General features: G+C 44.9%; 7 protein-coding genes across 25 annotated transcripts; 5 read left to right on the top strand and 2 right to left on the bottom strand.

Annotated features, from left to right (window-relative positions):
- Positions 1-49,126: 49,126 nt before the first annotated feature.
- On the bottom strand, positions 49,127-64,941 carry GFRA3 (GDNF family receptor alpha 3). Of its 2 annotated transcripts, none has more exons than XM_067534892.1 (8): positions 64,829-64,941; positions 60,125-60,397; positions 59,016-59,108; positions 57,112-57,457; positions 56,924-57,033; positions 55,042-55,176; positions 53,757-53,887; positions 49,127-52,628 (listed from the first exon to the last, which is right to left on the bottom strand). In XM_067534892.1, the coding sequence occupies exons 1-8, from the start codon at positions 64,869-64,871 to the stop codon at positions 52,581-52,583; spliced, it is 1,179 nt and encodes a 392-aa protein (XP_067390993.1). In that variant the 5' UTR covers positions 64,872-64,941; the 3' UTR covers positions 49,127-52,580. The 2 variants fall into 2 exon arrangements, with proteins under 2 accessions (XP_067390993.1, XP_067390987.1); XM_067534886.1 differs by lacking the exon at positions 49,127-52,628 and adding an exon at positions 52,860-53,411.
- Positions 64,942-78,856: 13,915 nt separating this feature from the next.
- On the bottom strand, positions 78,857-90,473 carry CDC25C (cell division cycle 25C). Of its 4 annotated transcripts, XM_067534645.1 has the most exons (16): positions 90,421-90,473; positions 89,693-89,824; positions 89,003-89,100; positions 87,813-87,852; positions 84,240-84,273; positions 83,967-84,053; positions 83,530-83,631; positions 82,937-83,074; positions 82,391-82,474; positions 81,930-82,082; positions 81,490-81,591; positions 80,946-81,008; positions 80,358-80,456; positions 80,081-80,214; positions 79,846-79,957; positions 78,857-79,513 (listed from the first exon to the last, which is right to left on the bottom strand). In XM_067534645.1, exons 3-16 carry the CDS (start codon positions 89,046-89,048, stop codon positions 79,373-79,375), a joined length of 1,335 nt encoding a protein of 444 aa, XP_067390746.1. In that variant the 5' UTR covers positions 89,049-89,100; positions 89,693-89,824; positions 90,421-90,473; the 3' UTR covers positions 78,857-79,372. The 4 variants fall into 4 exon arrangements, with proteins under 4 accessions (XP_067390746.1, XP_067390731.1, XP_067390721.1 ...); XM_067534630.1 differs by lacking the exon at positions 89,693-89,824 and having other exon boundaries at positions 81,972-82,082; positions 90,111-90,449; XM_067534620.1 differs by lacking the exon at positions 89,693-89,824 and having other exon boundaries at positions 90,111-90,448.
- Positions 90,474-90,790: 317 nt separating this feature from the next.
- LOC137144494 (oocyte-specific histone RNA stem-loop-binding protein 2-like) lies at positions 90,791-97,160 on the top strand. Of its 4 annotated transcripts, none has more exons than XM_067534853.1 (7): positions 90,791-90,906; positions 91,316-91,363; positions 92,571-92,666; positions 92,746-92,850; positions 93,196-93,355; positions 95,338-95,457; positions 95,811-97,160. In XM_067534853.1, the coding sequence occupies exons 1-7, from the start codon at positions 90,857-90,859 to the stop codon at positions 95,928-95,930; spliced, it is 699 nt and encodes a 232-aa protein (XP_067390954.1). In that variant the 5' UTR covers positions 90,791-90,856; the 3' UTR covers positions 95,931-97,160. The 4 variants fall into 4 exon arrangements, with proteins under 4 accessions (XP_067390954.1, XP_067390974.1, XP_067390956.1 ...); XM_067534873.1 differs by having other exon boundaries at positions 95,338-95,487; positions 95,811-95,928; XM_067534855.1 differs by lacking the exon at positions 91,316-91,363.
- A 261-nt stretch (positions 97,161-97,421) lies between these two features.
- On the top strand, positions 97,422-113,514 carry FAM53C (family with sequence similarity 53 member C). 4 transcript variants are annotated; one of them, XM_067534837.1, is made up of 5 exons: positions 97,422-97,557; positions 99,559-99,812; positions 108,403-108,460; positions 111,121-111,842; positions 112,660-113,514. In XM_067534837.1, exons 2-5 carry the CDS (start codon positions 99,735-99,737, stop codon positions 112,894-112,896), a joined length of 1,095 nt encoding a protein of 364 aa, XP_067390938.1. In that variant the 5' UTR covers positions 97,422-97,557; positions 99,559-99,734; the 3' UTR covers positions 112,897-113,514. The 4 variants fall into 4 exon arrangements, 3 of the variants coding, with proteins under 3 accessions (XP_067390938.1, XP_067390933.1, XP_067390943.1); XM_067534832.1 differs by having other exon boundaries at positions 112,657-113,514; XR_010917415.1 differs by lacking the exons at positions 108,403-108,460; positions 111,121-111,842; positions 112,660-113,514 and adding exons at positions 101,213-101,318; positions 102,636-102,711.
- On the top strand, positions 113,371-135,392 carry LOC137144445 (C-terminal-binding protein 2). Of its 7 annotated transcripts, XM_067534811.1 has the most exons (11): positions 113,615-113,738; positions 114,208-114,335; positions 115,696-115,850; positions 115,963-116,107; positions 117,821-118,027; positions 118,721-118,935; positions 119,706-119,836; positions 119,974-120,101; positions 120,748-120,868; positions 127,248-127,317; positions 134,985-135,094. In XM_067534811.1, exons 2-10 carry the CDS (start codon positions 114,287-114,289, stop codon positions 127,288-127,290), a joined length of 1,194 nt encoding a protein of 397 aa, XP_067390912.1. In that variant the 5' UTR covers positions 113,615-113,738; positions 114,208-114,286; the 3' UTR covers positions 127,291-127,317; positions 134,985-135,094. The 7 variants fall into 7 exon arrangements, with proteins under 7 accessions (XP_067390875.1, XP_067390912.1, XP_067390867.1 ...); XM_067534774.1 differs by lacking the exons at positions 113,615-113,738; positions 127,248-127,317 and adding an exon at positions 113,371-113,442 and having other exon boundaries at positions 134,985-135,392; XM_067534766.1 differs by lacking the exon at positions 127,248-127,317 and having other exon boundaries at positions 134,985-135,392.
- Positions 135,393-136,898: 1,506 nt separating this feature from the next.
- KDM3B (lysine demethylase 3B) lies at positions 136,899-231,141 on the top strand. Of its 3 annotated transcripts, none has more exons than XM_067534754.1 (25): positions 136,899-137,232; positions 146,487-146,654; positions 168,611-168,724; positions 169,216-169,321; positions 175,493-175,617; positions 176,999-177,070; positions 178,019-178,184; positions 178,395-178,597; positions 182,816-184,064; positions 184,836-185,037; positions 186,727-186,941; positions 194,488-194,640; positions 200,948-201,055; positions 201,634-201,761; positions 206,955-207,234; positions 208,440-208,696; positions 216,429-216,695; positions 217,229-217,400; positions 218,862-218,952; positions 219,071-219,201; positions 222,310-222,429; positions 222,855-222,994; positions 223,541-223,717; positions 224,765-224,899; positions 229,862-231,141. In XM_067534754.1, the coding sequence occupies exons 1-25, from the start codon at positions 137,062-137,064 to the stop codon at positions 229,940-229,942; spliced, it is 5,031 nt and encodes a 1,676-aa protein (XP_067390855.1). In that variant the 5' UTR covers positions 136,899-137,061; the 3' UTR covers positions 229,943-231,141. The 3 variants fall into 3 exon arrangements, with proteins under 3 accessions (XP_067390855.1, XP_067390847.1, XP_067390838.1); XM_067534746.1 differs by having other exon boundaries at positions 178,392-178,597; XM_067534737.1 differs by having other exon boundaries at positions 178,019-178,597.
- Positions 231,142-240,827: 9,686 nt separating this feature from the next.
- On the top strand, positions 240,828-271,910 carry REEP2 (receptor accessory protein 2). The gene is made up of 8 exons (XM_067534610.1): positions 240,828-240,942; positions 241,945-242,017; positions 255,652-255,728; positions 257,184-257,304; positions 257,924-258,037; positions 259,702-259,849; positions 261,349-261,509; positions 270,955-271,910. The coding sequence occupies exons 1-8, from the start codon at positions 240,911-240,913 to the stop codon at positions 271,027-271,029; spliced, it is 801 nt and encodes a 266-aa protein (XP_067390711.1). The 5' UTR covers positions 240,828-240,910; the 3' UTR covers positions 271,030-271,910.
- Positions 271,911-281,131: the final 9,221 nt, after the last annotated feature.

The raw sequence follows: 281,131 nt of genomic DNA, 5'->3' as shown, positions 1-281,131 counted from the left end.
AGCTCTCAGTGCCCCTTTCACAGGGTGACCCTACATTTCTCAGTGTCTGCCCCACAGAGTGACCCCAAGCCCTCAGTGCCTCTTTCACGGGGTGACCCCATAATTCCTGTGGAACAGCCCACCCAGGGAGCTGTTCAGGGGCTTGAGGAATACTTCCCCTGGCTCCCCCAGCACAGGGCCATTCTTCAAGCATTTTTCTCCAGTCTCTGTGTCATCTGTCTGCTGTATTCACATCTGCCTCTCATTGCCATCCCCCCCTTTCCTTATCACCTCCATTTCTCCCCTATCCTCTCATGCTACCTGCCAAATCATTTAACCCTCCTTCTGCCTGGCCCACTCGGTTATTCCATGCACCCCTTTGCCACCGTCCCCTTCAATCACTGAACATCCCTGGTGCTCTGCTGTTGACGTTTGCTTGTGCTGTGGTACATCTCATGCTAGACTCACCACCTGGCCACCAAGCTTAGGATTCAGATGATCTTTTCAGGGTAAGCTTTAGTGCTTGGTTTTTGTATTTAATGTGTCTCTGTGTTGTAATGGTACAGATGTTCAAAGAGAACATTAAAATACTTAAAACTGATACATACTTTTTTACACAACACAAGTGCTGGAACTCACTCCCACAAGATATCACTGAGGCGAGGACCTTAGTAGACCTCAAAACAAGAGATGAATAATGAGAACATCTACCGTTACATTAGACTAATGAATGTAAGAGATGTAAATACTCATTTTTCAGGGTATGAACAACCATTAACTGGCTGCAGTCAGGAAGAAACTTCTCTGGGCAGGTTATTCCAAAATTGTCTGCTGTAGGGTTTCTTGCACCTTGTTTTTACCATCTTCCCTTCCCCCATCACCTCCATTTTTCTCCCTTTCTCTCACTCTACCTGCCAAATCACTTCTTCCTCCTTCTCCCAGGCCTGCTTGGTCACCCTATGCACTCCTTTGCTATCCTGTTCCCCTCAGTCAACTGATTTACCCTGGAGACAGGATATTGGACTGGATGGACCACTCTTTTGCTTTGGTATAGTAATTCCTGTGTTCCTTGTTTGTTCAGCCTTAGGGTATCCTTGGAAACTAGTGGTAGTTATGGAAGCACTCATAGCAGTCAGAACCAATGCCTGCAACTCTAGCCTTGTCTACTCAAGAAAATTGCACCCAGTTTTTAAACCAATGTAGTTAAACTGTAGAAACCACCTGCATGAACACTTTTCTTTTGGTTTGAGTGACTTAGTTCAATTTATCTTAAATCTATTCCTACTCAAATTAAGTTAAACCAAAATACGGCATGCTTAAACTGAGATAGGAGTGTCCACGTGATGATTTGCACCAGTTTAACTGTAATGATTTAAAATTGCTCCTGAAATTTAACCGATGCAACTTTCTTGTGTAGAATCTTACTCTCCCTGTATTATTCATCATATATATAAAGTCATTGGGAGAGCCGGTGGGACATTGGCTGAAGTGCAAGCAGAATATGCAAACAATGCCCAACTCTACATTTTCTATACACAAAACACAAATAACATTATATCCCAGTGTTCTGAATACCTAGTTAATATTAGCAACTGGTTAAAGATGAATCTGGGCAAGATGGAGGGGATGTTGCTAAGGAGAGAGCAAGTGCTTTGAAGTACATGCCTCTGTAGCATTCCCCATTATCAAAGGCATTTACTTTCGGATTAAGTTGGTTCACAGCCTTGGGATATTTTTGGATTCCTCAATACTTCTGGATGCCTAAATAATCATGATGGCAAAAAAAGCCATCCACCTCCATTTGTGCCTGGCCAGGTGAACCTGTTAGACACAGCCCTGTCTACAACAAACCAGCGTTTGCCATCTTCAGGCTTACTTATTGAAGTTTATTATAGCAATAATACAGCCATATTTTGAAAAAGCTCCAAATGACAAAAACTACTACAATAGCTTCTCTGTTCAGCAACAAGTATCATGCAACCCTGATTCTCAACTTTCTCAAGTTTATTGTAGGAGGACCAGGAGAAACTGCTATAGCTTAGGGTAAAATGCAACTTCCATTATACTCCTTTGGCCATTCATAGCATTCTCAAATAAGTTTATTTTGGGCTGAAATGTCCATGTTTAGTCTTAGCATAGACACACTTAGACTTAATTGGTGCTACACTAGAGGTTAATTTGGCCCAGCATGTTTTTTACATGTTTGGCTATAACGTTGCAGAAATGTAAGCTGTGTAAAGCAGATGTTTCCACACCATTCTACAAAAGTCTACCACTGCACCAACATCTTGTTACCCCTTTCTCTAAGAAAGGCAGTCAATATGTTAATGGCTGGCCTAGCTGCATAGAACATCAGTTTTGCTTGTTCTCTAAAGAGAGGTGAAGAAAGAATATTATGGAAATCCTTCTTCCTGTTTTGCTGCAGTGTTGCATGCTAATATGGTTGCTGTGATCTCTTTCCATGACCATGAATCATATATTAATAGAATATTAGGGTTGGAAGGGACCTCAGGAGGTCATCTAGTCCAACCCCCTGTTCAAAGAAGGACTAACCCCAACTAAATCATCCGAGCCAGGGCTTTGTCAAGCAGCACCTTAAAAAACCTCTCAGGATGGAGAACACCTCCCTAGGTAACCCATTCCAGTGCTTCACCACCCTCCTCGTGAAAAGGTTTTCCTAATAGCCAAACTAGACCTCTCCCACTGCAACTTGAGACCATTGCTCCTTGTTCTGTCATCTGCCACCACTGAGAACAACCTAGCTCCACCATCCCTGGAACACCCCTTCAGGTAGTTGAAGGCCGCTATCAAATCCCCCCTCACTCTTCTCTTCTGTAGACTAAATAAGCCCAGTTCCCTCAGCCTCGCCTCATAAGTCATGTGTCCCAGCACCCTAATCATTTTTGTTGCCATCCACAGGACTCTCTCCAATTTGTCCACAGACTTTCTGTAGTGGGGGGGCCAAAACTGGACACAGTACTCCAAATGTGGCCTCACTAGTGCTGAATAGAGGGGAATAATCACTTCTCTCAATCTGCTGGCAATGCTCCTACTAATGCAGCCCAAAATGCCATTAGCCTTCTTGACAACAAGGACACACTGTTGATTCATATCCAGCTTCTTGTCCACTGTAACCCCCAAGTCTTTTTCTGCAGAACTGCTGCTTAGCCAGTTGGTCCCCAGTCTGTAGCAGTGCTTGGGATTCTCCCATCCTAAATGCAGAACTCTGCACTTGTCCTTGTTGAACCTCCTAAGATTTCTTTTGGCCCAATCCTCCAATTTGTCTAGGTCACTCTGTATCCTATCTTTATCTTCCAACGTATCTACCATTCCTTCTAGCATATCTACCATTCCCCCAGCTTAGTGTCATCTGTAAACTTGCTGAAGGTGCAATCCACTCCATCCTCCAGATCATTAATGAAAATTTTGAACGAAACTGGCTCTAGGACTGATTCCTGGGGCACTCTGCCTGTTACCAGCTGCCAGCTAGACATAGAGCTGTTGATCACTACTCATTGAGCCCGATGATCTAGCTGGCTTTCTATCCATCTTATAGTCCATTCATCCAACTCATACTACTTTAATTTTCTGGCAAGAATACTGTGGGAGACTGTATGAAAAGCATTGCTAAAGTCAAGATATACCATGTCCACTGCTTTCCACATCCACAGAGCCAGTCATCTCATCATAGAAGGCAATCAGGTTGGTAAGGCATGACTTCCCATTGGTGAATCCATGCTAACTGTTCCTGATCACCTTTCTCTCTTCCAAGTGCCCCAACATGGATTCCTTGAGGACCTGCTCCATGATTTTTCTGGGAACTGAGGTGAGGCTGACCAGTCTGTAATTCCCCAGATCCTCCTCCTTCCCTTTTTTAAAGATGGGCACTATATTTGCCTTTCTCCAATCGTCCGGGACCTCACCCAATCGCCACGAGTTTTCAAAGATAATAGCCAATGGCTCTGCAATCACATCAGCCAACTCCCTCAGCACCTTCGGATGCATTGCATCCGTCCCCATCGACTTGTGCATGTCCAGCTTTTCTAAATAGTCCTGAATCTGTTCTTTCACCACTGAGGGCTCTCACCTCCTCCCCATTCTGTGCTACCCAGTACAGTAGTCTGGGAGCTGACCTTGTCTGTGAAGACAGAGGTAAAAAAAGCATTGAGTACTTCAGCTTTTTCCACACCATCTGTCAGTAGGTTGCCTTCCCCATTCTGTCAAAGGCCCACACTTTTCCCAACCTTCTTCTTGTTGCTAACATAGCTGTAGAAACCCTTCTTGTTACCTTTCATGTCCCTTGCTAGCTGCAACTCCAGTTGTGCTTCGGCCTTCCTGATTTCACCCTTGCATGCTCGAGCAATATTTTTATACTCCTCCCTAGTCATCTGTCCAAGCTTCCACTTCCTGTACGATTCCTTTTTGTGTTTAAGCTCACCAAAGATTTCTTTGTTAAGCCAAGCTGGTCACCTTGCTATTCTTTCTGTAAATCAGGATGATTTGTTTCTGCACCATCAATAAGGTTTCTTTAAATACAGCCAGCTCTCTTGGACTCCTTTCCCCCTCATATTAGCCTCCCAGGGGATCCTGCCCATGAGCTCCCTGAGGGAGACAAAGTCTGCTTTTCTGAAGTCCAAGGTCTGTATTCTACTGTTCTCCTTTCTTCCTTTTGTCAGGATCCTGAACTCTACCATCTCATAGTTACTGTTGCCAAGGTTGCCACCCACTTCTGCTTCAAAGAAGTCTCCATGTTATCTGTATCATGGGAAACTTCCGCTCCTGGACTCTGCTCATGTGTCCTTTCTTCTTTCTATCATAACAAAAGTGACCTGAGTCAGAGGCCACAGAACATGAATTGGTTCAGAAATTATTGCTGATAAAAGGAGAATAATTGATTAGCATGATGTCACCATAATTTATTTGTAATGATCATAATGAGGAAATTTTTGATCCTTTGTAAAGCTTCTATATTATTGCTGTGAATCCAAATGAACTTCTGGTCCACCACCAGTTATTCCATTGCCTGTTGATGAAAACTGTTTGGAGATAGCTCAGTTGTAATTGTACAGTGACTCAGGCCCATGTCATCTGGAGCGGTCTGCTGAAATGAGGGTTGTCTTGTTGTCTTTTACAGATTGACAGAAATGGATAGTTAATTTGTCTTTAAAATGGAAAATGATGAGGTATGTATAGTCTCTCTTGCTCTTTCAGACAGACCAAACAAATCAGTCTAGTGGATGATGGAGTTTGTTTTAATATTTTTGTTTCTACTTCATATTAGTCCCCATTTCTGATTGCTGTTAAAGATTTAACAGCACTTTTAAAATAAATATTTCTATTGCTTTCCAGACTCTTTCAAACCTATACATTGGAAATGTAAATGGAATCTTTAGTGCTTGTGTGCTGGCACATACAACTCTGGTACTGTGAGTGCCAAAGTATCTGTCTCAGTCTCCCCAAAGAGGCTTTTTAATAATATATTTATTTGGGAATGTGAGGTTTAAGAAGTTGGTGTTATGTTTTGTTCTGGAGGTAATTAATTTTGTTGTCATTCTGATCTTTCTTGGCAGTGCATCCCACTGTCACGAACCATGTGCTGAGGCAGCTCCCATGCTCACAATTTTAACTGTCAAGTTTGATAATTTCATTGTTCTACTTGGTCTACAAATGGCTGATTTGAAGGAGTGTGAATTTTGACAGGTATGGCATGTACAAATGAGTTTAATAGGTAAACTTTTTTCAATGGACAACCAGATAGATCAGAATTTATAAGAATATTATCTCAGCAATTCTCTTCAGAGTCTGTTGCCTACATCATTATGTTTGGTTCCAGTTATTGAGCAGAAGGTGGCACTTTGGGCTTTTACTTGAAGCTTCAGTAAAAGGGTGAAAGGGTACTGATTGCTAAGAGTTCAGTAATTCAATTTCTCATGACTGGCTTCATAATGAGAAATTGTAATTCATACTGTCACTCCATTGTGTAATAGATGCATCTTTTAAGTGACACCCAGGTCTGGCTTTTAAAGCAGGAGGCTAATTAAATACTCTGCATGAAGCTGATAACATCTCAGAGAGCTGCAGTTTAACTTAGCTGACACTAACTGAGGGACTGTTGGAAAAGCAGAAGTTTCGTTCATCACATCATTGAACAACTGCCTGATTTAGACTAATAATCTCTAGTCTCCCTTAGAATATTTGGTAACAAAAATCTACTGAAGATCAATGGAAAAGTGAAGGCTAATGTGACTATTAGACAAATATATTACTAAGACACAATAATTGTCATATTATAAGGGTTAATTTTTCAAGTTAAAGTCCTCAAACCCATAGCTTTAGCTAAAAGAAATTTAACTGAGTGATCTTTGTAAGTGATAAAGATCATTTTGCAGATTTGGGGAGCATCATAGTTATAGACATGATTTCTAGCCTTCTAAGAGAATTGGAAAATCTTGTCCTTTTACAGCAGCTAATAATTCACATTTATCTACTTTAGGCTTGTTTTGTTACTTAGGTGGCTTCATTGGAAAGGGTTTTTTAACGTGTACAGAAAAACTACAGTGAATACAATTTCTTGCTCCATTATATCAGATTTCTCAGTGTGAAATTACACACAACAATTTTTTGCCCAATAGTGTTTACATTCCCTGTTTGGTACAGTCATGAGATTGTTATCTTCACTTATCTGCCAGCATACCATTCAAATTAGCTCTTGGAAACCATATGACCCTAAAATGTAAGGGAAACCATTTGTATTTGATTTACACCCTGACTGAGGAGCCAAACCCTCATAGATCAGGGGATCGTAGCTACCATCTACTGTCTCTTGTGAGTCAGAGATGAGACAGGTCATTTGGAAATCTGTGTCAGCAATTTGAAAATTGCTATTTTATTGAGGGTTATTTGTTTTTAAAGGGGGAAGATTTTTTAGATTTTTGAATCCATGGGGACAGGTCTTTCCTCTCCCAATCTCTCTACTCTAATCTGCCCCTATGTGGTGGGGCTGCTTTTTCAGAGGAGGGCGTGGGATATGTATCTGTACATACATAGTACATTTGTATTAGCCCTTGCTCAAGTCCCTTCCCCTCATCACACAGTGTTTTTTGCACCACCCATTGTTCAAGGCCAGAGCATGTCATAGGTTGTCAGGCAACAGCATTCCACTATGAGTCCAGTAAGTCTATGATCCAGTCTAGTTTGTGCAACACCCTGCCCTGGCCTGTCATGGAAGGTTTATGTACAATTCCCACATTCTGAAAAATAAGTGTGCATTGCTGTTGAGTCAGAATCTTTCAGTACTGACATCAGCACATATTAAAAAAAAGCAAGTGTGAGTACCCCCTAATGAGATCAAGGGTGATGATACAACTGTGGGGCCCCAACCTCTCTAACAATTAGTCAACCTCAGCATCAGGTAGACATGAAATTTCAATACATATTGACTTCCCAGAAGTCAGTACAAAATCTGATTGACCCATCCTGATAAGGCACAAGCATAATGGGGTTCCACCATTTGCTGTGTGATTCTTCTACTACCCCATGGTCCAACATGGCATGCAGCTTTTTTCACACTGTCTCCTACATGTTCCAGCAGTGGCCAAAAATTCTCTCTCACTTTTTTTCCCGGCTCAGTCTCAACGTAGTGAAACACCAGGTTCATCTGTCCTAGCACTGCTGGAAAGAGCACAGTGAAGGACTGTGCAAGCTTTTGGATCAGGTGTTCTTGTTCTGTCTGCAGGCCCTTCCCGGCTGGCACTTGATTGGAGCTAGGTGATGTGCTGGCCTATAGCCCAAATTCCAGTTCTGGGGAAAATGGTGTTATCAGGAGCCCTTCTCAATCCTTCCGTGCCTTTAGCAAACTAACATAGAATACTAGAAATGTAGAACTGGAATGGACCTTGTTAGGTCATCTAGTCCAATGCCCTGCTTTGAGGTAGGACTAGGTATTATTTAGACCACTCCTGACACGTGTATGTCTAACCTGTTCTTAAAAACTTCTCGTGACAAAGATTCCACAACTTCACTAGGTATTTTGTTCCAGTGTTTAACTGCCCTTACAGTTAGGAAATTTTTCCTAATATCTAAATTAAATCTCCCTTGCTGTAATTAAAGCCCATTACTTCTTGTCCTGTCCTCAGTGGTTAAGGAGAACAAATTATTACGCTCCTCTTTATAACAATCATTTACATACCTGAAGACTGTTATGTCCTCCCTCAGTCTTCTTTTCTCCAGACAAAACCAAACCTGTTTTTCAATCTTTCCTCTTAGGTCATGTTTTCTAAACCTTTAATTATTTTTGTTGCTTTCCTCTGGACTTTCTCCAGTTTGTCCACATCTTTCCTGAAGTGTGGTGCCCAAAACTGGACACAATATTTCAGCTGAGGCCTTATCAGTGCTGAGTAGAGTGGGAGAATTACTTCTTGTATCTTGCTTACAACATTTCTCCTAATGCAGAATTATGTTCACATTTTTTGCAACAATATTACATTGTTGACTCATTTAGTTTATGGTCCACTATAACTCCCAGATCTTTTTCTGCTACACTCCTTCTTAGGCAGTCATTTCCCATTTTGTACTTGTTCATTTGATCATTCCTTCTTCAGTGAAGTATTTTGCATATGTCTTTATTGAATATCATCCTATTTAATTCAGACCATTTCTCCAGTTTGTCAAGATCATTTTGAATTGTAGTCCTGTTCTCCAAAATGCTTGCAACCCCTCCCAGCTTAGTATCATATGCAAACTTTATAATTGTACTCTCTGTGCCAAATAATTATCCAAATAATTTATGAAGATATTGAATAGAACCAGACCTAGGACAGATTCCTGCGGGACCCACTCAATACTTGAGGCTGATTAGGCCTCAACTTGAGTATTGTGTCCAGTTTTGGGTGCCCCATTTCAGGAAAGATGTGGACAATTTGGAGAAAGTCCAGAGGAAAGCAACAAAAATGATGTATTGGTAATGTCAGTTCTTTAAGTATTCTAAGATATATTTAATTGGGCCTTGCCAACTTGAAGTCATCTAACTTGTTTAAGTAATTCTTAACTTGTTCTTTTCCTATTTTAGCCTCAGATCCTATCCTATTTACACTGATGTTTACTATGTTGGTTGTCCAATGTCTACTAACTTTTTTGGTGAATCCACAATGAATATTCTGAAACTTCATACTTGAGTTCCTTCAGAACACTTGGGTGAACATCATCTGGTCCAAATGATTTATTACTGTTTAATTTATCAATTTGTTCTAAAACCTCCTCTATTGATACCTCAGTCTGGGACAGTTCCTTGGATCTGTAACCTACAAAGAATGGCTTAGATGTGGGAATCTCCCTCACATCCTCTGAAGTGAAAACCGATTAAAAGAATTAATTTAGCTTCTTCACAACTATCTTGTCTTCCCCGAGTGCTCCTTTAGTATCTTGATCATCCAATAGCCCCAGAGATTGTTTGGCAGGCTTCCTACTTCTGATGTACTTTAAAAAAAATGCTGTTAGATTTTGTGCCTTTTGCTAGTTGTTCTTCAAATTTTTCTTGGCCTGTCTAATTATACTTTTACACTTGACTTGCCAGAATTTATGCTCCTTTCTATTTTCCTCAGTAAGATTTGACTTCCAATTTTTAAAGGATGTCTTTTTGCCTATTAGTCTTTTTGTCCATTAGTAACCAAAGAGGAAATTAAACATCATCTACTAGAGATAAACATTTAATTGGCAGACCCAGATAACTTGCATCCAAGAGTCCTAAAAGAGTTGGCTAAAGAGCTCTCTCACTGCGATGATTAGATTTTAATAAATCTTGAAATATCAGGGAAATTTGAGAAGACTGGAAGAATACTAGTGTTGTGCCAGTATTAAAAAAGGGCAAGCAAATGATGCAGGTATTTATTGTGTGGCTAGCCTGACATCAGTTCTGGGCAAAATAATAAAATAGCTGACACAGATTCAGTTGATAAAGAATTAAAGGATAGGAATGTAATTAATGCTAATCAGCATGGTTTTATGGAAAATCTTGTCAAATAAATCTGATTTCATTCTCTGGTGAGATTACAAGTCTGGTTGATAAAGGAGGTAACTGTGTAGGTGTAATATGCTTTGAAGTTAGTAAGGCATTTGACTTAATCCCACACAACATTCTATTAAAAATTATCCCTATACAATATCAGTGAAGGCACTCACTGACAGATCTCAAAAAGTAGTTGTCAATGGGGAATCATCACTGAAGGGAGGTGTTTCTAATGGGGTCCTGAAGGGATTGGCTTTAGGCCTGACAATATTCTACTGTTTCATCAATGATCTGGAAATAAATATAAAATTGCTATGGATAAAATTTTGGATGACACAAAGATTGACAGAGTGGTGAATAATGATGAAGATAGGGCAGTAATACAGAGCGATCTAGATCACTTTGTAAGCTGGATCCAGTCAAATACAATTTGTTTTAATACAGCCAAATGCAAAGTTATACATCTAGGAACAAGTACACAATGGGGGATTGTATCCTGGAAAGCAGTGATTCTGAAAAGGTTTTAGCGGTCATAATGGACCAGCAACTGAACAGGCACTCTCAGTGCAATGTCGTGGGGAAAAGGGTTAATGTGATTCCCTGGGATGTATAAACGGGAGTAATGAGTAAGAGTAACAAAGTGATTTAACCTCTTTATATAGCTTTGGTGAGACGAATCCTGGAATATTGCATCTGGTTCTGGTGTCCATATTTTAAAAAGAATATTGAAACATTGGAGATGGTGTAAAAAAGAACCACACAATTATCTGAGGGTTGGACAAAAATGCCTTACAGGGAGACACTTAAAGAGCTCAATCTGCTTAGTTTATCAAAAAAATTAAGATGGACTTGATTACAAGGTATAAGTACCTCCATGGGGAGAAGATACTGGGTATGAAATAGTTACGTATAACCAGAAGTGGAAAGCTGATACTAGACAAATTCAGATTAGAAATAAGGCATACATTTTTAACAGTGTGGATGATTAATTACTGAAACAAACTACCAAGGAATGTGATGGATTCTCTCTCTCTTGATTTCTTCAAATAAAGACTGGATGCCATTCTGAAAAATGTGCTTTAGCCAAACATACATAATGTTTTAGTCAAGCAAGCAGAAGTTATTGGTCTCAATACAGAGGTAACTGGGTGAAATGTAATGGCCTGTCATATACAGGAGGTTAGATTAGATGACCTACTGGTCCCTTCTGTCTTTGAAGTCTATGAATAAATCCCAACAGGGCTTTGACATTAACAGGTGAATGGGAGGAGGGGATACTTCACATCTTAAGAAAATTAAAATACTAGGATTATTTACCTTAGGAGACAAATAAGAGGGTGATTAAGGTTTACAAAATAATGAGTGGCATATGGAAGGCAGATCGGGCACTGCTAGTCATCTTTTCTTATGATGCAAGAACAAGGGGATGTTCAATTAAATTGAGGGGGAGAAAATTTAAAACCGATAAACAGAAATACCTTTTCACACAAGGCATAATTAGCCGGTGGAACTCATTGCCTCAAGATATAATTGAGGCCTAGCACTAAGCAGGAGTCCAAAAGAACTGGGCATTTATATGGATAACAGGGATATGTAGAATTGTTATAGAAAGATTAAGAAAATAGTTTTGCGTGGGATCTAAATTGTCGTGTTTCAGGGCATAAACCAAGGGATTAGAAAGAAATGTTCTCTGTGGGCAGGTCACCCCATAACTGCCTACTGCAGGATTTATTTCACCTTCCTTGGGATAGCTGGGCCTGGCTCTTCTCAGAGGCAGGATACTGGACTAGATGGACCACTGACAAGTATGGCAATTCTTGTGTTCCAGAAAGTCCTTTAAATCATGATATCTAGCCCACTTTATTTTCTCACCTGTAATTTGTCTCCCTACTGGTTATAGCCCAGTCCTCACTGAGCAGTGAAAGTTGAGAATCTGAGTGTCTGGTCTTAACAGTGCTGGAGCTGCCAAATAATGAGGTAAATAATGAGAATCCTTCAGCTCAAATGTAATTAAGTCTCTGAGACAGAATTTATTTGTGATTGGAAGGAGTGGGGACATAATGGTGAAGAGAGTAAACTGCAAGTGGAGAGGAACTTAGTGTGGGCCAAAGAGATGAGTAGTAGTATGAAATTGAACAAAAGTTTAAAATTAAGGCAGATATCAGAAAAAATGTCCTACTGGTGTATTAGCTTGTATAATAATCTATGGGAAGAGTGGAAACCCTGTCATGTGGGACACTTTAAACTGGAATGGAGAAGAGACTGTAGCAAACAGTCCTGCACTCACATCAGGCTGGATGGAGCAGATGATTTAGTATGGCATTTCCAATTTCTTTGATTCGTTTTCCCTTCTCCATCTCCCCCCTGCCTGACCCCCTCTACACATGCACACTTGCTAATTGTTATCTTGTAAATCATGGGCTTTGCATAACAAAACAGAAGTTCTTTCATTTCATAAACTCATAGAAGATTAGGATTGGAAGGGACCTCAGGAGGTCATTTAGTCCAACCCTCTGCTCAAAGCAGGACCAACCCCAACTAAATCATCCCAGCCAGGGCTTTGTCAAGCTGCAACTTAAAAATCCCTAAAGATGGAGATTCCACCACCTCCCTAGGTAACCCATTCCAGTGCTTCACCACCTTCCTAGTGAAAAAGTATTTCCTAATATCCAACCTAGACTTCCCCCACTGCAATTTGAGACCATTGCTCCTACTTCTGTCATCTGCTACCACTGAGAACACCTTGGTCCATCCTCCCTGGAACCCCCTTTCAGCTAGTTAAAGGCCGCTATCAAATCCCCCCTCATTCTTCTCTTCTGCAGACTAAGCAAGCCTAGTTCCCTCAGCCTCTCCTCAGAAGTCATGTGCTCCAGCCCTCTAATCATTTTTCTTGCCCTCTGCTGGACTCTCTCCTATTTGTCCACATCCTTTTTGTAGCAGGGGGCCCAAAATTGGATACAACTTGCTATTGGCTGTTGCCCAGAAGATGTCCCATGTGACTGAAGGGCACAATCAGCAGTGGCAGTGATGATTAGCTCTACATCTAAAATATCTAATATCTAGAGAGCCTGTTAACGTGAGTAATAGAGCACAGAGTTTGATTTTTCAATCATTTGATGCAATGCTTATCTAGTCTCCAGCCCTTAGGGGACAATCAATGATAGAATACACTTAAGGGAAAGCATAGAACAGCCCTGATTGAAAACAGACCGTTCCTTATTACAGAAATGGCAGGCACAAACCATTAACTGCAACGGTTTGTTTATTCATGTCATCTTTTTTCTTATACAAGGTAAAAGGTGCTAGGCTGACAGCCCTGGAAACTAAGTCCTCCATCTGCAGAACTGCAGCATGGGCAGCAGCAAACCAAGCTTTCCCATCCCACCAGTGTGTGTCTGCCATGTTTCAAAGTGTTCAGGTCTGTATGTGAGCAGAAAGTTAGGTCTACTATACACTACGAAGTTTCGTCAACAGAAGTTACCTTTTGTTGCCACAAGTTTGCAGGCATCCATACACTAATGTAATTCCAACCTTTCTGCTGCCAAAATAACTCTACCTCTCTGAACGACACAATTCCACTAATGGTGCATTGTTGGCTGAGGTATGCCAGTGTGGAGGACACTGCATTACCTGTATCAGTGAAAATAGTCCTCCAGCAACAGCCCCACAGCATGCCTCTACCCACTCCGGCCACAGTTCGAACTCTGCTGCCCAGCCACAGTTACCAGAAGCCCAGCCCAGCCCTCTTTAAAACTCCCAGCATGTTTTAGAAATGCCTCTTTTCCTGTTAGCCTACCTTTCTGAACACAGAAGATAGTGCTCAAGCTAACCCTCATGCTACTGCCTGGACAGGAAAGAAGTCATAAGAACATAATAACAACCATACTGGGTCAGACCAATGGTCCATGTAGCCGAGTATCCTGCCTTCTGATAGTGGCCAATGCCAGGTGCTTCAGAGGGAATGAGCAGAACAGGTAATTATCGAGTGATCCATCCCGTCGGTCATTCCCAGCTTCTGGCAAACAGAGGCTAGGGACACTTCAGAGCATGGTTTGCATCCCTGCCCATCTTGGCTAATAGCTATTGATGGACCTATCCTCCATGAATTTATCTAATTCTTTTTTTAACCCTGTTATAGTTTTGGCCTTCACAACATCCTCTGGCAAAGAGTTCCACAGGTTGACTGTGCGCTGTGTGAAGAAATACTTCCTTTTGTTCATTTTAAACCTGCTGCCTAATAATTTCATTGGGTGACCCCTAGTTCTCATAGTATGAGAAGGAGTAAACAACACTTCCTTATTCACTTTCTCCTCCTCCGTTATATTTTATAGACCTCTATCGCATCCCCCCTGGGTTGTCTCTTTTCCAAATTGAAAAGTCTGTCTTATTAATCTCTCCTCATATGGAAGCAGTCCATAACCTTAATAATTTTTGTTGCCCTTTTCTGTATCTTTTCCAATTCCAATACTTCTTTTTTAAGATGGGGCAACCAGATCTGCACTCAGTATTCAAGATGTGAGCGTACCATGGATTTATAAAGAGGCAATATGATATTTTCTGTCTTACTATCTATCTATCTCTTTCCTAATGATTCCCAACATTCTGCTAGTTTTTTTTATTGCTGCTGCACATTGAGTGGATGTTTTCAGAGAACTATCCACAATGACTCCAAGATCTCTTTCTTGAGTGGTAACAGCTAATTTAGACCTCATCATTTGATACGTATAGTTGGGATTACGTTTTCCAATGTGCATTACTTTGCATTTGTCAACATTGAATTGTATCTGCTATTTTGTTGCCTAGTTACCCAGTTTTTTTCAAATCCCTTTGAAACACTTCACAGTCTGCTTTGAACTTACCTGTATTGAGTAATTTTGTATCATCTGCAAATTTTGCTACCTCACTGTTTATCCCCCTATCCAGATCATTTCTGAGTATGTTGAACAGTACTGGTGCCAGTACAGAGCCCTGGGGGACACCACTATTTACCTCTCGCCATTCTGAAAACTGACCATTTATTCCTACTCTTTGTTTCCTATCTTTTAACCAGTTACTGATCCAGGAGAGGACCTTCCCTCTCATCCCATGACAGCTTACTTTGCTTCATCTGCTCCCCACTCCATATGCCATTCCCTCCATGAGCTTGTCCTCAGTGATCACTGAAATTCTCCCCATCACAGGTGGCGGTCATGTCCCTGTCACGGGGCTTGTACAGCCCGTAAGGGCAGGGCAGGGCGTTGCAACCCCGTGGTGGGATACAACTTCCCACCCTGCGTTCCAGGGCAGTTTGGCCTAGTGGCCTGAGTCAATATGGCTGCCTTTGGAGTCTGGGTTGTGTGGCCTAGTGGCCAGAGTCAATAGGGTGGCCCTGGTTCACAGGGCAACCAGACCTAGTGGCCAGAACCAATAAAGCAGACCTTTCAGTCAGGGCAGCATGGCCTAATGTTACATTGGTGGAGGAGAGTGCCACCTAGGGGAGTGTGGTGTTCGGGATAGGGGGGCTCAGACCCTCCCTGCTCCTCTGAGCCCCAGCCCAGGGCCATGGCATCAGTGAGGGTACTTGCCACCAAGTCAGCAGGGGTCCTCCTGAAACACACTGATTGGTTTCCCACTTCTCCCCCTGTAGCAAACTTTAAGTCACCAGGGCTACTTCCTACCATTTTCCCTCACCTTCAGTCCCATCACGAACAGGGTTCCCCTGTGTGGTGTGACCCACCACTCCTGCTGGTTGGAGTGGATTTCCTGCCACTGTTGTTGAGCCACAAATTGGACTTCCTATTGCATCTGTAAGATCTCCATCAATTGCATCAGCAGGGTCTGGGTCCACTGCTGTTGCATAGCAGTCCCCTTTTGCTGTTGGCCTGCCACCAACAGGCAAATCAGTTCCTCCAGGATCATACCCCATGTGGATCAAGGGTTGGTCTGAAAGATCCCACTTCTGGTACCATATGTAACAGCATGGCACTCACCTCTTGCAAGTGCCCCTTCTGGTCAGGTGTGTCTGCAGTCTTTAAACAGCCCAACCTTTAAACAGCCCAGGGCCCTAAGAATAGCAGCCCTGCGCCACCATGTCGCTTTAACAAAACTGCTTTCAGTTCCCTAGGCCACTTTCCCATGGCCCCAGCCTACATGAATGCTTCACCCTTATCTTAGGCCCAGCAGCCAGCCAGGAGCTTTTTCTCACTCCCCTGGACCCTGCCAGCAATGAGCTGTCCATGGTGCTGCAGGTCCCATTGGCCAGCTAAGAGCACCACCTGCACTCTTCAGGTTCCGGCAAGGAACTGACTCTGGTCTGCTGCACTGCAGCCCCTTTTATAGTAACCTGCAACCCTCTGATTGACTAGCCTCCTTACAGCCTTCCCCTGATTGGCTGTTTTTCTGCAGTCTCTCTAGGCCACTTGGAGGATTTCGCTCCATTGCTCCTTTCCTGAGATGAGTGTGGCAGGACCCAGAGGCCTCTCAGCCTAATCCACCCGTCACAGTTCCCTATCCACTATGCACTGATCTTCTGTCAGCAAAACCTCTGGTGTTGAGGAAGTGCAACACTGGCAAAAGCAGCCAAGAGTGCATATGCTCCAGCAACATAGCAAAGTCAGTTTCTGTAAACCGACAAAACCTCTGTCAATCTAACTTTGTTGTGTAGACATGACCTCAGTCTCCATGACCTATTCAGCCCCTTGACTTCTCTATTTAGACTGCTGGTGAGTTAGCCAATTAATGCTAACCATGATGCTGGATTTTGCAATGAGGGTACCTGTGCACTAGGAATCGTTAGAGACATTCAAACTTATCTGACATGGGGGGCACTGAATGGCAATCAGATTGGAACAAATTGTAGCTGAATTTGAGTTAGTGACCTAGAAATGAAAAGCTCTGTTTCCCCCATTCTCAATTCCCTTAGCTATCTTGTCCTCCTGCATTTGTAAAGGTCTGTGTGCAAACATGGACAGTACATTGTGCTTGTCTCCCTCTCACACAGAGCTTTTAAATCTTTGAAGATTGGTATTTTTCAGACTGAAAACTTAAGATGTATAAATGGCTACAGCATTTCAAGTGTTAAATTCAGCTGCAGCTGTCTTCAGAAATTATTAATTTTATTTATCATTTAACTTTAATTTTGTAGCTTGATTGAAAGTAATGAGTTTTCTTTGCATGGATAGATGTGTTTAGGATCTGACCTAAGCTAAGACAGTGGATGTAATTCTGCCATCTCATCCGTTGTTCTAGAACACAGACTGCTGGTGTAAATAACCAGAAAGCATTCTAGCACACAGGGAGATAGGACAGGAGGCAGAACAGTTGTTTTAGAAAGGTTGTTCACTCACAGAGTGTATGCAGAAGAGGAGAGGGGAACATGTGAAAACTAAATCCTTTGTTAAGAAGATACTGATTAAAACATTTCTTTTACTTGCAATATAAACAATGACAATTTCACCAAGGACTCATGAGTTTATCACTGTCCTGATTCACTGCCGCTTAGGTGGCTTTTCTTCTTGTCTCTAGCTGGGATCCTGTTAGTTTCTGCTATTCCACTTACAGCACTTAACTCCAGGCCTGCCTATGGCTTCAGCATTATGACTTCCTAGGAGACTTTTTACATGTCATCAATATTATAAATCTTTTTTGTTTGATTCCAAACTGCTCCCTCGTGAGGTGAGTGATACAGTTAATGTACTGAGACAGAAGTGCCACAGGAGCTGCCTCTGGGGATCCCTGAGTCATGTAATACAGGGGCACATACCATGCCTAGACTATTCCATTTAAATATCTGAGGTGAGTGAACTAGTCAGGATGGAGTTTTAGTTACCATCACCATTTATAGTGAGTCTGCAGTCTAAGAAACAGGCAGCGAATACTAGCTTTCTGAGGACAGCCTCAGTGGGCTCCATTTGCTCAGCATTTTCCCATCAAAAACCATAGAATCATAGACATGTAGGGCTGGAAGGAACCTTAAAAGGTCACGTAGTCCAGTCCCTTGCGCTGAGACAGGACCAAGTATAACTAGACCATACCTGGCAGATGTTTGTCCAACCTGTTCTTAAAAACCTGAGACGACAGGGATTCCAGCCTGCCTTGGAAGTTCATTCCAGAGTATAATTACCCTTGTAGAAAGGTTTTTCTTATTATCTAGCCTAAATCTTCCTTACTGCAGATTAAGCCCATTATTTCTTGTTATACATTCAGTGGACATGGAGAACAACTGTTCACCAACATCTTTGTATCAGCCTCATTAGGTCGACCCTCAGTCTTTTTTTCTCAAGACTAAACATCACTGTTAAAACAATCCATTTAGTGGTCTCACATTGCTGGGTCTTAGTGATACTGTCATGCCCTCTGCTTGGCCCCCTATGCCCAGGCTGCTTGGAGTGTCAGTGCAGCTGGACAATCTCGGTCTTTGTCCAAGGGAATTAAATTAACTTTCATCGGAAGGGAAGGTTGGGCTGGGTAATAGACATTAGAGAGGCAAGAGCTCTGTTGAATCATACCTAAAGCACCTTCCTATACTTCTGGAAGCCAGTGCAGGAGAAATGAGGCTGAAGCCAACATATGGGGTGTTTACCTGACCACTGTAGGTAGCCGCATAGGGTTGGCAGCTGGTGTAATGGCACAGCACTCTCCTTACTGGTGTGCCCCACTTGCAGCAGGAGCTGCTGATGGGCAGTGACATCACAGGAACTAAACTTGGAGATCGAATAGTGCTCTTGAAGCTGCTAAAACTGTGACACTGCCTCAGAGCCTGGCTACTGGGCAAGTCCGCACAGATTTCTAAAGTAGCAGAATATTCTTAAATTCCCTTGAAGGTCACTATTAGTGTTTGGAGTCCAGACCCTGTGCAATTATATTTCTCCCCTTTAGCCCTCTCCCCCAGTCATTTAAATGATCATCTGGGACAGCTGGAGGATATCACTGTGTGATTGGCAGGCCATTAGCGGGTTTTACAGCAGACTTGTTTATCATTACGAGTGCTAATTTTGTGGTTTGATTTTTGAAGATTCTGAGCAGTTGGAGCTCATATCAACTACAGTGGGAGCTGGGGTTACTCAGCACCTCTGAAAATCAGACCATTTTTGAGAAAATGGGAATATGTTTTGTTACAGGAACTTCTGAAGGGATCTTTTTAATGGCAAAAGAAGACAACTTAACTTGTGCAAAACAAAAAGCAGTATTTCTCTAGTATTCTTTTAATCATCAGCTATGTTGGTGTATATTCTGTGTGCAGTTCAGCAGGAATAAAATAAACATTGTAAATTAGTGCTATTCATTAGAACTGGAGGAAAAAAGAAAATAGAAACATGCTGTGAGTTCCCTTCTTAAGCAAGAGAACCAGCTGTGTTGGGCCCCTCCACAGCAGTGCTTCCCTGGAGATGATGGAGAGAGGAACACAAGGTAGGGCTGTTTATATTAGAAAACAAAACAAGATAAAGGTACTGGGCTATTAAGGGGTTCCATGGTTCCCATGATGCCAAAGTCATTAGTGTTCTGGTCTCCTTCAGTGTAGGTTGATTGAGAAGCCTGCTGATATCCGTGGCCATCAGGGTAATGAGCCATACACACTTTGATTATGTTCACCTCCTCTGAAGCTTTCTGGCCTGATACAGTGCTTCTTATTTTGAGGACAATCTAGATTACAACTGGTTATAGCCTGAGAAGGGAAGCTTGTTTGTAATATGTCTATTTCAGAGGACATGTACTGGCAACCACTATTTGACTGACCTTTAACATTTGCTATCGGTACCCTCTGGAAATCTATCATTTCACTGGGCAAAATGATTCCCCTGAAAACTACTCTGGAATAAAAATAAACTTTTTGACCTTCCAGAATCAGATAAGAGCACAAAACTTTCAATTTAGTGAGAAAAGCAAAGGACAGACACCTTTATTATTTATTTTATTTTTAGTTTACTGAGTGTTGCACCAAACCTAGAGAGTAGTCTGTCCCCTAAGGAGCATACAATATAAATTAGACAAACCAGCAGTTCAGACAAATAACATACTAGTGACCAGATGATGCCTTAAACTCAAAAGAGGACAAAGACTCTGATTTAGTACTAAATTTTACTTGCTTGTATTGATGCTGCTGGACTTTGCTAATGAGTGGACTTTTAAGGAGGAGTCTGAGAACAAAGAGTAATGCTGAACAGGTTTGTCTTTACCCATTGTTAACCATCATTTGGAATCAATGTGAGAGGGCTTTGGGCAGAAATGGAGCTCTTCCATTAAACATCATGTCCAAGAATTCTGTCATGGACTGTGAGGAATAGAAATCCAACTTGCAGTCTCACCTTCTGAAGTTAAAGAAATCTCTCCAGCAATGACTTGAACAAAGAGTTTCCTAGGAAAAACACACCTCAATAATAGAATAATTTTCAGCACTGCTAACTGCAGAGTTGTTGTGCAGTATTTTTGGTCTGTTTGAACTGGCCCAGAAACTGCAGTATACTTCATCCCCTTCCCAGAGCCTATTAAATAGGATAATTACTCCTGGAGCAATAATGGGTGAAATTTGTCTAAAGATGTCTGGTTAGGTCATTGGTGTAACCTAAATTGGCCTTCCCAGTGGTGAACAGGGGATCATAAACACTATTAAGCCCAGAGTACTGGATCAGCCCATTGGACAGCAAGGGGGAAGCTAATTGCCTTCCTTTAAAAAGCTGTCTGGGACCATATCCCTAAATACTAGAGAAGACCCCATACATATTGAAAGAGGCTTTTGAGCCTCTGGGCTTCTGACTGTGGTTTGTGCCATTTTTCAACAGCCCCTGGAAACTGCGCCATTTCTGTCTGAAAGCATGGATCCTGCACTGCTCTCCAGTCTTGTGATAAGTGTTATGAGCCCAATGCAACTGATCATGCAGTATTTCATTAGCTGTGAATCTGAAAATGAATCCATGGTGCCTGCCCTGCTGTGTGCTATGGAAAGAAACAATTCCAGATTGCTTTTGGCGTTCAGAGAACAGCTGCACATGGTGGACCATTGCTATTGGGCTTGGGAAACAAACACTGAGTGGTTGGATCACTTTGTTATGCAGGTATGGGGTGATTAGCAGTGGCTGCAGAACTTCCGGATGCATAAAGCCACCTTCCTAAAACTGCGTGCAAAGTTTGCTCCTGCCCTATGGCGCAAGGACACCAATAGGAAAGCTACTCACTCAGTGGAGAAGCATGTGGTGATCGCTGTGTGGCAACTCCAGACTGCTACTGGTCAGTTGCAAATCAGTTTGGAGTTGGGAAGTCCACTGTGGAGGTTATGGTCACATAAGTATGCAAGGCCATTAATCGCATACTGCTACAAAGGGCTGTGAGTCTGAGCAATGTGTGGGAAATAGTGGATGGCTTTGCAGCAATGGGATTCCCTAACTGCGGTGAGGGCGATAAATGGTGCACACATCCCAGTTTTGGCCCCAGACCATCTTGCAATGGAGTACATCAATAGAAAGGGCTACTTTTCTATGACATTGCAGGTGTTTGTGGGTCACTGTGGATGTTTCACTGAGATCAATGCGCAATGGTCAGGGAAGGTGCATGATGCACACATTCTTAGGAACACTGACCTGTATAGAAAGCTGTAAGCAGGGACTTTTTTTCCAGACCAGAAGATTCCAATGGGGAATGTTGAAATGCTCATAGTGATCCTGGGAGACTCCGCCTACCCCTTACTCCCATAGCTCATGAAGCCTTACACTGGAAACCTTGACAGCAGCAAGGAGCGCTTCAACAACAGGCTCAGCAGTTGCAGAATGAGACCATTGAATGTGTGTGTGTCAGACTTAAGGGTTGCTGGTGCTGCTTTTTTGACAGCTTAGACTTCAATGAGGAAAAATTCCACATAGCCTGCTGTGCTCTGCATAACATTTGTGAAGCTAAAGAGGAAAAGTTTCCACAGGGGCGGAGCATTGAGGCATATTGCCTGGGGGCTGATTTTAAGCAGTCAGATACCAGGCCTATTAGAGGGGCTCAGTGGGGAACTAATCAAATCAGGGAGGCTTTGAGCCAGAATCTTGACAATGAACCTCATTAATGTGTCTTTCTGTAATGCATTCAGACAGGCTTTGTTTATTTGCCTCTTGGAATGATCCTTGTAATGATTTCTTCCTGAGCGTGAATTATAGTCTGTGAATGTGCCAGTTGCCACTGTGTATGAATTCCAGCAGCAATCACCATGTGTCTCAATAAATTTACCATCAGTAAATTTCATAGGCTGGGTCTCCTTTCAGCCTGCAACCCTTTCCCCTTAGTTCAGTTCTTCGAGAGTTGTTGATGTCATGAGCAGAGATGAAGGAGGAGAGAGGTCCCCTGTGATGTGTGTTTGCTCTGCATTCTTATACCCTTTCCCCCCTGCTTGAGGATCACCCCCTGCTGAGGGGCAGATGACAAGTAGTCTCCTGTGGACATGAGAGTTGAACTGTCCCTGTGATTAAATGTAAATTTCTTATTCACATCTTCCTATTGCTGCAGAATGGCTGCTTAAGCAGGTGATAGCTCTTTATCACCTGGTATCAGTGTGTCTTTGTCTCTTACAAACTGGTTTGGGCCTGCTTTTCTTAACCTTGAAGCATGTTATAATAATTTGATACAGCAGAATTTTATAAATTCAAATACAATGTTGATACACATATTTTACCAGGATAATAATGTTCAGCAGATTCTGATGTTTCAAATAATATTTCACTAGGCATACTTGTAAAAAAATTAATCATAGTCTTGTAAAAGTGGTGAACATAATAGTATAAGCCATCACACACACTTTGCTCCCAAACCCTCACTACCCTCATTAAGTGATGCAAAATGACATTGGGATTCCAAAGCTGCCTCATTCTCTTTGCCACTCACAAGCAAACTGCTCCTTTATGGGATCTGCACAGCTTTCCGTACAAGGAGGATGGCATTCTGCACAGACTGACTGCTCAGCTCAGAAAGATCAACTTACTTGATTAGCTGTAGGCTAATGTTATCTGACGTGTTATCTGATGTGTTATCTGACGTGTGAACATCTCTCTCTTAGGTATATTCTACCTCAATGCATATGTATAATTCCAGTTAGTTAACAGAAATTACAGGTAGATAGTGAGTGCCCAAAATAGTCATACATTTCAGGAGTATATTTTCCATTTTTTGGCCTTGTCTATGCTGGCAATGTTTTCCCAATGAAGACAAGGTCCTTGTAGCATGTAGCAGTTTGTCACATGGACGATCCTGTGGCTGAGGCACTGGACTGAAACTGAGAAGCTCTGGGATCAGTTCCTGCCCCTGCTGCATGCTCCCTCTGTGACCTAGGATGAATTGCTTAGTTTCTCTCTGCCTTTGTTCCCCATCTGTTAAATGGGGCTAGCAGTGCTTCCCTGCATCATAGGGCTGTGCTGAGGAGGAATTCAGTAATGTTTCTGAGCAGCTCAGATGCTGTGGTGATGGAGGTCATAGATGTACTCAGATTCATAATGATGTTTTGTTGGCATATGACAGCAGAATGTGGTGATGTTTCAGATTGGAAAAGTGCTGCTGGAACTTACAAAAGTCCTGTTAAGTATGCAGGCATGATTGGGGGTAACTGTGCTATAATCATGAGATTCCCAGAAATTTCTGGATGGATAGCAACCCTAGAGACTGTGGATTTTGGTTCTTTTACTTTAATTAATTAGCTGTGTTATTAATCCAGACAAAATTAATCCCTGGCCATTTTCTTAACCGTCCTCCAATTTAGATTACAACCAGTTCAGTATTAACCTGTCCAGATGGACTATCAAACATATGGCAATTGTCAAATATGTGGGAAACATCATAGACTATTCTGGAGGATGTTTGAACACTCACACAGCTGCAGTCAATGCCACCTTCCAGCTCTTCAGCAGCCTCTGTGGAGACACTAGGACATAACTTGCAACAAAGCTGTGGTTCTACAGAACTGTGGTTATACCAACGCTTGTATGGTAGTGAAATGTGGGCACTGAGGAAGGCCAAAGAACACTGGATTGATGTTTTTGATCATGTCATCTGTGTCAACTGCTTCATATTAAGTGTTAGGGCAAGATCAGCAATGAGTATTTTTGTAGGTTGTAGTCAAACCTGCCAAACTCTTCCATCAAGCACTTGTTCACTGTCAGTGGCTTTCCTCATATAGACATATTATTAGGATGGAAGATCAGTGAATTACAAAGCACATTTACCAAGGCAAGTTTCGGTGGCGTGATAAGATCACCAATGATGGACACAGACTGAACATCTAGCTGTCCATCTTAAGGACTGATCAACAGATTGTTCTAAGTGATGCTCTAGCTGCAAGGAAGTTACATCCTTTGGGATTTGTCATGATGATGATGATAAATTGGCTGTGTTGGAATTCCCATTTTTATTGACCACAGTGACTCAGATAAGAAATAAAATGGTGTACATTTATTCTTCTGTCATGTAGCAGTTAATCAGTAAATAAGGTTTCTGCTGTCAGTACAGCTGCAACAAATGTAAAACTTATTTCCTGGATGTAACCCTATAGAATAAGTATTACAGAGACAAGGTGAGTGAGCTAATATCTTTTATTGGACCAACTTCTGTTCATGAGAGAGACAAGCTTTCAAGCTTCTCATCTGTTCCATCTTGTATTTAGCAGTGACACTCTGAGTTAGCGTCCCAGACCCAAAAAAGAGCTCTGTGTAAGCTCGAAAGCTTGTCTGTCTCACCAACAGAAGTTGGTCCAGTAAAATAAATTACCTCACCCACCTTGTCTCTCTAATATCCTGGGACCAACATGGCAATAATACCACTGCATACAACAACAAGATAAAGTTATAAATGTTACAAAATCATACACTGCACATTACTCACTTTTATTACAGTTACCATAGACATTACTCTGTGGATAAAACCTGAGGACCATCTAGTCCAGAATCCTGTTTCTGGTGATGGCTGTCATACTGCATGGAATGGGACACAGCTAAGAGCGCCAATCTCAGGTCAAACTGCCAGAATACATAGCATATACCCCAAACTGGTGGTGTACTCTATCATAAGACGTCACTAATCCAGTAACAAGTTGTTCTTCCAAAATACTATACTAGTTATGAAACCACAGACAGTTCCCTTCAGGCACACTAGCCCCTCATGCACCACCCAGACAAACTAGACTTCTGTGATATATGTGATTTCTGGTTTTAATAATCATTTATTAGGTTTTTCCAGTTACAAAGAACCAGACATCTGCCCCAGGTAAAAATATACTTCAGATCTTACGCAAAAATCATGCTGGTAGCCAATCTTTTAGTAAACTGAAAACTAAATGTTTATTAATATATAAAAAAGGAATAGTGTTAGTAAATGGTTAAAGTGAATTATATACATTACAGTTGCTTTCAGACTTTGTAGATCAGGATAATAGCAGTGATGTTAAATCTGCCAGTTTGTAATATGTCTCTCTGGATCATCCCAAATATTGGGGTCCTCAGTCCATTGTTCAAAGCTCTCCTTTTGTTAGAAATCATAGCCCAGAGATGTGGAGCAGGAAAGAGGCAAGAACGTGATGTCAGTCTCCAATTTATACCCTCAGCCCATGTGCATGGAAAGTTACTGTCTCAAACATGCAGTCAGGGATCACATGTTTTACATCCCCTGCAGAATCACTGGGCCTCCAGTGTCCATATGCTGTCTGAGGCATGCTAGGGAGGGCTAACTGGAAGAGTTGATTCTCCTTAATGGCCCATCAACTTGGTTGGCTGATCTTTACATAAAGCTGTCTTGTAAGTGTTACCCAGGAACCCAACATGTTTAAGATACAAACACATAGCAAAGATTCATAACTTCATATACAATGGTAGTACATGCATATAAACAAGATAACATTGTTCAACAGACCACAACCTTTCCAATGATACCTTGCAAGGCATACTTTGTATAACATTTGATACATCAGTGATTATACCTTAGTGTAAACATGGTCATCTTTCTTTTTATACAGTATCACAATGGCCATCACCATATACTTCAGGAGAAAGTGCAAGAAACCCTGCAGTTGCAGTTATGGGTTAACCTGCCTATCACCGGGCCATGTTTTTTCCTGGCTCCAAAGCACGTACTGCCATACCCAGTCTTTTACAGGAGGTTTATTGTCTTATAGAGGTTAGCAAACAAACAGAAAAACAAGTCTTTTAACTTCCTCCTTAGCCTCAGGCTTCAGGGCCACCCTTCCCACGGGTCTCTGGCACTTCTGCTCCTAGCAGCTTCCCAATTTCAGCCAGTTCTTCTCCCGTCTTGAAGCAGCAGCCCCAGCTGCTTCCCTGAGCTCCAGCCCCTTGCTCCAGGAACTAGCTCCACTCCAGTGTGACTTCTCTTCCCCAGGTCACTGTCTGTCTCAGTTCCTCTCCCTCTTTTGCTCCCTAGCAGCTCTTTATAGTCCCAGGGGGCTCACCTGCTTGGATCCAGGAGAGCTGGGCTTAGTTTATCCACAGGGACTAGCTACTATTACAGTGTCTGAGGGAAGTTTCCTCCTAATCCTCAATAGTTAACAGTTGAGTTAAGTCTTGAAGCATGAGGTTTATATCCCTTGAAGCCTCAGAGCAGAGCTGTGGAGTGTCAGATACACCTTCACTGAAATATATGTAGCTGAAATTATGTAAATTAATAATATACTCGTTTTTAAAATGTTTGGTCCTGAGTGATTTCCTTTCATCTTTCTAGAAGTCCCAAGAGCTTGAGGCTCCATCAAATCATACATGCAAATAAACATGCCAATGTTTTTCTTCTCCTTTTTAAAAATAGCAAGAAAAGACAATGTAAAAAGTTATATGAATGCAACATTATAGATGAGACTTTAAACTCTCCAAAATGAAAAAATGTCCTACTTTTGTGGAAATAAAAATAATTTTACTTTCTCACAATCACTATGAGCCAGAATAATTAAATAAGCACTGAGTGGGTGGAAAGGCACAACAAAAATATAGACACCCCTGGTAATAGCAGTATGGATCCTGGATTGTAATAATATCACAAAATATACAGAATAACCACCACTGGTGCAGGGCTTACTGATTATACCTCATCGTATTTTATTAGAAACTCTCATTGCCCAGAAAAACAACTTGTGACGCACTTTATGTTTTTATGCACTTCTTCTTAAATATAATAATTACTATTGCCTTTGGATATCTCATAACAGAATAGGTAACAAGATTCTGCATCCAAATATCAAGAAGAGAGTCCACTCTCATTGAGTCAGTCCTCTCTGCCTGAGAATCATGTACCAAAATTAAATTCAAAGATTTTATTTTTGCCTGTTTATATAATAATTTGAGATCCTTCCCATTCCAATTTAGGTGATTTTGGTGTTCTATCACCCATCAACGTCTTGGCTTTTCTAAGAGCCAAAAGGACTGTGCTGATACCTACTTAATCTAAATAATTCAGTTCTAGAGACATATCCAATTAATAACTGTAGCAAATATAAGGACCCAAATAGCAAGGCTCCTAGGTCTGAGCTCTTTGTGAGTGGCAGATAAATTAACTAGAGATGATTGGACTGAATCCAGTCAGTTTATAAATGGAGCAGTCAGCATTAGCAGTAGGTCACAAGAATTTTAAACACAAGATTTATTCAAGGAACATTTAATTAAACTGGAAGGTAATGCAAAATACACTGTGTAGCTCTTCCATTTCAGGAAGCACTATATGGGTTTGTATGAGTGACTGAAGAGAAAAATAATGGCTTACTGTTTCTGAAGTATACAATATTAAAGGGCTATATAATACTAGTTTAATGCAGGCTAAACTCTGGTTGTATTGGAAGAATAGGTTTCTGAGTTAATTTGATGCTAATTTAGATGGCTTATGCTCCAGTATGGTGTGACTGGCAAAAGCAGCAAGTTTTGGGTGAGCCGTATGGAATGTGCAGATTTGTTTATGTATTTTTTGTTTTTATTTATGTATGTATGTATTATTGTAATGGATACATTTGGTTTTGTGGTGTTTCCCAACAGCAGGACCACGTGGTGAGGACTGGTTCCTTCCTTCACCACATGACATGACAGCACAGGCACTGAGAAGCATGGCACTAGCTTGATGTTGCAGCTGGTGATGCCACGGTGCTGATATAATAAAGTTACCTGCCTGTCAAGTTATAACTAGGGACCCACAACTGTAGTTTGTCACATACTTTCCCTAGATGGAGAATGCTCAAAGGTGTTGCTGGATGGGTGGATAGAGACTTGTGCTTCTGTGTGCTTGGACTGTGTGCAGGATCACTCCGCACTTGGTATTCAAGAGGAATTGTATGTGGAGAAGCTGATCTTTGCCTTACATTTTCTAAGGGCATGCTTTTTAAAGATGGGAGCAGCTAGGGGTTAATTGATCAATATATTTCGTTTACATAGTAATAAAATGCTTCTATGTGCTGAGTAAATGTCAGTTTATTCCTGAACCAAGCTGTAATTTTTTTTTTCCAGTTTAATTATTTTTTCTGTGATAATGCTGTGCAGCTACTATTGGTGAATACTTGTGTTGGGAATCTTCTGCTTATTTAAAGACATTTGTTGTCTAAATTGAGTTAATTATTTTATAATTTTGAAAAGGAAAGAGAAAATTCTGATTTCTAGAGACTTTTTAAAAATATCTTTTCCCCAGATAGCTAAGATGACCCTTCATATCCTCCTTTCTACCTTCTCTGATCTTATGATGATCTGATCTTACCTTTCTTCCCACCTCCTCTGTGCTGAATTTTTACCATTAGGAAGTCTATTTCTTTTAATTTTCCATATTTTCTTTAAACCCTTCTTCCTATTTCCCCAGGCCCATCCTCACAGCAGTGAAACCATACCTAAGGTTGAATCAGAATTTTCTATTTCACAAAGTCTGTACCTCAATGTCTGACCTTTTTTGGAACCCTTTTTTATAAACATGCCTTCAGAAACTTGAATCCAAATTCCAGTCACTAATTACTATGTGTGTGTAAGAATCTTCTGTGTATATTTATATGTTGCTGGTATTTTAGGAAATTTGGGAAAACTGGAACACAGAAAAGGCCTAATTGTCTTCCTTACAGTGCTCATGTGCTGCCTGAGCAGGAACATTGTGACATCAGATATAATCAGCCACTCATCACTCATTCCATCCAGTTCATTTGACTGTCTGGGGTGAGTCACTGTTGCTGGTTGTCCTGGCAATGGCCGCTTTTGATAACTGATTTACCTCAGACTACACTAGCGTTATGACAAAGAAGGAGCTGTAATGAAAGCAGGCTGTATTAATAAGCTCCTCCTGTGCTCCTTGGGGTTTGTACTGTGATACCCTGTTACTTTTCTCTCTTACACTGTTTCTTTTCAAAGACTTTTTTTTTTTACTTTCCTGAAAAAGGATTAAATGAAAATAAAAAACTATATTACAGCTCCTTTTCATGTATATTGTTTATATGGTTATGTATTGGAGGCTATGGCTTTATGAATATTTACCTTTTATTACAAATGTGGGAAATTATAGATATGAGTCCCTGCTCAGTTTCTGTTACCCAGTTAAAATATATGTATAAGGCATTTAGAAATTCCACTAAAACTCAAGTTGCATTAAATAATGTTTTGCTTGCTACAGTTTATTTTAATTATTTTCAATATATTGGATAATGTGACACTGACTGATTAAAATATGGAGCTTCCCAAAGATAACAATGGCAATACAATATACACTGAAGATAACAAATGTGTAAGAGCTTTATTATTTAAATAACACATATATAAAAGATTTTCTTTCTTTTTAAAAAATAGGGAAATTCACAAATAATAAACTTCATGTAATGTTAGTTTAGGTTGCTCTCATAAATAAACTAAATCATAAAACATTAGGAAAACAAAGTTAAGGATTAAAAAGAATTAAAAGGTCGCAAAATCAAGCACTCTCAAGTTAGGATATACCAGAATTAATATTGCCCATGCAACTTTAATTCAGGCCCCCTGTGTGTGTGCGTGTGTTACGAGTATAATGTCAGTTATGCCTTCCTGATCAGGTGACAGACCTGCGGAAGTCTCTGTAGTGCAGCTTTAAATTGAATATATATGATGGAAATTTTTTAGATAAAGCTTCATGTTGTATGGCAGGGTCAGACTAAATGGCTACTGGAGAGTGCTAGAAGGCCAATATATCACTGTCAGGCTCAGCAAGTCCCTTTTTCCCTGGTAGCTGAGCAGGGGTTACTCCAGGTTAATTAACACACCTGGAGCCAATCAAGGCCCCCCTAGGATTTGTTAAAAGCCTCCCCTCCAGAGAAAGGGTGTGGCTGGAGTTGTGAGAGTGAAGTGAGCTACCAGAGTGTGTGAGAGCAGGCAAGACGCTGTCAGAAACCAGGAGGGTTTAGGAGAAGGAGCAGAACGCTGGTAGAAGAGAGCCCTGCAGGTACAAAGACTGGGGAAGGGAAAAACCCCATCTGAAGAGGGTAAAGGACCTTTCCCAGGCCTGGAGTCCTAAGGGACGAGACCCTGCCAGAAGGGGAAGATTGAACTGGACATTTGGTTCGGCATTACCACGCCCAGTGGGGCTGTCAGAGGTCAAGAGCAGGGTACAGTCATTAAGTCAGGGGACACGAGGAAGTAACCCAGGGCAGCAAGCAGCTTTCCTGAAGCCACAGCGCGGGGCTGCTACTTGTAGGGTCCTGGGTTGGGGCCCAGAGTCAAGGGTGGGACTGGGCCTCCCCCTTATCCCCTACCGGCCATTCGCTGAAGGGGCAAGAGCCCCAGCAAAGAGGCAAGGGCCTGTGAGAATGAGAGACAGGATCAGGAGCCAATACGGAGCGGCCATCTTAGAGAGGCTGTATTGACCCCCTTCTCCCCTACAACTAGAGGGTGGAAGAACAATAAAGGGTGAAGCAGTTCCCTAACCTACCACTAGAAGGAAGCGCTGGACCCACTGAGGTAGAGGAGGAGCTTTGTCACAGTTATCAGAACTATATGTGCTGCCTCACATAATATTGCAGTGTGAGATATCAGACCAATTATGATGTTATTGATTGGGCACTTTCCACTTATTGACGTGCTGATTTCAAGCAGGTTCTACAGTCTGATTTGTGTTCCTTTCAGAGGAGTATAAGTCTAGGTTGAAAGGTTTGCAATCTAGCCTGACTTGCAGATTCTTGGTTCAGACAAAGCCCAGGACTGGACTCGTAAATTAACTGCCAGACCTGAGGTGCAGTGGCAGAGCTGGGATTGGAGGAGAGGGGGAAGCACATCAGAGAGGGCACAGGACATCTGAACCTCAGTCACTCAAGTTTGTGGCTCTGTGAGAACCAGACAATTCATATGCATCAGAAAGGAAGTGGGATTTGTAACTGATGTTAATGTGGCTTTTTCAGACTCTGGGCTGCCAGTCCTATTTGGGAGAGATTCTGCCTAAATCTGACATCTTGTTTAGTACAGATAATGCTAGAGAGAGTCCAATTAAAGTAGTTCAAGAAGACATCCGAATTCAAGTCTACAGTGATAGCCCATTAATGTGTATTGAGTTTTAGCTAAATACAGCCCCGGGTGCTGTGCTGGAAAGCATAGGAGCTTGCTGTCCAAGGCTCTTAATCTTTTTTGTATCGATTTGGCCACTAATGATAACCTTTTCCTCTAATTAACTGACATCTGCATTAGGCTGAACAAGATCCCCCTGCTAGAAGCTCCCCACTTATTTCCCTCAGTTTCAGTGTTGTGAAATGTTTCCTACATTTTGGTTGGTATTTCTGTCCAGACCAGCTTGCTCCTTATGTGGAGGATCTTGTTAGGGATGTACTTTTCTTCTAATTTTTTGTTTAAAGTAAGTTTGTCTCCATGTCATTTACATCCTCTCTTCATGCCCAGGACAGGTACAGAATGGGGGTTCGTATGCTGGTTAGGCTGCCCTGTGCTTCATGCCTGACCTGGTTATTCTCCATGGACCATTTGGTCCTTGGACTCTCAGCTGAAACTGCCAAGAAGGGGATCAATCAGTGTTGGTAGGGACGGTGTCTCTTATGATATGAACATCTGTCCATTAGAAATCAGGTTGAGATTCCTTTCACATACTATAGGCGACCAGGCAGCCATCAGCTGGAACAATTTTCAGTTGGCACCGATCTTGGTCAGACTAGAAGGGGTAACCTAGAGGTGAAAGTCTCTGCATTCATTACTGATCCCTGAGGCCTCCAGTCCCCAGGTTATAATTATTAATTATTATTATTAAGAATTGGAAAATGGGCAAAACTATTACCTACAATTAAAAAACAAATGTTTCCAGTGCATTGCAAGACCTTTTTTCCAGCCATCAGGAATTTGCAAGTCTGGAATATTCTGTCTGCTCACTGTTGCTAATGTGTCAGTTCATACCTGCTTGTATTGGGAGAAAATATTGCCCAGTAATGAATGAGAAGGCCTGGGAGTCAGGATTCCTGGGTTCTGTTCCCAGCTCTGGGAAGTTGTTACTTAACAGTTACTTAACAGTAACTGGAGTTAAGGCCCCTGTTAGCTAAAATGCCCCCCTGTGAGTTCTTGTTTTACGTATTCTAAACTCACTTGTTTCTCAGATGTGCACAGGTAAAGCAAGAAAATGAATAAATAACAGAGTAAATGTAAGTGTCCTTCATTTTTCTCCCCAGTCTTCCTCATCTTCCTCCCTCTCCTTCCCTGATTCTCCTGCTCACATTAGTGATTTTACTTTCAAGTTCTCTTGTCTTTTGCCTTTATTTATTCTGAAATCTTTCAAGTGCTGGGGTGGAGATATGACCTCATTGCTTGGTATTAGCAACACAGATTGTTATTTCTTTACTTTAAATTATTGACAATCTGCTGCTTTTGGGAAGAGACAGACTGTCATCCAGAAAGGACTAAAACTTAGATGTTTGAACATGAGCAATTTGCTCTTGATGCCAAAGATTACTAGCATAGAAGCTAAAGATAGAAAAGACCAGTCCTTTCCCAGGCCAGTGCAGAACAGTTACAACAGTATACTCTCTAGGCTTTGTCCAGTCCCATTTAAAATGTGCCAAGTGATGGAGCTTTGTCACGTTCTTTCACAGATCCTTTAATGCACTTATAGAATTTACTGTTAGGAATATTTTCTTGTATTCAGACTATAGTATCCTTTGCTTAATTTCATCTGTTTACTTCTAGTTATCCCCTTTGTGCCACCCCATACAAGTCCTCTTCCTTTTTGGTAGAAAGGTATAGTCTAGTGGTGAGAACACAGGCCTATCTATGAGGCAGGAATGGCCTGATCTCTTATCTCACCTCTGAGACAGACTCATGCTGTGGCCTTAGGCAAGTCAATTAACCTTTCTGCTTCAGTGTTCTCTAGCTGTACAATAGGAACACCCTTTTTGGGGAATTTGTCATACTATAGGAATGTGTGAGGATTAGTTAATATTTATACAATTAAGATTAAAAATCTCCCAAAATAGATTAACACTGTTACTATCTAATGAGAGGAAGGATAGTCTTATGGTTAAGGCCCTGAAGTGGGAAACAGAAGAAGCCCTAGAGTAGGCTAGAGCAGTCTAGGGTCTGTTTCAACCTATGCTAGCTGGCAACAATTCCTGAGAGACCACATCTGCTATCTGAGAATTGGTGAATTATGCCATGACCCTTATGTACTCATATACCATTCTAGAATACCAATGTAGTCCCCCAGTTCTCAGCTGGTAGATGGTCCTTTGAGGAGCTTTACCTGCTGGCATAGATTAGAACAGTCCATATGCCGTCCTAATATATATTCTGGACATGACTAAGACCAAACAGGGCAGAGAATCAGGAAACTATAACCATCCCCTTTCTCTTGCACTGAGCAGATCTCAGTAAAGAAGGGTCTATTCTATGTGTAACCTATGTAAAATACAAGGACTTGAAGTGCAATTTGCTTTTTAGTAAAAATCATGGAGTCAGAGGACAATAACAATAGAATCATAGAAAAGTAGGGTTGGATGCAATCTTGAAAGGTCATCAAGTCCAGCCCCCTGCACTGAAGCAGGACCAAGGAAACCTAAACCATCCCTGACAGGTGTTTGTCAGTGGTGTACCAAGGAGGAGGGCGGGGGGGCCAGGCTCTTGGGCGCCAACCGGGGGTGGAGGGGGGACACCAGGTTGGCTTTTCACGTTGTGCAGGGTGGGCGCCGGCCCCTCCAGCACCTCCCACCTTCTGCGCATTGTGAAGAGCTGGCCCAGTGCCCCTCCTGTCCCCAGGCTGAGGGGTGAGGCTGTCCCGTCTGAGCCAGCAGCGGGCTGTGGGGCTGGAGCAGCGGGTAAGTGTGGGTGCCAGTCTGGGCCGGCCTTTCACAGCGGGCTGGGGGTGCAGGAGGCTGAGGAGTGGCTGCTCCCACGTCCTTCCCATGTGTCATGAAGGGCCAGGCCACCCCCACCCCCGGTCCCGCCCCCATCTGAGCCGATGCCAGGCTGTGGGGCTGGAGCGGGAGAGGCGGGTGCTGCGCAGCAGGTGAGTGTTGGGGGGAGGTGGCAGAGCCAAGTCTGCATTTGCGTCCCCCGCCTCATGTCCCTTCCTCCTCAGGTACGGACCCCCCTCCCCTCCCCGGGGCAGGTGGAGGGTGGCACTGGGAACCCTCCTGCCCTGTGCAGGGGGGGCCACGTCGGGGGGGAGGTGGGCACAAATGCAGGCTTGGCCCCTCCAACCTTTTCTTAAAAACCTCCAAAGACAGAGATTCTACAGCTCCCTTGGTAGCCTATTCCAGAGCTTAAAGTTAGAAAGTTTTTTCTAATATCTAACTTAAATCTCCTTTGCTGCAGATTAAGCCCATTACTTCTTGTCCTACCGTCACTGGAAATGGAGAACAATTGATCACCGTCCACTTTATAACAGCTTTTATCAGATCCTCCTCAGTTTTCTTTTCTCAAGACTAAACACATCCAGTTTTTCTTTAACCTTTGCTCAGACGTTAGGTTTTCTAAACCTTTATATCATATTGTTGCTCTCCTCTGGACTCTCTCCAAGAAAAGGAAAGGAGAGCAAATAACTGATGACAACAAGAAGGCTGAGGTGTTTAATGCCCATTTTGCTTCATCCTCACTAAAAAGGTTAATGGCACCCAGAACTGGCCACGGTACTCCAGCTGAGACCTGACCAGTGCCAGATACAGCAGGACAATTACCTCCCATATCTTACAGATGACACCCCTGTTAATATACCCCAGAATGGATACTCGTGTTTTCTGCAACTGCATCACACTGTTGATTCATTCAATTTGTGATCCACTATAGCCCCCGATTCTTTTCAGCAATACTGCCCTGGACACCAATCCAGTTGGTCCCCATTTTGTAGTTGGCCATTTGATTTTTCCATCCTAAGTTTAGTACTTTACACTTGTCTTTACGGAATTTAGTCTTGGTGATTTGGGACTAATTTTCTAATCTGTCAAAGTCATTTTGAATTCTAATCTTGTCTTCCAAGTGCTTGTAACGCCTCCCAGCTTGGTGTCATCTGCAAATTATATGAGCATACTCTCCACTCCATTATTCAGGTCATTAATGAAAACATTGAATGGTACTGGACCCATGGCAGACCCCTGCAGGAGCCCGCTAGATTCACCTCCCCAGTTTGATAGCAAACTGCTGATAAATACTCTCTGAGAGGGTCTTTCAACCAGTTGCACCCACCTTATAATAATTTCAACTAGACCATATTTTCCTAGTTCACTTATGAGAATGTCATGTGGGACTGTGTCACAAGTCTTACTAAAATCAAAATATATCACATCTACTGCTTCCCCCTGTTCACGAAGCCAGTAACTCTGCTAGAGAAAGGGATTAGGTTGATTTAGCATGATCTTTACAAATTCATGCTGGCTACTCTGTATAGGTGCTTACAACTTGATTGTTTAATAATTTGCTCCCATATCTTTCAAGGTACTGAAGTTAGGCTGATTGGTCCATAATTTCCCAGGTCCTCTTTGTTCCCCTTTTTGAAGACAGGTACTGTGTTTGCCCATCTCCAATCCTCTTGGACCTCACCCATCCTCCGTGCGTTCTTGAAGATCATTTCTAATAGTTCTGAGATTGCTTCAGCTAGTTCCTTAAGTATCCTAGGATGAATTTAATCAGGTCCTGCTGACTTGAATACATTTAACTTATTTAAATATTCTTTAACCTGTTCATTTTGTATTTAGCATGCATTTTTTCACCTTTGTTGTTAATATTAATTGTGGTGAATATCTGGTCACCATTAACCGTTTTAGTAAAGACTGAAGCCAAATGGACACTCAACACCTCAGGCTTCTTGTTGGCATCAGTTATTAGCACTCCTTTCCCTCTAAATAGAGTACTTACACTTTCCTTCATCTTTCGCTTGCTCTAAATGTATTGAAAGAACCTCTTCTTATTTCCTTTTATGTCCCTTGCTAGATGTAAATCATTTTGTGCTTTAGCCTTTCTGATTTTGTCCCTACATGCTTATGCTATTCTTTTATACGCCTTCTCAACAATTCATCTGTGTTTTCATCTGTTTCCACTTTTTATAGGATTCCTTTTTGATTTTCAGGTCATTAAAGAGCTCCTGAGAGAGCCAGATTGACTTCTTACTGTTCTTCCTGTATTTCCTTCACATCAGGATAGTTTAATATTGTATCCTTGAGAAACTGCCAGTTCTCCTGAACTCTTTCCTCTCTTACATTTTCTTCCCATGGGACCTTACCTACCAGTAGTCTGAGTTTGTTAATGTCTGCTTTTTTAAAGTCCATTGTCCTTATTCTGCTGCTCTCACTCCTTCCTTTCCTTAGAATCATTAAATCTTATCATTTCATGATCACTTTCATCCAAATTACCTTCCACCTTCCAATTCACAGCCCATTCCTTCCTTTTGGTCAGAATCAAGTCTAAATGGCTGTCTCCCTGGTTATTTCCTTCACTTTCTGAAAGAAAGTGTCCCTAATACATTCCAATAACTTTTGGAAATTTTGTTTTGCCATATTACTTTTCCAGCAGATGTCTGGGTTTTTAGTCCATCATTACTAACAGGTCTTGTGTTTTGGATATTTCTGTTATTTGTTCTAGAAATGCCTCATTCACCTCCTCTTCCTGATTTGGTGTTCTACAGTAGACTCCTGCTAAGGCATCACCCCTGTTTTTTTCCCCTTTTATCTTTATCCAGGGACTGGTCTGCCTCTGACCTCCTTCTGGATCTTAGAACAAGTGTATATATTCTTGACAGCTGCAGGCTGCAGATACTCTTTACAATGAAATCCCTGTTCAGGCTCAGTGTTTAGGATCTGCCAGTGCTGACGGATTGCTGTTTAGGTCACACCACTTATCAGCAGTGTGATTAATGGTTTTATGTTTAAAATATTACAACATAACTGGTAAAAGCAACATGACTAACTCATTCTGGTGAAATAATTTCTCTAGCTCCATCATAATGAGCTTTGATAGCAAAGAGAGAGGGAGGAAGGAGGGGCTTGAAATGTCTTGTCTAATCCATCCTCTTATATCAAACAATGAATATTGTTTCCAGAAGTCTTCTGGCCTTTATTATACACAAGAGGCCGTGCCAGAACTACCTCTCTGTGGGCAAATATTCTCTGCCTTAATATGAGGGGAAAAGAGAGAGACATACACACAAAGAGGTAGAGTACAGAACAAAACTGGCAGTTCTGTTGTGACTGTTCAAAAGTGGGAACAAATTCTGCTCTCAGTTATACCTGTGCAATTGACTTTAATGAAGGGCATGTCTGTAAATGAGGGAAGAGTCCAGCACTTGGAAAGGAGTGTCTGGGGCTGAAATACACACACATACCAAGGATTTTTACCTTAATTTTCCCTGGATGTGGCATTGCCTTTGGAGTTCATGCTTTCACATTCCTTTTCATCTGCCAACAGAGTTTCTATTCTGTGTTGTCTCAGAAAGCTTATGTATTTCTGATTCCCAAAATGCTGGGGATATAACGAGCAAGAATCAAGAAAAGCCTCTTCTTTCTCCTCTTTCTATTCCATACAGTATACTGAAATTGCTCACATAGAGGCTGGTTATTGCCTTTACTCCTGCAGGTTTGAGGACTTGCATAGTGTCCTTGCCCCTCTCTTAAAGGTTTAGAGGGTTTTTTGGTTGTGTGCGCCTCTTCCAGGGGAAGAATAGGGGGTGTTGCGCTCTCTCGCTCTCTCTCTCTCTCTCACACGCACACACGGGAAGTTTGGGGAATGAGGACTGGTGTAATTGTCTCTCCTATGGAAAGTTTGAGTCAGGGTCAGGTTTGTTTGAACTAATTTTGAACAAAACTTATTTCCAGTGTGTCCCTATCACCTACACCTTTTCAAATAGTGACCAAGATTTATTCTTATTAATCACAATATTGCAGAAGTCTCAAACTAGAGTGGGGTCCTATTGTGCTGGGACTGCAGACACAGTAGCAGAGGGTCCATGCCTGGAGAGTTTAAAAGCCTAAATAGACAGGACAGACACAGGAAAGGGGAAAGAGTAGAATACACAAGCAGAAGGAGCTTCTTTCAGCTTCTGCTGTTCTTCCCTCTCTTGATTCTGAGTATCTCCTCAGGAGACACATGAGCTGCGAGTGGCACACGTCGATAGGGAGAATAGAATTCACTGCCACTTGTTTTTACTGTATGGAGCTGCCCATCCCTAAATGCTCCATTGGGAGACAGTGTTTTGTTTGAAATTGGGGGGCTGACTCTTCTGGGGCTAACAATGTCCTTGAAAAAGAGCAGCTCAGGTGGTGATGTTACTCTGGGAACCCTGCAGCATCCATTACAGCAGAGATTAACATGGTTCCAGTGTAACTGTTTCATTTTAGACAAAGCAGTTAGCGATCTGTTCAGGCTGCAGCTCAGGAGACAGATAATATTTAGCACTCTGAATTTGCCTGAGGCCGACATGCTCCCATTCAGTACAGCTCTGTTGGATGGGCACTAGGTTTCTATCCAGCTTATCAGCAAGAGGGTTGGTTTGAATAATACTACTTGGCAGTGTCCATCTTTAGAGGTGACCTACAAAGGATTGTTTAAAAAACAAAATTTACTTCTTTTTGGTCCCTTTGTGGATAAAGGGGGTCTGAAATATGTGGTAGGTTTACGTATGTTTGCTTTCCTGTTTTTTTTTATCCTAGAAATATTAGAATGTCAAATCTGGTGCCCCTTGTTTTGCTGAACCACCGTACTGTGAACTCCTTCACCTGACCTGACAGTACCAGGGCATTAAATCCTTAACAAAAATATTCTCTCTCCAAATTGCTAACAGACACTGGAGTTAAATAGGTCTTAACAAGAAACTGTTTTAAACTCCTCTCCTTTCAATTACTGCACCTTATTGTCTATTGGCCTGTGCGATGCCCTTATTTCACTAGCTTCAGTCATCATAGAGCTTTCCAGTCTAGACAGGCCCTGGATTTCTGCTGTAAAACAAAAACAAGCCTTCCTGTCCTCCTTCCATCCTGAAGAAGCAAAACAGTTCACAGGTCCCACTATCTTTCCCCTTTGCAGGTGACTTTTTTTGTATTAATGAAAGTAACAGTAATAAAATAAAAGGTTGCCTATACAAAGCTATAAGCACCCCTGGCAAGTTTAAAGGGGTCATAGAAGAGCAGATAATTGCTACAGGATGGCAGCGCCTGAATTAGAATTGAGTTCCTGAACACCAAGGCCCTGCTCTACTGGCTGGTAAACACTTTTTCCTTCACAGTGAAGCCTACATTGAGACTGTGCTTCCGTGTCAGTCAGTCTCCCTTGTGGCAGGGGACCTGCTGGTGGCTGTATAGTTTCCCAGAGGTTTTCTGCATCTGTTCACATTTGTAATGAAGGGAGGCAGCTCCCACACCAGGATCCAAGTCCTCCATGTACAATGTTCCACTGACCGGTGCTGGGGTGAGAGGGCTCTCCTCAGTAATAATAGGTTCCTGGGTTAGTGTTCTTGTTATATGGTGTACGGTTGCGGGTGAGTATTTGCTTCAGGTTGGGGGGCAGTCTGTAAGCAAGGATAGGTCTGCGTCCCATGGCTTGAACCTAACCTTGCAACAAACCCCGTTGCCAGCTCTGCCCACACATCGACTCTAGTGATGCCATCACAGGTCCGAACCACATCAGCCACACCATAAGGAGCTCATTCACCTGCACATCTGTTAATGTAATATGTGCCAGCAATGCCCCTCTACCATGCACATTGGCCAAACCGGACTGTCCCTACGCAAAAGAATAAATGGACACAAATCAGACATAAAAATGGTAACATCCATAAATCAGTCGGAGAGCACTTCAATCTCCCAGGACACTCTGTAGCTGAGTTGAAAGTTGCCATGCTTCTACAAAAAAACTTCAAAAACAGACTTCAGCGAGAAACTGCAGAGGTGGAACTCGTATGCAAACCTGACACAATCAAACTGGGTCTGAATAAGGTCTTGGAATGGTTCTCATTACAAGAAGTAATTGTCACTGTTCATACATTCTCACCTTCTAATCAATGGTTGTGAATAGGTCTTATCTATTCTAACTGAATGGACTTTGCTAACACCTACCCTCCCCATTGTTGTTCCTTATCCTTGGATGTATATATATACACCCCCTATCTGATTTCTGTTTCTTGCATCTGATGAAGTGGGTTGCAGCCCACAAAAGCTTATGCCTGCAGAAATTAAATGTGTTAGTCTTTAAAGTGCTATAGGACTCTCGTTAATTTTGCCGTATACAAACTAACACGGCTACCCCTCTGGAACTATAGCTGAACTGTTCGGTAACAGTGATTATAATGTAATCAAATTTAACATCCTTGTAGGGGGGAATAATACCAAAAAACTCAACAGTAATATTTAACCTTAAAAGAGGGAACTACCCAAGAATGAGGATGCTTGTTAGACAGAAATTAAAAGTTGTTCCAAGGGTTAAATGCCTGCAAGCAGCATGGGGACTGTTTAAAAATACTATTAGAGAGGCTCAGACTAAGTGTATATCCCAAATCAGAAAAGATAAGAGGATCCAAAAAAATGTCCCATGGCTATACAGCAGAGTTATGGAAGCCATTAGAGGCAAAAAGGCAACCTTTAAAATGTGGAAATTAGATCCTAGTAAGGAAGGTGTACAAACTGTGGCAGGTTAAGTATAATAAGGGAGGCTAAGAAAGAATTTGTGAAGCAGCTTGCTAAATACACAGAAACTAAACAGTAAGAATTTTTTTTAAGTACATCAGAAGCAGGAAGCCAACCAAACAGGCAGTGAGGTCACAAGATGACTAAAGTGGTAAAGGAGCACTCAGGGAAGACAAGGCCATTGCAGAGAAGCTAAATACATTCTTTGTCGGTCTTCACCGCAGAGGACGTGGGGGAGATACCTACATCAGAGCTATCCTTTTTGGGCAACAATTCTGAAATAGTGTCCCATACTGATGTTTCTGTAGAAGAGGTTTTAGAACAAACTGATAAATTACACAGTAAAAGTCACCAGGACTAGATGGTATTCACTCAAGTGTGCGGAAAGAATTCAAATATGAAATTGCAGAACTACTAACTGTGGTATGTAACCTATCACTGAAACAAATTTCTTTACCAGATGACTGGAAGATAGCTAATGTAAAACCAATTTTTTAAAAAGGCTCCAGAGGTGATCCTGGCAATTATAGGCTCCTGTGAGCCTAACTTCAGTACCAGGCAAATTTGTAGAAACTATAATAAAGAACAAAATTATCAGAATATATAAACATGGGTTTTTTTTGAGACAGCCAGTTGTGATACAGACATCTTCCTGCTATAACCTGAGCAGCTCATCTCAGACAGCTTCTAGTTATTACTGACCTGTGTCAGTTATGAACCAGTGAACAGGAGGGGAAGGCTCCACAGCCCAGACCCTCAGAGGTATTTAGGAGCCTAACTACCAGTAATTTCAATAGGAATTAGGTGCTGTTGCAGGGTAAGCCACCCCATCACCCCCTGGCGGGGAGATTCGAGGGGATAACGAGGGGAATGGGGCACCCCCCGCAGGTTCAGTCTACCAGACTAGGTTTCCTCAGCCCCGAGCCCTGTCGGCTGCCTCTAACGACAGGGCAGCATGGCCTGGCAGCTAGAGTCAATAGTCACCCTCAGGTCAGGGCAGCATGGCCTGGCAACCTGTTGGGGTAGTGGGGCACCCCCTTTGTGGGGGGTGCCCAGGGTAGGAGTGCTCAGGCTCTCCCTGCTCCTCTGAACCCCAGCCCAGGGCCCTATCAGTGTGAGGGTAGTCTGACACCGAGTCAGCAGGGATCCTCCCAAAACACACTGATTGGTACCTCTCTCCATCCCTGGTTACACCATGCAAGCCCCTGGACTACTTCCTACCCAGTCATCACTGGGGTCATCCAGCTTCCCCTGTCTGTGCAGCCATCTGCATCTGCATCTCCCTGGGGTTGTGGGGCCCACTGGCAAGGGCAACTCCTTGGCCATCTGACAAAGGGCAGCTGGTCTCTGTTAAGCCCAACCCCAGGCTTCTACTGTCAGGGGCTGAAGTGGTTTCTGGCTCAGAGCCTCCCCCACACTTCCTCCCACCTCAGTGGTCAGCCCTGAATGAGCTGCACTGCTCCTTTTTATACTAGGGTAGCAGTTGGAGCATGCCCAGCAGAGTCTGGGGGGTTGGGACTTCCACAGCCCGTAGAGTAGGCTTAACTCTTTCAGTGCAGGGTAAAACCCACCCCATCACAGGTGTCTAAAGACCTTTGAGGATCTGGGCTTACATGTCTTGAGCCATCCTGTTGCCTTGCTGCAAGATGGCCCAAAATCTTTGTTTCTCAAATGGAGGCCGAAGTTCCAGACAGCTAATATGGCAAACGTGGAGGGAACTGTTCGCACCAAAAGTGATTTTTTTTTTTGCTTAGTGCCTCCTTTTCTACCCACAATTCTCCTTTTCACCTAAAAGAAACTTATTTGACAATTTAACTGAAGGGAACCTTCTGGTCTGATGATCCACAGCCATCATGTGATTAATCAGGGCACAATTACTAAGTGACTCAAGTACTATCCCTTACATGATCAATAAGCAGATCAGGCAAGATTCATAGATTTTTGGGGGACTTTGCCCTTTGAATAAATGAAATTGTGTAATCCAGCCAAATGCTCTTCATGTGTAAATTTCCATAGAAACATTGTGAAACTACTTGGGTGTAAATTACTTGCAAGGCCAGGAATAGTGCACGAGAAAGACTTGCTGAGTACATCAAAGTCTGTAAGAAAATGCAGCTATTTCAAGTAACCCAAGTGCTATGCATAACTGAAGCCAGTAATACTATCCAGCAATAATTTACTAAACCAATTACACATGCTGGTCATTTAGGGCCTGATCCAAAGCCCATTAAACTCAATGGAAATCGTTCCACTGACTTCAGACAAGATCATAAATTAGTCCACAAGCTGTATTTTGAAATACGTAATATATAACAAATATATAGAAAGATATAGGATATATAATAAAGATATAGAAAAAGAAAGGATTGAGAAGTGGGTGACAAAAATATTAAAGACCTTGAAAGGTTTCTGTCTGAGGAGTCATTGAAAGGATTTGGACTGTCCAGTTTAGAAGCGATGAATAAGAAGAGATATGTTAGAAGTGTACAGAATAATGAATGGGACAGAGAAGGTAAAGTGGGTGCTCCTATTCATCCTTTCTCATAATACAAAAACAAGGAGCTGCCCAATGAGCCACTGGTTTGACCTGGGATGGCTGTTCCTGTGTTGCTATAGTTAGGACACAACACAAACACCCGAGGGATGAGTTAAGGATCTTCTTTTTTGAAGATGAGTTTCCATGAGGAAGCTCAGCTCACATTCAGAATGTTGCTGGTGGGAGGGTTCTGTTTTACATGAGTCCAGTGAGTGACACAGGGCAGAATTTTCAATGTCATCCTTGTCATATACCTCAGAATGGGCCTTAGGCAATGAAAGCAGCTCAGACTCTGTTTTCAGCCCAGGGGGCTCTGACTAGAAGTGCCTACGGTGCTAAATCTGAATGTCAACACTTGTGGGTGGCCCAGGGCTGTGGTCTGGACCTGGAACATTTACGTCCCATTTCCTCAGTTCCTACAAACTGAATGGATCTCTAAAGCAGGCAGCTGAAGAAGCAGAAGGATTCCAGTCATGGCTTTTAAATCAGTCTTGGTGGAAGCCTGTTCATCACAGAGAGTTACCTCCTGAGGGATGACTGGATTTGGGCATGAGATCAGCTAGTTTAGTTAAAGTTTATCTGAAATAAGTAAATAATACTAATTTACTTGGCAGATTTCTATCCAGACTTCTCCTTCCTTTCCCCGCTCTTCTCATTTGGCAGGCTGATGGGGTGACAGGAATATCTTGCTGGCAAGAACCGATCTGTGAGCTGTTGAAAGAGAAAACCAATTCCTAGTTTCTAGTGGGAACATTTCAGTCCTCTAGATGGAGTGCAGACCTTCTGATGTGAATATGTGAATGGGATTCCTAACTCTGCTACTGATTCACTGTGTGACGTCACACAGTGCCTTAGTGTACTCAGTGTCCCCTCTGTAAAATGGGTAGTATAATACCAGTCATTGTAACATGCTTTGAGATTCTTGGCAGAAAGACCACTGTAAGTGCAAAGTGTTCAGAGACAGCTCTGTGATGTGAACTGAAAATATGCTCCTGAGTGTAATGTATGTATAGTTCAGGGTTGGAAGTAGAGAGTGAGAAGAGACAGAGGAGTCCATGCTACATACAAGGTAACCAAGACATCTTGTATGGTACTGAACTGTAGAGTTTTCTTAGAGCTGGTTTGAGAATAAAGACAGAAAAGCTTGGGACAGATGAGAGATCCGTCCAGCTGACTCCACTAAAGCCTGTGCACAGGAGACAAATAGCCTCTGACTGGGAATAAACCCTTTTCAAAATCTGCTCAGAGCTAAAGCCAAAGAGCATTAGACTGGAAAAATTAGTTGTTTATCTCACATTTCTGCAAAGAAAGCAAGCAATTCCTGCTTTATTGCCCTGAAACCATAATGGAGCCTCAGGGACCCCTGACACAATCAGCCTGAGAGCCACTAGCACTTAGCAGAATTGACTTCAGTTAATCAAACGATTTTGTTCAAAATCCCATGTTCTGTCTTGCTGGCTGCTGGTCTGGGAGGCTGCAAAACAAACTGAGGTCACAATAATTTTGAATGGATGGTTAAGGGAATTCTTACCCCCAAATTAATATCTGTGGCCTGAAAATGGGGCCTACATTGGGCAGGTGTGGGGATCTGTGATATCTACTGAGAGTAACATCAAATGAAAGAGGGAGAAACTTAGGTGCTGAATTCAGACCCTGGAGCTGGGGGGAAAAGTCAGATCATGGGCCCCATAAGACCAAGAGGGTGGCAAACAAAAAGACCCTCTCTCTATTCCCTCCTGACTAAAATATGTCTTCAGGGAATTTTAATATGAATCAGTAGGCACATGAGAAGGGCTCCCAGCACTAATGGATGCACAAAGAGCAGAGTCCTTCAGCATATGTCATGTCCTGGGTAATTATTAGCTATTGGCTCTGACCCTCATATTGTAGATTTTTGGCATCAGCAGCATTTGAGCTGGGGCATCAGTTTTGTCATTCTTCCCCAGCCACAGGTAAAAGCCCTTTCTGAGTGACTGCTGTAGCATGGCTGGATTTAGAAATTGGCTGCAGTAATGAAATGGATAGAAATGGGATAGAAGTTCTGAGATGACACAGTGAGAGTGTCTGTCGAAAGTACATGCCAATGATTAGCAGCATTGGCTCCAAGGACAAGTGAACTTTCTTTCCAGGAACTGCAGCAAGGTCAAGCAAATCTGTCCTGAATACCTTATGCCCTCAGATCAAACCTCCAACACATGGTCTGCACCCCTGTCAACACAGTTCCCTCCACACTTTAAAATTAGCTCTCCCCTTGTTTCTAGCCCTTTCTGTGGCCATTTGAAGAGCTCCCCTAAGTTATCCCTTTGGAGTGCAATGGGAGTTCCCAATAATTCAAGTATTTTGAAAACAGATACCGCAAAGAATTACTGAAGAGATCATGGATCCTAAGGATTTGAAGTTGGTGTGCCGGTTTGAAGGCAGCTCTTTTATTGGCACAGCACCAGCTTAGACATTTGAGTAGGCAACATCCACACCTTTCAGGAGAGTATGCTAACCTCTGAGATATGGATAATCTGATATGGGCCGTCTCAATCTCTCCTGTTGAAGCTGTTCCACTTTGGTTTATTACTTAAAAAGTCAATGGGCCAGAAAGATAGAGCAAGGGAGAATGACTGACTCTAACCTGGTGATTAGGGTATCAGCTGGGAAGTGGGAGATCCAGTCTTCCTGCTCCAATGACTCTTTATTTATATACAGTAGAACAGCTTCAACAGGGGAGATTGAGACCCCCTGGATCAGAATATTCTCTAGCTCAGTCAATAGAGCACAGCCCTGAAAGATGTGGCAGGCTCTTGTTCAAATCCTTTCTCCCCATCAGGTGGGTCTCACGTGAGTGATCTTATTCCTGGGCTAAAAGTTACAACGTGGATGATGGCACCACCTCCTCCTCCACTCAGATTTGAATGGAATCCAAAAGGCAGCCTCTGAGCATACCTATCAGATCAGGACCTATGGGTGAGATAGGCAGAGGAGTACCTATTTCCCCCCCTCATGGATCACATGAGGGTTTAGGTGGGAGATTAGGTGTCGAGGCAGCAGTGTGCATGCCCAGAGACAAAAATGTATACACTTCAGCTTTTACAGTAGAAATTTGGGCATGGAGTGAGTTAAACTGCCAGCAGGGTTAGATAGCAGCTGAGCAGGGATTTTTTGGATTGCAGTGGTGCCTAGAACTGGGACTTAGGTGCTTAAATACCTTTGTGGATCTGGGCCTCTGTCCCTTTGCAAATGTTGCAATGCCTTGTACTTCCAATTGCAGTTCCACCCTAACCAGTACTAAAGGATTAGCAATAGAAAAGGACACAGTTAACACCAATAAGTTGCCTTATAGAAAATCTGCTTCCATTTGCTTTAGCTCAGGAAGGACTGGAGCATACCTGAAATCTTTCTGGTTTACTTCTGGAAGTAGATGTGATTTATCTAATTCATTTTACAGTGTAGCATCCTAGATGGATCTCAAAGCAGAGAGATTACTCAGTGTATCACTTGTACTGATATTGTTTTTACATTAAATCTTATCCTTTGCTTTGTCTCCAAAAAGGGTGATATACATAAAGACAGAACAAAAGATAAGATGGGAAGTGCATAGGTTGTACAGTGAGAGGCCGTATAGAAAACCTTTAAATAGATAGTCCCCTCTGCTCTGAGTCTGTGTCCAGTGCTTTCTAGGACTCTTTTGATTATCCTGATGAGATGTAGCTGATGTAATATTCAGTTGAAGGCTAAATTACTACTAATTAACTTTAATTCAGTCAGATAATCAATAGAACATCCCTCAGTTCTTCATCTATGCACAGAATTCACACAGCAAATCATTGCCTATACTCTGCCTTCAGATTCATTCCAAGGCAATCCCAAACCAAGAATCATGTTTTCTGTGCATTCCATCCCGTTTCTGTTTTACTCCAGATGGAGGTAACTGGAATCTCGCTGCCTCCCTCCCATGCTTAATTGTAATCCCTGTTACAGAATGCTTTCTAGAGGCTCCAGTCTACATCTCTTAGCTCTTCAAGTGTCTGGTAATATGCAGTCCTGTGATCCTGGACATGGTGAAACATCAGACAGAGCTGGAGATGTTGTCTCTCAATGGATTAACTACTCAAGCCTTGTTTATTTAATAACATTTGTGACCTGACTGGGAGGAAAGAATCAAAGAATCTCACATCCTGCAAGAAACAAGATGTTTTCCTAAATCAATTGGAAAAAAGATGAAGCCAACATCACACAAGGAATTATCTTGCACTGACTTTATTGATGACTTGTTTTTACACTCTATCTTCTTTCCATAGGTAAAGACCTAGTTATTGTCAACATTTATCAGGTATATACCATTTTAGTGTAACTGTTTAAAAGTAGGATAGAGACCCTTTTTCATCTTAATCGGACAATAACTCATTGATTGCAAATGGGCCTTTGTCCGGTAATTATTTAGTGCACAATTCAATGTCATTAAACATCTTTGAGTGGACAGAATTGCTCTAAAAGCCTTAGCTCCAGAGCTCTGATATTAGTGTCTTGGCATCCATCCCTGTGTGTGAAAAGCAGTCAGTTTGTTTACCAGGAATTCAGACTCACATTACAGGGGGAATTAGCAGCAAGCTATTAGTCTGATTCAAGCACTTAACAATTACTGATCATCTCCTCCTAGTCTGTGGGTAATGGAAGTGATCAGCTGCAAATGGAAAGGCTGTGGGGCTATTTTCATGTAGGCATGGGGAACAAAGCACTGTACAGTGTGACCTCTGCTAACCCTGGGGTTTGCAAAAAAACCCAAACAGCAAATCACTTCCTGGAGAAGAACTAATAACCTATAAGAAGAGCTTCCATTAGAGACAAAACTAAGCTCTGACTCAACAGAGTCTATCAATTGAACAAAAGTTCATCCACTGAGTCCCAGAGGCAGAAGTAATTAGCTACTGATTATATTTTTCACTCTCTGCTTCTGCATGGAAAGTAAGAACAGGATAGCAGCATTTGTTCTTCTGCAAAAATGTTGAATGATCCCTTGGGAGTCCAGCTGTGTGGTGGGCACTTTGGTCCAGATCCTCAAATGTATTTAGGCTCCTAATTTCCATTGATTTCACTGGAAGTTTGGGGCCTAAATGCCTTTGAGGAGCTGGACCTCTGTTCCTAAAGCAGTCACCTTCAAAGAGCTGTTCTCAGAATACATAGATTTGTCGGAGTTTACTTTGAAAGATCCCTTCCTTTCTAGCAGCTTTGTAGTTGCTTGTTTTTTGTTGCTAGTGCGGGGAGGCCCTTCATCTCTTCTCTGAATCTTAAAGCTTCAATGTTATCCCCCCAGTCAGCATGCTTCAAGTGTGGGGAGGAAGCATAAAAATCAGAATTTATTGTCTGAACTGAAGTTTAGCTTCAGTTCCTTTTTCCTGTTTGCATGATGCTGATCCTGGCTATTGTTTAAAGAGAAATTGTAGTCACTTATATCTTGCTTTGATAGTCCCGTGTGATCTGGATTGAGCACAGGTCTAACAGTCTAGGGCTTCCTAATTGCAGGCCCATTTCTGGCACCAACTCACTGTATGGCTTATGTCTCTGTTTGTTTCCTCACCTTTAAAATTGGAATAACAACTTACCTAACTCACAGGGTGATTATGAGGCTTATTGTATATGAAGAGGTATAGAGACACTATTTATTAATAAATATTAAATTAAACCACATTCAGGGAATTTTTAAAAAAGCTTTTAGAAATCTCTGGCACAGCTTCATCTCTGTGACTCTGATGCTGAGGTGGCTCTCATTGAGAGCTGCCATTGCTCTGAGACTTCCTGGCAGGCGTTCCTGGCTGATACTGTTCTGTTCTTTAGGTTCCTTCACCAAGATCAGCCCCTGATCAGTACCTGAGCGGAGCAGGACATAGGGAATGTGGCTCCCACTGAATGCAAAGGAAAGCAACAGACTTTCAGAGTTGGAAGGTAAAATTTATTTTTACTATACATATTTTGGGTTTATCTTACACTTTAAAAAATTAATAGAATTTATGTCACAACATCTGAGAAAGCTTCCTCCTTTCTTTGCATTTGATGGAAGTCCTGTGCTAAGACTGTCAGAATGGAGAGTATCTATTAAATTATTTGTTATTCTTGCAGTTATATTTAAGACACTTTATGGTATCTTTAGTGACCTCTATTACACTGCCCTTTTCATTTAAGCAGGAGTCAGAGAGTTGTGATAAATCCCTATGTAGTCAAGAGATGGTGCCAGATTCTGATCAGTTACATCTGTGTAAATCTGGAATGACACCACTGACATCAGAGAAGTTCTGGGAGCCAACCTCATGACTATGTCAGTGTAACTTCTACCAAAATAAGACACTTGAAATGCTTATAGGACATTCTTATCTATCTTAAATGGTTAAACAATAGCTGGATCAGGATGAGTCACTGAAAATTGGGCTAAGTAAGAAACATTTACTCTACAACTCTGAAAATAAATCAGATTTCCTCTCATCCCAAAGAGAGCTGCATTGCATGTGTTTCCTTCCCAGAAGGAAGCCCATCCTCAGATCTCTATTCAAAATTTGTGTGCATGATGGAAATTCTGCAAAAATTTCTCATGGGTGCTAACAGGGCAATTCAGCACCATTATTGTTAGTAATGTTAGGAAATCTAAGGCAGAGGGGCTGCTAGTGTTTTAAGCACTGGGGACTCTAACCATGCTCAGAAAAGTTCTGATTTACACAGTACTTAAAACACCAGTGGCAGCCAGCAGGCCAGGTCAGAATGAACTGTTCTGAATAGGAGACTCTAGGCTATTAACAGTCCATCTATACGAGGTCTCTTAAGGTTGTTAATGTTGGTGGAGCTGACTGGTGTTAGCATTAGTGAGACGTTCTGTACAGTGCCTAGCACAATAGGGTCCTCAGGTGCTACTGGAATACAAATAATAAATTAATCTCTTTTACTCTTTCTTTGGAGTATTCCTTTAAATGAACACTTTAAAAATTATTCTAGATCAGAACTTTGATGGTTTCCATCAGTATGTGTAGACAGTATGCAGTTGCCTGTGTAGCTGCACAGATGTGTGATTTGGGGGGAGGGGATGTAGGTCTAGAAGCAGGTATGGGGTTGCAGGCAGGAGCAGTTATGCAAATAGCTCTGTGTACATGTGGCTGCGAATGTACAGGTGTATGGAGAAGTAGGTTTGTGTGCACACATGCACGTGAATAGGTATAAGAGGCAGGGGTGTGTACCTACAAGGAGAGAGAAGACTGAAGCAAAAAACCCCAGTTGGGCTTTCTCTAAGTTTCCAACTAAAGCAGGATTTATTTTACTTTAAAGCAGCTGTCCCAGTCTGGCCCAAGTGTTGGCCCTGGATGTTCAGAATATGAGTTTGCAGTCTCAGTCAGTGAGCCAGCCATTGGGGATAGAAGGGTGGAGTCCCACGGGCACACTGGATATAACAAACAAAATGACAACTCTGTTTACAGTGTTTGCTCAAAACTGCCCCAAGGTCAAACCAAATACCTGCCTTGGTAAGAGCACTATGCAGGGAGCAGCAGGGAGAGGGAATGGGGAAAGCATTTAGGTCTAGATCCTCAAAGGTATTTAGGTACCTAACTCCCATTGAAATCAATAGAAGTTATATACTTAAATACCTTTGAGGATCTAGCCTTAATGCGGGGGCGTTGGCTACCATGGGCAGCACATCAGGTAGGAGCTGGACAGAGTACTCAGGGAACATCACATAGGGGCCTGCTAGCCCATCATTCCCCTGAATTCCTTGCATCTGTTTTATGCATGGTGTGGGACACTGGGAAGGCAACCTGTCCTCCTCCCACCACTAATCTTTGGCTCCCACTATGCTGTAATAAGGAATTTTCACATATGTCTCATGGGAACTGCCAGCTTCTGCATATCAGTGTCTGACCAGTGCATGGCCAAATGTAGACCATGGAGTCCTATAACGTGGCCTTCTTCGGCTTGATTATGGAGATGTAGGAAGCACATGGGAGGCCACGCTCTCTTTTGATCCAAGCAGCCAGGCCCCAGTGCATGGTGGGACATCTTGTAGTCTGTAGATCAGCCCTCTCTGTTTATGATGGCAGTGGCTGTGACTTTTTCCAGTATATGAAAATTAAGTGCAGGCTTGGGCAATGTGGGTGTCCCTACTTCATGCAGCAGCAGGAAGAAAGTTATGTCCCAGTGAGTGGGGTACAGAGAAGATTGAGATCCGAAGTGGAAATATTCTCATTCCTGAAGGACAGTTCAGAGGTGCCGTGGAGAGACCTAACTGGTGCATACAGAGATGAGGGATTCTGTGGTGACACAGCACAAGATTCACTTCCGGAGGGAAAGGAAGGAATGGAACACAGAGCTCAGTAGAAAGGCCTGAGTGCTACACATTCATTCCAGGAGCGTAACATTTGCTCAGCTTCATTGTATCTTCACCAGCCACACGCTACATGTGTGCAGGGGAGCTGCTCTGAGCTTGGCTGTCAGCTCTCCTGAAAACATAATCTTGCCTGATGAAGCAGCTCTTTCAAACGATTGTGGACTATTAACATGCACTCAGAAATCAATATTCACTTTAACACCACATTTTAACAGGCCACTGCAGCACAACAGAAGAGCAGTTACACAACACACGTGTTTACACCCAGAATAAATAGGTCATAAAATGGAACCTGACAGAAAGGAGGGAGACTGTGGAGGGGGCAAAGGAGTATGTGAAGGGACACTAGGTCATTGCAGCTGCATGAGCCCTCTGCACTGCAGATCAACACAAACAACTAGAATCCTGTAGCACCAAATTTTTGTGGGCATAAGTTTTTGTGGGCTGCAACCCACTTCGTAATACCCACAGAAATCTGTTAGTCTTTAAGGTGCTACAGGACTCTCGTTGTTTTTGCTGTATACAGACTAAAATGGCTACCCCTCTGGAACTTTTCAGATCAGCACAGCATGTCTCTAGAGGGCAGCGGTGGGTATAACTGAACAAGCTTGCATGCTTTCTTCTAGAAGTCCTAGAAAAGCATGGCCTGGCCAGGCAGTCATGGAATGCTGGACAAGGTTTAATAGGACTGAGCACAGAAATCCAGTTTAACTCAGAGGCTAAATCTCTTGCTAGCACTCGGAGCGGAAGATTGGTCTGGCTGAAAGAGACAAGAAACAAGAGCAGAGGTCAGAGCCCAGCTTCCTTACTTGGCTCTGGGGTGGTTTCCTTTTATATGCTGAAAAGAAGGGATTTGAAAAATTATCAAAATAACAGAGCAGTTTGCATGTCAGTTTGCTCTCAGGATACCACAGAGTTAGGTTTCCGCCCCCTGGGGGACCAGTATGCTGCTCTCTGCTCTAGAAGAAAGCACCAGTTGGCCAGCTAGCTGCAGGAGGGCTGCAGGTTCCTGTGAGAGCTGCTCCTTCCACTTCATTCTAAAGGCAAACACTGTTTGGACAGAATTTTAACTAGCTTTGTTTTTAAAACAAACAAAAAAAAAAGAGTGTCCTAAAGTCTGCTAACTGGCTACTCTTCCTCTTGCAGTGCTAGGAGTGGGTGGAGGAGATAGTGTTGACAACCAGCCCCTGCAGTTCTAGCTGCTGGAGAAGCTAGGTGAAATGACTCACTCATGGGAGCTGGGTGCAGGCCTGGTACAGGGGAAAGTTGCAGTACTTCCTGTTTTGGGGTGAGACTGTTCAGTTCCTCTTCTCTGGACATCTCCAGTTCCCCAAGGGTGAGTTAGTAGGACAGTGTCTGAGTGTGGAGTGAGGAGAATTATGTGGAAGGGACAAATGCCAGTTGTGTCAAGTTAAGGTGGGCTCAGCAGCAGCAGCAGCAGTGCCATGGAGGGCCAGGAAACCCCAGCTCCAGAATATACAGAGGAGGCCATGGGCATGCTCTTGTGTTCAGAGATGTCTAGCCGTGTCTTTGTCTCATTTACCTGGGAAGGAAAAGGGAGAAATGAATTCAAACTGGACTGATTTCACTCAGGCCTCTGGCTGCAGGATCTCCCATTCTGAGATTAGCACTGAGGATTGGGCAGCTCCCATGGCCAAGCAACGTGGCTCTCACCCCTTGCACGCTGACCCCTCTGCTAACCCATGGGAAAGAGCGACCAGGATGTTGATGGGGAGCGGATGCTTTTCTGAGGCTTTGAAACATGCACAGCTCCCTCCTTCAGGTGCCCAGAGCTGCTTGTTTCAAGATCCTGAGTTTCTCTGATGCTAGGTACTTTCTCTAGGCCACTTTACTGGCTGCTTTGTGAAGATAGAAAAGGGATTCATACCTGGGACATTTGTGAAACAAGAGAAGTGCTGGTGCTGTCCCTCTGGAAGCTTTGGGAAGGCAAGTAAAACAATTCTTTCTGCCTCTCCAGAGTTGGCTGGCTCAGGTGCATCTGAGACTGAATTGTGTTTTCTGCAGGTTGAAGTCAAACAAAAGCCTGAGATGCTTTCCTCACATGCTCGCCTTGGAATATACTTCCACCCCCCACCCCATCTCGATGGGCTATGTTGGGAAGTGCACATGTTGCGGCTTGAAAGGGTGCCTTTGTTTGGGGCGTGTAAATACTATACACAGTGGTGTACACTTGGGGAGTGTATGTGTGGCTGGATAAAGCACCACAGAACAGACTGCAGGGGCCAATCTCGTATAGCACTGGGGCATGCAGGGGATAGGTCCTAATGGGGTTTTCCACCTCTACTTTCTGTCATCCTAAGGGGGAGTGTCAGGGTTAGAGTGAGTGGGTGTTCTATGGCTGTGTGTATCTGAAATGAAGGGTGTGAGATTTCTCTATATAGTACTATATATGGATAAAATACATTAATATTAAACATGTATATAGTGAAGTTAATTTCTTTATTTGATGCCTTTTGGAAGCTTTTACAGTAATAAAATATTTAAATCTTAATAAAGCCCATTGCTGAGATGCCAGAGATGGATAAAGGGAATAGAGGCCCTGGACACAGCTACCACTCACAGTGGGATTTTACTCAACCTCAGCCAGCAAGATTTGAGAGCTATTGTTGTGCTGCTGGCCCAGTTACATGGTCTGTGCCAGGCTATGGTGGCACAAATTACTATTTATTTTCTGAGCACCCAGGACTGTATCAAGTCTCTTACAGAGACACCTGGAATCCCAGGTACTGCCCAGCACATGAAAGTGAGAGGTAAAAGGAGTGAGGAAAGGACAAAAAGATGGTGGTGAGACCATGTGGTTATTCAGTAAGCCACAGCTATAGTGTGATGCCTGATTCTCTCTCTTAACCTCTCCTACCTCCTCACTCATTACGGGTGAGATTGCAGAAGTGAGTCACTGGGAGGGCTTGAATGTGGCCAGAGATTTGGGGATAAGGTATAATGTGGAAGAAAGTTAAGAGATGCCTGTAAAAGCAGAGAAAGGGGGTATCTAGACTGGCACTACTGGTGGAGAAGAGCGGGTAAGGAAATGTTAAGGAGCAGGTTGGAGCTGTAGGCAGAGGCTGTATGATGTAGACTCTTGAAAGCAACAAGAGATTTGAACTTAATTATGCTGAACCTGTGTCCCAAGTTGCTCGTGGTACGGCACTTACTGAGGCATTTGTTGCCAATGAACATGCTGAGTATCTGCTCACACTCCTCCTTCTGGTTACCACTGTTCTCACAGGCACACCACAGTGAAACTGCCACGCTGGAGTTACCAATGTAGTTCGGGGTCATGGGTGTACCTGTCCCAAATCCCCAAGAAATGAGAATCAGGATTCTTTTGTGTGGAAGTGTTCAGGTGGGCTTGGAGCAATAACTCTTTGAGCCAGTGAGTGCCAGCCAAATGAGCTTGCCTCTAACCAGGGCATCACACCACGGGCTTTTAATTCATGCTCCATTTCTGCTCTAGCCCCTAGAGTTCCCTGGACATGCTGCAGGCTAGGGAGGCCCATTCTCTGAAAGTTTCTATAGATTGTAGCTAGATGATATTTTAATGTATTACATTCAATTTATCATGAATTGTCATTAAACCTACATGCGCTGAGGCACACCTGCCCAGGGAGGAGCTAGGGGGCAGGGAGCCCTCTGCACGGAGTCACATGTTGTCTGGGGTGCTTGAGGAGTCGGGTGCAGGAGGGGCAGGGAACCTTCTGCACCAGGATGCACTCTGCCCACAGTGGGAAGGGACACTGCCTGCGGGTGGAGGGAGGGACCAGGGAGCCTGCTGCACCCCACCCAAGTGGTTCTAACACTGACGCACACTGATTACTGCCTATGGAAAGAAAGCTGCAGGTGAGAAATGTGAATCCGAGTGCAGAGAGACTCCTGCCCCTCTCCAGAAATAGGAGCACTGGCATGTGGCAGTGATAGGCTCTTCCGCCATTACTTCCAGTCGCCCCTGCCAACAAACTGACGCTTAAGGCCTGCTCCCAGATAAACACTGTGCAGCAGCAGCTTGGCTGTGAGATACAGCTCAGTGACCATGTTAACACAATGAAGACTTTAAAAAAATAGGGATAATCTGGAAATGCAGTTAAGGTACTCACTTACCGCTGCCCTATACAGCTTCATTGCTAGCAGATTGTTAGCTATTACCGCTGTTACAGGAAGCCAGCGTTGGGATGCCATGCCAGTTTGGCCACAACCATGTGTGACTGGGGACATCTTAAATCACATGAATTTGGTGGTGCCCCATGGCCTCTAAGAAGGCTTTTGTTGTACACGTCACTAACAATGTCCCATCAGGGATCAGGCAACCAAATCTCGAGGGAATCCAGGTTTTATGGTGTCAGCAACCAAAGACCCTGAGAATGGATGTTAATGTGGCTAGTAAAAGGATAAAATGGCTGTACAATGTCCAGAGGCTGGTGTGCCAGGAGTTGCTATATCATACAGGTGGGCAGGGCTCTGTTGCTCAGGCACTGCAAGATGGTACCTTTGTAAGAAGCAAAATAGACTTAAGGGTAAGAGAACTGAGGTACTGCTGCTATCTTGTGGGTAGAGGGAGCTTTGGAGAATATATAGTCTCTGGCCATGTAGGTGGCATGTGTGTTGTGAAGGCTAACTGAGTTCATCTTTAGGCTCTGTCTACACTATGGGCAGGGCAAACACCAACATAGGCCAGGCTCAAGTGTCTTCAACACCATGGCCTTAAACTCTGATAAGAGCAGGGCATGGTCCTCACCAGTTCTCGGTTCCAAAGACCTTCAGGCACACCCACTTGTCACTCCCCCCATCCCAGTGCTTAATTGGTAATGAAAGAGGTGCCGGGACTCAAACAATTAGATGCCAGAGCTCAAGAAATTTTTTACATTCATAACTGATGCAGCAAGCCCAGAGGTACCAGGGCTATGAACTGCCAACCTAGAGGTGCCAGGGCTCAGACCTGGCAAGCGCTGGTACAAATTAAGCAGTGCCCCATCTCCATGTATGCTTGAGAGCATGCTCCTCATCAAGCCTCTTTACGTCCGCCCTTTGGTCACCACTTACCAATCATCCCCATATAAGCCTGCAGGCATGCAGCATGGGTGTGCTGAGAACAGCCGTTTGGGGACATGGCTGCAGGCTGACAGTTTTGTTGGAAATCAGCCAGTCGGGATCTGTAGGAAGAAGAAAAAGAGCATCAGAGTCAGGACTGCTCTTTTCACTGGGCTAATGCCCCTTGCTGCCATACCTACTTGCAGACATGGTCTTTGATACAGGAGTCCAAGAGAAGGAGGCAGTTGGGTTTGATGCTGTCCTGGAAGGAGCATTCAGGGACAATGGTTTTCCGGCGTCGCTCCCCACAGAGCTCATCTTGACATGGACAGAACAGGAGCCTCTTGGTGAAATCCTCAGGGACCTTCTCAAAGAAATGCCGGAGTCCTCGGTGGCACTTACGCTGGTCACAGGTATCTCCAGACTCTACCCGCTTGGTGCAGATGGAGGCATAATGTGTGCGCCGACGGACACATTTCCTATTCAGACTGCAGACGTGAGTTGCTTTCAGGCAGGGATTTGTGCTGTCCCCTGCTAGATGTGACCCTGCAAAGCCAACAGAAACCCAGGGACAATAAAGTAAATCCCAGAGGAGATTTCAGGTGTGAGCAGGAGGTGCTGAGAGAGGGCAGGCTACCATCCGCTGTTACACTGTGATTCAGTTATCACTCAGCAGGGATTCAAGAGAAAATAGTAGGGGGCATAAGGCAAGTCGACTCTTCTCTGTGCTAAGGTGATTCAGGCCTAGTCCCAATGAGTGGGACACATGAACTTCGCCTTGCTCTTTGGAATGTGGTGTGGGGTGAGGGTATTTGTGCTTCACAGGCTCACATCCGATGTCTGTTATGGCTCACTCACTGACTCACGGAGCAGGAGGAGTTACTCTCCTTCCTCTGTGATTCCTCTATCATACTCCACGCTTGCTAGGGAACTATGTCTGAACACTGCATTTAAACCTGGTTTGAGGCCCCAGTAAACAGCTTTCAAACATTTGTCCTGCTAGTGAAGAGGACAGTGACAAGAGGAAAGAATCTGTCTAAGATTATGTGAAGTAGCGGTAAACTCCAGCTAAACATAAAGGTCTATGAAGAGAGTTCAGGTCTTTGTTGGAAACAATGGGGACTAAACAGTTGTTATGTATATTGGTGAGATTGATTAAATTCCGCTAGTTGAACAATTAAAAAGAATTGCTCAATGAAATAACGCCAGGTATCCTGACACACACTCCTTCTGAGGACAGCAATAAAATAAACGTATGATATAAAACACAATAAACTGAAAGGCACATATGTTGGTTCCTGCCCCCGCTATTGTGTTCTGGCAGTTGACTGGAAAAAATTATGAATAACAATAAGTAACATACATTGTAAAATTATCCCTCTGGTCATAAATATTCCTAATTGTTCTTAGTTAAGATTATAAACTAGAAGGCAACTCGGAACACTAGCCATATTGGAAAACTATAGGAGGGAATAAATCAGAGGTAGGGGCTTTATTAGTAATGTATCTTTTCTATTTAGTTGGGATGTCTTATAGAGAAATTGATGTGCACGAAAGATCAAAGCATATGGAAGTTTGCTGTCTGGTAATATTTTTTGGAATAAGTGGATATTGTCCAATGGAGAGGCAATCTCACCTCCCTCTCTCTGTTAACTAAACCTTTGATTTTATTAAACAAGCTATAGGAAAATAAAAATAATGGAGAAAATGCCAATATTTATTGTATCTGAATAGTTAAAAAATGTGGATTATTACCCAAATGGAAATCGTTAGACTGGTGTCCTTGCTGGGCTTTCTCGATGCGTTCCACTCTTCTGACTCCGTCCCTTTAACTCTCTCCTACCCTGTCACCTTTTAGATAGCTTCTCTTACCGACAGTGGGAGCTACGGTTCCACCCCACTCTTTTACATGTTGACACCATAACGTTTGCTGCACCTGTCCATCTCAGATCTTCTGGACCCTACACTGACCAGTTTTAAAGGAGGCGGATGCCTCAAAGCATTTTTCTTCTTAATAATCTTCAGCTCAGCATGTGGCCCCTGAGAAAGGAAGAAGGAGGGGTGACCTGGCAGTATTTTACTGTGTATCTGTCATGATCCCTACCTGAAAGCAAAGCTGCCAGCTTGTTGTAATCAGTCTTCCAGGGTTCTTCATTCGCTGGATCCTCATAAGGAGAAGTCTCCAAATTGAAATACCCTAGGCAAGGTGAGACATATATTCAGGGATGCTGGGGTGAAAACACACCAGCTTCTCCTTTTAGAAAGACTTTCATGCACATACAGAACGTATCTGGTTGCACCCACAAGGCTGGAGTTCATCCAGAAATACCCTGCTTTACTCAAGAACCAGGCAGAGCCAGCAGGAGCAAGCCATGGCTCCAGGGCTAATGGAGATACTGGAGTGTTTCTAAACAGCTTTGACATGAGAATCATTAATTGGCTTCCCTGTGGTCAGGATTAGGTGTGTTCCTTTTCAGTCAGAGCATTCATGAGGATATGTGCCCTGTTCCTTTGAAATGATAGCAGAGACCTAGGCAGAGCAGGGGCAAGGCTTTAGGCAGAAACGTTTTACACTGAAGCAGCGAGACAGACAAAAGATGGCAGTTTTGGGGATAACACCATTTCTCCCATTTTAATTAATCCCCTGTTCATTGCTGGACAAAAGCAACTTTCTGTGGTTCTTAAGGTTGCAGCATAACCTCCCTTCTCACCCTGCCCCTCTCTCTGACCGTCAGTCCCTCTGTAGTCCTCTCCACTAGCCAGGGTCTCTGGTGTACCTGAGGGTCCAGCCCCAGAACTGTTTCGTGAACATAAACTCGCCTCATGTCACAAGTTTTAAACCAAAAATGACATCTGTCCAAGCTTTTTTATTATGAATATTAATTTCTTAAACATTTATTGTAAAGCACCAGTGACTCCTCTTCCCCAGGAGGTGAAGGCCCATGTAATATGATTCTCCAGCACCTCCAGAATTGGGGAGTGATCTGTAGAGCCCTACAGATCTATCTGCTTTATATCCGCAGATATCTGCATCTGCAGACCATGTTTGCAGATCGCGGATCAGATGCGGATACAAATTTTGTATCCGTGCAGGGCTCTAGTGATCTGTGGCAGAATTCCCCACTGAACTCCTCTCCTGCCCTTGTTGGGATGTGTATTAATAATACATAGTTTGTGTAGTTACTAGATAAAGTATAAATGATTCCATCTCACCCTGTGTTAAGATAGAGTGAACAGTCCAGTAGATGCGCAAGCAGTGCTCCTGTCTTCTCATGCGCCGGTGACACTTGCAGTGCAGTAAAGGGCTGCTTCTGAGGTCTAGCTCTGCATCCAGGCACCTTGCTCTGGTATCATGACTCAGAGGGAGGAAATGAGTCTTAGCAAGGGAGCAGTTTTCCAGGGCCTGATAGGTGGCATTGCAGGCAGGGTCCATCAGGCAAATCTTCTCAGCTGCTATGCAGTCCTTTGGCAGAGCAAGGAGGCCTCCTGTTCAAGTAGGGAAACAATGTTAGGGTGTCATTCATGGAGAGAGCCACACAACAATTGTCTCAGTACCATTACTGCAGGTTTTCTATTCTATCTCAGCAAGAACATCTCTGAGAAGGCAGAAGTGGGAAAGTTTATCTGATCTGGATCAGGTGGTACAGGATAGATGGGGAACAAGAGCTCCCTCCCAATAGAAGTGAGAACTGGAACTCATATTGGTGCAATGGAATAGCAAGAGACTATGTATAAAGGCATTTGCCAGCTTTTTTTTTTTTTTAAAACCCTCCTATTGGTGGCTTGCAATTTTCCAAACCTGATCAGGATCAGAGCTGTTCAGTACTTCACATGGGACAGGAGTTCCTCAAGGAAAATTCAGGTGCTGCAGGGAGTGGTGTACGTTACTCAGTGTGAGGAGTCTTCCCCTCTGAATCAGTGGTGAGCCAGTGCCCCAGCAAAGTGTTATGGGTGCTGTGCTGCCAGGAAGGGGTGCTGTCCCCACTGCCACAGCCTGGAAGTAGGTATGAAGAGCTGCATGTAGAAAGCCATTTGCAGTACAGAACAACAACTGCATTGAACCTACAAAGCTTATGAACAATGCTACATATTTTATGGTTATAGATGGTACCATTAATGTTAACTAGTGATATATCAATATATGCACATTTTGTATAGGACACTTGTAACATATCTCTCTTCCTATAACAGATGTCAACTGAAATTATTAAATTAACAAAGTAGGAGTCTTTGAAACTTGGCAACTTTAGGGCTCTTCCACTCAGAGTGGTATTATTTGAAGTCTCTTCCATCTGTTGGTGTTTTTCTATTGGAGCTTTTTGTGCAGGGTGATTAACTGACATTGTATTTGCCACCTTCTCAGGGTCACTGGCAAGTGAACTCATTACACAGTCATTGTCAGTTTTACTATAGCTCCTGTATGTGAATCTGTGTGGGCCTTCTCCTGAGGACAATTGTTTCTTGGTTGTTCTTAGGATATGACAGTTGTGGCGGTAGAGTTACTTCCACCATGTATAGCCTTGGTGCTAGTCTTCGGATACCTGTCCTTGCCCTCCACCTTGTCTGTGTCATTAGGGTGTTGGTTGTACTCTTCCTGTCTGTCCTGTTTGGAATTCAGGAAGATCTTTGGCACCTCTCATACTATTTACTGTCACCTCTGGTTAATTTGTTCTGTCACTTTTTCCATTGTTGCTGGCTTCAAAAGTTTATTTGCTCTAGGCAGTAGAGTCTCTGTGCAGCATGACATGTGACGCCGTGCTGGACTGCTGCCATGTCTTCTATTTTTTCCAGTAATGCTGTCCATAAGTCTCTGTTATTCTGGTATGCCTTTTTAGTAGTTTCTTGGCAATTGTGGCAGCTGATTTGCTTTGCCATTAGCCTGGCAGTGATGTACAGAAAATATGATGCTGTAAGCTCTCTGGTGCAGTGCCTGTCTCTCACTGTGTCTGTGTATCATGCCTAGCATAATGGGGCTTGGATTTTGGGTGGGACCTCTAGGTATTACCATAATACAACTGATAAAGACGTTCAAAATCTGATGTTGCTGCAAACAATGCAGATTTGCCATAGTCAAACTGTGTTCCATTGTCTGTAATAACAACTTCTGGAAGGTGCAAGAACCCGCCCAGTAGGCAGATGTGGGGATAATCTGCCTCCTCCTATCTCCTAACAGCGAGAGATTGGTTTAAACTGTGCAGCATAAGATTTTATGTTCCTTCTCACCATTTTTTAAAATATTTTTTTAAACTCTGAGTGTTCTTATTCATATAGACGTCCAATGAAGTGATGTGGGTGACTTGGTAGGGGGACCTTCACTTTTGGGGTTCCTTGATTTTTATATATAATTGATGCACAAACAATAATTAATCATATATTAGGACAAAGGGACAGGCATTTTTTTCTCCCCCTTATTCCACTTCCTGCTATATGTTGTGAAATTATAGACTATTGTTGTGATTGTGGTGCCACAAATGCGGGATTGTCTTCACCTCAAGATTATGCTGAAGAAAACAATGGTTTGGGGGCAGGGAAACTCTTTCTTTGTTAAACACAAACACATTTGAGAATTAGCCAAAGGGGGACAGAAATCCATGAACAATACATGGCAATCAAATGGTTGCATTGTAAGCACCATCAAAAAATCTTCCCCTATGACAGTCCGTCTTTAATTCAGTGTGGTTGTAGCTGTGTCGGTCCCAGGATATTAGAGAGATTGATATTGAGGTAGATTTTGGTGAGACAGACAAGCTTTCGAGCTTACACAGAGCTCTCTCATCAACAGAAGTTGGTCCAACAAAAAATATTACCTCACCCACCTTTTCTCCGTTCATCTTTAAAGCAGTCAATGTGATTTCTAGCAATTTCAGCTTTACTGGATTGAAAGCTCCAAAGTTATCCACAAATCAACCACCACATATAGGGCTCTGGGACTATTTGAGTTTTGGGTTTTGTAACTCCTATATTTTCTACTGTATCAGCAATGCAAATTCCAAAAAAAGTGAGTTGTATTGACTGTGCCCTGATTGTATGAGATATTAACAAGCCTGTCACTGGAGGAATCTTTTATAATCTAAACTCCTATGACTTTGCAACAGTAAGAGAGAGCACAGCCATAAACAGCCTCTGTACACAGTGGCCATCCCTAGATGAAGCCCTTGGATTGTCCTTTACTGACAGAATCTAGATGCTTAGTCAATCCTGGGGACCCTCACAATCCTCACACTGCAAGAAACCTGGGACCAGAACACATGCTGGCCATTAGTTTGGCTACCAGCAAAATAGGTTGTGTGAGAGCATGTGGCACTAGTGGTTCTGTTGCAGGTCCCAGTGACTCCTTAAAAGAGGCTGTCTGGCTGAGTGGCCTCCTCTGAGAGCTGGCTCTTCCTCTTGTCTTGGCAGAATGGTGGAGCTAGGAACCATCTCTTTCCCCCAGCCCTGGCTCCAGGGGACCTATTTTCAGACCCATGAGGAGTCTTTTTACTTTGGGTAACACCCACATTTGCGGTTTATGTTTTGGTGACACAAGAGGAAATCCAATGAGTTTGTCTTTGCTGCAAAGAATGAGCCTCCTCTGAGGGACCCACCTGGGCAGCCACTTTGGGGCTTTGTTTGCAGCTCTTGGGCCTCTGCTGCTTTGGGAAAATGTAATAGCTGCTTTGCCTCCAATTGAGTCTTGTGCATGGTTACATAATTAAACTGGGGCAAAACCTAGAGAACCGGCTTAGCTCCATCACTAGTTGAACCTCTGCTGTAGAAGGAAGACAAAACAACATGCGGATAGGTGCCTCTGACCAGGAAAGGGTACATTAGTGACATCTCTGTGCTAACTCAAGCAGGCCCCAAATCCAGGACAACTCCTAGATAACTCCAAGAGCAAAGCCCGGTTGTTTGCAGAGCTTTATTGCCCTAACACCCCTCCTGGACTGCCTGCGAAGGAACCCATGCCTTCTTGGGAAATGCTAGTTATTCCCTGGCCCTAAGGGAAATAAAAACCACCAGCCTTGTGATCTGCCAGACCTGCCTTTCCGTGAACCAACCCATGAACAGACTTCATCTACCGTGGCCTCGAAGGAATGGTTTGGCTGCAGAATGGTTATAACCGTGCTACACCTTCCCTACAGAAAAAAGAGCGGCTGTGGTTCTCCGCTGTAAACAGCCATGAAACACCTGTTCAGTGTCTGCTGATAGAGTCCAGCACCGAAACGTGGGTCCTAGCCATGACTGCCAGTGACCAGTACGGGGCGAATGCCCATGGAAACCTTTCGCCTTCTCTTCTGCAAATAGAAACAAAGCCTGGCGTGCTCCGCTTTTGCACTGAGCTCACGAGTTCGGCCAGCGACCACAGACTGAGTTAAACTCCCGCTCCGCGCGGCCACTTCCACGACGCCGTTTTCAGACCAGCGCAGCCGCTTACACCGGCAATGGAAGTGAGCCTGGCCGCGCCAGCGCCCGCGGGGAGCGCTGCGGGCAGAGCCAGGAGATCCCCCTTTATCCGTTCAAAACACAGCGGCTCGGCGTGGCCCCGGCTCCCCCGAAGCGCGCCCCGCTCGGCTCCCCGCAGCCCCTCGGCGCAGCCCTCCGCTGTCACCCGCCCAAGGCTGCGCCGCGCTGCCCAAGGCTGCGCTGAGCGCGGGGCAGCCCTGCCCGCCCTGGGGCACCCGTGGGCGCAGAGGGGCGAGGCGAATCGCGGCCGGAGCGCTCCCCGCCTCCCTCCCCCGGGCGGGGATCCCTCGGCCCCGGCAGACTCCGAGCCCCGGAGCTGCGAGCGACGCCCTCCCCGGGCGGCGAGCTCGGCGCTGGCTCCAGACCGCGGCGGCTTCGGGGAGCGGGCAGACGGTAAGGTCTTGGAGCGCGTCTCAGCGCCCCGGGGTCCCGGCCCCCGCACCCTCCCGAGCCCCCCGGGAGCCCCGCAGTTACCGGCTCGGCAGAGGAGCAGCCCCAGCAGCAGAGGGAGCCCCATGGTGGGGCCAGGCAGGCGAGGAAGGTGCCGCGGCTCCCAGCTGGTGCCCGTGTCCCTCCGGGCGCTCACATGCTCCTCTCGGGGCTCGGCCACCGCAGCGTCTCCCTGCCCCGCCGGGCAGCCGCCTCCGCGCTGTCCGAGTGCCGAGCGGGGACTGGGCAGCCTCCTGCTGCCGCCTGCGCTCCGCAGGGTCTGTGCGTCCCGCTCCCCCCGCTGGCTGCAGCCTCCTCCCTCCGAGCCGCGGGGGGGCTCTGCCCCCTCCCCGCGGACTGGCCAGCCTGCCTCCCAGCCTCCCGTGCTGGCGCAGAGGCTCTCGGGCTGGACCGGGCACTGCTGCCGGGCCCAGGTGCCTCGCAGCTGCGGTGTGTGACCGCATGTGTGCAGTCTTGTCCGTGGCTCTGCGACTGCCTCGCTGCGTTCGTCAGATCTCGCATGATCCCTTCCATCGTGCCAGCGGGATGGGGAGGGGACACCTTATTCCGAGGGGTATGAGACAGACCCTGCCCTAACCAAATGCTGTGGCGTCTCCCCTCCATGTGGACAAATGAGTTGTATCAGTGACCCTTTGTGACTACGTTTGTTGATGTGTGCGTTAGTGCAAATAAGGCCAGTCCTTGATCGGCAGATGCGACCACTGAGTTACTAAGATAGCCCGTCTCTTTTCTCTCTTTTCCTCCCCTTACACTTGCTTGTTTGATTTTGAAATTTTTAATAACTAAATGACAATACTGCCTCCCGCTAGCCACATCCCCCCGGTGGTGTGTATCAGTGTTACAGGCCTTAAGATTTTGTTTCAGGATGTTCTTATATCTCAGATGTGGCCTCCCCCGTGATCGTTGTCCATTTTTCAATTGGCTATAAAGCAGAGCTTTAGGGATTCTGGTGTCCTCCATACTCCTAATGCATCCAGCCCACCAAAACTGGGCTCTCAGCCCCATGCCTTCCATACTTGAAATTTGGCACCTTTCAAGGACCTCTGTACTGGTGATTCTGTCATGTTACAAATGGACTCAGGGTGCGCTGGTGGAACTGCTGGAAACAGGTAAAACACCTGCGCCCAGAGCAACATGCAGTAGGAACTGGGTTTCCTGTCTTTAAGAAGAGGGCTCACTCTGTACCAGCGCTTCCATCAGATTGGTGATAAGGAAGTGCAGGTGGGCAGTGATGGGCCCAACACCCAAAATGGGTCTGTGCTGCTGGAGAGAGCTCACCTCTCACCCAAACGTGATGGAAGAGAGAGTAAAAAGTCAGGGGGGTGAAACAGAGTCTTTTGGCCTGTGTGTGAGTGCTGAGGGGGGAGTTATGGGAAGACAAGGACTGGGACCTGGGCTGGTAGCCAAGATGGTGAAGAGCCCAAGGTACTTCTTGATTCCCACTCTGCTCCCAGCCTATTTGTGGAAATAATTTATAATAAAGGTAGATGACGGTCATTTACTAGTTGAGTGCTGCTCTCCACTCATTTTCTTTCTGACAGGAAATTGTCTGGGTCCAAAGTGCACTGTCATGTAGGAGTGCAAGCCATCCGAAAAGAAAGCTGCAGTGATTCCTTACAGCACCTACCATAGCTATCAATGTGTTTAAAAAATAATAGGTTTTTACAATATTTTTAAAAAGTTTTTAGACATCCTGATCCATGTCTCACTGTCCCCAGAACTGTGTACAGCTGCCATTTTACTGGTTCTTCTGAACAGCAGTTTGTCTGATGATGCAGAAAAAGCAGAGATGCTTTGTCTACATTTCAAAAATTACTCGTTGCTGACAATGCCTGTAGCTAAACAATACTGAATACATTTAACTGCAAGCGTAACCAAGGACACAGCAAGTTCAGCATTGTTCCAGAAAACATATCGTCAGCAACAAGTAATATTGGGTGCACAGGTAAGGCTAGAGAATGCAGCTCCCATTCTGAATGTATAAGGAAGTTGCTGTAAAAACTGTTGTTTTTTAATACTATAGCTTGTTTATTGATTACATAAAATATGTAGCATTCTTAAATACAGGTTTCAAGTCAATGGGTTAGTTAATATGTTCAGCAAACAATTGTTTCCCCAAATTTTAAAAAACATAAATACAGTACACATTAATATCCAAGGAAAAGGTGACCCTTAAACTTGCAAGGGAAAGGATCCTGACTGGCTACATATAACATCATCTTTTGTTTTCCTCTTGAAATCTGTTTGGCTTGTAAGTACTGCTCTGAATATTCTAAGGCAGGAAGCTCAATTTTCAAAGTTTTTTCTTCTTCTTCTAAGACCTGGGTTTTTTAAATTAAAACAGGGTTTTTCTTAATGTTTTGGTTAATTTAAAACAAAATTAAAATTTTAATTGTATCTGTGGCCCCAACTCTGAAAGCCTCTTGCCTCTGTTGCACATTCTGTTGGGAGCTGCACTGACTCCACTCCCTGCTCCACATGAACAGATGGTCAAGGGAGCAGCCCTTCAATTTGTAATTTTTTTTAATATTAAGACCTGTACACTTTTAGGAAGTGGCCTTCTTGCTCCATCTAAGTCCTAGAAGGGGTACCTGAGAAATACAGGGGGAGCTTATTCTGTTGTAATAATCAGTCCTACAAATTTATCCTAATTGTGAGCTCAACTGTAAAAATGAATGGAAGTTTATAAAATGTCACAGTAACCGATAACTAGTGTTGATGGGCAAAGGTGCAAAAGCGAGACAGATGGACTGAATTAGTCCAAACAAAAAGGCCTACTGATATAACTCAAGGACTGTGGTAAGATTATGCCTGGTAAACAAGAAAAGAGTGGGACTGGAAATTAACAAATAAAAATTGTGTGTGTCAGAAATAGGCCTAATTCATGGACAAAATGTTGGGCCATTCCACCCATCGTTTCCCTTTTTGCATGACTTTTTGGGGAAAGGCTGGCTACCACCAGGCTGGGCTATTCAAAGACAGGAGACGGGGAAGGAGCAAGCTTTACCATTATGGCTTACAGCCCACCATCTCCTGGGACCCCGGACCTTCTTCATCCTAATCCTGAGAGATGTCCTGACCACACTGGGCCAGAGACAGAAGGAGTCACATGACATCACCACCTCCACTGGCTTCGGCTAAATCTTGAACACCACTTAGGATGTGAGACTTTGTCTTGCATGCATGCACTGAGTGTGTCTTTTTCCTTCCCCATCTTCTCTTCCCTATCTCTCCCCTTTTGCCTTCTGTTTAATAAGAGTCTGGCTTAGTCAGCCAAGACTATATATTTTGCAACACTGGTGTAAACCTGTGACCAGAAAGAGGCAGCTAAAAGCGATGCCCCAAACAGCTGGAGGCTGGTAAGAGTTTGCCAATTTCTTGAGCAGAAACATGGTAACCAACCATGAGTGATCACTAGACTGGATATTCTGATTATTTCACCACTGCAGAGAACTCCAAAGTCTTCTGCTTGGCATGGAGGATTCAGGGAATGATCCCAGGATCTTTCTGTGTACTTTTCTCCTTCAATGGTCTCGAGGTCTCCTCTGTGCCTTCCCATCGGTCCCTCTCATCCCCAAGATAATATCCAAGAGTAGATGGGACAAGGCTACTGTTCACATGATAGCCCCATACTAGTCAAGGCAATTTTGACTGTCAGACCTATTCCAGATGTGCAGCCAACCTCCCATTTGCCTTCCCTCTTGCCTGGATATGGTGTCTCAGATTCAGGTACTGCACGTGATGGCTTGAGTGCTGGGTGGATGAACATCAGTGAATGGGAACACTCTAAATAAGAAATTCTTATGCAGAGCAGGAAAGCTTCCACTAGAATGATCTGCTCTGTGAAATGGAAAAGATTTGCCATATGGGTGACCCAAATCAATGTGAATCCAGTTGAAGCCCAGATCCCAAGGATCCTGGACTACATGCATGCTGCTTCGGAAACAGTCAGGACTGGCATTTCTCTCTCTAAAAGTCCACAGAGCAGCAATGTCAGTGCATGATGTACCAATTCAATCCATTCCATTTACTCATACAAGGCAGTGTCAAGATTTTTCAAGGGCCTTTTCATGTCTGCCTTCTATCATGCACACTGTCATGGGTCTACAGGACTGGTGCTATGCCCCAGCTATTAAACAGTCTCTTGAAGGACCCACTTCAGTATGCCAGACCCCCAAGGAGTCTCACTCTTCCTTCAGGGTAGGCCATGCAGCCTCTCCACCTGTCAGACTGAGGAGGTAGCAGTACAAAGCATAGAGGGAAACTGAGACACCCATAGAATTCATTCAAATATTACAAAAAATTCTCACCTTGGCACACCCACCTGGGACCTTAATGTGATCCTTTTGTGTCTCATGAAGGCTTCCTTCAAACCTCTATCCGAATATTCTTTATACCGCCTTACCAGCAAGATGGTCTTCTTAGTTGCCATTACATCAGCATGGAGAGTCAGCGAGAGTGCCATACATGTAATTTCACAGGGACAAAATGATGAGACCACACTCCAAGTTCATTAGCAGAGTAGACTCAGAATTCCCATGAATAAGTCCATCACCCCACCATTCTTTCTTCTAAAACCGCACTCTTTTCCAGAAGAAAAGAAACTTCACATGCGGGACATTTCCAGAGCCCTTCTTTACTATCTAGACAGGACTACAGCCCTTCTGCCTCTCTCCTTGTCCCTTTGTAGACATATCAGGTATATCAATAGGCCAGACAATCTCCTCACAGAGACTTTTCAAGTGGATTATGCAGTTAATTTCCACTTGTTATCATCTGTTTGGCAAGCCTGTCCCTCTGGGTGTCAAAGTGCACTCCACTGGAGCACAGGTGACATCATCAGCACGCTTCAGAAATGTGTCGACCTGTTGAGCTTTGTAAGGTAGCCATGTGGAGTAAGCTACTGACGTTTGTTAAACATTACACATTTGACCTAGCGGCTGAGGCAGACACCAAGTTTGGAAGAGCAGTACTTCTATCTTTATTTGAGAAATAGGGCTGATACGCCTTATACCCACCATCTGGAAGAGGAAACTGCTGGAGTCACCCACTGGGATGGGGGGCATGGATCAGCGTTCACATTGCACTCCCTGTCAGTACCCGACTGGAGCTGGGGAAGCTAATGATCCGACCAGTGGACCAAATTTGGTGATGAATCCTGGTCATTGCCACCTGAGGCGTGTCGCACATACGCTAAGAAGAAGACCAGATGGGAGCCACATTGACACATACTCAGAGAGAAGAAAACAGCTACTTACTATAGCCACTATGGTTCTTCAAGCTGTTGTCAGTGTGGATCCCACAAGTCATCTTCCATCCCTGCGTTCAGAGTCCTCAGCTGCCTGGGCTTTGAACTGTGAGGGAACTGCCTTGCTCTTTCTGCCTTTGTACAGGAGTGCAAGGAGGTTCAGGGCACATGCATGGCTCCCACAGACACTTCTTTTCACAATCCAGTCTCTCATGCATGAGCACCTACTGTGGGAACCCCAGTGACTATAGCATCTCGAAGTAACCATCTTTCTTCATTCTGTATCAGAGGGGTTGTGTGATGGCATGGGTTATCTAGGGAGGTGGTGCAATCTTCATCCTTAGAGGTTTTTAAGCTGCGGCTCGACAAAGCCCTGGCTGGGATGATTTAGCTGAGGTTAGTCCTGCTTTGCACAGGGGGTTGGACTAGATACCTCCTGAGGTCCCTTCCAACTCTAATCTTCTGTGATTCTCTGAGCAAGGGGCCAGGAGTCAGGAACCCCTGAACTCTAATCCTGGTTCTACTACTGGTTTGATGTGTGGCCTTGGTAGGTTACTTCTCCCTCGCTGCCTAAGTCTCGCCATCTATAAAGTAAGGAAAAACATACTTACTTCACAAGGGGGCTGGAGGGGTTAGCTTAATAATTATACAATGCCTTGAAAATATAAAGTTAGGCTTCTGGTGTGCTGTGCCCATTGCTTATCATCAATATTGTCTCATTATTTACTTGTATTCCCCCATCTGTCTGTATCCATCTGTTGCCTCTTGTTTTATACTTAGATTGTAAACTCTTAGGGGGAGGGACTGTTCTTTTGTTCTGTGTTTGTACAGCACCTAGCACAATGGGGCCTTAGTCCATGACTAGGCTCCCTAGGCACTACAGTAATACAAATAATAAGTAATAGTAATAGTAAAATACTAAATAAAAACTAAGTACAGTAGAATGTCACTAATTCAGGTCAAACCCTGCAGTTCAGACCAATGCTGCACTTTCCCCTTCTTCTCAACAAATGTTTAATAACAGAGAGATGCGAGGTCTCATATTACTATTTGGGGGGTATTTTTACAAACTATAACTTAGCTATATTTGTCAGATAAATTAGTTCAACACCCTCTGTGACACAGAAATCATTGGGTCATAGAATTTATGACCAGAAGGTTCAGAGCTCCTGCCTCACACAGGCCAGAGAACCTTGCCCAGTGTTTCCTGCATCCAGCCCATGTATTGTGGTTGAGTTAGACTGTGTCTTTTAGAAAGCTATCCAGTCTTGATTTAAAGACTACGTGATGAAGAATCCACCACTCCCCTAAGAGGGCATTTCTAGCTGCAAAGTGAGCTCTGTTTAGCCAGATACAACAGGAAAGCAGCCAGATCTCAACTTTCAAAGCATTTCAGTGTGCCCTTGCCTGGCCCCTGGGACACACTCGGCAGCTTATTCGGTGTTTTTCTCGTTTCCATGCTCTGCAGGTAGTACTTCAGCCTCTTCACAAAGCTCAGAGAGTCTGATAATTACCAAGCTCTCACCATCTTTTCCACTTGGAATCCTATAGGCCAGGTCTGACCTGTGGGGTCACCTACCACTCTAATGTGTAATATCTTGAGGATCAGTTTCACCAATTCCCCTGCAAGTTCTAGTCTTTTAACCTACTGAAGCAGCCACAGAAAATATAAATTATAAACCCTGATCTGATTCCCCAGCTTTTAGCCTAATTCCTCTGGGTCATCTTTTCTCTATGGCTCTTTACAGAATTTGACAGGTCCTCACTGTTTTAGGGATTAATAATGTCAGCAGCTTATGCCAGGGAAGCAGATGCCTGACCTCAGGGCCTGACAGGTGAGTGAATATCTTTCATGGATATTTTGTTTCATTCAAAGCTTAAGTAATCATCCTGCCTGTGGAATGTAGGGCTGCTCTGGGATCTCATAGACCCAAAGCTTGAAAAAACACAGATGTTGTTTCCCTGTTCTAAACTGGACCTTTCCTGGCCACATGGGAGGGTTATACGTCTGTATGGTCCTGTCAGCACCCCATGTGGCAGGGCTAAGTCTTTATCACTGTGGTATCTGAATGCCTTATCATTATTAATGTATTTAATCTCACCCCCCTCTGAGACAGGGCAGTGCTAGTGTCCCCCGTATAGAGAGAGACATCTGATTCACAGAGACACTAAGTAACTTGCCCAAACTCACACAAGAAATCTAGGGCAGGGCCAGGCATTGAACCTACAGTTCCAGGGTCTCATGCCAGACCCATAACTACAAGTCCATCCTTCCTCCTCATCCCAGTCCATAAATAACTGAGAGTTTACTCTCCAGTAACTCCCTCTTTGAGAGTATCTCTTGTGCCATAATCCCACTTATGTGGTGGGCCCCTGTCACTACAGAGCTTGGGAAAACCACTGCAAAGCAGTCTCAGGGTAATATAAATGCCTGCTCATGGCACAAGATGTGGAGCAGCTGCACAGTCACAACCACCTCATCTCCTCCTAAACCGCGAGTCCCATGTGAATAGGACTCCCCAGTAAAGCAAGCTAATTCCCCTTGCTTCCAACTCCTCCCCAGCCAGGTTCTCTCACTCTTTGAGTTCTTGGTGTGTGGGGAGTCTGTACCCAGAGCCAGGCTCACTGCACATATCTTGCCATGGCAGCAGGCTTGTACTTATTGTTGTTTGCCCCTTGGGGAAGTTGTGTGGTTTGGGTTCACTGAGACGCACCAGCCAAAGAAAACAGTGTTTATCAATCATAGGAGCTGCATCTCAGCCCCCTGCATGCAGGAGGCTGCACAACCACTACTAAGCCACCCACTGTCTGCTCACACCTACCTGCTCTCTTTGGTCAGATTTGTCTGTCATTTTTAGGTTTTTTTATTTATGATTGTGGATATTCATGTCCTTCGACAGCTCAGATTAGAAGGCAAGAGTCCCTCATGGGCAATACTAATGCTTAGCTCCTGTATAGGACCTTCCAAAGCTGCTGACTTCTACTAAAAAGGAAGCTTGTCTCTACCTAGCCATCAGTAAATAGCACAGCCACCATCTTTTTCCAAAGGAGTTTAGCCAGTTGACAGCCAGATCTCAGGAGAAAGTGGCTAGTGACTCTTCAGTCCACATTGTATAGAACTAACCCTGCACATGCCCATAAGCCCACACAGCAAGAGAGCCTCAAAATAGTTTACATATAGTTAATTTAGCCTCACAACACCACTGTGAGGTCAATATTACCTTCATTTTACAAATGGCTAAACTGGGGCACAGAAAAATGCTGGCACGTGGTCACACAGTGAGTCTCTGATGATAGAGTTGGGAATAAAAACCATGAAGCCTGACTCCCAGCCACTTCTAACATACCCAGTTGTGTTTTCATTTAAGGCCTTTAAACACTCCAGATTTTTGATATATCCAGTGTATGGGGCAGGAGTGGGCTGGGGCAGAATTCATGCCTATTTTCAGTTACACCTCCTACAATCCAACAGCTGGCCGAGTTCACCTAAATAAGGGTTTTGCTACTTCCAGGAGCCTTTCCTGAGGGGACGGCTATGGCCCCAGATGCAGAATTTGTTTGATGTCATTTAAGCTATTTCCCCTGTTTATTTAAACGAAAAAGATTTTTTTTCTAAATTAGGCTGTTGCCCAAACACCATAACTCAGGCCCTGAAGAGTGAAAGGTAGGGCTGGGCTGACAACGAAGAAGGAGCCTTATTTTCAAATAATTTGTTTGCAGCATAGTCAGAAGGTTACTTAGCTGAAGCTTGTTTTATTTAGCGTTATCAGTGTCTGAAGAGTATATTGCAGTGGGGGAGGGTTGCTGCAGTTCAGAGGCTTTGATCACATGCAGTCCTTTTTGGAGTGAAAGCCAGCGCCTGCCATTCTGTGCAATGTAGCCTCTGCTCTTTATTGAGCCTGGGCATGTTAATCATGAGCACTAATTGAGGGCAACAGCAGGCAGACTAGAGGAAGGCTGTGCAAACACTCCTCTGCTAGGGCTAATATTTACAGCATGGCAGCCCTGTCATTACAGGGACATTGATAGACACAATACACTAACAGCACATACTATATTAGCACCTGTACAGTACAGACATATTAACCTAGAGTAAACAGCCCAGCAGAAGTTAGTGTCAATATTCAAAGAACCCAAACACAAACTCCACCATTTCCCAGCATTGCTACTACTCCTCTAAAGAACCTTGTCTGCTCCCTGCCACAGAAAGGTAAGGGACTGTCCCTCCAAATCAGCAGTCCACAAGCCTTTTTTCCATTCTCTTCCATACTGATGGCAGTCCTGCCTCAGATTTTTCCTTTCTGCTTGTTCCCATGATGAACACGCTCAGAGCTGCTCCTGCATTTTGGCCCCAGTTTGATGCAATGGCAGGAAGGGCAATAACAGACATTCAGACACCTTACCCACTCGGTCCAAAGTCTCGGTCTTTCACAACCACCAGGCTAGAAACCATCCCAAGTGAAGTGGGAAACAGATGCTTCTTGGTTATTCCCACAGAAACTGGTTACTGGCGTTAGCAAATACGTGCCGCCTGGGGGACAGCGGGGATTCTGGGGCAGCCTGTTTGGATGACCAGAAGGGAGGTTCAGAAAGGGGCTTCCCGTCTCTCTCTGGGAGGTGAGAGCTATGAGTTCCTATGCTGGCCGGTTAAAGAACCTTCAGTCTTTTGTCAGTATGAAAAACAGGAACAGAAACAGAAAGAAAAGAGAGACTTCGGCGTAGATTTGGTTTTAACAACAAAATTTTCCTGGAGTTTGATTGGAAGATATTTTATTAAAAGCACCCGTCCTTTGCCTTTTGGGGCATTGTTTTGCCCTTTGTTATATTTGTGATTGGTCCTGGGGCAGTGCAGCTCTTTTCCCTTTCTTTGCCCAAGGTAAAGCTAAAATGAGTGTACAGAGCAGTGGTTATGCTCATGGTAAGAGAAAGACCCAAACAGATGCTCCAGTGCCTCACGGCCAGCAGCGGTTCAGAGGCATGGTGCGCTACATTGCACATGATAACAAGCTTTTACTGCTGCTGCAGGGTGGATGTTGGTTGAAGAGAATTCAGTGACAGAAAGTTTTACATTATTTCCCCCCTTGAGTTGGCAGTTATGCTGATCGTGAGCTTGCAGTGTGACACGTTAGCCAAGAGAGCAAATGCGATCCTGGGAGGCATAAATAGGAGACTCCGGAGCAGGAGTAGAGTCATTTTACTTCTGTATCTGGCACTGGTATGAGCACTGTTGGAATACTGTGACCAGGTGTGGTGTCCCCAGTTCAAGAAAGATGTCGATAAATTGGAGAGCGGTCAGAGAAGAGCCACAAGACTGATGAAAGGTTTACAAAACCTGCCTCGTCGTGGTAAGACAAATAGGCTGAACTCTTTGAGTCTAACGAAGAGAAGGTTGATTACAGTGTATAAGTATCTATGGGGGGAACAAATATTTAATAATGGGGTCTTCAGTCTAGCAGAGAGAGGGCTAACATGATCCAATGGCTGGAAGTTGAAGCTAGACAAATTCAGACTGGAAGTAATGCATACATTTTTAATGGCGAGAGGAATTAACCATGGGAACAGTTCACCAAGGCTCATGGTGGATTCTCTGTCACTGACAACTTTTAAATCAAGACTGGATGTTTTTCTAAAACCTACTCCAGGAATCAGTTTGGGCAGTTCTCTGGCCCGTGCCATACAGAAGATCAAAGTAGATGATTACAAGGGTCCCTTCTGGCCTTGGAATCTAGGACCCCCCTTCACTTCAAGCCAGGAGACTGAGACAAACTATGGGACCAGATGCTGCTGGGTTAATCTGTTCTTTTCCTCCCTCAGCTTCCTACTGGCTGCAGCCGGATTTTTGTCAGCCAAACTTGTACATTTGTCCTTTTTGCTTGTAATACAGATGACACATGGCAAGGCACCAGCACTGGGCTGGTGTTTGCTTTGCTCCTTATCAGCAGGATCAGCTGCTGCAATGATTCTACCAGGGGAGACCCAGGTACAGGCCTCTCCCCTACAGCAGGACTTTGAATCACAACACAGAGCTGCTGTGTCCACAGAGGCAGCATCCTCAAGTTGAGTCACTGGCAGCAGGATTTTTGGAAGTTCTCTTTTCTTTGCTTTATCTTCTTACAGACATCACCTGCTCCCATTCCTCCCAGCCTCGTCGATTTCAACCCATATTTCAAGCATTAGTTTACCTATATGTACTGAATACCACTAGCACATTTAGGCTATGGCTACACAGGAAGAAAAAAACTCATCTCTGAGCTGGCTAATTCAGGCTCATGGGGCTCAAAAATTAGTGTAGATGCTTGTGCTCAGACTGGACCCCAAGCTCTGGGAGCCTGAGAGGGGAAGCTGGTAAAGGGATTTATGTAAGCCTCATGCTACAGCTAACTCATTCCTCCTAAGAGACACCTGCAGCTCCTGGAGCCAGAGATGACAAGATGAACCTTGCACATGGGACACCTAGGAAGGTCAGCTATGGGAGTAAAGAGAACAGGTTCCGTTTGCTGCACTATACTGAAGAAGTCCAATTTCAGAGATGTTTGCCACAAGCTCCTGCAGATGCAGCAGTATGTAGGCCTGGCTGAGAAGAGAAGCACTATCATAGCATGGCCTTGTGCACTTTGCTCTCTCATCTGAGGGAGCCAGCTTGCTACAGAATGGGAGATGAAATCTGGAAAAGAAAAAAGCCAAACCAGAGCTCAGCCCAAAGTGCCCAGGCACTGGGAGGAAACATTCACAGGCAGGCAGCAGGGTGGGGAGGGTGCGAGACACCAGGGGACCCGGGCAAAGGCTCTTCTTGGTGAGGATGAAGTTCATGGTGTAAAGCTGCAGTGCTGGCCAATGGATTACATGGTGGGGGAAGAGCCCCTGGCTTCCAGCCCCAGGGGAAATGCCAGATTGCCTCAGAGAACTCTAGGGATTGCCCCCTGCCAGCTGCAGTCCCCTCTTGCACTGTTCCATGGAGCATGTGGGACACCTCTTCCCAAAGATGCCTTGAAAAATAGTTCAGCCACACAGAGCCCTCTAGACCAGAGACTCTCAACCTTTCCAGACCACCGTGCCCCTTTCAGGAGGCTGATTGGTCTTGCCTACCCCCAAGTTTCACCTCACTTAAAAACAACTTGCTTACAAAATGAGACATAACAATACACAAGGCACGGCCACGATTACTGAAAAATCGCTGACTCTCATTACTACCCTGTGATTGTAAAATAAATCAATTGGGATATAAATATTGTACTTAGATTGCAGCATATCGTATATGAACAATATAAACAAGCCATTGTCCATATGAAATTTTAGTTTGTATTGACTTCGCTGTGCTTTTTCTGTAGCCTGTTGTAAAACTAGGCACCTATCTAGCTGAGTTGGTGTATCCCTGGTTGAGAACCACTGCTCTACCTAGACAATGGGGCATCTTCATGTCTTCACCTTCACTGTGTTGCAGGAGCGCCCTCTGGTGGAATCGTTTCACCTAGCGGCAGCTTTGTGCTCCTCCCCGGCAGTGTTCCCTCTCATCTTTCTTATAGAATGCTCCCTTAGGCTTTACAGACAGCTTAAAGAGCTGGCCGTGTAGCACAGCGTGGGGTAGGCCAAACATCTCTTCCTTCCAGGCAAACGGATGGGGAGCAATGGGTAAAGGAGCTGTGCTCAGGACACTACAGAGTTTATTCCTGTCATTGATCTTAGTTACAGAGACGGTGCAGAAAGGGAGTTTGCTTTCTCACAGCAGACGGAAGATCTTTGGACTTGCTGTTGCTCCCAGATTGGCTGGGAGAGACTGAAGGGAATAAATGTGAACTCACCCAACCTTTCCTGCTATTTGTGGCCCCAGAGCTCATACTTTCTGAGAGCAGAAGCTACTGACAATGTAAATAGCAAACAGGTCACAACTCATTTTTGCACAGTAGGTAAATTCAGAATTCTAACACACAAAAATAGCATAGGCTGTGTCCAAGACAACAAACCTCCTTCCCCGGTCATCTCCAATACATCATGCCTTCTCTAATCTACACTGCAGGCTCTTTGGAGCTGGACCCATCTCTGGCTTGGCTGTAAAGCAGTACACATTCCTTTACTGTCTGGAAAATGATTGTGTTTCAGTTGGCATCAGGATTGATTTGCCTTGGTCACTGTTTACCTCAAGGAGAATACTGCCAGTTTTATTATATACATTCTCAGTGTCCATCCAAAATAACGGGGACATAGGCATTTCCTGACCAGGCTTCATTTAGCCTGGTGTCCTGTCAGAGAGTGGCCACTCCAGAAAAACCCCACAATGGATAATTTTGGAATAACCTGCCCCTAGGAGAAGTTTCTTCCTAACTTTGTCAGTTGGTATGTGCCTTGAAGCAGGTTTCACATTCCTCCTAGAGGAATGTCCATATAAATGGATAACTGGTCCTCTTATCAGTGGGAATTTCAAACTTGTCTTTTCCCCAACATTCTAAATGGAGACAATTTTAGAGGTAAAAATCCTGGTGAGCCAATCAGGAAGCAAAGATTTGCATATGTGATTTGATTAGCTGCTACTCAGTAATTCCTTAATTGACTGTGAGGTGCTAATAAGGATGCAGCAGAGATGTCATCTGATTGGCTAACAATGTTCCAGCCTTCAGTGTTGATCTTTATGGAGGCACATGGTAGACTAGAAGCTTAATGACTCTTCACAGGACTTCTCAGCCAATCATAGGCCAGGATTTGGCATCTGTTTAGTCACTCAGGGGCTTCTGTCATGAGAGGAGTTCATGGCATAAATGGGTGGGAGTCACCAGGCTGGAGGGACAGTGAGAGATGTTCAAATCAAGCACTTTGGTATTTAAAACTGTTTATTCTTTCACTAAAGAGACAATTTAATGTAAACCCTGGAGTAACCTTGAAGAGAAACAGGGAGGCTCCTGCTGGAAGCAGGAGATGGAACGAGGGGTCAGAGCTCAGGCTGCAGCATACCCTGCTCTGCAATGACAGGGCACAACAGCGAGGAGCAGCCTAGAACCTGGCCAGCTCTGTGCCTTCCATGTGAAGCAGGCCCACTGTTTCCTTACAGACAGCTGTGTCCACCCCACCACACGTGGGCTTCACGCTCAGCCACTATCTTTTGGAGATGCAGCATCAAGAATCAAGACCTTTCAGACAAGCCTCCCTGTAGCATTTCTTAGCATCTGAAATTGCTGAAGATGGCTGCAGTTTCCACAGGACAAGTAAGGTTCCCATTTTCCAGCCTCTTACTGTCACTGAGTGGCCCACTTCTAAGAAAAAAAAAGACCTTCTCTATGCAAGGCACAGCCCTTCCAAGCAGTGTCCACTCAAGGCTGCTGCCTTTGCCCTCACAGCTTCATGAGGCGAGCGATTTGGTCACGTCTCCTCCGGTCTCCAGCCCACAACTTGCTCTTTGTGCGGAATTTCAGCAACTCTGCCTTAAAGTCCTGGTGGTGCATTGGACAGTAGCCCCGGGGTTCACACAGCTCCTGAAAGATGAAAGGAAGACACGTTATCCAAGAGAACCCTAGCCAGCCCAGCCAGACAGTTCCAGTGGAGGGAGCTGGTGCTGCTGTTCTCAGTGGATGGAACTGTTTCTTTGGTTTCAGCTCCCTGGTAACCAACACCTATTACTGGGCAGGGGGAACAGGCCAGTGCCTGGGCACAGCCATGGGAGCTAGGAACTCGGTTCGAATCCACTGCTGACACTGGCCTTTCTGACTTGCTGTCGCCTTGAGGCAAGTCAGCCTCTATCTCAGGAGGCCTGAGACTCCAAGCCGATAGGCAGCCCTTCCCCCATCATTGGATGCCCTGCCATTACCTTGTACTCAGGGAAGAACTCCTTGTAGCCTCCTTTCAGGACGTAGAGCTCAGGGTAGTGAAGTGCAGGGTACTCATTCATGGCTCGATCCTCCTCCCTCAGATAGCGGCACCTTCAAACAGCAACATGTGGAGCTAAGTCAGCCAGGCGGCAGCAGGAGTTATTTCAGCAAGGACTGCCCACCCTGTTAGCAGCTACCTTTCCCATGTTTTGACCAGACAAGACCTGCACTCACATCTTGGGGCCCCGTTCTGAGGAGAATTCACAGTGGAACACAAGGACAATGCGTTTCTGCGGTGTGGATGGGAAGAGAGGTTTCTTTAGGAAGAACTCAAAGACGTCTTCCTGCCTATGAAAGTTCAGAGCCCCCTGCAGTGGAGAAAGATTGATCCTCAGCAACACACGGGATACTAACAGCCAGGTGTGGCTCATCACAAGCACCTGGTGCCCCTACCCAGATCCATCCCATCCTTCGGACCCTCCCTGGATCGTGGCTGACCCAGTTCCCTCACCTTGATGTGCCCCCCCAAATACTCATAGGGGTAGCGACAGTCGATGATGTAGAATGTCTCAATCAAGCTTTGAAATTGCTCAAAAAGCAGAGCAGCCACCTGTAAAGGATCCAATTTACACTTCAAGGATTCAACAATGAGGAGCAATTCCTAGCTACACAACCTCCCCTCTGAGAGACAGAACTGCTGTTCTTACCAGGCCAGCAAGGGACACAGGCTGTATGCAGCTGGGATCACTCAGCCAAAATACAAGAGAACATTCAAGCAACACTCATGGCTGGAAGAGGGTGTTTCTCGCTCTGTTCTAGTGCTAACAAGCTTTGAAGGCTGGAATAAGGTGTTTTTCTCCACATTAATGCAGTCTTGACTTGAACCAGGATTCAGAAGCAGTAGCTTCAGCAGTCAGGTCAAACAGCCCTCCCCAAGCTGCTCTCCAGTGGGAGTAGCTCCTTGTTACTTAGTATTATACACAAGGGTGTTGAAGAGGAGGAGGAGGAGGAGGCAGAGCGAGGGGCACAGGCACACTTGGGTCAAGGTGGGGGAGGACACAGTTACAGCTAAGGATGATGTGGGGAAGCCATTGCTCACAGTCTCCGGGGTGATGTATCTCAGATCCTGTTGTCTTCCTGTCACTGTCGGCAGCGCATATACCTAGAGACACATACCCAGTCCAGCTCAGAATCATAAGAGCTGCAAGGCCCCTGCTCTTCCAGATCCTCAAACTCAGAGTGATTTCCACACCCCATACCCTGTAGTGATTGTCCCCCTATCCTCCACCCCTCAGGGCCCTGCCATACATGGTAGTGACATTCTCCATCCTCTGATTAAATCCATAACCATTTCTTTTGAGCACAGGATTCCTGCGTTTGCTGGGAGGAGGTACTGCTCTCTGATTCTTGACTTACCTGGCACCTCCCTGGGGGCATCGGGATTTGATTTTGAGACAAAGATAGTTTAACGTGTAGAAACCAAAGCAGCTCCCTAGGACTGTCTCTGGGGGTCAAGGCCTAGGACTGAAAAATAACCAGCTCTGCACAAATCAACGTTAGGTGGTTCCTTCTCCCACATCAAGGTCTACCCCTTCTGATAGCTGGGATTGTTCAGAGCGCAGGTGGCTGGAGCAGACACATACCTTAGAAAAGTCCCCAATGAGCTGTCGGAAGCCATGGTCCTGATCGAGAACTTTGACAATCTCCATGTCTGAGAGTGAGGCCGTCTTCTTCAGAGTTGCACTCTGCAAACAACCAGGCAGCCATCAGCAATACAGTAGCAAACTAGTCCCTAACCAGCTACTCCGCTGTGTGGCTCTGTCCAAATGTGCCAGGCTGGGCTTGGCTACACCCCGGTTTTGCAGTTCCTCAAAGCAAAGGCTGGGCTGCCCGCTCCAAAGCCCTGGCACTGGGTTCTAAAGATGCTGCCTTAACTAGTTTCTCTCTGAAGTCAGACACCACATGGATTAGCCTTATTCCAGCAGCTGCTAAGTGACAAGGATTCGGCCAATAGGATTTGAGGAGGGACTGAGGCTTCAAGATGCAAACAGGTTGGGCTGGAGTCCAGGTCTGCCTCCCTTACCCCCTCCAGCTCCTCATAGACAGGGCTGCGTCTCCGTTTCACCTTGATTGGAGTTTCGTTGTCCTGGCATCTCACTATTCTCTTCAGCACTGGTCTGTCCAACTTCTCTGGCATAGACGGTGAGCGGTATAGGCGACTTCGGTTGACAGAGACCTGCTCAGAGACAGACAAGGGGGAAAGGAAAGGCAAGTCACAAGGGAGCGCCCTCTCCCCGGCTCGAGCAATGCTCCCCACCTGGAAGCCTGGATTGCAGAGGCTCATGTCTGTAGAGCCCCTTTTGAGCTGGAAGCAGAATAGCTCCTCCTAGAATGGCAGTAAGTGGATTGCGAGCAATGCCAGCCCTATCAGCAGCCCCCGAGTCTAACATGGATTTCTGCCCTGCAGGGTACAACCTTTGCCCAGACACCTAGGGCCCTGGGTGGGTCTGACTGAATGATGTATTAGTACGTAAGTTCACTCACTTCACTGATGTTGATGTCCTGGGTGAGGAGGGGTCCAGAGAGCAGGACAGCCATGCTGGAGGACAGGTTCCCAGCCACTGGTTTCTAGGGAGCAGAGAAACAGCATCAACCACTCGCACAACTCACCTGACATCGCTGTCAGGCTTCCAGTGATCAAGAGTAACTGGTAGCTGTGCGCTGCCGTGCCCAATGATGGAGGGATTGTATTCAAGTGAGGGAGGAGGACATGCAGCTATGGATCTGCTACTGTCCAGAAGGGCTGCTCACCACATACCACGTAGCTCCACTCCTCCAGCTGTGGAAGGGGAGAGGTGACCTCTTTATCTTCTCCCAGTAGGAGCTCAGGCTCCCAACACTTTGTTCAGCTAAACACTACCAAAGCTGCGCAGTCCCTAGAACACTGCCAAACACCTGCTGGCTCTTGGTCATCTGTCAGTCCAGTCCAAGACAGGCTCTCCGGTGCCTACTTCCCTAGCCTCTGAACTGCTCTGTGAAGCACATGGTGGAGTACATGCAGGGCAGATGACCATGCCTGGCTCCTCTCACCTCTGTCTCTTCTTGTTCATCGGGGAAGAGCTCTGCAAAGCCATCTAAGTTCTCTGCCATTCTGTATGGATGCAGTGCCACTGCACCAATTGGGCTGCCCAAATCTTTCACTTCACACTCCTCCAAGCCCCCTGCATCCTGCCAGGGAAAGAGATGGAGCTAGAGTCCTGCAGCAGTGCTTTGCTCCCACCCAGGCAAGTAGCGCTCAGCCATGCTCTCCAGCGCCACTCACTGACAGTAACTCCTGATGGTGGAGAGCCAGACTCTGTATGGTTAGCCTGTTTGGCTAATCCCAGAGAGTACCACGTAGAACTGTTGCAGGGTATTCTTTCCTGACTGCCCCCAGTGTCAAACCAATAATACACAAACATGTGACCTCTCTGATTCCTTGCTCCCCACAGAGGGCAGGGCTTCAGACAAAGCTCAGGCAGTGTCCACAATCAGAAAAGGGAGATCTGACCCAGCCCAGTCCCCTCCTCTAAATCTCAAAGGAGGCCTAACCCCCATCCAGCCCTGGCTATCATTGGCATTATCCTCTCCACACTCATCCTATCGTGTCACTGGATACTAAGAAGCCTGAAGCATTAACTCACCAGCTGAGCTGTGACGCAGGTCAGCAGAGGATCTGTTGCTCTCTTTCGAAATAGCAGGGACCTAGGCATTTGCCAACCTGGGCACTTAAACCAGCCAACCTCCTGAAACAAAACAGAGGGAAAGGAACCTTTAGGATTCCAGCTCCAGTGGGTAGTCAGATCTGGTCCCATCCACCATCTCCAGGGTCTAGAGCCTAAGACAGATTCAAATCTTCCCCTGGCTTTAAGCAGGTACTGAATCTTGGTTAGGAGTAGATTCACCACCACAGTTGGTTAGGAAAAGGAATTTCGGGATCCCAGAGGATTGCCTCCTTCCATATTCAGTGCTTGCTAAGGATTCTCCTGTGCTACAGAGCTGCAGTACATGGTCTTCCATCTGCCACCACTTCCAGCAAATGCCTGTGCAGCCCCCTCACCCACATCCAGCAGGTACTCACGTTTTCCTTGTTCAGGGGGCTGTCTATCTCGTTACCCTCTCGACGCGTGGAGCCTGGGGAACTCGGTGTGCTGCATAATACCTGGGGCTACAATGCACAGAAGGAATTGTTCACTGGGGTCAATGGTAAACTTGAGCCCTAAGACCTGCAGCTAGTGTTCCACTGCACCCAGCCTCCTCACAGCAGCTCACAGTGTTTCCTGGGCCTGCTCAGATGCCCCACCTCCTCCCAGTAACAAAATCACCTACCTCCCAGCAAAGAAGAGGTACCTACCAGGAAAGATTTTACATGCTGCCTCCGTGCCTCTCTGCAGGGACGAAAACAGCCAGTCAGAGTATCCTCAGGCCTGCTCTACTGTCCAGCTTGCACATCCTGAGAGGCCCCCGCCCATTTCAGTATGTCCCTGCAGAACACCAGAACTTGTGCCGAATTACAATGCTCAGCACTAACACAGCACGCTGGTGACACTCAGCAGGCAGGACAGGGTGATTATCCCATTTTATGGAAGAGAAACTGAGGCTAGAGTCTCGCCCAAGGCCACACTGAGTCAGTGGCAGAGCTAGGATTAGAACTCAGGCATCCTGCCCTTCATTTTACAGCCCATCCCCCTGTTTAAACTGAACAGGACACGGCTGAACAGCTGCAAACTTCTGGACAGCTGAGAAATTACTCATGTCTCAAATGTCCAGATTCTTGTATAACATGGGGTAAGAAATAATACCACATGTAATGCAATTGGTGCTCCCATGATGACCCTAAAAAGCAAGTTTCCACATCACAAAAAACACTGCTTTGTCAGTAGTCTCAGAAGAGAGACTCAGAATTGTCCCCTTCAAAGGCATCCAGGCCCAACCACCACTTGTGCAGGCCCAGGCAGGACTGAAACCAGAAAACATGTACTATATGTGTAGTCAGAGACAGGAGGAGCTGCTCTAGGCAGGAACCTGAAGGCTGTCTATAATCAGCTGGAGCCGCCTAGTGAGAGGAACATATTGATGCGTGTGTATGAGAGTAAACAGCTATTTCTGACAGCAGCCTAGCCACGTGTGCCACTTAGTCTGAAATTTCCCCTGCATGGGCGGGCAGCGCAATGAAGTGATAAGCTCCTATCTAGGAAACTGAACAACTTCAGAGATTATCTTTGTGTACTGCTTGGGCATCACTGTGCTGGGCATTGCCAGGGAGACACAGGCCCTGCCCCAAAGAGCTCACGGTCTAAGCTGAAACAGGACTTGCCAAGTGAGTATGGCAGACAGGAGAGGGTGTGCGTCTGCCGAGGGAGGGGGGGGACAGGGGTGTGGGGAACGGACATGATCCAATCCAACCCTAGCCATGGAAATGAGTGCTGCACAAACATCCCATTCATTTTACAAGCTGCACCCAGTCCAACCAGCCCTGCTGTCTTTGGTCAGTGATCTTGGGCAGGATCTCAGCATAAGTGGTTCTTGAGGAAGGAGTTGAAGGAGGAGAGGCCAGTGGCCTGTTGTACTAATTTAGATGGAACATACGGGCTAAAGTCGCTAACATAACCCAGTCACTGTCCAACATGAGACAAGGCCTTGGGTTTGGTACGGTACAGAGACCTCTGCCTGCTTAGCACATTGACAAACACACCATTAAAACCCTTTTACCTGTTTGTTAAAGATGCAGAAAAGAAGGAAACTAGTTAAGGCTTTTCAAATGTAAAGTATTAAGTAAGGTTTTAATTTGAACATCCCTCATTCTGTTTCACTTCAGCTGTACGGAGTTTTAGGAGGAAAAAATCCTTGTGTGACAGTCTCTTAGATGGTATCAAAGATGATAATTTACTGTTCTTTTGCGTAAGAAAGAAGAAGTTAGTTGAGATTATCTGGATCTGTTGTCGTTGCTGCTTCTGTTAAAATCCAGAACTGTCTTTTTGGGGAAAAGAAAAGAAGTTAGTTGAGATTAACAGCAGCAGCAACAGTTCCAGTTTAAGTCCAATCCTGTTTCATCTCAGGTGGTGTTTGGGATTCATCTGGAGCTGCTGTGAGTTGCAATGTCTCTGGATCTCTCACTCTGGCTTGGGCTGGTCAGGATATCTCGCAGGATTAGGATAACAGAGACCCAGGAGATGGCAGGGGTGGGCTTCCATTTGCTCTTCCCTCTGTCCTCTCCTATTTCCTTCCCAAAAATCTCTTTGAGGGCCCATAAAAGGAATGGTGGGTGAAAGAGCTTTTATAATAGCTGGGCCTCCAACTCCCCTCGCATTGTAAAACCAACTATAGAAAGTATATGAGCGTTCTAAAGTGTTACAATAACCGGTCATAACCAATGTTAATTAAAGTAGGTAAAATTGTTTTCAGGAATGAATGTTTATTATTTACTCCACCATGATGCCTAGTTTCTGACACACCAATTTTGGTTCATTAATTTCTTGTTTCACATCTTCTATTTTTTTACCAAGCATAATTTTAACATCGTCCTTGAGTTATATCAAAGTTGCCTTTTTGGTTAGGCTAATTCAGTTTTTCTGTCTCCCTTTTGTTACATTAACATTTGTTATTCTAGGCTATTGTGACGTATTATGAACATTTATATCCTTTTTACAGTTGAGCTCACAATTAGAGTAAATTTGTAGGCCTAATTATTACAATAGCCAGTCAGATTTACTCAGAGATCTTTTTGATTTTACCTTGTTGGTCTTCTCACATGTGAGCACAGCAATGCAGCAGAAATAGGTATAAAACAGAACTGGTGCCTGCCAGGCCGCATTGGAGACTGAAGCAGCTTAGCCACAGAACAGGTACTGTGTGGACAGCAGCAGCATGGAACTTCTCTCGACTCACACAGCTCAAGCCTATTTTGGAAGGATCCCATCGAAGGAAATTCAAGTCACTGTGGCCCATTTAGTCTTTGGTGTCTTTAATGAGGCTGCTGACAAAGCAGTGTTTTTTTGTGAAATGAAAACCTGCCAACTAGAAACCGGACTGAGTCATTTAAAAAAAAACAACTGCTAATTTCACATGAGAACCAGAGCCACAGAATACAAACTACTTTTAGTTATTATCAGCTGTAGCCAGATCTGAACAGCTGATTGAAGATGAAAGGAGTCCATATAACAACCACCATTCATTTAAGTAGGGGGTTTGTAGTGATTAAATAGGGTTCAAAAGGAACAAGAGGGCAAAGACTCAGCAGCTGGAAAGGAAAGGTAGGACCCCGCTCTCAAGATGCTGCAGAATTCCTCTTCCTGCTATGGACAAAGTTAAAATCAGAGAATAGGCGGAGATTTTGCCAAGGGAAGATTAAATTCAAGGATATTAATCTACCTCAGCATATTCTGTGCAAAGGGGAAACCTAGGCCAATATCAACCCGATGTTGTCACATTCAAAAGATAACTGTCTTGCAAACTACAGTACTACCATTTCCCCCATTTTACACAGTGCACTTTTAGGATCTGAAAGCTGAAACAACTTTTCCCAACAGGCTGGGTTTCCAGGCCTGCAAAATGGGTGAATCCAGCGCAAGCCTAACTGTCCCACACTGAAAGGCAGAAGCTCTGGGGAGATGAGAGGCAGCAAGAATGGTTTGCATGATGTGGCACATGACACACTCCATCTAGAACCTAAATGTTAACACTCCTTGCTTAACTACACAGTATCTTCCATCCACCAGTCACCCACATTTTACAAAGAGAAGATTATTGGGCAGGACAGGAAAGATCCCTGCTACTCTTGAGAGGGAATCTCTCTTCCTCAGCCCAAGCCTGGTGTGTATTGCCATTTCAGAGAATATCATTCTGCATCTGATCTGGCTCATGAACAGGAACCACAGATACTGTGGTGATGAGCAGTCATAGAAGAACCCTGTTATACAGAACTTACAGCCCATCTTGAAGTCCTGATGAGTCCACCCGACCTGCAACTGAAGAGAGAGAAATCAGCAAAACACACTGTGGGCATGAGCATGGAGCATAAACTGGGAATAATTTGATTAAATGAAGAAAAGACATCTAGAGTCTCCTGTGGCCTACTTGCTATGACTATCCAAGATGGGAGATTAGAATGAGAAGGATAATGGTAGACTGAATATCAAGAACACCTCCTAGTGGAGAGACCCAGGCTGTGGAATGGTCTCAGGTAAGTAACTTGAGACATTTCAAACTACAGTGGAAAAAGTTCTAGAAATTATACAGCAGGGCTCAGTCCTGCACAGTCCCAAGGGATGGATGAGACAAACTTGGTCTTTTCTTGCTCTAGCACTGAAGATTTTGAGATCCACAGAACCACTAAAACAGCATTTGCTGCTGATTTTACTTGTTCAAAGATGACTATATCTGTAACCTTTCTCTTTTAGAACAGAGTGAGACAGGGGATGTACTTCACTAATATTGCTGGTGTGTTACAATAGTATGTATAGGTTTGTGTAAGCTGAAAAGACAAATTATCCCATGTACTCATGCTTTGGAAACAGCACAGTTAGAGAACAGTTCAAGGGAGCATTCTAAGAGAATAGCCAGCCTTTTCATTATAAGGATGGCAAAGTCCTGTCCACCTGGCTAGGCTGTGAACTAGTCCTTGTGGAGGCTGGGCAGGTTTTGGACTGTCTCACTTCAAAGGGGTGTACAGCTGGAGATGAGGATTCTGAGAGTCTTGACACCATTATGTACAAGTACAAGCACTGACTGCTGGAAATGGCTAGTCAGGTGAGGTGTGACTACTGCTGCCTATACTATGCAAAATGTGCTTGTCTTACTTGTCTTCATCTCCCCACAGCCCATCTGTCTATTTCATCTACCTGTTGCATCTTTTCATAATCCCAGAGTGAGAGAGCTCTCAGGAACTCTCTTATTACTTATTTAGACAGCACATAGCAAAATGAGGCATTGATCCTTGATTGGGACCGCTAGGCATTGTTGGAATACAAAATAATAATAATAATGGGAAGGAGCTGAGCTGGCTGACAGTACTTGTGGTAACCAAAGATATTCTTTCGGGTCTTGCCGCAAGCATAATAGCAAGTAATAAAACTAGGGTTATGGCTTAGAATTGTGTCCCAGTCAGTCAGCTCTTACCAGCCTCCAGTGTGTCTGGGGAATGGGTGAAATTGAACGCGGGCATCTCCTCACCACTGCTGAGATCAGACAGATCTAGACAGCACTTTGGCGTATCCCTGTAACAACACATCAAAATCCAAAGTATCAAGGAATGAGGAAAATGGTGACATTTCTGTAAATCAGCATGTAGACATCAAGACAAGAGACTGCACTGGATTCAACAGCAGGATCTCTGTCAGAACTCTTTTCTGCATCATGCACCCACTTAGAGTTACCAGAACCATAAATGATACCTTCCCCGAGTCCTATCCAAAGAACTCGGAGCCTCAGCTTTGTGAGCCATTTTGGGAGTTTTTGAGGGCACCTTTATAAAAAGATACCGTTTTTCAGCCTGGGATGGCTTCTCAGGCTCCAGAGAGGTTTAGTGGCCATGCTAATCACACCAAGAACCTTTTCTTTCTTTTTGGAGAAGCCCTTCCAGAGCCTTTCACAGGAGCTGGGGCAGTCTTATGGTCCTTTTGGGCCCTTTTGAGCATGCCTCGCTGGCATCATGGCCTTTAGAATAAAGTTTTTTTCAGCACAATAATGCAGACACTAAACAGCAGGGAAGTCCTCGATTTATCAATCACCTCTCTTCTCCTTCCCCCCCCCCCTGAAGAGCAAGCTGCTGATCCAATCCTTGTAGTAAGAGCACTAATGGATGTGTACCTCCTGACCCACTGAGCAAGGGGACTGCCTTAGCCTCAGCTTCTTCTCAAATGCTTCTTGCACTACTTGGGTCTCTCGCTATGCCATGGAAAAACCAGATGCGCTGTTAGGTGTCTGCCTGCTGGGCAGGGGCTGAGTGGAGACATCAAAGGAATTCAGCAAAAGAAGAAGCGAAGCAAAGAAACGGCCCGTTCTCTGCCGGGGGTGTTCGCTAGAAGGGGCGGGCGGAGAGCGGGTTTCGTTACAGTCAGGGCGGATGCCCGAGCCCGTCGCCCCCTGCCCTGCCCTGCCCTGCACTCGTGCCTGGGGTTCGTCATCCTCGCTACCAGAGAAGGGACTTTCCCCGCCTAGTCCCAGCGCCCGGGACCGGGGCCGCTCCCGGGGCGCAGGGCGGCGCAGGCAGCGAGACGGGATTTACCCAGCCAAGGTGCTGAGGTTCCTGAAGCCCCGAGCGAGGTCGGTGACCGGCGTGCGGGGCGGCTCCGGCGTGAAGGGCAGGGAGAGCTCGGTGTCCCGCAGCAGGTTCAGCACCATCCTGCAGCTGGCGCGGAAGCCGAGACGCGAGCGGGGGCCGCCGGGGGAGAGATCGCCGGCCATGGCGCCGCACGGACCCGGGCCGCCGCCTGGGAGCACAGGAGCCGGGTCACCGCGGCCCCTCCCCCGGGCCTGGCAGACCCGCCGCGCTCCGCCCGCAGCCGCGACCAGTGCCGGGTCCCCGCCCGGCTTACCCCGCGCCCGCAGACTTGAATGAAAACAGAACATGGGAACCTGAAACCTGCCGCCCCGACCGCGGCCAATCACAGAGATTGTTGCCGAACGTAGCCAATCAGGGCGACCGGGGGAACGGGACCAAACACAAGACCCGCTTTCTGATTGGGTAATGTCCGCGTGACTCGAGAGAAGCGAGCACCTATTGGGGGAGAGCGCGGCGATAACGTTTGCTCTTGTTACTGGACGGATGTAAGCGGTTCCGCCCACATCCGGCGCAGTTTGGCTCTGTGAGGCCAATCACATTCACCGCCCCCGGGAGCACGTGGTTCTTGTGGGCGCGGTCTGTCGTTATTAGGCAAGTTCCGCGTCCCACCGCCAACGGGTAACAAGGCCCCGCCCCGAATCCGGGGAGGCGTGTGAGCGGCGCAGGTGCCGCCCTCGCCACGTGCTGTCATGCTGCCCGCGCAGGGCGCGCCGTGCGGGTGGGGCCCGCGGGCCCGCAGGTACCAGGCGGTGGCGGTCCCGGTCCCGGTCCCCGGCGTTGTGCTGGGCGGTGTCAAGTGCAGCGCTTAGCCCCGGAGTTAACGGCCGCGATCTCCGGGGCTCGCCGGTCCGAGCCTGGCTCCGCCCCGTGTGCGCGGGGTCCGGAGGTGCAGCCCTGGGCCTGTGTCAGCGCCGGTCAGGCTGGTCTCCAGCCGGGCTCGCTCGCCCGCCAGCCCCGTGGGCGCACGTTCGGCCGGCGCCCGTGGCTGCCTGCCGCGGTGGTCCCTGCGCTCCGTGTTCGGCGGCTCAGGGCGGGCAGGAGATTCCGGCGTGTTCCGACGTCAGTGTCTCCCGGGGGTGGGCGGGTCACTGCGCTGGCTGCCGGGCGGGCGGAGAATTGATCGCGGGTCTCTCCGTGACACTCCTCAGATGGGACGCGCCTGCCTCTGCAACAGCGTCCCCACGTGAGCCCGGCAGGTGGGTGGAAACACGTGACACGCAGAACCTTTGCCTCGGGCGTGAGCCAGCGGTGGCCAGACTGGCTCTTGAGCACATGTGGCTCTTTACAGTTTGTGTGGCTTGCGGAGCCCCGATGTCTCTTCTCCCCTCCCCCGTTCTCTGAAACCTCCCTTCTCCCAGTCTCTTTCCTTGCCCAGAATCCCCATGGTTGTTCTCAGGTAAGTGGCACCAAGTATCCCAGTCGCGCTGTTGCTGGATGGAGCCGGTCAGTTTGTTCTAGATAAGTCCTAAGGGAGTATGTAAAGCTGTGGTAAGATGTGGGGCCAGGGATTTAGTTTGGTTATGTTGCTTAGTTGTCCTATGACAATTGAGACCTCATCCTATTGACTACATTCTGACACCTCTTGACCCTGTAACACAACACACAGTTCCCCACATTAAGAAGCTCCGTCTAAAAGATAAACGGAAAATGAGATGGGACGAAGGTGTTAAATTCAAGCATTTTCCTGAGTCCCCATTTTCTGTTTTGTAGATGAGGCTGAAGGGATGGATCCCTGATAATGGAAATGGGTATTTGGGATTGGGATTCGAGCTCTTGACTTGTTTAGCTGCTCTTGGCTGATATGAAGAGTGCATAGATCAGCCAATGATATTTGCTGCAATACTGAAATTTGCCAGTTAATGAATATTTAGCTTCATTGGCAGTTGGAGATATGACTCTTTTTAAGATATATACATCTGCACTCTTGGGTTTTGTAGATCTACATTTGTATCTATTTGATGGTTTTCCTTTCCCCTCCTCTATAAGTTCTGGAGCAAGGACTATGTCCCTGTCTGTATAGCATGTAGCACGATGGGGCTCTGATTCTGAGTGGGGGTTAGTAAGGATCACTGCAATACACACATTCTGAGTATGAGTGGCCTGGAGTGTCTGTCTTTGTGGTGCATCCTGGGCTTCCACTAACCAGGCCCAGAGCTGACCTGGAGGAATCCTCTAGCTCTCAGGAGAGGGCTAACAGGTCTCAGTGCTTCAGTTCTGAGTTTCAAAGGAATAAACTGTCCCGAAAGCTGAGCTGGATCCTTATGATAACTGGGCAATGCAGATTTAGTTCTGCTTCCCAGGACCAAGCAGATGGCTGGTTAATCTGTGGGATGCAGAGAGTCACCCTCTGGCTGTGACAAAAGCAAGTTCATCGTGCAACAAATTCTCTCTTCTTTGGGACAGGTCCTTGTCATCAAAGCCCTTCTCTGGAGTTAATATGGTCAGCGTGGGAGTTGGCACAAAGTCAGGCCTAGCAAAAGGAGCCAGCTCAGGATTCAGGTGTGTTGGATGCATGCTGACTGTGGCTTATCCAGGGCTGACTTCTGTGACTCTAGTACTAACTTTTCCTCTTCACCAGACCTGACACTGAGACCGATGAAACCGTCCTGCAGAGGAGACAGAAGCAGATAGACTATGGAAAGAACACTCTTGGATACCAGCATTTCCTACTACAGGTCCCCAAGTGAGGTGGTCCCTAGCTTTCACCTACCCTTCCCATATGAGCCTGCTGATTCTGACTGTGATCACAGGCTCCCCAAACAGGGGAGAGATGCCTGAAATTGATTTAAAGTGACTTCCTTGCCTTAAATCCTGCCTAAGGGCAATTTTCTTCCAAAAGCCCCAGAAGACCTGGCATATTCAGGAGCCTTTAGAGTGTGCTTCCTACATCCTGCTTGTGACCTGCTGAGGAGGAGCCATCTGGCTATTATTGCCATGCTCTGGCCCCATCAGGGTGGTCTTGCTGCTGGGGTGAGGCATGTTTAACGGAAGCACCTGGTCACTGAGAAATGTTCTGCTTCATTCCCAGGGCCACTCGGCAGCCAGGGATTCACCCCCAAACTCCAAATAAGTACAAGAAATACAGCCGCCGCTCCTGGGATATGCAAGTCAAGCTGTGGAGACGGGCCTTGCATGCCTGGGACCCGCCCACCCAGCATCCTCTCCTGTGTGGACAAGGACTTCCAAGGGAAGTGTCTGCCAGTTGCCCTTGTCTCCTCTAGAGTCTTGCAGGGGAGAAACTCTTCTGAGGGGAGGCAGGATAGAAGCCTAGCGATGTGGAACTTGGATCCACACAAACCAATGGGTTGTGTCCCATCCCTCCTCTTCTTCTCCCCCCTCCCCTCCCTGGGCTCCCTATAATCTCTCTGGATACAGTGGTCCTAGGCAGCAAATAGCTAGAGTGTGGTATGTTAACGTATCGAATGAGGTCCCACAGGGATCGGTCGGGGTCCAGTTCTGCTCAGTCTTAATGCTTTAGATAAGGGCATAGAGAGAGTACGCTTATAAAGTTTGCAGATGGTACCAAGCTGGAAGAGGTTGCAAGTGCTTTGGTGGATAGAATTAACATTCAAAATGATCTGGATGAACTGGAGAAATGGTCTGAAGTAAATAGGATGAAATTCAATAAGGACAAATGCAAAGTACTCAACTTAGCCAGGAACAATCAGTTGCACACGTACCAAATGGGAAATGACTGCCTAGGAAGGAGTAGTGCAGAAAGGGAGCTGGGGTCATTGTGGATCACAAGCTAAATATGAGTCAACAGTATCACACTTGTGCAAATAAAGCAAACCTCACTTCTGGGGTGTATTAGCAGGAGGGTTGTAAACATATCACAAGAAGTAATTTGTCCACTCTATACTCTGTGCTGATTAGGCCGCAGCTGGAGTATTGTGTCTGATTCTTGGTGTCACGTTTCAGGAAAGATGTGGACAAATTTGGAGAAAGTCCAGAGAAGAGCAACAAAAATGATTAATGGTCTAGAAAACATGAACTATGAGGGAAGATTGAAATAATTGTTTTAGTCTGGAGAAGAGAACACTGAGGGGACGTAACTGTTTTTAAGTACATGAAAGGTTGTTACAAGGAGGAGGGAGGAAAGTCTTGCCTGCATACTCGGGGTCTAACTGATAGCTATATTTGAGGTTGGGAAGGAATTTTCCCCAGGTCAGACTGAGACCCTGGGGTTTTTTGTTTACTCTGCAGTATGGGGCATGGGTCACCTGCAGGTTTAAACTAGTGTAAACGGTGAGTTCTTTATAACTTGAAGTCTTTAAACCGTGATTTGAGGACTTCAGTAACTCAACCAGAGGTTAGGGGTCTGTTACAGCAGTGGGTGAGGTTCTGTGGCTTGTGATGTGCAGGTCAGACTAGATGATCATGATGGTCCTTTCTGACCTTAAAGTCTGAGGACAAGAAGCAATGGGCTTAACTTGCAGCAATGGTGCTTTAGGTTGCACATTAGGAAAATCTTTTGGCCTGTCATGGTAGTTAAGCACTGGAATGAATAAATTGCCTAAGGAGGTTGTGGAATCTCCATCACAGGAGATTTTTAAGAGCAGGTTAGACAAACACCTGTCAGGGATAGTCTAGATAATGCTTGGTCCTGCTTTGGGTGCAGGGGACTGGAGTAGACCTCTCGGTCCCTTCCAGACCTACATTTCAGTAATTCTACGTCTACTGGGGTCCCGTGAGGCTTGGCCCTCCTATGGCACTTAGCGCTAGGTATCAGGAGCTTATAGAAGGGAGGGAGAGATGCAAGCAGATCCCAGCAGGTGCTCAAATGTCCCAGTGGTGAGTACAATATAAATTCCCCAGTGCTCTGGAAAATGCTTCTGTGTGGTGTGTGCCTGCTTTGCCATTTCCCCCAGCTTCATGGTGGGCAGTGGGGAAAAAAGTACAGTGGACTCGGCCCCAATTGCTGAGTTGGATGAGAGAGCAAAGACTCAGTCCAGTGTATCCTGTCTCTATCAGTGCTCACTGGAGAGGAGTCCTGCCTACTGCTCCCCGCCTGGGCACAAGGGGATGAAGGGCCTGATGATCTCTCCTAGGTTTGAAACATGAAGTGGGTGACAGTGCTGGTTCATGTGATGTCCAGTGCACCTAGTTACCTGCTGTTCCTTTCCACTGACTGCGTCAGTGTGAATTAAATTGCCATTTGTTTGCAAGGCAGGGGCTGGTGACGCTCTCAGGAATGATGGAGACAAACTCTGTGTGTGGCTTCTCAGAAGACTGGCCTGATGCCTTGAAGCCTCTTGAAAGCCTGCCAGGAGAATCACTGGGCGGACGGGTATTTGGGCTTTGATTGGGCTTTCTGCTGGTGAGAGGGACTTGGGGCAGAAGTAGGGAATGCTATTAACCGTTCATTGTGAGCACAGGAGTACGTGGCGCATGGTGATCACCAGCTTAGCAGGAGGGGGTACTGTGCAGCGAGGTGCAGTTTGGAAGTCTTGTGCCTTCTTCTGGACACTCTCTCTCAAGCAGTGTTGATCATGGGGATGGGGAGAAATGGGGGGAACGATCCTTGGGGCTCAGCATCTTCTCCAAGGGACACTGTCATGCATTGGGTTGTGGGCTTGTGCGTCTCACATTTGGGTTGGTTTTCCTTCCTATTCATGTCTGTCTTCTGTCCTGTTTTCACAGTTTGCTGGCCTGCCATCTTCTGACTGCTTCTTTCCATGGCTGCCCCAGATCGACTCCAACTTGCTGCCCCTCCTAGAAGAACCACACACCTGCCCATACTGCTGCTGGATGGGGCTATGACTCTCCAGAGAGCCCAGATCATTTGCTGCCTCTGAACTGACAGTGTGTAGGGAGTGGGAAGAGCTCAGGCTTCAAGATGCATACAAGCCCTGCTAACAGGATCCCCTGAGCTTACGGAGGACTTGTGATTATCCTGAAGCTGGCCCCTCCAAAGGGGGCTTGGTGTTAGTGTTCAGGCTTGGAGCTGAGCATCAGATCACTTACACTTGCACAAACAGCTGTAGCTGCTGGGTTTGTATCTCCTCCCACAGCCCAACCTCCAACTGTGTAGAGCTAGGATCAACCAAGTCCCTGATACTAAGGGAAGAAAGCTCTGTCACCTGTGTACCTATAACCCTAGGCACAGCAGTGAGTGCCAGCACACACAAGACCAATTCTTTCTGATTCCCTTCAGGAATCCGTTCAGTCTCGTGTTCCAGGGAGATCTATATAGAAGGAGTTTGAAAAATGGAAACTTAAGTCAATAAAGACTCCATAACAGCTGCTGCCTGGGTCCTTTCTCTGTCCCTAGGCCTCTTGGACTCTGCTCACTACAGGCAGGCAGAGGGTGGCTTTGGCAATTCATGAGGACTCAAATAATGGGGATTGTGACTCACTCCACAAACCAGGGAAGGGTGTGTCTGTGTGTGTTGATCTGTAGGAGGAGCCTGAACAGTGAGGAGCAGTTTCAGTCCCAGCCCTAAGGAGTAGTGTTATGGGGCAGAGGAGATGTCAAAGGTCCCAAGGAAACCATGAGTCTTAAGGGAGGAAGTTTGCTTTGCCCAGTGCTTGAAGTCTCCGGGGAGGTTGCTTCTGCTCCTTTTGCCATGGGCAGGATGTGAAGATGATTAAATGTGTACCATGAACAGGTTGCTGGAGAGCTGCCCAGCAATACCTAGCCCCAGGAGGGGCCCCATGAAATTAATGAGCCTGTGGCTAGGCCACTCCAGTAATCACTTAGTACTTTCCTTCAGAGTTGGGAAGGGCTCAGGGTCTTGGAAATCCAGCTAAGTGGAATCTGGGCAAAGAGGGGTGGGCTAGAGGAAATAACTTCAGGCCCTTGCTTCCTGGGGGTCCTGCTGTGGGGCCACAGGCAAGGCCTGTGACTTTCCAATGCTGATGTTTCCAGCAGAGGATGCCCTGACATGCTAGTTTTAAGGAACATGAGTTTTGGGGTTGAGTGCACCCCATCCAGCTGCTGGCTACAATGTATTAAGGGGCCCCTACTGCTACTTCCTGCGTACCCCCACTCTGGAGGGGGGCAGCTGCTGGTCAGTGTTGGGGGCGGGGGAGGTGATAGTGCCACTGAAGGGATCCACTGAAAGGAGAACTTGGCTCCCCGCAGGGTGAGCTGCTAGTCAGAAGGGTTTTGTGGGGGGGGGGGGAGGAGCTGGTTGTGGGGGGTAGGGCTGGAGGAGGGGTAGGGCTGCGGGGGGGAGGCTGGCTGGGGGAGGGGGCCGCGGTGTGTGTGTGTGTGTGTGTGTGTGTGTGTGCGCGCGCGCGCGGTGGTGGGGGGGCTCGGACGCCCCTCCGGACTACACTTCCCGTCATCCCTTGCTGCACGGTACAGTCCGAGCCGAAGGGGGAGTCGCCGGAGCCGGGTGCGGGGGGAGCCCCGAGCTGGGGGCCGCGCCGGACCCGGAGCCCGGTTGGTGACTCCGGCTCGGCCCCAGCGGACCGTCCACCTCCGTGGGGGGCGCGGGGCGGGGCGGGGCGGGCGGCCGGGCCCGGCGCTGGTTCGGAGCGGAGCCGCCTGAGGCGGTGGGCGCCGGGCGGGTCCCGGCTCGGAGCGCGGTAACCGGCCCCGCGGCCTGGCCCCCTGCGGCCCGAAATAAGCGGGGCCCTGCGCTCCCCCCGCGCTGACAGCCCCTGCGGGCCCCCGCCCCCCTGTGCCCCCCCCCCGCCCATCCGGCCCACGCCGCTGCCAGCCGGGTTCCCTGAGCCGGGGGGGGCCGGCCCGCCGTGCTGCTCCCGGGCACCGCTGGGGGAAGGGGCCCGGTGCTGCTGCCGCCGGTGCGGGTGAGGAGCCGGGGGGCTGCCGACAGCGGTGACCTTGCCGTGCTCAGTCTGGGAGGTTTCTCCGGCCCGGCGGGGGGACGGACCGACCGACCTGTCTCTCCCCATGTCTCGGGTGCCCCTCACCGTAGCCTTGAGCCCTCCTCCCTCTTTCTGCCCGTGTGACCTGCGGGCCCCGGCAGCCGCTGTCGCGTTCAGACTGGCTCGGTCGAGCAGGCAGTTTCCCTGGGTTGAGGTTTGACTGGGCCCAGCAGCGGCGTGGACGCAGGGGAGAAGTGAACCTGAAATGGCCTAGGCTGAGAACAGGAGTTGCCCGGTCCCTGGACAGATGCTGCAGGAGGTGGCGGAGGGGTCAGAGCAGTTGGGCTCCTTTTACTAGGGAGCACTGAGCAGCAGGAAGGCCATAGGGGTGGGCTGGCCGATTGGTTTTGCTTCCTGCTTTGGCTATTTCTCTGCTCACAGCCGTGGTGAGTGCTTTCTGCTGTAGCTAGCCCTAGGGTAGGCAGATAAATTCCCTCTTGCTGCAGCATGTTGTGGCTGCATGGTGAGTGTGGGAAAACGTTTGGAAACCAGATGCTGTTGGCTTCCTCCTCTGAGACAAAGGCGCTCACAGAGAGAAGCCGTAAACCCACCTCGACCTGCTTGGTGGTGGTGGTCACTAACTGAAGCTGCAAGGGATGTGGCATCTGGTTTCTGGTAGTAAGTGAGGTTCTGCTGCCCTTGCCCATTGCTGGCTTTGCCCCATGTGGATCCTAGAGTTTGGACGCAATGAGATTACATTTTATGAGTAATGTTTTGCCCTCTTTAATGCCATCCCCCTGAGGAACTTAATGGGCTTTACTAATGTTAATGGGTTACATTTCTCTTAGGCATGTTTTGGGCGATCTGAGGCACAGAAAGCTGACATGATTTGCCCAAGATAATATAGGGAGCCTGTGGCAGAACTGGGACTAGAACTCAGGAGTGCTGTGCTGTAGCTACAACCACAGCACTGTGCAACCTGTTCATTAATTATTTTCATTACTGAAAGGGCTGAATGTTTATTGGGTCACAATAAGGTTGCTGATTCCATTCTCTGCCCTAAGCTCTGGGCGTAGGGAGATTTCTATTCCAAAGTTGCTTCAGGGTTGGGAAAGGAGATGATACTCTAACAGCTAACAAGGGAGAATGGTTCATTTGGGTGGTGCAGAAAACAGAAGCTTGACTGGTAACTTGCTTAGGCCTGGAATTATGGGAGGAAGATGAGGGATTGCTCTAGACTAGAGGCATGCCTAGGATGTGTGGGGCTGAAAGAAAAGCCTACATTGGATAGGGTGGTGGAAGCTGCTAGAGCTCAGAGAGGCAAGCCAAACCATTGTCTGAGCCCCCAAAAGGTGATGAAAGAGATCCTTATGGGATAGTGACGAGCTGGTGTATTCTGGGCCTGGCAAGGCTGATTCTGGTGAGGTGATTCTGTGGATCAAAAAAAGTATCAGTAGCTTGTTTCAGGCTGTCTGGGGCTTTGTTTCATTCTTGCCTGTTGCCCATACGGCATAATCCGAGTAAGGAGACTTGGCTCTGAGTAGCAAGCCTGGGGTGCGCGAGCAGGTTCTCTAACCTTGGTGCTGGGCTAATGTGCCTGTTTGTGTTCTAGGGTCTGTGGGATGGAGTGAGAGCTGTCTAGCCAGGGATGAAGATCCTAGTTCAGTAGGTACAGTAGCAGCATGATGGTCGTTGAACAAAACTGGACTTGCTGAGAGAGGAGGAAAGATAGAAGGAGGCAGGAGCTGGGGTCTCTAAAGTGTCATTGGTGCTAGGCCTCCAGGAGTCATGATAACTCTGAGTGCAGAGCGACTGCAGAAACAGAGTCTGGAAGAGCTGAAATGCACATCCTTCAACCTCAGCCTGGTAAGATGTTTCTCTGCCTCAGCCTTGCAGATTTAATCTATGTTAGAAATATCAAGATTATTTTTAATTGGGGTGTCCAAGTTCTGCATCTGCACTGAAACAAGGTCCCACTGTAGTGTCAATGGGAGCTGTGCTGCAAGATTTCCTAGCCTTTGGGATAGCAGTAAAATTGGAGCCTGTGTGAGTTGTGATAACTAAACAGCCCCAGGCATTTGAGGGCTCAGCCTGTGGCCCCAGCTCAGGTAATCACATTCTTCCCCATAAATTCTCCATGCAGTTTTGGTGGGATACAGCATTCTAATTCACTTCCAGCACTAACTCTTGGGCAGTGCTGCCTGCGCTCTTACAGAGGCTATTGTCCCTGTCATGGCGTGACTTCATCTCTTCTGTGTGAGCAGTGAGCTCTGGGGGGGTTGTTAATCTTTTTCTATTTTGTAGAGGTCTTTGGGATCCCTTAAGATGAAAGGTGAGTTTTTATGAGGAGAAAGTGTTTTCCTCCATATTAGCAGGAGTGTTGTAAGCAAGACGTGAAGTAATTCTTCCACTCTACTCAATACTGATAAAGCCTCAGTTGGAGTACTGTGTCCTGTTCTGGCTATCACACTTCAGGAAGATGTATACAAACTGGAGAAAGTCCAGAGGAGAGTAGCAAAAATTATCAAAGCTTTAGAGAACATGACCTATGAGGAAAGACTGAAAAAATCGGGTTTGTTTAGTCTGGAGAAGAGAAGACGGAGGGGGGACATGTTAACAGTCAAGTACGTAAAAGATTGTTAAAAAGAGGAATGTGATAAATTGTTCTTCTTATCCACGGAGAACAGGACAAGAAGTAATGGACTTATATTGCAGCAAGGGAGATTTAGGTTAGACATTAGGAAAATCTTCCTAACATTAAGGGTCAAAAGCACTGGAACAAATTACTTGGGGATGTTGGGGAATTTCTGTCATTGGCTGTTTTTAAAAACAGGGTAGACAAACACCTGTCAGGGATGGTCTAGATCAGTGTTTCTCAACGACCAGTCCATGGACCAGCTTAAGGCACAAACCTATCTCTGGTATCAAACAGGTTGAGAAACATTGGTCTAGATAATACTTAAGGACTGGACTAGTTGACCTGTCGAGTTCCCTTCCAGTTCCACATTTCTATGATTTTCCAGAGTACAGAGTGACTAACTTTTTGTAATAAACCTGTTTTTTGTCTCCTCTTCCAACCCCAAAAATATTAACCATACCAAATTCAATATGACAGAAGTCTCATGTGTAATCTTATGCCCAGAGCAAACTTTTTTTTTGGGGGGGTGAGGAGGAATCTCTACTACTTAAACCCCTAGTCTCTCCTTTGGGGTCATTGCCTTTTGTGCCTAACTCTGGTGCCTGCCTTTGAATATCTGGTCCTGCAGGGGGAGCAGGATGTAGGAATGAGAGAAGAGAGGAGGGAGCATCTTTTCTTGAGCACTGGAGTAGCAGCATGTTGAAACTAACAAGTTGCTATTTGAGAGAGACAAGGTAGGTGAGGTAATATTTTTTTATTGGACCAACTTCTATTGGTGGAAGGTACAAGCTATTGAGTTATGCAGAGCTCTTCTTCCAAGCTGGGGAAGGAAGCAGAAGTTGCTGTTTGGAGTTTCACTCTGCTTGAGTAGTTAACTTGAAAATGTATTTGGTACAAAGGAGGGCTTGAAGTTCTTGACCCATCTCTTGCATCAGCAAATCTCAGTTTTGCTCCCCAGCCTTATCTTGCTCAGGCTCCAGAGTAATTTTCCAAAGGGAAATTGTGTGATAGCTCCTCCCTCCCCATGCAGTTCCAAACCTAGGATTTGCATTAGCAAATCTTCTCTCTCTCCAGACCTTTGGTCAATACTATTCCTGCTCCTCCTCCTCACTCCTAGCTCCCATATTTTGCTGTGTTGAACTAGCACTGAAACAACCATTGGCAATCAGCAGGATGGATTGATTTTAAATCAGTGATTTAAATAACTGATTTTATTAATGATTTAAGTCAGCAAGCAGGAAACATTAAATAATTGATTTTAATCTTGTTTTGAATTTGTACTTTTAATTATTTTTCTAAAGAGAGGTTCATTCTCATTGGCTGGTATAACCCTTGAAATATGTAGAATTGGAACGTCAATATAAATTTTATGCTAAATTTGCTATTCCTTTCTGCCAACTAGGAGGATGGAATATATCGATACACATTTATTTAAGCAGTTACATAGACCAACATACATTAATTTGTATTCTTAATTTTTACATTTTTTATTGTTAGAACAATAAAAAATTTGATCATGCCCCCTTCTTTGTGTCTGTAGTAGTTTACGCGTCCCGCCCTCTCCCACACAAGTACATATACCGATGAAAAAATCAACATGCAACTCTCACTAAATATTAAAAACTGTCAGGTATTGATTCAAACAGATGGGATTCAAACAGGCTTCTTTGTTTTTCACTTGATTTTTTTTTTTCTGTTGCAAGAATGAGCCAACGATCCATTGTAAAAAGAGCAAAAGCAAAACTGTGATTGTGGTTGATGCTTACAATTAAATGTGCACACTGTATTGTAGTAAACAAATTAACGTACAGATGGCAACAACTTTATATAATATTATGCAAACTTAGAAATCAGTGCCATCTAGAGTCAAATGCACAGTGCCTTCTGAGGACCTGATATGTCTGGAGGAATCAGCTTTGCTAGTTAGTCATTGCTGTGGATAAAATGTGTGCAGTAAGTTTCCTCCCTTTTCCCCCCGGAATACATTCTGTGCCTCCCAGTTTGAGAAACTCTGTTAGAAAATGGTGAGTGACACATCTTTTATTTACTAGATGACAACTTTCTACTGATGAGTCAAGTTACATTCGGATGGAAATTGGAATTCAATTAAAAATTCTTGAAACAGCAGTTTACAATTGTTTTTATTAGCTAAATAAAACTACCTTAAATGTGCTGGATACATAAAAAAGTATAGACAACGAGAGTTCTGTGGGACTTTAAAAACTAACAGATTTAATATTTGGAGACATAAGCTTTCGAGAGGCTAGCTCTCTTCTTCAGATGCAGTAATACAAAAATAGGTAACACAGAGGTATCATATAGGAATCCAAGTGCATTGAGAACAATGGGGGAGGTGGAGTCCGACATCAGTATGTTTTAAATGTATTAACCAAAGGCAATATTAACTGTACTTAGTGAATTAACAGATTGTTGCTAGTCACCACAGACCAGATTCTCAAAAGTATTTGTGCATAGGGGGATTAGGTGCCTAACTCTGTTGAAATCAATGGGAATTAGATGCTGAACCTGCGTAGGCACCCAAAAGTACCTGTCCGCATCTTTAGGTGCCTTAATACCTCTGACAGTCTGGCCCCATATCCTTCAAGTTTTTAAAATTAGTAGATCTCCTCCTTTCTCACCTGATTTTTATTAATAGATTGGAAGAGGAAAACAAGCTTTCCTGATTTTTTTTCCAACTTCTATTTGGTTTCTCAACTTTGAATGAACTAGTCAAAATGACGAAAACAGTCTCTGAATCTGCTACCTAAATTGAAACCCAAAGTATTTAAGGCAAAAACTTTTCTCTACAACAGAAACTGAAAGTTTTTCCATTTGGAAAAAATGTAAATACCAGCATTCCTTCCATTGTAAAGACTGACAATAATATAGATACTTATTTAATGCAGCACATGATATTGTGACATATTTGTAACGCTTTAGTTCACCTCAAAAGTTAAAGTTTTTCCACTGATTCTATGTATAATTAAAAAATAACACCCTTTGACTCATTAAAATTCAAGGAGGGCTCCCTGCTGCAGCATTTTTTTTATTTAAGTGATTTTAACAGGATATAGGGAGCTTAGGCCTGAACAAGTTGTCATAATTTCAAATTTTTAAACAGGTTTATTTTTAAAAAGAAAAACATATTTAATGTGAATACCCTTTTAAGTGGGGGGTGAGGGGAGAAACATCAATTTTTATCCTCCCTGTGGATTAGAAACAGGAGGAAGAAGAGAAAAGGAGATGCTTGCTCAGTTGGGGACTAAGCTCATACACAGAGATCATAAGGACAGAGGATGGAACTGCAGGGATTTACAACACAGAACAGCACACTTTTATAGGTGCATTCTGTCATCAGTTTTATCTATAGCCAACCATTAGTTTGTGCCCTTGGATCCCACTGATGTGATGGTGATAACTGCCTCAGATTTGCCACTGCATCCAGCAGCAGAAAAATGTTTCTGCTAAACTGATTAGCAGTGAAATAGTTCATGGTACCAACATGTAATCTGCAGTCGTTGTGCTTCAGAGTTAACCCACCACTAATAAATTCACATCTGCCAACTGTTGGCTGCAGACTTGGCCCCAATGCAGTTGTCAGCCCATAATTCAGTCGTGTTTGGAAGGCTTTCTTCACAGCCAGCAGTTCCCAACCTTCTCGAGTGTGCGGACCCCTTTTCAACCTTCAGACATGCAGACCACCACAGGCCACTAGTTTTATTTGAAATCGTACATTTCCTTGGGGAGGATGTTGTTATTTTTCTTTTCCGTGGACCACCAGGGGTCCGTGAACCACAGGTTGGGAACCACTGGTCTAGAAACTTTAACACAAAACCAAGTGCATTCTCCCAACATCTTCTCCTGAGGCGCTTTGCCCTGACTGTGTCTCCTTTGCCCACACATGCACCTTCCCCCAGAGGCTGCTGACTTGAGTGCAGCCCTCCAAACATCCCCGGACTTACCCCTGAGGTGCCCTGACCAGAGTGCATGTCCCTTCTCCACACACACATCTGCCCCCCAAGAATCCCTGCTGATGTTTTTGTTTTTTCAGTCATTCTCTTATATTTTAAAGTGTTTTTCCCTCTCTGCTGCGCCAACTCTACTTGCAGAGGAATGTGAGAAGTGAACCAGAGGAGAAAACAATGCAACTGATTATACACAAAGTGCTGCCAGATGCCTAACAGAACTTAATTGAAAAAAAGAGAGACTTTCTTTAGTCCCTTTGAGATGCAATCATTGGGGGTCACCTGTAGCAATGGCAGGAACATTTCAGGCAGACATGCCTTTGGGTATTAACTTGGCTGGGTTGTGTCACCTTAAGTAAAAGCTTAAATTGTGCAAAAAACAATGGATTCCACCTCCCTCCTCCACATTCTCCATGGAGGTTCCTATTTGTCCTGGCAAAAAAGTGTGTTTTTCAAACTGTCTCTGACTAGCTTGGGAAAGTTAGTTGTTAAATTGTTGAGTGCTACACTATACAAGATACATACAAACCTTGTCCCTATATATTATTTTCAGTCTGTGCCGGTTCTTATCCCAACCTAAGCATCTTCAATTGGGTATTAAGCGACATAACATCTGTCATGTGTGGTTTGTTCTCTCTCATCCTCTTTCTGGGTGCAGGAATTATTGTTGGGGAGTAGTTTGTTTTGGTAAAGTTTGTGTTTTGTTAAATGTCCATGCTGCTCTGAGTGTATTAGAGAAGGCTGGTCAGAAAAGTGTGCCTGGCACTTTGAGTGGAAGGTGGGGTGCTTTGGGATGGTCCTTCATTCCTGTGGGAATTTGTTCCATGTCTCAGACCAGCCCTGAAAAATCTGTCTCCTGTATAGATGAGCTTTATGCTGATGATAAAAAGTTCCCTTGTGCCTGAGGAGTGGAGTTGTGAACCATGGCTTCATCTCAGAACTTCAGGCTGTTTTAGATATGCTGAGCCCAGGCCACTGAGTGTCTTGAAGATAAATAGTGAGACCTTGAACTTGATTCTCTATTCTGTGGGGAACAAATGTAAGAAGTAGAGGGCAGGTGTGATGTGCTCACTGCAGCCCATGTTACTAAGGACATTGATGCACTACACCAGTCGGGTTATCCTAAGTGTTGAAGGTTTCATGCCCAGAAATATCACATTACTGTAGTCCAGCCAAGAAGTTGTCATTGTCCGCCAGATAGAGTGCTTTAGTTAACTGGAGATGGTAGAGAGTATTACTCACAGATGCTGCTATGTGAGAGTTTAGTGTTAGTGAAGAATTCAGGGCCACTATGAGGGTGGCATTATCCCTGCATTGCCATTGCTCTTCTGACCGGGAGGTCCTTTTAAGGACATTTGGACACTTCAGACACGTTTCAAACTTTGGCAACTGAAATCCAATGCTTTAAAAACACTCATCTCTGCCTTCCACTTGAATAACCATGAGACCAAAATGCTGCGGAAAGTGGACTTTTGTGGTCTGCCTCTTTCACATGACCACAATCCAGGGTATCTTGGAGTTACCCTCAATCAGATGCTGAGCTATTGCCGACACTCTGACAACACCAAAAAGAAGATAAAGACAAGGGTTATCATCATCCAGAAGCTTCCTGGCACATCCTGGGGACGTCATTCATGCACACTTCAAATGTCAGCACAAGCCCTGGCCTTGCCAGAAGTGGAGTATTGTGCACCAGTTTGGTGCAACTGCCCCCGCATGAATCTTTTTGACACAGAAATCAATGTTGCACTCAGGATTGTTAGTGGCTGTCTCAAGTCAATGCCAATATGGTGGCTCCCAGTTTTGTACCAGCCAATGTCAGGTGAGATGCTGATGTGGTTTGGGAGTACAACAAGATCCTGACTGCTCCAGACCTGCCGACACACCAACATCACAGTTCACTGCCACTCTCCCAACTCAACTCTGGGATCTGTGTGTCAACAGTACAGGCCAGTGGAAAGGACACCTGTACTCGCTGCCTTGAATCATGGGCTGCTTGTGATGTTCCAAACAGACCTTACTGAAGATCCAACAAAAGTGCTGGGATTGTGCCCTCCCTGTGGGCAGTGGACTGCACTCAACCACATTTCAACAACACATGGAAGATTTGGATATCACCTCCACAAATGGAAACTCAAAGAATCATCAGATTGTGACTGTGGTGAGGTACAAACCACGTGATGCATCACAGACAATTGCCCCTCCGTGCTTACAGTGCTGGCACAAGGGGGATCCACCTAGCTGCCCCAAAAGCATTAGAATGGCTTTCTAATCTTCAGATTCAATTATGTTTCCAGCCCACTGATTTTCAAATGCCATATGAAAGAAGATTATCCTTGAATGGTTTGGTCACGTATCTGATCCTTCCTCCTACAGGAGTAAGAGATCAGATCAGTTTCAGGTGTATTTTATACACTAAATGCTTTAGTCTGACTTATACGTCTCCTCAAAGAGCTAGAAGATAGGTCTCACTCTGTGTTGTCGTTTCTCTTCCTTTCATCCTGTTCACATGATGAGCCTTCAAAATGACGATCTGCCCTTACATCTGATCTAGGAACCAGAGTTTTATCTAGCCACTACCTCACCTCCTGAGATGGTCCCCTCATGTCAAATGTTGGGAATTATATAGCCATTTTAACCCTCTACAAATGACTGTGATTGGGCTACTTGTGACAGCTTAAGCTTCAGATGCCCTCCCTATTGGGACATGTGTACTGTTACATAAACTGAATTGACAAAGTATAAGGCATGTTTGATGCCCCAGTTGCTAGGGCCTCAGAAGAAACTGCCAAGGAAATGGTGCTAAAACTAGCTGCCCTACTGGTACCTGTTATGGAGACACGTCTGCTTGGCCAAGTGGAGGCAAAAGGATGCAGGGAAAAAAATTGAGGCTGTTCAGAGCACTATAACTGTACTTCCAGATTTTCAGTGTAGGTTATTTGGATACATAACAGCACTCTTTTCAATGCAATCTTACCTCCATTTTAAAAAGACTTTCTTTACTGTTTAGAACTCGTATATTAAACTAGCTGCTTTGTTAAGTAGACATGTGGACCTCATTGTGGTTGACATGTTTTCTGATGCTTGACTCTTCGTATAGTCATTGTCATTTATTTTTATATGCCAGCAGTGTATGAAGACAAGGTCCCAGCTTCAAAGAGCTTCCAGTTGAAATAGTGAGCAGGAAGCACTGCAGCATAAAGCAGAGAGACTCCGCTCCATATGGCTTGTATTCATTCCATGGCTTTAAGATTTTAATTTTGTGAATTTCCTTTTATTTGTCTTGTCTGCACTTCTCTGAAGAAGGATCTAAGATTTCTAGGCCATTGGGTCTTGGAGAATGTTCAGAGATGGTGCACTAGGTCAGTGAGGACTGTACAGAGGCTTGGAGATATGTGGGAGGAGGACACAAAAAGAGTGGCTAGTTGTGTGGTTTGTGCAGACTGATGGTAGGGGAGAGTGAGAAGAGACCAGAGCAGAAGAGGTGGGGAGAGGTATGGTTTGATACCTCTGATAGCGTGCACGCTATTTTCCCTTCCGTCTCCAATTTTATCATTCAGGTGGCAGCAAGGAAATAGATCTACTCATTGGGCAGGGGCTGGGGGCTTGCTCAGTCACTAGAAGGCTCTTGTACAATAGGGCAGGGATGGGGACTCACAAAACACCATGTGAGGCAGGAGCTCCACTGGAATCCTGTCTCTGATTCCACAAGGTGCTGTGGTAGGATTTGCAGAAGGGCGTGTTACCTGTTCAATGCTGAAGGTGAAGCTTGTTATTGCTGCTGCCTGTGGGGATGGTGAGAGGGTCTTGGTCCTTCCTGTGATGTGGTGATTCCATGTGTTTCCCTCCATAGCCTTTGCCTGACCATACAGACATGGCTCACTGTGGCAGCCCCCTCCAGCTTGCACCTGGTAAGTGTCTGTATGGACTTAGACCTTTTGTGCCTACATTACACTTCTCTTCTCTAGTTTAATTTTGTTTTAGATTTGTCTACATGTACCTTCCAGCAAAAATCAAGCCCTTAGCAGAGATCAGGACAATAGGAATGTTTCCGTGATTTTACTTTTATAGTGCCAATGGGAACAATTATTTTCAACAACTAAACCAAACATTGCAGCATGGAGTATCAGAGTGAAACTGACTTTTCATTGTTCCCAAAGAGTCCTGTATGAACAGGATTTCTAACACTTCTTTTTAATCATGCCTGGTTACTTTAGTAACAGAAGGGAGAAATTTGTTTGAAATAAAGCTATTAAATTGAATCCCTTTAATGTTGTTACCCCTTTCTGGCCATGTCTGTTTTGGGATTTTGTACTGGTTCCTATCACTGTAGTATCGGACAAACAGAGAGTTGTTGCTGTGGCACAGAAGTACCCACAATGTGCTAGGTGCTGTGCACACACACATGAAGATGCAGTCCCTGATGAAAGAGAACACAGGCTAAGGCTACACGCCATCAGATCGATTTCTCTCAGTCGATCCAGATATCGACGTATTAAGACCAGCTACAAAAGTAGCGTAGCGCTGCGTCAATGGGAACGCTGTTCCTGTCGGCGCAGTGCAGTGCATATGGAGCACAGAAGAGCAGCTCAGCAGTCGATGGGAATTACGCAATTTTTTTGCGTACTTTGCGTAACTCCCGTCGACTGCCGCCAAATCTCACAGGTAAGTGTAGATAGGGCCTAAGGCTAATAATAAATGCAGAGGAAGGGACAAAACGCACAACCGCCACTTTAAAAGTCAATATTAGTGGCTGCTATTAGCTGGCTGATTGCTGGGCTTGGGGAGGATGTTGGAACACGATTAGATTTTATCTTGCAGTTAATCAATCTTCAACTATGATATGTATCTATCAAACCAGTAATAAGTATCCAGGCTCCTCAGCAGCTTTCAGAGCTTTTGTCCAAGGGAGTAAAAAGCTGTTTCCCTATCATGCAGGGAACCTCCTCGGAGGGAGGAGTATTTCCCAGGTACTGAGCCTTTCACTTTCTCAGCGGAACAGCCTCCAGTTCCTCATTTTGCATAGTTTCTTGGCTGGTAGAAGTTCTCTCCTCTAGGTGTTTGTGACATCACTGACCATGGGAAAGAGGAAAACAATCCATCCCAGAGGTGAGACTACTGATGTCAGTTATAGCATTGTCCTGGCCACACAAGTTGGGCCTGTGTAGCCCAATGATCCAGATGTTACTCCTGTCTACTGTCCTGGCCCTGTCAGTGCTTTACTTGTATGGAGCGGTTCTCATTGGATGTCTGTCCAACAAGTGTGTGTGTGTCTTCTGGGGTCTAGGGCTCTGAGATTCTCCTCCCTTTGCCTCTTCTCTGAAATCCCTGTTCTCTGTTTCAGAAGCTGTCTGTTCTGGTCTACTTCTCCCTGTCTCAGCATATTTTTGTTCTGGTCTTTCCATGACATCAAACTTATTCTCAATTGTTTCTGGCATTAAATGTCTCCCTACTGCATATGCAGCTAGGCAGATTGCTGTGTACAAGTCCTTCAGGAAGACTCCTGTAGTTCTCAGAGGCAGGCAGCCCCCACAGTGAATTCTGGTCTTTCTTCATTCATGTCTGTTGTTCACCTAGGTTAGCTACACTCATGTGTATGAGGGTTTGGTATAGCTTGCATTCAGTCAAGATTTTCAGCTGTTAAGCAGGCTGGTCGGGAAGGAACAATGCTCAGAAAGAAGTCTAGTTCTAGAAGCAGTGTGGCCCCATCAAGGTTTTGTGAATTGGGGGATGTTTGAAGGGTCTGGTCAATGACTGTGGAACCTACGTCACTTTGGTTTAATTTGATGTTCTGGGACTTATTCTTGCTCACAGTTTCTCAGCAAACCATTTTCATTGCTGAGTTCCTCAAACTTAGAGATGTGGATTGTGGAGGAGGTGGCCACAACTTTCTCTCCAATGCCAAAGCCCCAGGCAGGATGTCTGTCTGCATTTTCTCCAGCCCACACTTTCTGTCAGGGCAGAGTGTCTGGCACAAGCTTGTCCTTTCATGGTTTCAGCATATCAACATTAGGGAGCAGGGGAGGCTTACCAGTCCCTTTGTTCCCACCTGCTCTGCTCCTCCACTGTACATCACTCCATTCAAAGAAAATTCTTTGCTGCCCCACCTATCCCCGAGTGTTGTCATCTTGCCAGCCTGATCAGAGGGAAGCTGTGCTTTGCGGGCTCTCAGTTTATGGAAGACAAACTGGGACCCGTGTTTGGAAATAATTTTTAAAAGAGCTAGACCTTCTCATGGGCATAAACGAATGACAACAGTGGGGGCCAGATGGTGAGTCCGTTAGGAGTGCCTGTGCTCATCCTTGTGTGGAAGTGGGAACCTCCGTGGACAAAGAATAAACTGAATCAAACTATAAAGCCCAATAGTCAGAAATAGACGGTGTTGGGGCAAGCCCTTCTCTAGCAGGCGCATGTAGCACCTACTCCCTGATGAAGGGGAATGTGGAGGGCTTCAGAAGTTGTCGTGACACTGGGGAGGGCAGCATTGGTCTCTTGCCCAGGATTGTGGGACAGATGGTGAGGCAGAGGCCATGCTGTTAAATCTCTCCTTCTTTTGTGTTCTCTCTTGCAGAGAGGGCTTCCTGGCAGGACCTGATCTCCTGTCCCAGGATCCACCTTCAGGACAGCACAGGTTTCAATTGCCACCACTCCCACCTGAATCTGGCTCCTTGCAGACAAGACAACTGCTCTCAGAAGAACAGCCTCACATCCCAAACACTGGCCACGGACCCGCTCACCTTGGGGAAGGCTTCTACGCCCCCCACAAAAAGGCACTGTTGCTCACCCTCAGTGCCCAAGGATCTCTCCCACTGGCAGCCTCTCTGGAGGCCTCTTGGCTCCAAAGTGTGGACTCCCATCAAGCATCAGGACAGCAGTGGAGAGCGTGCTTTGGAAGAGCAGCCCCTGATCCCAGTCCATGGAGCCTGCAGTTTCAGGTTTGACCAAGCCCCAGGTACATCTCTTCAGTGTGTCCAAAGTGGTGGTGGCAGTAGCCCTCCTTTTTTCAGTCTGGCCCTATCCCGGGCATCCCCAGTCAGCATGTTGTGGGAGAGTGGGAAGACCTTGCAGCCCTTCCCCTTGCAACGACGCTTCTCCTTATCACCTGTCCTGTTCCTGCCCTCTCCACGGAGCTCTGCTTCCTCCACACCAGAACTGCTCAGACGCCAGCATGGCCTCCCACGCAGCCAGTCACAGCCCTGTGACTTGGACACAAAGAAGAGTGGCCTCAAGCGGCGTCATGATGAGGATGTGAGGTGGCACCGGCCCTCGCTCAACTTCTACAAGATGAACCAGGTAGGATGGAAGAAGGAGGGTAAGAAGAGGGGGGAGCCAAGTTTTTGGAGGGTAGTTGTTCATTGAGTTTTTTAGTTTTTTTATGTGTTTTTTTTAAGGCTGGAAGAAACTATTACGATAATCTAATCAGATCTCCTGTATAATACAGGCAAAAGAACTTCATCCAAAAAGTGTATCAAACCCAGAACTTCTGTTTGAGCTATAGCATCTTAGAAAGATATCTAGTCTTGCCTTAAAGACTGGGTGATGGAGAATTCACTAGGTCCTCAGAAAAAACATGCCAAAATGCCCCAAAGTGAAAAGATAGGACTCGACTCTTCAAATGTTAGAAAAAAGTCAGAAGGAAAACACTTTTAGGCTGCTGAATATACCATGAGAGGTAAAGAAGTGTCATGATCTAGTCAGGAGGGTTAGTATCCTTGTTAATGTTCAGCCAACACAAGTAACTGTAGATGAAATTCTGTGTCCTGTAGAAGTGGCTGGTCCTCTTCTGTATAGAGAAGTTGCTCCCACTAGGTGAGGATGAGAGAGGTTCTGCAGATTCTGTGAATTTGTACCTGTGCTATCACTGCAGATGGTGGAGATTGTCAGGGTCATGTAAGTGCACTCCTTGCAGACTGCTCCTGTTCCATATCTGTCTAGGAAACTGAGAAATGAGGGGGTGGAGCGGGTACTGGAGGCAGGGAGCTGGAGGCCCCTTGCCTGGCGCTACACTAGGGAAACATCTTAATACCGGCACATGCAGCCTCCTTGCTAGCACTGTTGGAAGAAGAGATCTGCTCCAGCTTCCTAATCTTCCTTGTTTGTTTGACAGAAGCGGTTCTCGGGAGGCCTCTGTTTTTTAGACAAGACTGAAGAAAGCAGTGCTTCATCATGGATCTTGGCTTGCAGCCAACAAGCCCCCTCAGCCCCATGCAGCCCCCTCAGCAGCTATGGCCCAGTGCTAAGTGAGGAAGAGGAAGCAAGGAGCCAAAGCTGGCACATGGGCAGCGAGAGGACTTTTTTCCAGCAGGACTTTAGTGACCTGGATCTGAATCTGATTGAGGAGAACTAGGGGTTGAACGTACACTGGAAACTGATGGTTCCTGCACTAGGGGAGCTCTCTGTGGGGGAGCACGGGCGCCTCGGAAGGAGCATTCCTTCCCCCCCGGAGGAGAGCTGCCGGAGGATCCGCACCCGTGGTGCTCTGCCGGGGAGAGCGGCACTGGCCCTGAGGGACTGTTTTTAAAGGAAAAAGTGAAACGTTGCTTCAGTGACGAGTGTGTAACCGAGGGGAGGGGCTCGGGTCTGGGGGCGCAACGTTTCCCGCCTCTTCCCTGTGCAGCCGGGGCAGGGGAGCAGCTCCCTGCGCTCCGCGGCTGCGGCAGGGCCCGAGCGGGGCTGAGCCGCTCCAGCAGCTGCAATAAAAGGCGCAGAGCGTGGGCAGCTGCTGACACGAGCGGCCGTGGGCCAGCCCCACGCGTCTCCCCGGGCCCCGCCCCCGCCCGGCAGCGCTGCAGCCCGGCCGGGCTGTCGCGGAAGGCGCAGGGCAGGGCAGGGCAGGGCAGGGCCGGGGCTGCTCCGCGCTGGACCCGCGCGCTTCGTTCCGGAGCCGGAGCAGGTTTGTCCGCGCGGGGGCGGGGCCGGGCGGGGCGAGAGCAGACAGCTCGCAGCAGCCGGAAGTTTTCACAGAGAGGAAGCGGAAGTGGCTGAGCGGCGCTCTGCGGCCGTCCCGCGGTGCGTCTCTATGGCTGTGTGGCCTGGGCCGTTCCGCTCCGAGCCGGACGGGGCGCTGGCCGGGGACAGGGCTGTCGTGTCGAGCGGACTCGGCCCGCCCCGCCCCGCCCCGCCGCGGCCCGGCCCTTCCGCTTCCTACTGGGAGTCGCTCGGGACCTGGGGCTGGGGCCCGCCGTGCCGGTGCGTGTGGGCTGCTACCGTGTGGGGACGAGCGAGTGGCGCCAGCTCCGCCGCCGCCCGCCCTGCTGCTCCCCGCCCGGCCGCCCTCAGGCCGCTTGGGCCGGGGAACCGGGCGGGCGAGGGGCGGCCGGGGGGCGGGCTGGGCCTCCCGCCGCTGCGTGTCTGTGTAGTGAAGCCCCGCGGACGCGGGGTCCGGCCGCAGTAGGGGCAGGGGCAGGCGCGGGGCTGGGTCCCGGTCCCGGCCGGCCGGCGGATTCCCACGTCTGGCCAGGACGCGGTTTGCACGGCCAGGGCGCGTGCGGGGAGGGCCTCGGGTTTTTCCGTCTCCGAATCCAGCTGCCGTGAAGGGAGGAGGACGTTAGAGCCGCGGGTCTGCCCTGGTGCGTGCGGAGCGGAGCTGGGCTGGGCTGAGTCCCCACCTGGTGCAGAGTTCAGGAATAACCGTATTAATCCTCGTCTGTCTCTCCAGCATTCCTCAGGGAGTCTGAGTCAAGGATCCTGTGCAGAGGCTCCCCTCAGGGCTGCTCAGGTCAGTCTTGGCCTGTCTCATGGACAGACACAAAGTGAAGCGTCAGAGGCTGGACCGGATTTGTGAAGGTAATCCTCTATTCCTAGAGCCGTGGGGTTTCCCCCTTTCAGGAGGCTGCTCTTTCTAGAAAAGGGTGTTTGTGTGAGGTGAATAAACCTGAAACTCAGTTCCTGCAGGCAGGGGTGCCTGGAATGACTCTTCAGTGGAGCTAGGTGCTCTGCTCTCATTTCTCTTCTGTGCAGGCCCCAGCCTAGAGAGCCAAAGGATTAGGTTTAAGATAAATTTGAGACACCCTCTTTAACCCCCATCACTTTTCATCTCCCAGAAGATGTTCTGTTTTTCTGTTCGTGTTGCAGTGAATGAAGATTTTTGGAAGGCTTTAGATGATGCAATAGAAATTTTCACAGTGAGATTCAGAGCTGAGAATGGATTCTGTGACTATTATGAAACAGTATCTAAATGATCTGTTGTATTGGGAGTGCAAGCTGGGGATGAGACATAGTTCTCCTTGGAGGGACAACTTGAGGTTGGGCTAGTTTTCTAGGATGATTGTACTACCCTGCCTCCTTGCTGCAGAAAACATTCCTTCGGCCTTGGCACAGCAATCCTTCTCCCTATCAGTCACTCAAACCCTAGGATTTAACTCTGAGAGAACTGGCTAACATGTTGGAACTGAATGAACTGAAATACTTTAAAAACAGTTGAAATAAAGTTGCCAGCTGCTTCTTATCCATTTTCTTTTCCTTCTATCTGGAGGGAAGAGTTCCCAGAACCCTCTGCTTGCACACTTCCGGCTCCCAATAGGTGCTTCCTTTCTTTGCTAATATCAGGCAGGAAGTTCCTATTAGAAGCACTCTAAAAAGGGGATATCTTTCAAGCCGAGGCCTAGAAAGGAAAGCCTTTTGTGAGCAGCTGGGGACGTAAGGAATTGAAAAGAACAGACCCTGCTGTTAACCTGATTTTGGTTGGCTTCATCTTTTATTTCCTTAGCCCAGAATATGATGGCCACCATATCAGTAGGAGTACCTTTCTGTTGTATAACGGGAATTGAGGAAGGCTTCTGGGAAGAGGATTCTGTAACAATATTGAGACCCTTGTTACACTTCTGTGTGTGCATGTTATTTCTCATTCAGCACTATTAAAACAGTGCTCTGAAGCCCGTTTCTGATGAGGCTGCTGATCTTGGGCCCCCAATCCAAATTTTCTGCTGTGTCCTCTCCATACTAGAGGTGTGGACATTTCTACTCTGGCTTCCCTTTCCTACATTTCTTCTCAACTTGTTTCTTTCACATGTGGGAGTGTAGCCTCTTGTGCTCTGCTGGATTTGTGCTGACTTATGTATACTCTCTTGATCATGTTTATTATGGGCTCCAGAATTCACTTGTTCCCCTCTCCTGCACTGCTGGTCACTGTTGTCTTTGTCTGTAGGTATACGGCCTCCTATTGTGAATGGCCCAATGCCAGCCAGACCACTGGTTGCACTCCTAGATGGGAGGGATTGCACTGTGGAAATGCCAATCCTGAAGGATGTTGCTACAGTAGCTTTCTGTGATGCTCAGTCAACTCAGGAAATCCATGAGAAGGTAGGGAGACTAATGAGCCTTTGTGGGGATGGAGCTGGCTAGACTTGTGCCAAGGAAATGTGGAAGTAGGGAATGGTTCTCAGGCTGATACGCTTTCTGTTTGTGTTTGTAGGTGCTGAATGAGGCTGTGGGAGCGCTGATGTACCACACCATCACCTTGTCCCGCCAGGACTTGGAGAAGTTCAAAGCCCTCCGGGTCATTGTGCGTATTGGCAGTGGCTATGACAATGTGGATATCAAGTCAGCTGCAGAATTAGGTATGATGACCACAGTATGTCTGTTCTGAGGTTAAAAGTGGGTCTGTAGTAGGATATAACATATATTTCTTTTCCCTCTTTGCTCTTGAGAGACCACATAAAGGAATTTCAGAGAGAGCTGTTTAGGGTGGAGTCTCTTTAGAAAGCAGATCGAATGTTTGAACTCAAAGGTTAAATGGCAGCTGGCCTGAGATGAGATTTTAGGTTCTTAGGTCATTCAGATATAGGGCTCACGAGGATCCCTGAGTCCTGGACATAAAGAAGGCTAAATACGATCTTTGGATGCTGCACTTACAGGTGAGGCAGTCTTGGGCTGTTTAGATTGTCAGGTCTTTACCATGAATACCAAGACCACAAGGAAATAACTTACTTCTTATTGGACAAATTCAGTTCAAGTGTTTAATAATCACTATATGCCTTTCAAATATGCCACTAAATTCCATCTTAGCACTACATAAGGAATGGATAGAGTAAAGGTGTCAGATATTTAGTATTGAGTGAGTGTAGTTCTTCCTGTTCCAACTACTTGTGGGGGGAGCCCAATGAATGTATTGGATCTCTGTTCTATATTACAGTCTCAGTCAACAGGTGTGTACAATGCTGAATTAATCCTCTGTGCTTTCACTTCACTCCTAGGTTTCATTCCTGGTCCTTAGTTAGCTGTTGGGCTACTGTTGTGTCTTTGTAGGTCCTTCTAAGTTTGTCAAGATAAAATACTGCGGCTTTGGAAAAACTTCCTTCCCTATCTAACTTACTAGATTCTAGAGTTATGTTTTGGGGAAGAAGCATTCTATTGGGCATGATTTTCTTTTCCTGACTACTTAAAGGATTTTGTTCACTGAAAAATTCTCTGGAGATGCTGGCACTTCCTTGGGATCCTAATATTCCTGTCAAGCCAGGGAGACCTAACTGAAGCCAGTGTCTAGCATTTTAGCCAACTGTCATTCCAAGAAGGCCATTGCATCCAAATCCTCCTTGTGGTGGATTACTCAGAAAGTGTCTAGGATTCTCTACAGTGCTCTGACATTGGCAGCAATGAATCTTTCAGGATCTTAACTTCCTTAGCCTTAAAACTTAATTGATCATTCTTGCCTTTTGAGGGAGTCTGTGTTGCTGTACAGAACAGTTGTTAGTGATAACTTTAGTAACCATTGTTTCAAATTTAATTGCAAGTGGATTTTGAGAAGGACTCCTGTGGGTTCCCACTGTGTGTTTAATTACTTAGTTACCTTCTGGTTGCAGCTGCTGGGAAAGCCTATGCTTGCAGCCTGGCCTTCAGCATCTGGTGCATGAGGTCTGAAAGAGTTCAGCCATCTCTCTTCACAGTCCTACAGTCTGCTAGTTAATTCCTCAGAACACCTCTGGGTTGCATCCTTGGCCATGGACTTTCCATACACTGCTTCTTGTGCTATTTGTACATCTCCGCTCTGATTTTGCCATGTTTCTGCTACGGTGGTGGTGAAGCAATCTAATGGATGGTCCTTTAGAAGCAAGGCATATTAGGAAGTTTTCCTGGAGGTTAAAAGACTGGAAGGAGTGTCTCCACCTCACTACAAAGCTGGATCCTGAAACTTGGATGCTTGGGTTAGTGCAGTGTGCTACCTTAGCAATGATCCTGGAGCATGAGACTATCTTCCAGTCATCATGAGGAGAGTATGTGGCAGAGGCACTATAGGCAGTGCTGGCCATCTCATTTGTACCCCCTTTTTCTAGGCATTGCTGTGTGCAACATCCCATCCTCTTCTGTGGAGGAGACTGCCGACTCCACCCTTTGTCACATCCTGAACCTGTATCGCCGGGTTACTTGGCTTCATCAAGCTATGCGGGAAGGAAACCGAGCCTCAAGCATGGAGCAAATTCGAGAGGTGGCTGGAGGTGCCGTGCGTATCCGTGGTGAAACCTTGGGCATCATTGGCCTTGGTAAGAAATGGTGACTGTTAGCCTGAAAAGGGAGCTTTGAAAGCTTCTGGGAATGTTGGTGTCATTCTCAACCTCAGGAATTGATAATCTCCCAGTGGCTGTTATCCAGTGAAACACTCTAGCTAACCTCTAGAAATATCAGACTTTTAAATCATGCCACCAGTGCCATGGTGTGCAATGCTGCTGCCCCCAGAAGCTGGGCAATAGTCCTGGTAGTAAGATCCCTTCTTTTCTCATATTCAAATGATTAGAAAAACTGAAATAATCAGATGGTTCCTTCCAGTGGTAGTGATGTCACTATGTATGCTAGCCATGGTGCTGGGAGCGTTCTGTGTGACTCTGATAGCAGGTCATTTCTGAAGTACTTGTAGTCGGATCACTTCTTTCCCAGTCTGCCTGTACTCCCTGTGGATCAAGGTGCTGACTTGGCGTTGGGAGCTGTTTATGCTCTTCCAATGGGCTGAGCGCTGTTGGCTGCTGTATCATGAGCTGAGGGCTAATTTTCATCATGGGAGCAACACAGTTCTATTCCTATGGTTCTATCTGCTCTGCCATTGCCCTGATGGGTGGCCCAAGGGCTCTAGAACCCTTGAGCCCTAGGAATACCCCATATCCATACTCCTGTTCCCTAGCAGCTTTGTGCTGTGCTCGTGTTGCGTTTTGCTTGACATGAGTATGTTTTCTCCTTTGAAGGCCGAGTTGGGCAGGCAGTGGCCCTGCGAGCCAAGCCCTTTGGCTTCAACGTGATTTTCTATGATCCGTATCTGCCAGATGGTGTCGAGCGATCCCTCGGGTTACAGCGAATAGGGACTCTGCAGGACCTGCTAATGCACAGTGATTGCATCACACTGCACTGCAGTCTGAATGAACATAATCATCACCTCATCAATGACTTCACTATTAAACAGGTGCAGCCAGAAGCTTGATTTCCCCACAAAGCACTCAGGAAACAAACAAACATAAACTGCTGCTTCCACAGAGGCTAATAGCATGTGAATCCTGCTGCCTCTGCTGTGTGGCTCCTGCTGCCTTCGGAGGCTGGTAGTGTGTGGATCTGAGTGCTTGGGCTTTGTGTTGTGCAAAGTGTGTTCTTAGGAGAAGAGTAGGACTGACTCTCTTTGAGTAACTTCATGTATAAAGAATGTTTTAGGTGATTAGTTTCAAATTGCATTTAAAATGAGTTAATCGATTATGCTTGGTAGAGCCAGGGGTGGTACAGGCTGAGGCTGTGTGAGCCCCTTCACGCAGCTCTGCTGATGCCTCTCACTCCCAACCCATAGCACCCAGTGCTAAGCCGGTCTCAGGCTCTCCTCCTGCCATTCCACTGATGCCTTTCAATGCTTTCCTGCGACTGGGCCCCTCCTGAATAAATCAGTCCAGTTTTAGGCATTTGGGAATCTTGTTTGCATTGATCAGTTGCTCAAATAATCTGCTAAAAAGAAGTAGAGGTCTTCAGGTGAGACACCTGTGAGCTCCTTTTCCCTCTTCACACTTCCTGTGTTGGAAGTTAGTTCCGTAGACCCAACTGGCAAGTGTTGTTCTCCAGTTGGCTCTGAGAGAGCCTGGCTCCTCCTAAGTGTTGCAGGATCCTGATCTTTTTGAGCAGTCTCCTCCAGACTGCATACTGGCTCCACAGGAGGACAGGAATTCTCAAACACTTTTTTTTTCCCTTCTCCAGATGCGCCATGGCTGCTTTCTGGTGAACACAGCCCGTGGGGGGCTGGTAGATGAGAAAGCCTTGGCGCAAGCCTTGAAGGAGGGGAGAATAAGAGGAACAGCACTGGATGTGCACGAGTCTGAACCCTTCAGGTAACACCGCAGCCCTCTGCTATCCTGTGTCTCTTCTACACTTGATGATTCTCTGGTCTCAGTTGCGTTACACCTGGGAGGACAGATGGGGAATTTCACTTTCCATCAGAAATCACATGTTTGTTTTTCCATCACAGCTTTGCTCAGGGGCCCCTAAAAGATGCACCCAATGTGATCTGCACCCCTCACACAGCCTGGTACAGTGAGCAGGCTTCCATTGAGTCCAGGGAAGATGCAGCTAAAGAGATCCGCAGAGCCATCACAGGTAACTGGGGAGGCCAGTCTGTCCTGGTGCTCTGCAGCTGCTGCTGGGATGGGAGTTGTTCGTTGGTTTCCTGAGTCAGGACTATGAAACAGTAACTGCTGACTGTTTTCTTAAAGCTAGGTGTGCTGGGATGGTGCTCACTGACTCATTTCTGGAGCTGGAATGCAAATCACTGATTGTCTTTGACTGAGTGTCTCATAGCTAATGTTGGAGAGAGGTTCTTTACTCTTTCTGTCCCAAGATGTATGTGACCAGTACCAAGGTCACATTCCCCTTCCCTCTGTGGGTCTGGCTTCTCATTCCCCCATTGAATGTTTTCGCGGATGGTTGCAAGGTGCATCCATTTTCTCTTGGGAGTGTTTGTGTCCAGTGTCTGCTGTGGAAGGTGGGTACTGGCAATGGCAACACAAGGAGCCTGCCCCTTCCCTGAGATCCCAAGGGGGCGGGGCCATTGTTTCATTGAGTATTTCCTTGAGAGAGCCGAAGGAGCGAGAGCTTGATAGGGCTCTCTCCCTACCTGTGGTGCTGAAGAGGGAAGGGTTGGTGGGTTGGGTCCCTTCCTTGCTGCTTTCATGTGCAAATATTTGGGCATCTGCATTTCCTCTTTGTCTCCTGCTATCCTCTGCCCTTCTTGGTGTCACCACAGGTCACATACCTGATACTTTGAGGAACTGTGTTAATAAGGAGTATTTGCTGTTAGCTGCTCAGTGGTCCAGTATTGATCCTGCAGCTGTCCACCCAGAACTCAATGGAGCTGCGGCTTACAGGTGAGAGAAGCAGGCCCTCTGAGCTACTGCTTAATGTGCAGGTCACTTACGCATGTGCTTATCTTGTACATAAAGACCTCAGCATCCTGGGTAGAGCCCTTTCTTTGGACCTCTGAGAATTGCCCTTGGCTGGCAGCATATCTCTTCCTGCAAGCCTGTTACCACTCAGCTTTCTTCAGAAATCTGTTAGCCTCACTTCTTTAGCTGGCCAATAAGCACTAAGCTGCCTCTTCTGAAATTAGAGTGACAGATAGTCTGTACCATGGGAATTCAGGCTTCTGCGGATTATGTACTGCACCTGTTGGGCACCAGTTCTCTTGCAGGATTTAAAAGGCTAAGTGGGAATGATGGGAAGTGAAGCACCCCAGCATGGGATTATTGTCTGCATACAGAACTTTCCTTCACCCCATGATTGGACTGTAAATGAGAGGCATCATGGTCCAGTGGATTGGACAAGAGACTATGAGCAGGCCTCTTGGGTCTATTTTTCTGCCACGGACTTGCTGTGTGACCTTGGGCAGGTTGCGTCCCTTCTATATTTGTTTCCCCATCTATAACATAGGGAATAAGATTCTACATGAGCAAGAAAAGAATTGAGATTGTTAATGTCAGTAATGTGTGCCCAGTTCCAAAAAATCGCTCTTTTCTTTTCCCAGAGAAATAGTCAGGGATTATGGGAATGAAGGAAAAATTTGATTAGATGTTGCTAATCAGTTCCTGTCACAGTCCAGTGAGGTGTATCCAGCAGCTTGTTCCCTTTGGAGAATTGCAGCCTTTTGTAGATAGTGAGAATTTCTAGTCATTCAGAGTGTGTGAATGGGGTGTCAGGCATTCTGTTTTCTCTAGCAGAGGCGAGATCTCTCTTAGAATTTTCTGTGTGTTTAGTGTGACCCTGAGGGCATCTCTGCCCTTAATCCCTGAGCTAGAGGCTGTCTGGGAATAGGTGTCATTTGACTCAACACAGTACTGGGATCATTCAATCCTGAAGGCATTTGCTGTAGTCCTAGCTCAGAGCAGTTTTACCTGGAGAGGTACCTGTGCACTGGAGACCTTTGCTCAGTGCAGCAACGTGACTTGCATTTCCTCTGAGCTGTGATAGCCAAGTCAGAACATGTGGGTGAGGGCACAGCTTTGTTGTTCTTTCCCTTTGAGGTGGTCTTCCCTAGACAGGCATGTAATATGCACATGTTCTCTGTTGGTTTCAGGTTTCCTCCAGGAGTAGTGGGAGTAGCAGCCCCTGGGCTGCCGGAGCCGGCGGTTGTGGAGGGGATTGTAGCTCACGGGATGCCCTCTGTGTCTCACTCTGCACCACGTACCCCTTCCCCAGGAGAGACGAGCAAACAGGACCCAGACAGAGAAATCCCTGCTGACCAATAGCATCTTCTCTCTCCCTTCTCCTCTGGCAGCAGAAAAAGTAGGGGGAATGCTCCCTGCTAGGACCTTTTTCTAACACCCCACTGAGACTGTTTCCTGTTCTCACAAGACAGGAGAATGCATTTCATTACTGGCAAACATTAGCTCTTGCCTTTCAACAGATATTTAATAACCCATTTAGCTTTAATCTCCTGGTGAATCTTTTTCCTTGTCTGCAGCAGGAGCAGGGACCTGGCCTCCCCTTTGAAATTTAGTTTAACATGTAGTGTCCTGTGAACATGCCTCTGTTTGTTTCACAGGAAGGCACCCTCAAGGGCTTGAATGCAGCAGAACAGGAGCTGGCTGAACAGGGAGGGCTACCAGGGCCTCCAATACCAGACAACCCCTGAAAATCCACATTGTCTGCAGTTTCTTAAATTGAAAATTAGCTAAGTCTTGAGAAGCACAGCAGGTGGGGCGTGTTCAAGCAAGACTAGTAAGCTGAAGAGAAACTAGGCATATGATCTAGCATACTGCACTGCAGGAAGAAGGAAGCCAATGCCCAGCACTGTCCACTGCCTTGCTTAACCTGATCCAGGTGCCTCTGAGCCCAGGCATAGCCAGGGCTGCTGCAGATTGACAGTGTGAAGTTTTGCTCGTGTAATGTTAGTATTGGGCACGAGCACAAGAGCAAGAATGAATTGGAGATGACCCACAAACTAAATCATAAAAGGTTTGGGGAAGGTTGAAGTAAGTCACTCAGATGTACTGTCACCTGAGATGGGAGTCCACCCTGGAATCTGTGCCCAGCTCAGGGACGGAAGGAAAGAATGCAGATGTGTAGGAAATTTGTACTGGGCAGCAGTAAAAATTGCAGTATTGTGAAGCTGTTACTGCTGGTCCTGTACATGCCTGTACCTCGCATGCTGCTAATGCAGTTTATCCACAAGAGATATGTTATACTAGAATCCTAGATATTGGAGAAGGAAGAGACCTAGGTCCCAATTAGCCCACCCTCTAAGGTTAGGGGAGGATTGTTTCCTGCAGGGCTTAGTCCAGTGCTAAATGCCCCGAGCATTGGGGCATCTGCCACTTTCCTGGGGGGAGATGATTCTTCAGCTTACTAGACTCCATGATAGGAAGATTTTCCTAATATCCATCCTAAATTTTCTTTCATTTCATCCCAGTATTCCTATTTATTTCCTCCTTGGCCCACACACAATAATTCTGCTCCCTTCTTGGGGTTTATACACTTCTAGTTGGTCTAAAAGCTGACAAATCTCTTGGACTACAACAGTCCAGGTTTTATTCCTGTTGCTCAGGTACTTCAAAGTAGGTGCCCTCTCAGAGTCTTGCTTGGCGTGTGGAAGCTGAAGAGTCTGTGTATGTAACTGATGAAGGAAGGGGGATATCTTTTTGTTGTCTGCTGAGAAACAGACTATCCCGTGTTTCTGAAGGAAAGGAGTCTGGAAATTGGGTGGGGAGCAGAGGGAACCACCAAATTGGATAATTGTTTACAGTTTGGGGAACTGAATGAAGCTGCAGAACTTGTCAAGTAAGTCCTCAGTCTTTCTCATTCTTCTCTGGTTTTAAATCAGTCTCCAATCCTGCAGGCAAGGACTGCTTTATTTTGTAGACTAGTGCTGACATCTTGGATTGACTTTTATTTGGGGGAATGGGACCATAGAGGAAGGAATATGTGCAATGAATGGAACTCTGAACTCTCCCGTTTCACTTTGGACTTTCACTTTGACTGGATGACTATCTAGTACTAATGGATGTAATTCAGTTCTTCGGAGTTGTGTGGTTTTTTTGGTTTGAAGGTGAATTTGGCTGTTTGCTAAGGTTGGTGCAGGTGCTCAGGTTCTATGTTCTGGATGATGCTAATTCAATTTAAAAGTTCACATACCTCCTTGGTTGCTCAGGATTTTAGAAGGTCAAACTGTAGGTGGGGTTGGTGCTGGGCATGTGTCATGAGAAGGAGGAGCCTTTGAGCAAAGCCTGCCAGCTCAGAAGAATTTTAGTTGGAGATGAAAGTAGCGTTTTCTCTTTCCCTTCAACAGTTGGCTAATCTACTCTTAAATCTAAAAACTCAAACAGGCTATAATTTAGAAAGCTGCTCTCCTACTTGGCATGCAGGACAAGTGGGAAGAAAGGTTCCTTTAGGGACTCAGAGAGCTGGACACAAATGTAATTACTGTATTAGACTGGTTTCTCTATCCGTAATTTATTTCCTCAACTTGCTGGTGAAATTATTGCCTTGTGTGTAAAGATCTAGGAAGGCAGATTATTTGTGGTTAAGGGGTTCCCAGGTATGGGATTTCCAAACACAGGATCTGTTCATCTTGTCTCTTCTAGACTGCAGTGCAAGACACTTAAGAGCCAGCAGATTTTTTTACTCACAAGTATCTCAGAAGATACTCCAGTAAAACCTCCCTGAGGGAGGAGAGAAGATGCTCTCACCTGGAAACATACTGAGCCTCTTAATTCTTGTATTTGGTGACTAAATACCATGGTGATTGGTGTACTAGGAATGCATATCTAGGACTGTGAGGACTGCTAGCTGCAATTCTGGATGCTGATAAACGTGACCTAAGCCTTAGCCCTGAGGATGCTGGTTCCTTTATAACCAGTGTCACATAGACCTGTATTTGGAAATGAAAGTGAGTTCCAATTCTGTCAAAGCTGCAATAATGAAGATGCAGATGCAAGATTTCTTAGCTTAAATCAAGCTGAATCCTCCCCTAGCCTCAAAGAAGGGCTCTCCAGGTGCTGGTGAACTATTCTAGTCATACTCCAGATAGTACCTGTGCTTAGTATGGTTTAGGCTGGGGCTGGCCATTATCAAGAAAAGGGGCTGGTGTGAGCAGACTCTTCATAGAAGAATGAATACCAGTACTAAAGCACAGTTATTTTCCCCTCGCCACAATGTCAAGTTCTCCTTTCACACCACCCTCTTCTGTGTGTTATACTGATCCACAGCCCCCTGTCCCTGGTTTTATGCAGCCTGGAGGGATGGAAGGAAATTTTTTTCTTAAATTGCCTTCCTTCAAAATGAGTATGGAGCTTAATCCCAAAGAACAAAACCCTTCTATTCCAGGGTAAGGCAGGAGTGCCCTGATCACACTGATCTGCTTATAGGAGGTGCTCGCTCTGTCCTAAGGTACATTTTGCTTGTTGGGTTCACTGCTGCCGACCAGCTTTTTTATAGATGACTCGAAGTTTCAGAAATATATTTTTGTAGAGAATGACTAAACTGTGAAACATTTTAAAATAAAGCATGTAAACAAATCTTTACAGCGATGTTCCCTGTACAGACGTCTTTCTCACCTCAGTTCTCTCCTGGCTCTTGTTAGAAATGTTGTTTATTTCTTGGATATATATTTTAATAAAGTTCTCCAACATATGTGGCTGCAGTTTGGTGGTGGGGGTGGCACCAGACCCAGTGTATACTAAGGCTGGGAAATCCATATGAATCAATGGCCCCATCAGTCCCACTTTTTAAACACCTTTATTTCACAAGCAGATTTCCCAAACTCTGTCATCCACCAGATTAAAGTTACTTTGGCAAGTGATTTGTTTCCTTGATATTCTGTGGAAGACAGAATTTAAAGTAAGGAGTGCGAGGGGGTGAAATTGGAAGGAGGGATCTGCTAATGGCCTCTTTTTCTATGCTGGTACCAGACACGTCACGATTAATGGATGTGAGGGGGACTGTGGCAAGGCGATAGAAGGCCTTTTAACTCTATAGATGGGTTAAAGGTAAACTGGGCACTCTTATTTTCCCTTCCTTGAACAGTAGACACTTGTGTGCAGCAACATCTTGTAAGAACAACTGCTGAAAAGCAATATTTCCCCTGGGAACACTTTCCCCTGTGAACTGTCACTCGGTAACAGCAACATAGCTGTCGCATAAAAGCAACATGTGTGATGTTGTGACATCACATTCAGGGGTGGAGATGGAGGGCATATTGGGGGGCTGCCCCCACAAACTGCATCTTTCCACTCCTCTCCTAACCCTGACCCTTCAGCACAGCTCCAGGGCATGCACACCCATCCACTTGCCCTGGCTGCCCAGAGTATGTGTAGGGGGGAGATGGGGGAGAGGGTCTGGAAGAGAGGGATTTTTCAGGGGCGGGGCTGGGGTTGGGGGAGCAGCAGAGGTGCAGCTGGAAGATTTGCTCCTCCCCCAGCACCTGGCTTACAGGTGGTGGGTGGGTTTTTTTTGTTTTTGCTATTTTGCAGTGGGGGCTTGTGTGAACCCCTCCCCAGGGCACTGACCTGTCCCCTTCCCCTCTCCCGTCTCTATCTGTGCTAGGAGCCATCCCCCTCCATTGCAGGCTGCACAGTACCTTCCCCACTATCCTTTGCCATGGTGATGCATGAAGCTGCCAGTGGAAGCATTCTCAGCCTGTCCCCGGCAGCTGGCTTGCTCAGCTGTTTTGCCAGTTGGGGGCTCTCTGGCCAAACCCAGGGTTCCCCTGCCCCATTCCCCACAAACTTGAGGTTGTCACACCCCCCTTTCCCTTCTCGCAATGTGGCTGCCCAAGCCCTTTCAGAACACACTAACTTTTCATATGACTTTTGTCAGATGCTCCCCTAACAGCAACAGTCAGTTAGGCACAACATAGCAAAAGGGCACCAATATGTTGCTACTAATGAGCATCTACTGTAGTAAAACACAAAATTATACTTGACGAATGTGAATAGTTGCTTCCACAAGGCAAAATCAACCTGTGGAACTCACTGTCACAAGCTATAATTGAAGTCCGGAGCTTTGCAGGATTCAAAAAATAATTAGACATTTATGTGGTTAAGAGAATCCACAGTTCCATTAGATTTTTTTAAAAATATGGTCTATGAACCCTTGTGTTTCAGGGCATAAAATCACCACTAATGGCAGTTAGCTGGACCACTGAGCTGCTTCAGCATAGCAATTTTTGTGCTTCTCAGTTAGAAAAAGGAACAAATCTTATCACCCTCTGAAAGATGGTGGGTAGCTGAGTTTTTACTTTGTTATTGACAGATTTACTAGTAATCTCAGTAGAGAAATGAAGAAATGGGCCTAAAGATTGACTTCCCCTCTCTGATACATGGTATGTCAAAACTGATCTTGGGGAGACACTGTGGAAAAGCTTGCATTGCCGACGGTCTCTGAATTCAAGGGATTAAGCACAAGACTTTGCTCCAAGGCTGTCAAGTTGGCATCTTTCATTAATGCTAATGCATTGAAGTGCACTGTCTATCTGGATCCCATTAAGAATGGGACCCTTCGTAAAGTGGTAGCAGAGTCCAGAAAGTCAATCCTGTGTAAAAGTGTAGCTGCTGCATTCAGAAGTGGATGTGGAGCAGCATGAGAACAAAAAGTGCCTGCCAGTAATGAATATTTATATCTGTGCAAGTACAAGAATTCCCTTGCTGTAATGGAAATGGATACTTTAGCTTATCTGTGATAAAATGTTGAGCTAGAGATGTGGCACCATGCCTGCTGGGCAAAAAAAATGGGATCCAGAATGACATCATGCATCTTGGTCAAAGCTACAGCTAAAACCTGAGCCTAGAGAAGCACTGGGTTCAGCTGTTAACTGTGGATTTGACCAAGTTCTAGCACAAGGGATCTTGTACCATTTAAAAGCTCTAACATCTTTCCTGATGTCAGACTAGTTGCATAAATTATAAAATACACTGGAATAAAGCATTTATGCAGTTCGGAGAAGAACTAGATACAGGCCCTGTCAAGATCTCATTAGTAGTGAAAGCCTCCTGCAAGAAAGTGCAAGTTGCAGGCTATTGCTGAAGAAAACTGGGATCCAATAGAAATTAGTGGTGTTCAGGCAAAAGTTCAGCATTCTGGGGCCTTTGGCATAGATAACCATCAAGTAAGCAGACTACACTAGACTCATCCACGTTCTCGCTGTTTTGTTGTCTTGCAGAGTTTAATGCTGCAGAGAGACTTAGAGATGACCTACAAAAGATCTGTTTAAATTAAAAATATTAATAAAATCCCCAGTGATGGAAAAATAGCTAATTGTTGAACTATTTATACAATTGTGTAGAGAATACACTACCTTATTTAAAAAAAAAAAAAAGAAAGCTGGGCTTTATTCAGGTCAGCTAAGATGGATTAGTTTTTAAATTTCAAACTTCCCATGGACCAGGGCGTCAAGGAAGATGCGCATTTGAGCAGACATTAAGTACAGATCTCTGGTGGACTGCCTGAACAAATATTAATATAGGCACGCATGGCCACACTGTCTGTCTATCACTGATTCTGGAGGGGCTCTTTCAAAAGAGTTCCTAACTGTTCTTCCACTAAATAGCTGATAAATTATAGGGCCTGATTTTGTATCCATGGAAACTCCCAACTGGCCATACCATCTTTGAGAGGCCATATCCAGTTATAACGGCTGGAATATCCAAATGAAATTAATACCCTGTTTCTTAGGCCATGTCTACACTAGAAAGCTTACAGCAGTACTGATGCAGCTGCACCACTGTAAGATCTCTAGTGTAGCTGCTTTAAGCTGGCGGGAGAGAGCGCTCCCCATCAACATAATTAATCCACCCCAATGAGTGACAGTAGTTGTGTTGGCAGGAGACGCTCTCCTGCTGATGTAGCGCTGTCCGCACTGGCACATATGTCAGCGTAACTTATGTTGCTCGGGGGGGTGGAATATTCACCCCCCCCAAGCAACATAAGTTTTGCCAGCGTAAGTGGTAGTGTAGCCATAACCTTCATTTTGTTGAGAGTCATAGTGCTTTTCCCAAGGACTGTGCATATGAACTTTCTGATCCTGTTGTTTGGAGGCATTTCTTCCTTATTTAACATTGTAGTAGAAAAAAGAAACAATAATTATTTCCAGCTGAAATTTTCTAGCTTCAAGTTTCAATCATAGGCTCTCATTATACCTTTTCCCACTACATTAAAGGGCCGTGTAGTATTGAATATCTTCTCTCTGGTTAGATACTTAAACTGTGACCAAGTTGCCTCTTATCCTTCTATTTGAGATAGATTGAGCTCCTTAAGTCTCTCATTTTAAAGTATGTTTCCCAGACCTTAAGTCATCCTTGTAGCTCTTTTTGTATGCTTCCCAGTTTTACACTCCTGCCTCTTCCATCAGCTGCTATTGTTTGTTTTCTAGTTTTGCTCTTTCTATGGTCAATTAGGCCTAGGTGCTTTTGAACCTACCTCACTGAGGATAAAAATTCAGAAAATACAAGGGTGAGCTACTTCTGATCCATTTTGGTGAGCTTGCTCCCAAACGCTTCACTTTGGGTTTCACCAGCTTTGCTTTGCTTTGAACACAGCTGTCTTGGCATTGAGAACCAGAGGGGTGTTTACCAATACAGCTAAACCCTGGCCCATTCAAGGCCTTAAAAGATGATCTGCAAAGCAGAAATATATCAAGGATTTTGTGATTTCTTGCTGCTTTATGTTATATAAAGATGTCCTGAAAGGTGTTTTCAAAGTGGGGAAAAAAATTCCTCCTGCTTTAGGCCTTGTCTACACTAGAAAGTTTTGTCAATGGTAGTTTTTTCGGTCATAAAAAAAGCGCTATAATTACAGCACTTGCACCCGTCCACACAGCATGCATTTTGTTGCAAAAATCCGTCCACACTTGGTGCTGTAATAGCAACAGTGAGAGCAGTGCATCATGGGCAGCTACCCCACTGTGCAACTCGGCAGCTTCTGCCACTAGGACTTCTGGGATGGGGGAGGGGAGTGCGGTGCAGCATGGGTGCTGGCTCAATGTCCCATGGTTCATTGTGTTTCCGTGGCGTCATTCATTGCGTTGCTGGCAGCAACTCGCACCATTTTTTCAACGGCTCCCCGCCATTTACTGCGTGCCCACCATCTCTATCTGAAAAGATGGATTCTGCGCTACTCTCCATTGGTGCATTCAGCGTTTTGAACACATCGCGGCTGGTCATGCAGTACATCATGAGCTCTGAATCAGAAAAGGCATCCAAGAAGCCTGACCTGCTGAGTGACCTGTAGACAAACAGCACCACATTACTGTTGTCATTCACGGAGCATCTGCACACAGTGAACCACTGGTTCTGGGCGTGTGAGACAAGCACTGCGTGGTGGGATCGCATCGTTCTGCAGGTCTGAGATGATGAGCAGTGGCTAAAGAACTTTTGAATGCGCAAAGCCACCTTCATGGAACTCTATGCAGAGCTGGCACCTGCCCTGCGGCGCAAAGACACCAGACTGAGCGCTGCCCTTGGCGGAGAAGCACGTGGTAATCACTATGTGGAAGCTGGCAATGCCAGACTGCTACCGGTCAGTCACTGATCAGGTTGGAGTTGGCAAGTCCACCGTTGGAGCTGTATGTATTAGGGTGCAGGGCCATTAATTGCATTCTGCTGTGAAGGACTGTGACGCTGGGCAGTGTGCATGAAATAGTAGATGGCTTCACAGCAATGGGATTCCCTAACTGTGGCAAGGCAGTAGAGGGCACACCTATCCCAGTTTTGGCACTGGACCATCATGTTACGGAGTACATCAATAGGAAGGGGGTACTTCTTTGTGGTACTCCAGGTGCTTGTGTAGCACCATGGGTGTTTCACTGACATCAACGTGGGTTGGTCAGGAAAGGTGCATGATGCTCCTATCTTCAGGAACACTGGCCTATACCGGAAGCTACAAGCAGAGACTTTTTTTTCCAGATAAAAAAAATTTCAATAGGGGATGTTGAGATGCCCATAGTGATCCTGGGAGACCCAGCCTACCCACTAATGCCATGGCTCATGAAGCCTTACACAGGCAACCCAGACAGCAGCAAGGAATGCTTCAATAACAGGCTGAGCAGATGCCAAATGACTGTTGAATGTGTATTTGGCAGGTTAAAGGTGTGCTGGAGCTGCCTTTATGGCAGGCTGACTTAAATGAGGACAATATTTCTGTGGTTATAGCCATCTGCTGTGTGCTCCATAATTTATGTGATGCTTAGGGCAAAAAGTTTGCCCTGGGTGAACCACAGAGGTGGATTGCCTTGCATCTGAATATGAGCAGCCAGATGCCAGGGGTATTAGAGAGGCACAGCGTGGGGGCCATACGCATAAGGGAGGCATTGAGGGCCCATTTTGACAATGAGAACCCATCAGGTGTTTTCTGAAACTGCACTGTGACATTCTATGACCGCTATACAGCTGTACATGTGTGTTGGTGGTAGGTGCACATATCATGTTCAACACATAAATAAAGAATGCTTCTTGTTTTGAGAGCTTACTTTTATTATTAAACACAAAACAGCACACAACACAAACAAATCCTGGGGGGGGGGGGGGGGGGAAGTAGTGGGGGTAGTGCTAGCTATGACAGCTGTCGTTCTTATAGCTGTCTGAGGGGGTGGAATGAAGGGGGTAGCGAGATGGTCCGTGACTTTGGTAGGAATGTGTAGGGGGACCTGGTGGAGTGCAGGGGAAGAAGTTTTGTTGCGACTGAAGGGGGGGCCGAGCGTGCATGAACTGTGTCTGCAATGACACTATTGTCTTTAGAAGCTCTGTCTGCTCCTCCATGGCCTTGATCATTCGCTCATGGCCAGCTAAAATTCTCTCCTGGTTTTTCTTCTGTTCCTGTCTGTCCATCTTTTGAGATTCTGACATTGTCTCCATGCCCTTTTCTCTCTTTTGGACGCCTCAGAGGACAGGAAGAGTTCCTGGAACATCTCCTCCTTGCTTCTCCGGGGTCGCTTCCTTATCAGTTGTAGGTAGTCCGCCAGCATAGGGGCCTTGGCTGTGAAGGTCACATCTGTATAAGAACAAGAAGCAATGAACAAAACCATTATTGTGAGTGCCCTAACAGTACACATGAATCACTGTGAAACACACCTCATTCTCACTGATCCCCCTGCTTAGAGTATAGCTTCTTGATCAGCCTAAGAATGGTGAGTTGGGGTGGGGGGAGACCATACAAGTAGGTCTAGGTTCTGGGTGGGTGCTTGCTTGGGGCATAAATGCAGGTACATAGGGAAAACAAATTTAAAATTGTGCCACCATTCTCCAAAGGCAGGGGCCATAGAAGCAGATATCGCACTCCTTAGAGTCAGCAAGGATGCTAGGATGCATCTCCTCCATGCAAGCAGCTTCAAATCGGGTACCTATGCTGCATGACTGTGCATTGCTTTGGTCCTGGCTCAAGTAATTGCCAACTAGCATAGGAAAGTGACCTACAACAGGGGCAGAAACACAGCTGCTCGGCCCCGGAATCTGAAGCAGAGAATCGGGGAGTATCTCCAAGAAAGTTACCGAGAGGTCACGCCAGAGGATACCCACGAAATCTCAGTGTGCATTAATGTGCTTCTCAGCTGTACTGCCTAGATGTGCAAGGGAACGGGAAACACATGCAAACAGCCACTCCTGTGCATTTCTATCCCTTCAAGCAGCTGTATGTTTTAGTCAACCTAAGGACCCCCCATGCCTCCAGTACACAAGCAGCATCAGCTTCCAAACACTTACCAGAGCTCTCCTCTCCTGCATCCTGAGATGAAGGGCTGGGGCTGGCTGTAGCCTTCTGGGATTGAGAACAGCGCCTGACTCCCAACCTCAGCAACCGGACTGTTCCTTGGCTCCGGGTCATCTTCCAGCTCCACTTCTTCGTCAATGACCTCGTCGTTGGAGTTCAGTCTAGTATCCTGTGGCCCCGGAGGTGTCTACTGGTGTCTTAGGGGTGGCTGTGGGGTCACTGCTGAGGATGGATTCCAGCTCTTTGTAGCAGTGGCAGCTCATTGGCTCCATACCAGAGTGACGATTTGCTTTCCTGGCCTTGTGGTAGCCCTGCCGCAGCTCCTTGATTTTAGCTCGCACTGCAGCGTATCAAGCTTATAGCCCTTCTCCACCATGGTATGAGAAATCTGGCCATAAGTATCAAAGTTCCTTCAGCTAAAGCGGAGCTGGGACTTCATGGCCGATTCCCCCAAAATGCTGATCAGGTCCAGCAGCTCTGGTGTGCTCCAAGCAGGAGAGCATTTGCTGCGTTGAGCCACTATGGTCAGCTGGAAAGAGGAGATGCAAGCGCTCCACGCTGACCAAGCAGAAAGTGGAATAAAAATTTAAAATTTCCCATGACTGCAAAGGGGGAGGGGCGGGTGGCTGCAGAGCAGCGGAGTGTAAACGTATTTCCAGAGTGGTCAGGATTGGCATTCTGGGACATTTCCAGAAGCCGATTACTGCGACAAAAATATACAGCAGTGTCTACACTGACGATTTGTTGCTAAAAGTTTGTCGCAAAAAGCTCTACACCTTTCATCGAGGTGATTTTATTTTGTCGACAAAACAGGGCAGTTTTGTCGACAAAAGGGTCATTGCAGTGTGGATTGTGACTTTTGTCGACAAAGCTCTTTAGTGTAGACCAGGTTTTAGAATATCAAGTGTGGCTTTCCCTTTTTTTGTTGGAGGATTCCTTGGACGACTCAAACATTCATTAGGTGCTTTCTCAGCCTTAGCAGTTAGCCATTGTCACGTTGAATTTTTTACAAAGAGCTTTCCCCCAAGTGTTTAAGTTAAATGTTAAAAATAAAAGTGTTTGAAACAGATGGAATAATTATTGGTTCTTGCAATTAACAATATTTAATTTCCTTGGTAGCTCTAACATAATAAACCTATCCATTTAGGAGTTGTCTGGAGTCTTCCAGGGTAGACAAAGAAAAAACAAACTGAGCTATTTTTTCCCTCTTTAAAAAAACCCCAACAACCCTTTTTGTTTCTTTGTACATCACAAAGAAGCAAAAAAATGGCACATGCCCAGTATTTTTCAATTGCACATCACATTGCAAAAGACCTTGAAGTGCTTAAGAAATCAAATATGCAGCCAGTGGAGTGAGCTGAGAATGGTATGATACACTCTCTTACAGGTGGGTTTTTCCCCTAAATGATGGCTGAAGCATGTTGTACAAGATGGAGTTTCTGTATAGCCCTCACAGAATTGCAGCAAACTAACTTGGAGAAGATAAAAGTGTAGATCACAATGATGCAGCCTAAGAGGGAAGAGTGCAACTTTCTGGCTACATTTAAAACAAACCAAAGCTTGTACTTCACATAACACAGTCAACCTGTGGAACTCGTTGCCAGGGTATGTTCTGAAGGCCAAAAGTAAAACTAGGTTAAAAAAAGAATTAGATAAGTTCATAGAGGATAGGTCCATCAATGGCTATTAGCCAAGATGGTCAGGGATGCAAGCCCATGCTCTGGATGTCCCTAAACCCCCAAATGCTAGATGCTGGGACTGGATGACATGATGGCTTTCTTGAAATTGCCGTTTTGTTCCTTCCCTCTGAAGCATCTGGCACTGGCTACTGTTAGAGACAGGATACTGGGCTAGATGGACCATTGAACTGACCCACTATAGCTGTTCTTATGACAGTGAATGAATGAAAGCATTTCTCACCACATATGCTAAGGCCTGGTCTATACCTAAAATGTAAGTTGAGCTAGCTGTGTCACTCAGCGCTCTGAAAAATTTTGCAGTTGACCTTACCCCTAGTGTAGATGGGTCAACAGAAGGATGTAAGAAACATTTACATTATAGTGACAGCTGCAGAGCCACAGCTGTGCTGCTGTAGTGTAGACACACGCTAAGTGTGTGAGTGGAAGCAGTGGTAAATCCAATATGACCCTGAGACAGTGTACTGCCATAAACAGAGAATAAGATTAATGTCCTGTCCAGCTCCTCTACATGTTTTTCTCTTGCTATCATCAGCTCCTTATTCTCATATGGGGTGAAGCGGCTGCTATTCACCATTGTGTTTATCTCTTCTAGGCACTGCATTACCCAATGTGATGACGTTAACGACATCTGCAGGAAAAAGAGATGCATGCCATCTGCCTATTGGCATAGAAGTCCAAGGCATCTCACATTCTCCTGTAGAGGTCTCCCATATATGTTGAAAACTAGAGGAGATGGGATTGTGCCTTGCAGTATTCTACATGAGGGCTGTAGGGAAAGAAAAGCTTGTCATGAGATGACATCAATGCCTTAATACCAAAGTAATTGGGTCTTTATGAATACCTAGATAAATTACTGTATGTAAGATCCCAGAATCATCCCAATTTAGTGCTACACTATCAACACTTGTAATCAATAGTGATTAGCTTGTAATTCCAACTCCAAATGTTCAAAAATCATGATTCAGACCCCAATAAATCATGTGATGGTCTTAATATTGTTTTTAATTTGCCTTCTGATTTCTGAGATTTTAGGGAGAAGCTGCCCACCCCCAATTTCTGTGTGATCATTTCAGATTTAAAATCAAACATTAATGCATACACAAAAATGTGACCTCCAAATGACTGCTGGGGAAAGGGTAACCAATTACTTCAGCCTCTCCTAATCCCAAACTATCCCCACACACACTCTTAGAGCATGATGTTGACTGTCTCCTTGCCTTACCCAGTCTCCTGTCCCACTCATTTTCTTTCCCATGTTTCACCATTCTCTTCTCCCCCCACTTGCTCTAACATTCCCCTATGCCCCTCCATCTCCCTTCTGCTTCCATATTTCCATCTCCCCAATCTCCTTCCTGCCCACATTCCCCTATGCACCCTTGATCTCCCTCCTGGCTTGTCCATTCCCTTGCATACACCCCATATTCCCATCTCCTCACTATTTCTTGACCATAGAACTCTGAGGGAAGATGGCAGCCAGTCTCCGATATTATTGCAAGCAATGAGTGTTGGTGGTTTCACTTTCCCATATAACATAAAAAGATTATAGAAAAATGGTGGCCATTTTTTACTGAGGTCAGCCTGTGGTTTCAATCCTGTTGAAGTAATGGGAAAAATGGGCACTTTGAGTAAGACCATTGTGCGGTTGGATGGTAGAAATCAGAGATCATAACAAATCCATCTAACAGGGCAAGACTTGTGATAAAATTGCAACAGTTGGCAACTCCTGGCATTAACAGCTGCTGACAAAAAGGGGTACCAAGAGTTTGTCATCTGTTCATGTCCCCAGGGACACGGCCCATCAACGCCACCCCGGGTGTCTCTGTGCCATAGCCTAGCCTGGTGTACAGGACCAAAGGTGTGCCCGTAGAACTGTACCGTACAGCCCGTGCTCCCAGCGGAGATGCACCTCGGACTAGCCAGTTCCTTTGCTGGTCGTGCCTATGGCCGCTCCTTGAGCAAACTAGAGAAGGCACCAGGAGGGCCGTGTGTGGTGGGCGGTGGCTGCACGAGGGCTCATGGGGATGAAGGGGACGGGGCTGTCCCCACACCCTGACCCAGCTGCGCCAGCCACACTTGCAAGCGCAGCCAGGCCCGAGTCCCAGGAGGAAGGCAGCGCCCCCCGGCCCTCGCCGGAAATAGCACTCGGCAAGCAGCGTCTGGCACCCGTGCCCGGCCCGGCCCGGCCGAGGCGTGGGCAGACTCCCAAGTCCGGCAGCTGGGTCGGCCCCGCCTCCCGCTGGCGCTCGGCCCAACACTACCCGGACCCGGGAGGCCTGGCGGGGCCCGCCCCCACTCGGGGCTGCGATGCGGCGCGCGGAGAAGAGCGGCGCGAACTAACGGTCCGTTGGGGGGGAGGGTGCGGTGCAGTGCAGTGCAGTGCACGCCGGGAATGTTTTGGGAGGGAAGGGAGGAAGTGGGGCTGGCGAGGTGCATGCCGGGAAGCGGTAGGGGCAGCTGCGGGTGACTTAAGTGACTCGGTGCATGCCGGGATCGGACTCATCAGAGAAGGAAGGGGGAGGTCGTGCCGGCGCGGTGTATGCCGGGATCGGATTGGGGCGGGTGGTGCTCGAGGGGCTCAGCAGGCCCAACGCGGGGCCGTCGTGCGCTCGCTCGGTGTCTCGGGGCGGCGGCGACCGTTGGGGCGGTTCCGGAGGCTCCTAGCCGGGGGGATGGCGGACGCGGCGGCGTCCCCGGTGGGGAAGCGGCTCCTGCTGCTCCTGGCGGCCAGTCCGGGCGAGGGTGAAGCGGTGGGGCTGGAGCCAGGGCCTGCCCTGCCCTCCCGGGCTTGGCGGAGCGGCACTGTGCGGGCCATGAGCGGAGCGGTGCCTCAGGACCTGGCGGTGAGACCCGGCGGGGGGCGTTGGGGAAACCCGGGCGCCTAGGCGGGAAGGTTTAGGCGAGCGGGGCGGCAGCGGCAGGAGGATCCCGGCGGGGCCTTGGCTCCTCTCCGCCTCCCTGGGCCCATGCGGCGCTTGCGGGAACAGGGCACCGGCGGCGACCGGTGAGCCGCGGAGTCGGGGTGTTTTGTCCCCTCCCCTGTGAGCTGGGCCCGGGCTTCCCGCTGCGCTGGGTGATGCCTCAGGTTGTTCAAACTGCACCGCCTCCCCCACGTCGCTTCGGGCTCCTGCCCCGCGCCTGCGGTGTTGTCAGGGGCATTTGGCACCTGCCTCGCCCTGTGTCGCGGGGCGCAGTGGCGGTGTGTGGTGGTCCAGCTTCTCCGGTTGTTTATAGGCGGTTTCACTTTCACTGTAGCTACCAGGCGCTAGGATTTGGGTCAGGCCAAAATATTTGGTAAGGTTCAACTCACACTGTTTCTATCTGGATTGGATCAGAAAGTTTCTTTTCTAAACGAGCCTTACTTTTGGATCTTATACAATGAGGCTCTGCAGAGCTGTGAGGAATTTCATTGCTGCTACTGTGCTCCAAACATCATATGTAGCCTTAAATGTCACTTAGCGTCTTGACTTTGTAACACACTCTGGACATTTGAAAATAGAGTATTGTGCACCCACACCACATTGACTTAAGAAACTTGCATTGAAGTTCCCCACTCAGACTCTGCGCATATACATCCATAGGTATGAAGAGTCTGACATCTGTGTGTGGGGGTGTGGCTGAATATAGGAGTGATTCCAATGGTGTAGTTGTCTCATTTGGGTAAAAAAGTGTCCTTTGCAGGGGAGCCTGGCTAATAAGGTACCTGTAAAATCTTCAACTGCAGTGTTTGTGAGAAATGTAATTCTGAAATGGAAGTGGGAGTTTTCTGATTGTCTGCTAGGGTGTGATCTATGGATTTAGGGATTGCAACACTGAGCATTGAGGTGCCTGGAAAATCACAGGAACAATACTGCGATCCATAAAGCTAAGTTAGGCTCTTAGGCTTTCTATACAATTTATGGGAAAAGCTAGGCATCCAAGAACATGATTCACAAAAACTAGCATGCTTGGCAGGGAACTGCTTAAGCTAGACAGTTGGAGGTGCCCTGGAGCAGGGTGTGTGCTAAGCCTTGCCTGTCTCTCAGAGCTAGGTGCCTAAGTCCAGGCTGCAGGGAGGCACCTAGCTGTGCTTTCCAATGCATGATCAGACAGGCACCTGCCATGTGGAATCAGATGTGTTAGGTGCTTAATATGTTTCTTGCAGGAATGAGTTAGGCATCTGCTTCACTCCACACATCATGTGGCAGGGAGGGAAGGAGCTAGTGGTGCCCACCATATAACTTTTACTCCAGTGGTTAGAGTACTTATCTGCAATGCAGGAGACTAGAATTCAATCTCTTCCCCTCTGGCACAGAAGGGGGAATTGAACTTGGGTCTCTCACATCCTAGGCGAGTGCTGTAACAACTGAACTGAAAGTTATATGGTGGGTAACCTCTACCACCATTACCACCTTCTCTGAATGGATTTAGAATTGGACCAAGTCTGGCAGGCGTGTTTAGCTACCTAGCGGATTGGGCCCTGCATGCAAGTTAGGCAGCTGAATGTGTCTTCCTTTGGTTCGTGATTCGCTCTGTCTCATCATGTTCTCATAATGTCAAACAATATGACAAACATTCTACATGAATAAACAGAGGACTGAGATCTGTTCCTTTGTGTAGAAGTGGTCAATCTGTATGGACCTGGTGTATCAAGAACTGCATCATCCTGTCAGTTGTGTACCTCCCAGGAACCCAGAACTCATTAGCAGACAGCTTCAGCAGTCATTTTGCCACTGACCATGGGTGAGTGCTGAACTGTGTCTTTGCTCAGTGAGGAATCTCTGCCTGGGACCTGGTCACCTATCAGACAAACAGGATGTGCAGCATAAGCTTTTCCAGGAGGAGCTCAGAGGAGAGCATTGCTGCTGGAGAACTGCCTGCTTCCTTGGACTAAACTATGCCTTTCCTTCTGTTCCACCACTATGAGTATTGCAGAAGATTCGACATGACAGAACACAGTCATTCTCATCATGCCCAGATGAACCAGGAAGTTCTGGTTTCTGGTTCTTCTGCATATGTCAGCCTGACTGCCAATAAGCATTCCTTCTTACTGAGGTCTCTTGACTCAAGAAAATGGCAAGATCAGACATCCTAACCAGGGCATTGTTCACCTCACCAGCTTGGTAGTTGAATGAGTGATGGATCTAGAACATTCTTGTTCCCAGAATGTGCAAGCTGTCCTTACTAATAGTAGAAAGAACTTAATGGGAAAATGGTTTCTTGCAAAGTAGAAGTGTTTCTCTTTCTGGGGCAGGTGGCTCTGTATGACTCCTAGGTCAATGGGTATCCCTGATATCTTACTTAGATTACCTCCCTACTCTCAAGAAGTTGGGTCTTTCCCTTAACTCAATATGGGTTCACTTAGTGGCAATCAGTGCATGTCCCTCCCTATTGGATGGCAACTCTGTTATCCAGTCATCTCCAGGTTCTTAAAGGGCTTAATTAGTACTCTCCAACCAGTAGTAAAACTAACCCCTTAATGGAACCTTAATTCAGTGCTTTCAACATTCACCAAGCGACCCTTTGAACCCCATGCTACTTGTTTGATGCTTCACCTATCTATGAAGGTGGCCTTCCTTGTTGTCATCACCTCAGCCAGATATAAGCTAGAGCCCCTAATGGTGGCGGTTACTTATACTATATTTATTAAAAAGGTCTCGCTACCACTACACCTGAAATTCACTCCTTAAAGTAGTTTCAGAATTTCACACAAACCAGACTTTACCCATGTCCTTTCTGAAGTTTCCAGTGTAGAAAGGAGACTTTATTCACTCAACATGAGGTGAGCTTTGGCCTCTTACCTATAGAGAACAAAACAAATCAGTCGCCTAGGCTGTTTCAGGCCATAGCAGAACAAGTCTGAGGGCAAGCTATTTCTTCTCAGAAGATCTCCAAGTGGATCTCTGGGTGCATCCTACTTTATCAACTGGCAACCATTCCTCTCCCGAATGGGGTATGTGCTCACTCTGAAAACAGAGGCAGCCTCAGAAGCATTGGTCCAAGAAGCACCTCTGCTTGTCATTTGCGAGTCAGTAGTATGGCATTCCATCCACGCATTCAGAGTACATTTCGCCTTGGTCCAAGCCTCCTTCTCTGCTGATTCATCATTTGAGATGGCAGTTCTGTCAGCAGCCATGCTACCTGTGTCCTTGCACCCTTCTCCTTTTTGAGTAATGCTCATCTGTCACCCACAGTGGAATACACATAAAGACCACATATATTGAAGAATTTGAGTTCTGAAGGGTAAGTAACTTTCTTTTTTCTGGAATGTTGTTCCCTTTGGCAAGTGGAAACTCCCTCTTGATCCTGTTGTATAGGGAAGAGCAGATCATGGAACAGGGATAGGCAGTGTAGATATTTTTTAAACAGAAAGACTGAAAAATCTGTGCTGATGCAGCACATTCTTGGCTAACTTGTGTTTGCCAAGCAGGACTCCACCTGGGTTGCAAGGCATGGGGACCATCATTGTTCAAGCAGCAGCAGATTAAGTGAGAGACCCTGGGGCACAATGATTTTGGATTTGCAAGGTGTTATCAGAAATTTGCTTTAGAAACAGAAACATGTACTTTTGTAGTTGTGGTTCATCTGAAATGAATAAAATGGTTGCTTTATAATTATTTCACTTGAGCAAGATTTCAGTGTGAAGCACAGTATGGGCTGGGTTGGGTTGGGGGAACTTGGAGGAGTTTGGGAAGAGGGATGGGACAGATGGTGCCATAGCTTCAGTAAGGAACTCCCTGACATGCAGATGCATGCCATATAGAACAGGGTAGCAAAGATGGTTTAAATTGGTTCAAATACCCTCCATGTTTGAATTGGGAATTTAGCAGCACAACAAGAGGATATATTGATGGGGAAGATTAGTGTACTTTGACTTACCAACTGGGGTTCTGGTTCCTGCTGCGGTGCCATTCACCCCTCAGAGTTGTTCTTTGCGGCTCCAGTAACAGGGTCTACCGGGTATCAGAGGAGAATCACCTCCTCACCCTATTTGTCTTGGGAGGGTCAGAGTTGGGGAGGGCAACTCCACGATCCCTTCTACCTCCTTGCCCTCCCTCTCCTCTGCACAATGAGGCTGGCTGGGTTTACGAGGATGCTGTGAGGCACTTCAGCCTCAATACTGGGGATGCTGGACAGCACCCAGTAAAGTTCCTAATAAATAGTGATGTCCCTGGCCTGACTGAAAGGCTGGAGTATCTGACCCTCCCGTACAGGAACTTCGGGTGCTTCATTCTTTCCCTGCACTGCTTTGCTTTCCGGTGGATGTCTGCCTGTGCCAGCATCTCTGAAATCTCACTGTAAAGATGAATATTCCAACTGATCCGATCTGAAATTGTGGAGTAAAGGATATTCTACCCTGAGATTGATGAGTGCCTAGGTATTGGTGGATCAAGAGGCTGCTTTTGGCACTTCCTTCATGGTATGTTGGTATTACTGTGAAAAAGTATAATAGGAAGTTGTTCTGAGGTAGTCTCTGAATGCTGGAAGTTTGTTGATATTGTTTATGCAGGATAGCTCCAGACATCAATTTAACTAAATTCCTTTATTGATTTCAAAGGACAAATGCTGTTTATACAGTTGCTTTAAAAGTGCATTAACTGTCTAAGTAATCATCACACCCATAACAATGTACAGTTAAGCAACAATCAGATACTTACAAAAGGACTAGGCCCAAGATGCTGAAATCCATGTTGGCTGGCTCCAACTTGGACAGGCAGACACTAGTAATGAACTCTTTAAGAACTCACCTTTTTGTACTTCTTAACAAGTGATGTCCTTGCCTTTTTCTTAGGCGTGAAGTAGACCATTTATGATTGCACCCCTTTCTATAAGATAACACTGGTATGTTAAAGTTTCATTACAGAACAACTTTTAACCAGTTTGTAACCATCTTCTATAATTTAATGACTTTTTTCGAGGACTTTTCCCCCTATCTTATCAGTTACCTTTCAGGTTCAGTTTTTCTAATTAAGCCACATTCTTTCAAGGCTTTCCGAACACTGCTAACAGAACCTGCAAAAATGTATTTTCAAAGCTAACTTGTACAGAGCAACACGCTACTCTGGCAGCATATTGGGGACAGGTACCTTTATAGAATGAGTAAGGGTCAGGAAGAAAAGATTTCAGTGCATTGTGGCAAAGGGAGTGGAGGACTGCTGAAAATCGAGGCCTACTGAAGGCCCCGTAACCCAGTCCACACTACAAACTGGCATGGTTATGGGGGTGTTCTGCAGCCTTAGGTGTTCACTTACTGACACCCCTCTGGTGCTTAGAGCTGCTCATTCTCTACTCGCCTCTGGAAACATGCTTCAGGGGTTTCAGTGTGGACAATAGGGGGTTTATGGCACCAAACTGTACATTGACACATTTACAGTTGCTAGCATAGACATACCCTAATAGACTTGATCAAGGCTGTACAGGAGCCCAGTTAGGGTGGGAAATTGAACAGGAGTGGAGGGTGGGGTATCTCTGGCTAGCCTCTAACCACTGGATTATCCTTCATTTCAATAGGTAACATTTTAGACCGTTATATAATTAAGGTGATAAAAATGACATTCCTAAAATTGAATATTTTTGCACTTTTGTGTTTTATATAAGGACTTGAAATGTAAAGGTTTTCTGCTTGTTTTACCTTTAGGTTGCCTTTACGTTAGATCTTTTTGAGAGCACCAGTAGGCCACCAGTGATCTTTACCACCATGTGTATCTGCTTGGTGTCTTGTTCACATGTGTGCTCCTCCCATTGCTGCTATGGGTGGAGCTGAGCAAGTGGTTGTAAATTCTGTGTGTGTGTGAAACGGAGGGATTGAGGAACCTATTTTAGACAAGACCATGGTCTTCCATGGTATGAGAGATCTGAATGCTAATTTAAGTTACCAGCTGAAAAAGAACTTGTCTCCTACATAGACCTTCCAAGTTGTCTTCATTCATCATAACGATGCAAAAAAGGGGCACAAGCTCAGTTTTAGTTCTTTATTGGCTCTTTAGTGTTCCTTGTTGTTTTTGCAATAAATAAAATGGTTACACAGGTTTGTCCATCAGGCTGTCTCTACACTGCAAAAGTTGTGTACCCCATATACCTTGATAGAGTCGAATGGAGACTTATTCCGTAGGGTGGTGAGTTCAGGAACTTGAGCAAGTCTCTGCTTGTCTCTCCCCAAGCAGCAGCAGTGGGATTTCTGTAGTTTGTAAAGGACTTGGTACAGTAGTCTCTTTTCCTCAAAATTTCCCACAGCAGTGATCAGGTAGTATAAACAGGACACCATTTGTGTTCTTACATCTGCTCTGAGCAGAGTTAAAGTGTAAAATGCCACTTCTCCTTGTCTAGACTAGTAATCCCATGAATGGGTTGAAAGGGTGAGAAACTTTGGGAGAATAAAGGCTAATGTAGTCAAGGCCTTAGCATATTATTTAATATTTTTCTCCTTCAGCCTCAGGATGAAAACAAGAGATCTAATTGTCTCTAAAAACCTCTGAAAACATTTTTTGAAAATAAGTATTTGAACAAGTCAAGAGTCCAGATTAAATCAATTTTCAAATTAAGGCATGTAAAAAAACAGGAACTTCTCAATTATTGCAATATCCTCACCCTGGCTTCTTGACATTCCAACATGTCTGGTATGTTGCTGCCTTCCACTTCACACATACAAAGAGCAACCATATTATGCTTGTTCTCAAACCTTCTTGGCTTTGTCTCTACTTCCCTTTTCTGCTTGCCTTGCAAGAAACTCTTCTCTCCCTTTGCACAGTCTCCATGTTATTGGCATCCGCTTCCTTCTTTGCAGCTCTTGCTATCTTGAACAGCCTCCGTATGAATCTGCATTATACATCACTATGCAAACTGTCTGAAAATACAGTTATTAGTATGTGTATCATTGTGATATCCACACACAACAACCAACCCACAAAAATATTTCAGGCAGTCTTTGCAAGTCATTCTCTGTCTCGTGTATACTCAATGCCAGCCATTTGGGACAAAATAACTTTGAAGGTGGACTCTTGAGAGCACAGCCTGTTGGCCTCAGGCTGGTTAGCTTCCTCTTCATTGTGCTCCACTGTTTGGAGCCACCTCTGCCACCCCTTCCTGGTGTTGCTTGGCCTTTGAAAAGCTGGCTAGCAGATTTTAATGAGAAAAATAATCTGTTTAATACTGGTTCAGAACCAAAAATTGTGTAGTTCTCTATAATTACATGCAAAAACTGTACAGGCTGTGCACGTGTTTAAATTAAATATCCAAAGATGGAGGACAACACTGAAGAAGTGATAAAAATAGCAATTGTGCCCTCCACCCTTTCAGTTGCTCATAACTTCTTGAAAATTCTCATCTTCTGAGCTAGAATTTTCCAGACTTGATCTCCACCAGAGAAATGATTTTTTTTTAAAGATTTACAAAAAGTTCAGCTGTCTAATTGAGGGGGAGATAAATGTATAATGGGAAAAGTTATTTTGGCAGCCTTTTTTAACAGCTCTACTTCTAAAGTGACGGAAGTAGAAATTTGTCAGGGTGCAAATCCTTGTAGAGTAGAAGTGCCATTCAGTATTCTGGTGGAAATTGGCTTTGATGGTAGGTTGAATTGAGAGAGGTAGCTTACGTGCACATAGCACTGTAACTAATAACCTGTGTTCTGAATAAAAGGGCTGCCTATATATGCATAGCTAACTTAGAACTGTAGTGGTATGGAACTTTTAGGTGCTAAGGGAGTCTAGGAATTCTTCAGGGGAGCACCACAAATATTATTTCTCCTATTGAGCTCAGGAGCTTTTGGTGTGAGGTGGGGATGCCTGTGTGGGCTCCAATTTCTGTCCTTCACTGTTGGCCCTCAGTGATCTTTTGTTAATTAGTAAGTCTTGATTGTAATATGCAACACACCACTGGTGTTTTGCACACACTGGAATTTCTTGTCTGTCTTGGTGTGATCTGTTACAAAGCTATATCATAGCTCGTATGTGAGGAACTTGAGTTATGTAGAGAAAGACCTAGTCTACATTTAAAAGTTAGATTAACACAGCTGCGTCACTCACGTGTGAAAAATACACAGTCCTGAATGATGTAGCTATGCCAAGTTAACCCTCAGCATAAATGCTATTAAGTGTTCTTCCATTGACCTCACTTGGGGTGGCAGTGTTACTACACAGATGGCAAAATCCCTTCCATTGACATAGGCTGTGTCTACACTATGGGTATGGTGGCGTAACTACGGTGCCTGAGCTATGCTGGTATAGTCCCTATAGTGTAGACATACCCAAAGGTTGGAATGCAGCAGCATTAGTGTTTGATTTTTGAGGAGGCACTGTCCTTTTAGTGGTTAGATTAGGAACTGAGACTCCTGGATTCTATTCCTGTCTTCACCACTTATCGCGTAGCTTCAGACTGGTCACATCAGTGTCTCTGTACTTCCATTTACCTGGCTAAAAAACGGATGCTACGTGAGAGGTTGAGCTTTAATTTGTTAAAGTACACTGCAATCGTATTTGAGGGGAGACATAATACATTACAGAATTTCTAATGAGTAGGTAAATCTGGATAATCCCAGACACTGACAGAAGCGTGTGCCCATGGTTTAGAGTAGTGGTCCCCAAACTTTGGGACGTGCTCCCCGAGGGGGTACAGAAGAACATTTAGGTACATGGGGCCCAGGTCAGCCTCCATGGAGGGGCTGAGGAGGGAGCACCACCCAGCCCTGCTCTGACCTCAGGTTCGCTCCTGGTTCCTGCTCTGGCTGCAGCCTGGCTCCCAACCACAGCTGCGGTCCCACTCTCAGTCGTGGCTCCTGCGTGGGTGCAGACTCAGTAAGGGGAGGGGCATGACTGAAAAAGTTTGGGCCCCAGTGATTCAGAGAATGGAATAGCAGTGCCTGAAATTGGTGCGGTTTGGGTGGGGGGAAGGAAATGAACTCTTTCCAGTTTTCTGTAGTCACCATGAACTTCTTTGATTTGTCTCTTTGGAAATGTGTGTGGTAGCTGTGTGCAGACGTGATGATCTAATATTGCTATGAAGTGTGTGTTCTCAAGTGATACTAATTTTCCTGACTAAAATTGAAATCTTTGTCCATGTAGGTTTGTGGGATTTCTATCCACTGTCTGAAACATATTAAATTTGTTTTTTTAATTTCTTGCAGATCTTTGTGGAGTTTGATGGCTGCAACTGGAAGCAACATGCCTGGGTGAAAGTTCATGCTGAAGAGGTCATAGTGTTGCTGCTGGAAGGATCACTGGTATGGGCTCCTCGAAGCGATCCAGTTCCACTTCAGGAAACTCAAGTCTCACTTGCACAGTGGCCTGCACTGGTGAGTATTTGGCCAGAACAGTGACACTATGTAAGGAAGTCACTTCATAGCTGAGGTTGTGGCTAGCTTTGCTATACATCTTTTTTGTTGTGAAGCTGCCTCTTAACATTGACAAAACTAAGCTGCTTGAAATTTCTAGAAGCCCTTAACCAGAAAAAAAATGTGGGAGGTGGGAAAGGTGCAGAGGGGATTTGGATAAGAAGTTTGTGATCTTTGATTTGATAACCTCTGGCTTTTTCACTTTTTTTTTTCTGAAATGGTCTAATTTTTTAAATGTCTTAGGCCACTGTAGGGAGGGGTTCTCCCCTTGGTATAAGTAATCTCCTCCCTGAGAGATGGCATCTAGGTTGACGGAAGTGTCCTTCTGTTGAGTTAACGCTGTCGACATTGGAAATGTCTTCACTGAAGTGCTACAGTGGCATACCTGCAACGCTGTAGCTCTTCCACCGTAGTGCCCATCATGTAGATGTGGCCATAGTCTCTCGCTGAGATTCTTGCGGAGTCTATAAATATTAGCCCTCACCCCCCACCACTCCAAGTATACCTAGCTTGTGTGGCTTATGTTCCTCAGGAGAGCTTTTGAGACGAGATGTTAATGTTCTTCAGAACAACTAACAGGGCACTCCTAACTTGTGACCTTCAGTGCTTTCTGCAGCAGTTGGATGTTTAAGCACTGCCGGATCCAATGTCTAGACTGGAAAGGGGGTGGAGAGGGCGTTATTTTAATCTTATTAATACCTGTTAACTAACATCATTTTGAAATACCATTTAGCATCTGGTATAGATAGTTTCTAACTCTTAGAACTTGTTAGCCTGTCTCTCCCTAGGTTAAATTTTGTCAGGGAATTTTCTTTTTTTAATAATTGGATTTCATACATGAACAAGAAACCACAGTAGTGCAAAGCCTCTATAACTCACTAATTTAATCTGAGTCTTAATTTGCAATTGACTTATTGGTTTAGTTATCTCTGATACAGGGCAACTTTTTTAACATTTTAAAATTATTTTATAACATCATATATAGGCAAATTCACCAAGTTAAACATCTGGCAAATGAAACTGACATTTGGCTGTAGATGAAGGGATTATTCTCGTTTTTTGTTTTTGCTTATCTAAGAAGCCTAGAAACAGTCTGGGCAGCTGGAGTGCTTGATGTGGGAGAAATTGCGGCTGTGTGTGGAGCATGGAAGAGAGGGTGGTAAGCAGGGATGATTGGGAATAGGCATGTTGGAGGAGCAAATGAATTCAGTGACAATGTTTGGTGCAGTGCAGGGAGGCCAGGGATATACAACAAACGAACAGCAAAATTTTTTTTTTTTAAGTATGTCAGAAGCAGGAAGCCTGCCACACCATCAGTGGGGCTACTGGATGATTGAGGTGCTATCGGCGCACTCCAGGAAGACAAGCCATTGCAGGGGAGCCAAATTAATTCTTTGCATTGGTCTTTGCTGCAGAGGATGTGAGTGAGATTCCCACATGTGAGCCATTCTTTTCAGGTGACAAATCTGAGGAACAGTCCCAGATTGAGATGTCAATAGAGGAGATTTTGAAACAAATTGGTAAATGAAACCGTAATAAATCACCAGGACCAGATAGTATTCACCCAAGAGTTCTGAAGAACTCAGATACGAAATCACAGAACTACTAACTGTTGTATGTAACCTATTGCTTAAATCAGCCTCTGTACCAGAACACAGGTGGATAGCTAATGTAACACCAATTTTTAAAAAAGGTTCCAGAGGTTATCTTGGCGATATCAAGCTGGTAAGCCAACAGAACTATCTGAAACCCAGATTAACATGATTTGTTGGGGAAAAATCAACATGGCTTTTGTAAAAGAAATCATGTTGTACCAATTTATTATAATTTTTTTGGGGGGGAGCGGGGTCCACAAACACATGGGCAAGGGTGATCCAGTCCTTGTACTTGGACTTTCAAAAACACTTTGACAAGGTCCCTCACCAAAGGCTTTTAAGTAAAGTAAGCAATCATGGGATAAGCAGGAAGGTCCTTCTTGGATCAGTATCTGGTTAAAAGACCGGAAACAAAGGGTCGGGGTAAATGGTCAGTTTTAGAATCATAGAATATTAGAGTTGGAAGGGACCTCAGGAGGTCATCTAGTCCAACCCCTGCTCAAAGCAGGACTAACCTCAGCTATATCATCATTCAGAAAGGAGAGAAGTAAATAATTCTGTCCCCCAAAGACCTGTACTAGGACCAGTGCTGTTCAATATATTCATAAATGGTCTGGAAAAAAGGATAAACAGTGAGGGGGCAAAGTTTGCAGATGATACAAAATCACTCAGGATGGTTAAGTCCAAAGCTGACTGTGAAGAGTTACAAGGGATCTCACAAAACTGGGGTGACAGGACAACAACATGGCAGATGAAATTCAATGCTGGTAAATGCAAAGTAATGTACATTGGAAGAACATAATCCCAGCTATATATACAAAACTTATGGGGTCTACATTAAGTGTTACCTCTCAAGAAAGAGATCTTGGAGTCATTTTGGATAGTTTTTTGCTTGCTCATGTCCATTCCATGTTAGGTGTGCTCATGCCACGTACACAGTCACTGGAGATTTTTCCCTCAGTCGTATCTGTCAGGCCGGCTCTAGTGTCCTCTGGTGCTGCATGCTTATGTGCTGGTATAAAGGGCGCTGCTGGACCCACACGCTCTCAAGTACCTTTTTAACATCTATGATGGTCACTGGAACAACTCCTCTTGCTTCAGCAAGGAATTATTCAGTGGTTTTCTCTTCAGCTTAGTTTATTAGTCTTAGTAATGTAAATAGTATTAGTGTAGATCAGGGGTGGGGAACCTTTTTGCTGTCAAGGGCCTGATGGTGGTCCTGGCGGCGGGGGGGGATTCGGCGGCAGGGGACGAATTCGGCGGCGGCACAGTTCCGTGTGGGGCGGTGTCCGCCGCCGAAATGCCGCCGCCGTTTCCGCCTTTTCGGCGGCGCAGTTTTACGGCGGTCGCGGGGTTCCGTGGGCCAGTAACCGCCTCCGAACTCCCCCCGCCGCCGAAAATGGGCAGACGGTGGCAGGGTTTCAGCAGCGCGCACTTCCCGCCCACACGGAACGCCACCGCAAAGGCCAGAGCGAATGTTTTCGTGGGCCTTACGAAGCCCGACGCGGGCCGGATCAAATTCTTTCGCAGGCCGGAGGTTCCCCACCCCTGGTGTAGATAGTTAGTCACCCTCTCTTAGTGTAGAAGGGCTCCTTTCCTCTTGGGGGTCAGGCATGCCCCAGTCCCTGGGCTTCAAACCTTGTGCCTCCTGTGGCAAGCCTATGCTGGTGAACGTCTCACACTCCAATTGTCTGAAGAGTCTAGGAGAGGCTCATATACGAGAGCACTATCAAATCTGTTGGAACTTTAAGCCTCATACGAAGAAAGACAGGAACGCTAGGCGGAGGGCTGTCCTAATGGAAGTCACACTTAGACTGGTGTTGGAGCCCAGCCAATCAGATTTGGCACCAAGCACCTCTGCTTCAGTGCAGAATGCCCCTCCAGCACTACATATGTCTTGCCATTGTTCTCCATCCCTGATGCCAACGAAGAGACCTAAGAAGCAGCAGTCCAACTGGGGATGCTCTCTGGTACTGAGACAGGACAAACGTGGAGTGCAGTGGAATGCGATCCACGTCGGGCCATTCCTTCACCCCAGTACCTTAGTGGCACTGTCCATTCCGTCCCGCTTGCAGGAGTAATTGAATCCTGTGTGGTACCTCCTGCCAACGCCAGAGAGTCATCACAGTGCCTGCAGAATTAGTGGTGCCTTCCACCCCAGAGGCCTTTAGAACAGCCAGGGACTTACTGTCACTCCCAGTACCGCCGTTCCTGATGGGACAACCACCGGCTCTGTGATGACCAGAGGAGAGCATGGAGCCCCAAGCTCTTTCCTGGCTCTGGGGCTCTCGGTATTCATAGATTCTAAGGTCAGAAGGGACCAATATGATCATCTAATCTGACCTCCTGCACAATGCAGGCCGCAGAACCTCACCCACCCACTCCTGTAATAAATCTCTAACCCATGACTGAGTTATTAAAGTCCTCAAATCACAGTTTTAAAGACTTTAAGGTACAGAGAATCCACCAGCAAGTGACCCATGCTACAGAGGAAGGCCGGAGGCAAGCTAGTCCTCCTATCACTGATGAGGTCTTCCCCAATCTGGCACCAGTGCTCGGATCCTTGGCACTGATCGGCAGAAGCAAGGGGTACTGCTCCCCTGTGGTCACCTCAAGAGGCCTCTTTATGGGAGTGGAGCCCTACACCCCACCTAAGAGCTGCCACTGCTACCCATCCTGTAGCCCACCAGATCCTGGGTCAAGTCGCCCCCGGCACCTGGCTGGAGGACAGTGGCTGATGCAAGTCCAAGGGCCATTCAGGAATCCGTGGGGCTTTTACCACAGTACTGGGACCGCTGTCTCAACAGTCCTACTTGGTTGCATCCGAGAGGAGGACCCTTGCATCACTCCATTTGGCACCTGACTCCGGTACCGAGCCTGGTACTGACATGCAAGACATGGGACTGGCGGGTGTAAATGGGGCAGAAGAAGAAAAGGAAGCCCCCCCTCCCTCCAGTTCAGGCCTCTTACTCCTGCCTGCCCCCCTCCCCGATGAAGCTATCTTGGGACCGAGTGGCTCACTGCCACAAGCTGACTTTAGAGCCCATGAGGAGCTTCTAAAAAGGGTATCTGCTATCCCAGGGCTGGAGGTCGAGGTGCTCAAAGAGTCATCAGATAGGCTCATTGACCTTTTGGTAGCAGCAGCCCTACCCAAGGTGGCTCTACCCATCAGCAAGGCCATTATGGGTCCCTGTTGTAGACACCATCTTATCTCCTCCCACTTCAAAGAGAAGAGAAGAAATGTTATGTCCTAGCCAAAGGTATGAATACTTACCCTCCTCCTGGGTCCTTTTGTGGTCACAGCGGCCAAGAGAGGGCCAAGCATGTGCTATCCCCAAGCAGAAGGACTTAAAAAAGGTAGACCTGTTTGGCAGAAAAATGTATTCAACAGGCAGGTTACAGCTTTGTATTTCCAACCAACAAGCCCTGCTTGGGGGGTATGATTACAATATGTGGAACTCTATGGCAAAGTTTAAAGACTTGCTGCCTCAGGACTCCTGGCAAGAGCTTTCCATCCTGTTAGAGGAAAGGAAGAATATAGCCAGAGCCTCACTCCAAGTGGCCCTGGATGTGGCCAACATGTTAGCCAGAATGATGGATTCTGCAGTGGTTATGAGGCGATGCTCATGGTTTTAATCCTTGGGGCTCCCACTAGAGGTTCAACAGTTGATCCAAGACCTCCCATTTGAGAGTAACGTTTTTTAAACTTTTTTTTTTAATTTTTGTTTTTCGGAGCAAATGGACACACAGCCCTATGGTCTGAAGGATTACAGGGCTACCTTCAGATCCCTGGGCCTCTACTCTTCAGTTCCTTTGAGGAAGTATATCAGGCCCCAGCAGCTGGCCTGCTTCTCAGCTCCACTGCTGCAGCAGGACCTGTTAAGAAAAGGAACATGAGTACAGGTGTTGGCAACTGCCCCATCCACCTCAGCCTTACTACCAGGGTCACACAGATACTCAGGAGGCCCCAAACAGAACTTTTGAAGGTGTGCTCGAGGGAGCTATACCAGTTCCTGCATTGGATATTGACTTCCTTTTGTTTTCTGACTGACTCTCCTACTTCAGCCTGACATGGTCCCTCATCCTGTCAGACTGCTGGGTGCTGAGTGGACTATTACATCCTTTTGTTTTTCCACCCCTTCATCCTACCCCTTATTCCCGTCCCTCTTTAGGGCCTGTGGTCCCAGGAAGAGGTATCCCTTCACAGAAAAGTCAGAGCTTAGATTGGCCCGCTTCGCTTGTCAAGTGTTCCTTCCCCAGATCATGGGCAAAGTAGTACGAGTGCTTACAGATAACATGGCAGCTTTGTTGTACATCAACAAACAAAGAGAAGCATGCTCCTCCACCTTGTGTTAGGAGGCTGACTGACTGTGGAATGTCTGTGTGAAGCTCTCCATTCACCTCGAAGATTCCTATCAGGAAGTATGGAGAACATCCCTTTCCCTATTTAGACTCCTAAACTCCTTTAGGGCTCCCAAGTAAATATAGAAAATTACATCTGAGCTGTCATACAGACTATAGACTTTGTTGGAACAACCCTATATTTAATCAGAGCCAAAGCATACCTATCTCAGGACAGAGTCCAGGCTATGAAGGACCTCATCACTCAGTTTTGGCAGAGCTTGCAGACAATGATTCAAGCATGTTTCACTTTCCAAGATCACATGGCCATGTGTACTTATGTGACACCCGTTGGAAGACTTAGTTTTCGATGTCTACTCGCATGATTACAGACAGTCTACATGGCAAACAACCACAGCCTGGACAAACTGATCTTGTGCCCTGTAGAGTTCTGACCCTGCTTTCCTGGTGGAAAACAGGGATGTGGTGTGCATGGGGGCTCCCTTTGCCCCTGCCTCACCCCCCCCTCCAAAAAAAAAAAAAGGAATTAGACACCCCCCTGCATTCTTCAGATGTTCTCAGCCATATTCAGCTGTTCCCAAACCTACTGATTCAGGGCAAGGGCAGGCACCCCAGCCCAGCATCCTTCCATCTAACTGTGGAATTTGGATAGATGATAGACACAGAAAAGTCATGTTTTCTTTGAGTAACTCTCTTATGGTGTCCATGTGTTCCAGCACAGGAGTATCCACAGCCGTGTCCAGATCTGGGTTACGTATGTACCCTGCATGCCTTTGCATCCTGCTTTCCCCTCGGCTGAGGGCACAAAAAGCACAGCAACAAGCAACCTCAGCTGCTGTTAGTTCCTTCCTTAGGCAGCGATTCAGAACATCATAATGTACCTCTATAGTGATCTTTTTGAGTCAGAATTAATTTGAGAGTTCAGTTGTCTATATTTAGTGTACTTGTTACTGTTTTAATTAGCTTGTTAGCAGACTTTAAAAAAATGGCAGAGCCCAGATCTCCAGGCTTCAAGCCATGTCCCTCTTATGGCAGGGATCATTCCTCTGATTGGCACCCATGACTGATGCCTTTACTGTTTGGGTGAGGAACATATCACTAAGTATACAATTTGTAAGTCCTTCAAGAAGTGCACTCAAAAGGAGAGGCAGTCCAAACTGAAGCCTTTTCTTATGGAAAGGTCTACGAGAGCTGGACTCACAGCATAGACCTGATACAGAGGCTTCATTTTTTTACAACTTACTCTCCAGTGCTCGTCACTAGAAATGTGACCCCTAATTAAGGAACAATTAAAAAGACTCAGAGCGGTCAAGGACCCCTGATGTCTAAGGACTGAGTGACTGACTGTCAGTTTCTTGGACTGAGCCTGCTGAGGGGAGTGCAGAGGATCTCCTCAAAAGAGCTGTTACTGATGGTGCTCAGAGTAAAAAGGAGCTCTTCAAGGAACTGTTACTGCTGGAGAGGGGAAACACTGGGACTAGGACCTGATATGATGCATTGCAGCACAGTGCTGGTATAAAACCTGCCTCCTCTTTGAGCTCTTTTCCCTTGAGACCTTTTAGCTAAAGTATTCTGCCTTCCTTTTCTTTGGCACTGGCTTTCAGCAGCACTGCCCCCCTCAGCATTTGAGTGCTCAGGATAGGCTTCTGTGGTGCTTCCCTTGGCTGGCAACAGCAGCTTTGAGCAATGTTTGCTTTACACCAGTGGTTTCAGCTGCAGAGGAAGCTTCAAAGCAGAGAGGCTTCTATAGCATCATTATTGCAGGGACCTTTTACAACTAAATTTGTAGCGCCAAAAGTTTTTCTGTCTTCACCAGATCTCAGTATTGCTTCAGAACCACTCCTGGAGGTTTCCCTGATCTCTATCAACCAGATCCCTTCATCAAAAAGAAGCAAGGATAACTCTAAAGAAAATTTCTTTGAACCAGTACATCAATGCATTTAAGGATTTGAATCCCACTAAGATTATTCATTCTCCTGTCCTGGCTTCTTCATTAGAGGTTTCTTACTCCAAAGACTCGTGCTTCTTTGCAGACTCCGACAGGAGTCCTTCACCAAAAAGGAAATCACATGGATGGAAAGAAAATAAGTCTAGGGAGGCATATGGAAAAGAGCCTCTTAACAGGTCTGAGGATGCTCATTCTCACTGTGCTCCTTAGCACCTTTGAAACTGACAAAATTTCCTTTCTCATATTGTCCACAACCATAGCCTTATTGGTTCTCCTGGCCTCAATATCTGTAATTTCAGGGACAAGTTCTACCACAATATAAGGATGTATTCATGAGTCATCTGCTGCACGCACACTTTTTTAATTCTGATCACTCTCCCTCATCAAGTTCAAGATGCAGAGGAACAACAAATTTCAAGTGATGGTGAAATATCAGCCAATTCTGGACAATCCTTCTGATCCTGTACTTGGTTCTTCTTCCTTTCCTGATAAAACCATTTCACAGGTTTACACCACTTTCAGCTGATTTTAAAAACCTTTCAGGAATTATTGAAGCATATGGCAAAAATACTAAAAGTTCCTTTGGAGGCTGTTCAGGAAAAAGCAAGTAGACTTTTTGATATTCTATAGCTGCCATCACAAAGCAAGTTTACATCACCTATTAATGAAGAAATCCTGAAAAAGATTTCTGGGCTACCCCTGCTTCAATTTCAGGTGCTACAAAACACGCTGATCATAGCCATCAGGTGCCATCTAAAGGATTTGAGTGTTTTTATACTCAGGTGGCTCCATCGTCACTGGTGGTTGCTGCAGTCAATGAGCTATCAAGTTTGTTAGCTAGTGCCCCATTATGCCTCTGGTGTTTAGGGTAGTGACGAAGCTCCTCCACTTTTGTCTGTCTCTGGCAAGTCTTTCAAGGTTCCCCAGCTATGCCCCAGGTTTTTCAGCTCAGCTTCCACAGCTCTTTGCTGTGTTGTTTTTGGGTGCCCTCGTTTTTGCTTGCTTTCCAGTGTCCATCTTATTGCTCTTCTGGTGATTAAATCAACTTCCATCAGAAACACATGGACAATCCATTTCCAACACCTTCTGGTAATGATGCTCATATTTTCTTAGCTACACTGTATGACTAGATCTTGATTTGAAATTGTTCTGGCCCAAAAGATACGTAATATTTTTCTGAGGCAGGTTGTATGAAATGAAGATAGCTTGGACATGTCATACTTTGCCATTCCCCAGCATTCTGCACTATAAAGTAGTGTTGAAAGTACACAACTCGATAAATCTTGAGTTTAGTTATGATATTTTGATGATTTCCAGACTGTAATTAAGCTCCTAAAGGTGTTCCTAGCTTTTATTCATTTTGTTCTGAATATCATGACTTGTTCCACCATCCTGGCTGCTGGTACTGCCCAAGTATGTGAGTGTTTCTACATTCGTGAGAACATAATCTATCCGTACTGGTGATGGTGAATCAATATTAAAAGTCGTGATATCTGTCTTATTGAGATTGATTGATTTTTTTTTTTTCAGTCCAATTTTCTAGCTGAATATATTGAGTTGAGTTGTTTTCTCTTGTATATAGTGATGGGTATGTGATAAGAGAGCAAGATCATCTGCGAAGTCCAGGTCTTCAAGGGATGAGAAGGGTATCCATCGAATACCTCTTGGCATGTCTTCTGTTGTATGCTGCCTTACCCAATCAGTGGCAGTGTTAGAGGATTGCAGACATAACACATCCCTGCCATGCTCCTGTTTTGATTTCAAAACTGAGTTCACTGTGATCAACACTACATGTAAAGTTGGAATAGAAGCTTTTAATGATGTTAACTATACAAAGAGGGATTCCATAAACCCCCAAGAATACACCATAGGTTGATCCTGTGAATGCTGTCAAAAGCCTTCTCACAGTCTTTGAAATTTATGTAAAGTTGTCATTGCCATTCTAAGCATCGTTCTATTATATTTTGTAAAGATCTGATCTGTGCATCCATGCCCTTTCCAAAAACCAGTTTGCTCTTTTCTGAGAATGCTATCAACTGCCTTTGATATACGCTGGACTGTGATCTTACACAATATCTTACTTGGCACAGATAAAAGTGTAATAGCAGCTCTCAGTGATTGTAATAACTGGTGTGCTTTCTTTGGTATCTTCACTATGACCCCATTGGTCTGCTCATTTGGCACTTTTTCCTTTTCCCAAACTGATGTAAATAGAGGGGCTAGGATGGATGCTGCTAACTCAGGATTAACTTTGAACAATTCTGCATTAAATTTATCCTTGCAAGGAGCTTTCCTAGTTTTTAAAGATTTGTTGGCTTGAATGATCTCTTCCTTTGTTGGGGTATCTGTGTTGAAATCAAGATCATCTTCTGCCTCCCAGATGTTTGCTTCCTCTTCAGGTGGCTCCCTGTTCGGCAATTCTTTGAAATGCTCTATCCAACACATTTCCTGTTCTTTTTCTGTTGTCAACAAGTGGCCTTGTTTGTGTTTGATGGTGTCTGCCGTTTACCACTAATAAGCCACGTCATTTTGTAGATAGTTCCTTGTTCACCAAGGACAGCTGCATCCTCTGTTTGTGTTGCCAGATTATCAATATAATGTCGTTTATCCACTCGCACAAGATATTTAACCTCCCGATGTGCCTTGCTATGTTGCTCATGTTTGTCCTTTTAGCCTCTGAGACTTGATGTGTCAAACGTTTTTTTTCTTTAGGGCTGTCGCGGGTTAAGTCCTCCCCATCACCACCAGTGGGGAATTTCAAGGGGGTAACGAGTGGAATGGGGTGCTCCCCCTGAGTGATGTTGATAAGACTGTCCCCTCGGTCCTGAGTCCTGCAGGTCCAAAGCCTATCAATTGGCTCCCGTGATGGGTAACATGGCCTGATGGCCAGAGTCAATAGCCGCCTTCGGGTCGGGGCAGCATGTTCTGGCAATCCATTTAGGGCACCCCCTTTTGGGGGGGGTGCCTGGGGAAGGGGGGCTCAGTCCCTCCCTACTCCTGAGCCCCAGCCCTTGCCCTAATGGTGTAGGGCTACCCCAACACCAAGTCAGCGGGGATCCTCCTGAAACACGCTGACTGGTACCTCTCTCGGTTACACCGTGCCAGCCCCCTGGGCTACTTCCTACCCGGTCGTTGCTGGGGTCGTCCCTCAGGTTTCCGGGTTCCCCTTTCTGTTCAGCGGCCACCCACGTCTCCCCTGGGTCATGGAGCCTCTTGGCGAAGGTGTCTCCTTGGGTGTCTGGCTCCAGGCAGCCGATGAAGGGTGGCCAGTCTCTGGCGAGGTCTCCCGGGTTCCTGGCTTCCACCATCGGGCTGAAACGGCTCCTGGCTTGGAGCCTCCTCTTTCCTCCTTGGTGGTCAGCCTTAAATAAGATGGGCTGGCTGCTCCTTTTTATGCTAGGGCAGCACAATTGGGGGCGAGGGACTTCTGGTGCTCATAGTCGGCTTAACTCCTTCAGTGCGGGGTAAATCCATCCTGTCACAAGGGCTCATCTGGTTTCTATGGCTTTCCATGTGCTGGGTGTAATCCACTCCTGTCTTTTCTTCTGTCTGTTGCCTAGACAGACTTCACTACTCTGTTTATAAATTGTTACTTTTTCCACTTGTTGTTGTTCTCCTCATCTGGGTTCCCCTCTTCAACAAGATCTGCAAGTACCTGAAACGTGCTCTTTAACTGCAGAACAAAGACTTTCTGTATTTCAGATGACTTTAGCTTATCAATGTCATAACATCTATATCTCTTGTTTGATGGACCCATGCTTCTCAGTTTTAGCTCGATGGAGGCTGTCACAAGGTGGTGGTCACTACCAATATCTGCTCTCCTTCTCACTGTCGCATCTGTGAATGAGCGTCACCGTTTACCATTAATCATTATATGGTTGATCTGGTTCTTATCTCTGCCATTTGGAAAACACCATGTCAGCTTTTGAATTTCACAAAGTTGAAATAGAGTTCCATCAGACTAGGTTTTCATGTTGCAGAAATCAACAAGCCTCTTTCCATTTTCATTCATAGTACCACACCCATGGCTTCCCATTGCTCTTTCATTATTTGTGTTATCCTTACCAACCTCCGCATTCAGGTCTCCCATGCCAATAGTTAAGTCATGGCATGGTACTCTCTCCAACTTCTCTTGTAGTGTAAGGTAGAATTTGTCCTTTTCTTCTTCATCACTGACATTTGTTGGAGCATAACACTGAATCAGAGTGATATTATAGTGTTTCCCTTTCAATCGGACTCTCATAAGTCTGCTGCTGATGGACTTCCACTCAAGCATGGACCGCTCCATGATGGCAACATCCTCGTGATGTTCATCATTCCATCCAGAATGCAGCAAGGTTTCTCCCGATGCAGCTGTTAATCTTCCTGATTCCATCCATCTGCTGTCACTGACACCCAGGGTGTGTAATCTGTAGTGTCTCATCTCTGCTGTAACGTCAGCTAGCTTCCCTGTTTCATACGTTGTCCATATGTTCTAAAAAACAAGTTTGGTTTTTGCCTTTGTGTTGAGCACTTTAGTCTTCATGCCAGTGGTTTCCTTTTGGCTTTCACCGCTGACAGTCATACGGGTCATTGACTTCTGAAGGCCATCACACACAGTAATGGTTGAATTTTCTGACACTGTTTTTGTAACATACTTTACAGGGTTGTTAGACCTGTGCCTAACCCCCAGTCTGGAGGCCCAGGGTGTCTGTTTTTGTCTGGCCTCTCTCCCACAGACCGATCTGGCATGGTTAAACGTACCAGGAGCAAAAAAGCCACCACCAATGCAGACTCTGGGGATTGTTAGGGCACACAAGCTGTCCTGCCATAACAAAGCACAGACACCAAGGAACAGGCGCTATCAGACAGTCTGGGAAATCTACGTCTAAGGAGAGAGAACTCGAGAGACCGATTTTTTTTTTTTTTTTTTTTTTTTTTTTAAATAATTTTTCTCTTCAGTATCTTTACAGGCCACGATAGCAAATTATCAAGCCATGCTATCTAAATATGACTGTCTGCAGGGGGATAGACTATCAAAGTTTAAGGATAAGTTTTACCTTTCAAAGTGGTAGAGATGAGTTTAAAGCTACTTGTGAAGAAAGGCATAGCTTATTATTAAAACCTCTCTTCAAGCTGCATTAGATGCTGCCAATTTGAGTGCTCGTTCAATTTCTACAGGTATCGTGATGTGATCTGCATCATAGTTTATCTGTATCAGGTTTACCAAAAGTAGTGCAAGCAACTATTTGATTTGCCTTTCAATGGTCAATCTATTCAGTGCCAGGACAGATGAATCTCTGCATTTGTTAAAAAACGGGAGATCCACACTCAGATCATTGGGTTTATACACTTCTTTTTTTTCAAAAAGACACACTTTCGTTCTCAATCTTTGTTCTTCAGATATATGAACACTCAATATTTTTTCATATTCCTAACACCAGAGGCCTTCTGAACAATCCAGAATGAGAACTAGATAGTAGAAATAGTAGTCAGTTCCACTACCCTTTACTATAACCACTCAGTTGGGTCAGACACCAAGACATCAATTTTGATCCTATAGTCAAGGATCTTGGACTAATCCACAAGGTTGTATACCCTTTTTCTTCATACTTTGGTTCCTGTCTATCTTATTTCCTGGAGGCTTGGTTGGCAATCACCACAGATCGATGGGTCCTTCCAGTAATCGGGGATGGTTATACCATTCCATTTCAATACCTGCCTCCATTCCACTCTTCCTCTCAATGCCTTTTCAAGTACCATTCTTATGAGATTGCCGTTCATCAGGAAATAGACAAACTGATCAAGCTCAGAGCAATAGTTTTAGTATCTCAGGAGTATGGTAGAACTTCAAAGATACAAACACATTAGGAATGGAGTTTGTTTATAACTCTGAAATGTTCGTAACGCTGAGCAAAACATTATGGTACATTACCCTGCAGTCAGTGAGATATCTGCAAAAGTAGCATCTGGCAGCACTGCCTGGTTTGCAAGCAGCTCCCTGTTTCTTGCCTTTGGGCTGATGTGGGGGGGCCTATCCCACACCCTTGGCGCTACAAGCCCCAACCCTCAGCCACCACTTCCCAGGGCTCATCCTGCTCTGTACACTGCTGCTGTGCTCCAGAGGCAGCATGTGGCAGGGCGTTGGCACCAGCCCACTGCCAGCATCCCTCTCTCCCCTGCCCCTTGCACTCCCAGAGGTGCTAGCTGGACCTCAGACTGCTGCAGGCAAACCTTGGGCCACATCAGCGCACTGGCTGTGGCCCTTAAAACTTCTCCAGAGCGCAGCATGCAGGCAACAGCTCGGACTCCAGCTCCTGCTCCAGGCCAGGCTATGGCTGCAACAGCAGCAGCTCCCATCCTACTGCTGGCAGCCCAGCTTCCCCCTTCAGCAGCTGAAGCTGCTGCGCAGCTTCTTTTCTGGGCTCAGACTGAGCTTGCAGACTTGTCCCCCCTCTTGACTAGGGGGGTGGCGGGAGAGGAGAGGAAGGGATGGTGGTGGTGAAAACAGCATCCCCTGATGAGGTGGGGGGAGTGAAACAGCACTTACAGAAAACAGCACAGACCTTAGGCTGCTGCATGCTTGGACTGGCAGGAGGGGCTCACAGCAGTGCCTGTGAACCTCAGCGTCTTCACCTCCTACCTGTAAGTGACTACCCCTCACATGGCAAGTGGAGTTGGAGACAGGAAACCTAGATGTGCTGATCTTTAAGATGCAATACAGGTACAGTATAGTATTTGCTTTCTTCCTGCACCTCCCCCCTGCTGCTGCCTGATTGCTTACTTCCGGTTCTACATGGTGTTCAGTTGACCGGTCAGCTCGTAACCCTGGTGTTTGTATCTTTGAGGTTTTACTGTTTATTGGAAAAGGTTTCTTTTCTCCCTTTTTCCTCATACTGAAAAAGAAAAGTGGTTTGCGTCCAATTCTAGATCTCAGGAACTTCAACAAATTTTATTTGACATGCCAAGTTCCACATGGTAACTCCCACTTAAATTATCCCATGGACTGGTTCATTACCTTTGACTAACAGGATGTTTATTTTCATGTGTCCAGTACACCCTCCCATCTCTGGAAAGTATCCAAGTTTTCTGACTGTTAGGACTGAGAATTGGTAATGGCTCCCTATCTTCTGGAATTTCATCAGTACCAAAGTGCCAATCAGTAATTTCAGCCCATCTACACAGACAAGGGTTTCATATGTACTCTTAGATAAATGACTGGCTTGTGCAGGAGATCATAATGTCAGCAAGGAAACTGATGCATTTATTTTTATTCCTGGGTTTGAGGATTAAATTTTAAAAATTGAGTCAGAATCTATCACAATCCAGAGTTCATCAGTGCTCCTGGACTCACTAGCAGGGACAATATTCTTCCCATTCGACAGATTTCAGATAATAAAAGATCTGATTCTCTACTGTGCCTTTAAACTTCTGTGCCATGTAGCATCATGTATATTTGTAACTACATTTGTTCATCATGTCTCAGACTGTTTCAAGCTTGGATCAAGTCTGCGTAGGAGACTTGAGGAGCAGGTCTTCAAGGAATTCATTTTGAGGCACTTGGAAGAGAGTAAGGTGATCAGGAACAGTCAGCATGGATTCACCAAGAGCAAGTCATGTCTAACCAACCTGATTGCCTTCTATGATGAGATGACTGGCTCTGTGGATGTGGGGAAAGCAGTGGACATGATATACCTTGACTTCAGCAAAGCTTTTGATACTGTCTCCCACAATATTCTTGACAGCAAGTTAAAGAAGTATACAGGTTGGATGAATGGACTATAAATGGATAGAAAGCCGGCTAGATCATCGGGCTCAATGTCTGTTTGGCAGCTGGTAACAAGCTGATTGTCCCAGGGGGTTGGTGCTGAGACTGGATTTATTCAACACCTTCATTCATGATCTTGATGATGGGATGGATTGCACCCTCAGCAAGTTTGTGGATGACACTAATATCTGGGGAGTAGTAGACATGCTGGCGGGTAGGGGTAGGAGCCTGAGTGACAGACAAATTGGAGGATTGGACCAAAAATAAATCTGATGAGATTCAACAATCACAAGTGCAGAATCCTGCACTCTAGGACGGAAAAATCCCATGCACTGCTACAGGCTGGGGACTGACGGGCTAGGCAGCAGTTCTGCAGAAAAGGACCTGGGAGTTACGGTGGACAAGAAGCTTGATATGAGTCAACAGTGTGCCCTTATTGCCAAGAACGCTAAAGGCATATTGGGCTACATTAGTAGGAGCATTGCCAACAGATCGAAGGAAGTGATTAATCCCCTTTATTCTGCACTGGCGAGGCCACATTGGGAGTATTGTGTCCAGTTTTGAGCTGCCCACTACAGGAAGGATGTGGACAAGTTGGAGAGTCCAGTGGAGAGCAACAAAAATGATTAGGGGGCTGGAGCACATGACTTATGAGGAGAGGCTGAGGGAACTAGGCTTGTTTAATGTGCGGAAGAAAAGAATGAGGGGGGATTTGATAGCAGCCTTTAACTACCTGAAAGTGGGTTCTGGGGAGGATGGAGCTAGGCTGTTCTCAGTGATAGATGACAGAACAATGGTCTCAAGTTGCAGTCGGGGAGGTCTAAGTTGAATATTAGGAAAAAGATTTTCACTAGGAGGGTGGTGAAGCACTGGAATGGATTACCTAGGGAGGTGGTGGAATATCCATCCTTAGAGGTTTTTAAGGCCTGGCTTGACAAAGCCCTGCCTGGGATGATTTAGTTGGGGTTGGTCCTGCTTTGAGCAGGGAGTTGGACTAGATGGACTTCTGAGGTCCCTTGCTACCCTAATCGTCTATGATTCTGTGTTTACAGACCAACAATCCAGGATACGTCAGTGAAAGTGCTGATTCCTGGTCAAATTCTGTCGATGTAATGGTGGATGACAGAGGAAAGTGTATGTGTGGGAATTCCCTTTGCCTCTATGATTTTGTTCAAAACTTTGATAACAGCTGAATGTAAGATGGGCTGGGAAGCATGTATAGATGTTCAAACACATGGAGTCTGGTCCTATCTAAAATCCATGATTCACAGAAACGTACTAGAATTAAAGGTGGTGAGATTAGCTTGCAAAGCATTTCCACCTATCGCACAAAATTCTTCAGTCTAAGTTCTTATGGACAATTGCATGGCCTCCTACTACTTAGACAGAGGGTGCGAGATCAGGTTGTCTTTGCCAAGGAGTCCTAAAACTTCGGGAATGGTGCATTCAGAATCACATCGGTCTGACAGTTCTTCTCTTTTTGGGAGAAAAATGGTCTAGCAGAGTCACTAAGAAGGAAAATGTACTCCTCCCACAAATGAAAATTTAAAAAGTCACTAGTAAACTGAATTTTCCAAGAATGGTGGCTTCCCCAGATTTATTTGGGTCAGTTCAAAACAGAAAATGTCTGATATTTTACTCTTGAGCTGGAGAGAGTTTGCAATCTCTACTAGACGCAGTCATGATTTCTTGGTCCCAGATTAGGAAGATATGTTATCACAGAGTCACGGTCTGATTTGCACCCAATCCTAACTGCATCTCATGGCCTGGGTGATACCTGGATGTTCTCAATAGATAAGAATGTTTCAGAGGTGCAGAGCATTCTTCTTCAGAGTGGAAAATTATTCACTAGGACTATGTATACTATCTATAAAGAAAAAAGTTTCCATTTGGCAAAGTCTAAAGGTTATGCTCTATGTCAGTGTTCTATTCCAATAATATTAGATTACCTTTTATCTCTAAAGCACTCTGGACTATGTCTATTCAACCAAAGTCCATTTGGCAATGATATCTGCATTCCATTCTTCAGTAGAGGAATGTACAATTTTCTCTCAGCAGTCAGTGAATATGAAAGGCTTCTCCATGTTTTTCCTTCTGTGGGAAAGCATGCTCCAATATGGGATTTAAACTTAGTGCTTTCTTCTCTGATGGACCACCACCCCCCCCCCTGCCCACACACACACACCACACACACACACCCCTTTGAACCTCTGGAAAATTGTTCAATTAATATGTCATCAGTGAAGGTAGCATTCCTGGTGGCAATTACATCAGCTTGTAGAAAAAGTGAATTATAGACCCTAATGATAAATCCTCCATACAGTTTTTCACAAGGATAGGGTAACTGAGATTGCATCCACCTTTTAGTCCTAAAGTACTATCAGATTTTCTTATCAATCAGTTTATTCATTTACTATTTTTTTCCCCAAAAAACTCATTGTTTACCTGCTGAATCTAAATTACATACATCAAATGTGAGAAGGTTGTTGTTATGAACTAGATCTTTTTGTAAAACTTCAAGACTTTCATTGCTTATAGTAAGATATCAAAAGGAATGACTGTTTCATCAGACTTTCAAAATGGGTATTGTATTAAAATTGCTTATGATATTGAGTCCTCCATCAGACATATGACTTTACTCAACCAAAGGGCAAGCTGCATTGATAGCATGCTTAAGTTGGGTTCAGGTATCCGAAATATGTAGAGTAGCTACCTGATCTTCAGCTCGTACATTTATGAAAAATTATTCATTAGTCACTGCTTCAAGAGCTGACTCCCGTTTTGGAAAGGCTGTTCTGCAGTCTCTGTTCAGATAAATCCTACTTCCCACCTCCTTAAAAATGACTGCTAGCTAATCACCATAAGTGTGCAGTAACTTGAAGAAGAAAGAATGGTTAGTTCCCTAATAGTAACTGTTGTTTTTTGAGATGTTCTGCACATGTGTATCCAATGACCCGCCATCCATCCTCACAGCTTGGAGTCTTATAAATGAGGATTCTGGATGGCAAAGGAACTGAGTGGCATTTGGGGTTCACTGTGCCTTTTGTGTCCTTGGGGGAGGAAGGCAGCACGAGGACATGCCGTGCATGTGTGACCTTTTCCGGACACTACTAGTGAAAATGTATGAACTCCTGTAATGGGGCACATGGACACCATAAAAGCAATCCGTGTTTGCAGAATATCTCGAAGAACCACGATTGCTATCAGGAAAGTAACCATTCTTTCAGAGGCATTCAATCCTTCCTGAGCAATAGGAGGAAAGATTCTGAGGAAGTGCTACACAGCAAAATGGAAAAGCTTCTTTAGCTGGTACCAGAATCGGTGGAGCTCCCCAGAAACTTCCAAGATTCATATTAGTCTGGACTGCCTCCTCTCTCTGAAAACATCAGAGCTATCCATCAGCTCCTTGCAAGATGACTTTTGTTGACAAAACAATCCTGGTGTACACACTGCAACCACTCTTTTGTTGATAAAACTACTGTTTTGTTGACAAAATAAAACCACCTTGACAAAAGGCTTAGGGCTTTTGTCAGCAGAGGTGGGGGGGACAGTGTCAGTGTAGACACTGTGTCCCCTTAGAGGGGTGGAGGGGCTGTCATACTTGTCAATTTCACTGCTCTAGCAGAGCAATGAAATTGACAAGTGTATGGTGGGGGTGGGGGAGAAGGAGCTGGAGCCCTGCTCTGCAAGCTGCTGGGCTCAGACTGCGGGTCGTGAGCAGCTGCTGCGAGCCCGGGCGCAGGTGGCTGCTGCCCCGGGACGCTGGCAAGCCACCGGTGGGCTCGCAGCTGGTCGGCAGCCACCCCGGGCTTGCCGGCATCCTGGGTGCTAGCAGGGCTGCAGTCCTCTGTGCCCAGGTTTGCAGCCGGGTGGCTGCAGGCCCGCTGGTAGCCGGGGCTGGGGCGGCTGCCTCCTAGCTCCCGACTGCGAGCTGGGACTGGGCAAGCTGTAGGGGCTGCAGTTGGCTCCCACCTGAGAGCTGGGAAGTCCCTGGGCCCTAGCTGGGATCAGTAGTGGTGGGGGGCAGCCGGGAGCCTGTGGGCTCCCTTCAGGGAGCTGAGATGGCTCTCTTAGCTCCCCCCCACACTGCCCCTTATGTCGGTGGAAGTGGTCCTAGTGAGGATGCACTCCACCGACACAAAGGAGAGCAGTGTGGACATCAGCCACCTGGCTGAAAGTCGACACATCTTATGTCGACAAATTTCTGTAGTGTAGACTTAGCCTCAGAATTCCATCTGAACCAAGTCATCCACTTATCTGTCTTCTATTTGCAGCCCTATGCCACCAGAGATAACTGGAAGCTCCACTCTCTGGATGTCTGTTGAATCTTTGCATTCTACCTGCAGAGTACAAAATCCTTCAGAAAATTTCCCGACATGTGAGAGGAGAAGCTAAGAAATCTCCCCACAGAGACTATCCAAATGGATTTTGGGCTGCATCCCATTTTGTTATAAGCAGAGGGTGACCCCTTCCCCTCAGGGCCCATTCAGCTAGAGTCCACACTGTCTGCTGCCTCACTTCAAAACTCCCTCTCCTAGAGATCTGCAGAGTGAATGGAGCCGAATGTTGCCATATTTTTGCAAGACCTTATGCCCTGGTACAAGATTCTCTAGCAGGTGTCTCCTTCTGCAGAGCAGTCCTCCAGTCCATGGCATAGCAAGGTTACTTGCACCCTCTTTCTCATGAATACTGCTTGTGAATCGTCTTCAATGGGATACCCATATGGGCCATCACTGGAAGAAGAAAGGAGGGTTACTTACCTTGTACAGTTAATGAAGTACTTTGAGATGTGTGGTCTATATCTCTCTGTATTCCTCTACCTGCCCGCCTACCCCATCTGCTGCAGAGACCTAGTCTAGGGCTATTAGCCCTAGAAGGGTAACTGGAGAGAGAGTCAATCTGCACCAATCCTTATTGTCCTCATTTTGGCTCATGAGAAGAAGGGCTCAGGCATGGACCAAGGGATACTGCAAGAAAAAATCTTAGATTCAGACACATGGGACACCTCAAATGGAGTACAGATAGGGATCATATATCTTGAATTTTACTGCTTGTACAAAGTAAGTAATTCTCATTTCTAACCTAAAGTGATCTACAAAGGGATTTTTAATGTTTTTTACATTTGATATTCAGATCCTGATATACTGAAGGACTCTCTCTCTACTGACATAAGAACTAATGAAATTAGAACATTGACTTTTAATTTAAGCTTGTAAACAGTTGAAGGGAAGAGATTTGTTTGATTAGTACTTACAACTTAAATAGGGTTAACAATACAGTGTTGTGGCAAACAGTTGAGAAAACATTCCTGATTAAGCCCTCACTCCCCTTCGGTTGATAGCTGAGAGCGCTCCTATGCTATATCCCTTATCCTCCAACAGTCCTGCAGCAAACACAAAGGCAAGGAAGACATGATATACCTATTGTTAAGTTAGAACAATATCTTCTATTCTTCAAGACACCTTTCATGTTGCCTTCAGCAATCATAAAGAGGCAAAAAAGCACAAACTCAATATTTTTCCCTCAGCAAGTCACCTTTGAACATCTTTTGTTCTTTGTAGGTCACTTCTAATTCCAAACTTTCTGACTCTTTACAAGTATTAACTTTTGTAAAATAGCTATTAAAACTAGAAATTAGTAGTACAAAGCGCTTTTGATCTGGAAATTTGTTCTCCTGTTCTGCTGTCAGGTATCTTAATAGTATGCCTGACATGCACTTCAGTTTGTCAGAAAATGACAATAACGAAAACTTCTTCCCTTCATTAGTCTGTCCAGAATGGTATTTACTGTTACATGACATTAAAATATGAAAGTGACTCTTTTCAGAGAGCGATGTCTGGAATCTCCTGGGGATGCTTTGGCTGGGTTTCTGGAGCTTCTAGAAATGTTGAGACTCAGCACTGATGAGTCTTAGTGTAATTCCAGTTTCTTATAAGGAGAGTTGACTGCCAGGTGATCTGGAGAAAATGAAATATGCTTTTCACTTTCATTAAATTGCTGGTAGTGGCTCCTCTTATTTTAAAATTCAGGCAGTAGGAATTGCAAGTTACCTGACTTGGGCTATTTTTGTTGTTTGTCTTCAATATTTATGCTGTATTCGTTTAAAAATGACTTATTTACAGTGTTAACTTCTTTGGTAATAAAGTATTTTATGAATGATTGGGGCATCCCATGTGAGGATATGAAGTTTTCAGAAGGGTATTACTTGTTTGAGTGTGTGCCCATTGTGTTTCCAGACCATTAATTCAAGTTTTCTTCTTTCCAGACCTTCACTCCTTTAGTAGATAAGCTGGGTTTAGGCTCTGTGGTTCCTGTGGAGTTTCTTCTGGACCGAGACCTGAGGTTCCTGTCTGATGCCAGTGGATTGTGTCTGTTTCAGGTATTTGAAGAAACATTCTCAGACTGAGTACAGATTGAACTTCATATCATGCTTTCCAGGATGATTCTTTTTCAAGATGTGGTGGGGATTCTCATGAGTATTGGGTTGATAGTTTTCATTCTCTGTCTTACAAGAATTGTCCCTGACTTCCAGCTCCATTCAGAAAGTTTGAAGATTCTAGCTCTTCCCCATCCTTTGTTTTAGGAGCTAGTTGCTTAGTGCTGCATAGACCCTCCCCATCCAGAGGGAATTATTGCTATGGGCGTTCCAAAACTGCTTGTGCATAGTGGTCTTGATCAGTTTCCTGATGTATTGAGAGAGCTTGCTCAGCTTTACTCTTGTTTTAATGGAGGTCAGATATTTTTCTCTCAGTGCCTCCAGAATAGAGAGAGGCCAGAGAGTTGTGGACCCCAGTAGTATAACTACTCTATTGTTTACTGGCTTAAGGGCAATTACTTCTTGCATTCAAAACTTTTTCATGTCCTTGGCAGATGGGAACAGAGAGCCAGAACCAAATTCTGCAGGAGCAGTCTGCACTGAGAGACTCTGTCAACGCATTGATCGGTGACCAGAAACTTCAGGAAATATTTAGCAGAGGTAACATCTCAAACTATGTGGATTGCAGCTTGCGGGACTTGGATTGTGCGTTGGTTTGTGTTCAGAAGGGGAGTCAGAACAGTGGATTTTGGGTATTGTTTGTTTTGGAAGTTCCACTCTAATGTGGAAGTTAATGTGTCCAAAATTCTTTGAGGAGAACTTAATCATTGCTTTTTTGCAGTAATTGGAAAGGTAGATTGCTGTTTAACTGGAATTGTCTAACGATTGTGACTGAACAATCACTATGGTTAAGGTTGCAAAACAGCTTCCATTATAATCCAACTTCACATATTCACAGCTTCCCAGAACATCAATCCTTTGGGCTGAAATTTTAAATGCCTAAGCTGCCTGAAAGTGAATTCTTCTGAGGGGGGAAAAAAAACAAACACTTAATTCTTTAAGCCATCTTTGAGATCTCTAAGGGCAAAATTCTAAAATCTGTCGCAGATTCTAATGATGCCCTTTTGAGCATGACTGTAGTAAATGGCTGAAATTTTAGAATTGATATGGAATTCAGTATGATATGCTGACCTGCTCACACAGAGGTTTGTGTCTGCTACAGCTGTTGGCTAACAGACCCTGGGTGTCTTAGCTCAGGCAGTAGAGGCTCATAATTTTCAATCCAGAGGCTCCAGAGTTTGAACCCTGCTACGGATGATCTTTCTGGGGCATCACATTACATTGGCATGGACATAGTTCTTGGTGGGGGGCTAGTGCCTTTGGTTTAACAAATATATGAATGTTAGGAAGAAACTTCTCATATGGATGGATTATTCCATTAATGGTCTAGTATGGAATTTCTTGCCCTTCTGAAGTATTTGGTCATGGTTGCTCTCAGAGTCAGCGTACTGGACTAGATGGACCTCAGTGGTCTGATTTCATCTGACAATTCATGTGTTACTAGATTTGGAAAAAAAATCTGTATCCTGGACATGTGTAGAAGAATTGTGCATACATGTCCAGGTAATTAGGCATATTAGTTGGTTCAGGAACCTTGGTTTTTTGCTTATAGCTTACATTCAGATAGGATACAAGTGAGGGTTCTTCTTCGAGTGGTGTCTTTATGGGTGTTCCACTTCAGCTGTGCATGGCCCCATGCACCTTTGATTAGAGACTTTCAGTAGCCATGCCTTTGCATGTGCCCTACCTATCGTTGCACACCTCACCAAGGCCATGAAGTCCTGTGCAGGCTAGCTGCCCTCAGTTCCATCTCAGCCACTTTGGCCTGAGATGGAGCTTCAGCAGTGTCTGCTTTGAGCTTGCCTCACTGGTGTTTTTTCGCTAGCTGTTAGTTTAATTAGAGTTAATAGTTGATTAGTCTGTCCTTTTGGTTTTTTTAAAAAAAAACCTTCCTCAAGGAAGGTTATGTCCAGGTTTCTGGGGTATCAGTGATCTGCCTCCCTTGCTTAGGAGGCTGTTTTGTTGAGCAATAGGCATTCCCAGTGTGTCCGTTGCCTTGGGGAAACACACATCTCCACAGAAATGCAACTTCTTTTGCCTAACACTTAAATCCAGGGCCAGGAAGAACCAGGAAAACAAATTGAGACTCCCCATGAGGAAGGTTTCCCTCTGCCTGTTTAAGACCCAGGCCAAAGGACCTGACACCCTCCCCTGCATTGTACACCTGTCTCCAGGCAAGCCAAGAGCTGCTCCTGCCTCAACACAACATTCTCTTAGGTTATCATAGGACTCGTGGGTTTTTGTTTTCACATCCTTCATTTACTGCCTTGACGATCAGGGAATTGAAAGAATATGGAAATCATCCATGTAAATTCAATACAATATAGAACAGAAATGCCTCAACCTTTTAAGTTTTAAGTCTTACTAGTTTGTGACTCTGCAGTTCAGAATTATCAACTATCAGGAGCTCATGGCGAAGTATAATCACCTCAGCCATTACAAGTTTACTTCCTTTTATTGAGCACCATCCACCAGAATAGAGGGAGTAATTTCAGGCAGTCATAGTGGAGGGTCAGCTTCTGGCCAGAGCATCCTTTAAAGCATCTCTGGATGCCACTGACACTGCTGCCCACTCCATCTCTACAGCAGTTGTCATGCAGATGGCTTCTTGGCTCTAGTTTTTAGGATTTCCCGGGAAGACACAAAGTATGATTGAGGACCTTCCCTTTGATGGTTTGAAGCTATTTGTTGAAAATACGGATGAGTCTTAACTGTATGGATGAGACTCCAGGGTGCGCCTCTGCTCTTTGGGAATTTACACACTTGCAATTAAGAGGAGATATAGTAAGACCCAAACAGTCCAGAGGTCTTGTTCTGTTTAGTTTTCTGGGTTTCAAAGATCCTCTGAGCCCTCGAGAAAGTTCCATAGGAAGAGAACAACCATCACATCTGGACCAACCATGCAACTTTCGTCATCATCTAATCACGAATTTTGATAGGCTGGTCAAGGGATTGAGTCTCCCCATCTTTTGAGTTCCAGCTGCAATAATTCACATGCTTTCCTTCCTTTGGGGACTATCTTTCCCATTTCCCAGAAGGAGTGGGAGCAAATCACTATGACCAATGCGTCTTGGAGACCATAACAGGATACTCAATCCAGTTTACCTCTCTCCCTGCACCCCAATCCCTTTACCCATCCCTTTTCAGGGACCTCTCACAAGCACTTGTTAAAACAGGAAATTGACTCTCTTCTGAGCATGGAAGCTAAGGGATGGGATTGTATTAAGTTCTTCCTAGTCCTGAAAAAAATGGAGGGTGGAAGTCTATCTTAGAGCTAAAATTCCTCAGCAATTTTGTGAAGGTGCAAAAATTCAAAATGCTAACCCTTGCAGCAATAATTCCTTCATTGGATCTAGGGGGTTGGTTCTTGGCCTTTGACCTACATGACACACACTTCCATATAGCAATCCACCCATCTCACAGGAGAGTTCTTCATTTTTAGTATAGGCCAAGATCACTTCTACTACAGGGTTCTCCCATTTGGTCTCCTTGACTCCTAGGATGTTCTCAAAGGTTAGGCAGTGGTCACCGCCTATCTCAACAGGAAAGCAATAGTGGTATTCTGGTTCTTCACCAGCTGGCTACTAGAGGTTCCATCTTATGATGAGACCTTATTAGTCACAGAGAAGCCCATAACACTGTTCCTTAAGCTAGGGCTTCAGCTAATCATCCAAAAGACTACATTAGCCCCTGTATATGGCCTAGAATTCAGAAGGGTATCCCTAGATGTGACAACCACCAAGGCCTACCTTCCAATGCACAGATTTGACACTATCAAACTTGGTCACTACAATCCAGGTCAGTCTGCAAACATCAACGAGAAACTGCCTTCAAATCTTGGGGCATATGGCAGGTTGCATCTTCATAGTAAGCCTTGCAAAGTTGCCTTTTTGCTCCCTCCAATGGTGCTCTGAACCATCTAGTTTCCAAACAAATGCAGTTTAGGCAGGTATCAGTTCTCCCTTTGATAAAGGACTCTCTCGATTGGTGGAAAGACCCCCATGATGTCCACGTTTACCCAGCCACTCCCAACGGTTACAGTAACAACAGATGCCTCTCTCTTGTGTTGAGGACCACACCTGGACACTCATCCTGTTCAGGGTAGGTGGTCTCCCAACAAGACCACTCTACACATCAACTTGCTGGAACTCAGAGCAGTTAGAAATGCCTGCCTCCATTTTCTGCCATTGATCAGGAGCAGGTGCATCAAGATCATAACATATGTCTTGACCCACATGTTTTATATCAACCGGGAAGTGAGATCACCTTCCAGTTATGCCAAAGCTGTAAGACTGTGGAATTGGTGTATCGACAATCATATCCATGTATATGTAGTGTACCTTCCTGGCGTTCAATGCACCAATGCAGATGCCCTCTGAAGACATTTCTTCCCAGGGTTACGAATGGGAGCTGGATGCTTGGACTCTTGATCACATATTTCACATTTGGGACCTCCCAAAGGTGTACTTCTTTGCCACAGCCAAGAAAAAAAAGTTTGCTCAGCTCTGTTCAAGAGGGAGTCTGGGCCACCACTTCCTGGGGGATGCCTTTCTCCTACACTGGGACTGCTATATATTTTCCCCCAATGCCTCTACTGCTGAACGTGGTGAACAAGGTAAGATCGGACAAGACCAGGGTCATACTGATGGCTGAGTCCCAACATAGCTGAGACAGGCATAGTTTCCTTACCTCATGCTACTGGCAGTTTGTCAAGCAATTAGCCTCCTGACCATTCCCCATTTCCTTTCCTTCACCCCAGCCTAACAGTTCGTCATCTCAAAGCTCATAGATGGTTTGCAGGGCTAGAAATGACCTGCTCTATGGAGGTGCCACAGGTACTGTTTAAACAGTAGAAAACTGTAATACCTTCAGAAATTGAAGAGATTCAACTGTTTGGTATGATCTGTGACATCTTTCACCTGTTTCTTCTTTGCTGTCAGATATCCTGGACTACATCCTGGAACTGAAGTAGATGTTATTATCTATGAGCCTTGTCAGAGTTCACTTGGCAGCTATAACAGCTTTTCATTCTCCTGTCAAAAGTTTCTCAGTGTTTGCCCATCCTATCACAGTGAGATTTATCAAAGGATTGGGGAAACTTTCCTTTAAATTAAACATCCTGTCTCAGTTGGAATCTTAACTTTGTACTCAGATGCCTTATGAAATCTCTCTTTGAATCAGTGGTGACTTGTTCTTTACTAAACTTAAGACGATGGCCTTCTTGGTAGCTATTACATCTGCTTGAAGATTGGGAGAGATAGGAACCCGAATGGCACATTGTGTCTCCATAATATTTTTCAAATAAGATTTTTTCTATATCTACACCCCAAATTCTCACATAAGATTTAATCTGAATTCCATATTAACATGTCATTCATTTCTCAATTTTCTTTCCTAAATTACATCAGACTAGGGAGGACGCTCCACTACATACACTTGATGTCAAAAGGGCATTAGCCTTTAGCCTTTTACCTGGACAGGACTAAATCCTTTTGAAAATCTCCCAGACTGTCAGTTGCTGACAGATCTAAGGAATCTACAATCTCCAAAGAGTCTTTACTCTTTAGGTGGATGTCTGGATGCATCATTTCTTATGATCAGTCTAATGATATTCCACCTCCTGTTGGGGTATTAACCATTAAAATACCGCTGGCATTTTTCCAGAAAGTTTCCATCACTGAGATCTGAAGGGCTGCCACTTGGACTTCTGTACACACTTTTTTTTTTTCAAAACACTATGCATTAATCCATGATTCAATTTTGGATGCTGCTTTTGAGTCTGCAGTATTATCTATAGCATTGAACTCGACACTGAGGCCCCCTTCCTCCTGCTGAGGCTACTGCTTGGGTAGTCACCTGAAGTGGAGCACCCATAGGGACGCTATTTGAAGAAGGAGCAGATGCTCACCCTGTAAGTAACTGGTTTTCTTTGAGATGTGTGTCTCCCTATGGATGCTCCACTCCATGTACTCCTTCCTCTCTACTTCATCATTTCCTTTGTAGGACTTTATGATGGAGAAGGAACTGAGGGTAGTTCACCTGCACAGCCCTATATAGCCTCGGTGCGGGACATGAGGCTGTGTAAGGCACATGCGCAGGCCAAAGGGGCTCTGTTACCGAACGTCTCTGATCTAAGGTACGTAGAGTGTACGTGCACTTGAAGTGGAGAACCCACAGAGGGACACATCTCCAAGAACTGCAGTTACTGCACAGCATGAGTAACCTCGCTTTATAAACACATGGTGGGGTTTCATAAGGAGTTCACAGTAAAATCACATGGTTACTCACGATTTATTTGTCTGGGTTGTTTTCTAATTAATTCAGTTTCATTGTAGGTGACAGCAAAAATGGAGGAAGTCAGAGTTGGCTTGTTTCAGGTTCTAGGTTGAGTCTGTAAGGCTGGGTGGATTTTTCAGATCTTCACAAAACATAATTTTACTTGTAAATTGATCAAATTTGACCTAGAAATCATTGAGGCACAAACATGAAGTCTCTCAATGCTATTTTAATAACTTTTTTCAGCAGAACTGTGCTTAGATGTATTTGTTGTGAGCAAAAGCTCTAATAAAACTTGGTCTGTTGCCTTGCACAAGGAGATGAGTGCCTTCAGCCCTAACTCTGCACATATTACTGTCTGTATTATGCACCCTTAATGGTACCATGAAAATAATGTCTGCATGTATACTCAGTTAATCTGGCTCTCTTTTCCAGGTCCCTACAGTGTCCAAGGCCAAAGGGTTAAGGTGTACCAACCAGAGGATGAAAATAGCTGGCTCTGTGGTGTTGTGACCCATCAAGATCCCATCACTCGTCTTATGGAGGTGTCTGTGACTGAGGTGAAGGCCTGAAGCACTTCATTTGGGCTTCTAAAACATGAGTTCCCTGCATCGCTTGGTGAACAAACCATTCTCAACAAAATTTGAATGTTGTTGTCTGTTGGGTAGTGTCTCCTAAATATGTGTAATTACATGGTGCTTTATGGACAGGTGACTTTTCTTATCCCACGGGGCCTATTTTACAAAATATACAATGCACAGTTCAATTAGGAGAGGCTGCAAAGAGAAGTTTGGTGAGGGCAAAATATTGTTGGAAAATTGTATTATAAATATTGTAGGAAGTGGCTGTGAAGGAGGAGAGGATATTGATAGACAAGCAGAAGGTTACTTTTCCATGATTGTCGTAGTATCACCCAATGCCATCTTTCTTGGCTTCTTCCTCATAGGTCACTTTGGTATACAGATTATCTGAAATGGGTGAAGCATGAAAGAGGATGGCTAGGTACTAGGGGGCAAAATCTCAATCTTTTTGACATGTAGTCTTGACTGAGCAGGAATCAGAGCAGCAGTTCTTTGCTTCCACAAATTCCCAGTCAGCAGACCTGTTCCAAGTGGTGGGTAGTATGATGAACCATCACTGTCTACAGCACTGACTATTGTGTATTCTTTGCTGTGAGGAGGTTTTTTATCTTCCACAATAAGATTACTTGGATTCAGATTGAACCTTCTGGTTTGTTTGGAGGCAGAGCTAGTTCTGGACAGAAACAGAATTTTCTGATTGAATTTTGGCCAATATGGCTTGCTGGAGGAGCATTAGGCCACTCTTTCTGAATCCAGTTAATATATCTCCTGACTGATGATCTCTACTACAGAGACAAGGAGTCCATTATTAGAATAGATTCTTAATCTATTAGGATCTATGTGAGAGCACAAGGTGACACTGTTAAGTTAGGGAAGTGATCATCTGGCTCAAGAAACAGTCACCTGACATTGATGATCTTGCTAATTAGACTGATCTCTAATCTTTCCTTTTTTGTGGGGGAAGCTAATAGAGAATTGACACATTTCATTGCCAGTTTAGAAGGAAAGAGAGAAAAGACAAAATTGGAAGAGAATGAATTCAAAGTGGAAGAAGGGGACTTAGTGGCAGAACTGTCTCTAGAGGTGCTCATCAAGACAGATAAATGAATGGAGACACAAAACTGAGTGCAGAGTAGGAACCAAGTTTGAGGGTTAGAGAAGTTGAGAAAGAGTAGCAAAACAGTTCAAAAGGTATAGTGGAAGCAGAGACATTGACAAGTGAGGACAGGGAGAGAAGGCGGCAAGTGAGAGAAGAAGGGCTGTAGGCTGTCTTATGTTCATTGTTATCTCTGAACTGATAATTTGATTGAATGTTTTTTCTTCCTTCCTCTTGTTTTGCTGCCTACCTGATAAAAATCAGAGTGGTGAGATAAAATCAGTGGATCCCCGACTGGTTCATGTAGTGATGGACAACTGTGCTCCACCAAATGAGGTACTGTACTGTGCCAGCTCTCTGCCTGTGTAATGAGAAGCTTTAGAAAGTATCCTGCAAACACTTGGGAGGAAACAACTTGAAGAGGGGTTCTGGTCACTGAGAGCATTTGAGAAGTCCACTGTAGGAGAGAGGAGGGTTTCCTTTACATCTGTTGTGAATAATAAAATAGGCAGATTATCCACTTGTCTTCCTTTGAGTCCATTTTCTGTCAGCACAGGTTTGCTAAGTTTGAAATTACTCTTATTGGAGAGAAAAGTGGACTATTAGAATGAAGCAAGGCAACCCTTAGATGCCAAGAGGTTGCACTGTGAAGGAGGCTGTGTTGGTGATCATTGCCTCTGGTTACGGGAAATGCCTCCTCTCCTCCTTTTGCTTAGAAAAGGGTTGTAGATGGTTCTTGTACAGCAGACTGTCTATACCTGGTGTAGCACAAAATTATCTCCCCTCCTAACTACAGTCCTTTTCTGAAGTTTGGGGCTATTTTTATTGTGGATTGAAACGAAAGGCTGCCTCCTAGAGGATGCTTGCAGCATTGCTAGCTCTGTTGGACTGGAAGTTTTGACTTAAAGGAAAATAGTAGTGATAAGTTCCAATGATATAAATCAGTATAGTATGGTGTCTCCCAATGTCCATTGTGCTGATGTGCCACCATATAGCAACACAGCTAAAGTAAATGAGATTGTTTGTTTGCTATGGAGGACCCTATTCTAATGCAAAAAACAGAGGCAGGTGTGTGTGCATGCAGTTTTATATATTAAGAACGTCCATTTAGGCGTCCATCTGTCTAAAATAACTCTTTCTGAGTTTAACGTTGTGTAACAAATTCATTGTTTTAACAAATGAAATGTGTTCCTTTAAGAGGTGGGAAGAGAGTGGACCTTCTGGTTCTGATCTGACAGGCTGAATGACCCTTTGCCTATAATTACATAATTTTGTTTATTATAGGGAGGGAGCCTAAAGACAGCTAAATCTTCGAAAGGGAAAAAGAAGAGAGAGAGTATGGAAGGAAAGGATGGACGAAGGAGGAAAAATGCTTCAGACTCTGGGTGTGACCCTGCAACAAAGAAGCTAAAGGAGCGGGGTGAAGTGGATAGTAATGGGAGTGATGGAGGTGAGGCAAGCAGACCGCCTTGGAAAGGAGGCGCTGGGAGTGACACAGGGCGGGATGCAAGGGCCAAGCAGCTGCCTCCTTTTGTTCCTCAGATTAATCGCAGTATTCGCTTTGCCACTTATACCAAGGAGAATGGCCGAACTCTGGTGGTCCAGGATGAGCCAGTGGGTGGCGACATGCCTGTACCCTTCACTTCTTTTTCTTCAGCAGCTGGTCAAGCACTGTTGGTTGGAGCTGGATGTAAAGAGGCAGGAAAATCACTGGAACAGGTTGGCCAAGGCATAGGGGCTTCTCCAGCAGCTATTACTACTGCTGCTTTGACACCAACAACTGTGAGGATTTCTGACAGTGGCATGTCAGCAGTTCCTGGACAAGAGAAACAGAAAACAGGCTGGTCACAAGCTCAGGGAGAGGTGAGTTGCCTGCAACCTAGAAGATTCAAAGTACAACTAGGAAACTTTGGAAATATATTTTCTAAAGTAACCTCTTATAATAAGTTCCCGCCCTTATCTGTGTTTACAGAAACTCTAAAACCTTTACAGTGTTGGGGCATCTCACTCTTTCCTTCCTCTCCAGCCCCTTCGACATGTGGTACGTTCAGTCCCTGAGAGGGACTGCTACTTTACCTCTGCATTGCCTCTTTCTGCCAATTCCTGGTAGAGGAGCTGCCATATAGATGGTTTTTCTGGTCCCGTCCTCCCCCCACTCAAACGCCTCTTAAAGCTGATAAAACAAATGTTTTGCATTTCCTGACAGTGTTTCAGTAGCAGCATGAATGTGGCTCATTTCTGTCTTCTTTCTTTGTCCTTGTTAAATATGAAACTGTCTTTAATTATATCTAATGATAATGTAAAATGTGTGGTGTGTCTGAGTGGTGCTGGTTGAACTTTAACTTTTGTAATCTTATCTGTTGCTATTGGAACCTTTTTAAAATTGTGCAACCTTAAAGTTACCGTAATACAAATTTACAAATACTAAATTTAATGTAATTAAGTTTGATATTCTCACATGGAGGATAATAGCAAGAGATGCTCTTAAATAGTAAATACTGTACTCTGACAAACTATGGTTAGAATCTGCCTGAAGGTCAAAAGTTAAGAAATTAAAAGACACAGAATCACACTGGAGACTGCTTGAAGATGCTTTTAGTTACAGAAGGTCTGCATATTCAAGGAAGAAAAGAAGTAAAAAGCAGGAGGGAAACTGGTTAAATAATAAGGCAGAAGATTTTATGTATCCTTTTAAAAAATGAAAATCCAACCCAAGAGAAACTAATAAAATAGATTTTGGCAGGTAAAATGGTGACTCTGAATAAATTTAAAGACTATTAAATAAATACTTGGAGAAATGAAGACAGGTAAACACATTAGAAGTTGGAAGCTGACTCCGTCATTAGGGCTGCACAACAACCACAGTGTAGAAGATCTATAATGTGATTAGGCTGCATAAAGGCTAAAAGGTTTATTTGCAGCAGTCTCTGTCATGTAGGATAATGAAGGGGGGGGGGGGGAGAAATATCTCTCTAAGGGTTTACTCTTCTGACTCTTGTGAAATAAAATTTGCAATAAATCAGCAGGGCTGTGTAATATTCATCAAAGAATTTAAAGGGAATGAAGGTCCAATGTAAAGGAGCTACTAAGATATTATATTTATTATGGGAGAGTGGCCACCATTGTGTTGGTCTCTAAAATGCAAAGGGAGGTATTGATAATTATAGACCAATGACATGTCACGAATATGTATGTGTGTGTAAAAAATCACTTAGTCATTATAAACCTGGCCTCAGAACTGTGCTCTAGAAGCTAAACTTCATTTAAATCCTCTGGTTAGGAAGAAACCTTTCTAAATATGAACTATATGATAGAATAGTATCATCTTCCTTAATCTGCAGTTAGCCTGAAACAATATCTGAGTTGCGAAGGCTTAGATTTTATCAGTAAATGTTGATTTCACCTTACACACAGGAACAAAAAAAATTCCCATCAACAATCATAGAAATTTACAGATAGGCAAAGTAAGAGAAATGCTATTTGAGAACTTATTAGAGTTTGAGTTAAGGATATTTACTTTGTATATTTTAACATATGATGTTGACAATTTGTGTTTGAACAGCTATAAAACTTTAACTTTTTGGATCTCAACATCTACTGTAATTAAATAATTGTCTGATCCCCTTATTGTCTGACATCCCCCCATAATTTCCCACAATTCTGAACATTTAAATGGATACAAATTGAAAAATGCTTAAAACCCATAATTTTGCAGAATTGTGAGAATTTAAATCCATAAAAACCCCTTAAATAAAAAGATATTATTCATCAAAATTATTAAATAAAAATTGAATTCTACCAAGCCTACATATAAGCAGAAAATGCAAGGCACAAGCAAGCCCATATTTTGTAATGGCAAGTCATTCCTCTCCAGCCTATTAAAATTCTTTAGAAAGGACTAATAAAATAATAGGGAAGAATTGATCAATACAATTTTTGACTCTCAAAACAGGATAATAGAAGAGCCTATTAAAGCAACATGGTTATTTTGTGGTGAGTTCATATTGTAACAGATCTAAATATTGTAATGGATTAAATTGCTGGAGATCATAAACTAGAAGGAACTACTAATGGTCACAAAGACAGAGAAATTTATAGACTCAGACATGAAGAGACTTTAAACATGGCATAAGAGAGATTCAATCTGGGGAAATGAAGCTAATACACCTAGGAAAAAATCTGAAGCACCCTCTATTTGGGATGAAAATTCTAGGAGGAATAATGTAGAAAGAGTGTGACAGTTGATCATAGTCAGCAAATTAAACGTAGGTTTGTAGTGGCTACAAAAAAAGCTAATAGGCTATTAGGCTGCATATGCAAGGGTGTTATGAGGCAGAGAAGCAACTGTTCCACTTTATATGGTCCTGAAGTACCTGCACCTAGAACTCTGCATTCATTTTGGGGTACAGTGTTTATGGAAAGATTGTCAAATTGGGAGTTCAGAGAAAAAAACAAAAATGATCACGTGGATGCAGGGACTGACTCATAAGAAATCTTAAAAGATCTAAATATTTATAGCTTGGTTAAGTGATGGAACAGAGGAACTTGGATACAACAATGATGTGTGCAGTAGAAGAACCTGAAAGTTACAGAAGCCAACAAATATTTGAAGAATATAAAAAACAAATGGGGTATATAAGAACATAAGAATGGCCATACTGAGTCAGACCAATGGCCCATCTAGCCTAGTACCCTGTCTTCTAACAGTGACTGGTGCCAGATGCTTCAGAAGCATGAACAGAATTGGGCAATTTATCGAGTGATCCCTCCTCAGTCCTCCAGTCCCAGTTTCTGGCAGTCAGAGGTTTAGGGACGCTCTGAGCGTGAGGTTGTCTCTCTTACCATCTTCACTAATAGCCATTGATGGAGCTATCCTCTAGGAACTTCTCACATTCTTTTTTTTAACCCAGTTGTACTTTTGGCCTTCACAGCATCTCCTGGCAATGAGTTCCACAGGTTGACTGTGCATTGTGTGAAGTGTTTCTCTTGGTTTTAAACCTGCTACCTGTTAATTTCATTGGGTGACCCCGATTCCTGTTATGTGAAGGGTAAAGAATTTAGTGTGGGGATATAAGTAGGAGTAATAAGGTGAAAAAGAGAAAATGTAGGCTGATGGTCAGGAAAAGCTTCCTAACAGTGGGAGGAATCAGGATGTGGAATAGCCTCCCTAGGAAAATGGTGGAAGCCTCAGTGCTTGGAACTTAAAAATAAAATTAAAAAATAAATCAGCTGGTCAAAATTTTAGAAGGAATAATCCTCTCTTGGGTTGGAGATGGACTGAATGATCTAATTTGAGGAGGGGATAAGCATGCTTGTTTCTAAGGGTGGTTCTTGCTAGGAAGATGCTAACTTTCTCAGGCAACTGAAGGCAGTTAATTAAAAAGCTATTTTACTCTGAAAAAAGAGTAAGAAGACTTAAAATAATAATAATAATAAAAATATAGCAAGGCCAGCTGGGTACTTGTTTTCACATAATACAAAAAATTTACTGAAAATTAAATATAAATTTAAACTGATGACAAATACCTCTTACATAACACATAGTCTAAGAATCACAACAGCAAGATATTGGGTAAAAAGTAATTCTAAAGAATCAGACTCTATAGTTACATTAGCTAGGATGGAATTACAGAGGCTATACATTCTTCTATTTAAAAGCATAAATGGATGTCAGTCTGAGGGCTAGGTGCAATATTGTTGGAGATAAGATTCCAGACTAGGTAAACTATTCACATGTGTTCCATACTGTGAGAAGACATTAATAAAACTTGATTGGTCTGCACACCCTTAATTTGTAATTGTCATGAACTGGCTATTACAGCAACTTCTGTGGATGGGTGGGTGGGTGGGGCATTCCTGTTCTGTATTACTTTGGTAGATATTCCTAAATTTTAAGTTTAGAGACAGCTGTGTTGGTACAAGTAATGATTTCTGCTCTGACTTTCTATGGCAGGTATGTGAGAAGCATGTGAAGGATATGATTTAATAATTAGCTATGGGCAAAGTCCTGCTGATTTAGATACCAAACATCTTTTTAGAGAAAATCATTTTATTAGCTAACTCTCTTCAATTTTTTTTCAGAATTCCCGAAATTCACTTCTGACCTCTTCTGGATTTGGAGCGTCTCTCCCAACTGCATCCCAGCCTTTGGGATTTGGGGGTGGAAGAAGCCAATCAAATGGAGTATTGTCTCCAGAAAACAAGCCTGTTGGGTTTCCATTTGGTTGTAGCACTGTGCAAGAGAGTCAGAAAGACTCTGATCTGTCAAAGAACTTGTTTTTTCAGTGCATGTCCCAGAATCTGCCCTCCAGTAACTATTTCACGGTCATCTCAGAGAGTTTGGCTGAAGAGCCCTCTAATCGGGACTCGTTCAAGCAGAGTGTGGACAATCTCGGCTCTGGAATCTGTAAAAGTAAATCTCTTCTTGCAGCAGACACTAAACCTGTGGCCCAGTCTGGCAGTTCTGTGGATCGGAAGCTGCCACTGGAGTCTATGCCCACTCTCACTCCAGCCTTTTCACGAAGCCTCTTGAATACTCGACCCCCAGATAATCATGAAAACTTATTTTTACAGCCCCCTAAACTGTCCAGAGAGGAGCCCTCCAATCCTTTCCTGGCATTTGCTGAGAAAGCAGAACTCAGTCCTTTCAGTAGCTTTGCATCTTCATCTCAGACAGTGTCTATACCTCCTTCAGCGGTGGGTCTCAAGGCTGCTTCTAGCTGGCCAGAATCGCACCCCTCTGCAGACTCTTCTTCTCTAGCTAAGAAGAAAACCTTGTTTATAACAACAGATTCCTCCAAGATGATTTCTAGTGCTCCTACTTCAGCTGTTGTTGCTGGTGTTCAGAGCCCATCTACTGTGGGGAATGGCCGTTCCAGCTCACCCACTGGCAGCCTGACACAGCCTATTGAGATGCCCACACTCTCCTCTAGCCCAACAGAAGAAAAGCCATCTGTTGGGCCTGGGCAGCAAGACAATCCTCTCATGAAAACTTTTTCTAATTTGTTTGGCAGGCACCCGCCAGGCTTTTTCTCTTCACAGGCAGAGTTTGCACAGGAGAACAAAGCCCCCTTTGAAGCTGTGAAAAGGTTTTCTCTAGACGAGCGGAGCATGACATCCAAACAGGACTCAGATTCTAGTACCAATAGTGACCTGTCAGACTTGAGTGATTCTGAGGAGCAGCTGCAGGCCAAGGCTTGTCTGAAGGGAATCCCAGAGCATCTGATTGGAAAGTTTGGCCCCAATGGAGAGCGGAATGCTGAGTTGCTACTGGGAAAGGGGAAAGGGAAGCAGGCCCCAAAGGGCCGCCCTCGCACAGCTCCCCTGAAAGGTGAAGCATTCAGGGCAGGGCTCAAATACTTGAGATGGGATACTGTTTTTTGCACTGCACTTTTTCTGTATGGTAAACCATGTGATTTTTCACCCTGGTGTAAATTCTGCATTATTAGCATAGGCACAAAATGTTAGTAAGGGGAAAAAGCATGGAGGTTTTTAAAGGATTTGATGTTCGATGTAAGAATATCTGCCGATATGTTTACTAGGGACAAATGGACAAGCTTATAAAGTTCAGGACACAGTCAATAGAGGTATGCTTCAGAATTTAAGACTACCATTAACAGACTTTCCCATGAGCATATTATTCCAAAATGCCTATTGAGGTTACACTTTAATTTGAAACATGCGGTACTAGGTAAGGGATTTGACTGTATACACCCTTTGTCTTACCAATTTGGTAGATTCTATGCCCTGTTGGGGATAAGAGGGGCAAAGGATTAGAATTTCTATAGATTAATTTTGCTAATTTTTCATTTTGAGTGTATACATCATTATTCAACCAAATTGTTCACATTCTGCAATATTATTTATTTCTAAAATACCCATCACTGTAATGGTGTGGCATGTTTGTGAAGCCTGTTGTAGGCAAAAGTTTCCATCAAAACTAGATGGAGCAGTCTGTTGTGCAGGGGGTAACCCTGGATTAATTTATCTGGCAGGAATATACTTTTCGGAGAGGATTGTGGAAAATCTGCATGTTGGGGTTGTCCATTTGCTGTGGTGGTTTGTTTGACTAATGGGTTCTCATTTTTCCCCTTCCATACAGTTGGCCAGTCTGTGCTGAAAGACATGAGTAAGGTGAGGAAGTTGAAGCAGTCAGGAGAGCCTTTTCTCCAGGATGGATCTTGCATCAATGTAGCCCCTCATCTGCATAAGTGCCGGGAATGTCGCCTGGAGCGGTACCGCAAGTTTAAGGAGCAGGAGCAGGATGACTCAACTGTGGCCTGTCGCTTCTTCCATTTTCGGAGGTGCTGAAGCTTTCCTTGCTTCATATGTAATGTTTATGCGGTACTTCAAACTTGTGAAGTGCTAAGTATTTTGTTCTTGGACTTTTTTACTTGCCTGGGTATCCTGATGAAGGTTTTGGCCATTCCCAAAACTGTCACCTCCCTGGAGTTCTATCATCCTCCTGCAAAGAGCACAGCTGTCATTGCTGTTCTTCCCCTTCAGCTAACTCAAAAGCTACAGCCATATGACCCTAAGTGGATGGCTGCATGTCAGGTCCTAGGAGACTGAATTTGCTTTCGAAGTGCTGTAAAATTTCACTGCTGTATAGTAGGGGCTTGTACTGAAATAACTATTCTTTTTCATCTTTATTTAATGAATTTGGGACAGAGTTAAGATTTTTAGCCTAGCTAAGAGCTAACTGATTGTTGCCAGTTCAAAGCTAATGTTGGAGAAAATGTGTAACTGGCCTTAAAAGTAGATCTGTGTTTGTCTCTGTGGTACACCATCCACTTACACAATTCCTTAGAGTCATATCTCTTGATCTCCTTACCCAGGCCCTCCTGATTGTGTGTTTGTATGATTTGGAGACAGATCAGCAGCAGTGACTCTGATGCATAGTATACTACTATAATCATCTTTTTTTGGAGGGGACGAGGCGGGGAGGCAGTGCTTTGTCTCTCCCTTCATTGTTTGTAAAACTAGATTAGTACTGGTGTGAGAAGTCAGCTTGACCACTCTGGCGAAAGAAGTTCTCCTCTTAGAATAGAGACTACAGCAGAAATGCAAGCTTCCTTGATATATTGTGGTGGCCCCACCAGGTGTACCTCAACTATGATCTGGAGCAGCTTCTTCTGTGGCTGAAGAGTAGTTCTGTCTCTGACAACTGTCATCGATTTCTGCTGAGACTGGTGGCAAGGGTGCCGTGTATGGTGGGTATTGGCATGTCCAGTATAAACAAGGCTGAGACCAGGTTTAACCTGTGGGCCATTGAAATAGTTGTCAAGTTACATCAACTTAGTTACCCGGGACCACATTTTTAAAGGTATTTAGGCATTGCTGTGCTCAGTGTTGCAATGCTTCAGTCTCATTTTTTAAAGGCATTTAGGAGCTGAAATCCGACTGATAATGCCTAAATCCCTTTAGAAGATGAGATTTAGTTAGGCATTGCAATGCTGAGTGCAGCAACACTTAAATATCTTTAAAAATCTGGGTCTGATACAGGCGGACGTTGAGCAAGGAGTGAAAGGCTCGATATCCTGTTCCCAATTCGTTATTTATCTTGTTTCACTACAGCATTATTTCAGAATTGAGGGAATAACTTGTGCTAAGAGTCAGAACAGTGCACAGGACTTTAAATGCTGTCACCTACCAGATCATATTACTCAAGAAGACTTCTATCACTCTTGGTCCCTTGACTCTTTTCAGTACAGTTATTTCCCAAACATGAACCATTTTCATTACACAGAGCTCCCCACCATCACTTCCTTGTAAGGGTGGATCCATTACCTATTGCCTGTTTACTGCCATTGCCTTCACATAGCCTGCTATGCCTTTCCAGGTATAGATATTAATTGTACTGGTTGTAGGGTATAGATATAGAGAAAACCTTTCCTGTTCTTGCTGCTGCATTTTCTAATGTGGATGGCTGCAGAAGACAGATAGCAACCAATTGTGCTCCTTGTTGACTACCTTATTCTGTGTTTTTTCAGACTGATATTTACTCGGAAGGGTATCCTGCGAGTGGAGGGATTCTTAAATCCCCAGCAGAGTGACCCTGATGCCATGAGCCTGTGGATTCCGTCATCTTCCCCTGCAGAGGGTATTGACCTGGAGACCTCTAAATATATCCTGGCCAACGTTGGGGACCAGTTCTGCCAGCTTGTTATGTCTGAAAAGGAGGCAATGATGATGGTGGAGCCACACCGTAAGCTGTTGGTTTTACTCCTTTATGTGATGTCTGTACAGTGCAATGGGACTGAAGGAATAAATTAGATCCTGGTTGTAAAGGTTCTGCTTTCCTTCTTCTGAAGAGGAGGTTGTTTGTTCCTCTAATGTGTGTGAAACTGACCATCTTTAAGGGGGTTCCCTCCTCAGTCAGAACAGTTTGTCCTCTGAAGGAACAAATGATAAATTGCTAGAAACTCTTAATTCCATATTAAATAATGCAGAAATGCAGAAATTATCTTCTTTCAGTAACTGACTGACCCAAGATCCTGAGAAAATGGAAATGAATGTAATCTATTGGTCACATTGACAACTCTATTTTTGGATGGAGTAAGACATTGGAGCCATTGATCATGGATGTATATGCTATTTATTGCAATTTCTTAATTGCTACATAGTCAAAATGCTCATCCTAAACTCTGATATGTAATACATAGTCACTAATTACACTGAACTGCTTGAATCTACCGCTGGCTGTCTGTGCAATCAAAATTCACTCCTTTCAACCACACTAAACATAGTCCAGCCCTCATCCCACCCCATCTTGTCTCCTCAAATGCCACAAGAAAAAGCTGAGCTTTACAATGTGTTGGGAGGCTAGTGGTTCTGGGTTTGATGGTCTGGTATGTCAGTGTGTCTCTGCCAAAGGGCACAACTCTAATCTTAAATTTTCACCTGCACGTGCTCAGAATGCATTTTGTCAAACCTTCATCAAAACCAATTAATTTCAACTCTTGCAAAATTGCACAGTTCCTAATTAAGCTCTGTTTAGGGGGTCCAGAATCCAAATGTTAAGGTACTTTGATTCAGCCCTGACAGTATGCACTTTAACACTTTTTTTTCTCTGCATTAGGAAAAAAGTGTTAAACTTTCCTTAACTCAAAATGGTTCAAAATTTTCTTCATACTTACAAAATCGGCTTTACCTTTTGGCAGAAGCTATGCACAGAAAGCATTCCTGTTAAAGAAAAAATTTCAGGAAATTGAGTATGTGAAAAGGGGAAAAAAGTATTTTTGTAATTAAATATGTTCTCTGTTCAAGAGTTAATAAGAACCCCAGTGGGATTTCTCCAGCTTTGCAAATTTTTAACTTAGTTTTGCAGTATGGATGTTGTAAATGTTACCTAGATTTTAAATCATTTGCCTTTTTTCAAAATTGGAGCAAAGTTATTTGACACACCTATCAACCTACAGGTTTTAGTTTATATTTACATGAATTCTGATAGTCACATGAATTTTGATACATATTAGCAGTTTGTCATAGAATCATAGAAGATTAGAATTGGAGGGGACCTCAGGAGGTCATCTAATCCAACCCCCTGCTCAAAGCAAGACTAACCTCAGCTAAATCATCCCAGCCAGGGCTTTGTTAGGGCGCAGCTTAAAAACCTCTAAAGATGGAGATTCCATCACCTCCCTAGGTAACCCATTCCAGTACTTCACCACCCTCCTAGTGAAAAACTTTTTTCTAATATCCAACCTAGACCTCCCCCACTGCAACTTGAGACCATTGCTCCTTGTTCTCATCTACTACAATTGAGACCAGCCTAGCTCCATCCTCCCTGGAAACCCCCTTTCGGGTAGTTAGAGGCTTCTATCAAATCCCTCCTCATTCTTCTCTTTTGCAGACTAAACAAGCCCAGTTCCCTCAGCCTCTCCTCATAAGTCCTGTGCTCCAGCCCCCTAATCATTTTTGTTGCCCTCCGCTGGACTCTCTCCAACTTGTCCACATCCTTTTTGTAGTGGGGGGGCCCAAAACTGGACACAGTACTCCAAATGCGACCTCACCAATGCCAAATAGAGGAGAATAATCACTTCCCTCAATCTGCTGGCAATGCTCCTACTAATGCAGCCCAACATGCTGTTAGCCTTCTTGGCAACCAGGGCACACTGCTGACTCTTATTCAGCTTCTTATCTGCTGTAACCCCCAGGTCCTTTTATGCAGAACTTGTGCGTAGCCTGTTGGTCCCCATTCTATAGCAGTGCATGGGATTCTTCTGTCCTAAGTGCAGGACTCTGCACTTGTCCTTGTTGAACCTCATCAGATTTCTTTTGGCCCAATCCTCCAGTTTGTCTAGGTCACTTTGTATCCTATACCTACCTTCCAGGGTATCTACCACTCCCCCTAGCTTAGAGTCATCTGCAAACTTGCTGAGGGTGCAATCTATCCCATCCTCCAGATCATTAATGAAGATGTCGAACAGAACCAGCCCCAGGACCGACACCTGGGGAACTCCGCTTGTGACCAGTTGCCAGCTAGAGATGGAGCCATTGATCACTACTCGTTGAGCCCTATGCTCTAGCCAGTTCTCTATCTATTTTATAGTCCATTCATCCAACCCATACTTCTTTAACTTGTTGATAAGAATACTGTGGGAGACTGTATCAGAAGCTTTGCTAAAGTCAAGATACATCATGTCTACTGCTTTCCTCACATCCACTGAGCCAGTCATTCTTCATAGAAGGCAATTAGGTTGGTCAGGCATGACTTGCCCTTGGTGAATCCATGTTGACTGTTCCTGATCACCTTCCTCTCTTCCAAGTGCCTTAAAATGGATTCCTTGAGGACCTCGTACATAATTTTTCCAGGGATTGAGGTTAGGCTGACCTGTCTGTAGTTCCCTGGATCCTGTTTCATCCCTTTCTTGAAGATGATGGGCACTATATTTGCCTTTTTCCAGTCATCCAGGACCTCCCCCAGTTGCCACAAGTTTTCAAAGATAATAGTCAGCGGCTCTGCAATCGCATCAGCCTACTCCCTCAGCATCCTCGGATGCATTGCATCTGGCCCCAGGGACTTGTGTATGTCCAATCTTTCTAAATAGTCCTGAACCTGTTCCTTCAGCACTGAGGGATGTTCATCTCCTTCCTATTCTGTGCTGGGAGCTGACCTAATCTGTGAAGACAGAGGCAAAAAAGGTATTGAGTACCTCATCTTTCTCCACATCCTCTGTCACTAGGTTGCCTCCCCCATCCTGTAAGGGGCCCACACTTTCCCTAATCTTCCTCTTGTTGGTAACATACCTGTAGAAACCCTTCTTGTTACCCTTCACGTCCCTTGCTAGCTGCAACTCCAATTGTGCTTTTGCCTTTCTGATTTCATTCCTGCATGTTCGAGCAGTATTTTTATAATCCTCCCTAGTTTGGTCAGATAACTTCCACTTCTTGTAAACTTCCTTTTTGTGTTTAAGCTCACTAAAGACTTCTTTGTTAAGCCAAGCTGGGTGCCTACCATATTTGCTATTCTTTCTGCACATCAGGATGGTTTGTTCCTGCGCCCTCAATAAGGTTTCTTTAAAATACAGCCAGCTCTTTGATTCCTTTCCCCTCATATTAGCCTCCCAGGGGATTCTGCCCATCAGCTCCTCCAGGGAGTCAGTCTGCTTTTCTGAAGTCCATGGTCCGTATCCTGCTGTGCTCTTTTCTTCCTTTTGTCAGGATCCTGAACCGGACCATCTCATGGTCACTGCTGCCTAGGTTGCCATCCACTTCTATTTCGTATACCAAATCTTCCCTGTTTGTCACACCCATACCCAATTTATATGCCTATTGTAGGTATTCCCCAGATACGTCATTCTGCACTCACCCACTCAGTGGTTCCATATGCATGCGCATCCCCAGACCTGCTAATTCTATGGCTTTTCCCCATAGACTTGGGCTTTCAGATCCTTCTAAAGAATACGCAGGAACGCTTCTAGTCAGTGGGGAAATCCCCACCAATTGGCTGCCTTTCCCTTGCCAGAAAGGGAAGGGGGTAGCAAATCGGAGCTGCTACACATGCTGATAGCAGACTTTATCCTTCAACATGTGTGGTAAGTAGAACTCCTGCCTTCCAGCCATCTAAACAAAAGACTGGAGTGCTTGTGAATTACCCATTCTTTTGATCTGAGAGCACCAGCTGGGGATTAACTCCCCACCCTTCTCTAGCTCTTCCTGCCTCTGCTCTCACTTGGGACAATGAACAGAGTGAAAATGTGGCTGCCTCTTGCCACATTAAATAAATCGTTGCCTAATCCACTGACTGGGATCTCACTGGTAGGGTTCCTGGAATTGTCACCCCTTCCTCCCCCCACCAAAAAAACCAGAACAAATGCATCCAACCTGAAACAAATGTGGCTGCTGCCTGGTGTGTCTCCCATCTCCTCCACAGTGTCTGCCTTTGTCATGCATTGCCTTTGATGTGCTGCCTGTTGCTATACATATCTCTTCTCCTATGTGAAGGCCTATATCCTCCCATCCAGCTATCTTTAGGAGGTGGCCCAGTTGTGCACCCCTCTTCCTCCCTCCCCATCCTGCAAGAGCACCAGGATCTGCAAGGGAAGGGATGCCACCTCCTCCACCCAAGAGGGCCTGGTGTGCTTGCAGACTGAGCTATGCTGTATCCAGCACTGCCAGCACAAGGAGAAGCTCTATTCCTGTGGAGAGGTTTCCTGTTGATATAGTGGGTTTAACCCATCACATGGGTATATGGCCATAGGGAAAGGGGAAAAAATAGCCAATTGGAGGGAATTTTCCCTACAGATCTGTCAGTCTGAAAACCCAGAGAACTGGTAGGTCTATTATAAATTACTAACACCGTATGCTTGTCATTTATAGAGGTCTTTAAAACTTTATTCACAGATAGTAACTAATTAAGGTTTTCTAGTTTCACAGTAGTTTCTGTAAATTCTCTCTGTGAATAACACAAAATAACCCTGTGCCCCATGCTGCAGTGGAAGGTGAAAAACCCCCAGGACCTATGCCAATCTGCCCTGGGGGAAAATTCCTTCCTGACCCCAAATACGGCGATCGGCTAAACCCTGAGCATTTGGGCAAGACTCACCAGCCAGACAGGCAGAGAGAATTCTCTCTGCCTGTAACTCAGAACACACCCCATCTAATATCCCATCACAGGCCACTGGGCATATTTACTGCTAGTAGTCAAAGATCAGTTAATTTGCCAAATTAAGCTGTCCCATCATACCATCCCCTCCATAAATTTATCAAGCTCAGTCTTGAAGCCAGCTAGGTTTTTTGCCCTCACTGCTCCCCTTGGAAGGCTGTTCCAGAACTTCATTCTGATGGTTGGAAACCTTTGTCTAATTTCAAGTCTAAACTTCCTGATGACCACTTTATATTCATTAGTTCTTGTGTCCACATTGGTGCTGAACTTAAATAATTCCTCTCCCTCCTTGGTATTTATCCCCTGATATATTTTTAGAGAACAATTATATCTCCCCTCAGCCTTCTTTGGTTAAGCTAAATAAGCCAAGCTCTGAGTCTCCTCTCATAAAACAGATTTTCTATTCCTCGGATTATCCTAGTAGCCTTTCTCTGTACCTGTTCCAGTTTGAATTCATGTTTCCTAAACATGGGAGACCAGAACTGCACATAGCATTCCAGATGAAGTCTCACCAGCGCCTTGTATAATGCTACTAACACCTTCCTATCTCTATTGGAAATACCTCACCTGATGCATCCTAGGACCACATTAACTTTTTTCACAGTCACGTCACATTGGTGGCTCATAGTCATCCTGTGATCAACCAATACGCACAGGTCCTTCTCCTCCTCTGTCATTTCCAACTGATGCATCTCCAGTTTATAGCAAAAAAATTTTTGTCCCTAAATGCATGATCTTGCACTTTCCACTATTAAATTTCATCCTATTACTAATACTCCAGTTTATAAGGTCATCCAGATCATCTTGTATGATATCCCAGTCCTTCTCTGTATTAGCAATACCTCCCAATTTTGTGTCATCCGCAAACTTTATTAGGGCCAAGGTCAGTAATAAAAAGGTTAAATGGATCAGTCTTGGGACCAATCTTCTGAAGAACTCCACTAGTAACTTGCCTTCAGCCTGACAGTTCATCTTTCAATATGACCCATTGTAGTCTCCTCTTTAACCAGTTCCTTAGCCACCTTTCAGTTTTCATATTAATCTTCATCTTTTCCAATTTAACTAATAATTCCTCATGTGGAACTGTATCAAATGTCTTATTGAAGTCTAGGTAAATCAGATCCACTGCATTCCCTTTGTCTAAGAAATCTGTTATCTTCTCAAAGAAGGAGATCAGGTTGGTCTGGCATGATCTACCTTTTGTAAATCTATGTTGTATTTTGTTCCAATTACCATTAACCTCGATGTCTTTAACTACTTTCTCTTTAAAATTTTTTCCAAGACCTTGCATACTGAGGTCAAACTAATGCCTATAGTTACCTGGATCATTTTTTTTCCCTTTCTTAAAAAGAGGAATTATGTTAGCAATTCTCCAGTCATACGGTGCAGCCCCTGAGTTTACAGATTCATTAAAAAATCCCTGATGATGGGCTTGCAATTTCATGTGTGCGTTCCTTTAATGTTCTTGGATGGAGATTGTCCGGCCCTGATTTAGTCCCATTAAGCTGTTCGAGTTTGTCTTCTACCTCGGATGTGGTAATTTCTACCTCCATATCCTCATTCCCATTAGCCACCCTGCCACTATTCCCAAGCTCTTCATTAGCCTCATTAAAAACGGAGGCAAAATATTTGTTCACATATTCAGCCATGTCTAGATTATCCTTAACCTCCACCCCGTCCTCAGTTCTTAGTGGTCCTACTTCTTCTTTCTTTGTTTTCTTCCTGTTTATATGCCTATAAAACCTTTTACTATTGATTTTAATTCGTTTTGCAAGGTCCTACTCTACTTGGCTTTTGGCCTGTCTCACTTTCTCTCTACGTGTTCTGACCTCCAAGAGGTAGCTTTCCTTGCTGATCCCTCTCATCTTCCACTCTTTGTAGGCTTTCTGCTTTGTCTTAATGACCTGTCTGAGATGTTTACTCATCCAGCTTGTTCTACAATGCTTACCTATGAATTTTTTCCCTTTCCTTGGGATACAGGCTTCAGATAGTTCTTGCAACTTTGACTTGAAGTAATTCCAAGCCTCCTCTGCCTTTAGATCCATGAGTTCTTCAGTCCAGTCCACTTCCCCAACTAATTCCCTTCATTTTTTAAAGATAGCCCTTTTGAAGTCAAAGACCCTAGTTACAGATCTGTTTTTGTTTATCCTTCCATTTAGTTTGAACTGAATTAGCTCATGGTCGCTCAAACCAAAGCTGTCCGCTACAACTAGTTCTTCTGTGAGGTCCTCACTACTCGCCAATACCAAATTTAAAATGGCATCCTCTTGTTGGTTCAGTAACTATTTGGTGAAGGAACCTGTCAGCTATCATATCCAGGAAAATCTGGGCCCTACTACTAGCACTTGTCCTTCAGTCTATATCTGAGAAGTTGAAGTCTCCCATAATCACCCAATTCCCAGTAGTATTTATTTCATTAAAAATTTTACTTTTATTAAAAACTTAACTTGGGAGAAATGGAATTAAAGCACTGTTTGAAGCTTGTGCTGCCCACAGGTCTCCTTCAATACTCCCAAATAGCTTTTGCATGGCGACATACTTTAGTGAAGATTCCTGTGCTTGATACCATGTGGGGTTACATAGTGAGCTGTACAATTCGTTATCAGAGCATTCATTCCTGAAATGTTCCTCTTTCTTTTTGTAGAGAAAGTAGCCTGGAAGCGAGCAGTCCGTGGTGTGAGGGAGATGTGCGATGTATGTGAGACTACCCTTTTCAATATTCACTGGGTTTGTCGCAAATGTGGTTTTGGAGTCTGCCTGGATTGTTACCGACTGAGGAAAAACCGTCCACGTAGCGGTGAGTACCATTTTTATCCAACCCCTTTAACCAGCTCGTTTCCTGGGAATTGGCTGGGGTTTTTAAGTTGGGGAGTGCTGATGGGAGAGGCTGGAGGGCTTTGACAGAGAGGGGGAAGTGCACATTGGAGGTTTTTTCTGTTCTGCCTTGTCCTCCTCTGTTGCCATCCTATCTTCCCTATTCTTCAGACTGTATGGATGGTACAGACTGTTTCTCCCTGCCTGTTCTTGACCTGACAGTGAAGCCAGAAAAGAGAGGATGCCTTAGTTGGGTTCATGTGTCTTCAGGGACTGTGGATAGGAGAGTAGCGTTTTTTTTAAGGGGGTTAGAGATGTATGAGAACTGGCGCTGGGGTGGGAGTCCCCTCTGACTGCCAGAATCTGGGACTGACAATGGGATGGATCACTCGATAATTGCCCTGCTTTCTTCGTTCCCTCTGAAGTCTCTGGCACTGGCCACTGCCGGAAGACAGGATACTGAGCTAGCTGAGGACCACTGGGCTGACCCATTTGGGGGAGTTTCCTAATATTCAGTTCATCATGGCAGTAAGGTCGTACTTCAGGAAGGTTCCAGTGGATGCACCTGACAGATTACTTCAAAGACTATAAGGCTAATTTCTGTATCTTTCTTTGAAGACAAAGTTGTCTTAATTCTTAAGCCTCACATAAGAGAATTAATATTTATCACCTCAAGAACATGTCTTAAAAATTGTTGATGAAGAAATATTCTTAAAGAGTATATTAAGAGAATCTTCAAAATCCCACAAATATATTTTGGTTGTACAATACAGTGAATAGAGGAGTTATCTCATTGAGGACTGCTATTTTAATCCTACTTCCTGGCAGGAAAGTAAAGTTGCTGTTGTATAGAAGAATCAAAGTAATCTGCTTCATTTGACATAACAGCAAGTATGAGCCTTTAAAAGTTGTAGAGTGACATACAGTTTAAGGCCAGAAGAGACTACCAGATCATCTGATTTGTCCTTTGTATATCACAGGCCACTAGCACCAACCAGGACCTGCACACTAAACCCAACAACCAAAATTAGACCAAAATATTACAGCCCACAGGAAACTAAACTATTATGTGCCAAGGCAGAGAATAGGAGGGTCCAAGGTACACCAGTGCCTGAGGTCTCTGCAGAGTAAGGGAATGAATGGAGTTTATACTCAATAATCCTGTCAAGTGACCCACATGTTGCGGAGGAAGGTGAAAACATCTCCTGGGGGAATATTCCTTCCTGACCCTATATATGGCGAACAGTTAGACCCTGAGCACATTAGCAAGAGAATGTTTGATGCCACCTCCAAAGTCCCATGTCCAGCTGTGGCCATATCTGGTGCTTCAGAGAAAGGAGACCAAAAAACACTTCCCACAACAGGACACATTGTGGGGGGGGAAATCCCTCCTGATCCCTCAGGTGACTGGCTTAAGCATGAGCTTTTGAGGCATAAGACATAAAATGGAAGAGACCTCCAGGACTTCTGAGCCCTGCCTCCCAACATCACAAGCAACACCATCATACAGTCCCACTCATACATTTGTCTAGCTCTTTCTCTTAAAACTAATGGTTTCCCCCACAACTCCTCTTGGGAGGCTGTTCCAGAACCTCACTCCTGATGGTTATAAGCCTTTTAATTTCAAGGTTGAACTTTTTCATGGCCAGTTTATACTCATTTGTTCTTGTGCCAATATTTTTCTTGAGCTTAAATAGCTCTTCACCCTCCCTGGTGTTTATCCACAACGTATTTATAGAGGTAGCACTGGGCAGCAGTGACCGTGAGATGGTCGAGTTCAGGATCCTGACAAAAGGAAGAAAGGAAAACAGCAGGATACGGACCCTGAACTTCAGAAAAGCAGACTTTGACTCCTTCAGGGAGCTGCTGGGCAGGATCCCCTGGGAGGCTAATATGAGGGGGAAAGGAGTCCAAGAGAGCTGGCTTTATTTTACAGAAACTTTATTGAGGGCACAGGAACAAAGTATCCTGATGTGCAGAAAGAATAGCAGATAAGGCATCCAACCAGCTTGGCTTAACAAAGAAGTCTTCAGGGAGCTTAAACACAAAAAGGAGGTTACAAGAAGTGGAAGCTTGGACAGATGACTAGGGAGAAGTATAAGAATACTGCTCAAGCATGCAGGAGTGACATCAGGAAGGCCAGAGCACAATTGGAGTTGTAGCTAGCAAGGGGCGTGAAGGGTAACAAGAAGGGTTTCTACAGGTATGTTAGCAACAAGAAGAAGGTCGGGGAAAGTGTGGGCCCCTTACAGAATGGCAAGGGGAGGGGGAACCTAGTGACAGATGGTGTGGAAAAAGCTGAAGTACTCAATGCTTTTTTTTTTTTTTTTTTTTTTTTTTTTGGCCTTTGTCTTCACAGACAAGGTCAGCTCCCAGACTACTGTACTGGGTAGCACAGAATGGGGAGGAGGTGAGCAGCCCTCATTGCTGAAGGAACAGATTCAGGACTATTTAAAAAAGCTAGACATGCACAAGTTAATGGGACTGGAAGCAATGCATCCGAGGGTGCTGAGGTTGTTGGCTGATGTGATTGCGGAGCCATTAGCCATTATATCTGAAAACTTGTGGCGATTGGGGGAGGTCCCAGATGAATGGAAAAAGGCAAATATAGTGCCCATCTTCAAAAAAAGAGGAGGAGGAGGAATCTGGGAATTAGACTGGTCAGCCTCACCTCGGTCCTCAGAAAAATCATGGAGCAGGTCCTCAAGATATCCATTTTGAGGCACTTGGAAGAGAGCAAGGTGATCAGGAACAGTCAGCATGTATTCACCAAGGGCAAGTAATGCCTGACCAACCTGATTGCCTTCTCTGATGAGATGACTGGCTCTGTGGATGGGGAAAGTGGTGGACATGATATACCTTGACTTTAGCAAAGCTTTTGATATGGTCTCCCACAATATTCTTATCAAGTTAAGATGTATGGGCTGGATGAATGGACTATAAGATGGCTAGAAAGCTGGCTAGATCATTGGGCTCAACACATAGTGATCAACAGCTCGATGTCTAGCTGGCAGCCAGTAACAAGCAGAGTACCTTAGGGCAGTGTTTCTCAATTGGTGTTCCGTGGAACCCTGGGGTTCCGCGAGATGAATTTCAGGGTTCCGCGAATAATTGAAATCGTGCTGCCAGAAACAGCTGACAGCACGTGCCGCCGAACAGCTGACAGCGCCGCTGAACAGCTGACAGCAAGCGCTGCCGAAAACAGCCGATACCCTCCGCTGAAAAATCCGGGACATCTCCTTTTCGGCGGTGCGGTATCGCATGGCCCCGCAGAAGTTAAAAAGGGTTCCGTGGCCAAATTTAATTGAGAAACACTGCCCTAGGGGTTGGTGCTGGGACTAGTTTTATTCAACATCTTCATTATTGATCTGGAGGATGGGGTAGATTGCACCCTCTGCTAGTTTGCAAATGACACTAAGCTGGGGGGTGGGGAGTGGTAGATACACTGGAGGGTAGGGATAGGATCCTGAGTGACATAGAAAAACTGACGGATTGGGCAAAAAAAAGATTCAACATCACAAGTGCAGAGTACTGCACTTAGGATGGAAGAATCCCATGCACTGCTACAGACGGGGGACCAACTGGCTAGGCAGCAGTTCTGCAGAAAAGGACCTGGGGGTTACAGTGGACAAGAAGCTGGATATGAGTCAGCGTGTGCCCTGGTTGCCAAGAAGGCTAATAGCATATTGGGCTGCATTAGTAGGAGCATTGCCAGCATTTCGAGGGAAGTGATTCTTCCCCTCTGTTCAGCACTGGTAAGGCCACATTTGGAGTATTGTGTCCAGTTTTAAGGCCCCCACTACAGAAAGGATGTGGACAAATTGGAGAGAGTCCAGAGGAGGGCAGCAAAAATGTTTAGGGGTTGGAGTATATAATTTATGAGGAGAGGCTGAGGGAACTAGTTTACTTAATCTGAAGAAGAGAGAAATGAGGGGAGATTTGATAGCATCTTTTAGCTACTTGAAAGGGGATTCCAGGGAGGATGGAGCTAGGCTGTTCTCAATGGAAGTAGATGACAGAACTAGGAGCAATGGTCTCAAGTTGCAATGGGGGAGGTCTTGTATATGAGGAAAATTTTTTTCACAAGGAGGCTGGTGAAGAACTGGAATGGGTTGTCTTCTCATATGAAATAGGATGATCAGGGAAAGCAGGGCCTACTAGCTCTTCTCTAAAACAAATTGAAATTTAAAGGCAACAAATTTAAAATGGATAAGAGGAAATATTTTTTTATATAACACAAAATTAGCCTGTGAAGCTCATTGCCACAAGTCCATGAGGCCGAGAGCTGATTTTTATTTATTTATTTTAATCTGTTAGAGTTTTGGAAGGAATATAATCCCTGAAGGTTTAGAGTACAAATTATCGCTTAACTGTGAGGGGGTTAGCAAGAAACGGTCTGTGGGCAGAATCTTCTATAGTTGCCTTGTACAGGATATTTTGCAACTTTTTCTGAAGAATCGTAATGACCGCCTTTGGAGGGAAGTTATTGGGCTAGGTGTACCGCAGATCCAGTTGAGTATAATCATTTCTGTTTCTAGTGATTACTTTTGCATTGTGCTGGAGTTTTATTCCTGAAGTCACAAAGGATGATAACATCCTATTTGTGATAGGATATTCTTTCCTTTTATTTCTGGGCTTGTAGGAGATGCCCATTCTCTTAGTGTGTGGAGAGTGAAGTATGAATTATTTCAGTGTCTATCAAGGTTAGACAATCAGATTTTGTGTGTGGCTGTTCCAAGGTATGATTTGCTTAGTACCTTTATTGAATATGCATTCTTCTCACACTTAATAAAAAAGCATAAATAATTAAAATAATTTCATATATACGTTTGTATTGAAGTAGAGTTTAAAGGCTTCAATTAGAATCAGGTCTCTTTTGTGGTAGGTGCTATACAAACAGACAAAACGTGTAATCCCTATCCAAAAGATTTTAGAATTTAATTTAAGATGAGATGCTGTAAGTGGAGTATGAAATGGGAGATAAAAGAGTGGGGGTAATTATAAGTTAATGCAGTTATATAGGCTAATAAGGTGGGCACAACTTGATGGCTCAGAATGAGGCTTGTCTCACAGACTGCCTTTTAACCTAGTCATTATTTGTTGGCTGGCATCTGGTAGGCATCATGGGAGAAGTAGATTTTGAGAGATTTGAAGATGGAAAGTGTAGCTGATTTGCGGATCAGTTCAAAGAAGGCATTCTCTGTGTAAGGTGCAACAGGGGAGAAGTGGACAAATGGATGGACAAGGCGGGGAATCATTTGACTGAAGGAATGGGGGATAAAAACAATAAGGAGCAAGGGATAGAATATGAAGAGCTTTAAATATTAGACTAAGAAGCTGGAAGTATCCAAAGGGTGTGATATAATCAGAGCCATAGACAAGCAACATGATGTAGCAGCTTTGTTTTTGTGTGGATTGAATGGATGATGTGGGAGCCAGAAAGTTGATGTAGGTTTTGTAATGCATGTTGATTTTTACTGCAGATCCCTGAGTTACCATTTCACAACTTCCATTTTCACTAAAAGTGAGTGGTGGTTAATCCATTGTTCTTTGTAGCTCTGAGATTAAACTAAAGCAACAATAGTGACATAGAGCTGGTCTTCACTGCATTGTTAGCTCAGGGCATAATTTAGCTTTGCCCCTAACCAGACTTCTTTTCACATACAGAAATATCTAGCTTACATAGTGCTTTAAGCTCAAGCCAGCTGGTTCCTGGGGGTAAAAAGGTTTGAAGTGCAATATAGCTAGTAATGTTGTGGGGATTCAGCAGCTTGAGTTAAAACAGCTCAGCAGCTGCTAATTAAATCACTCTCTGTAACTTGGGTGTTCTGTAGTTGGTTGCTCAAGCAGGGTAGGCAAGTTAGGCTAGCTGGCATGGAGTGACTCCAGTGTATTCAGGGTTTGTTACAGCAGCACAACTATGGTACTGTAGCAATGCTTTTGTACAGCTGTCATGTGGACGCTTCCTACAGTTACAGAAGGAGTTTTTCTGTCACTTTAGGTAATCCACCTCCCTAAATGATGGTGGTTCAGTTGATGGAAACATTCTTTTGTCTACCTAGGCTTGCCTACACCAGGGGCTAGGTCAGCATACTATGTCACTCAACGTATGAAAAATGCCCTCTCCCCCCCACCCAGAAATGTAGTTGTCTATATAAATTTTAAGTGTAAATCAAGCCTAACTTGAGATAACGGTTGCAGTGAAGAAATGCCTACAGAAACATCCTGTTACACTGTAAAGCTTCAGTGACTTTTGCAGGTAGTAACAGATCTGGTTCTGTCCATTTCAGAGACAGAGGAGATTGGTGACGAGGAGGTTTTCTCATGGTTGAAATGTGCAAAGGGGCAGTCCCATGAACCGGAGAATCTTATGCCAACACAGATCATCCCTGGCACAGGTAATACTTGAACTGTTTCCTTCTGGTTTCTAGATATCTTCTTCCCTCTTTTGGGTGGCAGGAGAAAAGGCTATGTGATAGTTCTGTTTTCTAGCTGTCTTCTTATTTGGGAGGGGTTGGGGAGGAGGTAACATGGGGAGGAAAGACATTGAGGAAGCTGGGAAAAAAGAGATGAAAATGAGTTGCTAATACAAGGTGATAAAACATTTCCGATATGCTGCTCCTAAGATTTGCGAATACAAAGTACGTGAATCTTGTTTTAATTTTCAGAAGTATTTTCAAAAAATAACAAAAAGCAGTTTTAATTTGTGTGGAAGGTACTAGTGCTCTTGTCTGCTGAAAGAAAATATAAATTTTCAGTGTTACGATGGCATCTCTGACTGGATTTTGAAAGCCAGTCCTATGTGAGCAGAGTTATGCAATACTCTCAGATTAACACATGCATCTTGATCATGAAGCCTTAAAATTTAGAATTCTTGTTGTGAGTGGGGGATAAACTTGTCCTGAAGTTCAGTCAAGGCTTCGCTTCCTAGATTTTTATTGGCCTATAGTACTAAAACTTGTAACTTTCTTTCTAGCGCTTTACAATATAGGAGACATGGTGCACGCAGCCCGAGGCAAATGGGGAATTAAAGCCAACTGCCCATGTATTAACCGGCAGAACAAATCTGTGTTGAGACCTGCTGTCACAAATGGGATGTCACAGGTATGTCAGCTTGGAATTCATGGGTAGAAATCCTGTTTTTGACCTTGATGGGCCATGAATATTACATTCATAGATTTTTAAGGCAAAACAGGGCCATTAAGTCATTTAGTCTGACCCCTGCATAACATGGGTCAGTTTCTGCTGGATGTCTTGACTCAGTCAGGATTATCACAGCGCATCCCTACTGCTGGAACCCAGAAATTTATTGAGGTGAGTAGATGTTGCACCCATTCTTTGCTAGCTAGATGTCTGTGCTAGGTCTGTTTTTTTTCTTCTGTAGAAGTTGTTAGAAGATTTATGGTATCTCTGCCAACATCTTGACGGAAAAGTACGGAATATGCCAACAATGCATTTACTTTATTTCTCATGGCTTCCTGAAATATTATGCTGATTTATGACACATGCATAGATTTTGCTGTCTCTTTGATAAAATTAACAGAATGATGACTTCAAACACTCACATATAAACTGGTAAAATAGCACAGCAGGACAAAGTTTTGAGAAACAATTTCTTGACACTTCAAATGATTGATTGCTTCTTGGAATAGATAGTTCTAGAACACACGATAGAAGAAGCTATTCTCTATTTAATCCTAAATAACACACGAGTTACTTCAAGAAGGAGTAATAGTTGAGCCACTAAGTAATAGTGACCACATTATAGTTAGGTAGGTTCTGCGTCCTAAGGGAAGGAAAGGTATCAAAAAGTGACATTAAATTTTAGGAAGGGAGATTTCAATAAAATGCGAAGGCCAATCAAAAAGACTGAAGTTAAAAGTAAAGGAAGTAAAAACCCATAGATATGACATAGATGTTACTGATAAAAATGCTATGTCTCAAAAGGCATGTATACTGATGAACAAAAAGGGAATGAAGAAGCCCAGGGATAAACCACTATGGCTAAATGGCACATTAGAGAGGCTATTTGAGCCAAACAAATCTTCCAAAATTTGAAAATCTGACCTTAGTGAAGTCAGTAAACGTGAGTATAAGTTACATCAGGGAAATGTAAGATGTGTATTAGAAATGCCAAAAGGTATAAGGATATTACTGAGAAGCTGAATGGTTTCTTTGCATCAGTCTTCTCTGCAGTGCATATTGGATATACCTGCTTCAATCTGCTCTTTTCTGGCAATAAAAGCGAGGTGCTATCAGAGACTGAGGCATCAGAAGAAGAGATGCTGGAACAAACTGATGATTTAAAATGTAATCCCAGGCCACCTAGCAAAAATATGTAATCTCTCATTAAAAACAGTTACCATCTGAGGAGACTGCAGGATAGCAGCTATGTTGTGCCTATATTTAAGAAAAGGTCTAAGGGCAGTCTGGGGAATTGCAGACCAGTAAGCCGTATATCTGTACCTGGCAAATTGATTGAAACAATAATTTAAAATAGAATAGTATAATTAAGGCCCGACATGATTGTCAAATAATTGTGGCTGAGTTGCAGATAAGACATGGAAAATTGCTGGACCTTTTATTAATTGCGGTAATTTGGAAAAGCTATTTGTTTAAGAAAAATTTGTTGGAACAATATAAATACACAAGTATTATGTTATGCCTGCTAATTTTTTTGATAACCAGACATTTTGATACAACTGTTGGCCATTAATGCATGGGGCTGGCAGCAGAAGCCCTGGCTGCCAGCCAGCCAGCGCTCCCACTGTTGGCTGCCCAGCTGACACAATTGTGCAATTTCCACAATATTGCAAATTAAGTAGGGCCGTAAGTATAATACATTGTGGGTCATGATATAATAGTCTAACCAGCACAGTTTCTGTAAAAGAAAACCGTCTCTCTAATCTATTTGAATTTTCTGACTGTGTCAATACAGTAGTGGATAAGGGAGAATCGGGTGATGTAACTATTTAGACTTTCAAAAGACCTTTGATTAAGTCCCACTCAAGAGGCAGCCAAGGAAAATAGTCATTAATGAGAAATAAACTAAGTATTGTGTGTAAAACAGAACTGAGTGACTAGGCAAGAAAATGGCAAATGAAATTCAATGTAAATAAATGTAAAGTAATGCACATTGGAAAACATAATCCCAACTATACATATCAAATGATGCAGTCTAAATTAGCAGTTAACAATCAAGAAAGAGATCTTGGAGTCATTGTGGATATAAAAACATCCACTCAATGAGCAGCGGCAGTCAAAAAAGAAAACAGAATGTTGGGAATCATTAGGAAAGGGATAGATAAGACAGAAAATATCGTATTGCCTCTTCATAAATCTATGGTATGCCCACACCTTGAATACTGCATGCAGGTCTGGTCGACCCGTCTCATAAAAGATATACTGAAACTGGAAAAGGTACAGAAAAGAGCAACTAAAATGATTAAGGGTATGGAAAAGCTTCCATATGAGGAGAGATTAATAAGACTGGGACTTCTCAGATTGGAAAAGAGAAAACTAAGGGGAGATATGACAGAGGTCTATAAAATCATGCTGGGTGTGGAGAAAGTAAATAAGCAAGTGTTGTTATTTACTCCTTCTCCTAATACAAAAACTAGTGGTCACCAAATGAAATTAATAGGTAGCAGGTTTAAAACAAACAAAAGGAAATATTTCTTCATATAATGCACAGTCAACTTGTGGAACTCCTTGCCAGAGGATGTTGTGAAGGCCAAGACTATAACGGTTCAAAAAAGAACTAGATAAGTTCCTGGAGGATAGGTCCATCAATGGCTATTAGCTGGGATAGGCAAGGATTGCTGTTTGCCAGAGGCTGGGAATAAGTGATGGGATGGATTGCTTGATGATTACCTGTTCTGTTCATTCTTATTCAAGTACTTGCTTATGTCATGCCCATGTCTATTCCCACGTATCTCTCAATTGTTTGTGGCTATTGCAGAAAGGATGAAGGAGAATCCAGTGTCTGCTCAACAAATCTCCTCATGGATCATGTCATGCATCCGCATATGCTATGACCTAGCGAAGGTTCCGCCTCCTTGCCTGACAGTACATTCCACAAGGGTGCAAGCTTCATCAGTGGAGTTTGTGGCACCCTGGTCATTCATTCACACATTTACTATTCACTATGCCATCACACAACAGGCGAGAGGTGACTCTCCTTTTGGTCAGGCAGTCTTACAGTCTGTATCCATGACACCATGGAACTCTGACCCCACCATCTAAAAACATGGCTTGGGAATCACCTATATGGAAATGGACATGAGCAAGCACTCTGAAGAAAAAACAGTTGCTAACCTTTCCGTAACTTGTTCTTCAAGATGTGTTGCTCATGTCCATTCCAAACCTGCCCATGTGCCCCTCTGTTGGAGTAGCTGGCAAGAAGGAACTGAGAGGGCAGGGAGGTGGCAGTTGCCTATATACCGCACCATGAGGGGGCACCAGAGCCGACCTGGCACGTACCACTAGGCAAAAGATTCATGATGTGATCCAGGAGGAGATCTGTTGGGCAGGCACTGGATTCCCCTTCATCCTTTCTGAAATAGCCACAAACAACTGAGTGCTACATGGGAATGGACATGAGCAACACATCTCAAAGAACAACAGTTATGGAAAGGTTAGTAACTGTTTTTCCCTCTGAAGCACTTGGCGTTGTCCACTCATGGAAGACAGGATACTGGGCTAGATGGACCATTGGTCTGACCCAGTGTGGCTGTTCTTATGTTCTTATTGTCATAAGTCAAAGTGGAATTAAATGGTCAATTTTCATCATGGGAAAAGATTAGCATCAGGGTTTCTCAGCATTCTGTAATAAGCCCACTGTTTAATACATTCTGTTAATGATCTGGAAAGGAGAGTGAGTAGTGAGTTAGCAAAATTTTCTTGTAACAGTTATTTAGATAAGTCAAGACGAGAAGATTATTAGGACACAATCAAGCAAGCAATCATGGACAGCATAACAAATGAAACTGTGTCTGCAAATTGCAGGTTAAAATTTGAACTGCATATAGACCTTACAAGGTTCTCAAATTAATTAACTTGGGAGAGGGAATTGGGTATCATTGTAGAGCACGGTGGAGAGGTAGTGTTGCCTAGTGGATAGAGCACTGGACTGGGACTCAGGAGACCTGGATTCTATTTCTGGCTTTGGCCACTGGCCTGTTGGGTGATCTTGGACAAATCATTTCACCTCTGTGCCTCAGTTTCCCTATCTGTAAAATGGGGATAATGATGCTTGCCTTTGTAAAGTGCTTTGAGATTGACTGACTGTTGAAAAATGCTATATAAGAACTAGGTATTTATTAATATTTCCTATTACCTTAATGAAAACCTCTGCTCAATGAGCAGCTGCAGGAATGGAATGGGATTGAGACTAGTATAAAAAAAATCATATAAGGTCTTTGTGTAAATCAGTGGATACAGGATTAGATGAACCGTTGGTATGATCAGTCTGGTATTTCCTGTGTTCCTATGTTTTATTGCCAATATGAAATATTTATTCAAATGTCTAAAATGTGACTATGCCGATCCCATAAAATAAGGTGAGGTGCCGATCCCATGAAGTAAAAACACAAAGTAAGAGAGAGAGGCTGCTCATAAATATATCCTCATGAGGATTAAGAAAACCCTGAATTTTTGTGTTGCTGTAGCATTTAAAGACCACAGTTAGGTATCAGAATATCATTGTTCTAGGCAAATAATAAACAATTGTTGTTGTAAAGAGCTCACACTCTAATCATGTGACGAGCTGATGCGTGGATAAGAAAAAAATGGGGTTTGTTTCACTATTATCTTGCCCTTCTCACCTCCCCACAATCTCAATATTTATTGAATTGGGCTCCACTGTGCCAGATGATAGAGATGTATGCATACAGTCCCTGCCCCATACTGTTTACAGTATACAATAGCATACTGAGAACTGGAGTAGTGGACACAATAATAAAAACTTATAGGTTGCATTATATGCACTTCTAAAAATTCACTATTTGAAAATGCATTGATAAAAGTAAAGAACTGATCGGTCTAAACATTCAAACCATGAAGGGTCTTCAAGACATTTCACGGATCTTTATTGATTTTTTTTCTAGCTCCAAAGCCATGATCTCCACGTTCTAAGCCTTCTACCAGCTTCACAGCCCACTCTAGTGAAGTCTATTGCCATGTCATACTGTTATGGTCTGGTTAATTTTTTCCCCCAAATTCATTTAAAAAAAAAAAAAGACTCCTTCCCAAGAGTCCGCATTTGACTGCAACATGTGTGATCTTTTTTGTTTTTAGCTTCCCAGTATAAATCCCGGAGCATCAGCATCTGGAAGTGGGGGCACCTTCTCCAGTGGGACAGGGGCAGCAGGGTTGGGGCATCTAGAAATGGACATTGTTCCTAAACCTGAGGCCACAGATGGCAGAACTGAGGAGTCTGCAAAAACAGAGACATCGCCGACCAGCAACCCCAGTGAAACAAAATCTAGCAAGTCACTGTGTCCAGAAACATCCCCCTCATCAGCCTTGCACTGGCTTGCAGATTTAGCAACACAAAAAGCAAAAGAAGAAACAAAAGGTGAGCAAAAGATCTCCCCCATAATGTTTGGGAGCAAAGAAATGCTGCTTAGTTACGATCCTTGGAGGGAGTCTCTACTGCTTAGGCAAGACAAGTGTCATTTCTCTGCACTTGCCTCTTTGGATCTTTTTCCTTTAAATAGGCTTTAACAATGTAGAAACATGGTGAAAGATTGTGAAATAACATACACTCAGCTGGAGAGGTGTGGGAGCAGGGAGGGAGGCTGGGCAGATTTATCCCGTACCCATTCTGCTATATGCTGTATCTTTTCTGTGAGGGATGTAGAAATGATCTGATGCAAAGTCTAATTAACATTCACTTCAGATAGAATTAGTTATTTTATGGAAACGGGCTAAAATTAATTGTGATGTTTGACTTGCAGTATAAAGAGTGCATTTCCTAAGCACCTGGAGGCTGAGGGTGTGTTTTGAAGAAGGGGTATAATCCTAAATGAAGATTTAAAAAAACAACCCACAACTAAACATGAGGATAGAAATGTATCATTGCAAAAACGTCTTACAGGGTATAACTGTCAAGAATGTGGCCTCATCACAAAGACAGCATTACATTCAAGAGAGTTTGGGCTAGCTTTTATATACTGTACCTAGCTACAACTACAGGAATCATAGCATACAATTTTATAGTTTGTTCATGATTATCAGTGACACAGAAATTTTTTTTAATAGTCCCAAAAAATCTCTTCTGTTTCTGCTTCAGTTTCATGTTCACAAATGTTTCCATAGTTCTATAGGCCAAATCAACAATAGTGTTCTCTACCGCATTTAAAATCCTGCAAAAAGGATTCTTTGTTCATTCTGAAGAATCCAGAACTAATTTGGAAGGTGAAAGGACCAGATGGTGAGCGTCTGATTCAAACAAGAGTGCAGGTCCTTGTAAATTAAATACTTCAGGTCCAAATCATCTACTGGACCCTTCAAATTCTTAACCCACCATGATGTGTTAAGACTATTGGTGAGACCTTGCTGAAACAAGATGTTTAAGTTTACACAAGATGCCTCATCTAGTATTTTACAGTATCATTCCTGAGCCTTAACATCCAGGTAAACGGTTCTGTGGTTTGTCTCAGGATTATAGATATGTTATATTGGAGGATAATACTTGGACAGTCATCTTCTCAGAACTTTCCCTTTTGTGATTCTTTAATGATGCATGTCTCACCCAGTTTTGATTTATCTTCCTTACAGAAGCTGGATCCCTGAGATCGGTGCTCAATAAAGAATCCCATTCGCCCTTTGGATTGGATTCCTTCAACTCCAGTACAAAGGTTTCTCCATTAACCCCCAAACTGTTTAATAGTCTCTTGTTGGGCCCGGTTGCATCTAGTAACAAAACTGAAGGCTCCAGTCTCAGAGATCTGCTACACTCTGGGCCAGGAAAGCTGCCCCAGGTACCATTAGATACAGGAATCCCTTTTCCTCCAGTCTTTTCTGCAGCTTCCACGGTGAGTAATGTTGTCTTTCCTGCCTTTCTTCCTACAAAGGGGTCTGTTCTAAGGGGAATTCCTTAGGGCCGAACTGTCTTATCTGCATTTCAACAGAATTCCTTCTGGATATGTGGTAGAAACAAAAGCGTTATTTTTCAAAAGTGCTGTAAGATTGAACACAGTTGTTTTTATAGGGTTCATTTGGTGCAGTCATGAAGAAATTCTCCTGTCAGGGAGGGGGCAGGAAAGCCTGGTGTAGAAGCAGTCTTTTCTCAGAGGTCCTGTTTATTTAAGTCCATTTTATATCTGGTATTGGTTGAGGGGATTAAGATATTGGGACAAACTTCTAGAGGCAATTAGGAGCATCAAGAGTCTGAATATCATAAGAAACAGCGCAAAACTTTCCTCTTTAAAAAGGCCTTTCTGTCCTAAGAATGACACACACTGATCCACACCCTTCTACTAAAAAAACCCCAACCAACCTCTACACCAAAACAATAAAGAACATTTAAACAATCAAAACCAAAACCATTACCCCCCCAGACTTTTTATCCCAAAAAGAAATTCCAGAGGTTCCATGAAATCCACTAGGGACTTCACTGTTGCTGTTGATTTTTATGTGGAAGATACTCAAACAATGCTGATGGCTGGTGGCTGACAGACTGTGTAACTGAGGAACAAGGAAATAATGACCTAATATTTATAGCAGGATACTTAAACTTTGCATCAGTTAGGGAAGATGAGGTCTTAACAATAGCTTAGGTTGTTTGCTGTAGGTGGAGAGTAGAATGGAATGTGTTAAAAGGGAGAGCAGTTCATTGCCACAGAAAGCCAGGGCCAGTAGTTGTGAATAGATTTTTAAAAGGCTCTGAAAATATTATGACATTAAGAACATATGTAGCTCTGCAGACTAGGATGATGCAGATAATCAACACATGCTTCAAAGCAAAGATGATTGCTTCAGGAGTCAGGAATGAATGTTCCACACTCCCCCCATTTCCTTTAACCACATACAATCCCTGGCAACACTGCACAGTAGACAAGGTGTATTATGGTTTCTTCACCTTCCTCAGAGAATTAACAATTTTCACTGTTGCTCTTCAACTACATAGATAGGGCAGAGTTAAGGTTGTTTAAGTTCCTTGTAGTGATTCCATGCAGTATCTATGTGATTAAGACAGTGGTTCTCAACTTTTTCCATATGGGGACTGAGCCAGGCTCCCCTGCTGCTTAGCAATAAGGGTCACAGCATTCCACTCCTGAAGAGAAGCATTCAGAGCGATCCAGTGCTGGTCAGTGAAATATTCCCTGGATCAGAGCCAAATGCATCAAGAAAAATCCATTGCTGCTTCTCTGAGCTCAAACACTCAATTAAAAACTTTGCTATGTGAAAGCCAATGAATTTCAGCATGGAGTAGAAGCTGCCAATGTCAACTACCCATTTATTTATGTAAGATAGCAAAGAGCGCTTTACTAGGCTTTCCTTTATTAAAATTCACAACTTTTACAGCCTCTTTCACTTGCATCTGCCTTGCCTCTAAAACTTCCCAGTGAATTGAACAGCGAATCCAAATGGTTTGGAGTGTAATCAGCAGTTCTCTAGCAAACAAGGTCACTGATTTTTGTTGTAGTTTGAGCATCATTAGTGCAAATACACATGTCATTGCCAGTCCAAACTTGCTGCAATGATTGATTGTCGCAAAGCTTCAAAGACATTTTTTCCCCTGTAGCATGTCCTGTCAGTCCACTGTGAAGCAGGCAGTCCTCATCTATGGATCCTTTCCACTAAGACCGGACATATGTTGAGTAGAGGAAGACACATGTAGTTGCATACAGTTGTATTGAAAAATATTGACTCTTCTGAACAGTATAAACAGCTGTTCTTGAACATCTGTGGTCATGTCATGGTTTTGTCAATTGACTGCATAATTGGAGAGGGAAGTAGCATTGGATTGACTGGCAATAGCAGATCCCAGCATAATACTGACATTCAAGACATTGGGTGTAATCGTTGTTTTCCCAGTTATGAGGCTTCGTTACTTTCAGTACTCACTGTGACACAGTGTAACCTATGAAGGGCTTCCATGTTTGTGGCATGGCTATTAGCTCTTCTGATTTTTTTTCAACCTATAAGCTTTCATTTAAAGAATTCAGTGGGATTCTTTCATAGAAATGGTTGGTTGGTTCTGTATTTGGGGGAAAATATAGATGATGTAGTTATATGATGATAATGAAACACTTTCAGTTCCAATAGTAACTCTGTAGGATGTTAAACAGCAGTTACTAAAAATCAGACACTTTTTTAAATCAGCCAACCTGGATAATGTGGATCCAAGAGTTTCAAAAGAGCTGGCTGAGGAGCTTGCAGGACCATTAATGTTGATTTATAATAAGTCTTGGAACACTGTGCCAATCTTCTGGAACTTCCCCAATGTTAGCTTTCTTCCAGTATTTAAGAAGGGAAATAGGGAGACCTGGGTAATTACTTGCTTGATATCAATCCTGGATAAAGGAACAGCTGATAAGGGGCTCTATTAATAAAGAATTAAAGGAGGGCAATATAATGCCCATGAACTTGGGTTTATGGCAAATGGTTTCTGTCAAACTAACTTGATACCTTTATCAAAGTTTTAATCTCATCAAAAAAGTAATAGTATTGGGGGAAAGCCAATAGATGTAGAGGAGCACATGGTTTGGACAGAGACATCCTTTAGTGTAGGATCTATTGATGGAGATTCTCTATATCTTAGTAAGGAGGACAGGATGGAAGATGATAAAATGAGTAGGATCTGATGAGAAACAGTCCAATGAAAGAGTCTCATTCAATTACATCATATAATGGCAGACAGCTAAAAAGTAACAATTTTATAATCGCTTATATACAAATGCTAGAAGTCTAAATACTAAGATGGGTGAACTTGAGTGCCTTGTATTAAATGAGGATATTGATATAATAGGCATCACAGAAACTTGATGGAATGAGGATAATCAGTGGGACACAGTAATACCAGGCTACAAAATATATCCGAAGGACAGAATAGGTTGTACAGGTGGAGAAGTGACACTATATGTGAAAGAAAGCATAGAGTCAAATGAAGTAAAAATCTTAAATGACCCAAACTGTACCATAGAATCTCTATAGATAGTAATTTCATGCTTGAATAATAAGAATATAGCAGTAGGGATATACTCTCGACCACCTGACCAGGATGGTGATAGTGACTGTGAAATGCTCAGGGGAGATTAGAGAGGCTATAAAAATAAAAAACTCAATAATATTGGGGGATTTCAGCTAGTCCCATATTCACTAGGTACATGTCACCTCAGGATGGGATGCAGAGATAGTGTTTTGACACCTTAAATGATTGCTTCTTGGAGAAGCCAGTCCTGGAACCCACAAGAAGAGAGACAATTTTTGATTTAGTCCTAAGTGAAACACAGGATCTGGTCCAAGAGGTGAATATAGCTAAGCCACTTGGTAATAGTGACCATAACATAATAAAATTAAACATCCTGGTGAGGGGAGGGAACACCAAAGCAGCCCCCATGGTAGCATTTAATTTCAGAAAGGGGAACTATACCTAAATGAGGAAGTTAGTTAAACAGAAATTAAAATGTACATTGCCAAAAGTGAAATCCCGGCAAGCTGCATGGAAACTTTTTTTAAAGACACCATAATAGAGGCTCAATTTAAATGTATACCCAAATTAAAAAACATAGTAAGAGGACCAAGAAAACTGCCACTGTGGCTAAACAACAAAGTAAAAGAAGCAGTTAAAGGCAAAAAGGCATTCTTTAAAAAGTGGATGTTAAATCTTATTGAGTAAAATAGAAAGAAGTATAAACTCTGGCAAGTGAAGCGTAAAAATATAATTAGGAAGGTCAAAAAAGAATTTGAAGAACAGCTAGCCAAAGACTCAGAAAGTAACAGCAAAAATGTTTTAGTACATCAGAAGCAGGAAGCCTGCTAAACAACCAGTGGGGCCACTGGACAGTCGAGGTTTCAGGGAAGACAAAGTTGTTGCACAGAAGCTAAATGAGTTCTTTGCCTCCATCTTCACTACAGAAGGTATGAGAGAGGTGCCCACACTTGGGCCATTCATTTTAGGTGACAAATCTGAGTGACTGTCCCAGATTGAGGCATCAGTAGAGGTGGATTTGGGACAGACTGATAAACTAAACAGTAATAAGCCAGCAGGACCAGTTCTGAAGGAGCTCAAATGTGAAATTGCTGAACTACTAACTGTGGTATGTAAAGATGACTGAAAGATAGCTAATACGATGCTAATTTTTTAAAAAGGCTCCAGAGGCCATCCCGGCAATTACAGGCCAGTAAGCCTAACTTCAGAACCAGGCAAATTGGTTGAAACTATATTAAAGAACAGAATTATCAGACACATAGATGAACACGATTTGGTGAAGCACTATTTCTCCTTACCAAAACCATGTTTACTCTTCCCCAACAATCTACTTGAATTCTTTGAGGGGGTCAGCAAGCATGTGGACAAGATGATCCAGTGGATATAGTGTACTTAGATTTTTAGAAAGCCTTTGACAACGTCCCTCACCAAAGGCTCTTAAGGAAAGTAAGCTGTCATGGGATAAGAGGGAAGGTCCTCTCATGAATCAGTAAATGGTTAAAAGATAGGAAACAAAGGTAGAAATAAATGGTCCATTTTCAGAATGGAAAGAGGTAAATAGTGGTGTCCCTCAGGGGTTTGTACTGGGACCAGTACTGTTCAGCATTTTCAGAAATGATCTGGAAAAAGGGATAAACAGTGCGGTGGCAAAATTTGCAGATAGAAAACTACTCAAGAAATTTAAGTCTAAAGCAGAGTGCAAAAGTGTTTCAAAGGGATCTCACAAAACTGGGTGACTAGACAACAAACTGGCAGATGAAATTCAATGTTGATAAATGCAAAGTAATACACATTGGAAAACATGGCAACTATACATATCAAATGATGGGGTCTAAATTAGCTGTTACCACCAAGAAAGAGATCTTGGAGTCACTGTGGATAGTTCTCTGAAAACATTCACTCATTGTGCAGCCACAGTCAAAAAAGCAAACAGAATGTTGGGAATCATTAGTTTCCATCAGGGTGGAGGGGGAGCAGTTGTCTGCTGAGTTTGAACAGCCAGGTGGTAGGGTTGGAGGTCTTGAAAGAGTGTTTTAACTGTGAGTCACAGAAATGCTTTGTGGTGGACTGCTCTATGTAGCCCTGCTGTTTTGGATCCTCTTTCCCCCCTTTCTTGAAGATGGACACTATATTTGCTTTTTTCCAATCAGGGACCTCCCCCAATTGCCACGAGCTTTCAAAGATAATAGCCAATGGCTCTGAAATCACATCAGCCAACTCCCTCAGCACCCTCGGGTGCATTGCTTCTGGCCCCATGGACTTGTGTATGTCCAATCTTTCTAAATAGTCTTGGACCTGTTCCTTCAGCACTGCGGGATGTTCGCCTCCTTCCCATTCTGTGCCGCCCAGTGCAGTAGTCTGGGAGCTGACCTTGTCTGTGAAGACAGAGGCAAAAAAGGCATTGAGTACCTCAGCTTTCTGCTCATCCTCTGTCACTAGGTTGCCTCCTGCATTCTGTAAGGGGCCCACACTTTCCCTAATCTTCCTATTATTGGTAACATACCTGTAGAAACTCTTTTTCCCTTTCACTTCCCTTGCTAGCTGCAACTCCGGTTGCACTTTGGCCATCCTGATTTCATTCCTGCATGTTCGAGCAGTATTTTTATAATCCTCCCTATCATCTGACCAAGCTTCCATTTGTTGTAAACTTCTTTTTTTGTTTCAGCTCACCAAAGACTTCTTTGTTAAGCCAAGCTGGGCACCTAGCATATTTGCTATTCTTTCTGCACATCCCTGAATGATCCCTGATTCCTAATACACCCAAATTTCTCCTCCAAGCACCATCCTCTCATCCACACATGGAGAACCTGCAGTTCTGACTGTCTGTTCTTGCACATGGAACTGGAAGCATTTCAGAGAATGCTGCCATGGAGGTCCTGGACTTCAATCTCTTATCTAGCAGCCTAAATTTGTCAACCAGGACCTATTTCCTGCCTTTCCCTATGTCATTGGTACCTACATGTACCACAATCACCAGCTTCTCCCCAGCACTACGCATGTCTGTCTAGATGTCTCAAGAGGTCCACAGCCTTTGCACCCATCAGGCAATTTAGCATGTCGTTCTCCCAGTCATCACATACCCCACTATCTATATTTTTAATAGTCAAATCCCCCATTACTATTATCTGTCTTTCCTAATGATGGGGTTCTCTCCCCTGGAGGGACCTCTGTGCAGGAGAATACCGTGACATCATCTGGAAAGAGGGTTCCCAGTTATGGGATCATTTCCCATTACATTATTGACTTCTATTTAGTTTGTGATCCACTATAACCCCCAGATCCTTTTCTATAGTACTCCTTCCTTGGCAATCCTTTCCCATTTTGTATTTGTGCAGTTGATTATTCCTTCCTAAGTATAGTACTGTGCATTTATCCTAACTGAAGGACATTTGTCATCCTATTTATTTCAGACCACTTTTCCAATTTGTCAAGATAATTTTGAATTCTAATGTTGAATCCATGCTTTAAATGCAAAACTTAAGTTAAAACGTAGTATGTTAACAAATATGAATGGCTGTATCATAACGCAAACGGGGCCAAATTAAGGTTGAATAGTCCCTCATCTGGAACGATTAATTTTAAAGCCAGAAAGGGGACAGTGATCTAGTCTAACCTGCATAACACAAACCATAATATCTTATCCCATCGTTTCTTCATGAAGTCTAAACTTCTGTTTGAGCAGCAACCTGTTTTAGAATGATGTCCAGTCTTGAGTCAAAGACTTCAGCTGATGGAAAATCGACCATGCCAACCATTAAATTGTTCCAGTGGTTAATTACTCTTTTTTTAAAATGTGTGCCTTTATTTCCAAAGTGTGAATTTGTCTAGTTTCAGCTTCCAACCACTAGAACTTGTCTTGCTTTGCTTGCTAGTTTAAAGAACAATCTGCTATCAGAAATCTCTTGTTCATGGAGGTGCTTGTATAACATGATTAACTAACTGACCTCCTTACCTTCCTTTGGATGAACTAAATAGATTGAGCTTAAGTCTCCCACTATGAGACATTTTCCAGACCTCAAATAATTTTTTAGCTCTTTTTGAACCTTTATCCAAATTTTGAACATCCTTTTTGAAGTGTGGACACTAGAATTGGACACAGTATTCAAGTAATGGTCTCACTAATGCTGTATTTGGAAATAATACTGCTTTCCTATTCTTACTTGGTATTCCCCTACTTATATATCCAAGGATCACATTTGCCCTCTTAGCTGGGAAGTTGGGGGAAGCAGGAACAACAAAAGCAAGATATCTAAGTTACATTTTGTATATTCAATATTGTTTTAAATGTTAGTGAAGTATGGGAGAAAACAAACGTTTAATAACTTTAAAGTAATAAAATGTGTGTTTGGGGGTGGGGTGGGGGAGGTTTGGCTTGAGGTGTTATTCACCTTAGCTGGTAAACTTCCTACTTAGGCTAGCAGATAGTTTAGCAAATTTTCCAAGCCTTAACTGTAGAGGATAGTCCATAGCACTCCTAACTTTGTACTGACTTGTTCACAGGTTCTTATGCTAACAAGATTTCCTTGGTTGAAAGACAAGAGGCTGTTACAACGAAGAGCTGTTTATCCTTATGTAAGACAAAACGTATCCTGTGGGTTTGTATCTTCTAGGGGGCCAAGGGCAAAGCCAGTCTGCCCAACTTCCTGGATCATATAATTGCTTCTGTGGTGGAGAATAAGAAAACATCTGATGCTGCAAAACGAGCAAGTAGTTTGGCTGACACCCAGAGAGAGGTGAAGGAAATGGTAATGGGTTTAAATGTGCTGGATCCACACACCTCCCATTCCTGGCTCTGTGATGGGCGGCTCTTGTGTCTTCATGACCCCAGCAACAAAAACAACTGGAAGATCTTCAGGGAGTGTTGGAAACAGGGCCAGGTAAGTGAAGATAAATATGCAGGCTTTCTCACTGGAGACCCTGGTGTAGGTATTTTGAAAATAGTATTGCACTTACAACCTGCGGGCTGCTGTAAACTCTTCTACTCCTGCTCCTGAAGGTCAATGCCTGCCATTGTGTGTGCCATATGAGGGAGGGTATAAAATAGTTGAATTTTGTAGCATTCCATGTGACTATTTGAAAGGAATATTTCTTATCATACAGCAGCAGATGCTCTTAGATTAGAAGTATAGACTTATCTAGTTACATATACATTGCTTCCTCAGATCCCCTTGTGATGGGGCAGTTATGGACTCAGGCTAACCTCCAAGGACAGCTGCACACTGTCTGAAGCTGAAATTTGATATGCCAACTTTGCCTCTGTAATAGCTTTTTTTGCTTGATGTGCAAAGATTGGATTTGTGTGTAAATGAAGCGGTTTTCTTCTATGTGGTGTTGGCCAAGAATTTCCAGCCCTTGAGAATGAGGGAGATTTGGCTAATCATGGAATGAGCACCTGCCTTTCTTTCCACAGCCTGTACTGGTTTCTGGAGTCCATAAGAAGCTGAAGTCAGAGCTCTGGAAACCAGAGGCCTTCAGCCTGGAATTTGGAGATCAGGATGTTGATCTGGTGAACTGCAGGAACTGCGCCATAATTTCAGATGTGAAAGTCCGTGACTTCTGGGATGGCTTTGAAATCATTTCCAGTAAGTGCAGGTTGATGGCAGAGCAGCACATTCCATTATTTTACTTCTCTCTCACATCCTCCCCTCACAAGAGGTAGATTTTTATTTTCCAACAGATGTCCTTCTTGTTATAAAGTCAGTGCCACTCCTTAAATAACTATAGGGCTCACTAGCGTGGGTGAAAAAATTGTAGCGAACAGGGTTAGGCCACGTGTAGCTTGGGCTATCAAACTATTTCATACAGCAGAGAGCTCGGGATTACAACAGCACAACAGTGTGTATAGATGCACCTCCCAAAGAGAATCAGTATCATAGGAAGTCAGTATTCTAATGTTCTTGCTTAGAGACGTGGGGAATGTCTTTCAGTTTGTCTCCTACCTCTCTTACTGCTTCTTGTCTTTTTACCTCTTCTGTGCTGTTATAGTAGTTTTTGTGGGAAAGCTAAGTTGAAGTTAGTTTTACACTTCACATTGCTAACATTTTTGCTTTCCCTGGTAATGAACTCCCAAACTTTTGGCATGCTGCTATCTCCCACGCTTCATCCTTGAGGCTGGCTGCTTGTAAGCTCTGGAGGAACATACATAATGGTCAAGGCAGATTGGTGGAGAACAAGTGTTTAAAGTGGCTCTCTCCTAGTTTCTTGAACATCATCTTCAGATGTGGGAGGTTTGGCAACAGGAAGGAATTTTCAGTGTAATCTGGGTCCAGAGATGACTTCTTGGACGAACCATGGTATGTTAGCTGCAAATTGTAGAGAAGGAAACCTATTGTCAAAAGGAAGGCATTTCACCAGTCAAAATGGGCATGGGTTCACATCACAGGTCTAACTCTTTCCTTCAGCAATTCTGAAATGTCCTGCTCTATGAACGTGCTGTATTCTGTGAAACAGGAAGGTGTGCATTCGACCTGGTGGTCAGCATATTGTTTGCTGCCTTGGAGTAAGAGCATCAGCCAGATGTATGATTGTCTAAGAAGCACATTACTTGTTCCTTGCATTTAGCAAAATGGATTTTGCGGTAGTTTGGAAGCAGTTCAAAGTTGGCAAAAGTGATTTAGGGTGGAATTTTCAAAGTCACTCAATATTGACCTAACTCTGCTGCCATTGAAATCAATGGTAAAGCTCTTTGGCCTCATTGGAAGGAGAGTAAGGCTGAATGATTTAGAAAAGTCCACATTTCAGGTCCAGAAAAATTCTGCAGGGTGGGATTTAGCAGGTTAAAGGGATCTCTCAACCTCTGCTTTGGGTGTGTGGTGTCTCTCTCACTCCGCTCCCTCCTCTTTTTGATTAGTCAAAACTTTGTTTGCATGTTATGGTAGTGCCTACCAGGCCAAACTGAGATCAGGGCCCATTGTTTTTGTGGAATATACAAGTGTAAGAGAGATTCCCTGCCCTGAGGAGTTTACAATCTAAATAAACAAGACAAAGTATGGTGAGGCAGGATATAACATGCAGAGTGAAACTTGTCTGTCTGTCTTTTGCAGAGCGTCTGAGGTCAGATGATGGGCAGCCAATGGTACTGAAACTGAAGGACTGGCCTCCAGGGGAGGATTTTAGAGACATGATGCCTACAAGGTAAGTGAGCTGAAACAGCAGTATCTACAGGATCTTGTTACACTTGTGCTTATTTAGCAATATCGTTCTGTTGGTGTTGTCGCCCTTCTCCCGTACTCTCTGCTGTTTCTCTTTTTAGGTTTGAGGATTTGATGGAGAACCTCCCTCTCCCAGAATATACCAAGAGGGATGGCAGACTGAATCTGGCCTCTAGGCTCCCAAGTTACTTTGTACGGCCTGATCTGGGTCCAAAAATGTACAACGCATATGGTATGTGTGAAAAGGTCTGGAGATGGCCCTTTGTGGCTATTCTTTACCATGTTGCCTGTATCCTCTGATCTGTGTCCAGTGAACAACTGGAACATACAGAAGCTAGTGCAATGAACTGTCCTATAATAGATTGGCTTATATCATAGTGTTGGTTTTATAAGACACTTATGCCTTTAAATCTGCTTATTTTTCTCCATTAGATGCTATGTAAATGTTTGGCTCCTACTTTGTGTGGTGATGGTCCTTTAGAAATGTATATACATTTCTATTGCTAAATAAACAATTAGCATTAATATACGCAAGAATAAATTATATATGTAGCTTTGTATTTCATGACTGTTCATGCACTAGGAGGATTAGTTAAGCAGGTATATAAGTGTTTCCAGTATTGGGCTAGAACTGTATATTTATCAAACTTTTTTCTTAATGGCATAAAAATCATTGTCTCCCCAAAACAAAATGTCTTCAATGTTAATAATGAAAAGTTTAGACCTTCAGTACATTAAAGAAGTTATTGTGAACTTTTTTGTAGTGTCCAAAATGTTAAAGAATAGAATAAAGTTAGGCTTCTGATCCCATATTTAGACAGAGAATGGTGCGATTTTCAAAGCCACCTACATGATTTAGGAGCATAAGTCCCACTTTCTTCAATCTACAAACACTGATGGAGAAATATAGTCTGGTGCAGCGGTTCTCAACCTTTTTTTCCCCCCCGAGTACCACTCGGGGGGGGGGAGTGAGGGGGGACTTTCGGCGGTGGGGGGGTTTCGTGGCGGGGGGGACTTTTGGCAGCGGGGGGGTTACATGGGGGGAACAATGCCCTCTGCTGAAACTCTGCTGCCGTTTGCCCCTTTTCGGCAGCAGGGTTTCGTGGCGGGGGGGGACTTTTGGCGGTGGTGGGGTTTGGCGGCGGCGGTGGTGGGGGGTACTTTCGGCGGTGGATTCAGCGGCGCGGTACGGCTCGCGTACCACCCAGCCTTCTTCGAAGTACACCGGTTGAGAACCGCTGGTCTAGTGGAAGAACTTCATCTCTTTACTTATTGAAGTACAATATATTGGAAGTGGTGTTTGGTTGCAAATATAGCACTGGCTGCTCTCTTTTCAAACACAAAACTAACTTATCACAGTAAGTGTTAAGGAGGCTCTAGGCTTGTGGGGTTTTTTAGCATAGAAGAGCATTTTAAATGTAAAACTTCTGAGCAGAAGAAACCTCTAATCTGAAATCTGACTAACAAGTACAAAACATCCATTTTAGCAGTTTAGGACTATAAACTGGGAAGAGAGTAAAGAACTAGCAACACATAAATACAATCCGATTTTGAATTTTAAAACAATTACATTTTTTCTTTAAAAAGAGTGATAATTTTATCCACCCCAAAACTAAAGCTGGTTCTTCAAGCATAGCACATACCCCCAGTCTCATAAAGCAAGCATATGGAAGGAAAATACTGGCATAGCTTTAAAAATAAACTGCAAAGGTTTCGCTAAAAGTTAAACTTTGTAAGATAAATAAGGTGCAGTTTTTTTAATAGTCAGGATAACTAACCAATGGAAGGAATAACAAGTGTGCTAGGGTGATAGTGGATTTTCCATCGCTTGAAGTCTTTTTAAATCAAAATTGGATGTCTTCTAAAATTATATATTTTAGTACAGTCACAAGATATGGGCTTAAATATAGGAATTGCTGGATGAAATTCTACACCAGAGGCCAAACTTCTAGCTGTGAAACCTATAAACCACCTCCTTACAGTCTTGAGAAATCACAGTCGGACTGTTTTGTTTTGTTACCATAGTGACATGAAAAGTACCAAGTGTAAGGAAATTAAAACAGAGGATTACATTAATGCAGTTTTTTTCCAATCTTTGTTTATGGTGGTTGGTGTTACTCAGGCAGTGAAATCAACATGATCTGTAGGTTATATTTTTCGGTATTTTGAGAGAATTGTCTCAAATGTCTGCTTATATAGCACCCAAAGTGTTCCAGAAACTGTACAGACAGTAAGAAATCAGGGTTCCTTCCCCAAAGAGCTTACAATCTAATCAGGCCTTTGTGTTTAGAAGTTCTTGTATAATTATCATTAGAAGAGCTTCTCCAAGAAACTCATGTGCCCCTTCCAGTTTTAAAACCCACTGAGAAAAGATGTCTGTTAGCCTCCTGTCTAGAATCCTTAGCTGGCATTAATGCCCCATTATGCTAGATGCTGTACAGAGTAAGTCCAGGTCTGCATTATGGCCCAATATTGGTATAACTATGTTGCTCAATACCGACCTAACCTCCTGTGTAGATGGTGTTATGTTGAGGGGAGAGCTTCTCCTGTCAACATAGCTACCATCTCTTGGGGATCTTCTCCCGTCAGTGTAATAGCATCTTCACTGAAGTGCTAGAGCAGTGTAGCTGCACTGATGCAGTGTTTTATGTGAAGATAAGCCCTAAGAGAGTCCCTTCTCAGAGTTGACAATTTAAATAGATAGGATACATAGAGTAGTGCGGAGAAGATAAACAAGCAGAGTAACAGCATGATGGTCTGCAAACATCACATTGTCTCCAATAATTTAATTTTTCTTTTTTTTAATTTTTGGATAGGGTTTTGTTGGGAGGAGATTTCCTAAACAAAGATAAAGGAGGAAGAAGGAGACAGAGGAGGGGAGAGAAGAGAGGAAAAGAGGAAGGGAAATGCAAGTACCAGTAAAGCAGGAGAGGGATGATTTTTGCTATGAGTACTGCCAAAGCAAGTCTCTCAGCTATAGCTGGGAACAAATGACCTGTAGTTGCACAAAGCTGCAGAGTACAAATTCAGACTGCTGTCTTCAAAGAGTTAATTATCCATCTGATTAGGAGTTTGGTCTCTTCCTGTTTGTGCTGGTTTTGTACTAAACTTTTAACTAGATCTCGGTAAATTAGACATGAAAAAATTGCCATCACAGTATGAAAAATGAATTTTTCAGTTCTGTTACAAGCTAAGCATTGTTGCTGGGGTGATTGCAGAAACCAAAAGTAAGTCACATAATGGGAAGCACTCCCACCCTTCCAAAAGAGGATGTTTTGTAGGAATTAGTTCTTGCTTGTTTTACAAGGTTCGTCTTTTTATTCCCCTCTTTTTTTCATAGGGCTAATAACTGCAGAAGACAGGCGAGTTGGTACAACGAATCTGCACTTGGATGTGTCTGATGCTGTTAATGTCATGGTGTATGTTGGCATCCCCATTGGGGAAGGAGCCCATGATGATGGTAATGTTTTAGATAACTGTCTTTGGACATTTTGGGGTGTAAGAGGAGTTCTTCCATGGGTTAAAAAGGCATTGAAGTCTTTGCCAGCCATAATAAACTGCCTTGGCTGCTTGGACTATGTTTCAGTAGGCATTCAGGGGTATAGACAATGGTCATTAGTCATTAATGTTTTTTCCAGAACATTCCTATGAAAGTAATGGTGATGTTGTAATCAGATAGATCTAACTTTTTCTTGAGGGAGAAAAACAAAGATTACTGTAGTCTCAAACTAGAGATTTCTTATGACTGAGTTACTATACTTCCTTCCAATTAGCTATTGACTGGCATAAGGTCAAAGTTTGTTATGCAGACTTTTTTGCATGTTAAATTCTGGAGCTGTAAATTCATGTGCCTTCATTCAGTTTTTGTGTGAATCATCCTTTCAGAAGTGCTGAAAACAATTGATGAAGGAGATGCTGATGATGTGACAAAGCAGCGAATCCATGAAGGGAAAGAGAAGCCTGGAGCACTGTGGCACATCTATGCTGCCAAGGATGCTGAGAAGATCCGGGAACTTCTACGAAAGGTACGATGGTGATTGAAGGAGCATATGTCCTAACAAGGTCTTAAAAAAAATGTTATCAGTGGGGTGTTAAGATTCAAGGTGAGTCTGCTGCAGTTGATGCTCATTAGCACAAATATAGATGCACCTACAGAAATCCCAAATGTTTCCCCCTTCTGTGAATGTGGTTGAAAAGAATGTCATGTACAGCTGGTCATGTATTCAGTGACACACACTACTAGCGTGCTGCCTAGCTATGGTTGATGTTAGTAAATCTGTATGGGCACCATGTCACAGTTGGAGAAAACTGGGAATTAATTTACCCCCAAGCATGGAGGAAGTGTAAACTTTCACCCTGGGCTAAGACCTCAGAGGTGGTTGTGGAAGGGATACTTACTAGTACAGATGTCTTCACCTTAAAAGTATTTATGATTTGAGCTAATAGTGTCACATATTGAAGTAGCTTAAGATCATGTTTGGCCCCAGTATGTTGGTGCAAAGCACTTTATGAGAAGCAGCACCACTGAATTGCAATATCTTTGTATAAATATTTTTGTATCTTTGTATTAGGTTGGAGAAGAACAAGGCCAAGAAAATCCTCCAGATCATGATCCAATTCATGACCAAAGTTGGTACCTGGACCAGACCCTGCGTAAGCGTCTTTATGAGGAGTATGGAGTGCAAGGTTGGGCAATAGTGCAGTTCCTAGGAGATGCTGTGTTTATTCCTGCAGGTGCCCCACACCAGGTAAATGTCATGCTTTTTATAGACCATAAAGATGACAGCAAATGAATTTGGGACACTAAAACTCTGGTTCTTTGGATTTCTAATTGGGCTCCTGAAAGAAGGCTGCTGTCTTGAGCTCTGCAGTTCTAATAGTACAGTTCTACAGGAGTACATCACATTGAGCACAATATAAATAGCTAAATAAAATTGCATGGTACATTATGGGTGGGTGTGTAAAGTAATGTGATGAAATTAAGAAAGGAAACATTTAGGGTGAATGTTCAGAAAAAAAGTTTCTGGTACTGAGACCTCCTTAGGCCAGTGAACAGACTCCCAAGCAAGTAGTGTTAGCTCCATCACTTTGGACATCTAAATCTATCGTAGTTAAAAATACTAGAGCAGGGTTTCCCAAACTGGAGTACATGAGCTTGATGTCCGTCAATTCATGTCACAGTACTTTTTTAAGAAGGTGGTATGTGAACCAATAAATGTCACTAGATCAGCAGTTCTCAAACTGTGGTTCGCGTACCACTGGTGGTACACAGGCCACCTTCCAATGGTACGCATCCACCTGCTGCTGGGTGGCCCAGCTGTTCTGCCCCTCTTCACCCCCAGACACACAGTGGCTGGCCAGGAGCTGCTCCAGCACCAGCCACACCCATTCTGCTCCCCTCCCCTCCAGACACACAGCAGCTGGCCAGGAGCCACTTCAGCTCCGGCCCTGTCCCAAGCAGCGCAGCAGCTGCTCCCCCCTCCAGGCCCTGACCCTTCCCCTTGCCCCTATAGGTGGTGGCATTTTATGTTGGTGGTATGCAACGTGGTAGAGTTGGGGAACTGCTGCACTAGAGAATGTACAGTGGAGAAAGAGGCTGGCTGGGATCTAGTAGGGTTTTTGCATCTCTAACTTATGACACAATTCTGTGAATTGTCATGCACAAAACTGGAATGTTTCAATCTCCTTCTGGTAGATGTGTGTGCAGGAACCTATTGTACGTGGAATTCATTTGCATTAATTCTGTTTTGGGTCAATCAGTCTTGTGGTGTGTCTAACACTACTACATTTTTCAGGTTCATAATCTGTACAGTTGCATTAAAGTGGCAGAAGATTTTGTATCTCCAGAACACGTAAAACACTGCTTCCGCCTGACCCAAGAGTTCAGGCACCTGTCTAACACTCACACAAACCATGAGGATAAACTGCAGGTAACTATCAGTCCATCCTGTGGGAATAATCTCTGGGTAGATCCTATGTGTTGGAAGTTTTGAAGCACTTATGAACATGCACATGGCTCATGAATCAGGAAAAATAAATATTTTACAACTTCACAGCTTTTAATTTGATAGATGGAGTCCATATTTTTGTCAAAAATCTACTTAGATAACTAAATCACAGGATGTAAAGTAGTAATACTAACCTTGAGTTACTTTCCAGGGACAGCTCACACTTTCAAGCCTTGCATATTGTGTGGCTCATAAACGATTAAATATTGGTGAGCGGAAGTGGCAGAAGACAAACTACCTATTAAATCTCCTAAACATTGCTGCAAGAAGGATTTGTTTCATCACAAGCAAAGACTGTTCTATTTAAGTTTTAAGTCATTTTAAAAAGCATTATAGTCTCCAGTATCTGACACTGAAATACAGCATCATAGTAACAACACTAGTTAAGACTGAGATGGCACATGCATTGTAACCCCGTATCTTCAGGCATAGATAGGCTTTGCCAAAAAAGATCTTGGTTGGCATTCCTCACCATTCTTTGCTTAAAGGTGAATTTCTTTGCATTTGGAAGATAATCCATTTGTTTAGCTTGCTTATAATCCTGAATGAGGAATTTTGTTTACTTCAAAAAAAAATATGAATTTAAAATAGTTCCTAACAACTAGGTATTGTGCACGGGGCAGGTGTCACACATCATGCACCAGGCAGCAAGTCTAATCAATCCCCACGCAGAGAGAGTGCTGTGAGGAGACCAAATATCCTTTCTAGATATCACAAGAAACCGCAAAAGGTCTAAAAAGAAGTAGGTCTTTTACTTGAGATGATTATTTATAGTGTGCTTTTTTTGTATTCATCCTCATTATGTGTTTTTAAAAAGCTTGCAAAGATGACTATTTGAAAAAGTTAAGTCAGATGTTTTGCCCTTCTCTGGTATCTTTTCATCCAAGGATATGTGAATTTAAGACATTAATTAAGCCTCTCAAACATCTCCAATGAGAAACATACCAGTTTTACAAATAAGTTGCGTGGTGAATCAGTGGTAGTCAAGGAATAGAACTCAGAAGTCCTGACTCTCAGTACGCTGTTCTAACCACTAGACTACATTATTCTTCATATATAATGCAGATGCGTAAGCACATCTTTAGATGAGTAAGTTGACTCATAATTAGTGGAAATAGAAAAGCTTAGTAGCTGCATTCCTTAAAACTGGTCTCTTTACTGGTCAGAATGGGCCTCACATTGTCTATCTCTGAAAAGCCAAGAAGGAATTGGAGTGTGAGTAGCTGTTGGTTTATGATTTTTCCTTTGTGGCAGCAATGGGTGATTTTCATGAATTTATATAAAGAGCTTGAAAAATGAATTAAGCACATAATCAAAACTAAATCTGTCAGCTAGAGCGGGAACCAAAGATACAATGCATATGCTTCATAATGCAGTTATAGAAACTTAATAATTGGGTGATTAGCCAGGAAACGGGGACTAGGAATTAAACTATCCTGAGGCTTAAGAGTTGATAGTTTGTCTGTTCATTGTTGCTCTCCTATTCTGAGTTGTATAACTTGCCTGATTCAGTGGTGAAGTGAACTCTGCAATTAGAAATTAAAATCAATGTATTACAAATGGAAAAAAGAGGAAATAGATAGCAGTCAATATAAATTAGAATTTAGGAAGGGTAAAGCTTGTTAAGGGAAGCTAAAGGGATCAGGAAAAAATCCGTAGATGGTGGACTAAGAACAATAAAGAAAGGAGTTTAAGTATATTAGGAACACAAGAAACCCTAGAAATGATATAGGTCCGTGTAGCAGGTTCGCACAGGCCCCCCTGCTGCTCAGGTCCTCTGCCCCACAAACCACGTGCAGATCACAGCTTCGTGCTCCCACTAGTGCTCTTTATTCACAGGCTTTTCCTATCACCAACTATTTACAAATACAGTCCCGGCTCAGGGGCCACCCAGTCGCAGCCCCTAACTTAGGGCAGCTGCCCTCCAACTGAGGCTTCTCCCTCCCAGGCTGACCACTCGCCTCTTCTTTCCTCCAACTGGCCCTGCTACCTCCCTGCTGTGAGTCTCTGGTGAGCCCCCCTTGAGCTCCTTCCTGTGAGCCTTTCTAGGGCCAGTCTGATGAGTGCAGCAGCTGCTCCCTATTAGCCCAGTCTCCACAGGCTCGCTCAGCTGGCTCCACTCCGCCCTTTGATTAGAGTTCCAGGGGCAAAGGGCTGGCTTAGCCTTCAGTTCTCAGCCAAGACCCTGTCACACAGTCCAGTACTAGATGGAAATGGTAAAATTGTTAACACAAGCAAGACAGAAGTGTTCAATAATTTCTGTTCCATTTTTTGAAAGAAGCAGGATGATGTGTTTTCCAAACAATTAGTAAATCAGGATGATGATAAACATCTAATAGGGATAAACAGTTTTTAAAATCAGCAGACCTGACAAACTTGCACACACAAGTCCTCCAAGAGTTGGCTGAGACCACCAGTGTTAATTTGAATAAATCTTGGCATACTGGGGAAATTTCAGAAGACTGGAAGAGTGTTGTGCCAGTATTCAAAAAGGGCCAGTGGGATAACCCAGGTAACCATAGGCACGTTAGCTTGACATTAACCCTGACAAAATGATGAAGAAGCTGTTATAGAAGTTAATCAATAAAGAATTAAAAAATGAGAACAACATGCTAGTCAACACCGTTTTATGGAAAATAGGTTTTGTCAAACCCCGTTTCATTTTTTGATGAGATTACAAGTTTGGTGGATAAAGGAGGTGACTGTAGATGTAAAATACTTTTGAGGTATTTGACTTAATACTGCATTGTGTTCTCATTTAAAAACATTAGCACTACACAATATCAATAAAGCACATGTTAAATGGATTAAGAACTTGGAATTGTCTGACATATCTCAAAAAGTATTTGTCAATGGGAAGTCGTCATCAAATGGGAATGTTCTATTGTGGTGTCTTAGAGATTGGTGCTAGGCCCCAAGCTATTCAATGCTTTTTCTTCAATGACCTGAAGTAAATACAAAATCATTGGTGATTTAAAAAAAAAAAAAAAAAAATTATATATATTGCGGAGGACACAAAGATTAGAGGGGTAGTAAATAATGATGAAGACCAAGGTAGTCATGCAGAACAATCTGTATCGCTTGGTAAAGTGGGCCCTTTCAATTAGAATGCATTTTAATACACCCAAATACCAAGTTATACATCTAAGAACAATTGCAGGTCATACCTACAGAATTGGAGGCGGGGCGGGGGGGGACGACTGTATCCTAGAAAGCAGTGACTCTGAAAAGGAGCTAGGAATCCTAGTGAAAATGCAGCTCAACTAGGACTCCTAGGTACTACCGTAATGCAAATACATTATCATTTGAGCTCCTGGAATGATGCTGTGGCAAAGAGGGCTAATGAGATCCTTTGATCTCTAAGAAGTAGTGAGTAGGACCAAGGAGGTGACTTTTTGCTCTGGATATAGCATTGCTGAAACCCATACTGGAATACTGCATCTATTCTTATGTCCCTATTTTAAAAAGGATGTTGAAAAATTAGGATGTGGAAAAGAACCACAAAAATGATTTGAGGACTAGAGAAAATGCCTTACTGTGAGAGACTTAAGCTAATTTGTGTATCTTATCAAATAGATCAGGGGTGGGGAACCTCCGGCCCGCGGGCCGGAGAAATAATTTGATCCGGCCCACGTCGGGCTTCGTAAGGCCCACGAAAACATTCGCTCTGGCCTTTGCGGTGGCGTTCCGTGTGGGCGGGAAGTGCGCACCGCCGAAACCCTGCCGCCGTCTGCCCATTTTCGGCGGTGGGGGGAGTTCGGCGGCGGTTACTGGCCCACAGAACTCCGCGACCGCCGTAAAACTGCGCCGCCGAAAAGGCGGAAATGGCGGCGGCATTTCGGCGGCAGACACCGCCCCACACGGAACTGTGCCGCCGCCGAATTCGTCCCCTGCCACCGAATCCCCCCCCCCCCCGCCGCCAGGACCACCATCAGGCCCTTGACAGCAAAAAGGTTCCCCACCCCTGAAATAGATTGAGAGATGACTTGATGACAGGTTATAAAGGAGGGAAATACTGAGTACTTTAATCTAGTCAAGAAGTGCATAACAAAGAACAATGGCTGGAAACTGACACCAGACAAAAATGTATGCCTAATTTCTAATCTGAATTTAAAAGTGAGGGTGATTTAACCATTGACACAAACTACCAAGTACAGTGGTGAATTCTCCATCTGTTGATGTCTTTGAATCAAGACTGGATGTCTTTCTGGAAGAGATGCTTTAATCAAAACATAGCACTCTGTATGGGAAGTATTGGGTGAAATCTATGTATCTGTGATATACAGGTCAGACTAAATGATTTAATAGTCCATTCTGGCCTTAGTCTGTGAATCGATGAATAATTGACTCATGATCACGTACAACCTTATTTGGGTAATAGTTTAATAAGATTTAATATTTTGCCTGATCTCTAGTGGTCTTGCTAGGAGGAACTTAAAATATAAAAATAGCCAATTAATCCTGGGTGACCATAAAGTGGCTAAATAACAGAACAATGCAATTTGTTTAATATTAAACTTTTCATGGAGTCTGAGTCTGACATTTATATAATAATGCTGTTTGAAACTTTGTCAAACAGTGATAGTAAATAAATTCAGCATTTTTGGTGTGATTCATTCTGACGTCTTCATGTGAGCATTTTCCATCTATTATATATTCAACCTCCAAAGTCTAGTAAATGACTGTTTATAGAACAATAGGAGTCACGTGGGTTTAGTGTGTGGATGCTAGATGGGGTTGCTGGTCTGTGATGTGTAGGAGGCCAGACTAGAGGATCTAGTGGTCCCTTCTGTCCTTAACCTCTGACTTCTTGTTAGAGTAAAAATGCTGCTCATTATGCCAGGTTTAATAGTTTGTACTGATTTTTGTTTCTGTTACTTGCAGGTGAAGAACATTATCTACCATGCAGTAAAAGATGCTGTTGGCACATTGAAGGCTCATGAATCCAAATTGGCTAGGTCTTAGGAGTTGCTAATTCTAAATGCCCCTGTGAAGTAGGTCTTTTCTCACAGTACATCCAGGGACTGCACATGACTGTCTCTGCTGGAGCAGAGGCCTCTCACTAAGAGCTGGTGTGGTCAGTATTACATACACTCTTCAGCCACTGTTTTCTATGCTGCCTCAATATTGAAGGTCTGATGGAAGATCGCACTGTTACATAAAGAATTCCTTATTCAAATGAAAGGTGCCGTGTCCCTTTCTTGTGGCCTTTTGCGAATTGGAATTGCCTGGAAACCATGTGGTATTCCTCCATATTATAAGTAGAAGTGGTATAAGAGTCTGGACATTTTTTCCTCATGCCTAGTTAGTCACCAAGAAGTTATAAGGAATGTGCTAGAGGTGGGGTATCCTATTGCAGACTTACGTAGATAGCTGCTGAATGAGTGTGACCAACAGTAGCCCAATCACATACACATTAATCCTCCCTAGTGCGATACAAGACAAGGAAAAGGGATAAAGCTGTTCTTCACACTCCCCTTTTTGTAGCCATTTCTCTATACACTGTAGAATTACAGATATACAGGGAGAACCCACTGCTTTCCCAGGAGGCTCCAGGAGTAGGAGAATTGTGTATTTAGTGAAAACTAGGTTTGTAGTGAAACAGTTAATATTTCATGAAAGTAGATATTTTTAGTATTTTTGAAATATCACAACTGTTACTGGATTTACAAGGAAAGGCACATTACATTTAGTCTTCCTTTCAATAAAATCAAGAAATGATTTATAGAAATCGGTCTAAAATAGCACAAAATCAGCCAAAGGAGAGCGAATAGAAACTGACTCCCCACTCCCTCCAGATTCCATAAAGTGAGAAGTAAAACAGGAAAGGTATTTTGTCCTGATGTGGAGATGTTGTGCATCTCCCCCTGCAGTGGTAGCTCCAGGCAATAGTTCATCAATTACCAGTGGTAGCTCGGAATGTCTGTCATTTCCCAAAACTAAAAGAAAATTAATTTTCAATATTGACTTTGTCCAGAAATATTTTCAGTAAACTTCAGCTTGATAGAACTGTATCCAGAATTAACTAAATGTCAGCATTGAAGCGATGATTTTATTGTTCGGGTCCATGGAGAAATGTATCTACCTTATGCCCAGCTGTACTGTAGTGCCACCTGCCGGCCTGTTAATATGTTCACTTTTTAAAATAAAAGTCATTTACTGTACCAGTGGTCCCTATCGCTTCCTGCCAGTCTTGGCTATCTTGGCCTCCACACCGATTAAACCACACACAGCATGGCTCCAAGCGCCATTTTATGCAAGGGGGAGGAGGGGGCAGCACAGGGGACAGTCCTCCATGTTGCCAGTTGGGCTCACTATTGCACCTGCATGCTGCACCGCCTATGCCAGGCTCAGGGCCTGTGTGCTCCAGTTGACTCAGATTCCAGCGGAAGGGCTGGTTATAGCCCAGATGCAGCCTGGGCTTCGGTTCCCTCCCCTACAGTGAAAGAGGTGGGGTAGGGCAGGGTAAGCTGCTTCCCCATGGGAAGAGGGTAGGGTCCACCACTGCGATGGGCCTGAGTAGGTGTGAGGTTGCCACTGCACAGGGCAAAGGGGGATGCTCTTAAGTCATGGGTTCACAGGGTGGAGCCATTACCAGGCAGACAGCTCCAAAGAGACACAGTGACTAGATGGGCTGTGGGCAGTGCTTGTGACCACGAAGTTTGTCCTGCCTTTAGCTCCACCCTGTGTCTGCCTCTCCCAGGTCCTGCCCTCCCCCCTCAGGCCAAATGGCTACTGCTCCCCCTTCTCCCCTTCAAGCTGGGTGACTGCCCCATTTCCTTCTTTCCACTGCCCACCCCTCCTGCCTCCATGTTCAACCTCTACAGCCCCCTGGCTCACCCTCACAGAAGGATGTGGGTCATCACTTCCATGAAAAGTGCCACGGTCCTGGTCTGGGAGATGATGGCAGAAGCATTGCTTCTCTCTGCGCTGCTTGCTGTATTTCAGGTAGGTGAATGGTAGTGAGTGCCTCATCTCTGAGCTGTCTGCCTCCTCTACAGATCCTTCCCCTCACAGCTGCTGTGTAACAGCTGCTTCAATTGAGGGTAATGGTTAGAACATTTAAGATCATGGCCAGAAAGTGTCAAATCCTTTAGCGTTCCTTGCTTGGCTCATCACTCTGAAAGGGACAACTGGCTAGGCAGGGTGGCCTGGTCTCTGGGTGATTCCAACATCTCTTATTTAATTTTTCAAATAAGAAACCGGTCTTTGACTGGCTGTAAGTAACAAAATACTTACCAGTTCCCCCGCAAGTGACATGTTCTTGTAACCATTAGACTGGTCTTAAGTAGCTGAGATGTCATTCCCCAAACCAAAGTTTTATTCCTGAATAAGCTGACAACCCCAACCCCACTTCCATTTTGTAAATAGCTCTTGAATATGGAATTAAGTTTTGACTGGTTACACATGACAAAATACTTTGTGGGTCCTTTGTGACCTGTACCTGCAGCTGTTATAAAGCAATTAGGACATGCCGCTCCCAAACCCAAAGTTTCATTCTCTCTTTGAATGATTGCTCATATCCATTCCAATATAGGTGAGTGCACGCCTCATGCACTGGTTCCCGGAACTTTTTTGCCCCTAGCAAGCCCCATAGGGTCGGCTCAGGCGCCTCCTGGAGTACCACGCTCATGCCGTGGTACGTAGGGCGCTGCCGACCCTGTGGGCCCCCAGTTCCTTCTTTCCGCCCATTGACGGTAGCTGGAACGTCTGCCTCTTACTTTCTAAGCAAGCAGCAATCCCTGTAGTTCTCTAGTGTTAGTGGTTAGAGTTTGTTGTTTGGTTAAGTACGGAGTGGCTCACTGGGGAGGGCCAGGAGAGACCGCAAGTCCTGTCGGCACCAGTCCCATAGCTCTTCCCTGGACGATGCAGCCGCCAGGGATAGGAGAGCTCCGCTCCCTGATTTTAAAGCTCATCAAGAGCTTCTTAAGAGGGTGGCGGACAATTTAAATTTGGAGTTAAAAGAGCTCTCCGAAGAGGAGAACCCCCTCTTCGGGGTCTCAGGACCTGCCTTTTGACTGTGCTGGCCTCTTTTCAGATCACACAGATGAGAAACTACACGCCCTGAAGGACTCCAGGACCACACTGAAGTCACTGGGGCTGTATACAGCGCAAGGCACCAGGCGCAGCCACGTCCCCAGTGTCCGCCCCAACAGGCACCAAGACCGCCTTCCCGACCCCCTCAACCCAGGAGGGGTTCGGGATAGATATAGGGCTCCCAACCACCGGGACCACCAAGGCCCCTCGGGGGATCTACAGCAACCACCCTCTAAGGGCAACAACAAAAAGCAATTTTGATGGGACGCCCGAGGGTGGCACCTCCCCAGTCCCCCTGGATCAAAACCTTCCCTTCCTGAACAGACTGAGACCATACCTTGCCGAGTGGCAGAGCATTACCTCAGACCACTGGGTCCTGAGTGTAGTGCGCAGAGGTTATGCCCTGCAACTCTCGGCCTTCCCCCCAGACACTCCCCCTTCCCTGTCCCTCTTCAGGGACCCCCGCTCACAAGTATCTCCTCATCCAGAAGGTGAATTCTCTTCTCCTACTCGGAGCGGTGGAAGAGGTTCCTCTTCAGGAAAGAGGAAAGGTGTTCTACTGTTATTTCCTAATCCCCAAGGCAAAGGGTGGCCTGAGGCCCATTTTGGACCTCCAACATCTGAACAGGTTCATCAGGCGTCTAAAATTCCATATGGTCTCTCTAGCCTCTATCATTCCTGCTCTCGATCCAGGGGACTGGTATGCTGCCCTCGACCTAAAGGACGTGTACTTTCACATTACTATCCTCCCCAGTCACAGAAGGTTCCTCCGATTTGTGGTAACTGGCTGCCACTACCAGTTTTCGGCACTGCCGTTTGGCCTTTCATCTGCCCCAAGGGTTTTTTACAAAATGAATGGCGGTGGTGGCGGCCCACCTACGCTGCAGAGGGATCCAACTGGACCTGGACGACTGACTGATCCGGGGCAAGTCCAGGGCCCATGTGAGGAATAGCCTGGCACTCACCTGCGTGATATGCACCAGGATGGGGCTGCTCATCAATGAGCAGAAGTCCACGCTCACCCCGGTGCAGCACATAGAATTCATCGGGGCCACCCTAGACACCATCCAGGCCAGAGCCTTCCTTCTATGACCTCACTTCGAGGCAATGACCGCCATAATCACAGATCTCCACAGGTCCCCCACGATGACAGCCAGGCACTGCCTTCAGCTGTTGGGACATATGGCGGCTTGCACATATGTTGTAAGGCTAGCCCGACTCAAGCTCAGGCCTCTCCAGGGCTGGCTGGCCTCGGTATACGCACCAGCCAGGCACTCACTAAGCCGAATGGTCACTGTCCCCACTCAAGTTCTGGCCTCCCTGGATTGGTGGACGGATCCAGGGGAGGTATTGAGGGGTGTCCCCTTCAGAGAACTCACGCCCTCGATAACTCTGATCATGGATGCCTCGGATGTGGGTTGGGGGGGCCCACATCAGCAGCGACCTCAGCACCCAGGGGCTTTGGTCAGTGCAGGAGCAGGCTCTCCACATCAATGTTCAGGAGCTCAGGGCAGTTCATCTGGATGCAAAGTCTTCCTCAGATTCCTGAGGGGCAGGATGGTGCAAGTCCTGACGGCCAACACGGCGGCCATGTTTTATATCAACAGGCGGGGCGGGCGTGCTCCTCGGCCCTTTGCCAGGAGGCTATTCAACTTTGGGACCTTGAGGTGAGGCACAACTTCCACTTATCTGCCTCTCCCCTCCCGGGGGGGGGTCAGGAACAACGCGGTGGACCGCCTCAGCAGGTCGTTTCTACCCCGCCACGACTGGTCTCTACACCCAGAGGTGGTGACTTCCATTTTCCGCAAGTGGGGTGTTCCCCAACTGGACCTGTTCGCGTCGTCCTGGAACAAAAAGTGCCTGCGGTTCTGCTCGCTCCGGGGCTGTGAGCTGGGCTCCATTTCTGATGCGTTCCTTATAGACTGGACGGGGACCATGATGTACGCGTTTCTCTCCATTCTGCTGCTGCCCAAGGTCCTCTTGAAGCTCAAGAGGGACAAAGCGGACATCATTCTGGTCGCCCCAGCATGCCCAAGACAGCATTGGTTCAGCGTCATGCTGGACCTGTCCATTGTCACGCCGATTCCACTCCTGAGGCGCTACGACCTGCTCTCACAGGACTAGGGACGCATGCTGCACCTGGACCTGGACTCCCTCCACCTGACAGCATGGAGACTCTGTGGCTGACGGCGGGAGAGAGAGCCTGCTCGGTGCAGGTCCAACAGGTTCTGCTGGGTAGCAGAAAACCTTCCACTCAGGTGGTGTACTGAGCAAGGTGGAAGCACTTTACCTGTTGGGCGGAGGCCCGGGGTATCCCACCGAGCCGTTCGCCCATACAGGTGATATTGGAGTACCTGCGCCACCTGAAGCTGCAGGGCTTGGCCCTGACCTCCCTGAGGGTGCATCTGGTGGCCATCTCAGCTTTCCACCACCCGTTGGAGGGGAGGTCGCTGTTCTCGCACCTGACGTCTCTCAGGTTCCTCAAAGGGATGGAGAGGCTGTATTCCCAGGTCCGTGACCCAGTGCCTCCCTGGGATTTGAACCTGGTCCTCACCACGTTGACAGGACCCCCCCCCCCCCCTTAGAGCCCATGGCTACATGCCCGCTGCTTGTCCTCTCATGGAAGGTAGCCTTCCTGGTTGCCATTACATAGGCTAGGAGGGTCTCTGAGATTAGGGCCTTGACCTCGGAGCCCCCCATACCGTCTTCTACAAAGACAAGGTGCGACTGAGACCCCACCTGTCCTTCCTGCCTAAGGTGGTGTCCCAGGTTCATTATAACCAGGATATCTTCCTCCCTGTGTTCTTTCCTAAACCGCACGGTTCGGAGGGGGAGCGGAGATGGCACTCGCTGGACGTCAGATGAGCCCTGGCCTACTACATAGAGCGGACCAGGCCATTCCGGAAGTCAACGCAGCTGTTCATGGCAGTGGCGGACTGGATGAAGGGTTCACCTGTCTCCACCCAGCTCATCTCCACCTGGCTCACCGCCTGCATTAGGACCTGCTACGAGCAGGCGAAGGTACCGCTTCCGAGAGCTGTGACGGCACACTCAACCAGAGCCCAGGTCTCATCTGCGGCTTTCCTGAGAGGAGTGCCCCTGCAGGACATCTGCAGAGCAGGGACCTGGTCGTCGGTCCACACCTTTACGTCCCACTATGCCATCGTGCAGCAGGCGAGAGAGGACACAGGAGTTGGCAGAGCAGTACTGGCGAGAGCAGCTCAACGCTGACTCCTACCCACCTCCAAGGTATGGCTATTTAATCACCTATATTGGAATGGATATGAGCAATCACTCGAAGTAGAAAACAGGGTTACTTACCAGTAACTGTTGTTCTTCGAGATGTGTTGCTCATATCCATTCCACACCCACCCTCCGTCCCCACTGTCGGAGTCGGCAGAAAGAAGGGAATGGGGGCCCGCGGGGTCGGCGGCACCCTATGTACCACGGCATGAGTGCGGTACTCCAGGGGGCGCCTGAGCCGACCCTACGGGGCTTGCTAGGGACAAAAAAGTTCTGGGAACCAGTGCACGGGGCGCGCACTCACCTATTGGAATGGATATGAGCAACACATCTCGAAGCACAACAGTTACTGGTAAGTAACCCTGTTTTTCTGAGCTAAACTTCTCCAAATATTGTATCCCTGCTTCTATTTTTGTATTTTAGTAAATGTAAACTATGCATGTAAATTTCAACCAATATTTGTATAAAGCCAGTTCTAATGTTTTCACAGAAATTTATGGATAACTACAAATTAAGAAGTCTATAGGCCCACTGGTTTGTTTTTAGACAAATTAAGAACAGGAAAAATGGGTACATTTATCCATTTGCTTGTGATGCAAATATACACATGTATGTAGTTAGCTTTATCAACTAACCACACACTCTCATCAAAAATAAAACTGGGTTTGTATGACAATCTCTTTTCCATGATCATGTTGACTGACATTAATTATTATCCCATTTTTGATTGACTTTTGTTTTGCCCAGGATTGATTTCAGGCTCTATTAATAGATTCCAAGACAAGAAGGGACCACTGTGATCAAGTGTGGCCTCCTGTATAACACAGGCCATAGAACATCCCCAAAATAATTTCTAGAGTAGATATTTTAGAAAAACATCCAATCTTGATTTTAAAATTGCCAAGATGGACACTCCATCATTTGCCTTGGTAAATTGTTCCATTGATTAATTACCCTCAGTATTAAAAATTTGTCTTATTTCCAGTCTGAATTTGGATAGCTTCAGCTTTCAGCCATTTAATAGTATTAAATCTTTCTCTGCTAGAATGAAGAACCCTTCATCAATGTTTTGTTCCCCATGTAGGTACTTCTAAACTGCAATCAAGTCACCCCTTAACCTTCTCTTTGTTAAGCTAAATATATAGCCTCTATAAGGCATGTTTTCCAATTCTTTAGTTGTTCTTGTGGCCCTTCTGTGAACCCCCTCCAGTTTATCAATATCCTTCTTGAATTGTGGGCACCAGAACTAAGCACAGTATTCTAGCAGTAGTCACATCAGTGCCAAATCCAGAGGGAAAATAATCTCTCTACTCCTACTAGAGATTCAAATGTATGTATCCAAGGATCACAGTAACCAATTTGGCCACAGTGTCATACTGGGAGCTGGGGTTCAACTGATTACCCACTATGACCCCCTCTTACTCCCATATCATTTTTAGAGTCACTGCTTCCAAGGATACAGTCTTCCATCCTGTAAGTACAGCCTTCATTCTTTGTTCGTAAGTATACATTTACATTTAGCTGTATTAAAACACAGGAGGTCAGGTTTGTCTGTGCTCAGGTGGATATCCTAAGTCTCTGCGGATACAGCAATGTTGATGTAACTGTTTTTATCATGCCAGCTCAAATCCCAGTAGCGTAAATCTGTTTGGCTGGGCTGGGATGCTCGCACCCAGATGCAGTGTAGATAGACCCACACAGACCTTCTTTCATCTGTCCTGCTGAGGGGCCCAGAGCCCATCCACATGCCATTCACAGAGAACAACCAGACACCCAAACATGTTATACTCACCAAATCCCTCTACCTCCAAGCACAGGCTCCATATCTTTTGCCCTCTGAAACTACTCTGTTTCTCCTATTTCCCTGCTCAAGGGTGTGCATGCAGTTCTGTGCTTTGGAAGGGGGAAAGAATGGTGAGGTGGGCCACCACTTTTCATAAAGAAAAAAGCTTGGGGTCAGAGAGTGCCATGGCTCTGCTACTTCAGAACAGGCCAATGGTCATTTGGATGTGCCACTTGTGGTGACATGAGAAGCGGTTTGCCACTTACAGCCCGTCAAAACTCACTTCCTTATTTGAATTATTTTTAATTAATTAATCAATTATTAATATGCATTTATCTAAAATTTCAATCATTTATTTTTAGTTCTAAAAAACTTCATCTTATACTAAGAATTTTTTTTTAAAATGTGGTCTTTAAATAATGAATTGGGAATAAGGAATCAACTTAAACCTTGTGATATCTGGGCTGTCTCCACAAAAAAAAATCTTACACAAGAAAGCAAGATAGAGACACTGAAATGCAATACATGAATTCTGCCACAGAGCGCATGGGTGATTCTGCAGCCTGGGAACTGTGGATAGCTGTGGATGGACCTTTTATACGAGCCATCTTCCAAAATATTGAGATGGCTGGCCTAGTGGTTCCATGCCATTTGCATGTACCACCAGCTAGGGTGCCAAGTGAGGCAGAAGCTTGGAAATGTGTTCTAACATTAGTATGGATTCTGACTCCTTATTTATACCATGCTCATCACAGTTGTAATTCATGATCAGCACCACAGAAGTGATGCTTGCAGCTCCTGCGTATGGAATATGGAAGAAAGTGGTGTATCTCTGCATCATCAGCTCCTGCTGGAGTAGGCTGGAGAATAGAAATGAGTTTTTTTCTTTTTTCTGGACAGCTTCGGCTCTGGAAAGTCACCAGCTGATTGGATGTAGATGGGGTCAGAATTCTCTCATTAAAGAGCCAGAAAAGGCTCTGTCAGGTAGGAATACATAGATGGAATGAGCATATGGGAGGAAAAAACTGGTGGGCTTTCATGAAGATCTGGATCTTGAAACCCAGATCTTTCAGTGCCATAACCTCAAGCTTGGTGTGCTGTCTCCCAGACCTGGTGGCCATTACATCGGCTAGGAGGGTCTCCGAGATAAGAGCTTTGACCTCGGAGCCCCCCTACACCGTCTTTTATAAAGACAAGGTGCGGTTGAGACCCCACCCGGCCTTCCTGCCTAAGGTGGTGTCCCAGTTTCATTATAACCAGGACATCTTCCTCCCCATGTTCTTTCCTAAACCGCACGGTTTGGAGGAGGAGCGGAGATGGCACTCGCTGGACATGAGCCGGGTCCTGGCCTACTATATCAAGTGGCCATTCCGGAAGGCAACATAGCTGTTCATGGCCATGGCGGACCAGAAGAAGGGCTCACCTGTCTCCACCTAACGCATCTCCGCCTGCATCAGGACCTGCTATGAGGAGGCGAAGGTGCCGCTTCCAGGAGCTGTTTCAGCACACTCAACCAGGGCCCAGGCCTCGTCGGCGGCCTTCCTGGAAAGGGTGCCCCTGCAGGACATCTGCAGGGCAGCAACCTGGTTGTAGGTCCACACCTTCACGTCCCACTGCACCATCGTGCAGCAGGCAAGAGAGGTGTTGCTGTTTGGTGGCACAGGGAGGGGTATGGTATCGGGGAGTGGTGCTGTGTGGTGGTGCAGAAGAGGGTACCAGGGCAGGGTATGATATGGGTGGGGGTCACTGTTGGATGGTGCAGGATGGTGCGGTACTGGGGACACTGTGTGGTGGCATGGGGAGATACGGTACTGGGGGGTTGTTGCTGTGTGGTGGCACGGGGTGGTACAGTACTGGGGGGTGTCGCTGTGTGGTGGTGCGGGGGAGGGGTACAGTACTGGGGGAGGGGTGTTGTGTGGTGGCGTGGAAGAGGGTACTGGGGTGGGGAATGGTATGATGGGGGTCACTGTGTGATAGCGCAGGATGATGTGGTACTGGGGGGTGGTGCTGTGTGGTGGCGCGGGAGACGGGTACAGTACCGGGGGAGGGGTGCTGTGTGGTAGTGTGGAAGAGGGTACCGGGGAGGGCGGGGAATGGTATGGGGAGGTGGTGTCATGTGGTGGCACAGGGAGGGTAGTGGGGGTGTTGCTGTGTGGTAGCATGGGAGAGTAGGATACGGGGGTGTGGTGCGGGGGTGCTGTACGGGGGGGGACCCTGGTGGTGGTGCGCGGGGTGCCCTGTGTGTGTGGTGGCGCGGGGGTACGATACTGAGGTGCTGTATCTCTGTGGTGGCGCGCGGTACCGGGGGGCGGTGTCTGTGTGTGGTGGCGCGCGGGGGTACGATACTGAGGTGCTGTATCTCTGTGGTGGCGCGCGGGGGTACGATACTGAGGGGCTGTATCTCTGTGGTGGCGCGCGGGGGTACGGTATCGGGGGGCGGTGTCTGTGTGTCGTGGCGCGCGGGGGTACGATAGCGGGGGGGCTGTGTGGTGGCGCGCGGGGGTACGGTACCGGGTAGGCGCTGTGTGGTGGCGCGCGGGAGAGCATCGGGGGGGGGGCCCTGTCGCTGTATGGTGGCACCGGCACGTCGGGGTTGCTGCTGCGTGGTGGGCGGGTAGCTGGGACATACCACGGAGGGTTCGTAGGAGAGGTTGCTATTGGGATGCTCTGATCCCGTTTCCCGCCGACGCGGCGAGTCCTTCCCTTTAAGAGCCCAGGGTGGGGCCATACTTGCTGCAGGAACCTGCCCTTTAAGAGTCGCCCCAGCAGTCCGCTGCTGCCCGGAGCCAGCTGATCCAGTCCTGCCCCGCTGCTCCCGGACCCCGAGCCGGCCCCGCTGCTCCCGGACCCCGAGCCGGCCCGGCTTCGCCATGGTTTCGTGGATCATCTCCCGGCTCGTGGTGTGAGTGCGGGGATGGCTCTGCAGCATCCCGGCCCCGTCGCAGCCTGGGGTCTGCGGAGCCCCGGGCCCTACGTCGCACCTCCGCGGGCCGGCACCCCGGCCCGCGCTGCCCGGAGCCCCGGGGACCTGTGAGAATTCCGGAGCCAGCCGCCGCCCCAGGCAGCGCCTGCGGGTCGGGTGCTCCGAGGCCCGGGGTGTGTGGTAGGGGAGGCTCCGATGGGTCTCTGTAGGCTTAGTCCTAGCGCCTCTCGTGAGCTCCAATCCATCGCCGCTAGCACCGCCACACGGCCCCCAGCCGGCTCGCAGCCCGGAGCCCACCTTGCCAGGCAGCCGCAGAAATTAGATGCATCTTGCAGGGGGCTCTAGAGTCTATTTGGGGACAGCCTGGGGTGTGGGTTTGAGGCGGGGTCCTTTTCAGCACCCCCTTCGTGTAAGAATGGGACCGATAACTCAGCCCAACCGGGACAGAGTCCTCTTGCAAATGGATGAGACCTCTAAGTTCTATAGGTCAATGCTAAAACATTAAATCTGGTTGCTGCTTGTCAGCCAATGCAAGCTGGAGCACTGGGGCAATATGCCCATTGCATGAAATGCAGCAAACTTATTAACTAATGTAAAGTTCTGAATAGTCTTGCGGTGAATCACCCTGTAATGCACATCTCATAGTAGGGTAATGTCCACCATCCCCAGCTCGGAGAGTCATGGAGAGAGCCAGTGGTAGGAAGTTCAGGGAACTGGAGCTTTTAGATATAATAGGAGGGTTTACTGCCAGTGGAACTGCCCTAGGTGAAAGCCTGCAGGGGGACTTCAGGCAGGCTGTGAGTGCTCCAATAATTTAATCTTATTCCTGAGATAAAAGGATGGGTTAAGGTGTGTGTGTGTGTGTGTGAGGGGATGGAGGGTGTAAAGCAAAATCAACGTGAGGTGTTAAGATCCAGGAGGGGAGGAACATCAAGTGGACAAGAATGCTGAATAATTCTCATGGGTTCTGTTTTATTTCAGGTTAATATTCGGCACCTTGTACCCAGCATATTCCTCTTACAAGGCAGTGAAGACGAAAAACGTAAAAGAATATGTAAGTGTGAGTCGCCATGTTGTATTTCCACTGGCAACACTCCCACCCACTTCCTTGACGCTTACCCTGTCTTCAAGAATAGCATACCACCCAAGATCATCTCTCCTCCCCCCTCCTGAGACCAGCTTCTTTTTCCTTCTCTGTATGGGATAAAGCGTATCTTTACCATTAGTGGGTGTGTGGACTGCTACAGGGCAGCCCTACAAGGCTAGATGCAGATGGAGTGTATTCAGACTCTGCCTGTCTAAGTTCAGACACTGACTTCCTCTGACTTCACTACTCTATGCCTCTGTTTTCCCATCTGTAAAATGAGAATACCAGCCTCACAGGACTGTGAAGGTTAGCTGATGTCTGGTAAAGCTTTATGGACAGCATGTCCAACAGAACTATGCTCCCACAATTGTGGCCAGATTTTCAAAGGAGCTCAGTTCTCATTTAAGCACCAGAATAAATGGATAGGTTTTCAGAAGATTGCAGCACATTGGGTGTTGAGCTCTTTAGGTATTTTGGCTAGAAGTGTTAGAGGGGGAGCTGCTGGGTACTGAGCATGCTTGGAAATCTGATCTGTGTTTAAGCACCCATAGGGAAGCAGAGCTCTCTTGAAAAAAGGACTGAAGTAATAGGTGCTGAACTCTTGAACATGTGGCTCTGCAGGTGCTCATTATTTATAGTATTTATGGATCCTTTAAGAAGGTGTGGTTGTTCAGCTTTGCTTATTGAAATAAATGGGAGTAGAGGGGTGGGGATATTAGTCTAGTTTAATGAGATCAAAGAGCAAAGCTCTGATAGCAGGGACCAAATTGAGCTGGCAAACAGTGCTTCATCAAAACAATACTTGTCTGGTGGCACCACCAGTTCTGCAGTATTTAAGTTTCTATTTAAAACCCCTTAAATTTCTGGTCCTGAAGGAAACCTACATGTGCCGCATACACAGATGTCACACTGATTCTCTGCAGACAGACAGACACATCTTGGAACAATATCTTTAAGAAGGGTGAACAGCTCCAGAGTTGACAACTTAACTGTCCAGATAGTTTTATTAAAAATATCCAGGTACTCAAATTATGAGGGATCCATCCATCTGAGCTGTAGGCTAACACATGGTGCCCATGCCTATGGACAGATTTGGAACAAAAGGAGATAAGAAAGAGGAAAGAGGCTGATTTGGCTGGAGATTTCAAATCCTAAATCTAGTTTGGCAGGAGAGAGAGTGAAATAGTGAAAATATGGTATAATCTGGAAGCATTTCAAAGTCCAAAGAGATGGGATGCTTTTCCCTCTCCTCTTCATTGGAATGTTGCTCTCAATCCCTTCTCCTCTACCTCCTTTTGTCACTCTTCAGTCTTCTTTTTGTAGGTTGGATGATTTCTTCTGCCTCATTTCTTGTCTTGAATGATAAGAGGCTTCTGTCAGGCTGGATTTTTTCCAGCTTCTTTTCATGGTTTATTTTTCTCTAGTCTCCAGACTCCTCTGGCTTCTGCCCATGGTGTCACAATGGTTCAGGCTGTGAAGCTTCCTGCAGTCAGCGATGATGATTCTTTGAGTGTTTGATTGATTTCAGTGCTTGCTCATCGATTCCAAGTAGGTGTGTGCGCACGGTGTGCACAGTTGCTAGATTTTCCCCTAATGGTAACCATAGGGTCAGCTCTGAAGCTTCTTGGAGTCACGCCTCCATGGCACCCTATAGAGGGCCCTGCCGACCCCCCGCCTTTTCAGTTCCTTCTTACCGCCTGTTATGATCACTGGAACGCCGGTTGCTTTTGCTTTGCAAGTGTTCCCCTCTCAGTGGTCTTCCACACGTCAACTATAAATCGTTATAGTTTAAGTTAGTAGTTAGTATTATATAGTAGTTAGTAGGTAGGTTTTCCTTACAGGACCTTCTTCCCCATTTCCCGGCGCTGGTGCATGCCTCGGTCCCCTAGTTTTAAACCGTGCGGCACTTGCACGAAGCCCATGCCCAGAAGTAATTCCCATACTATCTGCCTCAAGTGCCTTAGAGAGGCCAACCAGAGGGACCGCTGCAGGATTTACAGAGACTTTCGCTCAAGAACTAAGGAGAGGAGCCAAAGGTTAAAGTTTATCCTCATGGAAGTGGCTCTCCAACCATCTCCGAGCCCATCTGAACTCATGCCCAGCATGTCCACGTTGATTCGGAGTACTCTGGCGTCTATACAAGACACGGTGCCAAGTAAGGACTCTGGGTCAAGGGACCCTGGCACTGTCACAGGTCACTGGCACTGAGAGACACCTCAAGAGCACGGCACCACTCTCATTCCCCAATTCCACAAAAAAGGCAGAAGAAAATGGACAAGACATGCTTGCAAATGCCTGAACCATCCAGGTGCAAGGGCCCGAGCAGAGTGCAGCCCATGTCGAGCCACTCAGCTTCCACTCCTGTGGCTACAGTGCCATCGACTCCGGTCCCGGGAAAGGGACTGTTGAGTTCACTGCTCCCGGACTCCCCACTCAGGGAGTTTATGGAAGAGGACTTGCAGTTCCCCATCCACACCAAAAACATTTGAGGCTGCCAGGGAGCTCATTGAGTGCACAGTACTTCTGCCCCCAGCGAGGGAAGGTGCACCGGAGACAGAGCCCGTGGCACTGAAAAAATGCACGGTGCCTTCCAAGGGCAAGCCTTCAGTGATGCCCCAATAAACATCTCCTTGACACTGATTGCAGTGCGGTGTCCCTTGTTGCTGGCATTGGTTGCTGAGGAGCAGTCGTTTGGGATCCGACTCCGAGGCAGAATCCTACATCTCTGGGCAGAGTCAACACCCTGAGAGGGGGCATACCACAGAATGGAGGTGGCTCATTCCTTTTCCACGCAATGATCATCTCAGTGGCAGGTGCTTGTGCAGTGGTCCTTTTGGATCCTGTGGGCCTTCCATCAAGCCCAAGCATCTCACTCAGGATTTTCCTTTTTGTTGGCCTCCGGGAGCAGATACCAGCCACCCTATTCAGAGGTCATACCTTGGCTAGACACCGAGACCAGCACTGAATATGACACCACTCCTGGCACAGAGTCAGACGTCAACCTTGGCACCAAGCCCAAACACTCGGCACCCTGGATCCTTCTGGAAACAGAGGATCAGGAGACCATGCCAGTCAGGGAATCATCCTCCTCATCCCCCGAAGAGGCTGTCTTGGGATCATCACTAGCACCGGTCATGGAGGACAGCAGGGCTCACCAAGAGCTCTTTTGCAGAGTTGCCCAAAACCTGGGGTTCCAGATGGAGGAGGTTTCCAAAGGAGTGGACCCTATGACAGACATTTTAGCCCTGTCAGGGCAAGCCAGGGTAGCCCTGCCACTCATTAAAACCATCCAGAACACAACAAAGGCCCTATGGCAGACCCCTGTCTCCCTTCCCCCAACTGCTAAAAAGGTAGAAAGGAAGTACTTTGTTCTCTCAAAGGACCATGAATACCTTTACACTCACCCTCCTCCAGGGTCTCCGGTCATTGCAGTGGCAAATGAGTGTGAAAGGCAAGGCCAGCAAGGCCCCATGCCCGGGTAAAGGGGGTGAAAAAGATGGACTTCTTTGGCAGAAAAGTGTACTCCATCAGGGGGCTCCAACTCTGTGTGGCAAACCAGCAAACATTGTTGAGCATGTACAGCTTCAATTCCTGGGGATCCATAATGAAGTTCAGAGTCCATCCCACTGGACTCCAAGACAGAGTTCGCAGCCCTGGTTGAAGAGGGCAAGGCAGTCTCAAAGGCATCTCTCTCCATGGAGCTCTATATGGGGCCAACGCAACGGCCTGCACAATGGCCTCAGGAGTAGTGATGCCCTGTAGTTCTTGGTTTCAAGCCTCGAGCCTCCCCCACGAGGTCCAACAGACCATATAGGACCTTCCTTTCGAAGAACAGGCTTTTTTCTCTGAGCAAACGGACTCGAGACTACATAACCTCAAGGATTCTCAGGCTATCCTCAAGTCCCTAGGCCTCCTCATGTCAGTGCCACAGAGGAGAAACCTCAAGCCCCAGGCCCTTCCTCGATTTTTATCAACCTCAGCAGAGGCAGGACTTTGGCTGCAGAGGGGCAGAAATAATAGGAGACCTCCTCAGCCCTTTACCAGCCACGGGGCAGGACCAACCCCCTGGGCCCAAATAAAACTTTTGAGGATGCGCCCAAGGACAGAGTACCAAGCCAAATCCTGGATCCGCCATCCCATTTATTTTTAAACTGGTTATCCCACTTCTACCAGATGCAGATAGAAATCACATCAGATAGCTGAGTGCTACGCATGATAGAACTGGGATACTCCCTCCAATTCAGCTCCCTCCCTCCCTGCCAGTTCCACCCTCCCTGTCCTCTTCAGGGACCCCTTTTATGAGCAACTTCTGATTCAAAAGATGCAAATGTTCCTGCAGTTAGGAGCAGTAGAAGAGGTTCCCTGGGAGCTGAGGGAAGAAGGTTTCTATTCCTTATACTTCCTAATCCCAAAAGCCAAATGCACGGTGTAAGACTCATTCTGGACTTACGAAACCTGGTCAGCATGGTCTCTTTGGCCTCAATTATTCCTGCTCTGGATCTGGGGGATTGGTATACCGCCCTCGACTTGAAGGATGCATGCTTTCATGTGTCAGTCAACCCAAGACTAGTAAACTGGTTTCACTATCAATTCATGGTACTCCCGTTTGGCCTCTCGCTGGCTCCCAGAGTGTTTACAAAGTGCCTGGCGGTCGTGGTCACATTCCTCAAAAAGTGGAAAATACAAGTCTTTCTGTATTTGGACAATTAGCTAATCAAGGGCTGCTCCACAGAAAAGATGGAAACGGATGTAAGATTCATAAGATCAGCTTTCAACAAATTAGGCTTCCTGGTCAATGTGCAGAAGTCTTCACTGACTCCTACTCAGAGGATAGAGTTCATAGGAGCAGTTCTAGATTCAAACCAGGCCAGGTCTTACCTCCCAGACTCTTCCATTTTTCTATGATGGAATGTATGGCTTAGAATCAAAAGATACCCCACTACCATGGCCAGGAACTTCCTGAAACTTTTGGGCCACCTAGCAGCATGTACTTACGTTGTCCATCATGATAGGGCTCTGCCTCAGGCTTTTGCAAGTATGGCTGGCCTCGATATGCTGCCCATCACAAGATTATATCGACAGGGTAGTTTCAATCCCTCCAGCTATGTTGGAAATGCTCCACTGGTGGATTGACCCACATTCAGTCCATGCAGGAGTTCCTTTTGCCTGTCTGTCCCATTCTCTGTCATTGGTCACCGATGCCTTGACAGAAGACTGAGGAGCTCATCTGGGAAAACTCAGGACCCAAGGCCCTTGATCCCAGGAAGGTTTGTCAACCCACATCAACGTGAGAGAGCTGAGAGCAGAACGCCTCGCGTGTCAAGCTTTCAGTACTTACCTAGAAGGGAAATATGCGTCGGTAAGAACAGACAACACAACAACTATGTTTTATATAAACAGACAGGGTGGAACACATTCCACCTCCCTGTTCCAGGAAGCCCTTGATCTGTGATATTTCTGCATAGCTCACGAAATTCACCTAGAGACATCATACCTGCTGCGGTCACAGAACGCTCTGGCCGATCACTTCAGCAGGTCAGTCTCCTCCGACGAATGGTCTCTTTGTCTTGACATGGTGAACAACATTTTCCAGAGGATGGGTATTCCCCTCATAGATTTATTCACAACAAAGTCCAACAGGACGTGCATGCAGTTCTGCCCTTTCCAAAATCACAGTCCGAGGTCAGTTGCGGGCACATTCCTCATTCACTGGGGAGGTCACCTCTTCTATGTGTTTCCACCAATCCCGCTGGTTCACAAGGACCTCCTGAAGATCAGGAGAGACTAGGCCTCCATAATCTTGGTAGATCTGGCTTGGCTGCACCAACACTAGATACCATGCTTCTCGACCTCTCAGTGGAGACTCCTCTCAGTCTCCTGCTAGTGCCAGACTTAATCACTTAGAATGACGGCTGCCTTCATCACCCCAACCTAGACTCTCTCCACTTCATAGCCTGGAAGCTCCATGGCTGAGCCCTCTGGTGGTGGAATATTCAGAGCAGGTCAGATTGATCCTCCTTGGCAGTAGGAAACCTTCCATTAGGGCCACGTACCTGACTAAATGGAAGAGAATCTCCACCTGGGCCACACAGAAGGGTACTCCACCCGAACTATCATCCATGCCTTTCATCTTGGACTACCTATTACACCTCAAGGATCAAGGGCTTTCGGTATCGTCAATTAAGGTCCACTTGGCTGCAATCTCAGCTTTTCATCCCTGGGTAGCAGGCCGCTCGGTCTTTGAAAATCACATGGTAGGGTGCTTTCTCAATGGCCTCGACAGGTGATATCCTCAGATGCGTCATCGTTTGAGCCATTAGCAACATGCTCGCTTTTCTATCTATCATGGAAGGTGGCCTTCCTGGTGGCTATCACTTCAGCTAGAAGAGTTTCAGAGCTTAAGGCCCTCACATCTGAGCCTCGTTACACAGTCTTCTTCAAAGACAAGGTTCACCTGGCCCGCACACAGCTTTCCTTCCAAAGATAGTTTTGCAGTTTCACTTGAACCAGGATATGTTTCTCCCAGTCTTCTACCCACAACCGCATGCCAACAGCTGAAACCAGAGGCTTCATTCATTGGATGTCAGGAGTGCTCTTGCCTTCTATATCAAAAGGACTAAACCCTTCAGAAAAATGACGCAGCTCTTTGTGGCAGTAGCAGACAGAATGAAGGGCTTTCCAGTTGCATCTCAAAGGTTCTATTCTTGGATCATGTCATGTATCAGGGCCTCTTACAACTTGGCAAAGATACCGGCCCCAGCATTGACAGCTCACTCCACAAGGGCTTAGGCATCCTCAACAGCATTCCTAGTTCAGGTCCTGATCCAGGACATCTATAGGGCCACAATGTTGTCGTCCACTACGCCATAACTCAACAAGCTAGAGACAACACGGCCACTGGTAGAGCGGTGCTACGGTCAGTCGTGCATTGAACTCTGATGCCTTCTCCTTTGGGAATGCTCGGGAGTCACCTACTTGGAATCCACATGAGCAAGTACTCAAAGAAAAAAAGATGGTTACTAACCTTCTGTAACTGTTCTTCGAGATGTGTTGTTCATGTCCATTCCAAGATCCACCCGTCTACCCCTTTGTCGGAGTGAGCCATCAAGAGGGAACTGAAGAGGCTGGTGTTGGCAGGACTCTATATAGGGTGCCATGGAGGCATGACTCCAGGGGGCTCCAGAACCGACCCTGGGGGTATCACTAGGGGAAAACCTTCTGGTGACTGTGCACGCAACATGTGCACATCTACTTGGAATGGACATGAGCAACACATCTCAAAGAACAGTTACAGATTAGTAACCATCTTGTCTCCTGATTGGAGGAACGGCGCTCCCCTGAACATTTCAGAACACCATCTCAGTGGGAGAGGTGATATCTGGCTGGCTTATGGGAGGAGTCTAGTCCCTTTACTCTTCTTTGCCTGCTTCATTGCTGCCTCTAAGAGGAGCAGCAACATCAGTGAGTAGGACAATGGTGTGGTTGAGTTGATGTTTGTGGGTATCCTACTTGCAAAACTGCAGAGCAGGGAATAGGATCAACAGTGAGTACCACAGGACCTAATTCTGCAGTGTTTCCTCATGCTTCTTCAGCCTTCTAAAGTAATATGGAGCTTTACCTATTGAATCCAGCCCACTTCAGTGGTGGTATCAGTTTGTGGGAGAAATGAGTTGTGGTGGAACAATAGAGTTAACATGACACACATTAAATGGGTTAAAAACATTTTACATCTGTGCATTTGATTTTTCCTTCCTAAATATAGTACTTTGTATTTATCTTAAAATGAAATTCAATAATTTCAGACCCAATTCTCCAGTTTATCAAAATCATTTTGAATTCTTATCCTGTCCTCCCAATGGGGTTACAACCCTTCCAAACTTGGCGTTATCTGAACATTTTATAAGCATATTCTCCATTCCATCTTTATTATGTGCAATGGCCTGTGGCTAAGACCCTTTATTAATAAACTGTTTCCACTCCATCATCCAGGTTTTAATAAAAATATTGAATAGGACAGACCCCTTTGGGATCCTGCTTTGATATGTCATCCAAGTTTGACAGTGAATTATTTATAAGTACTTTTTGGATACAGTCTTTCAATTAGTTGTGCACCCATCTTATAGCAGCGGTACAATTCTGCCATTTCCATCTAATAAGGAACCAACATCATTGTTAAGATTCCTTTTGTTCCTAATATGCTTACAAACTCCTTTTTATTGTCCTTAACTCTGCTGGCCATAGATTTCTGCTTCTGTCCTTTTGCTTCCCATACCAATTTTTAGTTTTTTATTTATATTCATTACTATCAACTTCCCCTTTTGTCGGTTTGTTAATATATTTTTATTTTTTGTAGCTGCCTTTACTTCCCCTCAAAGTCAGGTAGTTAGTCATTTTTTTTAAACCAATGTGGCTGTCTGTCTTGATTTATTGCTTTTTTGGGGCATTTAGTAAAATGTTTTTAAATAATTCCCAATTATATTCAAATTTTTCTGTTTAAATGATCACCCAACTGATTTGGCTCATAATTATTTTCAGTTTTGTGAAACTGGGCCTTTCTACAGCACTAAGTATTACTGGTTTGGAGTTTAGTCTGTTGGCATATAACAAGTGTGTTCATGTCACGAGCACTTCTGTCTAAGCTACTACTAACTTTTAGTAATGTAATCAGTACCTCTTTATCTGTCAAGAAGAGGTCTTCTACAGAATTCCCCCGTGTTGGAGGCAACACTTCGAGTTAAGAAATGGTCATTTGTAATATTTAGAAATTCCAAGGATGTCCTAATACTGCCAGAAAAGAATGTGTTACTAGAAAATCAAGTGCTTGAAAGTTAGGAAATGTGGTTGCCCTATCAACTTGAATAACTGGCATTTTCTAACTCTTAAATGTTTAACTATGCAACCTTAATGTTTATAATGTAGGTTCTCTCTTTGAGTGATTGCTCATATGCATTCCAATATAGGTGAGTGCGCGCCCCGTGCACGAGTCTCCGGAAGCTTTTCTGCCCCTAGCAACCCCCGCGAGTCGGCTCCTGCACCCCCTGGAGTACCGCGCTCATATCGCGGTATATAGTGCGCTGCTGACCTGGTGGCCCCCAGTTCCTTCTTTCCGCCTGTGATGGTCAGTGGAACGTCTTCCCCTTGCTCATTAGCAAGTAGCAATCTCCATTATACAGAGTTAATAGTTAAAATAGTTTTTATAGTTATATAGTGTAAATAATAGTTAGTTAGTGTACTTGTTAGCCCTTAGGGCTTCGACGGAGCCATGCCTGGCTCCACCGGGTTTAAAGCCTGCGCGGCTTGCTCGAAGGCTTTCCCGGTTAGCGATCCGCACGACCGCTGCCTCTGATGCCTCGGAGAGCAGCATCGGAAAGATAAGTGCCGGATTTGCAAATCGTTTAAACCTCGGACTCAAAAGGAGCGGGATGCTCGCTTTAAGGCCATCCTAATGGAGTCGGCGCTGCGCCCCGACTCCGAACCCTCCAGGTCACCAACGGCACCGAGTGTTTCGTCGATATGCAGCACTCCTCTGGCACCGACATCGGCACCGGTTCAGAAGGCGGTACTGAAAAAGAAGAAGCGACCAGAGGCCATCTCTATGGACTCCCCCCTGCAACCGGTACAGCAGAGGGTGGTGCAGGAGATGCCCCAGCCACGTGCCGTCGAGACAGCTCCGGCACCAGCATCTCTGCGCAGGGAGCCTCCCCCGACTCCGGGGAGTGGGGGAGCGCCCCTGCAGGGGCCGTCGATGCCAGAGGCGTTTGCAGCGGCATGCGCCCTGATGGGCAAGCCCATGCCTCCGTCCCTCCCTCGGCCGAGGGCTTCCAGGACGGCGTCTCAGGGTAAACCCGCACTGGGTTACCCGGTGGGGTGAGGAGACAGGGATCGACGTCTCCCCCCACACGGTCGAGGAGAGGGGAAAGGCACACCCCCCTTCCTCGCTCCGACCGAGGGTCATCGAGCATCTCGACACCGCAGCACCGGGAGCGGTCCCGAGGTTCCGGGAGCAGCCGCTCCAGCTCTGCATCACGCAGCGACCGGTTACCAGAGTCCCGGCTCCGTTCCATCATGGCACCGGGAGACATTTGGCACCACCCTCGATCCTCGGTGCGCAGCCCCCGGCACCGGTCGGGCTCGCCTAAGGACGTCCGGCACCGCTCCTATTCAGTCATGGACATGCGGCACCGGTCCCATTCACCGAGGAGCACCCGGCACCATTCACCCACTCCGGTGCCGAGACCTACGGCGCAAACGCGCGAACAACGCTCCCGATCCCCGGCGACCAGCCCGGTGCGGATCCTGGCGCCCGAGAAGGCTCAAGACCCTCGGCACCGGTCCAGATCCCTGGCCTACAGCCCGACAGCAGTGCCTCATCCCCGGGGAACCAGACATCATTCCCGGTCTCCTGGCAGCAGGTTCTACCCAGCAGACTCTGAGAGCTGCAGTCGCCGCTCTAGATTGCGGACGCCCAGTCCAGCGTGTGCTCCGGCACCGGCTGATGCCTCTGTACCGCGGCAATGCCTTCACTCCCAAGCGTGGCAGCGTTACCGCTCGAGGTCCCAAACGCACAGTCTGGTGCTGACTCCGGCACCGCACCACCCGGCACTGAGTGACCCTCCAGCACCGCAGACTCAAAGCCGCCAGCTCGATGCCGATAGACGGCGCAGTCGTGAGCGGGGGCCGCCCCAGGTCTCCGGCAGATAACCGCCGTAGAACTCAAGAACCTTGGGGGCACTCATCCACCGGCTCCAGTCGTTCGCCCCCCCACCGACACCGTAAACGCCACCGCGACCGCTCTCGATCGCCCTGGAGCAGATCCCCACCCGAGGTGGAGAGGGACCGCACGAAGCGTCGTAGGTCAAACAGCCCAGCCCCCTGAGGTCTGTCTCGTACCCGGCACTGGGATCGGTACCGACATGGGTGCAGGGGCCATGGCAATGGCCCTACTGGGGTCCCTGGCTGCCGCAGACGACCCAGGGAACAGACTCAGTGCCTTCAGTGGCAGCCCAACCGTCACCCCCACCCGCAAGCCAGGACAGGGGCCACTCTTCAGAAGAAGAATCTGACCCCATGGAAGGCCCATCCACGGGTCCTCTCTGTCCCCGCTGTTGGAGTCGGCAGAAAGAAGGGACTGGGGGCCACCAGGTCGGCAGCGCCCCATATACCGCGATATGAGCGCGGTACTCCAGGGGGCGCAGGAGCTGACCTGTGGGGATTGCTAGGGGCAGAAAAGCTTCCGGAGACTCATGCACGAGGCGCGCACTCACCTATATTGGAATGAATATGTGCAACACATCTCGAAGAACAACAGTTACTGGTAAGTAACCCGGTTTTTTTGGTTTATAATTTTTACAGTGCCTAAAAGAATGGTGCTCTAAAGAACACAATTATATTTATTATTTTCAATTAGCAGACTGACAATTATTTAAAACTACAAAAACAAAATGCAAAACTAATCCTTGCCTTGAAAAGCTCAGTCTAAAAAATAGACAGCACAGGCAAAGGAAAGGGAAAAAAGAGAAGAATTTTTATGTATGCTCATTTGACTTTTTTTATTCCTGCCTTACATCTTCTATTTATCTTACTTGGCCCACGGTCACCCACTTGCTCAATGCTTTTTCTTCTTCTTGTAGCAAACTCAGCATGTCCCTTTTCCCATTTTTTCCAAACAATAGTCCCTAGCTTCTCTCCTGGCTTTTTTCTCCACAACTCCCATCAAGCAATTGCCTTCTGCCGCCACAGCATTGAATAGTCCAAGCAGTTAATAGATTGTTGACTCTGTTTAACATCAGTGCAGTTTCTAGTTGTGTGAAGTCATCTACTCTGGTGCGGCCCAACAATTTCTGTCTTTTGGGGGAGGGCAGTTTTTTGGGATGAAGCAGACCAGTTTCTTTAAAGGAAAATTGTGTGTCTTTGATGTAGTAGAATTTTGAGTCAACAGAATAGTGGGTAAAGCAGAAGCAGTCACTGTAACTTGAGTTTTCAGAATGGCTTTGATAAAGCCTCTTGTAGGGGGCTATTAAGGAACTAATTATGAATATCTGTCAGAAAATAAGAGTAGGAATAAATGGCCCATTTGCAACATGACAAAAGGTTAAGCTGGATACCCTGAAGTTTTATATTGAGACCAGTGGTATTCAGTATATTGTGGAAGTGTCAGCTATGGTTCCATAGTTAAGGCTGAGTTGAGGTTTGCAGCGATTTGATCTCTTATGTATGAGGATCTGCTGTATTTTTCTCCAAAATTACGGGACTTACTTGTGGAGCATAAGAAGAGTTTTCTAAGACTTTACAAGTAAATCCACTGATTAGTTTGAAATAAAATTAAATTAAGATGATTCTTTAAGAAATTGAGTGTCCTATATCAGATCTTATTTTTCTTTTTCCCAAATGATCTTAATGACACTCTTCAAACTTCTTCATCAGAGAGGAAAATGTAAACTTCAGTGCATAACATTCTTACAGTTAATTCCAGAAAGAATTCCCCTAATTCATAATGGCTATCATCTCCCATTATTCTCAGTGGCATTGAGATTGCAAGTTGTCTTTAGAAAAGATAGCCGCTGCCTCCATTTATCTGTTTCTTTTAGTGCTTCTCTCTACCTCCTGACAGCAAAGTAGGGCTACAATCTTCCCTAAGGGCATCTTGACTTTGCTCCTATTGAAAATAATTGGAGATAGTGATAATTTTGAAAAAGGGCAACTCTTCATGGGTTTCTCTGAAGGAGAAAACTTTATTCTTCAGTCTCTAATAGATATTATTTCAGTTATGAATAATAGCAAAAGGTCTTCATTAATCCTAAAACTATCAAAAATTTCAAAATTTCAAAAACTAATTTAAAAAACTATCCAGTGCACCAACTCAACAGGGAGGAGAAAGTTTTTAGCACCAGTGTCAAAAAGCAGTCACAATCCATGGGTAAATATGCTTCTAAAAGTTAAAATAAAAAAACAAATCACCAGAAATATCACATGGTAGCATTTTCTTTGGGTTTCTTGTTCAATGTTCATTTATAAAACTTTTTTAATTAAAATGGAAATTCCCAAACTAAATTAAAGATGGAATTAAGGTTTAGAGTACATATCAATAATTTAGGGTAAAAGTTACCACATGCCTGTAGTTTACATCTTCAAGCATGACAAATCCAGAAAATTCAGGGTCAAGGTTAAAATTAGAAGGGAATCCAAACATTTGTGGTAAAAAGAGAAAAATCTAATATTCAGTCAAAAAGTTTTGATCTAGTTTTGGGACTACAAACAATAAAATGCTCTAATCATTTGGTTATTTCATGGTGTCACTACAGAATAGAGTTAAGATTCTTTGGGTCACCTAGTTATGTATTTCCATATCTTAATATGTTTGGATTTCTTTGAAGGTTAACCTTAGCTGACAATTTCCTGTGTTTATAACTTTGTTTTTAATGGATAATTATGACATCCATTTAATGTGTTCTATCCTAAATTACTTATCTGTACCCTCATCCTTAAGATAAAATTAACATCTTGAGGTAGCAAGTCATTTGGTCAAGAAGAAATCCCAGCTTTTGGGGTATATCCTAGTGTTTGTGTTTTTGGTTTCTAATGGAATAGCTGTCCTTTTACAGGTGAAGTGGATGATGTATTGGATAGTGTTTGCCTTCTTCACCACAGCAGAAACGCTCACAGATATTATTCTTTCCTGGTGAGTATCCTGGGTGTTCATTCCCTATGGGGAAGGGAGGGAAAGCTCTCAGACACTACTCTAGGATCAGCTGCTGTGGAAGATACAGGAGGAAGAATCCTTTCCACCCAAGGACTTGAACTGCTTTTGTAGCCATTATGGCTGGACATTCTGACTTAGCCACTTTACATTATGTAACCATAAATGTTTGGTGGGCTTCAGAGCCCGAGCTCCTGCCTGAGCCGCAACTACAAATGCTGTCTACATATCTATTTTTAGATTTCTATGGAGAAGCCCTACAAACCCACATCTGTCGATCCAGACAGGGAGGCTCGCTGCTGTGGGCTGTATAGATGTACAATCGTAGGACTGGAAGGGACCTCGATAGGTCATCTAGTCCAGTCCCTTGCACTTATGGTAGGACCAAGCATTATCTAGACTATCCCTGACAGGTGTTTGTCTAACCTGCTCTGAAAAATCTCCAATGATGGAGATTCCAGAACCTCCCTAGGCAATTTATTCCAGTGCTTAACTACCCTGGCTGTTAGGAAGTTTTTCCTAATGTGCAACCTAACCTCCCTTGCTGCAATTTAAGCCCATTGCATCTAGACCTATCCTCAGAGGTTAAGGAGAACAATTTTTCTCCCTCCTCCTTGTAATAACCTTTTTTGTACTTGAAAATTGTTATCATGTTCCCTCTGTTTTCTCCAGATTAAACAAACCCATCTTTTTCAATCTTCCCTCATAGGTCATGTTTCCTAGATCTTTAATCATTTTTGTTGCTCTTCTCCAGACTTTCTCCAATTTGTCCATGTTTCCTGAAATGTGGCACCCAAAACTGGACACAATACTCCAGTTGACACCTAATCAGGACAGAGTAGAGCGGAAGAATTACTTCTGGTGTTTTGCTTACAACACTCCTGCTAATACATCCCAGAATGATATTTCCTCTTTTTTTTTTTTTTTCCTCCAACATTGTTGCTGTTGACTCATATTTAGTTTGAGAGTCACTATGATCCCCAGCTACTTTTCTGCAATACTCTTTCCCAGGGAGTCATTTCCCATTTTGTATGTGTGCAGCAGATTGTTCCTTATGAAGTGGAGTATTTTGTGTTTGTCCTTATTAAATTTCATCCTGTTTACTTCAGACCAGATCTCCAGTTTGTCCAGATCATTTTGAATTTTAATTCTATCCTCCAAAGCACTTGCAACCCCTTCCAGCATGGTATTGTCTACAAACTTTATAAGTGTACTCTCTCTGCCATTATCCAAAATTATTATCCAACCCAGAGACGCTTCAAGTAGGTGGGTCCCGGAGGTTCAGGGAGGACCCTGTTCTGTTGCTGGCATTGTCATGTTGATTCTGTTCCATTTCTGAATCTTCTCTTTGCTAATCCTATCTGTGCTGCACTTTGGACTGTCTGTCTGTATCTATCTCTAACCTGCTCTTGATTCCAGCTTCTCTATCTCTCACAGGTTTCCCTTTTATTTCGAATTGAAAATTGCGTTTGTGATCTGGCTGCTCTCTCCATATACCAAGGGCTCTAGCGTCCTCTACAGGAAATTTGTGCATCCAACCCTCTCCAATAAAGAGAAGGTACTTTTCCATTGCCATGGCTATTGCCTGTCCCGGAAGCTGGGTGACTTTTGACCCATTTAGGCCATCAGAAAGATCCTGATGCATCAAGTCATTTTTGTACTGCCTACAGAGGATATATACAATGTGTTACTTCTCTAAAGCAAGGGTGGCCAAAGTGCACCCTGTGGAGTATTGTAATGTGACCTGTAGTGACTGTAACCTTCAGTATGGATGTGTGGCTTGCAGATGCCATGGATTCCTGCATGGGTTGCTCCAGCACTTGGTGTTTGAATCAAGATGGAAGCATTGCATTTTAGAATCTGTAGCCTCTGCAGGCTACAACTTCATATTATTGATAGGTGCAGCTATCCTCTGCTCCATCTTATGTAAATTAGATATAGTTCTTGATAAGTTGCAAATGCAATCCTCTACTAGGTGCAAGCCTACTAGGTGAAAGCCTGCTGTCAATGGCAGAGGAATGGCAGTGACATGGGTGACAGAGAAGTAATACCCATTAGCTGGTGCCATTAGTCTTGAAGAAAGGTGCCTGATGAGCTTTAGGTTTTTAATGTGGAGGATTTCTGTCCATGCTTGTAACCAGGAATCTAAATGCTGGCTTTCTCCACTTCTTTTCTAGGAGATTGATGAGTATATTACCCAAGCCCGAGACAAGAGTTATGAAACCATGATGCGAGTCGGCAAGAAAGGTTTAAACTTGGCTGCCAATGCAGCAGTTACTGCAGCTGCAAAGGTAATTGTTTTTCTGCATCCACTTCCTTAGCCTCTGAGACACCATTCTGTCCCCAGCAGGGTAACTTCTAGAGGAACATAGGACTGGAAGGGACCTCTTTAGTCATCAAGTCCAGGGTCCTGCTAGTGCAAGCAACCGTGTCATATAATCCCATTCATAAACTTATCAAATTCTGTTTTAAAACTCATTTGATTCCTGTTGCTATGTCCTGCCAGTTGATTCCCTTTTGGCCTTGGAGGGAAGCTGGTGGGTCCTGCTGACCTCACTCTCCTTCTGCCTTCCTCCAGTTTGCCTTGTTCTTGACTTTAGCAAAGCTTTTGATACTGTCTCTCACAGTATTCTTATCAGCAAGTTAAAGAAGTATGGGTTGGATGAATGGACTATAAAATGGATAGAGAACTGGCTAGAGCATAGGGCTCAACGAGTAGTGATCAATGGCTCCATGTCTAGCTGGCAACTGGTCACAAGCGGAGTGCCCCAGGGGTCGGTCCTGGGGCCCGTTTTGTTCAACATCTTTATTAATGATCTGGAGGATGGGGTAGATTGCAGCCTCAGCAAGTTTGTGGACGACACTAAGCTGGGGGGAGTGGTAGATACCCTGGAAGGTAGGGATAGGATACAGAGTGACCTAAACAAACTGGAGGATTGGGCCAAAAGAAATCTAATGAGGTTCAACAAAGAAAAGTGCAGAGTCCTCCACTTAGGAAGGAAGAATCCCATGCACAACTATAGACTGGGGACTGACGAGCTGCGCAGCAGCTCTGCAGAAAAGGACCTGGGGGTAACAGTGGATAAAAAGCTGGATATGAGTCAGCAGTGTGCCCTGGTTGTCAAGAAGGCTAATAGCATATTGGGCTGCATTAGGAGGGGCATTGCCAGCAGGTCACGGGAAGTGATTATTCCCCTCTATTCGGCATTGGTGAGGCCGCATTTAGAATATTGTGTCCAGTTTTGGGCCCCCCACTACAAAAAGGATGTGGACAAGTTGGAGAGAGTCCAGCGGAGGGCAACAAAAATGATTAGGGGGCTGGAGCACAGGACTTATGAGGAGAGGCTGAGGGAACTGGGCTTGTTTAGTCTGCAAAAGAGAAGAATGAGGGGGGATTTGATAGCGGCCTTTAACTACCTGAAAGGGGGTTCCAGGGAGGATGGAGCTAGGCTGTTCTCGGTGGTGGCAGATGGCAGAACAAGGCGCAACGGTCTCAAGTTGCAGGGCGGGAGGTCTAGGTTGGACATTAGGAAAAAGTTTTTCACTAGGAGGGTGGTGAAGCACTGGAATGGGTTACCTAGGGAGGTGGTGGAATCTCCATCCTTAGAGGTTTTTAAGCTGAGGCTTGACAAAGCCCTGGCTGGGATGATATAGCTGAGGTTAGTCCTGCTTTGAGCAGGGGGTTGGACTAGATGACCTCCTGAGGTCCCTTCCAACTCTAATATTCTATGATTCTATGATTCTCACAGCACTTTAGTTCGTGGAGGGGCTGAGGAGAAGATTATCTCATCTTCTTTCTTGTTAGCTCCTAGAGCATGGATGTCTCTTCCTTCTGAGTCTCTTTGTGGGGAATGGGATATCTTCCCTTTCCTTCCAATTTGTCTTTACGAAGAGTCCCAGATGACAGAAACCATGTATGAAGATATTCATGGCACTAACTGTTGTGTCCTGTTAGGGTCAGGGAGTTTTGTCTGAGAAGCTGCGGAGTTTCAGCATGCAGGACTTGACTCTGATCCGGGATGAAGATGCTGTGCATGTGCGGAGCCCCAAGCCACAGCTGCGCACGTCTGCCAGTGGCCTTCTTGAAACCATTGAGGATTCAGGTACATAGTACTTCTGTTAGGCTGTTCCATGAGGTGCTAAGCAACAGTGGTAAGGGGAGGGCTTCAAGGTAGTGGTAAGTGCTGCCAAATCTTTGGCTTTTATGTTTTAAATGATGCATGTACCGCAGGAGTATGAGTTGCCTTTTACTTGGGAGAAAGAGATTTTTGGAGTGGAATCTGCTGTCATCCCTCCTGTGACTAGTCTCCCTTTCTTTTGAATAAGAAAAAAGTGGGTTCTGCCTCATCTCTAGCTGTTCTGTTCATTGTGTCACACTTCCACCTGAATAAATTTGGGTTTCATTAGTCAGCGGCAAGATGGATACAAATTTATCCTTAAAAATAAAATTAAAAAATCCAATCTCAAATTAATTTTGAAAATATGACAACCTACATTAATGTCTTACCTTACTATAATCTATTAAAGCCATTTAAATTCATGAAACAATATTCACACAGTACATGTCTGCTGCCAAAGTTTTAAAGAAAGCCAAACCATTTAACTAGTGGAAATTGCTGGCTATGTACCCTTGAACCAGTTTTTTTGAATTGCTAAACTAGCTTTTTATAGTAGTAGCTTCTTCTGCAGGTACAAAGAGAATTTTCTTCATTTCAGCTTATTCAATGAGTTCAGTTCAATGTCTAGTTCCTTCAAGGTTAAAAAAACAATTGGGAATTGGAAAAAACAGGAAAGCTTGTTGTCCTCTTCCAATCTAAGAATAAAAACTCGGTGTTAGAGGATGAGTTCTACTAATTCTAAAATCTTGAAAGAAATGGAGAATAGAAACAATAGATCAATTCACAAATTACAGATATCGTCTTTGCTTAATCAGTTTCAAATGCAAAACATTTGATAAACTTTTTCCTTGTGTATCTAGCACATTTAAGGTAGTTTTTTAAATGTGAAAATGTGATTTATGTCAAGTTCTATTAAAATGCACAAAAACATCAAGTAAGAAATTAATCCTCTAGCAAATAAGAAGTGCATCATTCTCTAACATGGAAAAATATAAAAATTAAGAATCTGAAAAAATGTATTTTAAACTGTAACACCTTAAAATAAATGTGTATAATTATAGCATAGTCTCCTGGTTAATAAAATGTACCCAATTTAGTGTACTGTTGTATTTTAATGGTTACCAATCAATGTCAATCAGCCTTTCTTTAGGAAAATAACTAAAAAGTACAAATGCAAAACGAGAGTAAAATTGATTTTTTAAGTCAAGATTTCCTGCTTGCTGATTTAAATCATGATGAAAACGAGTGATTTAAATTGTTTGATGCAAATCAGTCCACCTTGATTAGGTGGCATGTGTCTTCTATATCTTCCCTTTCCTTCCCAGATTATGGGTGTGTTTGCACACTCCTGGGTGTATCCCCCAGACCCTGAGCAAGAACTGCTGACACCACTCTCCACTCCCCCTCAGCCCTGATTGGTAGCCCCTTTTGGATGGACTTGGCCTTGAAAAACAAGAAGGTGTTTTTGTTTTTCTCGTCCTTAGCTACTTCCTGTTATTCCTCAGGAGAAGAGGCCAGTATAGCTCAAAGGTCAAATGTGGCCCAGTCTGATGCTAGAACAGAACCTTCAGATGAGGATGCAGGAGACAAAACACCCAAACGTACACAGAGTCTCAAAGCTCCTAAGAAAGTGACAAAAGCTGAGGTGAGTTGGCCTATAAATGACTTCTTGGACTGGAGCTGGTCTGTATAGTTGAAATTATGTAAAGAACAGAATTATTAGACACATAAATCAGCAAGATATATGCCTCACCAGTCTATTAGAATTCTTTGAGGGAGTCAACAAACATATGAACAAGAGTAGTCCAGGCTATATAGTATACTGGGACTTCAAGGAAGCCTTTGACAAGGTCCCACGTCAAAGGCTCTTAAGCAAAGTAAATAGTCATGAGGTAAGAGGGAAGGTCCTTTCATGGCTCAGTAATGAGTTAAAAGATAGGAAACAAACGTTGGGAATAAATCGTCAGTTTTCACAGTTAAGAGAGGTAGATAGTGGGGTCCCCCAAGGATCTTCTTCAATGTATTCATAAATGAAGGGGTAAACAGTGAAGTGGCAAAGTTTTCAGATGATACAAAATTACTCAAGATAATTAAGTCCAAAGCTGACTGTGAAGAATTACAAAGGGATCTTGCTAAACTGAGTGACTGGGCAACAAAATTCAATGTTAGTAAGTGAAAAGTAATGCATGTTGCAATTCATAATCCCAACTATACATTAAAATGCTGAGATCTAAATTAGCTGTTTACACTCAAGGAAGAGATCTTGGAGTCTGTCGTGGATAGTTCTCTGCAGACATCTGCTCAATGTTCAGCGGCAGTCAAAAAGCTAACAGGGGGATAGAGAATAAAATAGAAAATATCATAAAGCCACTATATGCATTCATGGTATGCCCACAACTTGAATGCTGCATGCAGTCCTAGTTGCCTCATCTCAAATAAGATATATTAGAATTGGAAAAAGTACAGAGAAGAGCAACAAAAATATTTAGGGTTATGGAACAGCTTCCATATGAGGAGAAATTAAGAAGACTGGGAATCTTTTGCTTAGAAAGACATGACTAAGTGGGGATAAGATAGAAGTCTATAAAATCATGAATGGTGTAGAGAAAGTGAATAGGGGGAAGTGTTATTTATTCCTTCACATAACATAAGAACCAGGAGTCACCAAATGAAATTAATAAGCAGCAGGTTTAAAACAAACATAAGGAAGTACTTTTTCACACAATGCACAATCAGTCTGTGGAACTCATTGCCAGGGGATGTTGGGAACCCATAACTGGGTTCAAAAAAGAATTAGATAAGTTCATGGAGGATAGATCCATCAGTGGCTCTTAGCCAAGATGATCAGGATGCAACCCCATGCTCTGGCTGTCCCTAAGCCTCTGACTGCCAGAACCTGGAACTGGATGACAGGGGATGGATCACTTGATAATTGCCCTGTTCTGGCCATTTCCTCTGAAACATCTGGCACTGGCCACTGTTGGAAGACAGGATACTAAGTTAGATGGTCCCAATAGGGCAGTTCTTATGTATCCCAGAGGATCCTGTGGGTGTGGATATTATTATGGACTGTACTGGGGGAGGCTGTTGCTCCACAGACCACTAAAAATGCTCTGCTGTTTGGAGTCTCTTCAACTGCTTATCTTCTTCAGTCTGGCATGCTAGTCTTTGCTGGGGACTCCCCCATGGACATTGTAGATCAGACAGCAGCTTGGGCTCTCAAGCCCATCTGACCTCTGGGTCCAAGCTTCAGTGGCTAGCCCAAGCCTCTGCCAGTTCTGCAACATCCACACTCCTATTTGTAAATTGCTAGTCAGAACAGAGGTAATATGAGTCTGTTTACACAAGCTGGGAGGCACACTCCCAGCTACAGTGTATACATAACTATATTGGCCAGAATGGACCATTTGATCTAATTAGACTGCCTGTCTCTCATAGGCCTCTAATTTTCATGTAGATACCCCAATATTGAGCTGAAAAACTTCAGACTAGGCTAAAACTATGTGCCACATAAAGAGAAATGAAAGGACTGAAGTGCCACCAATGCCTGAGGCCCCTGCAATGGCAGGGAATTGATTATGTGAGATATGCCCAGATGATCCCAGCAGATGAGCTGTGAGCCATCCTTCATGTTACAGAGTAATTTGCAAAAACCTCTGAAGCCCCAGCTAATCTGTAGAGGGACAAATTCCTTCTGGATCCAAAATCTTGAGGTCAATATGGCCCTGAGCACATTAGTAAGACACACCAGCCAGACATCTACAAAGAAGATTCTGTCAACCATCTTGGGCACCAGTCCATGCTGTCAGGAGTCCTATTTTCAGTTTCAATGAATCTCTGTTGCTTCAAAGGAAGCCACCCCTTTTCCCCCCAAACAATTACATCTAGGCAATTTTGCATCAGAGGGCAGGGGGACATATCTTCCTGACCCCTGCAGGTGACCATCTGAAGCCCTGAAGCATGAGATTTAATTACGGTCATTATCTTAATCTAAAGGTGCAAGGTACAGAGTAGCATGTTGAGAGCAATGCAGGCAAATCCTACTCCAATGACTTTAAAAATCGTTTATCCATAGTGGAATAGCTTCAATAGAAGAATCATAGAAATGTAGAGTTGGAAGGGACCTTGAGAGGTCATCAAGTCCAGCTCCTTGTGCTGAAGCAGGACCCAGTAAATCTAGACCATCCCTGAGAGGTGTTTGTCCAACCTGTTCTTAAAAACCTCCAATGATAGGGATTCCACAACCTCCCTTGGAAGATTATTCCAGAATTTACCTATCCTTTTTAGTTAGAAAGTTTTTCCTAATATCTAATCTAAATCTCCTTTACTGCATATTAAGCCCATTACTTCTTGTTTTACCTTCAGTGGACATAGAGGATGGTGATCAGTATTTTTCTTATAACAGCCCTTAATAAATTTGAAGATTGTTATCAGATCTCTCTGTTGTCTTTTCTCAAGACTAAATAAGCCCAGTTTTTTTAACCTTTCCTCATAGGTCAGATTTTCTAAATCTTTTATCATTTTTGTTGCTCTCCTCTGGACACTCTCCAGTTTATTCACCTCTGCTTAAGTGTGACATCCAGAACTGGACGTAGTACTTCAGCTCATGAGTGCCAAGTAGACCAGGATAATTGCCTCCTGTGTCTTCCATAGAACACTCCTGTTAATATACCCCAAAACGATGTTAGCCTTTTTCACAACTGCATCGCATTGTGGAGTCTTATTCAATTTGTGATCCACTGTAACTTCCAGATCCTTTTCAGCAGTACTGCTGCCTGGCCAGTTATTCCCCATTTTGAAGTGTGCATTTTGATTTTTTCCTTTCTAAGTGTGGAACTTTGCACTTGTTTGTACTGAGTTTCATCTTGTTGATTTCAGGACGAAATCTCCAATTTGTCAGGTCATTTTGAATTCTAATCCTGACCTCCAAAGCGCTAGCAACCTCTCCCCGTTTGGTGTAATCCACAGATCTTATAAGCGAACTCTCCACTCCATTATCCAAGTAATTAATGAAAATATTGACTAGTACCGGACCCAGGATTGACCCTTGTGGGACTCCACTAGATATGTCTTCCAGGTTTAATCATAGAATCATAGGTTCTATGATTAGAATCATAGAATCATAGAATATTAGAGTTGGAAGGGACCTCAGGAGGTCATCTAGTCCAACCCCTGCTCAAAGCAGGACTAACTTCAGCTATATCATCCCAGCCAGGGCTTTGTCAAGCCTCAACTTAAAAACCTCTAAAGATGGAGATTCCACCACCTCTCTAGATAACCCATTCCAGTGCTTCACCACCCTCCTAGTGAAAAACTTTTTCCTAATGTCCAACCTAGACCTCCCGCCCTGCAACTTGAGACCGTTGCTCCTTGTTCTGTCATCTGCCACCACCGAGAACAGCCTAGCCCCATCCTCCCTGGAACCCCCTTTCAGGTAGTTAAAGGCCGCTATCAAATCCCCCTCATTCTTCTCTTTTGCAGACTAAACAAGCCCAGTTCCCTCAGCCTCTCCTCATAAGTCCTGTGCTCCAGCCCCTAATCATTTTTGTTGCCCTCCGCTGGACTCTCTCCAACTTGTCCACATCCTTTTTGTAGTGGGGGGCCCAAAACTGGACACAATATTCTAAATGCGGCCTCACCAATGCTGAATAGAGGGGAATAATCACTTCCCGTGACCTGCTGGCAATGCCCCTCCTAATGCAGCCCAATATGCTATTAGCCTTCTTGACAACCAGGGCACACTGCTGACTCATATCCAGCTTTTTATCCACTGTTACCCCCAGGTCCTTTTCTGCAGAGCTGCTGCGCAGCTCGTCAGTCCCCAGTCTATAGTTGTGCATGGGATTCTTCCTTCCTAAGTGGAGGACTCTGCACTTTTCTTTGTTGAACCTCATTAGATTTCTTTTGGCCCAATCCTCCAGTTTGTTTAGGTCACTCTGTATCCTATCCCTACCTTCCAGGGTATCTACCACTGCCCCCAGCTTAGTGTCATCCGTAAACTTGCTGAGGGTGCAATCTACCCCATCCTCCAGATCATTAATGAAGATGTTGAACAAAACCGGCCCCAGGACCGACCCCTGGGGAGCTCCGCTTGTGACCAGTTGCCAGCTAGACATGGAGCCATTGATCACTACTCATTGAGCCCTATGCTCTAGCCAGTTCTCTATCCATTTTATAGTCCATTCATCCAACCCATACTTCTTTAACTTGCTGATAAGAATACTGTGAGAGACAGTATCAAAAACTCCTCTTTGAGTATGGTCTTTCAACCGGTTTCAGACCCACAACACTGACTTCTGTATATTTTGCTACCTACAGGACCAAGTGAGGTGGCCCTTCCTGTTAACGAGGCCACCATGGAACTGACTAGATCAGTCTGGCGCACTCCAGCATCCTGTGCCCCCTCACCTAATTGAGCTGAGAGGTACTATTTTGTCCCTGCCAAGGGAGCTGAATTTTTGTTCTCCCCCTGCATCCCCAACTCTCTGGTGGTACAGGCAGCTACGGAGAGGACTAGGTCGCAACATTAAAGGGACATCCCACAGACAAGGGCTCAAAGAGGCTGGACCTCCTGGGGAGAAAGATCTTTTCCTCTGGGAGCCTGCAATTTTGCTTCCCTATCTATCATGACCTGTTAGTGAAATATGATTTTAAAAACTATTCCAGACTTGTGGTCTTTAAGAACAAGCTTCCACCTGAGGAAAGACCCCAGTTTCTATTCTTTATACAGGAGGGCATGTTAGTGGTGAAACATTTCTTCAGGCTGCAGTGGATGTAACAGACAGCATCCAGAGCCCTGACCTCTGCTATAGCCTTTAGGAGGGATTCTTGGTTATAATTGTTTGGGTTTTCCCAGGGAGGTTCAAAACACCATTCAGGATGTTCCCTTTGACAAATCAAATCTTTTTAATGAGAGAAGTTTCTACGCTCATTAAAGGACTCAAGATGAACCTTGTGCTTCCTGGGGATCTACACTCCAACCCCCAGGACAAAACACTAGGGACAAACCTATAAACCAAGTCGTCACCTCATCATGCGTTCTTCTACTAGCATCCAGCTGAGCCTCCGTGGAAACATCAGAGGGTTCAGAGGCCTTGCTTCTCGGCCCCTTCTACCATCACGGCCTCTACCCATTCCCAACTACCTGGAAAGGGCTACTTTTGAACTCTCAGTTGAGGTCTGCCTACCACCACTGATGCTACCTACCTCTTCCCTCATCATTTTTGGGGACCGTCTCACACTCTTCACCCAGAATTGGGAGTTGATCATGACAGACAATTGGGTACTTCAGAGACATGGGTGGCATGTGCCGCCTTCCTCTGAGGAGGCTGGGCGGGGAGCACTGGCCCTCCCCCAAGGCCCAGCCCATGCTCCACCCTGCGCTCTGCCCCTGGCTTCCACATACTGCCATGGGAGGATTCAGCCCAGCCCATCCTTGGTGGGCACTTCTGCACACAGCAGACTCAGCCCGGGACAGGCCTGGCACCGCAGCTCCAGCACCACAGGAAATGCAGTGTGGGGCGCAAGCAGGGGAGGTGAGCAGGAGCAGTGCCCACCTTGACCCACCATGCCAGGCCCCATGCTGCTTTCCCTGGGTCTGTCCTGGGCTGGGTCTGTCACATGCAGAAGTGGCCGCTAGGAGCAGGCTGGGCCAAGTCCTGCAGCAGCATGTTGAGCCCAGGGTCAGGGTGGAGACACAGAGGAGCTTCTGGTGGCAGATGGGTTGGGGAGGCTTAGCTCCCCAACCTGTTATACCTGCCACTTATGTCCATAGAGTTCCTCTCCCCTCACAAGCCCCCTTCCTGGTACCCCTTCAGGGACCACTCTCACAAGGTGATTATTCAACAAGAGGTGGACTCCCTTTTGCAAGAGGCAATAGAGCACGTCTCACCTCAGTATTAAGGGAGAGTGGTTCTATTCCCCATATGTCCTAGTTCCCAAAAAAGATGGAACCAACAAGAGGGGATGCTATTTTAGATTTGGTATTGGTGAATAGTGAGGACCTCCTAGAAGAACTGGTTGGTTGTAGGGGACAACCTTGGTTCAAGCGACCATGAGCTAATTCAGTTCAAACTGAATGGAAGGATAAACAAAAATAGATCTATAGGTAGGGTCTTTGATTTCAAAAAGTCTAACTTTAAAAAATGAAGGGAATTAGTTAGGGAAGTGGACTGGACTGAAGAACTCATGGATCTAAAGGCAGAGGAGGCTTGGAATTATTTCAAGTCAAAATTGCAGGAACTATCTGAAGCCTGCATCCCAAGGAAGGGGAAAAAATTCATAGGCAAGAGTTGTAGACCAAGCTGGATGAGCAAGCATCTCTCATAGGTGATTAAGAGAAAGCAAAAAGCCTACAAGGAGTGGAAGATGGGAAGGAAAGCTACCTCTTGGAGGTCAGAACATGTTGGGATAAGGTGAGAAATGCCAAAAGCTGAGTAGAGGTGGACCTTGCAAAGGGACTTAAAACCAATGGTAAAAGGTTCTATAGCCATATAAATAAGAAGAAAACAAAGAGAGAAGTGGGACCACTAAGAACTGAGAATGAGGTGGAGGATAAAGATAATCTAGGCATGGCCCAATATCTAAATAAATACTTTGCTTCCGTTTTTAGTGAGGCTAATGAAGAGGTTGGGGATAGTGGCAGAATGGCTAATGGGAATGAGATTATGGAGGTAGAAATTACCACATTTGAGATAGAAGCCAAACTCGAACAACTGAATGGGACTAAATCAGAGGGCCTGGATAATCTCCATCCAAGAACATTAAAGGAACTGGCACATGAAATTGGATTAGGAAAAATTGTTAATGAATCTGTAAACTCGGGCTGAACCGTATGACTAAAGAATTGCTAACATAGTTCCTATTTTTAAGAAAGGGAAAAAAATGATCTGGGTAACTACAGGCCTGTTAGTTTGACTTCTGTAGTATGCAAGGTCTCAGAAAAAATTTGAAAGAGAAAGTAGTTAAGGACATCGGGATTAATGGTAATTGCCGAAAATACAACATGGCTTTACAAAAGGTAGATTGTGCCAGACCAACCTGATCTCCTTTTTTAGAGAAGATAACAGATTTTTTTAGTCAAAGGGAATGCAGTGGATCTAATTTACCTAGATTTCAATAAGACATTTGATATGGTTCCACATGGAGAATTATTAATTAAATTGGAAAAAATGGGGATTAATACGAAAATTGAAAAGTGGATAAGGTACTGGTTAAAATGGAGACCACAATGGGTCATACTGAAAGGTGAACTGTCAAGCTGGAGGGAGGTTACTAGTGGAGTTCCTCAGGGTTTGGTATTGGGACCAATCTTATTTAACCTTTTTATTACTGACCTTGGCACAAAAAGTGGGAGTGTACTAATAAAGTTTGCAAATGATACAAAGTTGGGAGGTATTGCCAATACAGAGAAGGAAACATGCACATCATATCATTCAAGATATCATTCAAGATCTGGATGACCTTGCAAACTAGAGTAATAGAAATAGGATGAAATTTAATAGTGGAAAGTGCAAGATCATGCGTTTAGGAACTAATAAGAATTTGGGGGCCGCATCAGTTGGAAGTGACAGAGAAGGAGAAGGACGTGGGTGTATCGGTTGATCACAGGATGACTATGAGCCGCCAACATGATGTGGCCGTGAAAAAAGCTAATGTGGTCCTAGGATGCATCGGGCAAAGTATTTCCAGTAGAGATAGGGAGGTGTTAGTACCATTATACAAGGAGCAGGTGAGACCTCATCTGGAATATTGTGTGCAGTTCTGGTCCCCCGTGTTTAAGAAAGATAAATTCAAACTAGAACAGGTACAGAGAAGGGCTACTAGGATGATCTGAGGAATGGAAAACCTGTCTTATGAGAGGAGACTCAAAGAGCTTGGCTTGTTTAGACTAACTAAAAGAAGGCTGAGGAGAGATATGATTGCTCTCTACAAATACATCAGAGAGAGAAATTCCAGGGAGGGATAGGAATTATTTAAGTTCAGCACCAGTGTGGACACAAGAACTAATGGATATAAACTGGCCATCAGAAAATTTAGACTTGAAATTAGACAAAGATTTCTAACCATCAGAGGAGTGAAATTCTGGAAAAGCCTTCCAATGGAAGCAGTGCAGGCAAAAAAACCTGAGCTTGATAAGTTTATGGAGGGGATGGTATGATGGGACAGCCTAATTTGGCAATTAACTGATTTTTGACTACTAGCAGTAAATATGCCCAATGGCCTGGGATGGGATATTAGATGGGGTGGGTGCTCAGTTACTATAGAGAATTCTTTCTTGGGTGTCTAACTGCTGAGTCTTGCCCATATGCTCAGGGTTTAGCTGGTCACCATATTTGCGGTTCGGAAGGAATTTCCCCCCAGGGCAGATTGGCAGAGGCCCTGGCGGTTTTTTGTCTTCCTGTAGCATGGGACATGGGTCACTTGCTGGTGGAGTCTCTGTATCTTGAAGTCTTTAAACCATGATTTGAGGATTTCAATAACTCAGTCAGGTTAGCAGTCTATTATAGGAGTGGGTGGGTGAGATTCTGTGGCCTGCATTGTGTAGGAAATCAGACTAGATGATCATATTGGTCCCTTCTGGTCTTAGTCTGTGAAGCTGAGAGTACAAAGTAGTTCAAGACAGTAATGACACTCTTTCTGGAAGAGCAGGATTGCAGGTACTGTTTAGAAGCAGAAAAGTTGGAGTAGGGAGTTATGATTGATTTGAAACCTAGTCTCTCTCTGAAAGAAAAGCAATGCCTACTCCCAAGGCCTCTTGCTGATGATTCTTGTTTTCTTTCCTATTACGTTTTCCTATGATTTAAAATGTTTTTCTGTTCCTGTTGCTGAGTGAAAGATCCATTGAAATTACAGAAAACTTAATGACTATAGAGTGAGACTGACAAAAAAGTTAAATATCAAGCAGAAGTCAGCTTTTTGAGCAGCCTGCGTCCCTTCAGCCATGCTAAGGGGTCATCTTATTGGATTGAATGGACTTCTTGTGTTCTGTCAACCCTTCCTGCAGTGTTGTGGTGATCCAGGCTCCCCCTCCTTTCTGCTCTGTACTCATGTCCTACATGAACTGATAGTTTCCCTATTTTCTTTTGCAGCCTCCACTGAAGAATGTGAAAGCTCGCCCAAAGAAGAAAGCTGCAGGATCCATTGCTGCTGGGGAGTCAGCCTAAGGACATCCTCACCTGTCTGTCCCAGGATTTGCCTGTCACTTTGAAGGGACACTTTCCAAAGGAAGGGAGCTGAGATACATGTACATAACAGCTACTGCTTTATAGAGCTCATTCCAAGGCAAGGAGGTGGCAGCTCAGTTTCAGCACGTGGAGTGGAGGATGCACATCCTCAGGAATTATTTAGTCTTCATCTCTCTGTTGGAGATCTGCTGATCTGTCTGTACATAGCCTGTTGCTTTGGGATCCCCTCTCTGTGTAACCCTAATAGGGAAACTCTGCTGGAAGAACTGATTAATTAGGGTTAGAGCCATCCCTTGCACAGAGGCTGGAAAAAATATTCAGGATAGGGGCCACTGAAGTTCCATTTGGGGTGGAGAGCTCCTAAAAATGTCTTGTGTCAGACTGGGCATCCTCCAGCAGCTACTGAGGGAAATTATTATTAGGAAGTGCCTGTAGCAGAGTGGCTGGTATCAGTTCCTTCATGATTAAAGCCCATTCTCATAGGGAAGGGGACTGAAGCAATATGAGGCTGGTGCTTTCCAGTGTGATTAATGATTGACTTTAGGAGGTGTGGGATTGTGTCAGGGTTCCTGCATGTGCAGCAGATGCACTCACAGGAGGTGAGGATGAACAGTTTTCTTTGTCTTTTCAGGGAGAAGGAAGAGCAGGGAGGGATCTGAGACTCCACAGTGACTAGGAGGACATGTGTGAGTGTGTGTTCAAGTATCTGTGTTGGAGAACTGACTGCTTGGGAGTCCTGGAGCTTGTGGTCCCCTCTCCAGAACTGTTTGAACTTTGGTTTGGATTCCATAATCCAATCAGCATCTTACATGGATGATGTCAAGGGGAGGGTGTGTGAGGCAATGCAGGGGGCAGTGAGACTCTCATGGCAGTGAGGTGGGGGACTGTGAGGATGTTACACTCACACCCAATGGCTGAACTCCACAGCGCCCTGATGCTAGTTACCCTAGAACTAATCTGACAAATTCTTTCATTCTAACAGATGGCACTGGAAATCCCGGCTCAATGCAGTCTGCAGACATACTTGAGCAAGTGTGAGGTGGAACAAATCCAGAGACCCTTCTATCCCAACTCCAGAAGGCTCCAGGAGAGCCAATCCACAGGGCATGAGAACTTACAAATAACTAAAGTATGAAAACTTCATTATTTTGATCTCAGGATGCCATTCTTGAGTTGGGGGGAAAATACAGTATTGGGATTGATCAATCCTTCTGCTGCATCTCACTCCAGCCCTTGAACAACTCTTCATCTATTTAACAATGTGCCAAATCTGTCAGTCTCCTGGAACCTGACCAATGTAAGATTCAAACCAGAAATAAATTTTGTTATGGGGTATGTGATGTGGGGGTTGGACCTCAGTAGCCCTCACAAAAAGAAAGCTCTTGAGGTGAGTCAGTTCAAGCTACACTGGACACCAGTATGTTTAGAATAGCTGAAGGGATCCCCATTCCTCTGGGTGAAACTACATCCTAACCTGTACCCATAAGTGGATCTTTCCTAATGTCTCTTTGTGCGGGGGATCCAGATGATAATTAGGGCCCTTCATATCACTGTTGTTGCTTGACTAACGTCTTGGAGTGAATATTTGGCAGCCTTGATTTTTCACTGAGATTAGTTGTCAAAGGAGCTTTCCTACCTTTTAAAGATTATTCTCTTTGTATTTTAGGGGTATGGCTATACCCCCATTTCTATTACCTACTATCTCACTTCTAAAACTATGGCAGAATGCTTAGCCTAAACTCCTAGTTGTTATGTTGTCAGTATTGTGTAGCAACACCTCTAGCTTTCTTCAGTTGCTTATAACTTTGTCAAGACTGCCATCTTTTGGGCTGAAACTTTGCACATTTGTTCTTGGCCTGGGCATAAATTTTATGAAAAGCTCAGCTTTTTCAAATATAAAGAGTGAGGGGATGTTATTTTTGCCATTTAAAAAAACAACCACCAAGCACACTAACCAGTTCTAGTGTCTTGGCAGGCTGTGGAAGAATTTTGTAATTTTTCAGGAATGCTAATCCTAAATCATAGATAAGGTGGCCTGGTGAAAGTCATTTTGATTTGGCTGAGGCATTAAGATTTAAAAACTTACTTTGTGCAAATGAATTGTTTTTTTCTTAATGACTAATGATCTGCCAATGTTCCACTGGTACTGCATATGCAGGTGTACGTATCTAAGTGGAAATTCTCATTCAAGATACAGTCTGTTACCATTTTGTGATCTGGAACTGCACAAGAAAGTGAAGAGGAGCTTTTTATTATATATAATGACATTGGAAAAGACTTGGCTATGGAGGAGACCTGACAAAGGCTATTCTGTATGGGGCAGGACAGGGCAATTCTGCTGTGTATATAATAAGTAGCTTTACATGGTCAAATTTCATCAGTGTTTTTTTTTTAACCTAAAAATCTCCATACCAAAAGTGTTAAAAGACTGTGAAGGACTCAAGTCTGGAAATGCCAAGGTTAAGACAGCCCATATTCTACTTCCTGGCCCCCATCCACCTCTTTATGCATATTAATTGTGATACAATCTCTGATTACATGATCCTCATACTATCACTTTCCACAAGACCTCTGCCTTACTCACGCCCGAAGCTGGACAACGTGAACTGAAGGAGGTAAGTTTATCCAGTGAATAAGGCAGAGGCTCCTTTCCTATCTTTATGGAGATGTTGGCTGCTGTGCAGTGTATGGGGAAAGGGACCACAGACTGAAAAATTGTAATAAAAAATAAACATCAAAGAGCTGATTCATTCACTGTGCACTATTAGTTCTGTATGTTGAATAGGGTAGTGGCTCTCTGGGAAAATTAGTATGTAATCATGCAATTAAATACTGCATTGTAATCTGTGCACACCCACATTAGGGGCAGAGTTAAAAATACATAGCCTTAACTGTCATTTTCTAACCCACAAGTGCTTCACTTTGTAGCCTTAAAATTCCTTTATCATAGTCTTTTGCATTAGTCTCTGTTATCTATCAAATACTATAATTGTTCTGCAGCTTCAGCTTTCATTTTTATCGTTGAAGGTCAGGTTGGCATCACTGTAAATTATGTAGAAAATAGAGTGTGAGATAGCAGCTAAGATACTGTCACTGTTGAGAGTAAAATTGACCCTCTTTCTGCTCTGTTGATCCAGCTTGGGAAGCCCAAGTTGGGGTATCTAAAATCTGTGTCCTGGCTCGGCAATTTCACCACCAGTGCAGAGAGCAGATGGATAGACTCACAGCCAGCTCCATTGCCTGGAATGACAGCAACACACTGTCCTTAACTCCTTCCACCAGTGGGCTTGTGCTCTTTCTACTCCCTGAATGTGTTTGTGCAAGGTAGAATGAGGAATATTGTATCAGAGAGGTACATGCAGCCAACGGGAGAATGGAGCAGTGAGGCTACGTTGACATATCAATGCTAGGAAAAAGATTTGGGACCCATTGGGGATCAAAAGTTACCTCCCCCAGCTCTCTTCCCCTGTGGTGAATTGGTCAGCAACTTATCCTCTGCCTCTTCTTTCTCTTTGTTCATCTCTTAGCACTGCTCAGCAATTAGGGCTGCTCCTGCTGGCTTTCACCATCACTCTTCACTCTTCCAAAGCAGGGCTTTTGGTTGCTTTTAAGGGCTCCAGCATCAGAGGCCTAGTCTTCTGCTTTCCTGTGCTAGGTTAATAGAAAACAAAGTTGATATTTAGCATTCCACAATCACTAATCTCTAAGCTGTAAGCAAAGATGGATCAGTCTCCATGTCCCCACTTTGTATGGAGGTTTAATGACTTGCCTGAGGTCACATGGTAATACCTTGGCAGAGACAAAAATAGGATCCATGTCTTTTGAACTCCACATCTTGTGCCCTCTCTCCAGGATGAGGAAGCAGCAGAGGATGACTCTTCTTAGTGAGAATGAAACCTCATCAGGGCCTGTGTGCCCTGCTGTCAGCTTCCAAAGTGAGCACCGGAGGGATGCTAGGCTTGATCTTCAAATGAGATATAAAGGCTTTGGCCAGGCAGACCAAAATCTAATTAAACGCCCATGTGACAGTTTACAGTCAGTTCCAGTTCTGGTTGTAAGTATGGATGGGTGGCAATGCGTATAACCGCTTTCCCTTAATGAAAGCTTTCCACTTGCTGCTCCAGTAACATACTTACTAGCTGCTGTACCTACAACAGTCTGTAGTAGAAAATGCTGAGACTGTCCCACAGTCAGTAGTTTCCTCAGGGCTCAGACTGATGCAGATGAATTGTTACATACTAAAACTTTACTTTGCGGCAGAACCTATTGCATCCAATAATGCCCCCACACCCAGTTGCTTTTATGTCTAGATGCAGAGATGTAAGTGGGATGATAGGAGAAGAAATGACTCTCAGGTGTTCCTCACGCTTAGGATGAGTAGCTGTGCACCAGAATCACAAGTGAAGCTGCCTCCTACTCACATAAGGGGGAAATGCCGTACTTCCACAGCAGGAGCCTAGGTCATGCTGCTGGAGAAGGAAACCTTGAGCTATGCTTTCCTTCCCTTATGATACATGGTGACCTTGCATCCTGCTGTGTAAGAAGAGAATGTTGTACCATTCCAGCTGCCACACTTCCTCCCCCCGACCCCAAACACACTGCCCATCACTGAAGTATCTGAGCACCTTCTACATAAAATCATTGTTGATAGAAAAGTTCCTAGTGCACTTTATGGAATCTCTGACATTTCTCCCCTTTTTTTTTATTTAAAAACTCTTCTTGGAGGGTGGAGGATTTGGGTTTGTGGGTGGGTTTTTTAGATTTTAACTTTTTTGGGTGGTAGAGATTTATCAGGTAGAAGGGGTATCTGTATTGTGTCATTCTTATGGTGAAATGGGTTTTTCAAAGAGTGCTCCTCTTCCCCATTTTGATGCAATAAGATCCACCTATCTGTCTGTCTATTTATGTGGCCCCTGTCACCACAATGCTTCTCTCCTTGCATATCCCTGTTGGGAGTGTACTTCCTCCTCAAGGCCCCATCCATGTTACCTTCACTCCTCAAAGGGCTAGTATTCCTAGAGAACACCAAATTCCCACCACTTGTGCATTTGATGCTTTTGAGCTTTAATTCTTGTCTAAGCCTGATGCCTTAGACTGTGAGAGGTCCTTGCTGTGGTGTTCTGTACAGTATGGAGCACAATGCTGGCCCACAAAACTTTACCTTATAAGCCACTATATCCTGCTCCCTAACTAGGAAATGCCATACCACATGCTTGTGAGAATCTGAGGACCTTGGTCCCATTGCCTGATGGGGAAAATCCAACCCTCATGACCTTCATGCAGTTCAGGAAACTCATGGCCTGCTGCCTAAGGAGGAAACCCCATACCTCACTTGCCAAGAATACATACTATTCCCTAATGGGAATACTGTACCATCACCCAGCTGAGAGAGAGAAACTGCTGCTATCTAATGGGGAAATGCTGTATCACACCCCATGAGAAACCATCCCTCTTCCTGATTGGGAAACACCCTTGCTTTCCTCACCACATCACCCCTCAAACCATTGGGAATCTAAGTTCTACCATGCCAGTCCTTGAATTTGTGTGTAAAACAGGTTTATGGAACCCCAACAGATGTACGTGATGGTGTTAACATTCTGAAGTTATGTGTGAGTGCCTCAGGTGTAAGTCCTTAGAGCTGGGTGTGTGTGTGCTTATTGTTAGTGTTCCGGAGTGTGTGCGTACATTTACACCCATCAGTGTTACTACTTGAGCCTCTGGTTCTATTTCACCTGAAATGGGTTTATGCAAAGATTGGGGAAGGCTAGTGTTATAGTTCCTTGTAAGATTTCTAGAAATATTGTTTGTAAATGTTAGTACTTCCAGGAGTCCATAGAGACTTCTAAATTCAAGGCTTAGGGCCCCAGACAGGTCTTAAGAGGTGTCCAGAGCAATTTGTATTTGGGAACAGTTGGTTTGCATGGTAACTGAAAGAGCCTTTCACTTTCTGTAGCAGCTGAAAACTTTTCATATAGGGTGGGGCAGGGTAGGAAATGTGGGTCACAAAAATTGTAAAGGTATGTCCAAAGAATGTATTTGAATCAGTCTGAACCTTAAGCTCAGCTTCCACTCTGCATCCCACAGGTTAGATCCTGACTACCCACAGCACCTCTGATTATTGCGGGGAGGGCAGGATGGTATTAGTCTCTTCTATATCACTATATATATCACTATATATTACATACACTATGCTGGGCAAATATTGAGAAGAAGAGAATGCCCAGTGATGATCTTAGGCTGAGAAATGGATTTTTCTTGGGAAACCCTCAGCTGTATTTGGGGTCAGGGTAATAAGGATGACTCATGTTTGAACAAGTGTTGTAGTGAATATCAAAACTGCCACTGTTCTGTTTGCAATGAAGAGTTGGAATCAAAATAATATGGAATGTAGACAAAAAACCACAAATGCCTCTGTTTCTTTTCAGTGTTGCAGGTAAATGTGAATCTGTGCTGCTGTTATCGCTAAAACCTTTTCATAAGCTCTATGTGCACAAAAGCTCTACATTCCATGGAATTGCTGTGCTGCTCACTTTGCATCCCCTCATGTCCTAGTTCTGCACACGGGCTTATTCTTTTCTTTCTTGATTCTTTGCTGCCCACAGCCACCTGTTGATGCCCACTTCACTATGAGATTCCAAGTTCAAACTTCCGGAGGCTGTCTAATATCAAGTCCTAATGTTCTTCAAATGCTTGCACATGTCCATTCCACTGTAGGTGAGTGCGCCCTGAGCACAGTTGCTGGTATTTTTTTCCATAGTGGTATCCATCCAGTCAGCTCTAGCACCCCCTGGTGCTGCATGCTCATAGCACCAGTATAAGGGTCACTGCTGAGCCTGTGCCTCTTCAATTCCATCTTACTGCCTGTGACGGTTGCTGGAACTTTCCTCATTGCTAAGGCAATCTCTTCCAGTGTTTCCGTCTCTATTTTTGTGTATATAGTATTTGTAGTTTAGCTAGTTTGGTGGTAGTAGTAGCTTCAGTAGATAGTTTATTTGAGATGCCTCTACGCATCATTGGAGAGGCTTGGCCACTCCCTGGAACCAGGATATGCCTTGGTCACTGGGCTTTACACCCTGCTCTTCCTGTGGCAAACTGATGCTATTGAGTGACCCATACTCGAACTGTCTCAAGTGCTTAGGGGAAGCTCATAGGAAAGACCATTGTCAGATCTGCAGGGACTTCAAACCCTGCACCCAGAAAGACTGGGCAGTAAGACTGAAGGTCCTCCTCATGGAGGCATCCCTTAGACCAGCGTCAGAGCTGTGCTCGGATTGACACCAAGCACCTTGGCTTTGATGCAGAGTGTGCCTCCCACCAGTCGAGAACCTCAGCACCACTTCTTCTCACCAGTGCCTAAGAAGAGGCCCCGTAAGCACCAGGACAAGAGTCGTTCCCCGGTACTGAAAGAAAGCATACAAGATCTGTGTCGGGCCGCTCTCCCTCCCCAGAACCACAGCAGCCTCCTCTGTCAGCCCTGGCACCCTCGCCAGCTCCATGTACTCCGGCAAGTGAAGTACCATCTTCCAGCAGGCAGTGTACCAGTCAGTTTGCAATACCGTCACCCAGAGGCATATGTGGCTGCTAGAGATCTCATACTGATGGTACCCAGGTCCCCAGAGATCCAGGACTTGGCACCACCAGTACCAATGAGTGGCAAAGAACTCTCCCCTGGCTTCTGCGTGGCACCATGACCACTCTTTAGGGGAAAACCCCTTATAGTAGTCCTGCCACAGACATCCTCACGGCACCACTCACTGGCACTGAGAGGGTCAGCATTACCATGGTCTCCTTGCCACAGCTCATTTTCCTCATTAGGGTCTGAGCTGGAGTCCTACTCTTTCCACTGATGGGACCACTCGTGTTATTCCCCGTGTCCTCCCTATTCTACTAGGACATCTGGCGCTATGGTGCCCCAGAACACTTGGCCTATGGGACTGTGGGAACCGGTGCCCATTAAATGGCCTTTTTGGAACCCGTGGGGATTTCCCCTGGGCCAGGGCAGCATCTCAATGTGTTTGTACTCCATGGCCTCAGAGAGTAAGGCACCTCTGGTACTGCACTGAGAGACACCAGTCCTAGACTCGCGTGCCGAGTCTGGTGCCGAATTTCAAGAGCACATTTGCAGGTCTTGGCTGAGACAAAGGAAGAGGTAGAAGCACCTCAACCAGCTTTACTCGCCTCCTCCTCTTCCCCAGATGAGACAGTGAAGGTTACCGAGATATCTCCACCCCAGGATGACCACAAGGCTTAACAGGACTTATTGAAGTGGGTGGCCTCAAACATGGGTATCCAAGCTGAGGTGGTCAAAGAGGTGTCTCATGGCCTATTAGACATCTTGTCAGCTGTGTGACCCTCCAGAGTAGCTCTACCCCCTTAATGAGGCGATTATGGATCCAGTTAAGGCACTCTGGTAGATCCTTGCTTCCCTCACACCGACAGCTAAACAGAGAGAGCAGAAATACTTTGTGCCAGGTAAGGGGTATGAATTCCTATTCTCACATCCTTCTCCAGAGTCCCTGCCAACTAGACACTGAGCCATTGATCACTGCCTGTTGAGCCCGATGATCTAGCCAACCTTCTATCCACTGGATAGTCTATTCATCCAACCCATAGTTCCTTAATTTGCTGGCAAGAATACTGTGGGAGATCGTATCGAAAACTTTGTTAAAGTCAAGATATATCACATCCACCGCTTTCCCCACATCCACAGAGTCAGTCATCTCATCACAGAAGGCAATCTGGTGGGTCAGGCATGACTTGCCCTGGGTGAATCCATGCTGACTGTTCTTGATCACCATCCTCTTTTTGCAAGTGCCTCAAAATGGATTCCTGGAGGACCTGCTCCGTGATTTTTCTGGGGACTGAAGTAAAGCTGACTAGTGTGTAGTTCCATGGATTCCCTCCCCTTTTTTGAAGATGGGCACTATATTTGCCTTTTTCCAATCATCAGGGACCTCACCCAATCATCATGAGTTTTCAAATATAATGACTAATGACTCTGCAATCACATCAGCCAACTCCCTCAGCACCCTCGGATGCATTGCATCCAGTCCCATATACTTGTGCACGTCCAGTTTTTCTAAATAATCCTGAACCTGTTCTTTCAGCACTGAGGGCTGCTCACCTCCGCCCCATTCTGTGCTGCCAAGTGCAGTAGTCTTTGAGCTGACCTTGTGTGTGAAGACAGAAGCAAAAAAAGCATTGAATACTTCAACTTTTTCCACATCATCTGTCACTAGGTTGTCTCCCCCATTCACTCTGGGGCCCACACCTTCCCTGACCTTCTTGTTGCTAACATACCTTTAGAAACCCTTCCTGTTATCTTTCACATCCCTTGTGAGTTGCAACTCCAATTGTACTTTGGCCTTCCTGATTTCACTCCTGCATGTTCAAGCAGTATTTTTATACTTCTCCCCAGTCATCTGACTAAGCTTCCACTTCTTTTAAGTTTCCTTTTTGTGTTTAAGCTCACTGAAAATTTCTGTTAAGCCAAGCTGGTTGCCTGCATATTTGCTGTTCTTTCTGCACATCGAGATGGTTTGTTCCTGTCCCCTCAATAAGGATTCTTTAAAATACAGACAGCTCTCTTGGGGACTCCTTTCCCTCTCATATTAGCCTCCCAGGTACCCTGTCCATCAGCTCCCTGAGGGAGTCAAAGTCTGCTTATCTAAAGGCCAGAGTCCATGTTCTCCCGTTCTCCTTTCTTCCTTTTGTCTGGATCCTGAACTCTACTATCTCATGGTCACTGCTGCCCAAGTTGCCACCCGCTTCTACTTCCCCTACTAATTCTTCCCTATTTGTGAGCAGGTCAAAAGGAGCACGGCCCCTCGTTTGGTTCCTTCAGCACTTGCACCAGGAAGTTGTCCGTAACACTCTCCAAAAACTTCCTGGATTTTCTGTGCTCTGCTGTATTGCTCTGTTCTCCCAGCAGATGTCAGGGTGATTGAAGTCCTCCATGAGAGCCAAGGCCTGTGATCTGGAAACTCTCATTAGTTGTGTGAAGAAAGTCTCGTCTATCTCATTCTCTGGTCTGGTGGTCTATAACAGACACCCACCACAGCATCACCTTTGATGCTTTCTC

This window comes from Emydura macquarii, unplaced genomic scaffold, assembly GCF_026122565.2.
Source record: "Emydura macquarii macquarii isolate MOO-44397 ecotype Brisbane River unplaced genomic scaffold, CSIRO-AGI_Emac_v2 contig_378, whole genome shotgun sequence".
Classification (NCBI taxonomy): domain Eukaryota; kingdom Metazoa; phylum Chordata; order Testudines; family Chelidae; genus Emydura; species Emydura macquarii.
This window is presented reverse-complemented; position numbering and strand designations above follow the sequence as displayed.

Bases quoted from the DNA above. Each gene is read 5' to 3' on its own strand.
- REEP2 (XM_067534610.1), top strand. From the start codon at position 240,911: ATGGTTTCGTGGATCATCTCCCGGCTCGTGGT. The intron at 240,943-241,944 runs GTGAGTGCGGGG...GTTTTATTTCAG, and splicing joins ATCATCTCCCGGCTCGTGGT to GTTAATATTCGGCACCTTGT. The intron at 255,729-257,183 runs GTGAGTATCCTG...TATCTCTCACAG, and splicing joins ACAGATATTATTCTTTCCTG to GTTTCCCTTTTATTTCGAAT.
- LOC137144445 (XM_067534774.1), top strand. From the start codon at position 114,287: ATGGACAGACACAAAGTGAAGCGTCAGAGGCTGGACCGGATTTGTGAA. The intron at 118,028-118,720 runs GTAAGAAATGGT...TCTCCTTTGAAG, and splicing joins CTTGGGCATCATTGGCCTTG to GCCGAGTTGGGCAGGCAGTG. The intron at 119,837-119,973 runs GTAACACCGCAG...TTTCCATCACAG, and splicing joins CACGAGTCTGAACCCTTCAG to CTTTGCTCAGGGGCCCCTAA.
- LOC137144494 (XM_067534853.1), top strand. From the start codon at position 90,857: ATGCTGCCCGCGCAGGGCGCGCCGTGCGGGTGGGGCCCGCGGGCCCGC. The intron at 90,907-91,315 runs GTACCAGGCGGT...GACACTCCTCAG, and splicing joins TGGGGCCCGCGGGCCCGCAG to ATGGGACGCGCCTGCCTCTG. The intron at 95,458-95,810 runs GTATTTGGGCTT...CTGTTTTCACAG, and splicing joins GAGAATCACTGGGCGGACGG to TTTGCTGGCCTGCCATCTTC.
- CDC25C (XM_067534620.1), bottom strand. From the start codon at position 90,289: ATGGCCGGCGATCTCTCCCCCGGCGGCCCCCGCTCGCGTCTCGGCTTC. The intron at 81,592-81,929 runs GTAAGGGAGGCA...GGTTGTTTGCAG, and splicing joins TCTATGAGGAGCTGGAGGGG to AGTGCAACTCTGAAGAAGAC. The intron at 80,215-80,357 runs GTGAGGGAACTG...TCTCCACTGCAG, and splicing joins ATTTGGGGGGGCACATCAAG to GGGGCTCTGAACTTTCATAG.
- GFRA3 (XM_067534886.1), bottom strand. From the start codon at position 64,871: ATGGGGCTCCCTCTGCTGCTGGGGCTGCTCCTCTGCCGAGCCG. The intron at 60,398-64,828 runs GTAACTGCGGGG...CTACTTGAACAG, and splicing joins GCTGCTCCTCTGCCGAGCCG to GAGGCCTCCTTGCTCTGCCA. The intron at 59,109-60,124 runs GTGAGATGGAAT...CACCTTGCCTAG, and splicing joins TCACTCTATCTTAACACAGG to GGTATTTCAATTTGGAGACT.
- KDM3B (XM_067534737.1), top strand. From the start codon at position 137,062: ATGGCGGACGCGGCGGCGTCCCCGGTGGGGAAGCGGCTCCTGCTGCTC. The intron at 169,322-175,492 runs GTAACATCTCAA...TCTCTTTTCCAG, and splicing joins TCAGGAAATATTTAGCAGAG to GTCCCTACAGTGTCCAAGGC. The intron at 218,953-219,070 runs GTAAGTGAGCTG...TTCTCTTTTTAG, and splicing joins AGAGACATGATGCCTACAAG to GTTTGAGGATTTGATGGAGA.
- FAM53C (XM_067534832.1), top strand. From the start codon at position 99,735: ATGATAACTCTGAGTGCAGAGCGACTGCAGAAACAGAGTCTGGAAGAG. The intron at 99,813-108,402 runs GTAAGATGTTTC...TTCCCTCCATAG, and splicing joins CATCCTTCAACCTCAGCCTG to CCTTTGCCTGACCATACAGA. The intron at 111,843-112,656 runs GTAGGATGGAAG...TTTGTTTGACAG, and splicing joins ACTTCTACAAGATGAACCAG to AAGCGGTTCTCGGGAGGCCT.